Source organism: Aulonocara stuartgranti (genome assembly GCF_965226115.1).
Source record: "Aulonocara stuartgranti genome assembly, chromosome: 2".
Lineage (NCBI taxonomy): Eukaryota > Metazoa > Chordata > Actinopteri > Cichliformes > Cichlidae > Aulonocara > Aulonocara stuartgranti.
This window is the reverse complement of record NC_138940.1, coordinates 35,341,721-35,569,098: the sequence shown is the minus strand read 5'-3', so window position 1 is coordinate 35,569,098 and position 227,378 is coordinate 35,341,721. Positions and strand designations below refer to the sequence as shown.

At 40.5% G+C, this 227,378-nt stretch overlaps 10 protein-coding genes and 2 long non-coding RNA genes across 29 annotated transcripts; 6 read left to right on the top strand and 6 right to left on the bottom strand.

Annotated features, from left to right (window-relative positions):
• Nucleotides 1-28,491: 28,491 nt before the first annotated feature.
• sox3 (SRY-box transcription factor 3) lies at nt 28,492-46,264 on the bottom strand. 4 transcript variants are annotated; one of them, XM_082556473.1, is made up of 4 exons: nt 46,071-46,264; nt 44,470-44,646; nt 37,917-38,110; nt 28,492-30,535 (listed from the first exon to the last, which is right to left on the bottom strand). In XM_082556473.1, exon 4 carries the CDS (start codon nt 30,168-30,170, stop codon nt 29,268-29,270), a length of 903 nt encoding a protein of 300 aa, XP_082412599.1. In that variant the 5' UTR covers nt 30,171-30,535; nt 37,917-38,110; nt 44,470-44,646; nt 46,071-46,264; the 3' UTR covers nt 28,492-29,267. The 4 variants fall into 4 exon arrangements, with proteins under 4 accessions (XP_082412599.1, XP_082412598.1, XP_082412600.1 ...); XM_082556472.1 differs by lacking the exon at nt 46,071-46,264 and adding an exon at nt 45,927-46,014; XM_082556474.1 differs by lacking the exon at nt 46,071-46,264 and adding an exon at nt 45,927-46,014 and having other exon boundaries at nt 37,921-38,110.
• LOC309720047 lies at nt 46,053-60,947 on the top strand. Of its 2 annotated transcripts, XR_014280403.1 has the most exons (4): nt 46,066-46,139; nt 48,232-48,330; nt 49,092-49,187; nt 60,855-60,947. It is a non-coding gene; the product is annotated as an uncharacterized lncRNA (long non-coding RNA). The 2 variants fall into 2 exon arrangements; XR_014280402.1 differs by lacking the exon at nt 48,232-48,330 and having other exon boundaries at nt 46,053-46,139.
• LOC309719988 (P2Y purinoceptor 4) lies at nt 48,666-51,975 on the bottom strand. The gene is made up of 2 exons (XM_082556455.1): nt 51,533-51,975; nt 48,666-50,102 (listed from the first exon to the last, which is right to left on the bottom strand). The coding sequence occupies exon 2, from the start codon at nt 50,049-50,051 to the stop codon at nt 48,960-48,962; it is 1,092 nt and encodes a 363-aa protein (XP_082412581.1). The 5' UTR covers nt 50,052-50,102; nt 51,533-51,975; the 3' UTR covers nt 48,666-48,959.
• Nucleotides 60,165-88,885, bottom strand: inppl1b (inositol polyphosphate phosphatase-like 1b). 4 transcript variants are annotated; one of them, XM_082556341.1, is made up of 28 exons: nt 88,822-88,885; nt 75,991-76,114; nt 74,501-74,564; nt 72,354-72,492; nt 72,086-72,206; nt 71,514-71,654; nt 70,858-70,945; nt 70,669-70,746; nt 70,217-70,354; nt 69,952-70,066; nt 69,717-69,817; nt 69,536-69,638; nt 69,230-69,426; nt 67,789-67,906; nt 67,537-67,633; nt 67,292-67,430; nt 67,044-67,143; nt 66,789-66,877; nt 66,058-66,139; nt 65,668-65,757; nt 65,464-65,577; nt 65,294-65,382; nt 65,116-65,203; nt 64,727-64,879; nt 64,266-64,347; nt 62,163-62,949; nt 61,957-62,087; nt 60,165-60,944 (listed from the first exon to the last, which is right to left on the bottom strand). In XM_082556341.1, the coding sequence occupies exons 1-28, from the start codon at nt 88,847-88,849 to the stop codon at nt 60,851-60,853; spliced, it is 3,690 nt and encodes a 1,229-aa protein (XP_082412467.1). In that variant the 5' UTR covers nt 88,850-88,885; the 3' UTR covers nt 60,165-60,850. The 4 variants fall into 4 exon arrangements, with proteins under 4 accessions (XP_082412467.1, XP_082412468.1, XP_082412466.1 ...); XM_082556342.1 differs by lacking the exon at nt 88,822-88,885 and having other exon boundaries at nt 61,957-62,072; nt 75,991-77,600; XM_082556340.1 differs by lacking the exon at nt 88,822-88,885 and having other exon boundaries at nt 65,464-65,757; nt 75,991-77,601.
• arr3b (arrestin 3b, retinal (X-arrestin)) lies at nt 82,893-88,956 on the top strand. Its single transcript, XM_082556440.1, has 16 exons — nt 82,893-82,995; nt 83,465-83,498; nt 84,545-84,575; nt 84,733-84,793; nt 84,895-84,939; nt 85,027-85,220; nt 85,375-85,434; nt 85,536-85,612; nt 85,708-85,843; nt 85,932-86,016; nt 86,140-86,212; nt 86,487-86,624; nt 86,780-86,857; nt 86,957-86,980; nt 87,069-87,122; nt 88,872-88,956. Exons 2-16 carry the CDS (start codon nt 83,491-83,493, stop codon nt 88,903-88,905), a joined length of 1,098 nt encoding a protein of 365 aa, XP_082412566.1. The 5' UTR covers nt 82,893-82,995; nt 83,465-83,490; the 3' UTR covers nt 88,906-88,956.
• A 1,785-nt stretch (nt 88,957-90,741) lies between these two features.
• On the top strand, nt 90,742-99,231 carry rab41 (RAB41, member RAS oncogene family). 5 transcript variants are annotated; one of them, XM_082554884.1, is made up of 8 exons: nt 90,742-90,954; nt 92,059-92,117; nt 93,224-93,277; nt 94,175-94,280; nt 94,571-94,682; nt 95,588-95,681; nt 97,088-97,154; nt 97,360-99,231. In XM_082554884.1, the coding sequence occupies exons 1-8, from the start codon at nt 90,876-90,878 to the stop codon at nt 97,422-97,424; spliced, it is 636 nt and encodes a 211-aa protein (XP_082411010.1). In that variant the 5' UTR covers nt 90,742-90,875; the 3' UTR covers nt 97,425-99,231. The 5 variants fall into 5 exon arrangements, 4 of the variants coding, with proteins under 4 accessions (XP_082411010.1, XP_082411009.1, XP_082411008.1 ...); XR_014280138.1 differs by lacking the exons at nt 94,175-94,280; nt 97,360-99,231 and adding exons at nt 93,547-93,652; nt 95,087-95,180 and having other exon boundaries at nt 90,744-90,954; XM_082554883.1 differs by lacking the exon at nt 94,175-94,280 and adding an exon at nt 93,547-93,652 and having other exon boundaries at nt 90,744-90,954.
• Nucleotides 99,232-101,216: 1,985 nt separating this feature from the next.
• On the top strand, nt 101,217-104,952 carry stard14 (START domain containing 14). The gene is made up of 6 exons (XM_082504954.1): nt 101,217-101,653; nt 101,774-101,921; nt 102,268-102,371; nt 102,584-102,701; nt 102,796-102,848; nt 103,693-104,952. Exons 1-6 carry the CDS (start codon nt 101,480-101,482, stop codon nt 103,897-103,899), a joined length of 804 nt encoding a protein of 267 aa, XP_082361080.1. The 5' UTR covers nt 101,217-101,479; the 3' UTR covers nt 103,900-104,952.
• A 303-nt stretch (nt 104,953-105,255) lies between these two features.
• On the bottom strand, nt 105,256-112,569 carry pdzd11 (PDZ domain containing 11). 2 transcript variants are annotated; one of them, XM_082504965.1, is made up of 6 exons: nt 112,442-112,569; nt 111,665-111,762; nt 109,593-109,733; nt 109,383-109,481; nt 106,862-106,903; nt 105,256-106,273 (listed from the first exon to the last, which is right to left on the bottom strand). In XM_082504965.1, exons 2-6 carry the CDS (start codon nt 111,755-111,757, stop codon nt 106,133-106,135), a joined length of 516 nt encoding a protein of 171 aa, XP_082361091.1. In that variant the 5' UTR covers nt 111,758-111,762; nt 112,442-112,569; the 3' UTR covers nt 105,256-106,132. The 2 variants fall into 2 exon arrangements, with proteins under 2 accessions (XP_082361091.1, XP_082361092.1); XM_082504966.1 differs by having other exon boundaries at nt 106,129-106,273; nt 106,843-106,903; nt 112,442-112,568.
• A 5,921-nt stretch (nt 112,570-118,490) lies between these two features.
• gdpd2 (glycerophosphodiester phosphodiesterase domain containing 2) lies at nt 118,491-128,690 on the top strand. Its single transcript, XM_082506348.1, has 16 exons — nt 118,491-118,692; nt 122,144-122,363; nt 123,069-123,172; nt 123,305-123,398; nt 123,519-123,578; nt 123,679-123,777; nt 123,886-123,976; nt 124,346-124,491; nt 124,947-125,029; nt 125,378-125,537; nt 125,643-125,852; nt 125,940-126,088; nt 127,348-127,495; nt 127,645-127,721; nt 127,810-127,838; nt 128,174-128,690. The coding sequence occupies exons 2-16, from the start codon at nt 122,274-122,276 to the stop codon at nt 128,224-128,226; spliced, it is 1,593 nt and encodes a 530-aa protein (XP_082362474.1). The 5' UTR covers nt 118,491-118,692; nt 122,144-122,273; the 3' UTR covers nt 128,227-128,690.
• On the bottom strand, nt 128,213-131,424 carry LOC309689733. The gene is made up of 3 exons (XR_014271512.1): nt 131,341-131,424; nt 130,803-130,875; nt 128,213-128,302 (listed from the first exon to the last, which is right to left on the bottom strand). It is a non-coding gene; the product is annotated as an uncharacterized lncRNA (long non-coding RNA).
• On the top strand, nt 130,044-211,720 carry dlg3 (discs, large homolog 3). 6 transcript variants are annotated; one of them, XM_082506298.1, is made up of 24 exons: nt 130,044-130,457; nt 131,297-131,428; nt 141,514-141,599; nt 147,654-147,764; nt 180,239-180,292; nt 180,796-180,846; nt 181,971-182,095; nt 182,481-182,650; nt 182,808-182,944; nt 186,019-186,163; nt 187,849-187,993; nt 188,815-188,940; nt 194,387-194,543; nt 195,119-195,221; nt 202,152-202,266; nt 204,440-204,616; nt 204,726-204,801; nt 205,417-205,519; nt 206,989-207,030; nt 207,242-207,292; nt 207,376-207,737; nt 207,856-207,965; nt 208,052-208,143; nt 208,529-211,720. In XM_082506298.1, exons 1-24 carry the CDS (start codon nt 130,439-130,441, stop codon nt 208,633-208,635), a joined length of 2,796 nt encoding a protein of 931 aa, XP_082362424.1. In that variant the 5' UTR covers nt 130,044-130,438; the 3' UTR covers nt 208,636-211,720. The 6 variants fall into 6 exon arrangements, with proteins under 6 accessions (XP_082362424.1, XP_082362425.1, XP_082362427.1 ...); XM_082506301.1 differs by lacking the exon at nt 188,815-188,940 and having other exon boundaries at nt 130,047-130,457; nt 205,420-205,519; nt 207,376-207,477; nt 207,565-207,737; XM_082506300.1 differs by lacking the exon at nt 188,815-188,940 and having other exon boundaries at nt 130,047-130,457; nt 207,376-207,477; nt 207,565-207,737.
• On the bottom strand, nt 210,549-223,333 carry tex11 (testis expressed 11). Its single transcript, XM_082506337.1, has 29 exons — nt 223,144-223,333; nt 221,900-222,012; nt 221,518-221,602; nt 220,955-221,034; nt 220,791-220,871; nt 220,562-220,681; nt 220,254-220,334; nt 220,045-220,130; nt 219,911-219,968; nt 219,724-219,819; nt 219,557-219,638; nt 219,234-219,312; nt 218,951-219,102; nt 218,696-218,781; nt 218,262-218,399; nt 218,003-218,105; nt 217,751-217,875; nt 217,112-217,197; nt 216,420-216,473; nt 216,269-216,309; nt 216,080-216,157; nt 215,898-215,968; nt 214,298-214,411; nt 214,020-214,086; nt 213,695-213,844; nt 213,478-213,586; nt 213,254-213,374; nt 212,499-212,666; nt 210,549-212,154 (listed from the first exon to the last, which is right to left on the bottom strand). Exons 1-29 carry the CDS (start codon nt 223,169-223,171, stop codon nt 212,083-212,085), a joined length of 2,724 nt encoding a protein of 907 aa, XP_082362463.1. The 5' UTR covers nt 223,172-223,333; the 3' UTR covers nt 210,549-212,082.
• Nucleotides 223,334-227,378: the final 4,045 nt, after the last annotated feature.

Sequence of the window (227,378 nt, the reverse complement as noted above, 5' to 3'; positions counted from 1 at the left end):
GACACAATACCACCATAACAACATGCATTCACAGATGTGAAGACGTGAAGACAGCTAGAAGCTATTACACGCACTTTCAGTGCACTCTTTCTACATGATAGGGAATGCGGTCTATGCTAAAATAATACTATAAATATGTCCTGAGTTAATCTCATTAATTGCCCTGTAGAAGTAAAACTGGTACCTCTTGTTTATCTTGATGCTAAGTAACCTGCTGTATCTCATTTTGATTTAATCCCAGTAAAACAAAAAACTTCTGTGCTATTTAATATTAAATGGTTTACAGAGCTAGACAAACACCATTCTATTTACCATTGAAGTTGAGTGTGATGGTGCTGCTTTTTACCACTAGTGGGAGCTAGTAAACAGGTGACATGCGTCTCAAAGGATGCCCTGCGGGCTCTGTCTCAGAAAAAGTTCATGTTTGAACAGTGTTGGGAACCAGCAGTGATTTTATAGGTTTGTTTAAAGACACAGGTTAAGACACAAACAGCCAGGTAGTTAAATAGATGAGTCTGAAGAGGCTGGGTGTTCGGTTACACTGTTGTAGGCTGAGCAGATGAGAAAATCCAGTCTTTTCATTGGTCTGTAAACATTTAGCCAGAATAAACAGAGCAGATAAAAACTGACACTAGACCCGAACAACTGAGTGGTGACAGAAGTGAGAAGAGGGGTGAGATTAAAAGATTTTTAACTACTAAGTTAAATTACCCTTATATTCTTTAAAAAAAAAAAAAAAAAGAGTGCTGCATGTTTCCACCTGGAGCATGAAACCACACACAACCAGTCAAGGATGGAAACTCCATATGGTGTTACATGCTTTTGGTCAGTGGTCATGCACCTGCCCTAAAGCCACAGTCCTTCCCTGTGGTCCTACACTCACCACATAGGTTAACTCAGTAAAGCACCCTTCTGCACTGAAGCAGCCCTGCAGGCCTACTAAATCTCACCTGAGACAACCTGCCGTGAGGCAATGAGCATTTAGAGGGTAGGAAGGAGGTCTTAACTCCTGTTACTGTGACCCAGGAAGAGCCACAGTCCTGCGGCTATCAGTAACAACAACAGTCACCACTTAGCCAACATGTCAACACCTCACAACTAACATAACAGAAGATTTGTAAAAGAGGAGTTAGTGGAAAGGCTACTCATGTAAAAAGTAGCTTTAAATCTAAATGTGTCAGTCTGTCACACACACAAACCTCCAAACAGTCTATTAAAAGCTCATGTGTGAGTCTGGACTATTTTTACTGTACAGGTGTATCGCCTCTAGTTTTCACAGATGACACTAATGTACCATCACAAAAAAAAATCTAGCCTTTATGTGACTGTGGCTATCACTGTGCAATCCACTTCCACGTAAATGTGACATTGTGGTTCTGTGATTTGTTTTTTCAAATCCAAAGAAGAAAAACTAAAACCAGCAACTGAATAATATTTAAAAGTATGTCTACATGTCTTAAAAGCCTCATTAAATCACATTCTGTATTTGCTTACCAAAACCGATAGTGAAAAATCCCAATATTAATTGATATAAAATTCAAAATTCACTCAAGCAACGAGAAAAGTGTTTTGGTCAATAAGAATAAAAGAGGGAAGAACATGAGGTTTGTTTTGATGTGATGTTTCCACAGTACTCTGTTGACTCCAAGTGCAGTGGAATTGAACATAAACAAATGGACGCCAAATAGAAAAAGATGAATAAATACTACCAAAATAACTCGATTAACCTGCACATTAACAGACTGTATTTTCCCAGCCCCTTACTAATTTACCTTTAATGCACTTAGTTCCGGGCAGCACGGTGGCACGGTGGTTAGCACTGTTGCCTCACAGCAAGAAGGTCCTGAGTTCAATTCCACCATCAGGCCGGGGTCTTTCTGTGTGGAGTTTGCATGTTCTCCCCGTGTTTGCGTGGGTTCTCTCCGGGTACTCCGGCTTCCTCCCACCGTCCAAAGACATGCAGCTTGTGGGGATAGGTTAATTGGATAATACAAATTGCCACTAGGTGTGAATGGTTGTCTGTCCTTGTGTGTTGGCCCTGCGACAGACTGGTGACCTGTCCAGGGTGTACCCTGCCTCTCACCCTATGACAGCTGGGATAGGCTCCAGTGCCCCCCGCGACCCTGAAAAGGATAAGCGGAAGCGAATGGATGGCACTTAGTTCCTGTAAAAAAGTTGATGTGACTTCTATGGCCACTCCTCATTCCAGTTTTCGCCAGGTTATACAACTTAATCTCTGCAGGCTTTCATCTACTTCTACTTTCTTATCCGTTCATAGCCTGTTCTTCAACAATACTGATAAGATTCTCCATTCTCTTCACTTCCTCATTAGGTTAAATTTAGTGACTAAAAGGTTTATATAATACTTATAGAAGTCAAAATCTTAATACTATCATGAAGAGACTGCTGAATTTATCAACTACACAAGTATGTACATGATAATGTAAGAGTGGTTTTAGCAAAGGAGTTTGATGAACACGAGGGACAAAAACTAGCTTCTGATATAATTCCATGGGACAAAAAGAAAACCAAAACAAACTAACAACGAATAATGCTCCTATGTTTGTGGTTACAGACTGGATAATGTACTACCATAAAAATTCAACATCAAACAAGCACACGCACACAGAGTCTGACTCATTCAGATGTCATGAAAACAACCACAGGATTAAGATCTGTGGCCTGAGTCACTTGCCAAATAGCTGCTAAAAAACCATCATGACTAAAGGTTTGAAGGGGTGATTCTCCTGCTCGGTGTTAACTATAACCAGTGTTACTAGTTTTTTTGATAAAGAAAAAGCTCAATAAATCTGAATAAAGGTTAAAAATATAACCCTTCTATGAATTAAGCTGGAGGACACATGCGTCACATAGTGGGGATGCACAGTCTTAACAGCGACAGATGCTGATTGACAGATACGTCGCCTTTACTGGCTCCTACTTTCAGTTAAGACAACATGGTGAGCCATCTGATAGAGGGGCCCCATGTTCAACGGATGGGCTTACACCCTATACAGGTATGTACTGTGCAATTACCAGAGTCGCTCAGAGCATGCAATAATCAGTAGGTGCTGTAAGATTAAGCACGCGGGCGGCGGTGAAAACAACTTAAAGACAGGCTACTACTGTCAGGTGTCTCACTTCACCCAACTAATTCTCCTCCCTTACAACTGTGTAGGGTGTCCTGCGATATGTGGCTAGACGAGCTGCATGACACGAGCTCCAGTAGGTGTGCCCAAGCATGGGAGAATGTGTGTAGGTGTGCTCACAGTTTTAAAAATAGGCAATACCTAAGAGACAACCGACAAACCCAGCGCATGCGTGTGTTTATGTTTGTGTTGAGTTAGACCGTGTGAATGGAGCTTGATCTTGTCTTGGTCTGACACGTGATGTGAAGACTTCATCATCAGTCAGACAGGGTGAGAATCTGCATACAGACACAAACAAGGATATAGGCACATAAGGACGGCGTTGAAAGGAAATATGAAGAAGTGAAATATACTTACATGCTTGAAAATGTAATTAAGAGATATGAATTATTTTTAAGGTGCGCTTTTACATGTTTGCGTGTGTGTGTGTGTGTGTGTATGCGTGTGTGCTTAGCCATGTCTGCAGGGTTAGGTGGAGGCTGATGCTTTGGCAGCAGGTCTGGCACGTCTTTCAGGCCCAAACCTGCAGAGGAGAGAGAGACAGAGAGCGCGAGAAGGGAGGCCGAAAGCAAATAGGTGTGAGAGTCTACCTGTGATATGCTTCATTTATTCCTCGCCATCATTAAAACCTCCTGGCATTGTCAAACCAAATACAGGTCAACCTAATAATGTGTCCTGTTTACAGCACGGAAGCGAAAAACACATTAAAAATGAAATTTAGTTACCTTCACATACCCAAGAGTGAACCGTGCACACCTACCTGCACATGTCTACCTGCTGTGGTGATAACAGTGTTCACTTGACACGTGCGTTTGGGTTTTTATTCAAAACGATGTTTCTTTTTTTTCTTTTTAACCAACGAGCAATAGGCAGGCATGTGGGGCATCCTTGTTTTGCTCTGAGATTTCAGCCAGGCACAACGCTGTTGATGAATGCATTGTGTTTCAGTAGCCAAGCGCTTCAGGAATGTGTTCAAAATCTATTTGCAGTGGTTTTCTAGTTAGGTTCCCCTCTAATTTTCCATAAAGTTTAGCTTGTATTTTAATTTAAGCTCCCTGAGATTCGGTTTCATGTAAGTGCATTAAAAAGCTTCTCAATCATCAGCTTGGATTTTAACACAGTGTGGTCAAGATTAAAAGGTCCATTTTGAATTAAGTAAGAACTCTCCTTCGGATATCGCTAGATAAAAGGATTTCCTGAATAATATCCAGATAATACCTCCACCTACACAGGAACACTTCTAAAGGGAGTATATGTCCCCTACGGCAGTAAGTAAATCACTGTACATTGTGACCACAGCACAAAAGTGACGTTGGAGAGTGTATCAACTCCATAACCTCAAAGGAAATCTCTATTCAGTGGCCATAAAAGAACGCCTTAGCTCACTGTCACTGTGGGGCCGGTTACAGAAAGAGAGAATGGATTAAGAGAGAAAACAGAGCGTAGAAAAGTGGATAGTGTACAGGTGAAGTCCCATGGCTATGGAGGTTTGCTCAGCTGTGCGGTATTCTTTTCTGTGCCCCACCCAGTAACCAAAGGCCAGGATATCTCTTCTCCACCCTCCCTCTCTACAGCTCTCTCTCTCTCTCGTTCATATTTGCACAGGTGAGAGGACAGCAGTCCAATGGGTGTGGGTGGGAGCCTTGAAAGTCAGGTTTGCCTGGCTGGTGGAAGGAGTTCACATGTAGACTGCAGATGGATGAAGGTCTGATGGCAAGGATCCAGCCAGCCTTTTGTCTAGAGAGACAGACAGCAAACATTCAGCGAAACAGAGAAACTCTAAATATCATCAGTCATAATGACCTGTAGTAAAATGAGAGGTTGAGGTAAGAGACACAGCCATGTAAGCAATTAAATAGTGAGATGTTGAAATGTGAAGGATACCAACCTGGCAGAAACAAACAATTCTAGAAAGATGCACGGAAGCATGCAACGAAAGAAGGAGGGACCGTAACGAGAGGGCAGAGAGCAGGTAGGCAGGTGGAGCAGTGCAGGAGTCATCAGGGTGGAGAGGTTTAGCTCCTGGGGCCAAAAGTTCAAAATGAGGCAAAGCGAGTAGGTAACTCTAGTCACCGTGTGCCAGTGTCTCACATGTTCCCCTTCATTGTCTAAACAGGCTGGAGCTCAGGTTTCTGGAACACCATGAGCTTCCTAGGAGATGAGCCCACCCCCATCTCTCCCGTCTACCCCATGTACCCGCCACCCCACCCTGCAAAGGTAAACACATACGTGCAACACATATATAGCAAGTCGACACACACAAGAGAATTAGGGAAACAAGGAGTACGTACTCAAGCCTGAGAACCGACTTTTTTGTGCCATGAGAATCAAAACCAAAGCACGTATGACTACTCCTACCCAGTGGATAAACAGAATAAGAAGTGCAAATAACAATCCTTTTTTTTAATCACGCAGAATGACACACTAAGTGCCTCGCCTTGAAGAAAAAAAAACACAAACAGCAACCAGAGGAACAAGTTGTAAATCACAATAATTACCAATACGCCTATATCAAGAAAGACTACCTTAGACGTACGAGGCAGTAGTATCAGACATCAGGAGATGTACACCAGAGGCAATTTCCTTTCTCTTTCACTCCTGTAGAATTCCACAAGAGGATCTTTGCCTGATTCATAACTTAGCCAGTGAAATGTTAGTGTTCAGCACCCTCTGTCATTGCCCTGTTAGGTAACATCTGTGTTCAAGTTCCTTAACAGCTACTGCAATTTTGCATCCTATACGTAACATTTTACAGCCCAGTTTCCAAAAAATTTAAAAATATTGAGTTTTCCTGAAAAAATGTTGCAAAATTCAATCTGCTCCATTTTTGTTTTTTGGTATCGTTAGTTTGTTTCGTTTGTTTGGGATAAATACGTAACTGTAACTGGAAGCAGTTAGACTCCCACTCTTTAATAAATTTTTTAATACACTTGAAAACATCCCCAAGCAATTATCCAATAAGAATACATATTATTTGTCTTGCCATATATTTTTGGCTACTCAGGCTACGTCCACACTAGCCCGAATAAATTTGAAAACGGTGTTTTCGTCTGAAAACGCTCCACGTCCACGCTATCGTCTTCAGTCGTTTTCACAGAGTTGTGCGTCCACATTGAAACAGACGAAAACGCTTAGGTTCCAGTACTGCGCATGCGTGAAACGCAAGACGATTCACCCTACCTCATTTCTGTCTGCCGTTTATTTACTTTCCAGCTCTTTGAAACTTGGCAGCAAAATGTTGAGGAAAAGCACAGAGTTTTTTAAATGGACTAATAATGAGGTGGAGTTGTTGCTGCGAGTACCACAAAAGTACAAAGTTGCAAAAGCGAGTGAGAATTAAAGAATTTGAAGAAAGGCTCTCTGAAGCATGTACAAACTGATATTAATCTTTAATAGGGCTGTCAAAATTGAAGGCAAACAAAACTGCTGTATAATGCCCTCCGCTATCTTAGTTTAATTGATAACATGACTGCATCACATGACTAAAATGTGTCATCGTTTTCGAAAAGGCTCCGGGTTCGCTGTCCACACTGCGACGCGAAAACGGTGTTTTCAAATGTATCCGTTTTGGAGAGCGTTTTCAAAACGCTGCGTTTTCCTTGACTGAAAATGCCGTCTCAGTGTGGACGGACGGCCAAAACGGAGAGAAAAAGAAAACGTATTAGTGTGGACATGGACTCGGACTCTGATGAGGAAACAGTAGTGTTTAAACATCTGTTTTCTGAAAGAATGCCATTTTTACTTTTAGTTAGCGTAACTTGAAATACTATTTCTGGCTTCAATGAAAATACATTATATAGACAAAAATAGTGGGTCATCTAATAATTACACCTACAGGCACTGTTTGCCATGAAGCTCCCGGTGCACAGTTTAGGTACTGATGTTAATACCAGAGGAGGTTTGGAGCTGTGCAGTTACTGAGTCAACTTACACATATTATGAATATTATCACTTCAACCTCATTTTGTACATGACACTACTCTTTGCATAACTTTACATGGTGTGCCACTTTACGGCTGTCGATCCTAAAGGATTTCAGTTTGCAGTGATACTACTTACAGTTAATTGTGGTGTAAGAGGAAAGAAATTTCATCAACCAACTTGTTGCAATAGCGACATCCTATTACAGTACGATAGTTGAATTCAGTGAGAATGACCCATTCTTTCACAAATACTTCTAAAGGTAGACTGCATAGCTAGATGCTTGATTTTATACTCCACTGACAATGGGACTGAAAACATCTGAATTCAATGTTTAAAAGGTGTGGATCCATATTTTTTTGTCCCTCCAGTGTATTTTTGAGACAAGAATAGATAGTCACTCAGTTTTGTGGAGACATGATCCACAAAAAATGACTCTTTAAGATTTTAATGAATACATTCATTTTCATCCAGCACCACCAATAAATCAAAATTTGGTACTTGCCGAACTAATGGCATCGTAATCAATCTTGGCTACATTTAATGTCTAATATAAACTGAACTGGAGAACATGGTAAAATGACTGGTTCTCATATAGCACTTTTCTACTCTGAGCACTCAAAGCGCTTTTCTACAACTTGCCTCATTCACCCATTCACACCTGAATCAGAATCAGAAAGGGTTTTATTGCCAAATGTTGAGCAGGTTTACAACATTAGGAAATTGCTGCGGTGCTTCAGTGCAAACATACTGTCATAAATTGCGCTTAAATAGACATGAAAAAATAAAAGTAAGAATAAGAATTAAAAGTGCTACGTAGAAAGATATATACATGAGTGCAGGTGGTGATCAGTGCCAATCATGGAATGATGCAGTGAACACAGCGTAGGGTCATGTGTTAGTGGTGGGAACAGTCGTACGTTTATTGTTCATGTGTCCAACAGCAGAGGGGAAGAAACTGTTCTTATGGCGAGAGGTTCTGGTGCGAATGGACCGGAGCCTCCTGCCTGAGGGGAGCAGGTCAAACAGACTGTGTCCAGGGTGAGAAGGGTCAGCTGAGATCCGAGCTGCACGCCGCAGTGTCCTGGAGGTGTACAGGTCCTGCAAAGATGGGAGTCTGCAGCCAATCACCTTCTCAGCAGAGCGCACAACACGCTGCAGTCTCTGTTTGTCCCTGATAGTGGCTCCAGCGTACCACACGGTGATGGAGGAGGTGAGGATGGACTCGATGATTGCAGTGTAGAATTGCATCATCGTCCGTGTTGGCAGGTTGAATTTCTTCAGCTGCCTCAGGAAGTACATCCTCTGCTGGGCTTTCTTGATGACGGAGGTGATGGTGGGCTCCCACTTCAGGTCCTGGGTGATGGTGGTACCCAGGAAGCGGAATGAGTCCACAGAGGTGATGGGGGTGTCAGTCAGGATGATGGGGGGGAGTGGGACTGTGTGCTTCCTGAAGTCCACAATAATCTCCACTGTCTTCTGGGCATTCAGCACCAGGTTGTTGTGGCTGCACCAGGACACCAGACGTTCAACCTCCCTCCTGTAGGCAGACTCATCCCCGTCCGAGATGAGCCCAATAACGGTGGTGTCATCTGCAAACTTGATTAGCTTGACAGACTGGTGGGTGGAGGTGCAGCAGTTGGTGTACAGGGAGAAGAGCAGAGGAGAAAGAACACAGCCCTGAGGGGAGCCGGTGCTGATGGTCCGAGAGTCCGAGACATTCTTTCCCAGCCTCACATGCTGCTTCCTGTCCGTCAGGAAGTCAGTGATCCACCGGCAGATGGGATCAGGCACATTCATCTGGGAAAGCTTGCCTTGGAGATGGTGCTGAGAAAAGGTGCTGTTCATACAAGCACCTTTTCTATGCCTGTTCTTTCTCGCATGAAGCACTCACCCAAAAGAGAAACAGACAACAGTTCACACTCACATTCACAACTACAGGCAATTGAGATTCACCAGTTAACATAACCTCACCGTCCCTTGTATGTTTTTGTTTAAGATGAACAACTTGTCATAAAGTGGAATCAATAAATTGCACAAAAATCTCAGATGCAAGAATTATACAAATTAAAACGTATATATCCAAACTGATATTTAATTGCTTTTTAAAAAATTGTTAAAAGGTCCAAAAATTAGAACTTTCTGCCAATTATTTCTTGGTTTAGGCTTTACAGGGTTAATATGTATAAAAGAAAAGACCAGTAATATGAAAAACAGATACAAAGTACTAAGAGGTTAAGATATGGTAAGAACACAACCACATTATCCTGTTCAGGAACTCATTTGCGCACTGTAGCGTACTTGGACTAACAGTAACACCTTGTTATATTCGACACCATCACGGTCTCTCTGTATTGTTTATGCACGTTGCCTTAATCGGGGTTGACAAACTGAAACTTTCCAGTCTGAGAGTTGTCAGTTGTTCGTGCTAATATTGTTCTCGTATTTTCCCTGTGCCACTGTACCTTCCATAGGGCAAGTATGTGCAAGAAATTCCCCCTGTACTTTAGAATATTATACATACGCGGTCACACACACACACACACACACTTTAAAACTTTTTCTTTGACTCTGTTGCTCTGTAAACATCATCTCTCATTCCTCTGCAAAAGTCAGGACCACTTTTTACATACTGCATGAAGTTGGCCTCGTGGGTGTAGTCTATAGGTTTGAGAAGTAGGTTAGTAATTTGAGTTTCCAGCTTAAGGCTGAATCCTGCCACTACCTCCTCTCTAAGATTACTTTTCTGTACACAATAGCTGAAATATTTGAAACTTAAGCTAAACAATCCCAAGAAACACAATTTCTTCCATAGCACTTAAGATTTAGGACAGATTATGTGTTAGTGCGAATGTTCAATCAGTTGGACCATCCACAAGCAGAAATGTTGCAGAAGGTTCTGCTATACATTTGAATTCTGTGTGTTTCTCAAGTTTCTATTTATCAGAGGGTGTAAAATACTGCTGTTTCGTTAGCTGTAGTTACCGAAAAATCCCAAATGTTTTCTTATGGTGTCTGTGTAGTGGCAACACGGAGAGCTCGATATCTTGGCTGCATAATTAGGTATAGGCAAAAAGATTATTTTGTTAGCGTTAGGAAAAGACTAACTTTGGTTAAAATGCACTCCTTCAAAACATAAACCCACCATACTTAGTTGGAAGTTGGAATTTAACAGCGGGTGTATATTTAAATCAAGTAATCTGGAAAAATAGTTCCTGTGGGACCAGACGGAAGTTACACGTCTGACTAGCGCTGCAACTGACTTGCCATAGCACAGATGCCATAAGACAAAACTTCATAAATGAAGAGGAGGCACTTACCACCTCTTCATTGATGAAATCATTAAATCACCAAATTTACCTGCCACTTCTACCGGATAACTCCTCTGCAAATTCCATATCCTGTTTTTTAGCTATTGTTAAAACTTGGATCTCACAAAATTCTTTAACCTTAATAAAAAAAATTATTTGAAATAAAAAGAAAATTTTAGTGATTCGTTTCACTAATGAGCAGGCGTTTGGGGTGGCTGTAGCTCAGGTAGTAGAGCGGGTTACCTACTAACCAGAAGGTTGTTGGTTCGATCCAATTCTGCTCCAGTCTGCATGCCAATTATCCTTGGGCAAGAAACTAACCCTAGGTGGCTCTCCGATGCATTCATCGGAGTGTGAATGAGTATGAATGTTAGTTAGGTAACACTGAAAACCTAGAAAAGTGCTTGTGTGAATGGGTGTGATTGGGTGAATAAACAAATGAAGTTGTATAAAGCGCTTTGAGTGCTGAGATAGAGTAGAAAAGTGCCATATAAGAACCGGTCCATTTACATTTTAAGTAGATAGCTGTTCATGTATATCCATTGATCAGCAGCTTTTACCAATTCAAAATTCCCATCTGGTTCATACAGCCAACCAGGGGTTCTCAATTACACCACCAAGCCTCTGAAATCATCCAACTTCAGATTAGGTGAGCTGTCTCAATGAAAAGAAATTGCTTCAGACTATTTTGAACTCTCTATGTTATTATTATTTATTTTTATAGCTTTAACTGCTTGTTGATCATTTTACTTGGTGTGAAGCGCTTTGGTGGTGTCTGTTGTGTTTAAATGTCATCAGATTGTCTTGATTTAATGGTATTTGGTGTCCCAGGAATGAGAATCCATCTTTTTTCACAGCTTTTTTTCCGCAGTGGGCAAGATGCATTTTTTGAAGAAATGACCCCTCCCCAGGAGATGCTCACCATGGAAACCCATGCCAAGAAGCTCTCAGTGCACAGTTTAGGTGCTGATGCTAATGTCACAGAATGTTTGGAGTACCACAGTTATTGAGTCACTAGTTATTTATAGTGGTGACTTGGATCAACTATGTCCTTCATTACTTGGTGAATTAACTTTACATGGTCAGCCACATAATGGCTAAGCTACTATGGTTTCCAAAAGGTTCCTCTTTGCAGTGATACCCCTTACAGTTAACTGTAAGACGGTCATCCAGTTTTGTGGAGACTTTATTTACCTGCTCAGATTCTGTAAAAAAATAGTGCTACAATTATATTTCTTAGCTTATTATCAGGTGGGCGGGACTTTTGGAGCCAAGTGACCCTTGCACATAGCTACTGCTGCCCTGGGCAAGGAGCCAGACTCGAGGCCTTGTGAACACACGCACACCCTGAACACACAGAGCAGGAAATCACTCTGATGTCATCAGAATTCCATGAAGACTACGCAATAACCTTCTCCATGACAACATACATAACTCGTTATGGGTCAGAATGCTGCTGTATGTGCACTTGCATTACGTTGTGATGATATGGTGTTTATGGCACTCGAAGAAACCTGAAATTAAATCTCTGAGAGAATTCCAGAATAGCGGTGGTAGAAGTACCACTAGAAAACCTCATAGAAGCAAGTGTGGCCACTCAGCAGCCATCTTGGTAATGCCTCTGGGCACTTATCTGAACAGGATTCATTGAATGCGAGGTCTCCTGTGTGATGTCTGTGATTTAACTTCTGAGAAGATAAAGCCAGCAGGTTTGGCTGGGTATTGCAATGATTTAAATCTTTATGTCTCTGTGACCACTGAAATTAAAGTTGTTTTCATAATATTTTAACATAACGTCCCTAGAAAGCACCTGGAAGCCTCAGTCAGCATTATGTTCTTCAAGATGGTAAAACCAAAACTGCATGCAAGACATAAAATAGAGCCGCAAAACCCCGAACTACAAAAGAAAGTTTACATGTTACTGAGAAAAAACTGTGAGATCATCTCCATGACCATACAGCAATACTACCGGGGGTGTCATACCACAGATCGCTGTCCTCCCCATAACAGCTGCACAGACTGTAATGGATTAGCAAGTCTGGCTTCATGGGAAGCAATGTATCTGGCCTCCCCAGTCAGTGGTCACTCCCTGATTACTGTTGACAAGGTGATCAGGCTAATGGTCTCCCACTGGGAGAACAAAAGACCCCATGAGTTGAAACTACATACACTGCAGTAGGTGGGCACGTACATGTAATCTTACCTGATAAGTTTGCGAATGTGCTGGCATTATGCAGCAAGGAGAAATAAGAAAGTTAAAAATATTTTTAACGGTAATGGGACAGTAAAGTCAAAAACTCAAAGTGTGAGAAAACAAACTGCCCAAACTGTTCTTTGGGAGGAATTACATGAACTGACTGTATTTTGATTGTCCTCTTTTAAGCTCTTTTGAGCTGTTTTACCTTTTTTGTAGACACAGCTTTAAAAAGTCCATTGCAGAATATAACATTTTACGAATGCTAATGGGTGGATTATGATGGAGATAAAAAAAAAAATAGAATAGAATAGAATCAATAACTTTGCAACTGCAACTGCATACCTATCCTCAAAAATTATGTAAGATTTTGCATTTTTAAGGACTCAAAGAGCTCAAAGAACATATTCCTTAATAACTCAGTACTTCTACTTGTATCTGAATATGGACACTGATACTGAGACTACTGACTCATACTGACCCACACATACAGTTCTTACACACACACTGGACTTTCTGGACTTTGGTTTTGCACAACACTGGTCACTATATTCTTCATTTCCGGTTAATACTTGTACAGCTGCTGTTATTGTGTATATATTTATTTATATTTAGATTTCTTCATACATTCTTATATAGTTCTATATTGTGTATTTTGTTGTACAGTTATTTTATTTTCAACTTTAATTTATATATTTTATCTTATTCTTCCCAGTTAAATTTACCCTTCATTCTAATTTGTGTTGTACAGTTATTTCATTTTTAACCTTAATTTATATTTTATTCCTTCCTAGTTAAATTTACTCTTTTTAATTTTTCATATTTATTTCCTATCTTATTCATAGCCTTTTCCTTTTTTGTTTTCTTTAGGTCACGAGCAGTTGTCCAAGCATTTCACTACATATCGTACTGTGTATGACTGTGTACGTTACAAATAACAATTTGAATTTGAATTTGAATTTGAGACCAAGTTGAAGAAAATGCCTTGAAGCCCAATCACATTCTAAACTAATTTATTACCTAGTCAAATGAATGCGTCTCTAAATCAATCAATAGTTTGTCCTCTACTTCTGCTTCTTCTTCTTTCCTAAAAGTTATCAGTGCTATGAGTGAATACTCGTTTTCTGCATTTTGGAGTCAATGGCGAGCCCTGGGACGCTGTGAGGTGTGAATGCTAACGCGGCTCAATCTGTGTGCCACTGAGAAAAAACAATCCATGCTAATCTGCCACCACAGACAGGAGTCCAGTTAGGCCAATCAGGAGGGGAATCATCTGGAGTGGAGAGGGCTCAGAGAAGCCTAGATCAGGGCCCTGATTGCGGCAGGGTGATTTACAGCTCGAGAACAATGAGTGCTGCCTCGGTCAGCACTGATGGAGAGGCTTTGACTGCACCAGCACAGACAGTTGAAACTCACCTGACATTCATGCGCTGATGTGCATGCATGCATGAGGCCACGTGCAAGGTGCACGTGCACGCACATCAACACAGCCCTTTAAAATACTCCCACTGGTTGACCTTGCGGGGTTTACTCTGTGACCCGAATGTGCCCCCGAGGCTTGCATTTGACCCTATGCATTTTACTAACAACGCATAAACCAAAACAACTCAGTAAGCTACTTCCTAAGAGCCCAGCACAGATAAAATGAGAAGCTGCCATTGCCCTGCAGCGCAATATGTAAATACAACGGGAAAGGAATTGAATGAAAGGAGGAGTTAGTTCAGATGTTAAGTGTGCATGGGGGAGAGGGAGAGAAAGGCAGGGAATTTGGGGGGAGGGGGGGACCATAAACTTTTCTTTGGAGCATCTCCTTTGATCTTCCTGGGCATCACTTCCGAAAAGAGGGAAGACCACAAGGGATAAAAGGTCTCTCCAAACTTTTTTTTAATTGAAAAATAAATATAGCAAATGTGGCCACCCTGATTAACTGATACAAGTACATTTTGAATATAAATTATTTTTTTAAAACTAAAGTCAAAGTTTTGAATCCTGAAATTCAAATGTAATTTACTGGGTTCTCATAGTTCGTAGAACCAGTAAGCATCAGATCCAAGAGAATACTTAGTATACAAATATAATAGCGTTCCATTTAGTGTTTTGTCATCCATGGGAACACCATCAATGCAAATACTTCCACTGTTTTAAAAAGAGTTTCACAGATGGCACAGATGGCAAATACGCAGTTCTGACAAACATAAACAGGACTGTTGTTAAAGCGCCATAATCCTGCAATGTAAAGTACTTGTTAAAATGGATCTGTTCCTGCTTGTATCTGAAGAAGGTAAAGGCATTAAGAAGGAGTTAATTCAGGATTTGTCTTGTTTGTTTGAAAGTGGCCGCACTCTTGCCCCAGGTCCTGCGTGGGAGTCGAGAGGTTGGATCTGACGTGCGATACTGCACAGACAAGATCGCTCTCAGCTTTTAGGATAGGCAGGTGAGTACATGCACAGGTGCCCCCCATGCACACACAAAAACATGGGCACGGAGTCACAGGTCACATGGTAATGTGACTCGTTGTTAGCGAGTGCAGCAGGTGGAAATTTGATATGGGCAGAGAAAAAACTAGTTCATCGTACTTAATGTAATTTTTCATGACGTTTTTGCATGTGAGTTCTATGTGGGGGGTTGGTAGCAAAGACTTCCCAGCCTGTTTTGTAAATATCTGACAGTGATACATGGGGCTTATAGGACAACTCCAACTGATGACAAAGCCTTGAAACCATGACTACAGCTGGCAAATACATCCTGTTTTAGACCTTGGGCGCATGACTCATTACACCAAAACCAACTGTTAATAGTTCGAAGGTGGTTTTAAGTTCTCTTCTTCCGTGCTTCTGGGTACAAATTATAAACTTCCAGCAGTCTGTGTACTGTACACCCCAGAGCTGAGAGAGGGAGGCCTGGTGAGGGTGAGAAGGCAAAGGGGGGAGTTGAGAAAAAAAAAATTTTTTCTTGGGTGCCTAGAGTTTTTGGGGCTGAGTGGGTCTATTTAGCCCCCAGCCGATTGCCCCCCTCTCCTTCCCTCCCCTCCTCCTCTGCCACCCTTCTCCTCCCCCTGGCTTTGTGTGCCCTGAGCCCACTCCTCCCCCTTTTGTCACCCGGGCATTCCGCTTTGGTTAGCACACACAATGGGCGCTCAGTGTTCACCCTCCTGACACTGCATTCTGCCTGTGCACCAGGGAGTGGGCATGGAAGGGGGAGGGAAAGGGCTCCGGAGGAGGGTTAAGGGATGACAGCAACTCGCCCCATGTGACCACAATGCCATCAAGTATCCCCCCTCACCCTACCACCCTGACACCCTTCCTTTTTATCCCCCCCACCTTCCCCCAAAGACCATCGTCTAACTTTGCCCATCCGTGCAGATGGGCAGTAAAATTAGTGCCAGTGTGCCTGGTTGGCACTCTGAAAAACAAAACCTCGGCCCCACAAGCCAAACGAACGAACAGGTGTCTCTTATGGTTGACTGGCGATATGGAGCCCTGCCTTCATGCGCTTGCCCATGCTACACGAGTGTTCCCTTCATCTTTCTACACTGCTGGGCACACATCCTAAATGGAATTTTAAGACCTTCAGAACATTTTTGTCTGAAAATTAATCCCCTGCACCGACAATGGTAAGAGTAAAATTGGCACAATTACAAGTCCAGGCTTTACTGCTTTGACATGTTTATCAAAGTTTTGGACGTCTTCCTAGCCTCCAGCAGTTTGCCCCGCAGATAGAATGGCACGGTTTGTCTCGTGCCATTTTTTTTTTTAAATGTTTGCATAGACATGTCAGAAACGGATGATCAAACATATCTGAAAGTGTGACTGGAGGTAGCAAACTCTAAACATATAAACAGAAAGACGCTAAGTGTAACAATAGCAGTTTCCTTTTTAATCTGAACAGATATGACTCCCTTTCAGACTTTTAAGTAGTACAGTACACCGTATCCTTATTACCTGAAAGTAACTCAGGTGTAAAGAGCTAAAAATAAAGTTGCCGGGCATCTACCCACTGACTTGAAATGTAATTCCTATTTAAGGAAAGCAACCAGTGGACTGGTTCTGTATGTGTGTGTGGCAGAAGCTCAGAGGCTGGTGGGGGGTTAGTTTGAGTTTCAAAGACCCTGCTTGTTCGCCCATATTTCACACCACGGTGACATCTTAAAGCCTAGACAGGCCTGGTTGCTTCGCCCTCTCTTTCACTTTCTGAGAAAAAAGGGGAATTGGGATGTGAGGGAGGGGGCACTGAGATATATGCAAATGGTCCCCCAGAGGGGATACGAATTTTATGGGTTTAGAATTTAGTTCAGCCAACCTGAATAATCAAATGTGGGAACAAAAAAACAAGCCCCCCACCATCCCACCACCACAATTCCATACCTCGAGCTTCAACCCCCACCTCAGGCCTCATCTCTGTTCCCTCCTGCCAGGTCTTCACATAAGAGGAGCTCAGTACGTCCAAACTCTTATTAGGATCCCCTTACGGTGCAGAGGAAGGGAAGAGAAATGAGGGGAGGGGGCAAGGAGGAGGGAACGAGAAGAGGGGGCTAGTGTACCTGATCAGGCAGAACTGCTGGCTCCTGATTACGACACCATTTTCTCAGCGGGCTTCCCAGCCTCATCCTGCTTCTGTGAATATGGAGCATAAGGCCAGCCAATCCCCACAGTGCTCCCTCTCATCTAATGGCAGAATTAAGACCGTTTAGAGTGATTTCCTCTGCCTTCATGGTCGCTTTCTGAAAGAGCTGAATCTTTTTCCCTTCGCGCCGATTTACAATGTGGGGGGTCTGGCATGCAACTGGTGAGAGAAAAGTTCTACATGACTGAACATAACATTACAACAGGTGGGGAATTGAACAGAGACTCTGCAGAACATGACTGAGAACAATTTTATCTTCACCTATACCTTCTTATTAAACTGAACTACTATTTCACTTTGATCTAACTTTTTTTGGCACGCTTACTTTCATGTGTGTTTGTGCTTATGCAGCTGGCTTTCTACAAACCTTTACATTAAAATACAATAAAACACTCAAATGGATTAATTTATATTTAAAGTGGGTGTTACGAGGCACTGCTTAAGGAATAAGTGCTGATGTTTTTCTTATCATTAATTGTTATGTTCAGCAGATTTGTTGGTAATATTAAAGAGAAGAGAAAATATCACAATAAGAAATAAGAAACTGTGGTTGTTCAAATGTGCTGCAGTTCATTTTGCTTTTGATTACCTTTAACGTGGTCCAGTATTATTAGTAATAATAATAATTTAACTCCTAAGTTAAAGTGTTATCTGAAAACTGTTACAGTTTTGAAAACTTTAATGAACAGAGAAGAGAAAAATGAGTTTTCTAGGTGTTAATAAGACAGAAATTTGTAAGAAATTTAAATCCAAACATAACAGAAAACAGGGAACAAATGCTTCAGTAAATGCAGGACGGACGTTGAGTTCACAATTTGCATTCAGTACAAAATATGAATGATGCTTTTCTAGTGTGAGAGAGTGACACATTCAACAAAAAAAAAGCTTTTTTGAGATTTTTGTGAATAGAGTACGGACAAATATTTCTACATCCAAAATAAGGCCTGAATATTTGTACGTAGCTGTTATTGCTTTTAACTTTGCATGTTTTGCCTTTAAAAAAAATAAAATAAAAGTGCTACTCTAAACAATCAAGTGTCTCATTTTGAGTTGAGGAGTTCCTTCTACTTCTTGTTCATTTACATACACGAGGCCCCTGAATAGAAGTGGCCAGGGTTGAAAGCTGATCATGAGTCATTATGATCAAACTGATTCACACTGACACTAACCAAAACAGGGTATAACTCTGGACTCAAATCTGATTAAACTCGCTCTTTCTGTGTCAAACTGCATTACATCAATCCCATCACTCTGGAATATGCCATAGCACCATATCAAAAAAAAAAAAGAAGAAAAAATTCAGTTTGGACCTGTGGCTTTTGTTAGTTCCCATGCTGTCTAATGATCCCCCCACTTTTCCTCCAACCTCCAGCAGACAAATCCTTCAGCTTTATTGCCCAGACTCAAGGGCTGCAGGTGCACAGGCCACAAAAGGAAGGAGGAGGGGGTGCATGGAGCGTTGGGATGGGAAAGAGAATGGTCAGTCGGGAGATAAGAGGGGAAGGAACAGAACCCCCTACCCTGTTTTAACCTCTAAACCCACACATCCTTCCCCTCACCCTGCCTCCATGCCAGTGCTCCTTCTACCCTGCAACACCTCTCTGTTTTGCTCCGCTGCCTTCCCGCTCGTGAGAAGAGTGCAAACTGAATGGTGCCGCCTGGCGCTACCAGGCCTTGCTGGGTATGTGTGGCAGGGGACAGAGGGCAGGCATGGGAATCTGGCCATGTGGTGGGAGCAGCCCTTTACTTCTAAACCAGCAGAGAAGTAATGACTATGAGACTCGTCCCACCTTGTCCTGCAGTGGCCCATGAGCGACTGCTGCTGCTGGTGACCGCTATAATGTCAAAGTACTCTCCTCCAATGAATCTTTCTGAATAGCTCAAACTTGGCTTATGCCCCACTGACAAACTAAACGTGGGACAAACTGGGGATGTTGACAGTGCTGGGGGTTAGTTGAATATATCAATTTTGAATGTAACTTTTCCACCTCACTTGCTAAGTAAATATAATAAGGACAAAAAGAAGCTGAAGTTGGGTCTTACGGTTTCATGCTTAGTCTTTAAATATTCCTGTATAGTCTGTTCTCTCTGGCAACAGTCTTTGGATTTCAGTAGCGACATATCCATAGATGCATATTTTTTAATCAATTTTAAGCCAATTATGACACACTGACTATAATAAAAACCCTGCCTTTCATATGCATTGAGTAAAAACTTTAGAAAAATGGGAGACTGTGGGTAAAGTGGGACATGCATCAAGATGTGGGACAAGGAATAAAAATGTTTTGCAATACCACTTAGAGAGGCACATGTGGTCACTCTATCGGTGGATTGGTGATAGATGAGATGAAGTTGTTGTAAAATCAAGAACCAAAAGAAATGTAATAACATTTTTTAAATTAAACACACTGTAAATTTTCCATTGAGACAATGGAATATTTACTGGATTTTTATATTTCCAGTTATAGTTCATTTATTTTTATCCCAACTAGTAAGTGGTAACATCGGACACTGTAGGACCTAATATTTCTATTCTTATCGGCTCTTTGAGTCTTTGTTGGTTAATTTTGATCATCTGCAGCATTTAAAAAAATTATATTATTCTCTTTATTGCACATACATGCATCCACACACTCGTTACTGTCAGTATTAGCCGGATGGTGTTTTCTGATCCTTAGAGGATGTGTGATCCATTTGGTAAAACAAAACAACAGATTGCATTCACTCATTCAATTACTGTTACCTCATTTATTTAATTCATATTGAATTCATTTTAAAATAGCATCTTGAGAATAAAAATGATCTCCAAAGCAAACACTTCAGCACTTTTACTAACATGCCTACAAAAAACATATAACATGACCGCTGTCACACAGAGGAAAAAATGGCAGTTAACCAAAATGAATTATGGGTGGAAATTTTGGTGAAATTTTATTTGGGGTAAAAAAAATCTCAAAGTCAATTAGTCACATATTAGAATGAGTGGTACTAAGAGCTTGAGCCACTGCTAGGAAGGGATAGAGCAATGTTTTGGTTCCATATTTTGTGCCTTGCAAGAGCCCGTTTCCAACCATTTTAAACTGTATTTGATTGAGCTTTAAGAATCCCAAAACTGAGGAGTACTGTGAAACTCTAGCAAATGCTGACTGATTAGAGTAGATGTCAGTTCACTACTATTAGCTAAATTGACTCATTTTGTTAAATCTTTTCATCTGTTAATTTAGAAATAATTAACCGGATGCCCAGCATTCCTAATTTGAAAATGTTAACAATAGCGGTACAATCAAATGTTGACATGAAAAACAGAAAAGAAATAAATCCGTCTTCAATGTCAAGCAGGCTTTGGGATCTTGTTTGTGGTTCAATGAGTCAGTTTAATTGAAGGCCTGAACAGTACATGTCATGTGAGTAACAGAAGAACTGGTCTGGTGCCAGTGAAGAAACTCCAGTCCAGCTTAGTTTCCCCATAAAGTTATGAGTTACCATCTACACATGCAATATGTTAGCCCACATGGCTCTAACTTGATTCTCTATCACACATTCATACATGAGCACTCCAAACTGCCGGTGTTACAGGAGTTGTTGTGCTGGGAACACACCCTCGTGGACAGGAATAACAGGCCACTCCAGAGCGTGAGGACATAGGAGACACAGTGGCACCATACAAGCGTGAAGACTCTTTAGCTTCTCCTTATCTCCATCCCTAAGCCTCAGTGGGCTCGCCATCCGCTACTGTTTACAACAACCACAAGTCAAGAGTAAAAGCAGAAAATGGACTTTCTTAATTTTGAATGGCTAAAGTCCACTAGAAAGCCATTGACGAAGATCTCTAGTTTGAAGGGAGCCTCGTATTGAATAAGGATTGAAATTTACATGACAACTTGGGAAAAATGCTTTTTTATTACTCATTCATCCCCTAAATCACTTTGCTCCCCCACTCTTTTCCTCTGCCTGAGCTATTAAATCACCATCTTGACCCTGCGACCTGGGGCCGCAACCATAAAGAGCCCCCTGTGGGTCAGAGGCCTGATTGTAACATTTGAATATGAAATGGACTTCGTTGGGCGTGGAAACAGCTCCATGCGCTGAGACACAGGCTGACCCCCAGGAGAGAGGCCTGCCTCAGCAGCTACGGGCCTGGAGGCTCCCTCTTCTCTCAGCATGGATTTACTTGGACTTGAGAAGGAGCGAGAGACAGAGAGAGGGCTGAAGTCGGGGGTGGAGGGGAAGGGGGGGGGGGCAGATCGGGGCGAAGCAGGCTAGGGGTTGAGAGAGACTGAGGGAGAGGAGAAAGAGAGAGGGCAGACATTTGAATAAGACAAGAAGCAAGTGGTGTTTGCATGACAAAGGAGCCCGCCATCTCCCCTGATTGGTGTCACAGCGCTGCACTAAAGCCATGCAAGCCCCCCGGTGTGGGGTGATGTGTGGAGCACAGGCATGTTTATGCATCCAAGGTGTGATATTAGGCAGGAAAAGCAGAGGCCCGTTGTCAAGTTTCGGGCTGGGAAATTTGTGCGCATATCCTTGAAAGGAGAAGAAGTTTCCAGATCACCTTTTCTTTTTAAAAACCGTCTTGAAACTTGAAGAAACAAGAATGGGAGGAGAATTAATGGATACATCCAGTTATGCACAATTAAAAATGTTGTTTTCAGCTGTTGTTTTTTTTCTTATCACATATACATACTGAGATGCTGTAATCTGACCTACATTGTAGACAAGCTGTAAATAAACCAGCAGTATTACCGTTCAAAGGGAAATTTAAAAGAAATTTTAAAAGAGGTTTGCATGTGCAGGGAATGTAGTTAAAATTGGCCCTAAAATGTAGGCAGTTTGGTGTCATTATTTACTTTTTTCTTTTCAAATAAGTTTGCTGAAAGTTGTGTGACTTTAATGAGTTCTGCGCTCAGCAATTATATATAATATAATTTTACAACTTCTAAAAAAATAAAATGCCCAAAGCAATGTCATCATGCCACTAAACAATTGTACTTTACTTTAATCCTCAATGGGACCCCATTAGGACCCTTTATATTTTCTAGAAATAGACTGTTATTAAAAGTTTTGTTTGTTTCCTTCTTGTATGACAGATTTTTTAAACTTAAAGCATTATTATTATCCAGCATTTTTATGCAAAGAAATTACATTTATTCAGACGGTCCTTGTCTGCCAGTTCTGATTAATTCATTTTGAAACTTTAGGCATGTTCAGAGTAAATTATGTATTAGAGTATGCTACTACCATTTAAACATCAAAATGTACATGACAAATCTGCAATACTTACAATGAAGTCATCATGGTCAGAGTGCTTTAGGTACGTTCTTATGTTTAAAATAAAAAATGTATAATAATTAAAACATTCAAAATAGTTTCTGCAGCGGTAAATCTTGTACTCTATGTCCATCAGCTCGCTGGCTCACATTACAAAGTATTGATTAGAAGTGGAAAATTGTAACAAAATCAAAGCCAATCAAAGACATGTTTCATTTTCACTAATGGGCAAGAAATCCTCAAAAAAAAAAAAAAAAAAAAAACATGAAGAAGAAGCTGTAGGAGAGCAAGGCTAATTAACGGTAGGAACATCACATTACAAACATATCAGCAGCCTCTTGAAGGTAAAGGTGTTCTCAGGACACTTATTGCACACAAACTTACTCATAAATAACTTCTATCGCACACCAGAATATAGGTCAGTTTCTCCCTTCTTCAGTTTGGTTTAGGCTGTCAGTGTTCAGTGAGTGGGCAGGATAAAGACCATTTAAATTCCTGATCCATCTGCATCAAACATTTCCTTTCTCACGTTCACCTTTGCTGGTGAAAACTCCTCTAGAATAATAAGAACAGTGCAGACATGGAATGTGTACAGTAGAACCCATGACACTGTAAAACACAGATAGTTGCCTTATCTTTCTGCCTCTTTATCTCTCATCCTCCACCTTGTTTCTACTATTTTCCTCTTCTCTTCCTGTAGACCTGAATCTACAAATAATTTCCAAAAGGTGTAAAGTCCAGCACCATCACCATCCCCCACTGGGCTTTTACTGGAGTCGTTTGCCACGTCCTGCACCACCAAGTCCAGAATCTCCATCTCTGTGGAGTAAACCCTCCACAGAGATGGAGTGTGATTACTCTTTCTTCCTATGTTTTGATAGAAAAAATTACAATACAAAAACAGAGAGGTGGAGATCACATGAGAATGGGATATGAAGGGGATTTCACAGCTCAGTAAGTTTGAACAGTTTGTTTACAATTCCCTTTATAGCAAGTCCCTTGGGAGGAGGTGTAAGCATAAACAGTGATACATTTTCTCAGAGATTTTGCAGATTAGTTAGGAGTTCGTCCACTCAGGAGAAAAAAGTGTAAGTTAAAGTGCCCGCAGGGGCTCAAAAGGAGGAGGGGTGAACCTTGAGTGAGAGTGTACGTAAGATGATGCATGCACGGACACACACACAAACACTTTCAACCCCCTGCAGACAAAGCCTTCACAGGCTCATCTGGGCAGTGCTGCTGGCCCTCAGGGACACACCTCCAAGAGAGATGGCCTGACTAACTCTCCATGGCAACTAATCAATAAGTGACAGTCAGTCAGGACTGACCCGTAGCAGAGTGTGTGCCACCTCCCCCATGTTCCCAGGCTTACACCCCCATAAACTGCACACACACTCTAAAAGACAAAGTGCTCGCAACCGGGTCATTTCTTCCAGGAAACTGAATGTCCTGATGTGTTTTGGATGCATCCAACTGCAATTACTTGGCTTTCAGCATTTTTGGGGGTTTTACGCTAACTACACTGGATGGAGAGCATACACTGGAACAAGTTACCGAATGTTCAGAGTTCTTGACATTAGTAATATGATCGGCAGATTTTGATGGAGCAGATTCGCCACTGTACTATTGTGTGTCTGTCAATCTGTGTTTTATCTCACTGTCCTTAAGAAAATAATCAATATCGCTGGCCTAGATGAGCAGCCTAATCTTCTGCCTTGTATCCCCTGAAGTCCTTATTCCCCTGACTCTATATTGTCTTGCAGCATCTCATACTCACTTTGCTGTCCTTAGGCATACTATATTCATCAGCTCACATACACTTGGCCCAATTTTTCCAAGCTTCCAAGACAGGTCAAAAGCGGGATCAGATTCCAGTTTGGCAAATAAGAAGCAACACTACATGCTCCAGTGTTCATAGACAAAGTAAAGTGTGCTATAGAAAGAGACCATCTGCAGCTGATGCACTTTTACACGACAGTGACTCTCTTGGTTTCCTGAGCTTTCCTGAATATACATTAGAACCAGCCGTTTGTATGTAATTGTCATTACAGGTTATTCAGGAAGAAGCCTCTTAATCCTGGTTCATTCTGGGTTGTGTGCTTTGTGTGTGTGTGTGTGTGGTTTCGCACATTTTCCTCCGACCACAATTACAAGCGAAAACAAGTTCAAGTAAAGCTCAGCAGTGCTTAGCTGAACAAAATATCAAAGGGCTCTCATCAGAAAAACTCTCCAAACATACAAAAAGAAAAAAAAAAAGATTCCTCCCATTTCAGCTGTTCGCGTGATTTGTATTTGTTTTGTTTGGGACAAAAGCGGCGGTAATCCCGTTTTATATTTGACAAGTTTCATATTCACACACACCTGCTGGGACAGAGTAAACACACCTTCAGAGTCAGACACCTTAATGGATGACCCTCGCATTAGAACCTAAGTCCGGATAACCCCTAAAGCAGGCATGTTGACATGATATTGTACAGAGACATGCCCATTCTGGAGATGACTGATGAGCAGTAGCCACATCACAGCTAACTTGTTTACAGGACATTCAGTCTGTACATAGGTCAATCCTGCACACATGGCTCAGTTTCCCTTTTGTTTAACTGCAGTTATGTAAAAAACAGATTCCCTAAAAGTATAAACAATAATATCTGAAAAGTAAATGTGATTTCTTTTTTAACTTAGGTGTTTATAGAAATCCACAGAAGCAAAGAAGGTCAAGAAAACACAATTAGAGATCAATTATTTATATTATAAATGTATCTACGTGCACTACTCTATAGTTTGCTTTACCTTTGGTGCCTGAAAGTCTATAAAGGCCGTAATTCTACTAATTTACTTTCTTTGGTATTAACGCAGGTAACTCCCTGCTGGGCGGATGCAGTTTCTTGAGTGGCGGCATGCTTGTCTTTGAAGCATTTCCCACTCAGCATTCCTTGTGGTTGTGTAATGTATAATGAGCCAACCACAGCTATCATTAATGAAACATTTGCATCACTCACGCAACTAGTCCGTCAGTGTTCACATAGGTTCATGTGAGGGCCTGAACCTACATTGCTGAAAGAAGATAGGTGGGGGAAAAATAAAATCATAATAATAAGAAGAAGAAGATAAAATGTGACTTTGTGCCGTGTCTGGTGAGGGCTGTCAAATGTGTGAGTTGAGTGGGTGAGTGAATGGAGAGGACGGTGCAGTGGAGAGGGGTGGCTCTCTGTGGGTCAGCCCAGAAGCCCTGACCCCAGGAGGATTTGATGCCATTTTCCCACGCAGGGAGTCGACCTGAGAGGAGCTCGTTAACAACATCTGCCCCAGTTCAGAGAGATTAACCTCATCCCCAACCCCCTTCACCTCTACACACACACACACACACAGCACTTTGCTGTCAATCTCATTACCTCACACAGGTCCCACCACTCCGGACAGGCCTCCCCAAGCTGGACAGGCCACCCTATAGGCCTCTCCGGGCTCAGATCAAACGGGTCTCCTGGATTTACTAGACACAGTAAATGGGTACAGTCTGAATCTGTCATAGGCGCAAAGGCCTTCACACATCGATGAATGTATGGCATAGGGATAGCACTCATCCATTCATGCATTACATTCAGACTGCATTCTTAGCTGATGTCTGATCTGTGTATTAGAGGAGGCTTCAGATTTGAGTGTGAGATTATATAAAGATTTGAGAGCGTGCTCAGAAGGTGTGTTCTTGTTGGAAGCTGCCCAGCCAGTCAAGCAGGAAACGTGATGTCACAAACAGATTTTCCACTCATCACATTGACGTAAAAAGGACAGGTAAAGCACACTCCTATTGGTTAGGCCATCTATTTTACCTATATACTTTCATAAAATGTGCAACTGGCAGGGCATGTTCTGACATAATATGGGGAGAGACCTAAGAAAAACAGGACTGACAGAAACATGGCTCATGGAGCTGCTGCTGTCAAGTCAAGAGTCTGTGTTGGCAGACTGATAGGTGTGCACAGACGCAGAGTGGCAGAATCCACTGGGAATCTGCTGAAGCCATGTTTTACAGGGCTATAATTAGGTTAGTTTTTGGAGAGGGGGTTAAACAAACTGGGGCTGTGAGGTCATAGGCAGATGGAAGTGGGATATGCCTGCACTTGCTGAGTGGGCACAGAGCTCCACATGACAGGCGAGAGAGAGAGAGGCCCTTTGGGCACTCAGCAGGGGGACAGCGAGGGGGTGTGGGGGTGGTGTGGTGGGGAGCCCAACTCAGATGGCCTAACTGCCAGAATATTCAAACGCAGTCAATAGATATGCGCACACCTTCCACCAACCACAGCAGTAAAGTCCTAAATCATCAGTAGACGTTACATTTCTGTGGCAATCCAGGTGATTATAGAAAGAACAGAGTCAAACTGGAGTTATAAGAAAATCTTTCACTCCCAACATATTTATACTTTTCCTTTAGTTGTTAAGCCTAAGCCCACGTGTTGGTGCATTTATCCAGAGAGTCGTATTGGTGAAAGTCATCCAATATTACTGAATTTGATAAATCAAAATAAATAAATATATATAAATATTGCTCTGACGAGACTACGACAAACTCCTCTAACACTGAGCACCAGGAAGAGAAAAGCTGCTTAATTACCAAAAAAATGAGTAGGAGAGTGTGATTAGGTGACGGGTGGCTGCTGGCACGCTAGAGTGACTTAAAACCTGTCAGTGAATGCAGGGAGGTCTGGATAATCTTTCCCTCCACAAAGGTGCGTGGGGCTAATCTAGGCTGCTGTGCTGAGCTGTGGATCAAGTCCTAAAGGGGAGTGTGGGAAGGCCAGCGGGACCGCCACCGCTTAGGCCCTCTTGGTGGGCCAGGGCTTATTTATCCTAAGGTACACTGCAACAGCAGGCCAGTCCATTCTTCAAAACACCTTAGCGTGAGGAACAGTACGTGCATTAAAAGAGATTAAGTTTTATAAATGTGGCACGTTTATAAATTGAGAATTTATTGAAGAAGAAAAAATCAGAGCATAGAGAGTTTTCAGAGTCATGACAAGAGTTTAACAGAACCAAGACACAGACTGACAAAGAGTAGAATTTAAAAACGTTTCAAAAGGTACACGAGAACTAAATCTCTTCACATATAAATCAAATAAAAGTTTGAAATAATAAGATCACATTTTGTATGACTGATTGTTAAGTGATACAACACTTTCTGCCAAACAAAGTTGTGAATCAACGATACTTGGTACATCACTGATGCACCAAGTATCGTTAATGAGTGCTGACGCATTAAAGTAAACTTTTTCATATCACATTTCAGATAATATTCTGATAGTATATGGTATAGTCTTATTTAGTAAAAATGTTACCAGTTTAAATACAATCTGAATATGCTTATATAAGGATCTGCCAGTCTAATTCATTTTAGTTTAAAACATCTTAGATTTTTATATTTTTTTAGTTAAAAGTTAAAAAAATATATATACAAAAAGGTAATTATTGTATATTAAAGACCTATTCAAATGAGACAAAATAAAAACCAACCTAAGCAAACAAGTACTTTTACATGGTTTGTTTTCAACCCATCTGACCTATGAAAACTGAGTGAATTTAAGGGAACATACAGCTTTTCAACAAGAGCAAACATTCATTTCATATATATATATATATATATATATATTTTTTTTTTTAAACAAATAGCCTGTTATCTAATGAAGAATTATGACACTCCTTATTAAGCAGATGTTCAAAATTAGACCAGGAATGAAATTTATGTTTATACCTTCTAAAACAATGAAACATTTTTCCTCTCCTGCTTGTGCTTCTGTGTAAGAAAATCGTAAGTGCTTGAATAACCAACTGATTTGACATTTTCAAAGAGAAAACAGTTTTATGAACACATCTTACAAATGTAAATGCCAATTGTTTGGTCTTCAGACGGTTTTGTGAAAAGAAGACTTTCAGTCTGTCTAAGGGCCTATAATTTATTTATTAAATCACCTTTATATCACATTCTCGTCATTCACATTACACACACAGACACATACACACGAGACGGAGTCACAAGTAACGTTTCGTAGAAATTTATTCAGCATTTAAGAATAGAGGATGGTCTTAAAATATGTAGAAACGTCAGTTTAAATAAACCTTTTCGTTCAGGGTAATGAGCAAACATGACACTGTCAAAAACCATCACAGAACAGAATATTTTACAAAAAATAAAACAATAATTGAACATTTTACGTGACAAAACTTCGGGTTCACAAGCTAAAAAACAAAAACAAAACAAAAAACAAGTGAAAAAAAATCTTACTATAAATAAAACTTGCGTTTGCGACCCGCACTGTCTTTACATTTTCTTTAACCTAGTTCACTGGGAGGAAGGGAAGAAAAAAAAAAAGAAAAAAGAAAAAAAAAGGAGACTACAAAATTTGGACACAGTCGAGACAACTGACAGTCTACAAATTAAGTGTAAACATTTATGAAACAACTTTCCATCCAGCTTTTCTGAAATACACCAGCCCCTTCACGAGGCCACATGCCTTTTCATAGAGAGAAAATATGGCATCATTTAAAATATAGAAGTCCAATTCTTCTACATAAGTTAATTGCTCGTACTCGCGATAAAAAGCCTCTTTGCAGCGCAATTTACTCTGGCGGGCTCAACGTTCAGTTTCGATCCATTTAAACGTCTTTTAAAATGGACAAGTCAGAAGATAAAAGCGTGTTTCTCTTTTTTAAAAACAAAACTGCTGAACGTTGTCTCTTTAGCAAGTTCAAGTATCCGTAACTTTTTGAAAAAGTTTTTAAAAGTCTGTGTGGGGGGATTTTTGCGTGCTACTCTCAGATGTGGGTGAGAGGTAGCGTTCCATTAACGCCAGTCCCCGCGGTCTGATAGTGCGGATGGACGCTGTGTAACCGGCTGCTCTGCAGGGATGAATGCTCTGCGCTATCCCCGCCGGGAGGCAGGTACATGCTTATCATATCCCTCAGGTCCCCCAAACACGCCCTCTGAGAGTGGGACGTGATGGCCGGCGGTGGTGAGCTCGGCTCGGTCTTGCACACTGACGCCATGGAGCTCAGTCCCATGGCGCTGGTGGTCTGCTGCGTGTACGCCGGAGACATGCTGTATGTGGAAGCTGCGTTCATGTAGGTCTGCGCCGAAGACATCATCGGGTACTGCAGGCCTGCCATCTCGTACCGGTGCATCTGCTGAATCTGTGGGCTGTTCATGCTGTGATGCTGAGGGTAGGGCAGCTGGTCCGGCATGAGGGAGTACGCACTGTTTGTCCACCCGTTCATGTGCGCGTATCCGTCCATTCGCTGCCCCACTGACACAGCGTTGTTGACGGGGTTGGTTCCTGGCGCCAACAGTCCCCCGGGCAAAGAATACTTGTCTTTCTTGAGCAAGGTCTTGGTCTTCCTGCGGGGACGGTATTTATAATCCGGGTGCTCCTTCATGTGCATAGCCCGTAAACGCTTGGCCTCGTCGATGAATGGCCTCTTTTCACTGTCGGTCAGAAGTTTCCAGTCAGCACCGAGGCGCTTGCTGATTTCAGAGTTGTGCATTTTAGGGTTTTCTTGAGCCATCTTTCTCCGCTGACCCCGAGACCAGACCATGAAGGCGTTCATCGGCCGCTTTACCCGCTCCTGGTCGCTGGCGCTGTTGTTCTTTGCGCCCGGCGCCGAGCCCGAGTTGGACTGCGGGAGCGGGGTCTTGAGCTCGGTTTCCATCATGTTATACATTCAGGCGGCTTTTAGTGTTCACTCAGGCACATAAAAAGTTCACAAAATAACGCCAAAAGTCAAAGAGGTAGATGTACTGACCGATCTCATAAGATGATGTTTTTCTTTTCTTTTTTTGGAAAAAAAAAAGTTCTGCCTTAAGAGGCAAATGTGCCTGCAGGTGCTTCTAGGTTCTCTCCGCTCAAACTGCTCCTTCCTTCACGGCTCTGAAACAGAAGTCTGTAAACTTGTTCGCCAAGCTCATCTGTTAATAGGCCTAGGGGCCGGACCATGTGATGTGGATTGACAGCATGACAATGAGGACCAGGTAACCAATCAGCGCGCGGCTCCCATATCCAGCGCGTAACCAACCAGGGCACACACTCCTGTGTTTTGGTCAGAAGAGGAGGGAGAGGTAAAGTTTTAAAACAGCAGCGCAACTCCAAATATTCTGGGTTTACAAAATTTTGCAAGACTAAATCAACGAGTATATAAAAGAAATGAACCCGATTTATTTCTTCCTTTTTTGTCTGTGAACGCATCACATTTCTTCTAGTGACAAATTATTTTAGTTTTCAAATTTAGTGCTTATGGGGTGTTTTTACGGATTGTAATACCATGGAGGCTGTAAAGTACCCATACAACTATAAATTCTTAAAATATGAAACCATATGACCAAACAAAAGGTTTGGGATCGGTGTCATTTAATTTGCTGAAGAGGCAGACCCCAACCCACATGGATTTAATAAGTCCAAGTCATTTTAAAAAAGCGGGATATTGAAATAAAATATGTTACTTGAAAGGAAAAAATGTTTCTTTCTGCCACTTAGTCAAATGTATTGCAAATCTTCTGGAAAAATTGCCTCCTGACATTAGTTTGGGGTTTCGATGGTGTCATGCTCAACTGATGAACCTGAATGTTATTCTTACGTGTTTTTTCTTAAAGTTTTTTTAAAAATTTCCCAGAGGTGTTGAATGATTAAATGATCCTGTAGTCACTGTGAAAATGAAATCCATGCAATGAGTTTTTGATACAGAATGAGGTTGATAAGGGCATTTATTTAGGTTTTATAAATATAATAAAAATATACATTTTGAAAATAAAATAAAGCATCAAAAACAAGTATATTTATTCTGTTTTATGTGATGATAGAGAGATTTCGTACTTCCAAATGTTCCAAATGAAATTAATCGAAATGTTGTGCGTTAGGATCCCAGCACTGGGGAATTTTAATACATCAACGACCTCTTGTGGAGGGGACAGGCTATCTCCTCGGTCCCTGAGGAAAAGTTTAGTTTGAGTGTCCCTCACGTAAACCGACTGGCGGCCCTAAAAATCGTCGCCAGCTGTTGGGTGACTCGTTTTCTCTCATCGACGTTAATGGTTTTTAAAATGATTTTCAGGGAGTGTCTCCTTACAAACGACTTTGGCCATTGATACCAATCACTCAACTGGGCAAAACTCACACCTGCTAATGATTGGGAGCAAATCGCCCATCGAAAACGCCTGTTAACACCTGAGTATCGACAGGGCTCTTCAGGCGCCGTTCTGCTATGCGCATATTAGAGGGTTTCACACCTCACAGCTTTGAAACTTAAAGGGCAGCTGCTCAAGGCCCACCATGTACATGATGCGAAGGGAGTGCAGGCATTTCATCATTTGTCACCATCGGTGAGAGCAAATATTCAGACTGAAAAGCCAGGCTCTTTCTGATTTATAGGTTTCTACGAGCTACCGATAACATTCTCCAACTGTTTTATTTTCCACTTTACTTAAAAAAAAAAACCCTCAAACATCATATTTAAAGCACTTTGAAAAAACGTTTACTCTCACGACAGATATATATATATATATATAAAATTAAATTTAAGGTTTAGACACACACATTACATAATATATATGTTATCTTAGAAGGAGGGGACTGTAGCCCATAGACCCAAGACCGTAATAGTAAATCAGCTGAAAAGAGACATCACTTCATGAATTTAATTTCCACGTTCAATGGGGCGTGACAAACAGAGCGGGAGCAATAAAACTAACGTTCAATTAGTACTCGTCTAATTCTCCGGGACCGGTTATTTGTTTATCGGGGCGAATCTCAGTACTGATCCGCTTGTAATCTGCTTATGGAAATTGACCGGTGGCAGAGAGAGGGAGAGAGGAGGAAAAAACACGCAAAGAGTAACCCGGAGTTTGATAATGAGGGCCTCTGTGCGGCTAATTTCCTAATTAAGGAACCGAGGACCACCAGCACAGTCTGCTCTGATTCATACTCAACAAGCCTGACGGCCCTAAGGGGCTCTCAGGGCGCACGGCTGCAGGATCCCACTGTTGAATGTTGGGAAATATGTGGATGTCCTGATGGGAGGATGTAACGAGCTTGCAATCACCTCAATCGGGTATAATTTAACGTAAAAAAAAAAAACAAAAATAAAAAAATGAATGAATAGTGCGTCAGCCTAAGAGCGAAAGTTCCTCTCAAAAATTCAGATTTCAGCGCAGAAATTAGTCGTTTTGTATTTTTAGTCAGAACACACAGGTTATGTGTTTATTAAACGCAAAAATGTGTGTTTAATTCTTACATTTATGTTCTTGCGGTAGGAGCTACAGAAATAAAGGTCTTGTGCAGAGTTTCGGCCTTTGGGCCAGCAAATAAAAGCAAACAAAGGATTTATTAGTTCAGGGCTGGAGAGGAATTAAAGTTTATCCAGTATGACAGACTGACACAACGACACATAAATGCCTGCTTTAAAATATAGTGCTCCGAACGCATTAGAGCTTTGTGGTCAGACAGCAACTTTAATAATACACGACAAGGCGCAGGCGCTGCATGCATTCAGCTTCCAACACCTGATAACAGATGAAATTTATTGTTTTGAATCGTGCTTTTATTGTTGCAGAATGAGCTTACAGTTCGTTGTTTTCATTTCATTTTTTTTACAGTTCTCAAACAAAGCAGATTGTTTTTCATTATCAAAAGTCGCACCTCAGATCCACAATAAACATTTTTACGTGTCCATTTTAGACCCCACGACCTCCAGAATCAATAACTTTCTTTTTGTTTCAGCTCAGTGACTGCGGACAAGGCCTTTGAGAAACAGTAATTAACAAAGAATGGCTTTTCAATTACAGCCACAATGGAAACTGTCTCATTAAGATTTGCATGATTTTTTTTTGGACTGGGAATGCAAATGAAGATGCAATTTACGCACGGTCTGCTGTTCCTATTGTGCGGCGTGAATGGTTGCGTCCTCCCAGTTCAACACAGGTAAAATAATATTCACGGGTCATTTAAAGGAATAAAAGTGTCGCTATTATCACCTCTTTATTACACAAATCTGGGCTAGTATCCCTAATGGTAATTTGACGTATTTGACCCGTATATCAGTAAACTGCTTAAAATGTTTAACGTCTGTGCGTAATGCAGAATCATGGCCGGTGGAACATTTTTACTCCCTTAACTGATGACATGGGTTGACACAATTTGGGGGGGGGGGGGGAAGTGTGCATTTGTCTTTTTTTTTTTTTAAATCGCAATTAAGTCTTAAAAGTCTTTAAAAATCCTAACTCTATAAGGATTGTGCATTTTTATTCCCTGCACTGCTTTGGAGAGAGAGGGGGGAAATAGATATCAGCTATGATCCCCTCTAGCAACAGGTATTTATAAATTAGTTCTTAATAGCTCTGCCTGCTTGATCTATTAGGAAGTGGAGCTTTCCCTAATGTGAGTCTTTGGTTTACTTTGAGATGTTATCGAAGCAGAGGACTGCACTCTTACAGCACTCTTGTTTGTCAGAAAACTTTAAGAGGCAAACAACAAATTAATATAAAATACCTCAAGATTTTTTTTAATTCAATGAAGTTTTCATTTTATCATTGGAACAAATTAAATATATTTTATATATATTTTAAAATCTTTGCAAATTTCCTCCACAGTAAGGATGAGCAAGAGACCTTGACTTGAATAAGCACATTTGTTTAAAATTGCTGTAAGCCGGTGTTCACCGCCTGCTGGCAGAAACATAAGACAGAGAAATCACGGATCAGGGCAGAAAATAAATAGAAGTGAGGTCTTTGAGAGAAACATGTTTTTATCACTGCTCTGTCCTGGACTGTTCCCTCACAAATATGCCATATGAAGCATTTTAGTTCTCACGAGGGAGATTGGGAAAGCTTCGAGTACAGGTAGATCATTAAACGTTCAAAATTTCTGGACGCTACTCTGACAATCGTTTCCGACTCAAGACCATCTGAGGCTGTGAAAGTCTCCAAGTTCAGTTATTAAGGGAACAGATGGACGCTCACACCTTCAAAAGAAGCAAAACACACACTTAGAGGACAGATGCATCGATTTTCAGGAAAGCTTTAGTGGAATGTTGCAAGTCCGTCATCAGGAGGACTCCAGGCTAATGGAGAATACGGCATTCTTCCCTCCAGTGCAGCACAGTAATTTGTGTTTTCATTCTTTGTGCTGGTTGGGCAGAGAGAAGCCCAGAAGTGTTCTCCCTGCACTCAACAGTCACCTTGTTCATTTCTGTGGAATGCATACTTCCTACTTATTGCCCTCTGCTTGTAAAACAACATGCAAAAAGCTGCTTGCCTCCTGCCGCTGCCTGTGAAGACTGCTTCAAATTTGAGCCTCTTTTTCTCCCCGGCAGGCCAAGCATGTCCTTCCTCATTATGTTCTTATGTGAGCAAGGCCAAGGCTGCTGACACAGACCCAGTGTAATCTCTTTAACCCGCCACTGTCATGAGCAGACAAGGCGTGACCACCCAACACTCTGCTCCATCTCACTTAGCCAAGGGAATAGTTTTTCACCTCATCGCCTCACACTCCTAGGCTTGTAGCTGCTTATCATTTAGGGATGCACATCTGAAACACATTTGATCGCACACATCGAGGGTTAATCACTGTTACAAGACCACTCCATATAATTACGTGCAGTTAAAAACTCACTGACCCCTGCAGTTGCCATAATTGACGCAAGCCGTTTTTTCACTGGTTATTGACTAATGAAGCCAAAGCAAATGAAATTACATCGCAGGAGAGGACATTGGTGGAAGCATTTTTAAATGAATATACAATGATTACTAGCTCCTTGATGTCATTTCTTAGACAAAGACTCTGTACGTTTACTTCGTATTAGGGGATTTGGTATATGACGCGTTAAATGAAAAATAAAATACTAAATTACTGTGAATTATAAGCTCCTATCCATTGAAAGCTAATTTCAATTCAGTTCAAATTAAGCAGAAAATTTCAATAAATGTGGTTTTGCTTCTAAGCCTGTGGGTGAGGTCTGCATTAAGCCATCGAGTGCAAAGTCTGAAACTGCCTCGACTGAAGCCCAGTGCCGTTTCCATTTATAGTGAACATACAAACCTTTCATCTCATTTGCTCTTTTTTTTTTTTTAAGAATTATGAGATGCACTCATGCACAATAAATGGTGTGCAACAAAAGACAAGAGTGTAATTTAAGTCTCCAGATATTTTTTCCCCCCTGCAGCAAAGTTATAGTAGTCTGACAGCAAGCTGTTGCCTGATTTTAAAAACGCCTGCACGTGAATGGCATTATCAAGCACTCCTATATGATGATCATTTTAAGTAATGTTAATGCCTGACTAGCTAATTACAGCACTCATTATTTTCCATGTATCTGTTGAATCATTGCCATGTTCAGTTTTCCCCAAAACAATGGAAACTTCCTCCGTTTTTTGTTTGGAAGAAAGTGCTGAATCGTCACTTTTTGCTTTGCGCCATGCCCAAGCAAGCAGCCCTCTTTTGTTTTAGCCATAATTGAGATCCCAACTAATCTAGCCTCTTTTTTTTTTTAAGGCAACAGTCTCTTTGTTAAGCCTTCATTAGTTTAAGATAATATTGTGAGAATGCACAATTAATTTGCAGCGTAACTTTAATTAATTAAATACACCCAATTTTGTAATGTGATTAATGCCGCCAAGTTGTTATCTGTGTCCTCCTCCAAAATGAATATGTAACAGCGATACTGCACTGAGCATTAATTGCAGAAATTGATGCATTTAAGAGCCAAAAACTAGGTGAGGTAATTATAAGAGGTAATTTATTAAATCTTAAATAAAGAAACAAACAAGCATTAATTGATATATAAATCATGAGTACCATAATGTGTAATCTGGCTGTGATTTGGGAGAAAATGACAAATCTTTGTTGCATGCCAAGCACTTGATAAAGCAGATAGTGGTCATAAATTTAGCAGCAGTCAAGGTCTCATTAAAGGAGGCATAATTTAATTAAGAGTTAGCCATCGCCCTCTAAATATATTAATTACCTTGAGCATGACGAGATAAGTGCGGTGATTATTGCATATTTCATTAGAGTACGTCTTCGGGGAGAAGAGCAAACTAAGGTGGGAAACTGGCTGTGTTGACAAGATAATGGATGGGCTGGCCTGAGATGAATTTGGTCACCTTGCCGTGGGTTGGAGCTCGGAGAGGTGAGACAGAGGACAACACAGGTACTCAAGCATTAAGGTTTCCGCCTGTTTACTAGGAATTTAATTTTTAGACTTATATATATATATATATATATATATATATATATATATATGATTAAATCTCTGTAAGTCTCTAATCATATTTGAATAAATTATTTTTCCAAAGCATTACATAACTATTACTTCAAATACATGATATAAAAAGGTGAATTTAATTTAAAAAATGTTAAATTTTTATTATTAAAAAAATCTGAATGATGCTAGAGCTCATGTCATTTTAAAAAGCACATTTTTAATTTTAGTAATGATTCAAAGTAGAAGTTGCTGTATTGTGATTTGTGTTGTTATATAGAAAAAAAGAAATAAATAAAAACTGTAAGCGTAGAAATAAGAAAAAATCCTGCTTAAGTGTTATTACAAAAGTCAAAACTAAATACTTCTGCCTTTGTTCTGAGTGGCGCAAGCTATTACGGTGACCTAATAATGCTCTATACTTTTATATTCCACCTGTATCGACTTCGCTTGTCCCTAATATAGCCAAGAGTTACCCTTTTGTGCCAACTATTTTGTACAAACCCATCCACAAACACACATCCTGTGCAGAAGTGTGCAGGGGTGACGGCTCATTGCCCCATAGACTGATATGTCAATGGAACATACAAGATGTTGCCGCTGTGTTGGAGAGATTTGCAGCCTCGCTCCTCTCCCGCCTGACAGCAGGACAAAGAGCCTAAGCTACTATTATCTGGAAGCAACCTCTCATTCTTGCTTTCATCCTTCTCTTCACAAACATAGATGTATACAGAGCTCAGCATAAAGTCACTGATGCATCCAGTGTGCGTGTCAGAGAGGACAAACCATAACAATTGGGGGTAGTTTTAACATTCTTAAAAGTCAAAATAATTGACTATATAGCATTTTTTGAATAAAAGAAATGTAGCTTGCACCACAGTGATTATTTTATGCTTTTCCTATATTTATTTTTTAATCATAACAAAGATTCTTTTTATTTCACGTTTTGTAACTTTTAGGTCGATTCTGCAGGATTTGACCGCTCTGCTTTTTCCTGAAATCTAAAATGCTGCTGTATCTGATTAGAATAAAACCAACAGGTGACAAGACGGCAAAGCTAAGCTTCCTCGACTCAAATTAGACTATGTCATAACAAATATAGCATATGTGAACACACAGAGCTTCCTAACCATCATTCCAAATGCCCCCTCCCTTTTTTCTCTCTCTCTCTCTTTACTACTAACCTCCTCCCACTCTGGCCAGAAAATTGAGGACACTCACCAACCTCTCACTGCTTCCAAGGCTGCTGCTGCTTCCCGATCCCTCTGTTAGACACACCTTCAACAGCTGACTGCCAGCAGGCCCGGGAGCAGAACCATGGACTCTAAGATGGCAGGGACATCAGCAGCCTACAGCCTCAGCCCAGACTCCATCAACAGCCATTTAAACAGGAGTACCTCCAGCAAGGCAGCCCTCTGTGCAGTAGAGAAATAAAAAGTGTGAGAGCGCTGGGCAGTCACCGGTATGGCAGTGCACACTGCAGCTGAGCTCTCCCTGCTCTGGGACCCATCTCATTCAGCCAAGATTGCTTCATACAAAAGTTGACAATGCACCAGTGAAAGCCATTGTTGATATTCAACATTTTTTAAATAGCTGAGCAGAATAGACAACATGGCAGGCTGCAAAACTTGGCAAGGGAAACTGACCTGGAGCTTCCCGATTTGAAAGGGTTGCCACGCTGGGCGAGAGGAGAGAGCGCTATTGTGTTAAAAAAAAAAAGAAAAAGAAAAAAAAAAGAGGGAGAGCTGGTGTGAAAGAGCTCAAAAAACAAAACATCTCCCATCCCAGGAGAGCAGAGTACAGCAGGAAGAGGACAATCACCCTGCACAGTCACGAGCATATATACCCAGAAAGAGCAGAACAATAAAAGGTATGCAATCGGATCCAATTTAAGAACGGGATATTATATTTCTCACTTTTGAACCAAACAATGAAGCAGCCCAGTTAGTTGTTGAAAAGCCTGAACATACGTCATACCTCACGTTCAATATTTTTGCCTTGGCCACTATAATTCATCTTCCATGCGTTGGCTTGGCAAACATCCAGATGAATGCCTTTCAGAGAGAGTGATCCATTTCTCTAATGTTGCACACATGAGAATGACACTGCCTGGTGTTCCTAATGGTGTTCTGTTTCCACTATTGTCAAGCTGACAAGCATGCAGATTGATATGGACATTTAAGAAGCCTTTAACCTTCCTCATGTTAAAGCATCACAGTGCTGCTCGTGCCTCACAAGCTATCAATACATCTAATGTAATGTGTAGGTACAGGTGTGTGCGTGCCTGGTAGCCCTGAGGCAGGTCTCAGTGTTGTGTTTCGTGCATCCTTGTGTTTTGCGATGGGATGGGATAGGAAAGGTGAGTGACACACTATTAGCTCTCCCCCAACCCCACCACAAAAAAGCAGCTGCAATGCATGCTGGGACAATTCTAATCAGCTCAATAAATGACTGCAATACTGTAAACTTTGTGTTAGTGTAACTTAAAAATGTGGTAAATTAATTCATATTCTGACAGTAAACAAAGAAATGACCTGCTGACACTGACATAAACCTAACAATGAAAATATTCTATGGTCTGTATGGCCGTCTTCCAGTTTGTGTGAGCAGTGTTAAATAAAAATCCAGGTTAAACAAAAAATTGCTCCTGTAAAAACTCGAATTATTAATCCTGAATTCAAATCTTTGATTTATAAACAAACTCATGTTTGGTCAGCATAGGTAGTACAACGGACTATTAATAATCATACTACTAATAATAATGGTAATAATAGTACTACTACTAAAAAATAACAATAATACTGAAAATCAATAATTTTTCCATCAGTTTCATAATTTTCATCATAAACTTAAAAAGATAAAGATTAATGGCCCATGCTTGTTCATCTAAACTCAGCTGTAATGTGTCATGTTGCTAAAACTGTTTAATCACTACAGACTGGTCGTTTTATAAGTAATGCATTTCATTTCTTGGTCTTAGTGACCCCTCAAAGCGCTTTTAGCACATTTCAACCTCACATTCTATACACTTCCAGCATTTCATCTACCTCACATCCATGGCCAGTTTAGAATCACCTATTAACCTAACATGCATGTGTTTGGACTGTGGCAGGAAGCTGGAGTACCTGCAGGAAACCTATGCTCACACCAGGAGAATAAAGGCCCCAGCCGGGGTTTTACCCGAGATCTTCTTGCTTTTATGTGTCAGTGCTAACCACTGCCCCACTCTTCCACATACTACCTATAGGTGATATTAATAACACCTCCGTTTCATTATAATAGCATCTGTCAAAAAATTTTGCTCTGAAAATCAGTTCTCTTCAATTTTAGAAAACTTGTAAACTTGCTGTAAAAAGAAACTTTGCCAAATATTTGACCTTCCAAAGGCGGCTTGCAGAGCCTGGAGCAGAACATGCGGGACAATTGAGAAATATATTCAGTAGTGTGAACTAATGCAAAAATCAAGAACACTCCAAACATATTCTGCTCCCATCCGATCAGGCCCTGGAATTTCAGAGGAAGCGCTGTAAGTTTTGTATTGTGCCGTCCTTCCTCATTCAAAAAAAATGAGGTGGTGCACGAGTGTGTGTGTGGGTTTTTATGTGTGTGTGAACAAGGAAACAAGACCTGCCGTGGCCTTTGACATAGGCAGGCTTGGAGTTGTAGAAGTATAATTACATTACATCAAGGAGAAATCACAGCTCTTAAGAAAGCAGGGCCCACGTAATCTCACAGGTGTGTCTGACAGAGAGACGCAGTGAGGGAAAGAGAGAGCGAGAGAGACGAGAACCTGTGGCGTCTTTACTGGAAATCCACATCAGCGCCACCCATCACACACTATTAGTTGCCATCAAAGCTCTAATTTTACTCTAACATTACACCCCGCTCCCTGTGCCCCCCTCCCTCCCCTGCTGGTCTGGATGGCGCAGCCTGGTGGGAAAACGACATTCAATCCACTATCCGCCCCATTCAGGCCAAATTGGCAAATGACTGCTCTCCGCCTCTCAGATTGCAGGAAGTGAAAGGTACCGCAGCTACCAGCCTGGGCCTCCAAAAGCTTCTTGAGGGGTGGGGAAGGAGCAAGGGTGAAAGCAGGGGGAGAATGAGAACCGGTGAGGCCGAGGAGTGGACTGAGGTGGGTTAACAGCTTTCCTTGTCCTCCTCTGCGGTGACAGTGCTGGACAGAGAGCACAGAGGGGGAAAAATAGAGCGAGTGAAGAATGCCTACTCAGCAGATCAAAGGAACATCCCTGAGGCCAACGGAAAAGTTGATCTCAATCCCCTAATCACCCACTTTACCACCCCGGGCCGAGCCCTGCAGGCAGATGAGAAAACAGAGTTTGCCCTCACGGGGGTCAACAGCTGCAGGAGAGCCGTACACGGAGTTTGGGCTACAGAGGCAGGCTGTACAGACAGAATTAAAAGGCCAGCTTCTCCCAGTTTTTTCTATATGCATTCAAGCAAAAGTTCAAAAGAAATAAACCATAAGGACAACAAGCTGTGGCAACAAGTCTGATGAGCGGTAAAAAAAATGTAAAACAAAAACACAAATCTAGCATGTTTCGTATATGACGGCAGAACTCACAGAAAAAAACCCAACAAAACCAAGGCCTTTCATCACTATTTTACCACGACATGCAGGGAAAAGACACAGAACATATTATGTTAGACACTAACTGGCTGCACCGCTGAATGGTACTCTTACCGCTAATTAAGTGCTAATGGCAGTTCCCCCTGCAGAGAATACTAATTAATGCTCCATTCTTCTGCGGGCTCAACGCGTACTCCACCACGGCCTAATGAGGGGAGGCAGGTACGTCTTCTCCCAGGCTGGGTTAATAAGCACAACACAGTGGGGTCTAAATAGAGAGGGCCATACTGGGGGGTTGCTTCCTGTTCCCTAATCTTAACAGACCCCCCTCAGAACACTCACAATGAGCCACAGAGGTAATGAAAGGATCGGTCCCGTAAACTCAGAAAATAGGCCACAGCTTATATACCACCTCAAAAGTTTAAGTGCGTATAATTGTGTAAATGAACATGGAGAAAATTCTATATTAGGTATAAGAAAAAGCTTATATAAAATCCTCCGCAGAGGCATTTGGTAATTTTTCTTTATGTCTTTAAATTTTACAATGCAGAGCATTTAATTTTGCACACTGTACAACTATGTGTTGTATACACAATTTGTTTAAGCTTCTTAACAATAAGTACCATGTCAAAAAATTTCTGAGCGTCCTGCAGAATTATTACCAAGAAATTGCTGATGTCTCATAGAAAACAACTTCTATTTCATATAGTTTCCAGCACTGCCGAGAAATAAATAAATACATTACCTGTTTGGATGCAGAAAGCCCGGGAATCAGATTCAAAGTGCTGAAGAATGAATGGATGTGCGAGTATGTGGGTGCGTGCAGGAGCGTAAACATAGATTGAGGATGGTATTGGAATTACCTGAGTGAGATAATGGGGGTGCATTAGATTAACTTTCAGTCCTTAAATGCAACACATTTAGGCAATCTTGTCCCCCCAAAACATGTCAGTGTCTGAAAGGCCTCCCTCTCGCTATCAGGAGCCTCTGGTCCCCCACACTGTCGCAGCTGGCAAGGCGCTACCGTCGACTGTCAAAACGCAGCGCCAGATCTAGTTATAAAATAATTGAATTTTCATATCAGAGGGGACCAGAGTCCCAGCAGACAATAGGACTGCTGAGTCCTCTCTGATATTGGCTCAGGCCCTTTGCCATGCGCATGAAATCAGTATGTTAATGTTCCAGGGTTTTCTTTTTTTAAGGGCACTTGTGCTCTCGCAATGTACTACCGATGCGGTTTCAAAAAATTGCAACTATTGATAAGTAGGCAGCCAGCAACCCCCTCGACCCCTCCTCCCACCCAGCATGCCACCCCCACCGCCTCCCCCTCCAACCCACCAAGGCTCTAGACGTTCTCGCACCCCCATCCTCCCCCATTATTAAAATTGTAATTTATTTTTCTAAATCAGAATGACAGCTTGCTTTCTTTTCTCTGCAGCAGGCAGTGAATCACCAAGCTTTAATTACTTTCATAACTTCGCTGACCCTGTGAGCGTGCCGCTCTGCCAGAGAAAATGGGACCTCCAACAAAGGCCCTCCACAGCCTCAGCCGCCTTCGGTTCATTCAAAATGCGAAAATTTATCAAACTACGGATTTTATATAAGATTTTGTTAACATTTCACCTCCTATCTTTTTCACACTCTCGCCCCCCCCCTACAAAACACCCCCGCCTGGAGCAGTTCTGCACTCCCAATCTCCTGGCCCAGCTCCAGAAGAAACTCTGGAGAACTAAACAACCTAATTCCAACTCTCCATCCACACCTCTCTCTCTGTCTCCCTGTGCTTTTGTTGACTCAACAAGGTCTCCTCGGGTCAAGACAGACAGGGGTCATACTATTATCAGCAACCCCCTCATATCCGGGCCGTGGCCTCGGCAGCACGGAGACAGTCAGAGCAAGGTCCTGGGGCCACAAAGCACAGATCAACAGGGACGAACGGTAAATTTGATCACTTCACAAATCTTTGGCCTGCAGACATCAAGGTCAGGCTTTATTCAGCAGAGCTGCCAGACTCTATCACCCAGCTATCAAAGGATTTTCCATCCACAGGTTACTGCCACAAGAGAGTCGTTTTTCTCTGTCTAAAAGCATGAAATGCGCTCAGAAACTATCACATGGATCATGGCTGTGACACCGATGAGTGAGAGAGCCACGTGTGGCTTTAAAGTTGAACAGGAAAAAGGGTTAAGATACAACCCTCTCCTGCTTTGTTGCTCCAAAGTTCAGGCATCCTCCTTGTTCGCCAGCGGATCCCTATTTGCTTCGCATTATTCCTGCTGGCTGATTTATTAAAGTAGCTAATATGTTGTAATCCCTGCTATCGCTCTCACCTTCTCACTGGCACACCTCTGTTTTGGGCTGTGCCACTGTGTGAACCAGGGGTGTGCAGGCAGGGTTTTGCTGACTGCCTGATAATTGAATGAGCGATTATCCCTCCCATTAATAGACAATGATACAGAAAGCACTGCCATATGTACAGAATATTAATGAGTGGCTGCAGCGGCCTAGATAAGAGAAGCGCCATGCAGTTGCTGTAATAGGGGTTAAAACAATTTGCCCCCCGCTACCCTATTCCTCCCTGCACACACACGAACATACACACACGCCAGCTCCCCGTGCTTTCCTCTCTGCTAATCCTCCACCCTCTCACCAACTAAGCGGGTTGCTTCTGAAAATCTACCCCCCATGGCCTGGACGGATGCTTGGTGCTGACCTCACTGCTACCAAGGCCAGTCGGTTATTGTGTAAGAAATGGAGCAGGGTCTCCTGACAACAGAATGACATGCAAATGATGAGAAACAGAGGGTGTTTTGTGTTTACGTTATGAGCCATTCAGAATTTTGCCTACAAAAAGAAAACAATGTTTTATTTTATACGGCTTTTGCAATTTTTCTTGTAGGATCTCAAGATTTTACAGCTTCTTCCTTCTCTTTACTTTCCACAACTAAAGTGTTTTCTCCTTGTGTTCAGCTCAAGTGAAGATGCAAGAGGAGTAGAAGCCCACACAGTCACAAAGGCCCATCCTGCGTTTCATCAAAAGTTGCACAGAGTCACGCAGGTGAAACAGCTGGGGCGCTCTTCTGTATGAATCTCCATGCCAATCAATATCTAACATCTATTAGCATTGGAAAGCAATATTTCCCCTTTTACCTTGCAATAATTGTGCTTAATGCTGTGAAGTACCTTATCGTAGGTCTGGCGGCAAAAGAAAGGCCGGTTACCATGGCGACCATGAAAGCCATTGGTTTCCTTTTCAGCAGAATAATGAACTTCTCTCCTCTGTGTGTCACTCTTCCACTCCACTCGCAGCCTCTCCGATTAAATTGAAGTCCACGCGTCCTTGAAATCCCTCGTCTCTGCCTTATAATTTGCCAAACAAGAGGGGAAAAAAAAAAGAAAAAAAACACAGAAAAAAATGTTCAAACCTCAACAAATGCATCACTTTAGGCAGAGGCGTAGGTATATCTCACTCAATCAATGCACAATGTACTTTTTTTAATCTTGCTAAAGCGAATACATCCTCTTAATTAAAAGATTTTCTATACTTGCTTTTGTGTTGTATTTCTTTTAAACTGGAATGATTTCTGACTATATTTTTTCCACTTTTACTTTGTTAGGCGGTTAGATACTGGATTGCAAAGCTGTGAGATAACCATTAGATTTCCACCTAGGAAAACTATCAGTCCTCTCAGATCCTAAACAACTCTTAAAGTGAGGTTTTAACCTTTAGAAAGAGGTATCAGGTCCATTAAAAGCAGTTGCACTACTTTTAGTTTTGTAGCTAATTTAAATGTTAGAATGAATCAACCATGCAATGCAAAACCCCAGATCCCTTTGTGTTGATCAGCTTGATGCTGCAGTAGCTTTGAGGTGACGGAAAGCTCCTCTTGAGTATTTTATGGTTAATACTATAGGACAAACTTATTAATAATGACTGCTAAAAGATTCACCTAACTAGGTGCTCGGCTGCAGGATATTTTTCTACATTTCTACAAGAATTTAAAAAAAAAAAGCTCCGCGTTTCTCTTCTCTAAATGTCTTGAATCCGATCAGTGAATGCACTCGCTATCCACAATGTCCTTGAGCACAGACATCTTCACTGCCAGGGGACATTGAGTGTTTTATTCACTGGAGGTGTCTGCATGATGGTCGATCAAGGGGAAGAAAGGCCTGAAACTCATTCAAGCAAACTTGGTGAACAGAGACGAGCACACAGATCGAAAGAAAGCCAACAAATAATGACATCAATTAAACAGCTGGAATGGAGAATATCCCAAATGTATTCAGATCACCCACTTTAAGTTGGAGACTGTTTTATCTAAGGGACTAAACGCACAGATATTTTGCATATTTTTAATATGAAAACGAAGACGTCAGGTTTTTAATGTTCAAAGTCTCATTTAGTCTGATTTTTTAAGCAATTTGAAAACACAGATGTTAGTAAAATACTCGGTTTTACTTTGTCGTTATTTGTAAATTAATTCTTTGTACGCTTTGATCTTGGTGCTTTGCTAAAACGGATGTGGCAGTTGCTTAAGTTTCTAATCAAATATTAGCGGTCTATAATTATCGGTAAATGTTAGCTTCATGAACGCGTCACTTCTGTTTTCGTTTGTTTATCTGCTTTTTCAATGACAGACCTGCTCATTTATCGCTCCACGTGTGTTTTCCAGCGAAATAATTTCCAAAATGGGCGGAAACACTCGCGATTCTGGCTTGCAGGCGTGGGGTGGGGCCTTGATAACGTATGACGTCTGAACATTTCTCCAAAACAGTAAACTTACCTTTAATTTATATTCGTCATTTGTTTTTGTCTTTTAAACTTCGAGAGGCCGAACCAAAGCACCTGACAAGTGAGTTAGTCCGAGTTGCCGCTGTTAGCAACATTTAAAAAGCCTGATATTATTTTAAAATGAGAGCTGCGAGGACAGCTTTTCCAAGGAAGGGTTAGTTTCTTCAGATTTTTAAAGCGACGTCTAATCGGAGCATGCGCACATGATCAATTGCTCTACCTAGGTTTCTCTGGTAGGTCAAGGTGGCAACATATCCTGTTAGCGGGAGCGTAGAAATGAATCAATCAATATCAGTTTTGAGCTTGTTCAATTAAACATCCCTCATTTAGGAAAAAATGCACATAAAGCAGTAATTAAAAAAAAAGAAAAACACAAACGTCTGATAGATAGATAGATAGATAGATAGATAGATAGATAGATAGATAGATAGATAGATACTGATTTTTTTTAATTACTTAAAATATTAATTTATTAATTAATATTAATTTTCAAAAATCTTTTTGTGTAGGCTAATATTACGATATCCCAGATTTTGTATGTTCTTAGTAGATTTACTTTTGATTCAGAAACCTTAGTCTACACTGGCACCTCTTTCAGAAGTGGAAAACTGCACACAGAGCCCACTCGGAAGTCATGAAGTTCATGACTTGTTTAACTGCAACATATTTACTGCACGTATTCATGTAAATTGAATGTGTTGTTGTTGCTGTTGTTTTTTTTTTTTACCTCTGGAGTGGATGGCAGGGTGCTCATGCTACCTTTCGGGTTGGTCCTTGAGGGTCGGGTTTAATTTTACGCAGATGTGTGAAATGCTTAACAATCACACATGGTGTTTTTCAGAAATGGTACCGTTTGGATGCCCTGTCCATCCTCCCGCGTTTCTTCTGGCTTCCTTCTCTTTTTATCTTAAAGACAGCGTCGTCATGATCGTGGCACAAAAATATTTCTTTCTACACTTAAACGTCATTTTATAATTTTTAGAATTTTCTAATGCATTTTTAAAAAATCGAGTGTATTCACTGCAAACACAACACTGTATCCTGAACTTTTAAGTACTGCCTCCTGACTAAATCAGACCACGAGGAGGCGCCAGTAAGCTTACTTCAAGCGACCAAATGAACGAAATCTGCCGTTCAGTGCAAGGCCAACTATTGAAATGTGCACAAAGTTGACACGTCGTCCTACAAAAGCGTTTGAACCTTTAGGAAGATGAGAATTAAATGTTTATTACACGCCGAGTGCTGGATCAGTATGATAAAGAAGATGGAGATCTTTGTGATGTAGAATGTGTACAGGTTATAGTAATTAAAAGATACCTGTGGGTCAGTTATAACTTTTGGTGTGGATAAATATGGAAATCCCATGCGTTTAAAAATCCCCTGAATACTCTTTGTTATAACCTCCAAAAACATGATATTAAATGTTACATCTTTCACATCCAGCTAATATGACAGGGTATCTTTCTCACCAAGACAGTTTGTAGGCACACATGTAGGTTTTTTTGTTTGTTTGGGGGGGGTGCAACTTTAGGGAAATTCAGTATAAAGACTTCCCAAATAGGCTGATAAGGGTTTACTCTTAAATACAGGAATCTGATATAGGCATCTGGTTTGCACAAAACTGCTTCACCAGCTATATGTTTTTGTTTATCCCTCATATCTGGACACGTGATGGTAGATTACAGTGAAAAACAGGTTTTGTTAACATTTGAGTCACATATTCTGCTTTCACTTCCCAAACGCTGCCTGCGTTGACACCTTATTTAGGTCTCGTAAGGTGTTACTTTCAATTTCGCTAAACACGAGGTGATGTTGATTAGATGTAAAATCTTTCCCTGACCAGTTGTTCACCACATAATCAGGCTGTGACAACTGATATGACACTTCTGTCTTTTGTGGTAACATGTCATTGTGTAGCCACAAGACTTAGAAGTAGTCCTCGTATTTTAGATTGTGAGAGCATCATTTGGGATGGTGCACTCTAAACACTTCTCCACTTGCATACCTTCATACATCAGCAATTTAAAAAAAAAACAAGGGTGGAGGGCTCTGTGTGATTAAGTAAAACTTTCCTATGCTGATTTCAGCTCTTGCAAACCTTTCAGAGTTAAAGCAGCCAACTTATCCTTGAATTCCATTTGTCAATCCCGAAGGTAAAAGGGGAAAAAGGAAAATCCCTTCTCCCGCTGCAGAGGTGTGGGTGGTTTTGAATGCAGAAACAGCCTGGAGTCGTCTCTCCGCTTTCCTCCATGGTAAAGAAAAAGACAGCTGTGAAAGTTGAAGGACAAAAGCAGCTGGGATCTGGGGCTGCGCTATATTTGCAGCTGCAGTTTCTGGGTAACACACAAATACTGTTGATAAAACAGGAAGGATTACATCACAACTGTCTTATGTTTTAAGACAACAGTCAGACGTTTCTGTTATATTTTCATCAGTGAGTGTTCAATCAAACCTTATTATCTACACCAAAGATGACAGACTGACTCAATCGTCTCATCGTTTTACTTTAAGGCACCTGTATTAAAGGCTTTAACTCAAGTGTCTCCCTTTCTTCTGCCTAGGCACAATTTTCTCATAAATAACTGTATACAGGAGTGTAACCACTGTTTATTTACATGTTTAGCAATGAATAATAACGCCTCTGGGTTATATACAGACTCATTAAAAAATACATGATTTTTATATAACAAATAGCATTCTGAAGAAAATGAGAGGAACCTCAAACATTTCTTTGTTTTGTTCTGCAGAAATCTTGAAAGACACAAAGCTTATCCAGCTGAGTTAGAGTCACAGTACACTGGTTCTTTTCTCTTCAAGCCTCAGATCGGAAATGACAGTTCAGCCAGGTGCAGAAATATTTACCAGTAGCTCGCAATTGGCACTACGTCTCAACATCCTCACTGGCTTTAAGAGCTGAGTTTTTATAAGCCAGGCCAATACTGTCGTTATTATTCCGCCGTGCTGGTGCCTGCTCAGATATTTGGCTGCTCACTGTCTGTCTTTTTCTCATCAGAACATTCATCATTTTGGAGCGGTAGTGATCCCCAGCCAGGAAATACAATATGGGATCAATGCAACTGTTGATGCTGGCCAGCGGCCTGGTGATCTTGTAAGTAAAGTTTACTATGTTGAGGAATTTACAGTTAAGATCCAGCACACGGGCCGTATAGTAGAGGGTCCGTGTGATGTGAAATGGGACGAAGCTGACAGCAAACACCACAAGCACCACGATGATGAGCTTGATGGATTTCTGACGTGAAGCAGCGCTCTGCTGGCTTGAAGATATTCCCTGTCTGGGCTGGCACAGGGCCCGAGCCATCAGGCAGTAACACACCATAATGACGACGAACGGGATGCCAAACAGCAGCACCATCACAACAGAGCTGTAGTCCACATACTCCTCGAAGGCCTCCTGGCTTGTTGTGTCATGGCACAGGGTGTCATTGCCCCTCCTGGAGGTGGTGACAAACATGATATTGGGCACCAAGCACACGGTCACCACACTCCACACTATGCCGCAGACCAGGTGTGCATGGCGACGCTTCACCAGGCTCATCATCTTAATAGGGTGGCAGATGCCGAGATAGCGATGCACGCTGATGCAGGTGAGGAAGAGAATGCTGCAGTAAAGGTTGGCATAGAAGAGGAAGCGTGCAAGTTTGCAGGCAACCACACCGAATGGCCAGTGACTCCGGTTGGCATAGTAGTATATGAGGGTGGGCAGGGAGAGTACATAGAGGAAGTCTGACAGGGCGAGGTGGAACATGAACACTGTACTGGCGTTCCAAGGACGCATCTTCACAAACAACCATAAAGCTGCAGCATTAAGCACAAAGCCGAACACAAACACCAGACTGTAGGACACTGGCAGCAGAATGTATTTGAACTCTTCATCAAACTGACAGCTCGAGTTGAAGATCGAGATCAGCACAGACCGGTTGTGTCCTCCTGAGCTGCTGGTGACCCTCTCCATAACTATGAATGACCTGTGCGATCAGCTGTTAAAGCTATCAGATGACAAAACCTGCGAGGAAAAAAAGAAACACTGAGATATGACGATTTTTAAATCGTGTAACTGTAAAGTTCACCTTTTTTTTTCGGTTGGTAGCTGCATATTTATCCCTCAAGGGACCAAGCTGTTTTAGCAACTGAAATGACAGAGTGAGGTAATTTATGGCACCGTTGTTTTAAACAGGAAGACTTTTTTATTGGCTCTGTATGGGTTTATCTTATATATACAGTTTCTTTTATCTATGATGGATTCCAAAAATTTCTATGGTAACAAATTATGTTTTTTTAAACGTTTAACTCAAATCATCAAAGCTTCTGATGTAGTAAATCTTGTTTAGGTACAAGATTCACTGCAAAACATCACTGAGTAGTGATTAGAAGTAGAAAACCACAATAAAATCAAAATCAACAAAGTTCAATGTTAAAGAGTACATATATCTCTGGGATCACAACTAACGTTTCCAAACTTTTCCGTATCTTTAGCTAACTTTCCATCATACCGATACTGGAAGTAGATTGACAAAATCATGGTAGGAAACACATTTTTAAGATTTAAAAATATCACAGCAGCACATATAAATATGTCACCGTCTTCAGTTTAAATGTAAAGAATTTGCCCTCTATAAAATGTTGTTTTTAGAATAAGCTACTGGTGGGGATGGTGCTTAGGTGGTACAGCAGTTTGTCCACTAATTGTAGGTTTGGTGGTTCAATCTCCAGTCTAATTTTGTCCTTCTGAGGCAAGAAACAGAACCCCAACTCTGTTCTGTTGCCAGGCCAGCACCTTGCATGGCAGCTCCACTTGCACAAACTTGTGCAGGTGGGTGACAGAGACATTGTAGAACCACCAAAGATGCATTATAAGATAGAAAATAATCTGAGATTAATCAGCAATGAAAATAACAGTTGTGGTAGTACAGTTAGTCTGTGGAGGAGTCACATTTTTTTTCTACTGGAATCATGTCAGAAGCATTTCAGTCCTTCATTTAACTTAAAAATCATAGTCTAAAAACACTGGGGGGGGGGGGCTTAAATGGTCACTATGCACAGCAATATCCCTTCAGAAAGTAAAATTCAACTAGTTAACTACTTAAAGGCTAGTGTTTGGAAACAATAAACATTATATTATAAAACTATATTTTTATTATCGATTTATGTATCACCTTAAGGTTAAAGGTGATAAGCGTGGTAACTATATAAACGGGGTAGACCGTATTTCACTGGGAAATCTATCGGGAAAGAAGTGCAAAGTTAGATGTAAGGAGGGTTTAATAAACTGTATCTAAACAGAACTTCCATCGGTTTCTTTCCATTGCTGTTGGTTGATCATTTAAATCTCCTTAACCTGAATAAGAATCTTAGATGTGATTTTACTAAAGCTCCGCATATCCGGCTCCGCACCTTTCTCTAGAAGCACGACATGGTAACTTCACTGCTACTCACCGCCCAACAGGATCCTCACAGCCGTGTTGTTGTTGCGGATCGCGATCCCGTTGTTGCACTGTGGAGCTACGGAGAGTTAGTTCGCTTAATTGTAAGTTTCACTCTCAGCCGTGATCCAGATGTATGAAAAAAACTCTGCTTCTCTCATTCCGTCACACTGTCCACTGCCTCTGTGATCCAACCCACGCGCGTTAAGCGGTCATTAATGCGCAGCGACGAATACACTTCTCGACATTTTAACTCCAACACAGTTCGCGCGGAATGATAGATGGCAGAGTGTGGTTGAAGTGGGAAGTGCTGAGTGGGCAAGCTGCCACTCGAGATTCCTGTTTTTGCAGCTATCGAATTAAAGAAACACGTGGAACTGCTACTAGAGTTTAATTCGGGGACAAACATGCCCATGCATGTATGGATACAGTGATCAAAAGATAGTTTCCCGTCGCTCCGACTTACGAAGAAATGCAGTGTTGTGCAAAAGTTTTGAACCAACCCTTTATTTATTTATTTATGAGGCGGAGTTTTAGTCTTGTGCAAAATTTGTCCAGTCTTTTCACGTTTTTCTTTGGACATTGGCTGCTTTTTCACTCATTTTCAGTGCTTGTACTTGACGGTTTTCAGAAGAATGTCGTTTTGTTTGTTAAGCTCCTTACTCAGGAAATGTGTTTTGTGTCTAAACATAACACAGCTTAACAAGGAACCAGTTTTTAATCTTATCTTTATCTGCTTCGTTACTAGCAGTCAACAGTCAACTGTTCTATTTGTTCCCCCTTGTTTTATTCGAGTCTACCAAAAAGATAACCCAGTTTGATGCATAGTATTTTTGCACTATTTTGCAAGACCTGAGAGATTTGTCTGGCCCTTTAGTCACTGAAGTTTAATCAGAAATGGTCTCAATTGAATGACGTCTGTCAAGAAGCCGCTCTTAAGGAAGGGAAACAGAGAGAAAAGCTGAAATATGCCAAACTACACAAGAACTGGAGTGAAATTCAGTGACAACAGATCTAAATGATGAATGACGAAAATGAACATTTTTGGTTCAAATTATTGTCAGTTCAAATTAAAGATCAGGAGAGAAGCATGACAGTGAGTGTCTACAGTCATTTGTAAAACACTGTGGGTCCTCTTTCGTGGTTTAGGGCTGCATTTTGGCCCGGGGTGTTGGAAGTCTTGTCAAAATTTATGGAAATATGAACACAGAAAAGTATAATCAGAGTTTGATCCACCTTTTAATGTCATCTGGAAAGTTTCTGATTGGCAATAGCTTCGTTTGTCAGTATGGAAATTATCCAAAATATACTGCCATTGCTGTAAAAGCTGGATATATAAATACACAATGGAGAATTATAAGTAATCAACTTCCCTCAACAGAACCTGAACTTTGACATTACTGAAGCAGTGTGGGATCATCTTGACAGAGAGCAGAACAAAAGGCAGCCAACATGCAAAGGAGACCTTTGAAAGTCCACCAAGAAGCCTGGAGAACTATTCCTGAAGCCTACTTAAAGAAAAAGAAAGAAAGAAAAGAAAGTTTGCCTAAAATCATTCAGGCTGTGTTAAAGAATAAAGGTGGTCAACTTTCAAGCTTGTTTGAATTGTTCCACAACTCCACGTGTTTCCACAAGTATGTGCACATGTGGGTACTATACCTCAGGCAGTAGTGCAGGTTGTTTACTAATCAGAAGGTTGGTGGTTTGATCCCTGACTGCTCCAGTCTGCATGCCAAATAATGCCTGTGCAGGTACTGCTGCTAGTTGTTAATGAATTCAGCCAGGTCAGAGTAGGCCTTGGGATTACTTTGTCCCCTTTCACTAGGAACTCTATTCAGATGTCTTTGACTTTTATTTAAAAAACTGTATCTGCTGCCCAGCAAGGATTTCATGTTTTCTTAGTTTAGGCCAAGCGCAAAATAAAAATCCTCTCCCACAGGTGTGTCTTCCATCGGTCTCAGTACTGACCAGGAAGCCAGCAGACTTAAATTAAAAACATTTCTCGCAAAAGCAACATGGGATCTCGCAAAAGTACTAGGCTAATGCTTATATACCTTCCACAACACAGAATAGCCTTGCCCTTTAACACTGTAGTTCTTTACATTTTATTTTTTTTGTACATTTTACTTCTAATTTTGAAAACAGACGCTTGTAGGAGTTAACTTTGTAATGTAGTATTTCTCCACTGTCATACTGCCACTTGATCTTTAGTAAAACAGCTCAGTAATTCTTCCACTGCTGGCATTGTATGTCTGAGATGAGACTCATTCCCATGTCAAAACTTTATAGCAGTCAATACTGAAATGTTATAGGAGATAATATTTGAACAGCCCATCTGTCAGAGGAGTCACGACTTTATAGCGGTGTATCTTCCTTGAGTTGTTAGGGATTAAGTTATTCCTCTCCACTGCATTCTGGGCCAAACAAGATTGTTAGGGCATGTAATGATAGCTGGATCATAAAGAAATAAAAGCAGGTAAGTTGTCCAATAATGCTGTTTGAGACAGGCAATAAAGTAAGATGAAATGAGGCAAAGTTCCTAAACCAAAGTTTGGATGATCCACACACTGAATATCACAAGATAAGATACTGTATTGCAATAACAGAGATAATAGCAAAGATATTTTGCTATTATATTAATCGCCATTTTATGATCTGTTCCCAGATAGTCCAGACAGAGCATGCTCCTTGACTCAGGTGATATGCAGAGAGACGATCTCCTTGCATAGTACAGTTGTCTGATTTTAAAGAGGAGTCAGTTATACTTTGACAAAAGAGCATCAAACTGATTTTTTTTTTAAGCCAGTTAAAGATCTTTTAGGGGAAATGAGAATTAATTTACATGAAAGTAGAACCCTCTCAAATAGAAACTGTTGTTCTTCACCCAAAGGTTAATATGTCAAAGACACAGTAACCATGTTTGATTGTGCGTGTGTGCGCGGGTCAGCTTCCTGGTGAATGTGTCTCCATGCGGGAAGGTCATCTTGTTGGTAGCAGTGCAGAGTTTCTGTGTACAGAAGAGTTTGGGTGATTTAAATGTCTGGAATGTGAGTGGGCCACTAACAGAGCAAGCTCCTTATCGGTCAGTTAAGTGTCAATGGATACGTGAGATGTTAACGCATCAGACTGCAAGAAAATTCTTGAAAAACACAGTCATTTTCTTACTAACAACCAGATGAGAAAAGCGATCATATTTTCATATGTGTACTGCAAAAAAAAAAATATTTCAGCATAAAGACCAGACAGGACAAAGCAACTAGACTTCCTGTATTCAAAGATAACAAAACCCAGAAGATTTAAAGATCAGTAACGAAGCTTTGTTTGTTTATTCCACGTAGTACTAAAGCGAAGAACTCTCTGACATTATAACACTAGTGGTTTATGTTAGGTTATTTCTTTTTTTCTTTTTTTTTTTCTTTTTTTTTAAATGACATCAGAAACAGCAGTATGCGACATTACGTGATGGCAGAGCTTCAGTTCATCCTTTGTCATTTTTTTTTTTTTTTTTTTAATAAATAGGACAGGGGGAATGAATGAGAGAAAGGGGGGGAGAGAAAGAAAGAAAACCAAAGGGGAGAAGAGACGGTGAGAAGGGGGGGGAAGAGAGAGAAAAAAAAAAAAGAACTCCTGGGTCACCTGTATGGAGAAAAAAAAAAAACAAACAAAAAAAACAAACAGAGGAGACAGCAAACAACAAAGAGCAACATAATAATAGAGAAAACAAAGCACCATCACAATAAACTAGCTAGTCATAGATATCAATATTTACTAAATAATAAACGATATTGTGCAGCACGCAAGATAGACAGCGCACAGTGTGCTTTGAGGCAGCAGCCAAGAAAGCTTTAGTCCGCGTCTGTGAATACCCATGTGTGCATACCTGTGTGGATCAGCATGCTTGCATTCCAAAGGTTTCTCCATGTAATGATCTGCTAGGGAGTGTGGGGGGGCCACAGCCCCGTCCTCCAGGGTGTGAAGCGGGTATGGAGGAGATCAAAACTCCAGACATCCAGAGGCCCCCAGAACACAAGAGACCATGGAAGACCAACAGAGGGGCAGCCGCGCCACTGTTCCAGTAAGAGCTGAGGAGAGTCCCAGATGAGGGCTCGCCCAGCAGCCGCGGAGCAGAAGTCAGGGGGAGTTGCAGTGACGCGCCCGTGAGCTCCGCCGGCCCCCAGCTGTGCCTGAGTGACCGAGCCCCAGGCCGAGAGGCCGGGGGCACCCCACCTCCAAAGGGGCCCGAGCGAGCCCCAGGCCCCAGGCCCCGACAAGCGGCCGCCAAGGAGTGAGCCGGTGTGTACCCGGACGCCCACCCCCAGACACAAAGAACCACCAACACACCGACACCTGAGGGAGTCCGCCACCGGCAGGGGAAGTGGTGGTGGGTGGAGATAGGCCTCCAAACCTTGGAGGGCCTGAGGTGTCCCCAGAGAGGTGGCGTCTGATACCCAACCTGACATATAGACACAGACATACAGGCACACACAGACACAAACATCCATTCCCACCCTCATGCTCTCATATGCACTCACTCCACACTCAACCAACGTGGAGACAGACATAAAGAGACGCTGTACACACAATCACACTCCCCAAGCGTACTCTACAAACCGGGTCTAGGTACCCTTGCCCCTGGAGGGGGGAATTGCACCCAGACCCAGGTGGTGTTACCCTTTTCCCTGCGGTGGGGAGAGGCAGACCACCCCGACTCCGCAGCAGCAGGGAGGCCCCACACCCCAGACCGCAGTCGGACGGCCAACTCCTCCTACTAGCCCTCCCGCTCCAGCAGGCCGCAGAGAATGGGGGTGGGAGAAGACTCCAAACCTCCCTCCACCCGCTCATTGTAGTGTTGATGCATATGTGTTCTAAGGTGCAATTAAAACCCAGGAGGGCATGGAGCTACCTGCCAAGGAGCAGCAGGTAAGCGCATAGTCCCTCCTGCTAGCCCTCAATGACTAAGTGTATTTAAAATTGAGAGGTGGGCAACGACGTCAGGGGTGAGGTGTACACCCTGATGGTAATTTGGACTCCGTGATTGTGCCCACCCCCAAGATCCTATATGTATGTGTAATGAGAGTGTGAATAATGTGAATGTCTAAGTTGTGGGATAAAATTGAGGCAGAGGCAGCCAGAAGGGGACGGGGGGGGGTAGCCTCCTCTGCACCCTGGTGACATACCCCACTCCAAGGCCCTGCATGTGTGGGTGGTTGTGGAGGAGCGGAAAGAGGGAGGCAGCTGGAGATGGGGAGGGAAGGAAGGGAGGGGCAGGTAACCCCTCCCTGGGGCCAGCTCCCCCGCTGACCCCAGTAGGCACTCCCACCCTTCGCGACCCGCCAGGGAAGGGGGGCCCAGGCCCATCAGACCGGGGCCCAGTGCAGTAGCGCCCTCCGGCTCCACAGAGCCCTGGACAGTCCACCCAACCCCACCACAGAGAAAACTGCACCCACCCCACCATCCACACATCTTCCAGACTACATAAGACGGTAAACGCCCAGGCTGAGATCTTCCTCCACCTCTCCTGTATCTCCCCCTCCTGCAGAGAGTTCCTGAAGAGAAGAAAGCTCCTGCAAGATGTGACCATCCCCCCCACCAGTTGAAGAGCCCCCCAGGCGGCTCGACGCACCGGCGGCACCCTGCTCCAGGGCCGGGCCCCCATGCACCCACCCGCCCACAACCCCAGCAACACACCAACCAGGACCCAAGCCCCCGAGGCCCGGCCCGGGCCCCAGCCCAGAGACGGAGCGCCCCCAGAACCTCACGCCCATCCCGGACCCACCCAGGGGCAGCCAGGTTGCCAGGTCAGTAACCCACGTCCGTCAGCACAAACCCTCCCCTAGCCCCGCTGCACGCAGCCGCGAGGAAACAGTCACCTGAGAGCCAACAGAGCCCCCAACCGGACGTGACCGCTACCCCGGGTTGAGCCCCCCAAGGAAGATGCCTCCGCTATTGCTATTATCTCCTTAACAGAGATAATAGCAAAGATATTTTGCTATTATATTAATCGCCATTTTATGATCTGTTCCCAGATAGTCCAGACAGAGCATGCTCCTTGACTCAGGTGATATGCAGAGAGACGATCTCCTTGCATAGTACAGTTGTCTGATTTTAAAGAGGAGTCAGTTATACTTTGACAAAAGAGCATCAAACTGAATTTTTTTTTAAGCCAGTTAAAGATCTTTTAGGGGAAATGAGAATTAATTTACATGAAAGCAGAACCCTCTCAAATAGAAACTGTTGTTCTTCACCCAAAGGTTAATATGTCAAAGACACAGTAACCATGTTTGATTGTGCGTGTGTGCGCGGGTCAGCTTCCTGGTGAATGTGTCTCCATGCGGGAAGGTCATCTTGTTGGTAGCAGTGCAGAGTTTCTGTGTACAGAAGAGTTTGGGTGATTTAAATGTCTGGAATGTGAGTGGGCCACTAACAGAGCAAGCTCCTTATCGGTCAGTTAAGTGTCAATGGATACGTGAGATGTTAACGCATCAGACTGCAAGAAAATTCTTGAAAAACACAGTCATTTTCTTACTAACAACCAGATGAGAAAAGCGATCATATTTTCATACGTGTACTGCAAAAAAAAAAATATTTCAGCATAAAGACCAGACAGGACAAAGCAACTAGACTTCCTGTATTCAAAGATAACAAAACCCAGAAGATTTAAAGATCAGTAACGAAGCTTTGTTTGTTTATTCCACGTAGTACTAAAGCGAAGAACTCTCTGACATTATAACACTAGTGGTTTATGTTAGGTTATTTCTTGGCTGAAGTCTTGTTAACACTTCATGAGGCTGGCAGACAACAAACACGCACACACCTTTGTGCTAAACTACGTTAATTGGTGGCAGCCTCATTTTTACTGCATAGTCATGAGAGTAGTTTAGATATCATATAAATGTAACGTGGGTTTCTTTTTCTTTCTTTACTCTGTTATGCTGCTGTCTGCTAAGTGGCAGTTTTTTGTATGTCAGCTTAAATCCATATACAGCAAAGCATGTGACTTTAAAAAAAAAACTTGTTTTACAGCTAAAGCCAGCTGTTTCATACTTTGAACTTACCAGCACTCCTCTGGTGATGACATCACTACAATTAGTAGGTCACTGACTTAGTGGTGACTGACACATGCCTGCTGTTAGTACATGTGTTTGGCCGTACTGGAATAAGTAACTACCTCAAATGAATGCAACTGTTAAAACCTGAAAAACATTCACACGCCGGGGATTATTTGTTGCTTCTGAGTCAGCTTCACAGTTGTCTCACCTCTTTCTGCTGTAATGTATCATTTTACCTCATAATGTGTCATTATAGGTGAGCTGGCAAAAGCAACTCTCATATGTTTTGGGCATAATTTCAGTCTGTACGGACGTATCTGATGTGAAGTGCTGTGCTAAAGATCATTTCTTGATCATTTGCTGGGAAAATTGAAAATAGCTGCAGCTATTTACCATAGTGAAACATGTGCAACCTTTCATGGCAATACGATGTGTAAGACAACATCTGAGTTTGTAGGATTCTAACAAGCTTGAAAGGCGATATTTGGTATGACCACCTTTATTCTTCAAAACAGCTTGAACTCTTAGACAAGCTTTCTTGTTATTTCTCTTAAGTAGTCTTCAGGAATAGTTCTCCAGGCTTCTTGAAGGACGTTGTTCCGTTCTCTGTCAAGATAACAAATCTGGTCATATGTGTTGTTCCTCTCTCCTGACCCCTATACTGACAATGATTTGACAGAAAATTTTCACATTTGGATTTATCATTCTGCAAAATCTGCTGCCACATATTTTTGGTTCAGTTCTTGTATAAGTTGGCATATGCCAGCCTTTTCTCGCTGTTTCCCTTTCTTAGGAATGGCTTCCTGACAGACATCCTTCCACTGAGACCATTTCTGTTTAGGTTTTGGCAAACATTAGACAGATCCACAAGAAGGTCCAGATGCATATCTTAGGTCCTCTGTCAGGCCTTTTCTTGTTTTTTTTTCTGTTTCCTAAGGATATGACTTTCAGATATGGTCCATCTGTCAGTTTTCTCAAGTACACACTGAACACTATGTTGCGAAATGCAAAGTTTTCAGCTAACAGCTTTTTGTGAATCACCTTGGTAATGAAACTGTGTTATCTGAAATCAGAACAAATTATGTGTTTTTGAGGCAGGCTGCTAGTAACAATTTCAAATTGTTTCTTTGCTAAAATATTCTGTTTAGGCGCAACAGTGGTTACTTCCTTGAATTAAGTGCCTTTGCTTGAATATTTCACAGGTGAGTGTTAAGTAGCTTAACAAACAAAAAACCAAAAGAAAAAAAAAGGCATTCGTACAATTTGTACAATGTCCCTCAGGATATAAGACGGAATCATCTGTTTGGCTTAGACTTTATCAAAGTCCATTATCATGGCATCACTAAAGAATAAATCTTCCACTGCACACATTAATATAAGGTCATTGTAAAGGAAATTTGGTTGTATATCTGATTTTACATATTCTATACTTGTAGTAGATGATTTTGACTGCAATAACCCCTGTGCACTTCAGTACTAGGCCATTAAGTAGGCTATATCAGACAGCATTCAAGTAAGATAACACACCATGATCTGTGCAATGGACGGCAATGGAAGCAACTGTCTGACGGCATGAAATGACATGCAATTGCTTGGTGATAGTCAAGAGTTGCTTTATCCACTTTATAAAAACTGCATGAACCATGCACAGTGGGCATATTACAGATTAAGCGGCAGGATAATAACAGTATAGGACAGTAAACAAAATGACATATGGCAGGCCTTTTTTGTATCAGCTTTCCAAATGAACTTCCAGTAGATACAGATAGATTTTATGCTTCGTGGGTTTAATAGAGATGCTTTTAAAAGCTCAGGCCCAGGCTCATTAATAGCAGTGTAATGGAAACAGACAGCAGAAGGGATGGAAGTGGAAAATAAAACAATAACTTTTTATGAACACTGGCAATTGAAAGACTATAATATTATAGTCATTTAGAATTCACTGACAGTAAAATCAATGAGACCTTAATACCACAAAGCAATATTTGTATACGCGTCAGTAATGAGAAATGCCTACCAAGGACTTCCATGGATAACATCACGCTCTGGCAACATGGATGGAAGAATCAAGCAGATTGTGCAACGCATGCTTCCTGTGTTCTCTTTGCTGTGTTGACACACACAATCTATTGTTACAGTACTGATGTGATAAATGAAAAGTTGACAGGGCTGTAGTAATGTCCAGCTGGCAGCCTGTCTTACTTTTACTTCTAACAGTTCTTCCAGTTGTAACTGAGTGAATTATGATATTTTGTACCATTAATGTTGCCCGTTTCTCTATTTCAGTTCCAGGTCCTGGGCAGATTCTCGAGAATCCTGCGTCGGTGTGAAGCGTTCATTACTCCTGCAGCGCACAGATCCTCCTCAGTGATGCCACTGTAGAGTTAAAGATACATTTAATATTCCAGCATCGGACACACATCGTCATACTTGCTCACAGTTTTTCCTTCTTTTTAACCAGTAATGAAAAGATCAGGTTCTAATGTGCATCCACTGTTAGTTTGCACTCTATCTGAAGTTACCGCAAAGCTGTTGAGTCATAGATAATATCAAAAAAGTCTCATACAAAAGTTTTATTTAGTTACAAAATCTCCTTCTGGGATAAGATTCCTACAGTGCAACTGAAAGAAGAAACAACTGTGACGCAAACAAGAAATCACATGTTCATAAAAATTAAGTAAGAATGTCATAATGTTTGTATTATGCATTTCGCATGTGCAGATTTCACAGAAACCAAGTTTCATTGTGAAGAAAAAAGACAAGCAAGATCGAAAGTAGTGGGGGAAAAACACGATTCAGTGGTACCAGTGTTGAGATATGACATATGAGTTTACATTAAAGTGGCCTATATGTTTCCAAGAAGCAACTACAATGTTTCAGAAAAGATCCCCTTAGTTCCTCTTCACTGCTCATTGTTGCCTCCCAGAAAAGTGTGTTGAAATGACCTTTCACTCACATGAGCTTTTTTCTACTTCTTCCTATGTTTATAATTGTTTATCAAAGCGTGTTTGGAAAAATTGAAAGTGTTTTGTTTTGAATTTACACATTTCCCCTAAATGTACCACATACAGGCAATCAAGCATTTAAAGTACTGTTCTGGAAACTGGACAGCTATGAGGATAAACTAACAGTATGTTTGTGTGTTGTTGTCCTTTTTCAAACTGTGTCTGTGAAGAACGAGCAGATGGTGAATTTGTGTGTGGCATTCTCAAATGTTTAGGTCTGCGTGATTGTAGTCATTGGCCACAGGAATTAAGAGATTAAGAGACAAAAAATAAATAGAAAAAAGCAAAAACAGAGAATAAAGTTATCCATGGAGTCACTCCAGGACAGATACACTGGTGTTATACTCATAATGATCTTACATAAATATCTAAATTAATGTTACCTGAAATAATCCAGATCATCCCAACCATTGAGGCTAAGTCCCAGGGTGTATTTTTGAAGGCCCAGAGTACTAAGAAGTTCCTGCACAGTCTCTGGTGCGCCTTGCAGGGTCGACACCTGCAATGAGATAAACTATATTGAATTATTTATTTGGTTAACAAAACTCAGAACTTATAGCTTTGTCTTTGAAAACAAGATTACGCCTACCTCTTTCTCCCAGCTGCATCCTCTATCTCCATGCATGGAAGGGCCATTTCTATAATTTGTCCTCTGGTAGGGTATAGATGGGCCTCTCTGCTCTATGGGGAAAAAGTCGACTTCGCTGAGGGACTTGGCAATTTGCAAAGCAGTGAGTGAGTTGTCTCCTGTAGGTCCAGGGGGCTGATGATCCACTATCCAGGAAGCAGTGGCCTGACAGTGTGTGCGAGTGTAGGGGAGAGCTGATGGTGTCTTAGCTGCTTTGATAGGGTTGGTCCTTTCTGGAAGAAGCTGATGTTGATCCCTTCTCACCTTTTCCCTCATGATTGCTGAGTGATTCATATACAAGTTCTTTACACTGACTTCAGGCTGTAGGGAGTCCTGAACAATATTTTTACTTTGATATTTGCCTGTGGGTGGTGAAGTCTGTTCTTGGCAATGTGAAATGGCTTTACGTGATGGTGGAGGAATGGGAGATGGGGTTTTGGCTGGAAAGAGTTGATAAGAAGAGTGGGATTGGGATGCATGAAGGTCACTGGTTGTCAAATACTGGGACAGCATGGCTGGAATTTCAATTTCTGTAAAGTCTGATCTGCGGCCAGGTCTGCTGTCAAAGCTATGCCTCCCTGAGACTTTTGGGAGCTGCAAAGCCTCATTACCAGACCAGATCACCTGAGGATCCCTTCGATGGGGAAGCGCATCTTCCACCCTATGTGGCACGGACACGCCTTCAAAGATGTAGTAAGCGGGATTGGTGTAGCTGCTTGGATTTAGTTTGGCGGGAGCAGCTGAGGACCTGCAATGAATTAAAAAAGCCCTGAATTAAGCAAACTCAACCACATACAAAAGTTACTGTCATCCTCAATTCTCACTCATTAGCCACACAACTTTCTAATATTTCTTAGAGTTTTGTTTCAGTTTCATTTCAATTAGTTCCCAGAATGAGTTAGCTCCTTTCAGTTAAAATAAGCTTTGTTTTTATTATTATAACATCAATAAAAGGTTGGCTGGAGCAAGATTCAAGAAGTTCAGATGAGGTATTACTGTATACTTTGTGAAAGCAACTGAATCATATAAGGATGCCATGCAAACATCAAAGAAGAGGTACTGGTTTAATAAACCAACGCGTCACTATCTTTTCATGCTTAATGTGTAAACAAATCTAACCAAACTGACAAAGAATAAAGCATTTTATATTTTTAATTCATATTAATTACAGTAATTACCCACAATTGTTTTTATAGTTTCCACATTTCCAACAATGTTGGCTCTGTGTTTAAGCCAGGATTGTGCTCACTTACAGGCATGTACGCAGACAGCTGCAGACACTACATTCACATAGTCATTAGTTTTATATTTTCCACCTGGAGTCTACATTAAGGACTAGTGCATTTTTCACAGAATGTAGCATAGGCACAAGATATCATCATTGAGTCATATTCCGGTGGATCACATGTAAAGGGCCGCAGTAACTAAAGCACCAGCATTTGTAGTGCCCGTAAAAGCTTACTTACACACACCTTACTCTACATACCACAAACTACACATAATTCATCCAAGCAGACTTCAAACTTGGAAAAAGCACGAGATTAACAATTTGGTCGTGATGTTAGATGGCATCTATGTCTGAAAGCAAGTGTAATCCCAGCCAAAGCCCTGCACAGCAGTTTCTAATAGTTTCTGACAGAGGCAACTAAAGATATATGGCTTCCATATCACAATGCCTTCAACAAGAAAAGCCCATCTGCATGTATTTAACTAACCAGCAAAGTTTCTCAATGATGCTGCACTTTAAAATGCCAAAAATGTATTCTAGTCTTGGGAAATTTGTGCCATCAGATGCCAGAGATTGGGAAACGTAAGTTTTCAGACATTCAGATTAAAGTAATTAAAGTAGTACATTTCAGCATCTATGCCAGTTAGATGGGAAACTAATTTCTCTCATACAATTCTCTAAAATAAGTGTATACAGTGGAATGTGAATCTAAATGTAAGCATGATAGTATGGAAAAATATAGACAAAATGTGCTCACATCCACTAATCATTTGTACAACGTCTGTCCCAGAAAATGTCACCGAGCCCCTTTTCTTGACAAATGACGCTGTCCTCACCTGGTTACAGGGATCCGTGTCACTGCAGGAGACATGTGTCCCCTACCAGAGCCTTTATGATCTTTCTCAATACTGAAGCACTCTGGAAAAGTCAAATCACAGGAAATGAAAATCTCATTTTCTAGTATACAAAATGGACTTACAAAACTAAGTCTGTTTGGGGTGATTAGGCCAAAGGCTGTTGTTGTTGTGTGTGTTGTGCCTGACCTGATGGCATAATACCCATCTGTCCTGTCTCAGGATGCATCTGGTCAGTCAATCGGGAGCCAAAAGAGGAAGCAGCCGATAGATACCAGCAAGTGTAAAGCCAAGCCAGGGATCATTGAGGAACCAAATAGAGGAAGCAATGTGAAACTCACAGGAGTCAAAGAAAGTGACAGAGGATGGAGATGAAGGTTTAGTGGGAAGTGATAGTGCAAGCAAGGCAGAGGTTAAAAGAAGACCAGTTTCATGTGACCCACCATAGATCTTCTCCCGCGTTGCTTGCTTGTCCTTGGGCACATGAACTCTGACACGTCCGCGTATGGAGCCCATTTCCTCACCTCGGTGACTCAGAAAAGTCTCAAACTGGTCAGATGCACCGGTGACGGAGCGCAAAGCCACACAGCATTCACCTATGGCAAAGATATTTTTTATAAAAATGCTCGTTAGATCAAGTAAAACTTTGTTTATTTATGAGATTTGACACGAGATGTTTGCAAAGCCAAATAAAGGAAGTATTAGTATGGATAAGAATATAGTAAATTTAATACAAAACACTATTGCATTGTGTTTTAACATAGTTGGGTCTTTGAAGGCACTGGTTAGCAATGCTACAGTCATGAAGGGACAAACTTGCTCAGCGACCAACCGTATGATTCAAACCCATCACATGACTTCACAGACAGCAGCATGTGTTGATCTTGAAGATGATCCATCTCAGACATAATTGGAAGGAGCTATAATAGGACACAGAAGTGAAACACAAGTTAAAAAAATAATAAATAGATGAGTTATATTTTAGCCACTTCTCTGTATGAATGCCTGACCTTTGGTAGTTGTTTGAAGGACCAGGCGAGTTTGAGAAACCCAGGAACGTCACAGCTCTGTGAGTCATTCTCACTTGAACGTCGCGTCTCTGCAAAGAGAAATACTAAAGATAAACGACTCTGGTGCATAATGCTTCACAAAAAATTCACTTACTGATATGAAACCATACCTTCAAGGCACAAAGAATGAAATTCAATGAAGAACTTTGCCTTGCTCGCCGTCTTCACAATCGCCTCAATACCTTCGAGAATAATCCAGGCCCTCTCCGTGCTGGAATTTGAATCTGTTTGAATTGAAAATACTGTACTGTTAATTTCACGAAGACATTCTGTCAAAGTGCTTATGTCCAAAGGGACAACAACCATGACAGCACCTGTTTTGGAGGTGGACTGTGATGTCACTCCCACTTGATATGTGGCAAAAACAGGTGAATGATCACTTGTGAAGATGTCATCTGTGCAACCTAGTAAGAGATAATATATTACACAATTTAAAAAGCCGCACTAAATATCTCTGTGTGCTGTTGCTACAGCAACATGACTTTGTGGTAAAGCACATGAGCTGTTAATCATATTTGAAGGAGTGTGTCAAAATAATATCCAGTATCTGTTTTGTTTCAACAGTTTGCTTGAGTTTGTCAAAATAGAAGTGTGGCTTAAAGAGAGGAAATGACCGTTGCTTTCATAATGGCCCACAACCGAGTAAGTTCATTTTATTGGGCGATAGGTGACTGGTCATTACCGCAGCAGTCTGCACGGCTTACCGTATGCAGTGCAGGTGATGTGCGTCTCTGGGTAGGACTTGAACAGAATCCTGTCACACCATGATGGTACATTGACTCGCACCTACAGGAATGCATTTAGCCATAAAATAATCAACAGTGCATTGTATTGGTCTGCGTAAAAATGAAATTCAAATACGTATTCATAGCGTGTGCTCTGAAGGATTTCTGTTATGCCAAACATTCATGTTCTAGAAATGAGTTTAACGCTTAGCCTCCTATTTTTAGAGAGTGGGTCAGCTAGTGTCAATCACCGAAGCACTTCCGACCCTTTAAAGAGGATTAAGTTACAAAAAAGTAACAAATAACTCGTCTTAATGACTGTATATTTACTGTATATTTACTTGAATGATTTAAATTTGATTTTTGGGGTGATTTGGATCCAGCCCTGAAAAGATTGGTGATTATTGTTTGCACACACTTTTACTACATCTTTTCATTCTCAAAAAAAAAAAAAAATACACAGTGAAACAAAAAGTCAGCTTCATGTGAGGCACATGTGCTAATCCAGTTCCAGAATGAAGTAACAACCACCGGCAACCACAGACAATGAGACTTCTTGCAACATGCCACTTTAAAAGTTACCCCAATTTTTGTGAACTATTCAGGTGTAAATATTGTTTTTATTTTCGGGATGTGTAATCTGTTGTGCATTGTTTTTTTTATACATTTCCTTGTTTTTCAGAAAGAAAGAAAAAAGAAAGCAAGCTCACCCCTGAGGTCTTGTACTTTTGCCATAGGTAGCAATCTCTAGAGCCACGTTCATACCGATAGGTGGGTGGAAATGCTATCTTCTCTTCCTCTTAACCATGATAAATAAAGAAAGTGAGAAGAATAAGAAAAGTCAGTGTGGCACATAATGAGATCATACTGTTGCTATTTAGGAAATTGCATTTCAGCATTTTTCACAATGCGTGCAGATATAATACTGGACTTTCAATATAAAACAAGGCAAAACTGAAACTCACTGAAATAGAGAAAGGCTTTCCTTTTGTGTCTCTCTTGGGTCAGCTGGTCGGCACACATTAGCTCCTCAAATTCCCTTTTGGATACATGCTTCAGGATGTCCTGGAGTTAGTAAGCAGTGACATCAGTGTATAGGATGTCACAAATAATTGTTATTTCACATGTACTATTAGGAAAATCTTCAAGTGTGCTAAGTCACTCAGTATGTTAAGAAACAGGAGAACAAGGAAATAAGCAGTGTCAGTCTGACCTGTACGTCCAGGTCAAGCCTGTAGTTGAGGTCTCCACACCAGAAGAGATGGGTGAACCGCAGGCTTATGTCAAAAGCAAAGAGCTGTTTGTCACCCAGAGACAGCAGCCTGAGGATGTCCACAAAGTTCTGGTTCCTCCTGGACATTAAACAAAAAGAGATACAACAAAATAAAAAGGGTTTTTTTTGAAGAGCAAGAAACGACCAGAGCACACAAAATTTCTAAACACATTTGGAGAATGCACCTCAGGACTTTGTCGCTTCCAGACGTCAGGTGGCAATTGACGAACCCAAAGGACGTTCCATTGAAGTGGAAGGAGACCCCAACAGCTCCCTTGTTACCTGAAACAATAGAAGCAGTCAACCTTAAATCTACAGGTTAATGAAACATCTTGTCCTATCAACAATCATGCACAGAGTTTGGGGGGTCTTGCTGTATATTTACTGAATTTGCTTTGTGTGCACTTGTGATGGTGAGATCATGCAGAGCAGCCTACCCAATGTGTTCCCCAAGCCAGTCTTCACGTTGGCTGTGTTCACATGGCTGATGCGACTCTCATGCTCAGGCTTTACAAACACGGCCAGCCTTATATTCCAGAGGGACTGCACTGCCACCTACAGGACAATACCCCACATTGTAATACTGCATTTTTGTTTCCAACCAGTCAAAACAATTATTTAACGGTTTCCAAAAAGGCAAACTCTGGAATGAAATGCTTTATTTTTAGAGTGTGTTGTTGTTAAAAATGTTCCCGTTTAAACATTTTTACTGCATGAGACAAAATGTGTGTTCCCATGCACTTCGTCATCTAAGGAGCTTAGAAAGAAAAGCTCTGGACTTCAGAACCGAAGAAGCAACTTAAAGAAGTCCAGACGCTTTTCTTTCTAAGCTCCTTAGACTAAAATGACCTGGATGACTGAGAACCTACACAGACATGCACTTAGTCATGCATATATATTAATATTTGGGCTTTCACATAAGTGTTATTGCCCTTTAAAATTCTAAAGTGTTATTGTTTTAATTGTATATGCTATAAGAAGAATAAAGCACTGATTTACATGAGCTTAAAATTAAACTTTAATGACAGAGGTGACCCAATTGTAGAACATGGCAAAAGATTGATATTGATATTCATTTAACCTGTAAAGTAAACTGTAGGACTAATGTTGATCTTTTTTTTAAGGTAAGCCTCATTTTTGAAATACTTCTGGTCAGATCAAAGGTATTATAGCGCATGAACTCACCGTTTGTAAAAAAAAAAAGTCAAACAGAATAATATAAAATTAAATATGTGGAGATTTTGGGCTGTGTAAAGATAAATGTTTTAATAGCTGGATGATTCTTTTAGAGGTATGAACGTGGACTGAATGAATTCTGTAAGGAGCATTTGGAAAACTGAAATTCGGTATTAAAAACATTTTTTTAAATTTAGTTTTAATAATGTAATTATATAAATCCAAAGCTGCAGGACATGAACATAATGTGATGTTATGTATGTAAATAATAAATAAAAGACAATTAAAATGCTGTTGTGCAGAACAACTCATGAGCTGACTGTGAAATAAAGCTCCTCACTTTATCCTATTAGTGGACCTTGCCTCTGATTGTTGAAGTAATTATTACATTTCTATGACAATTAACAAACTTTGATGTATAAATTCAATCAACCTCTTATTTAATTCATCTGGATGTAACGTTTTCAGTGGGTGAAACATTTCTTTGATCATCCAAGTGACTTCTCTTAGACTGAAGAAGTCACTGATGAACAGATGAACAAAATCAGCTTTTTGGGATTTGCTTATCTGGATGATTTAACATGCATTTAACAACCCATCTCTCTACATTTACATGTGATGGATTTAGATTAATTTACTCCATATTTAGCCATGGGAATCACAGAATTCAGCTGAGAAGAAAATTGAGAAAAGGACACCTACTTGTTTGAAATCAATGTGAGTATAGCTGCGAAGGGTTGCTTTGATGTGATCTGTCCACTCTCTTTCCCCCTGGGGGTTTTCCTGAGTCCCTAAGGCATAGATGTCATGAGGAAGCAAGGCGGTTGAGTCATCAGGGGTGTGTCCCAGACCGCAGCAGGTCACCCACGACTGTAGACTTCGAGGAGGAGGGGAGCCACCTGCACAATTAAAACAGAAGAAGTCAGAGTTAAAAAGATCACCTAACAATAACTCAGCACAATGTTGTCTGGCTGTGAAAAAAGACTCCCATTGTGTTTTAATGTTTACCCATATTCCAGGTGCCAACAAAAACGGAGATCACATCAGGTTCACTCCGCTGAGAGTGCCTGGTTTTCATCAGCTGGAGGAGCTGGCAGAACGCATCGCATTTCTAAAAGAAATGACAGTGAGTTATGATGAGAGAAACAGCAGATTCCAGTAAATGAAAAACTTCAGTATCGCGCCTTACCCGTGCACTCTCAAACGTCATCTCCCGCGGTGTGCTGTGGTGGCTGTCAACCATCATGCGTACCTTGGCTGGACTGCTCTGAAACTTGACAATCTGAAGGACTGATAAAGAGGGAAAAAACGGAAAATAATAAAGTAATACATACATATAATAATTATTAAACAATATTTTTGCTTTGAAGACATACGTTTTAGCCACTGTAAATAGCTAGGAAACAAAGCAAAGATTTCCTTACTTCTGTCATGTGAGACTCTTTCTATACCAAATGAGCCAGTCTTCTTGTCAAAAAGCAACACTCCTGCGTCCACATCCACAGAAACAGTTTGTCTGCCATACCTCAACATCTTCACCTGAAAAAAGACATCAGTACATTTAAGGTCAGAGATGAGTTCATTTGTCTTGCTTTCAGTCATCTCTTTAAAAGATGGCATGTAAGTGAAGAACAGACTATAGATTTTTGATTGTAGTAAAACTTGAGGCTTTTTCTCACTCTAGTTTACCTGAAAGGAGTAGACTGGCAGCTGCCGGGCATTGCTCTTTGCGGGGGTTACACAGGTCGGTGATGGTTCAGGAGGGGGTGGGTTGGGCTGCACTGCCAGGTTGTGATTAGTCACAGCATCTTGTAAAGCTTTTAATACCTTTATGGGAAAATGATATCAAATGCATTGTTGCAATGTATAACTTGTGCTGTCTATCAGGGGAAAAAAAGGGGGTTGTTTTAATTTATGTATAATTATTAACACTTTATCATCACTTAACCGAACGCTATGACTAAAGGTAAACTTTGGAAAGGATAAAGACTAACAAAAAGAGCTGCCTGGTAGTTTGTTAAAGACTTTTAATTCTAAGTTATGTAGCTTTATTGCCCATGTAAGAAGTATATGAATGAGTTTTCGAGTGTTAGACCTTTTTCAGCTCCACAGCAGAAGTTTTATTTTCATCGTAAACGTACCTTTTTCTCCAAAGAAGAAAGGAGACTGACCAAAGCTGAGATCTTACACAACAGGTTCTCTATATCCATCTCTGAACCCTTGTTAACAATAAAAAAAAAAGCACTCAATTAGTTTGTCTATATGGATGTCTACTACATTTAGTGCATAATGTTAAGAAAAAAAAACATAATATATAGTTTGTATTGTACCTGTGCCTTGAGGGGTGTTAAGGAGCAGCTAGGATGGTCAAAGACTTTGGCCAGGGTCTCCAGACTTGAGAGAGTCAGATCAATCTCACTGTTGAATAAATAAATGCACAATTTTAATTTACCCATTATTCATCTGTTATTCCTAACTTCTTATCCAATTCAGGGTCATGAGGAAGCTGGAGCCTATCCCGAAAGGTGAGGTAAACCCTGGGAATGTCTATCACAGGGCTAACAGAGAGTAACATCGCTCAGTCTCAAAATCACACCTGTAGACAATTTAACATTAGAATAATAATAATATCTATGAACTGCAGGAGAAAGCTGGTTTACCACAAGAGCACCCACACAGGTACAAGAAGAAGATATGAACTCCACAGAAAGACCTCAGTGGACCTGCGATAGATTCAAACCCAGAACCTCCTTGTGAGGCAATAGTGCTAATGACTTTACCATCATGCTTTCCTAATCAGTCTCAAACATACGTAAATTTTAAAGAAGTGAATCAAAAATTAAAAGTCTATTGCAGGTGAACTAGTATATATCCTGCATATAGCAAACAATGACACCTTGTGTGTGGCAATAACAATCCGTACACTGCAGGCTGCTACAACTGGTCAAAAGCTCAGCACTGAAATCAAGTGTGAAATTATGCTAACCTGTTGAGGCCTTGGCAGGCAGCACCCAGAGTGCGTTTGAGGTGGCATAGTGTTGTTGCCCCTTTATGCACATTCTCAATGTCAAGAGGAAGCTCACTGAAGAGGTAGTCATTCAACAGGCCAATCACATCACCTGCAGTACTATTAAATAAACAAGGAAAAAATCAGATTATATTGTATAAAGCATGAAAGCCATCTTTTTTGTACTGAATATGAGAGAAACAGAGTAGGCTAAGAGCAGAGGTTTAACACAGAGCAGACAGTTTATTAATAGGGCAAAAAAGTCAAAAGAGGGAAGTGCTTCGCAAATAGTTGCTATGCTTGATCGCCAACAGGTGCATGAGCTAATAAAAGAGCTGATTAGATGCAATCATATTAACGTGAAAATAGAAATTAATATGCAGCATAAGTTTGTAAGAAACCACATTCATGCATGTGACTTTATGTGATGCAGTAATATCAAATATGGACACTTCTTATTAAAAAAGGCTAATAATTTATAACATAAACTGTGCAAGGAATATCTCTGAAATAGGTGTATTTTTGGCAATGGAATTAATTAATAAATATACCTGGATGTGTTTAGCTCTTGCAACTTATCGAGAAACAGGGCACGAGGGGCTGCTTTTGCTGGGGAGCCTATGAAAGGTACTGTGCCGACAGACGCTGGAGCAGAAGTTGGCTTCTCATCATCTGTGCATACGCGAAACACAACATTTGAACATTACAGCACAGAGTGAAGGATCTAGACATCGCTATTAAAGCCACATGTTTTATTATGTGTACAACATGCAGGTTAATAAAGGGTACAGAAAAAACTGATTTATCGTGACATCCAACCTGAGCTCTCGTCACCACTGTCCGTATCACGGGGTACAGGATACAGCAGAGGAGTGACCAGGCCTTTGTGGGGTTGCTGATACCCCAACACCAAGTCCTCCAGTGTCCGGAAACAATTCACCTGCACCCCTTGTGTTGTCTATAAAACACACAAATGCAACAGCAGATGATTCATTTTATGTCTGGTTTAAAATGTCTTGACCTAGCATAAATTCTCATTCTACACAGGAAGAAAACCAAAAAAAAGGAATGCAGAAGGTAAGGGATGCAATAATTCTGTTTAAATCTGTCGAGTAGTTTGAATTAAAAAGAGTATTTCACTTTTAAAAGGTTGTGCATAGAAGTACAGATATGACTGCATAGCTTCAACGTATATGTAAAAGAATGTGCTGCTATATGAAGGCCTTATTTGGATCCACAAACACTGAAATGAGAAGTTCTTAAACTTGTTAAGAATCAACGATGAGATTTCAAGATTGTTAAGAGAAAATCTTCCCCGACTGTGTTATAAAAGAATTAAATTACTAAGTAGATTTTAATTTGTACAACATATCTTTCAATGAATGTTTCACACCAGACCTCCACCCCCTTTCCTCTTCCGAAATCTTGCTTGGTAGAGCAAAGCAGAAGTATTGATTTGCATGACAGAAAAGGGCACATGCAGATGATTTGCTGTGATAAAAGGTGTCCCTGAGAGATTTAGAAAGCTTTCCCTTGTGGCCCAACAGAGAGATGACATCACTTCCAGCTATTTCCTGACTATAGCAGCACTTAGCTCTCTGTTTCACTGTGGTCCTGCATAAAAAAAACCCTCTAAAATCCCCTCACCACATAATAACAAATTTCTTTTCAAAATTATCTTTAATACATGACTAGATTCATACAACACACATTAAAACCACAAGCTCAAGTAAGCCTTCTCTAAAGGTTTTCACTAAAATCTGGAAAACTTAAAGTAACTGAAAGCAGCATGATTGGAATTTAAGATAAAGAAAAGATGCTGCCATAGGTACTCACACTCTACAAAATGGCATGGTACATATTAGACCACAAAACCAAGTGTGCCCTTTTCCTGTGCCCTCCTTTAGAAGTTTTTGTTTTCGTTTTGTGGTGAGAAACCAGTTTTTGGCTTGAGCTAAATGTCTGTTTTGCCAGGAACTCTTCAAATAGTATTTTTATACCACAAGGGTCTCTTGAAAAGCAATTAAAAAGAAATGAAAAGGAATAGAAGACAGTGAAAGACAAAATTGGCCCCAAAATATCTCCATGGCCCTCTTGGAAAAACAAAAAGGCAAGCGCACGACTAGTGAGTTAGTGGAGCAAATCCAGTGAGGGAAAATACATACTGAAGGTTTATACACATGGCAGTGGAAAAACAACTGAAATAGCAACAGAGTTTTAGGTCTTTATTGGAAACTGGAGGAATTTTCCAAGTCAGCGGCCTTAAAAAAACAAACTGCCAGACAATCACTATTAAACTTGTTATTGAACTTTAATAAGCAGACACTGCTATAAAAAAAAGAAAGGTCAGAGATGATTTGTGGTTTATGCCCCAAAAATATTTATTCCTCTCACTCACCCACTGAGTGCGTGCTTTTGTTGGTGCAAACTTTGTGCTTGTGTGTGTTCTTTAATAGTCTAATAATCAGGTCATTTGCGAACTAAATACGCCTGCTCGAAGCATCAAAAACAGACACATACCATCTCTGGCTTAAACTCTCCCACATCCAACAGAATCATTACGCTTAACACAAACAGCCCCATACATACACATGACAAATAAGCACACCCATTGGTCAATGACTTAGTGTGTGGGTTGAGTAGGAATCTTTGAGACATTAAAACAATTTCTCCTCTGTGCTGCTGAGCTCATGCTGCAAGCATGCAGCCACATGGCAGAGATGCCATTCAAACAACAAAGTTACTGCAGTTGTAACAGAGTCTTTACAGAGACGAAACTCAAACATGTTCCTGTTCTCCTCACAACAGGCAAAAACAAACCAACGTTTGATCCTTCTAACTTGAGTCGTACTCCCCTCCGTGTGCACAGTTTGTGACAAGGTTTGAGACGCGTATGGTGTGGTGTTTTTACTTGGGTCCTTTTTTCCAGGAAGAGCATCCAGGGCCATGTGACAGTGAGCACTCACCTGAACTGCTAGAAGACCATCTGCGTCAGGAAGAATACGATAGGTGTGAACATGACGTTGGAACCTTTAGAAACCAAAAATTACAGTGGTTATTGGTACTGCAAAATACTACAAGGCAAATGCTCAAAGGCAAAGTGTGCATAAATGTAGGTTTTTTTAAGGATCCCATGTGGATCCCATGTGTGTATTAAAGACAATAATTTTCTCAGTAGTTTTACAGATCACTGACTACAGATCAACAATGTGTCAAAGAAGAACATAATCTCCATCCATCACTTCAAAAGACACATTCAGGCAGCATATAAAGATGAACAGGTTTAAAGTGTTTTGCTACAGTATATTACATGAAGAAAGTGATGGAAGAAAGGGTCAGTACAAAAAGGGGGGAGGGGGGCAATTTCAAAGAGTGAATGAGATACTGAGAAAAGAATGAAGGGAAAGTAGGAGCACTGTGACCAGCCAGGCTCAGCTTTCAGGAATGTATCTGGCTTTGGCTGATGAGCAGTCAGCGTAGTGCGGTCGCTGGAGCTCCTGCCCACTTTCAGGGGCCCCAGGGAAGAAAGAGGGGTAAGTGGGGAAACAGGGAGCAATGAGCTAGGGTTAGACAGCCTGTGATGGACTTTACTTGGACGATACCATCTGACTAGTCTGGAGAGTGTGTATTTGTGAAGTCTGCCCAGCGTGTAGGCACTTTTAGCCACAGATGTTCCTTCACTGCCTTCTGCCAAATGATGGTGAAAGTGATGGATATGACAGGATGAGAAAAGCTGCTGAATCAATTTACAAATGACGACATTCTGTAGAGCTAAATGCTTAATATTTGCCAGGTCTATGTGCCAAAATCGAAATGTCTTACATGGGTAGGTGTACTTATTTCTGGTTTTGTGTAAAAACAGAACAATAAATGAGAAATTTGATATTTTCAGTGAGCTAAAACAAATAAAATGAGACTTTCTTCCAATACATTTCGCAATATTAATACAGAGGGTCACTTATTATTGCATTTTCCCTTCTAAGTTCTGAGGGATACAGCATTACTATCAATGGCTTCACATTTAAAATGTGCTTGTTATTAATATACCGCCTAAAGCAGGGGTGTCAAACTCAAATACACAGTGGGCCAAAATTCAAAACTGGAACAAAGTCGCGGGCTAACATTAATATTTATTGAAATATATTTATTCCTCCAGATATAAGAATGAATCTTTTTTTATGGACTCAAACACGTTTTGCTGAAAAACTGAATATGGAACAAGCAAAGCTTAATACTAAACAATATATATATTAGCCAGTAGGCCAGCTCTGATAGTAATTTGGTATGGCTTCGCGGGCCAAATGTAATTAGGCTGCGGGCCAAATTTGGCCCGCGGGCCAGAGTTTGACACCTATGGCCTAAAGAGTATAGTCCATAAGATAATTGTGTTCGATTATGAGAGGCAAACGGCTCACTCTCTAAGTATGTGAAATTGTGTGTGTGTGTGTGTACTCACAGCAGGCATAATGCATAGGCTCCTGGCACAGACTCACTGTCTCTCACTAGGTAGCTGCCATCCCTCCCTGCCCGTGCCAACAAGTCCTCTGCATACACACGGCTGATGTCACGGTGATACCATGCTGCCGTAGCCATGGCAAACAATGTTGAGAGTTATGATCATAAAAATAATCCACATGAGGTGATGACATAGGTTTACTGTCACACTTGCTCTGATAGCACCGCACTGGAGCTCTGTCACCTATGTCATTAGCCACTGAGTGTGCTGAGTGGTCTACTTTAGTGTTTCAGCCTTTCCCATGATCCTCTTCTTCATGACCAAAGTGTCAAAAAGAAGAAAATTCTATCAGCTAGCACTTCCTGGGTTCCTGTTGTTTTCTTCTGGGTCACATATCCTGTTGAATTGAGGTCACAAAGAAGAAATATCCAGCTGAGCGCAAGGTTAGTCCACTCCAGCAACAGCCTTCAGTCCATTTATCTGGTAATATCCTTGTGTAGAGAAAGACCTAGTTACAGTTTTTGGTCGCAAGTTGCTGCACCTAGGTGGGTGTGTTGCTCCAACAAACACAGACCATCATAACAGAGTGAGGGAGGGAGAAAGAGAGAGAAGGAGGTAGAAGAAAAACAGCGAGAAGTGCAGAGTCTGAATGAAACAGCCACCCCTCAGGCAATGACGGAGCCTCTAGCTAAACCACAAACACAAGCCCTCCTCTTGTCCCAAAACAAAAGCCCCACATGCAAACAACAGGAAAAGAAGAACCAAGAATGGCAAAATAAACAAATCAAGCTGCACACACAGCACTTACACACTCCCAGGCAAACACGCAGGCAGCAAAGACAGAAACATACCAGATGGAACTCAGTCAGCACTAAAACCAGACAGGCATGCAACAGAAACCAGACTAATTCAAATGATTTCCCAGCTCTGTTGCCATATAAGGGAATAGGAACACCCTCCAAAAGTTCAGCTGATCACTGCAGTTGCCTTTCCTTCTTCCAAGCTCAGATTCCATTTGGAGTTTGTTTGGTTGGATGTAGGCTACTCTGGGAAATTTACTTTCATGCTGGAAGAGTGTGCTGCTGTGTGTGTCTCGTCAGAAAGGTTCCGTCTGCTCTGGCGTGGTCTCCAGCGGATCTTCAGAGTGCTGTCAGAGCAGAGGGAGGGAGCACAGAGGCAGAGGACAACCCCATAAGAGCACAGGGCAGACAGAGGAAGTGACTCGACATTCCAGATGGCGGACATAGCCAGGAGAATTCTTGTGAGGCCCTCAGCTTCACCACCGGAGTGTGAAACAGAATGCTGCTTCCTTTTTGTTATTTCCTCCCCATTTATTTTCTTCTTCTTCTTTCCCCTGCCTTTTGTCTTCCCTCAAATTCTAAACAGAAAGCACAGCTCTCCCCTCATCGGTGAGCTCTTTGGCTTAACTTCAATTTCTTCCTCATTTGCCAGCATCCTTATCCTCAGACATTTCAGATTCTGGCCAGCATTTCACCCCTTCTTTCTGTCAGCCAACCCGCTTTCTTGTTCTAACCCTCCCTTCACTTCCCTTCCTCTATTGCTCACTCGTTCACTCCCAGCTAAACGCTGTGTCCATATGGTTATGATCATCCCTAACATTCTTATTTTTGCCCTTCTAAAGCATCACTCATTATTCAGCCCTCCTACGTTCCTCCCACTACATTAGCTGGAGCGAATAACTCTGTGGGAAGCTGTTACTGTTCTGCCTCTTGCTACTCAGCAGAAATGTGCTGACCACCAACCACAGAGCCCATAAAACAAATAGACACAAGTACATCCCAATCTGATGATGCATCTACCTAACTCTCAATCTGTGATCAGTTCTTTTTAGAATAACCATGTGCTTTACACAGCATATTACTGGACCATAAAAGCCAAGCTGAAGCACTATATGCTAACTAGCACACCCAAGGTGACAAGGAAACAATTAATTCACCCGCTAATGTTTACCAGGGATTCATTTGTGATTATCTTAGTTTTGGTAATTATGATTGACAATTACATAACTGTGCCTGAAATGTCATTGCTGGTTTGGCTGGTATTTTAAAAATATGATCTGATGGTTCATCTGATGATGAAAATCCAAAGTGATTACAAATCATACATATGGTAAAATAAATAAATAAATAAATAAAAATAAGGGTAATTTATCAAATACTGTTAAAACACTTCGAACCTTAATAATAATAATAATATCCATCCATCCATTTGCTTCCGCTTATCCTTTCAGGGTCGCGGGGGGCGCTGGAGCCTATCCCAGCTGTCATAGGGCAAGAGCAGCAGCAGAGCAGCTAAAAGCTCTGCTTCCCGTGGTGGGTTGTGCTACAAGAAAAGCCAGACTGGGTGAGTAGAAATCATTCACCCTGATGCAATCTGTTCATTATTTTATGCCAGGCCAACAGATATTAAGATAAACTGACTGGTACTTACATAGCACTTTTCTAATAACAATAAGATGACAATAAGATGAAATAAGATGAAATGTTTAATTCTTGAAACATAATGACTATATATTATATTTCAACAACATTTCAGTTGTTGTTCAGATGTTGTCAATCAAAAACCACTCAAGAGACAGTATCCACCCCAGAGTCAGATCACTAGGTAGGAATCACTACATGATTCTTGGATGTCAGTCAGGATAGCAGATTGTTATTCTTATATTCATGAATTTAAGGATGTCACACCTTGTGGCCTTTACATATGGCTAGAAGAAAGAGAGAAGTGAGAGGACAACAGTACATAACAGAAAAAAATATTGATCACATCAGACACAGAATGAAAGAAGAAACAGGGAGGAGGCTGATTGCAAAGTCAACTGTAAGCAGGCAAAAGCAACTTAAAAAGTGTGTCATATATGCGGTTTTCCAGTTGAAGGTTAGAGCGGTGTATCGGCTAAGCCATCAGCTGGTGTGGGCTAGCAGTGAGCTGCCAGACTGAGCGCAGCAACTTAAACAAATGCCATGCTCAATTTCTCAAGTTTTAGTTTAGGTTTTTCAAAGAGAGAGAGAGTAGGTGGATTCACTGGAAGTTAGTGACCAGAAGAGCTCTTCACCAGAATCAAAGTTATGATAAACACTGACAAGTTCAATATTATTCCTGCTAAAATCTCTTTGTTTAGTCATAGATTTTTGTATATAACATTCTAACAAACCACAATTGTTGTGCAATGGTAATTGGTTTCTGTCACATCTGTTACTCTATCCAGTTCTTTCAAATGTTGTGCTTATGTAAGGCAAGGACTGGGCAGGATACTGAAACAGACAGAGACGGGCAAATGTACTCCAAGAGTCATCTGCTCGCTCTCATTTGCCAATGCTGGCAGTCAAATCAGCTTTTGAAACTGACTTTTATCCTTCTCTTTACCTTGAATCAGAAACCCTGTCTGTCTGTATGGTAAAGATGCTTGATGAGCTTTAGAGTTGCATGGATCAATAATATAACAGTCAAAATACAAAATATTTTGTAAAATAATACGACAAGTAATGGCAAGAGTTGAGCTTGATAAAAAACATACTCAGTATTCCTAAATCATCTCCACTATAGGATGAATTAAACTGCCCTTACAAAAATGTAAACTGCTACCAGTGTAAAGTATAGCTGTTAGACTGATTGACTTTAAGAATAAACACAATCCCCAATAAGGCACATTATAAATCACAAATCGTTGACAAATAATTGCTCTCCTTTTGGATGATTAGGCATCTTAGCAGCGATCTTTCTAACTGATGCCACAACCACTTCAAGTTACAGCATCTTTTCAGTTAAGTTAATGAGCAGCAGCTGCTAAAAATACCATGGTTAAAGGTCACACAGGAGGCACGGAGTACAAGTGGCATAAGGCCAACAGGTCAGCCTACCTGACATGACGAGTTCACAGTATGTGTAAATAATTAAAATCGGTGATGTTAATTGTAATGATGTGCACCAATAAATTTTTGCTCAAGGTTACACCGACAGCATCTCACACTGTTGGAAATTGATGTAATTGGCTCAGCATCTGAACTAATGGAGTTACTGTTAGCAACAAACACTGCAAGTCTGTCTAAATTTAGCACCATGATGAAGACTGTGTTGCTAAGAGGTAGTTAATACCATGGTGCTGTAATACAATGGGACAAGTCAGCAATCCCTTTGAGAGACAATACTGACTGTCTATATAAAGTGCTTGCCTAAATTGTCACCAGATTAGCTATAAGGGGCTTATGTGGACGTATGTGACATCACACAACCAAAGGTTTAAAAAAATAAAATAAAATAAACAAACCGAGAGAGACTTAAAATGGTGTATGAACATAAACTATTATAAAGCTAGTCACTGTGGTGCCTTTAGAAACACAAGCCCTAAAGAAAAAACTTCTTCCCTCTCAATAAACATGAAGCAGTAATTTTGAGTGAAATGTAATTGAAATATATTATATCAAAGTTTTTTTTTATTTGAAATATTAATCATTAAGGAAATGTACTTGCTATAAACTGAAAGTATAGCAATCAAGTAAAGTTCAAATCAACAGATTTCATTACATTTAACACTTAAAATTAGACTTATAATTTAGATGTAGTTAAATTTGTTAAAGTTAGCATTTAGGGTATTTTGGAGAGTGTGTTTGTACCACTTTTGCGTCCATGTTTTCCATCTTTTAAAAAAAAAAAAAATTTGTCTCATGTTTTAAGTTTTAACTTTCTATTCCACTTTTAATTTTGTCATGAAGGCTCTCAATGATATCAAGGGTCACAATCTAGATTTCTGCTGGACCCCAGAGTATGTTAGGCCCAAGCCAATAGCTACCCAGACTAGAGGCCAGCCAGTCGACTTTTAGCTTGCTTGCTCAGCCTAGACTGCTGTTTGCTAGCCAGTAAAAATGTCAACTTTCACACAGTTAGCTAATTGCCTAACTGATTTCACCTTTTTTGGGAAGGGGACATGCTGGTGTTCTTCACGTATGCCCAGCAGCCTTGGTGATATCTCTTAGCCTCCTGGGTCACTTAAAACCAATTTAGCTCTTGAGTCATCTGGCACCCTTCTTTTTTTCTGAGTGTGCAAGACCTGTCAACACCTCTCCTGCTCTTCTTCTGCTCTTGGGTCGACATTTGATCTATTCATGCCTCAGCTGAAACATCATCTGTTCCTTGGCCGACTACTGTTATTTTTCTGGGTCGACTAACACCTCATCTGTTTCGAAAAGATGGATGATGCCCAAACCTAGGTCCCATCCTCAGACAGCTACATCCCTACATCTCTTTGCCTCATTTTCAATCGACACAAGAACAGTTTCTGAACCCAAGTCCACTCACAATTTACCGATTTCTGAGACAGTTCTTAGTTAGCATAGTATTCCCTTCTTCCTGAGTCAAAGTTTACTGACATCCCCGTATTACTAAGAGTCCTGAGACTTTGAGTCTGTTGATATTTCTTCTATTTCTAAATTGTTACTGAGTTGACAGCTTAAAGCATTTTGGATCCCTTTCTTAACTGCAGGACATCAAAGGAAACACCTGAGCACTGTCAATTCTAGGGTGTTAAAATCACCAGGTTCCACATAAAGATGCTCCTGTATATCCCCTACCTTCCAAAAGTAATTGTTTACTTTCTCACGATAACTTTTTGTGTATTAGAGCAATTGGAAGCTTGCTTTTCAATCCCTTAAGCTGTGCAAGATCTTACTGCTTTATTAGAATCACAGAAAACATTGAAGTGAAGCTGATTGTTTTTTATACTGCACTATAGTGGAATGATCAGGACAGCTTTAACCTATTAAAGAGATTTAACACCTACGTGGTGATCCGGTGCTGTTTTTCACACCAGTGCTGTCTTGCAAGGACAGCTTTAAAGAGATCTCAAACCTTGTACCTGTATAACAGTTGCAGAGAGGCCAACACACACATACACCCATCTCATTCATTATTCTTGACTGCCAAGGTGTGACAATCCATCCAGCTCGCTTATTTATCAATTAACTACTTCAGGCTAAAGAAAAGATGTTTGATCTGCTAAAGGTCACTGCTAATAAATGCTGGTGCTTTGGCAGACATTAAAGGCGGGTCAAACAAATGCCTACAGTTCAAGTAGACCAGTTTCATAGAGCCCAAACTAACAGATCCTCATTAACTTAAAGCCAAATATTCCAAACCACGGAATCATGGCATAGCCACAAATTCTGCTTCAGTTTTCATACTTCAAATAGGATCCAAAATTGGCATGACATCACAATATACTCGTGCTTATCATTAAGTTGCTCAATCAACCATGCTCATAGCTAAACAGTAGAACTGCCAGGATGATTTTGTAATCAGACTGATGCTAGCTGTAAGGCCGTGTTCCTTGTGCAACATTAAGTCACTTGGATTTATGTAAACCTCCTATGTGCACAGATTGGGCAAGGCTTGGTGGAGGAGCCATCTGTCGACCTGCTAAAATCCTACTAATACCACTCTACTCTAGTTTAAGCTATAAGAAAAGGAGTCCTTGAACATTTAGTCCATTCACAAGGCATTCTTTACAGCTTAGCAAGTCTTAATTAGTATTTTAAGACCATCTGAAGCTTGAGAGCAAAGAATTCATGAAAATTTTGTTACTAAACTATATTATTGCACCATACCTGCAAAGTATCAAATTCCCAGTTTTATTCATGCATACATTTACTTCTTAAAAAAGCTCAAATCAATACATAAAATGAAAAGTTTTTCTGCATTACATGCTGTACTAATGCCAAGGCTCCTATCGTTATCTTTTATGTTGAAATTACGTGCACAGTATTATTTTTAAACATGCTGTAGGTTAAAACAGTAGTGTTATAATGAAATAATCAGATTTTCTCCAAAACAGCCTTCTTCAGGACAGTAAGCTTAAGAGGAGAGTTTCAAGGTTGGGAGGTCATAGTATAAAAGCAATAGGGAGTCCGTGATTGGCAGGCACTTAAACTATCAACAGTGAAGGATTAGAGAGCACAGCAGAGACGACTCACTGTCAGAACCGAGGGCACGGTAAGTTAGCGTTTTTCTTGCTGACCTGCAGCATAATAGAATCAGATGAAGAAGGTATATGAAGAAGGTATCGGATCACTGTAACTGCACAGAACAGAGTCAGCATTTGTTGGAAATTTATCACGGTATTATTACATGGGAATATGTAGTTTTTATCAATATTTATATATCCGTTAACAAGGAGCGCATGGTCTGTGTCACGCTAGGTATTAGGAATGTTGTTTATTATGATTATGATCTTAAACTAACCATAAAATCAGAAAGATCCTTTCCTATTAGAAGTTATAGGGAACAACATGACTGTCGTTTGCCATAGTGTCATCACTGAGGAGCTTTCTAGCGTGTACTGTACCGGCATAATAAACTAAAATTGACACAGATAACCAAAGCACCTAATAGTTATAGCTTTTGTTACTATCTCGTGTTTTGAGCTATTTATGACTTTATTGTGTTTTGGGGTTTTTTGCAGAGTGGACCTAAAATTTTGCCATCGACATGTCCAAGTGAGTGTGAAAGGTTTAAGGCTTATTCATCAACAATGTTAATATTGTGACAGTTTTAGAAAGGTTAAAAATCAACCATCAAACTTTCAATATAAAATCCAAAAAGAACTTTAGGCAACCTGTTTAATGCAGTTAAATATGAATGATTTCTAAATAATTAATTAATTTTGATTATTTATTTTATAATCACGAAAAGTTGTTCATGAGGGATGAAAGCGATAATTAATTTAGAAGAAACAAGGATAGTAGATTGGATGTAACATCGTGACAGAAGTAGCTTCTGCAACAACCTTAAAACTTCTTAATTGCCCCTTGGGGATAAATTAAGTCTTTCTGATTCTGATTCTGATTTATTTTATACTTTTTAGACACTTAAGAAAAAATCCTTATTAAGATGGATTTTGTGGATTGGAAAAGCATTAAAAGGATTATGTGGCATTTGAAAGCGACAAACACCACCAAGGATTACCTGTTTGTTTACTACATCCGCCCAGAACAAAAGGATTGCACTCTTGCACTCTCCATATCTTGGGATAAATCTGGGTGTTAAATTTGCCAATTCTGCCACTACTTTTTGTTTTGTAGCATAAACAGCTATTTCATAAAATAGCCTGCCTAACCCAGTATTGATCCAACTATGTCATTTTCATATTTTATATGATGTTTAACTTTGTTTACTCAGCTTACCCAATCACACGTCTTACGTTCAGATTAGACATTTGTAGCAGCAGGTTCAATTCGACTTTAAGCACTAATCCATCCTCACAGGAGAGGAGCAAGGGAGTTGATGGCAAGTGGGAGGTTATCCAGGACAAAAACTAGAAAAGTTGTAAGCGCACAAATATGTTATAGAAGACAACTTAGAAAATAGGGGGAAAGAGCTCATTATTTATAATCAAGCAAAAATAATGAAATTATGGGTCACTGCTCATTTAGACTTAACATCTTGTGTTTTTGTCTGCATGTGTTTTAGGGCCTTTTTTTTAGGACTTTCAGGTTCAAATACTCTTCAGATTCAGATTCTTTTCTTTTTTTTTCATTTCCAGAGTATTTAAGAAGACCAGTAGGAATGGAACTGTAAGTGGCTTCTACAATATAATCATTACAGGGCACCCCTTGAGCACAGGGAGGAGTGCAATTTGTATGTTGCTATTCCAACTTCCCGAAATAGCGTCCACATTTTTTTTAATCTTGTGGAGGAGTAACCGTTTTCCTTTTTCTTCATTTCATATAGATTGCCTTGTACTTGGGGAAAAGGGACTTTGTGGACAATGTGGATTCAGTAGAAATAGTTGGTGCGTGGCAAAACTGCATCCTGATATATGTGAATATATGAACTTATAAGAATCTCTGTGAAAGATCTAAGGCTGTGGATTGACTCTTCTCATATTTGCAGAAGGGGTAGTTAAAGTGGATCCTTCTGGTCTTAACAACAGAAAAGGTATTTTACTTTATAGTCTGCAAATCATAAAAGTTATAAGCGATGATTTACTGACACAGACTGAAACAACACATTTTTCCACTGCAGTGTATGTCTATCTTGCTTGTGCCTTCCGCTATGGAAGTGATGACTTGGATGTCATCGGACTGACCTTCAGAAGGGACATCTGGCTACATCGCATTCAGGTGTATCCACCTACGGGTGGCAGCGAAGCTAAATCCCCAATGATGGAATCCCTCTTGAAAAAAGTTGGAGAGCAGGGGCACGCCTTTTCCTTCCAGGTCCAAACCCTTAATCTTTCTCTTTGCGTAACAACAAATAAATTATTTTCAATGCAAGGTATTTTGATTAACCTTAGATCATATCCCCGCTTTTATTTTAAAATCATTTTAAAGTGTAACGTTCATGTATGTGACTCATTTCTTCTTTTTCCAGATGCCACCAAATCTTCCATGCTCAGTTTCCTTACAGCCTGGGCTAAATGATTCCGGCAAGGTACAGTTACCATCCAGTGTTATTGTTTGCTTTCTTTAAGTCTTACACATTGTGTTAAATGTTTGGAAAAATTAATTTATCTGGATTTCGCCTTGTTGTAGGCTTGCGGTGTGGACTTTGAGATTAAAGCATACATTGCCAACGCACCTGACAATCCAGATGAAGTCATTCAAAAAAAGTATGTTTGTGCAGCGTCATTTTAAACCTTTCAGTCTTTGAGCTGTGTATGAAGGCCATGCATGGGTTATTCTCTTCCCTTTTATTTCCTTCTAGGGATACTTGTCGTCTGATGATTCGTAAAATACAGTTCGCCCCAGCTAACAACAAGGCCGGAGCCAAGGCTGATCTATCCAAGCAGTTTATGATGAGTGACAAACCAGTGCACTTGGAGGCTTCCCTTGAAAAAGAGGTACTTGAAAATATACCAAATGCATTTTTACCATTATAAATATTACATAATAATTGCTAAACTGTGTTTTAAAATCACTCTTTTCCAGGTTTATTACCATGGAGATCCAATAACCGTTAAAGTGCAAATCAACAATGAAACCAACAAGACTGTGAAGAAAATCAAAATCTCAGGTAAGGACCCAAATATGTCTGATCAGAATCATTTTTGTTTGTATAGTTTGAAGAGATGGGGGAAATATTTTCAAGGCATATAGTTTAATTCATACTTCTAACATGAACTATTTTTGTGTTAAGTTAACCAGCTCACAAGTGTGGTCCTCTACTCATCTGACACTTACGTCAAGGAAGTCTGTGCTCAAGAGTTTGGGTAAGGCGAATAATAACCGGACTCGAGTCATTTCTGGTTCAAATTAATGTATCTAAAAAGTACATTATGTGCTGTAACTATCAGTGAATCTGAGGCTATAAACGACCCCCCCCCCCCCCCCACACACACACACACACACACACACACCAATATTCCAATATGTCTGTATTTTATTGCTACTTAAAATGAAAAAGGCCCTAAGTAGATTAACTGAAAATAATGAATACTAACCTAGTGTGAGTTCTTTTTCCCTCTATTTCACCTCTAAACACAGAGAGACCGTAAATGCCATCTCTACATTTGAGAAGTCCTTCCAAGTAACCCCCCTGCTTGCCAACAACAAAGAAAAGCGAGGTCTTGCAGTCGATGGACGTCTAAAAGATCAGGACACCAACTTAGCATCCACAACGCTGTAAGACTTTTAGGTCTCTTTTAGGTGAAACTAGGATGGGCCTTCATCCTCTTTTTGAGCAGCAATGTTGTCACTATATATTCTGCCGTCCACTTATAGCACCTTAAACCAAATCCCCAAGGTTTAAATCGTAAACTATTCCCATCTCCTTGCAGGAGTCAAGGAGAGAAGGAGATGCAGGGAATTATTATCTCCTACAAAGTCAAGGTCACTCTTACAGTTTCGAGTGGAGGGTAAGGCTTAATAGAAAACACTAACCCATAATGCTTTCCTGTTTTTGTGCCAAACTGTGCAGACTAAGGGATTCTTTTATCATTTCTCTCTGACCATAGCTTGCTGGGTGGTTTGACAGGACGGTAAATATCAGTTCTCCTTCATTTATTGCCAGTTGTGTAAATGAATGCAAATTATTCACGAGTATATGTTAATCTGTAAAATGTTTAGTGATGTTGTCGTGGAACTTCCTGTGACACTGATGTCCCCAAAGCCTGCAGGTGAGTTCTGTATTTTGTAAACTGCTAGTGCCAGCTAAATTACCATTAAAATACTTCCTGAAATATCACTAAAAGTAGACAGTGGCTTTCTGTAACTGATCTTACTGTCATCTATATGCCATGCTCTCCCCTTTACTGCGTGCCATTACTGTGTACTGAGCAGAAGTGTAAGTATAAAGTATAAAATAGTCTCTATAAAAAGACGTGTATTCGCCTGTGGCAGTGATAATTGTATATGATGTTCATGTTTGTTTCTCATGAACAATTATGTGTTTTATGAACCACAGCAAATTGGATTAAATGCCTCTTTAGTTCAGGTGAGGTCAACTCAGATACAGTGAGTTGTGCAGTGTTGACTTCTTCAAGGGTTACTGCCCCTCCTATAACATCCCTACACACTAAAATATTAGATGATGACATAAAACACATGTTAAAGAACTACCGTATTTGGATAGAAAATTGCATGAATTGCAAAAGCGCAGAAGTGATGGCCCTTGAACGAGTGTCCTGTTTTACCCTTCAATCCTGTGTGAAAAATGAAATTTGAATCCTCTTGCTCCACCCCCAAGATCAATAATTAAAAGATCTTCAGTAGACATTAATAGCAGCATGTATGCAGATATTTGAAAGTTGGGCAATAGCTGAAAGTGTATGAGTCTGAAAAATTGCAGATGTTATAAATAGAAAAGAAGGGGTGGCCTGCAATACTGTATAAAAATTCACAAATCAAAGTAATCCATTACCCAATTTTCAAACCAGACAAACAAACAAACAAAAAAACCCAAGGGACACTACAAAATGTATGTATTGAAAAATGTAACCCTTCTACAAAGACAACTTATCAAATGTTGAAACTCAAAATGTTTTAAGTTAAATGAGATAACTGAGTGGTTGTAGAATGAGTACCCCGTCTGAGGCTGGCACTTTCAGCAAAGCAAAGATGAGCGAGAGGGTTTACAATTCTGTAAAAGACTGTGTGAAGAAAGAGTTCAACAATTAAAGAATAAATTTTTGTTTAACAGAACTACATAATGTTATTGAATGATTTAAAAGCCCAGAAAAATTTCTGTATACAAGAGACAAGGTCAAAAAGCATAATCTGGGCTTAGAAAAGGGACCAACCGGCTTGTTATTAGCACAGAGAAGAAGGGAGGGGTGCACGTATCATGTGTAATTTGCACATCTGTGATGGCATCACTAATGCTGAAATGTATATGTAGGTTTCATAGCAACATATCCATGGCTTCTAGTTCACATAAGGTCTTGCTTATTTCCTAAAACAATACTAAAAATTAAGCACATACTCCAGGTGCTTAACTAGCTCGCAGTCTCGTTCTGTCACCAAATGAAAATATTTGGTGTGTTATGAAATGAAAAAGACCCCAGACTGCAAAGAAGCTGAAGTCCTACATCAAACAAGAACTGGGAAACACTGTGCTCTCAAATTACACCAACTGTTCCCATCAGGCCTCCCAAATATTAACAGTGTCCCTAAACAAAAAAAGATGTGATCTAAAATAATGATGAAAATGCCCCTGCCACTCTCTCTCTACAAACACAAAACGTATCTAATTTTCAACATTTGATATGCTGTTTTTTTTAAAATACAGTATTTAAATAACTTCCAAATCATTGCATTCATGTTGCAGCTTTTTTGGAAACTGGATTGTACAAAATTAGATGAGATATATTCCATAAGTTACCTTGAATAATGTTAGAGTCACAGTCCATTGTCTGTCCATTTTATCCACAGGTCAGATATCACAGTTAACACCACGGATGGTTGAAGCAGCCAGTCAAGGAAAATCATCTCTCATGCAGAGAACACAGAACACAAAGGAACTCATTATCAGCAAAGAAGAGCACAAATGCTCAAATTTCCCCTGTATATATTCAGTTCTATTATAAATAACTATGAGAACTCAATTACTGAGGGTCAGAAGTCTGTGTGAAATTTCCGTGTGTGACATCATAGCACTAGAATCCAACAGATGTGTCCCACAATAGAGTAGACCTTTCAATATGTGTCATTGGTAATGAGGATGCAGAGCTTGATTTAACGTAATCTTTATTTTTATGTCATTAGAAATTACATGTTGAAAAATGGTGAATGGATGAAATGAGTGGCTATTTTAAAAACACAAATGTGACACTCTGTTAAGACAATTAAGAGAACTCAATAAATCCATTTTTCTCAAGTACAAACTTCTCTTTGTTCATATTTATGATCTGTTTTGGTGTTGGAAGGGGTTTTTTTTCCCCACACTAACCAAACTGATACATTTTTATGTTTATGTTAGCTATCATTTTTTGCTAGATTAAGTCACAGTTAAAGTTTTTCTGGGTGTAACCAGTTATTATACCACTGCTCCGAAAAGTTGCAGCAAGCCAGCTTTCGGTAACATTTCACATGGCCTACTTGTCTGTAAATAGTGACCCAAAAATATATAACTGTTTCTCTGCTTCTTGTGGTTCTTTCTCCCAATAATAGTGCAGCGGGTTACGGAAACAATCTTTCAAAAAACAATACAATTTTACATTTTTTGTTTTCATCTGGTGCCATGCCATTTATTCCCATGCATTTCAATGAATTAGATGTATCTGATGCATGAAGACTCCTTTGCCTATGGCTCAGCTCTATCATGCTCACACATCCTGTCATAAAGGATTTTTTAGGTAACAAAGAGAAACAGATAACCATTTACCATCAAACCAACAGCCACTTTAGAAACAACGCTTAACCTAACTTCACATTTATGTCTTTCTTTGGAATCTGACCTAGAATCCTCTTGCCGCACGACAGCACTGTCCTTCATTGTTATATTGGCCAACTCGTGTTACGAATATAACTAAGCAATCATAAAAAGACTATTGCAACTTTGGTACCCCTAACCACCTGTGGATGATTTTGCAGCAATGTTCAGTTATCTGCTGCACTATAAAATGTTTTCTGATTGAGATACAATATTCAGGAAGACCTTTTTGTGGTTAATTCTACAACTGGAAGACACTTTATATAATAATAATAATAAATATATAAAATAATAAACTTTTTTATTAGATATTTCAGTTGCTGTTTGCTACAGATCAAATGACTTGTCAGCTTGATGCAGCCTTGTTACCAATGCTGAAAAAGTTGTTTACCTAACTGTTGACCATTAAGTGGAAAACAGTCACCCTCATACTGAATGCTCAATTTCACATAAGATTTCATTTATATTAATTTGAAATCTATTCTGCCCAACTGCCCATCATGCAATTTATTCAGAATTTATTTTTTGGGATTTTATCCTATTTATTATTTTTTCTTTATTTTCAAATATTTGCTTAAATAAACTACACAAATTATTTTATTTAAAATAATTGTTAAAAATGAAAGTAACATGGTTCCACGAGTTAATTTGACTGAATGAATATATTACAGAAAATTTCCTGCAGTTGTAAAATGTCCTGTGTAAACATTTACGCTCCCTGTAAACAAATGCATTTAAATTATGTATTTATTGTTTCTGCAGATTTTTCAACCTGCAAATATTGCAATAGAATGGTAATCCTGATTGCAAGGCCTTTCTTAACTTTGCCATTTTTGTTGTCTCTCTGTGTTTGCCACTTGAAGGCGCTATTTCCACTGCTGTATGTTTCAGAAAACAATAGCGCTGGCTAGTGTAGGATAAGGATACACGGCTTGGTCCTCTCTGGTCTAGACATCACATCATTAGCCAAGTCAGCTAGTAAGCTGTTTATTTTTTTTGACAAAATGTCAACCACGACCGGCGGCGGAGAGTTTGGCAACCCCTTACGAAAGTTCAAGCTCGTCTTTCTGGGCGAACAGAGTGGTAAGATGGGCACGAAGTACTTAGAGAAGCGTTAATTTGGTCAGATGAAAGGAAATGTTGGGAGAACTGGCAAGATCAGCTAACTAGCTTTGTGGTGTTAGCTTAAAATTGCACGGTATGGTACAGTCATGTAGTGTATATTAGTGACCAGGAATGATACGGGACAATCTGTTAATTTTGCAAGGTCAACAAAGGATATTAGAGCATGACAAAGATTATTAACCTACCGATTTTTCTCCCCGGTGATGTCATTGAATAGCTACCATTAGCTTGAGATAGATCGCTAAACTAGCTTGTTTTGTGCCTTAAAAGAGGGCAAGAATATGACAAATTATTGTGTCGTAGCAGCTGTATTCAAAATTTATCCACATATTAAAAATTAACGAAATGAGTCAATGGGCATTGTCATTGTTCCTCCCATTAGTTTGTGATGGAGGTTCGTTGTTAGCACGTTACTTCTGCTTGTAGCTAGCAGTTAGTTAGCTCTATTGGGCTAAAACGTCAATGTTGACGCTCGCTTGCGCACTTTAAAGACTTACATAGTTGCTCTAAGTCTGTTACAGATCACAGGCTTCAAACAGAAAATCTCAATAATTAATTTAAACCGTCTGTTTGTCGGTGTATAGTTGTTTGGCTGTTAGCTTCCTGCTGCAGCATCTTGAACAAGCCACGTCGACCGGTGGTTTCGCACCAGTCGGCCTTTTTCCTTCATTGCCATTATTTTTGCTCAGGTTCAGAGACTGACCCTGACATTGCAAAACGTGGCTTGTTGTTAGTAATGTTTGTGTCGTGTAATTGATACAGTATGGTATTACGAGCCAGCTGTCAGGGGTCGAATACATTTTAATTTTCCAGATTTTGTGGCTCCACCCATATTGCCAGCTCAGCGTGTGGGTTCAGTCGTCCACACTGCATCAGTGGTAATAGCAGTTTACTCACCGTGTGATGTCACCGACTCATTTTTCTTCTCTATCTCTTCATTGAATACAGACTTAATTACACAATTATATAATTTTTAAATTTACCATTTGAGTGGTGGTTTTAGGCTTGAATTACCTGGAATACCTCTTGTGTTACTAAAGTGACTGTGTTTTTTCTGTACAGTTGGGAAAACCTCACTCATCACCAGGTTTATGTATGACAGTTTTGACAACACTTACCAGGTAAAAAGAAGTTATAACAGGGATTTGTGTAGTCATTTTTGTCTGAAAACTGACATTTTTGCCACAAGCACAGGTGTAATAAAAAACGAGCGAACAGTTTCAATGCGACTGATCATCTAATAACATATGTGACAGTTAAAATAGAATAAAATAGACCAATTTATCATGTCAGTAGCTGATACTTGTAAATATTTAGACAAATTTAAATTGGACAATTAAAAAAAATTAACACAAAACAATAGGCAAGGCAAGTTTATTTGTATAGCACAATTCAACAACAAGGTGATTCAAAGTGCTTTACAGAGACATTAGAAACAAGAACAAATAAAAAGCATGATTTAAAATTGATTAATACTTTATTAATCCCTGAGGAAATTATGGGATCATTTAGTTTAATTGTATTTGGCATAGGGAATTTGCATTTAGTAATCTGTCTATTCACATTCTTGTAAATATGGTAAATATAGTGTCCATTTTTGCGATCAGCTTGCTAGCTAAGCCCCTGAGGTTTTACCTTCTGTGAAGTGTATAACGAAACATGAATAACGGGTTACTTCAAATTGCCGAAACCATTATGTTTCACCAGTCAACCAGAGTAGAATGTTTGCAACACACAAAGGGCTTGCTACAAAAATCACTTACTCCGGATGTTAGGAAGCATGTGAGTGCATTCCACTGATTAGATTATGAGCGCTACCTGTGTGACAAGTCTAAATGTCAGTAGAAGTAGTAGTAGTTTATCTTTATTTGGCTCATTTAGAGTTTAAATGACAAACTCCTGATATAAGAATCTACATGTAAGGCAAATTAACTAAATCATCAGCCTCAGATTTAAGTACAAAAATCATGACAGAAGGAAAAAGAAAGAACTATCATCTGTTTATGTCAAGTCCAGCTACAGATGAACTCCTATCTAAAGCATCTTCACACAAAACCGCTATCACAATACTTGATAATTTTGTTCTTTCTGGACATTTTTTAGCTATGTTATGAAAAAGGTCAATAAAATATGTTTTTAACATATAATGTAGGTAACGATTCTTTAAATGTATGTAATACATTTAACTTGCTGGTAACACTGTTTAATTGAAGTGTTTGTTTTACAGGCAACAATTGGCATTGACTTTTTGTCAAAAACTATGTATCTGGAAGATCGCACGGTAAGCCCAGTGTGTTACTGTAATTTACATCATTCCAACTGGTCAGGTATTAAAACTGCCATAGAAGCATGCTTCTGCTTATTATCACACCATTCCACATTGTTTATAGATTATCCTAGTTTTTTGTTTTGTTTTTTCACTCATTTTGTTGAACATGTGATCGTGTTTTTAGTTCCCATCATTATTTCAAGATTTTGTTTTCCTTCCATCCCCTGGCTGGATCATGAATTGCCCCCATGTTCCCACATTTGTTTCGTGGCTGGCCACAGATCCGGCTGCAGCTCTGGGATACAGCCGGACAGGAGCGTTTCCGCAGCCTCATCCCCAGTTACATCCGCGACTCAGCCGCCGCTGTGGTGGTTTATGACATAGCCAGTAGGTATTGTGGCTTTGCCTCTCCTCCTTGTCCTTCACTTAGTATGTGGAAGGGCAAAAAACAAAATCAAAAGCACCAATGAGCCTAGCAAACCCGCTGGATAGCATGTTAGGGTATATTTCAGATACTGTTTGTATTAGGTGTAGTGATTCAAAAGCATTTCTCCAGCAGTGTCCAGGGGAGTGTAAATGCTAATAGTTATAAGTCTTACTTGAAGAATAATGAAAAAGATGTCTGCCGATGTCACTTCATGAGCAGAAATCCTGTGAGAGCTGCCTAAATAATGATTCAGCAGGGCCTACTTTCACATTTGCATAACACCCGTCATCTTTGAGCCTTCTGCATTTGAATGATTCTTCGCAATTCCTCCATTTAAAGGTCATTCTCTTCTTTACTGCTTGGCTTGCAATTCTTTTTATGTCTGTCCTGTTCTCCACATTCTCATCCTTCCCTTTGCTGCCCTTTATCTCGACTTTTTTTTTTTTTTTGTCAATTTCTTCTTCTGCAATTCCAATCCTCAGGTCCGGCTCCAGCTTTGGGACACTGCTGGACAGGAGCGTTTTCGTAGCCTAATTCCCAGCTACATCCGTGACTCTACCATTGCTGTGGTTGTTTATGACATCACCAGTGAGTCAGGGCTGTCCTCTAACCATTCTGTAGGGCTCTAGAGTAATAGGAAGGAAGCTCTTTATTTCTGCTAGTACACTAATACAAAATACACTTCTTCTCCAAGCTTTTTCTTCTGAATACTCCTGCTCACTAACACATAACTACAGGTTTTTCTTATATAAGATTAGGCTTTTCTCTAGGCTTTTAACTGAATGTATTGTAACAGATGTTTCATGTATTTTGGGGCACATGTGGCTGATGTGTATAATGATTTTGTATTTTGTTGCTTGTTTTCACCCCATTTGCAGATCTTAATTCTTTCCAGCAAACCTCAAAGTGGATTGATGATGTTAGAACAGAGAGAGGAAGTGATGTCATTATCATGCTCGTCGGGAACAAAACAGACTTAGCGGATAAAAGGTACATGGTTGTGAGATAAGCGCGAATGATTGTTTTCTTGTTCTATTTACAAAGATTGATAAATGGATCCTAGTGCATTTACAAAACAGGTATCTTTGTGTAGCATAAACTCTGCCAAAGCCTGGAATCCCACTTCCCTTCAGTGCATCTCATCCAGTTTTTACTTTTATTATTTCCTTGTAATGTTGCATACTTCAGCCTTTCTATGAGTTATTTAAATACTTTTATTTATATTGGGGGTTTTTTTTATTTATACTTTGATCATATTTCTGTTTTGCCTTTTTTTTTCTTTTGCCTTACGTTTTTTCTCTTCATGTCATTTTGAATATTTTTTTGTGTTTTCCCCTAAAAACACCACACTTCCATCCTTCACCCTCACCTTACCCTTCCCGGGACCATGGCAGGCAAGTTTCTGTTGAGGCGGCAGAGAGGAAAGCTCGTGAGCTCAATGTGATGTACATAGAGACCAGTGCCAAGGCTGGCTATAACGTCAAACAGGTTGGTGTTCAGCAGGAGCAGGTGTAATGGTGACAAATTATCCCGTTTCAAGCAAGGCTCATACTGTCTCAGAGGTTAGGGAGGCCCGCCTGTGACATCTGGGGTGTGAAGCTCCTCCATGTCTTCGATCATTTAATGGATTAGAGTGTGGCTGTTGAATGAATCATTGACCTTCGGAGTGGATTTTATGCTGTTTCGTCTTTACTCAGCACAGCAGCCTCTGTCCCTTTGTCTCTGTCCGCCTTATAAACTAACCACTCTCTTCTTCACTCCAAACAAGATTCATTGCTGAGCTCTCTTTGTCCTTCTCTCCATCTCTTCTCTTTTCTTCTGGCCTGTCCTCTTTGCGGTTTCTTTCCATATCTGTCTGTTCGGCCATCTCCATCCTTCTGCTTTTACCGGAGTAGACAGATCACCACGGAGGAGGGCGAGCAGAGAGCTAAGGAACTGAATGTCATGTTCATTGAAACCAGCGCAAAGACTGGCTACAATGTCAAACAGGTAGCGATTCCGTTTTCTCAGGGTAGTTGAGCTAATTCTACTCTGTCCCCCCTCGTGGCTCATCATGACCTGTCGTAGCTTTCTCCACACAGACTTTTCAGTGCAGTTGCTCTGCGCAGGTTTATTGCAACTGCCTTTATTTCCCAGTACTCTGTCTGATTTGCTAAAACATTTCTATGAATATAATAGATTTTCTCAGCAGATGACTGTATCGTTGCTTTGACTACCACTTGTTTTTATTCAATGAAATGCAATATTTAGAGATAACTAGCTATAATTTAATTACATACTGCCCATTGACTACCATCTAGGGTTTGGTAATATGATAAACTGTATTGTTACCAGATTTTCAGTACTTTCCATGATAATCTATCTAACTCTAATGTATGACTGTATTTGGCTGTTTGGAATCAAAAATTTATCATCAAGACTGAAATATCTCACTTCTTTAGGATGCCAGGGGCTTTGTTTCAGTGTGAGTGCCTTAGTGTTGGGGCCTTAAGTAAACATGTAAATAAAAACACATTTCTGGAGATTTGAGTATAAACAGTTTCCTGCTACATCTGTAGAAAATGTACTGTACAGTCCTGTGAAAAAGTAATTTCACTCTTACTGCTTCAATAGGAATAAAGAGGCTGAGTAGCAGCCAGGTGCTGCTTATGAAATGCACTTGATGAAATGATGATCAGCAAATGTGAGAACCTCTGTGAGGTCTGGAACATTGAAATGTGTTAACACAATGCCACAGTCTTCCACTAAAGGGACAGACCGTGCAATGTTTAGATAAACTGAAAAAACTCAAGAGCTACATGTCAGACTCTAGACATTGGTTAGCATGTTCAATGCTGAAAGATATATGATAGGACATTTTGGGGGGGTGACTTATTTTGAAGGTTCCCAGAAGGAGCATAGTTTAGTTTGCAAAGTTGTATAAGAACAAACCGCTAAATCTGTGGAGCAATGTCCTTTGGGCAGATGGGACCAAAGTGTAGAGATTTGGCCGTAAAGCGTTGTGCCACATTATGCGAAAAACAAACGCCCCGTACCAACTGTCAAGCATGGTGGTGGAGGGGTGATGACTTGGACTTGTCTTGTAGCCACAGGACCAGGATACCTTGGAGCCATCAAGTCCACCATGAACTTCTCTGTAAACAAATTATTCTTGAATCAAATATGAGGCCATCTGTCCAAAGACTAAAACTGGGTCATTCAGCAGGACAACGATCCCAAGCACATCAGCAAGTGCACAACAGAAATTAGCTCTTAGTTTTTTACAGGACTGCGTAAAGACCTGTGAGAGTTTTTCTTTTCACAGGACTGTCTTGTGTTTTTTGCTACTTAAACTACTACATTTTATTTACCAAATTGTTCCTTTCAAATGTTTAATTTTTCTTACTGTTTTGCAGCTGTTCCGACGCGTTGCTGCTGCATTGCCTGGGATGGATAGCACACCAGAGAAAAGCAAAGAGGACAGTATCCTTTTTGAGTTGCTTTTGCGCAGAAATTGCTGCCATACCTTTTGTCATGCCACAGTTTTAAAAATATTTGTAACTTAGCACTGACTGCGACTTAGTTGACTGGAAAGAATGCAGAGAATGAAAGGCACTGCAAAAAAAAAAGAAAAAAAGAAGTGAAATCTGCAATTCATGTGAAGTGTTACTTAACTAACTTCTTTCAGTGATCGACATCAAATTGGAGAAACAGCCAGAGATGACTGTAACTGAGAGCAGCTGCTCATGCTAGTACACCTCAGCCCCTGCCAGCCTGTCTCCTCCCCACCAACAGCTTGTCTCTCAGTGGCCACTTTCCTCCACCCTTGGCACACGGCCATCGGGATGGAGGACCTGTCTTTTTTTTTTCTTCTTTTTTTTCCCTTTTCAACTCAGTGACTTTTCAGAGTAACCGTGTGGATGTGCATTACTGTATTGAAACAAATTATTTGGGGAAAAAATGGTTCAAAAGTAAACATTTAAAACAAGGAATAAGTTAATTGATATGTTCAGATTTTCATCCAGTTGCATGGCATTATATAGGATTGCAGACTGACATAGCTAACTGCTCTTGAGTTATTGCACAGTTTAGAATCTTAGTGCTGTTACTCTTGTTGTTGTAAAGTAAAACTGCTTGGGATTATTTAAATGACTCTACAAGGTTGAGTTCTCTGCCTATCCTTTTGTTTTTGTTTCAAATGGAGAGTTCTGTCTCCTAAACGGCTTATCATTTGTCGACTTTGTCTTATTTTGAGGAAGTAACGACTGGCTCTCAACCAGTGAACTGTTATCATTGCAAAACATTATATTACCACATTAGGCTCAAGTAAACCCTTTTCATTGTGTCAGTGGAACTACTTATACCTAACACGTCTGCGAGCTTACATTGCCAAATACAAGTGTGTAAGCGGACCGGATTAACACAAATTTGTATTTAACAGTACTGCAGAAGGATGTGTAATAAGGAAATGGATATCCATTGTAAAAGGGAAACCAGCCCAAACAAATTAGAAAGCCTACTAACCTAAAAGTTTATATGTTGTTGAATGAGCTCTGCACTGTACTAACATGTCTGAGGAGGCATTCTGAGTAGATGGTCCCCTAATACTATGAAAATCAGTTTTTCCACGTCGATGGAGAGTTGTCACTTTGGTCACCATCTCATCGACGATTTGTGTTGTGTTGATTACACTATTGCAACAACATGCAGCATGCTCACCCCGCAGGATTTCCATGGATAAGAACACAGATGCCTTGCTTGTTTGTTCACCAACGTTGTGCACTGAATCAAGCCACAATATTGTAAAATATCAGAGAAGCCTGCTGACTGGTTCATGGCTTCACTAGTTGTTTGTAGAGCTGGTAGATAGATGTCCTCAGATACAGCTAAAGCTTACTAACACCCTTGCTGTAAAAAAAAGTGCAGACGTTAGTTGCCATATCTTTTGCTGTATTGCTATTGCCTGTGTAGGACTGTTGGTTTATTTATTTTGTAACTTGGACATACAGCTAACATTGTACGCGTGACCAAAAGTACAGATGCCGATACGCATGTTTTAAAGTTTTATTTTATTTATTGTTTGCGTGTTTGCTGAGGCGCCACCTACAGGTGACATTTACGCCTAGTGAGTTTGGGGGGGGGGGGTGTTTTTTTTTTTTTTTGCCGGTGTGGTCTGTTGCTTGATTTACAGTCACAGTTAAAGCCTACACCATCTCCCAAACCAACTAACCAGCCATAGCACAACAAAAGACACTGATCGTTTGCTGTAGCTTTTTTTTTTTTTAAATGTCCAGCGTTTTTAAAAAATGGATTTGAAAGTTAAGGTATTTAAATTGCAACGCGAACAACCGTTTTAACATGAGCAGCTCTTCTATTACTAAATACTCAGCTTTGTGCTATTCTGAATTGTGTCTGTCCATTTGAAATATGTCTACTCGTGTTTAGCAATGTTTGTGTGAATACTGTACTATTACTATCTTATGTATAAAAAGGAGAGTTAATGACAACAAGTGTAGGCTTATCACATGGAGTAAAATAAAGATATTTCACCAAAATTTAACCTCTGTGTTCATTTTGTTTTTAAAACTCACTATTTTATGGCAACAGTCATATTAATTCTGTTCATTAACCTCCTAAGACCCGAACTCTTCCACAGCATGCATTTTTGATTTCTCTTTGATATCTGGGCATATTGGGACCCGATGAATGTAAAAACAAAGAATGACCAGATTTTTTTTTTTTACCTGATTTTTGTTTCTAAGAAAAATGAGAGCCACATATGAGGATATTTGTTTAAAATTTCGATAGAACAGTAGCAGTATAATGTCCTCGTAAGTGGATATCAGGCCCCTGTAGAGCAAAATTGAGTATTTTGGTCTAACTAACCCAAAATGTGATGTCCACATATGTGAACGCCAGGTCCTAGGAGGTTAATAAAGTTCTAAATGAGTCACAGCACCTGAGCCGGTTATACATAGGTGTGTCACACGTCACCATTGAAACTATGTAACACATCACAGTTGTAAAATGTTGTAACGTGAGGGTTCACTAGATGGTTGGGAATCTCTCTGAATAATTAGGAACAGCAAGACGGAGACGGATAACTTTTTAGCAGCCTCTTTACTTTTAGCACACTGCAACAACAACCCACACTTCCTGTGTGCCGCCCTCATGAATACTTCACTGGCCTCTCAGAAGCCAGGAAATCTTATACTCAGATCAAAACAGGGAAAACAACCAGGTAGATATAACACATACTTATTACTGGTTTGAACATGCATGTCTAAACATTCAAACATGTAAACATGTAAATATCAAAACACGTAACCACCAAATAGCTACATAACTAGCTTTATAACCTTTGTAAACACCTCTTTGTATATCAAGGTAGATTTAGATTTACTTCTACACTTTACAATGTTATAACAGTTAGGTGTGGTCAAATGTGAGCATGACACTGCATTGCACAGATCTGCTAATATCTAACTAAAGAATGTAAATGAAATTTTATTTCCAATAATCCTGCTACAGATAGATTATTACTCTCATCCTTGAGTATTATGTGTCCAGATCAGAAGGTTCTGGAAAAACCTTCACTTATTCCAAGTTGTATGCAGTAGAGAGACATTTCTTAATAATACTTTATGCAATACTTGAACACAGCTTTGGTACAACACTAACAAATCTCAGCTTGCATTTTCAACAGACGTGTTCTAAGGGCTGTTGGGGGCTTAAGACTTGGTGTTAGGATGTTGGTACAGTAAGAAGAACCATCTTTTTCTGCATCCTATATTCATGGTGCACAGTCCTCACTGCTTCAGATGACTGCTTTTCCCAGACGTGGGTTAAGCCTAGTCTTTTACAAAAAAACTTTTTCTCATTGGAGATCTTCACCTAATTGTACTATATAAGATTTGCTCTTTGGGTTGGATACAAGTCTAGGAAACTGGCTGAATAAGAAAAGCCATCCATCCATTACTTTCTGCTAAATAAGTGGATAAAACAAATTCTTCAACAGATTTCAAAACCTGTTTTGCTTGCACGTGGTAGAGTTGGGTGTTTTGTTTTTTCAAGATGAGACAGGCCGTACATCCCTAAATATCCATGTGAAAAGACACTTTCAATTTGCTCAATTTAGTCAGGAATTCAATGTAGACTAGGTCTAATTTGAACCAAAGAAGCCTAAATGGTTCAGACTGTAATGCCACTATCAAATATAAGTGTGAAAATCAGATTTTTTTTTAAACATTCCACTCATAGTTTACTAGAGGTGTGCTTTTGTTTAGTTTTCACAGTCGTGATGATACTCAGAATGGATCGACGCTGAGCAATTCTCACCTACCCACTCCCCTGATCCGCCCACAATGCGCAGAGTACTGTGAGTGCACCCCTGTTTGTATTGTTAATACTTACTCAGAATAACACCCAGTAAGGCTGCTCTTTTCTAAAAATACTTTTTAAGTTTAGTTAAAGTTTCGACCTATAGTAGCTGCACTGACAGCTGAGGGCGGGGCACACCTTTTTTTTTTCCCTTTACGCACACCTGGTTTCAGGAAGTAACCTCTACGTCAGCGGGAGAGGTGTTTGAAGGAATGGCTCAGGAATTCAACACAAAAATCTTGCTCAACTGGACAGGTGATCAGCAGACATATATCTCTCTCACCGAGGGCACCACGTCGGCAGAAGCTTTAAATCTCGTCCGTGGAAAAGCACAGAGAGACTGAACTTTTCTGGGGGCGATCAGATTGAAGGATATTATTTTTCTTTTTCCTCTTTAAGAAGAAAGGCTTCTTTTAAAACAGACGAATATGTCTCGGGTTTCGAATATTTTACCCGATGAGGCGGTCTTTGTTGACTTCAAAAAACAGTGTTTAGCAACCGACAACTGGCAAAATAAGTATGACAACAATGGGATGCAAGTGTGGATCGAGGTGCGCGCTGTGAATAAAGGAAATCACGTACCTAAAGTCCACAAGATGAAGGTGAGTTTGCTTTAGCACCAAATCTAAAAACTATAATACCGTTTGAAAAATAAATCAGTTTTATTAGGCTGTCGTGCTATGTGGGTGGTGTCCTGTAACCCTCTGTATGTTTTCCCCCAGTGTAAAATGATAGTTAATGATGTGTCAGCTGCTACCATGTTCGACGTCCTTCACGACAGCCGGTACCGCAAGAAGTGGGATGTAACTATGCAGGAGAGTTTTGACATTGCCCGGCTCTCTGCTAATGCTGATGTGGGCTACTACTCATGTGAGTGAGCACTCTTATCACTTGCAATGCTCTGTGTGTGTTTGTGGTTTGGTGTGGGCCTGATTAGATGTGAGATCTTGTGTTTGCTGATACAATAACTACAAGTGTGTGTGTGTGTGTGTGTGTGTGTGTGTGTGTGTGTATATATATACTTGATTCAGCTCTCATCTATGAAGACTCATCTCATCTATGGCCTCTTGTTACACCAGTGTATTTATTGCCATAATAAGGGCAAACTTGTTGAGCCTAAATACTGAACTAACAGAGAAAGCTTGCCAAAGTATAACATTATTTATGTCTTTATTTATTTATTTATTTATTTATTTATTATTTTGGCCTTCTGCAGGGCGTTGTCCAATTCCATTAAAGAACAGAGATGTTGTGACACTGCGCTCGTGGCAGGTCACAGATGACGAGTACATCATGGTTAACTTCTCAGTCAAACACCCGGTACGCCACCTCCTACATCCACTCAAGATACATAGCAACCATTGCCTCTACACATACTGTTTGTACATGTCTTTGACACCTCTTTGTCCTGTTATGTGTGCACTGATTTATTGTTTTTAAAGCTAGCCTTATCCATTGTCACATTGTGCAGAAGTACCATAAAAATGTATAGTGTTCCTTATTATTCTGCAAATGTTTTCCTTGAATTATAGAAATTCCCTCCTCGCAGCAACCTCGTAAGAGCCGTTTCCATCCAGACGGGGTATTATATCAAGGCCACGGGACCAAATAGTTGCATTTTTACATATCTTTCACAAGCAGACCCCAAAGGTAAAACTATATGCAACAATTACTTTGTTCCATTCAAACTTAGAGTTCTTGATTCATTTCTGCAGCGTTCTTACGATGAATGTGTGTCTTCTAGGCTCTCTCCCAAAGTGGGTGGTGAACAAAGCATCCCAAGTTCTTGCTCCTAAGGTATGTAATGATTCACAACCACTTCCACAGACCATTTCCTGCTAAACATTTGTTCACCTGTAGTAAACATCAGAGCTGTAAGTGATATGGTTAAATCCATAAGCACAGTATCGGCATCTGTGACAGTCTAGGTGTGTTTTCACAAGGGTTTTTAAACGTGCAAGAGGGGTGTGTGTGTGTACATGTGCACACTCATAAGGGAGGGGAAAAGTTTCACGTGTCTTAAGTGACAATGGTAACCATAGAAACAATTTAAGGGCCTGTCCTGACAAGGCTGCTGACAAAGTAGAATCTCAGCTTAAGCTGTCAGTCACCCTCCTGGAAGAACCCAAGTTTCATATTTTCCGTAGATTAAAACTATTTAGACCAAAGTGTATCCACATGTGTGTGTGTGTGTGTGTGTGTGTGAGAGAGAGAGAGAGAGAAACTATCAATGAGACAAGAACAACAGCAAGAAAAGTATTTCTAAAAGTCTGCGTGAAAGTATTTCATATGGTATCTCCAGGTCACATAAATCTGACTGGAAATGGGTAAAAGAACAACTTAAATTGCTTTACACCATCAAATCTACCGATGTCTAAAAAATGCATACAACCATTATAAAACCAGGCGTTCAAAACACCTTATTTAAAAGACTTTAGAAGTGTATCCATTTAAAAACCTACATAGGCAAACAAAATTTAAACCTTCTCTCTACATACTCAGTTTTGTTTGAAGAACTAGATTACTTGCCATGTAATCTACCACGCAGTGTTTTATGACCATCTTTATCTTCAGCTTTGTTGACTGAGAATGGAGGAGTGCAGCAGTCCTTTAACAATTGCATCATCGCTTCTCTTTTTAGGTAATGAAGAGTGTGCACAAGGCGGGACAGGAATACTCAAACTGGAAAAGTCAGAATTCCCCCGATTTGAAGCCCTGGCTGCACCCAGAGCAGAACACCCTTCCCATGATGGACCCCGCTGAGCTGTCAATTCAGAGAGCAGACTCACTGGAAAATGTGGATGAAAGCTCAAAGCTGGATGCTAACGAAGGGGAGGACAGCAGCTAAATTGAATGATAGTGATGGGAGGAAAGGTGGACAAAGACGGAGAGATTGAGAGGTGGACTGTAGATGGACTTGAGGTCTCCGGCTCTCTGTGATGTAACCAAGATCCTCCAGTTCTAAATCGGTGTGCCTTCGAGGATGAGCAAGAGCATGAAGTGTTTACAACTGTCTGACAAGATGGAAATGAGCACAGATCAAGTTGCCATCACCTCAGTCTGTGTTGAGCTAAGCTAACTTCCATTGTACAGGGTTAGAGGTTTTGGGGTTTGAATGTGACACATTTGCAATACTACATTTACAATTGGACCAAAGACAGTCGATCTTTAGCTGCAGCTACATGAACAAATTTTAAGTGGAAGAAAGGGAAATATACTTGACTTCTAGCAGGTCATTATTAGTGACTGTGAATAGAAATAAGATTAGAAAGTTGGCAAACACCTGTGGAGAATTGTGACACTAACGTCTCTTCAGAATATGGCAAAGGAATCGGGTCTGAAAACAGCTGAAACTGTTTCAGCTCACTTTATCTTCATTTGGGGTTGTAGTCGACACAGAACGATGGTAACGTTGTGATAATTTATACTTAAACACGGTTTTGTTAATATGTTCACAGCATAATGTACAGGTAGCAACTTGTGGGGCAGGTTGTCTTTATGTTTGTAATTAGGAAGGCTCTTTTTGAAGGTGTGTTGCCTTTACTCAGACGTTGTGCAACCAAGGTGTTTGCATTGTAAATTATTACAAATGGTAGAGTTTCATTGGTCCACAAGGAAGGCACTGAAGTGAACTCCCAGTTAGGTTGTATTGCCAAGTCACAATACACACAGAATTATTGTATTTTGTTAGTTGAATATCAGTTGACCTGAAGGATTGGAATGACCATAAAGGCTTTTTTATTTATTTATTTCAAGTTGATGTAAATTGATGAAGTAATGGCCTGGGATGAAGCCCCTGTAGGTTGACTTTTTTTTCATATTAAACTATTTAATGATAACAATGTTACAAGGCATTCCTTCTTTTCTGTTTTCTTTTTCAAATAAACCTTAAGGTTAACAAGCTTTTGTACTCATTGTAATTGTCAAATAAAAGGAATGCAGTCAATCAGTTTCAAGAGAAACTGACTTCAAGGATGAAACAAGTTTTGCTACTTGCACCAGAACAAACCGGTCCTTCTCTAGCTTTGGTTCCAGTTCTTCAAGTGCACAAAGCCAAACACTAGAAAAGGTCAAGGAGTCGAGCTTGATTTTTGTAATCGTAACCTCTATAAAAAAAAATGCAAATACTGAACCCATTCAAACAAATTTTTTACATAAAAATGATCAGTGTGCAGAAATAAAGACAATACCTCGATGAAACTGGTAGCTATTAACGTACAGTTTATTGTATGAATGCATAATGCACTAAGATCCAGAGGTATTCAACTGTTTTCTATGAATGTTCCATTGTATGCAGATTTAATTTGCAGCCAGAGGTTGGATCTGCAGATTTTACTGACTATGCACATCTTGAACCATGCAGGCCAAAATTATGAAAGCACCAGACTGTCTTTGGTTTGAATTAAACCTGCAAACATTGGTGCCTCCTCACAGATAACACCCCATTACAAGCTTTACCACTACGCTACGATAAATGTTATGCACTTTAATAGCACGTTACAAGCCATGCTCGTAAACCATTTGGCACCTCAGACACATAGTTTATGCAACAGCATTAAATCAGCTCAGGCGCAGTTTATGTAAAACTCGTGCATGGAACATAGAAGTACCAAAGCCCTCAGTAGCAGTGACTGAAATGTATATTTACATCACTTAGCATTTCGTACACAATTACAAATCTTTACTAAATATGAAAAAACAGCATTGTGCAATATATTCATAAATTCAACAGAGGTCGGGTGACCATAACTCATATCAAGTGATGGTGGTTTAGTCCACACATATGCAAACATCTGCAGAAATATCATAACAGGGCTTGAGGAAACATGGGAAAGGTCATCTTTAAATCCTTTGCTTGACTAGAAAATATTTATTATTTATCTGTTCTATAATTTATAGTGTAAAATCTAGTTTATAGTCTTAAAAAAAGCTCTGCATAGAAACAACTTCCTAACCATATGTTCAATCGAAGTAGAGTTCATCATGTGAAGCATGCAGAAAGGAGTATCTATGAAACTCAGTCTTTAACGTCATGTATATTTTCCTTACATGAAAGACTGAATGAGATTGTTAGTCATGCATTAGTCATCTTTGAGCTGAGACAGAATGGAGGCCAGAGTGTGTGGGAGGATGTTAGTGAAGTGCAGTAAAGTATCCTTCTGTCTTTGTCTCTCTCTCTGCTGCCATCTAGTGTACGGTCCTCTCCTTCTGCCGTTGGTAGTCTGATAAAACAACACACAAAGGACACCATTAGAGTACTGACATGGGCACTGTTATACATTTCTGTATCAGTATGACATAGCTCAAAGTTTTTACTGCTTTAAAGTTTTTATTGTCTTTTGTTTTTGCACTCAGATAAGCCAGATGATAATCTTATTATTATGTGGGCACGATGGCATACTGACAATGCTCAAATTCTTGCAAAATTCAGCATGTTTTAAATATATAACTCATGCTGTATTAGCACACTGAGGAATAGTAAAAGGCACAGACTAAAACCTGCTTTCAAAGCCAAAGTGAGCACAACAGTTTCTTCTGAGCATTTCTTTTACTTAACCTAACAGCAAAACAAGACTCAGACATTTAAGGACATTAAGTGTAGATCTGTCTTAAAATAATATCTTACAAGATCTCTACCCATGAACACAAATTCTGCAGGAAAACATTTTTTTTCTTTCTTACTTCATCTCTCTAAAACATCTTAACAGTTGAGATAAAAACACATGTTGACATAAATGTTTTTTTAGGTTGTCAGCATGCTCCTGATACAATCGAGTAAACCAACGCTTACTGTAGGGAAAGAAGCGAACCTTCATCAGGATTTCTCGCGCAGTTTTCAGAATCTCTACAGCCTGAAGAAGACAAACATTATCCATGATCTTAAACAGAAAATATAATGCAATGTTGTGATGAACAAGATATGGAACAAAAAGAAAACTGCAACATTTGGCTCCACCTAATCTTGCGTTTTTTTAGTATGAGATCTGCTGTTTCACTGGAAGAGCAGATAGATCAGGAGGACAAGCAAAAACCTGTCCTCCTGACAAGTTTCCAAATACAGAAATCATCTGTGAGTAGATGCTTTCTGTATTTGCACATTAATGCTACAACATGCATTTGCATGTCAAATTTTTTTTTTTTTTTTAAAGCTAATATTTACACATTATGTCCAAATATTTACATGCTGCAACAGGAACTGAATTTTTCAAAATAAAAGCAAAATGTACATCTCCTCAAGCATTGCTGATTTTAAACAAACAAAAACAGAACACAAAACAATTATGGTGCATCTAGTGCGTCATCATTCTCACAGCGGTTTGATTATGGCCAGAATGGCTTACACTTTAATTCTCTTCTAGAAAGTCATTCATGCTTGAAAAAAAATATGCAGGAAAAAAAGTTTCAAGCCTCTTTTGTTTTGATTTTGATCATTATGGCTTTACAGCTCATGAAAATCAGAAATCCACCATCTCAAACTACAACAATATTTCAATTTCAGTTTGAACAAATTATGGTTCAAATAGTACAAATAAGGTGCATTTCTTGATCTCGTTCAGTTCATGCAACCACAATCACGGGGAAGTCTGCTGACTGACAGCCTTCCATGACGAGGGCAAACCACAGAAGGCCAGTGCTGAAAAGACTGGCTGGTCGGTGCTGTGTCAAAGCATATCAATGGAAACCTGGCTGGGGAAAAAAAAATATGACATGGTGGGAAAGTATCCACAAGCAGGGATGGCCGCAGCTTTGAGAGGACTGTCAGGATAACTCCATCCCAGAAGGTGGGAGACCTTCACAAGGAGTGGACTGAGGCTGGTGTCAGTGCATCAGGAGCAGCTTTGACATCAGTTCAAAGCTTAGTTCGAAGTTTTTCACATGAAATTTTTTTTTGTTTCATTTCGAAATCAAGTTCCTAGACTCTGAAAGAAGACATTTTAGAGCACTTGATGCTTCCAACTGCCGGCAAGATTCATGGAGATGCCAATTTCCTTTTACAGCAGGACTTAACACCTGCCCACGATGCCAAAACTACCAAATGGTTTGCTCACCATGTTATTGCTGTGCTTGAATAACCAGCCGTCTCGCCTGACCTGAATCCCACAGAGAATCAATGGCATACTGTCAAAAGGAAGATAACAAACACCCAACACAAAAACACAGACGAGCTGAAGGACACCATCAGGCCAACCAGGGGCTTCAGTAACACCTCCGCAGTGCCACAAACTGATCACCTCCATGTCACACTGCACTGATGTAGTAAATCATGGAAACAGAGCATTGTCCAAGTACTGAAAGAATAGGTGAACACACTTTTCAGAAACTGGACATAGTAAGATTCCAAATCCTTTTTTGATCTGAAATATTCTACTAATTTGAGATAGTGGACTTCTGATTTTCATGAGTTATAATCCATCATTTTTTGAATGAAGGTACAAAAACAAATGAACTTTTTTTTTGTAATATTCAAATGTTTTGAGATGCACTTGTATATAATGCTCATTGTGAGTATAAATGTCATGGTAATTTTTAATGGTAAAAATGAACTCCAATTCCGCCAAGAACAGTGGTCAAATATCCCGTCAGAATAATTCAAGAACAGGACCACATTCATGACAGGGTTAAGTTTGTTTTACAAGTATAGCCACAATGTGTGAATGAGTGTGTAACTAATAATCCAAGAATAATAAAAAGCATCTGGTTGAGGTGCAACTTGCTAAGAGACATTCAACCAAATAACAATGAGGGTGTAGGGATATTTCTGAAAATAAATTAAAAATGAATAAAATGAATAAAATCTCTAAATGTTGTCTCAAATACTTATATTTTTAAATCTAACTTAGATTTAATTTAATAATTTACCTCATTGCTGATACTCTTGTTGTTGCAGAATAGGGTAAAAATCTCACCCACAGTATATAAAAGGGTATCCAATATCAAGTATTTTCCCGGGTATAGGTATCAGTTTTTTTCAACTCTTGAAATTTTGAAATACAAATAAAACAATATGTCTAGATTATCCTATACCGCACTCCCCCAAATTAAAGTTGACTTACTTTTTGTAATAGTGAGCTTGATATTGACACAAAAAATTATTATCGTGATCACCATTATAGGTTTACTTGAGCAACCCCGCCTTGAATATGTTCTGACTATATTGAAGATTAAAGAGCACAGCATAGTATGTGAAGCTATTTGTTATTCTTGTACATACATGAATAGAAATACACCTAAACTAAATCAGATTTATGAATAGAGTAGATTTCAATATGTAAGTGTGTGCTGGAGACAATGCGTTGAATAAAGCCTGTTTGAAATTCAGCCTCGACTTACTCTTGAGTGCTCTATGTCTTGGAAATCAACATCATTCACTGAAAGAACCTGGTCTCCCTCCTGTAGCCCTGCTCTGTGGGCGTCTGAATCTGGGACCACCTGCCAGCACACAGAAATGATTTAAATTGATTAAAAATAGGCAAACAAATAGTCAGCAGCACAGCAAGAAAAAAAAAACCCCCACATTAATAACCAGGGCTGTGCACGCACCTTGGATATAAAGATCCCTAACTGTGAAGCTTTCCCACCACGGATATTGAAGCCCAGCTGCGCTCCTGGAGGCTTCTTCAACACAATGGTGCGAGGCAGAAACTGTGTGAGCTCATTGTTATAGTCAGGATGATGAACCCGCTAAAAATGAACCAAGAGAAGAAGAACAGCCAGCAATATTTAGCTTCTTTAAGTTTGCTTCTTCTGCCTTAAAAACAATGTGATAAGAGTCAAGCATCATATTCAACATATTCAGCATGACCTGTTTGGAAAATAAGCAGATCAGCAACAACAACAACAACAAAAAAGGTATTTCCTTTGGGATAATAAAATCTAAATAAAAACATTCACAAAAAATATCCACCCATTTGCTTTCTGTAGCACATTTAATGGTATTGCACAGTCCTGACCTTTGCAGTCAGGCGCCAACACCTCTTTGCTTGTCAGATTTCCAAACGCATATAAGACAGGCTTCATGAACTCACTGAAACCCAAACACTAACTGAAAAAAAGAAGTTAAAGGCGCCAACTACGAAACCATGACAGACAGAAAAGCCTCAAGGAGACACAAGGACTGTGCATGCACCTGCAGGTTACAACCTGTATGTGACCACCTATCACATTACATTGGGCAGCCCCATTCCTTGGCCTGGAAGATGCCATTAAAAGCTACAAAAAGCAGTAGCAAGAAAAAAAACTCCAAGAATCTTTGTGACTCTCAGATAAACTTAATAGTATTCAGTAAAATTACCAGTAGATATTTTAGGTACAGCGCTGTGAAAAAGTATTTGCCACTTCCTGATTTCTTTTTCCCCCCATAATTGTGACACCTTCATATTTTAGAACATGAAACAATTTTTAACATGCAACAGCTACTGAAAGATAACCCAAGCACAAAATGCATATCTGATTATGATGTCATATATCAAAAAGGCCCTGTGTGAAAAAGTAGATACCTCCTAAACCCAATAACTGGTTGTGCCACCCCTGGCAGCAAGAAGTGCAATTAAGTGTTTATGATAACTGGCAATGGGTCTTTCACATTACTGTAAAGGAACTTTGACTCACTCTTGCACTCTTTGTGGACCACTCAGAGTTAGACTTACTGGAGTGTTTCATCATCTTACTAAATAACCCAAGTTTGCTCTAGCAGGTACACAGACTAATGGCTGTTCATTCTCTCAGGGTTCTCTGGTGGAGAGAAGAATTCATGGTTCTATCAATTACAGTACATCGTTTAGCTCCTGAAGCAGCAAAGCAGCCTCAGACATTTACACTACCACCACTATGTTTGACTGTTGGTATGATGTGCTTTTTATGAAATGATTTGCTAGTTTATGACAGATGTAAAGAGACAAACCTTCCAAAAAGTTCCGTTTTTGTCTCATTAGCCCATACAACATTTTCCCAAAAGTCTTGGGGATCATGAAGAATATTTTATGGCAAATGTGAAACAAGCCTTTGTGTTCTTTTTAGTCAGCAGTGGTTTTCTCCTTTCTTATTGTTTAATCGTGACCTTTGACCTTAACTGAGCCAAGTGAGGCCTGCAGTCTTTTAAATGTTGTTCTGGGTTCTTTTGTGACCTCTTGGATGAGCCATCAGTGCACTCTTGGTCAGCCCCTCCTCAGAAGGTTCACCACAGTTGCATGCCTTCTCCCATTTGTCGATAATTCTCACCGTGGTACACTGGAGTACCAGAACCTTAAAATGGCTTTGTACCTCTTTCCAGACTGATCAATGTCAATTATTTTGTTTTTCATCTCTTCTTGAGCTTCTTTAGATGATGACTTTTTGCTTTTTAGTTAAGATCGTTAGGCCCACTTCTCTTTGTCAGATGGCTTCTATTTAAGTGATTTCTTGATTCAACAGGTCTAAAGTCAGAAATCAGTAAGGGGGCAAATACAATTTTCGGCACTGTAAGAGCAGCCAAAAAATAAAGCACAACTTATAAATCGTAACTAAAGTTGAATACATAAATAAAATAAAATAAAAATATACACTATATAATAAGGTACACAATGTTTAGCACATGATTTAAGCACAAAGGTTAGTTGGATTAATATCTGCCATACCTCCTGTGGAGGTATCCATGCAGGTGGGTTCTCATAAGAAGGCAGGAATACCACTGGCAGCTGGTAATCGTCGTAGGGAATTTTCTGGTCCATGGTTGCTAAAATTCCCCACCGAGAAGAGAATAGCAGTTCATTGTTATGAACTACGGATGCACTGGACTGCTTGATACAAATTAAAGGGAAATCCCTGAAATCCAGACCGCTGATTTAAAGGGCTCAGGTGTATCTATTGTGTTGTGGTTTCGGACACGTAACTTCAAGTCAATATGTCAGTCCCTATTCCATGACTGCAATGCCTTCATTCACCGGGGTTTGGCATTAATGTACCCACATTATTACACCCGGTTTTGTATGTATCATTTTTAGATAAGGCATAAAGACCAGAGAAGACCAAAACATCAGCTAAAACACAGCTGCGTTCACAACTCTGTAACAGGTTAGCCACCAAGTCCGAATAGGGACGTTATATGGCTAACACTTAGAAATACCTTTAAAAAAATACGCATGTGGATCACGGGGAAGAAGCGAGATAAAATAAACGTGTGAAATGATCTCACAGTGGACAGTTTCATACAGCAATAACATACAAACGCATCACGAGCTAGCACAACGATTAGCTTACTGTTTAACTGTAAACGAGCTCGCTCCGCTCTATTAAACGGGAAGCGCTTTGACACGCGTTATTATTATCACAGGAACTTTAAAATAACGGTACTGGAATCATTTAGCATTGAAAAACATGAATGACTGCAACAAAACAACAAAAATGTATCTCACCTGCCAGTCAGAGGGCTAGCAGTGTGAACTTGTTGCTGTAAGCAATGGCAGGCAGCTATAGTGCGTTATCGCCACCTCCTGGTGTGGAGTAGTTACTTCAAGAGGTCCGACAGCATTGTGGAGTATTCGCGCGAATACTTTTGAACAGCTACAAAAGTCAAAGCGCGTGAATTCGTGTATTTGTGACTCGAGAGGGCGCAATTGAACAGTTTTATTCACTGATTACAGAGGTCCTAATCACAGAGTTGAAGTTGTAAGTAGTTTAAAAAAAGTGAATAATGAGTAAAAATTTACATGACAATTTTTTTGTAATATTTACTGCCATTGCAATTTATTTTAAAAACGTGTGTGAAAAAAATTACAAGGTAAAAAAGAAAATCTACATACTCTCACATTTTATCCTACAAGTGCTCACGTTTTGCAGCATATTGACCTCCTGAAAGCTCTTGCAGATGGAGATCTTAATGGCGGCTAGCTGTAAAATCAACCGGGAAGTAAAACACCTCGGTGATATCTTGCAGTCTGACCAAAAAAAAGTTTGCAGTTTCATAATTATCATTGCAGCAAAAACTTCTGTATTCATTGTGGTGTTAAGAGCTTGAAAAAAGAAGTTTCACCTCTCCTCCAAGGGCCTTCTTCAGTTCTAAAAGGTGGAGAGTCTCAGGTATTTTACCCCTAGTGGTGGTTGACCCTGTGGGGGTAGTTGACCTACTAGTGATCATATGCATCATCCTATCAGCCAAATTTTTAAGACTGCCATGACATGGATGACTGAGAACCTACACAGACATATTTATTATGTTTGCTCATCATTTATGTCCCCGTGTCCCGTGTCTGGATAGTCATATTCTTACATATAATCTTATGTGGGGAAAAAATAATCAGAAATTACAGTTTTTTCTGAATGCTTAAACCCTAACTGTGATTCCTGTAGCACAATCTCTAAAACTATTCAGACTTATAGCAAAACCACTCACTGGGTTTGCAAAACTAAAAGCACAAAAACTGCTTTGCACTCAGTTTGCAATTTTGTAACACACACTTTGCAAAACGGTAGGCACAATTCACTGCACAACACTCAATTACCAAATTTCCAACACACTCCTAGCAAAAGTATACACATGTATGGCTATCATTAACACTAATTTGCCAACTGTCTGGCACACTTTCACATGTGAAAACTTTTTTAGATAATTAGTTCACTTTGCAATCAGCCTAAGCACTACAATACAGGTAAGCTGTGTGTGCGGAGTACAATGGAGGGAGCAGAAAGAGTGAGAAGTAGAGGAGGCCGAGGAAGAGGACGTGGAGGTGAAGAAGTAGGATGAAGAGGACGACAAGGACAAGGAGGAGCAAGAGGAAGACGAGGAGGGGGGAGAGGAAGATGAGGAGGGGGGAGAGGAAGGGTAGGAAGAGTAAGAAATAGAATTGCCGATGACATCAGAGCTACAATAGTGGACCATGTAATCAACCGTGGAATGACCCTGAGGGTAGCTGGCCAACGGGTCCAGCCTAACTCGAGCCGCTACACTGTAGCAAGTACCATAAGGACATCTTGAAATGAGAATCGGTTAGTACAGTCACTTCGCACAAAGATTTGTAGCACTGCCATATGCCAATGAGAAACACACCAATACCATTGATGTAAAAATACTGAAATTGTTACTTTACAGAATTGCTAGATGACCAGATGCTGGGGCAGAGGAAGCATGTTCACTGCAGACCAAGTAACCCATATAGTCATTATGGCGATTGCAAATAATCCTATACTTGGAAATAAACACTTGTGTTTGTTTTGATGTGTGTGAATAAACACCAGTACTTGAAGTTTGGATCCCTCTATGCTTATGGATCTATGACAGAAGTATGAGCTCAAACTGACATAGCCTACCTTGTGCGCAGAGAAAGCAAAAGCCAGATGTGTTTTGTATTCATACCATCAGTGTGCAGTTGGCGCATTGTGTGCTTAGTAGATGATGGCTTGTGTGTACTGTTTGATACGGAAACACCATTTTTACGAAGGTGTGAAGAGTTAATCTAGCTGTGTTTGCTTTTGCAAGAGAACTACAATGTTTTGATTATTGGGTGACAGGTTTTCTTATTTGTGTGAAGAGTTTTGCAAAATTAGCCAATAGTTACAAAAAATGTGCTCAAGCAATCAGAAAAAACTGTAAGATCACACACATTCTAAATGTGAACTGTGACTACAGTTGCATATGTTTGCATTTCTTTCTAACTTGAGAAGAAAAAAAAACCAAGTGAAAAATGTGTGTTGCGAAATGCACCCACTTTGTGTGAAAGTTTGTGTGAAGCTGCTTTGCAGAAACTTGACGCGTGATATGGGCTCCATTATGCTAAAGCTTTATAGTGCATACTCTGTAACTGCATTTATTATCTTCAGTCAAATAGTGAAGCATGAACAATTTTTTTATTATTGTAGATTAACAATGGTTTCAGCACTCAGACATGACTTTGACGATAGTAAATCATGCACAATGTTTACTGTTCACTGAGACGGTTTAAGAAGGCTTCAGGTCTCTGCAAGTTGGACATTGCAATTAAATTAAATGAAACACGTGTTGACAGATTGGAATGAAAACACAGAAACTTTGCAAGATAGATAAACAAAACTATGGCAAGTTTTTTTTTGTTCTTTTCTTTTTTGTCTTTTAAATATGTCAGCATACCGAAACCGCTTTCAAGAGTTCCATTGCTGCTGGAGCATTGCTTGAGTACTATTATAACCAAAGTAACATTAAATAAAGTCATAGTAAAAAAGAAAAAGAAAAAAGAAACTCCACCTTCTGTCAATTCTAAACTTTTGTATATCAGGACATAATCAAAATCATTCCTACCAAGGTCTTCAGATTAGGTAAATACAATGGGAGATGAGCAACAACAAAGGATCTGTTATAGTGTGTCATTGTTTATTTAAGAGAGAACTAAACCAATGTGTAGAAGCAGTGCGTGAAAAACTAAGTACGAGGTCCACACACAAAAGTGGTGCTGAGGATTATAGCTAAGCATCTCTTTGGTCTCATCTCTTCAAAGGACATTGTTCAAGAAGCCATGTGGTTTCATCAAATGCAAATTTGAGAACTTGAGCCCTGCAACCATGTTTTAGGTTTTTGGTTTTTGTAGAATGAAGAGACTTTCTCCTGGAGATCCCCCCCAAAAAATAATCCTTGCTTACCTTGCTTACTGAGGCCTATAGCGTCCAGGTTTTATTACAGTTTCTGAGTACCGCACTGTCTGGATTTCAGGTGGAATTAGTCAGACGTCAAGTCCTGGGACGATTAGCAGCCGTCTAGAATGTTTTTCACCCCTGAATAATCTTTCTCACTATAGAATGATGGGCTTCAAATTATTTGAAAATGACCTCGTAACCGTTCCCAGACTGAGCAGGAATTTCCTTTGCAAGATCGTCACTGATGTCTTTTCATCTTGACATTGTGTTAACACACACCTGGAGGCTCCATACCAGCAAACTGCCAAAACCTCTGTTTTATAGAGATGCTTTGATTTTTACGAAGATCAATAAATCAAGTGCGTTTGATTAGCAGCACCTGGCAGCTATTTTAAGTCTTGATTCCTGTGAAAGCAGTTAGGGCATGCTGAGTTTTTCACACGCTGCTTCTTGCATTTTGACCAAGTTTTTGTTAAATAAGTGATAACACAGAGTAAACGTCACATTTTGTTGATTATCTGAGGTTATGCTTATCTAATTTTAGGACCAACTAAAGACCACACATTTAAATTTTATGCCCAAATGTGTAAAACCTTACAAGTTACAGTGAGGGGTGTCCTTTCCATTTACCATCAGAGTACATTATGCCTGCGTGACTTCGTTCTAACACTGCTGTAAAACTCAGCTATTCTGATTTTCACTTAAGAAAAGGTACACCAGGATGTAGAAATACTGATCCAGTACAGGTTTTTTCAGTTTGACTAATTCTCAAATGATCGTTGAAGTTGTCAAAACAGTACATCATAGTTGACAGGATTTTGTTACTCTTGCACAACTAAAAGCACATGAATCATTCTTAATGGCACATGTGTCTACAATTTGATTTTGTCTTTAAAAATATTTAAATAAAATCTTTTTTATAAGATAAATTGTTATATTCTCCAAAATTATATTAGAATTAGTTTGTTGCGTAAGTCGTGAGGTGCAGAATATTCCATCAAATCATAAAAAATCTGCCAAGCTGTACACAAACGACATGGATAAGGAGTGGTCATTGTAATGTTTCCAGTTTCATGCTCATATTAAAGCAGCTTTCTTGTACCAAGGGTATCCATGAAAAGATACAAAAAGAAGCATGATCAGCTGATCGGTAAGGTAGCACAAGAGGTCATGACAGCATACGGCCTCACAGAAACACTGTATCTACACCCAAGTACACAAGGTGCACATATTTTGTATCAGAGCTGGAATGAATACTGTTCATGCTGTGTTGCTCCTTTTCTACAGGCTTTGCTTTCAACCGCGATTTTATCAAAGTCAAAGTCAAAGTCAACTTTATTGTCAATTCTGCCACATGTACAGGACATACAGAGAATAGAAACTACGTTACTCTCAATCCCTAGATAAAATAGCAAATGAACATTTAAATATAAGAGTGATTAAAAAATGCAGGTAAAATAATTAAAAAGTAAAAATTTAAATAAATACAATACAATTTTACATATAACAAGAAAGCTATACAATATACAATATAATGGGTAAATGACATTGGGTGTAAACCAGGCAAAGTAGTGCAAATAGGCAAATAGTGCAAATGGAGATTTAGTAATGTACGGTAAGAGATAGTGTAACAACAGATTATTTTTCCACAACAGGAGTAAAGTCTGCTAAACTCATATGTTTGTGTTCCAGGTAAAACTACCATGAGGAGGGGTGGAATTTCCCACATCACCCACATGCCGTCCAGTTATTTCGCAGGTATAAACATCAGGTAAAACATATTTATTGAGCTTGACACGTACGCGCTCACCCAGTTAAATATTTTACAGGGACAATAAGGAGGAGGAAGGATTAACACATGTAGGAGTGTGGTTGATGAAAGAAAGATATATAGAAAGATGCACATGAATGAAGAGGATGGTTCTTCTTCTGTTAGAACGTAAGTGAGAGCATTATGTATGAGGTGGTGAGAATCTATGGGCAAACTTGCACAGCATGATGCCCTTACTACATACTGAACCCAGTTATGTGTCGTTTCAGCTTTCCCCTTTTTTTACTGACAGTTGAACTCGCATATCTTTCTGTTCTGTGTGAGTTTATGCAGTAAAAATGCAAATGTTCTTCTTTTTATTACATTCAAACAATTTTTTTCTTTAAAAAAAGGGGGGGAGGGGGGGCATGTGTTCTTGAAATCAGCATCTGAACACTATTCAGCTGGACATAGCAGGGAATCCTTAGAAAAAAGAGAGTCTGGTACAGCAAGCATTCAAAATGTCACACATGCCATTTTAAGTACAGTCCACTGATTCTGACAAATGGCAATAACTCACTCATTGACTCAGAAACTAGAGCGTGTTGATGAATAGATAAGAAGAATCGAAAATAATCTGGCATCAGATAGCCTCTTTCAGAATCACGCATGGATCTTGTATATCTGCGCATTATACAGAAACTGCTGATGCATCCATACATAAATAAAGATGATGTTGCAGCTGACCAGATACTTATTTTACCCCTTTATAAGATTTGTCGATTAGGCCCATATAAAAGTAACGACATTATCATAAAAAACAATCTAAAGCCACTTGTCACCTGTATGTGAGGAAGCTCCGGGCTGCTTCAGGTACAGCAGTGAGTTTACTGGAAATAGCCTCGTTTACAATAGGAGCAGATGATGAAACACAAAAGGTAATTCACATATATTCATATATAAATTATCTGAGGACTATTTAAATATATTATGTCGGTTAGTATTATCTTTTTTTTTTTCTTTTTTTTTCTGGGTACCTAGAAAAATCATAATCAGAAACTGGATGAGGCGTGGCCACACGCGGCGCGGACGCCAAATCGCTGTGCAGGTATTCTCTCACACTATCTTTCCTCACTTTGACGGTACACCCCTTGCCCGTCCCTATTCGTGAACCCCATTTACATTCAGCCCACAGACTCACGGCAAGTAAAAGGGATGGTGGAAAGAGAGGGTGGCGACAGAGGGTCTTTTCCAAGACCGGTGCGTCTTTGCCAGTTCGCGGCGTGCGAAGATCTCCATGACCTAGATTGACTGGTGAGTCGTTTTTAATTTGTCGGGAAGCTTACCGCATGGGTTTCATTGCGGCAGACAGACAGAGAGACTGGTCTTTATTCCGAACAACGTTTTATAATTAAATTTGCGCACACACTTCTCCGATCTGAGAAATATATAAGACATTACCTGCACAGGTTACATGGTATGTATTATGCAAACTTTCTAGTGTTCAGAAGTGTTGTGTACAGAATGCAATAAGCTGCTGGAGTAAAGCGCTGGCAAATGTGAGCAAGCGCTACAGATCCAAGCGAGCACAAGATGCAGTGCAAATGTAACTACAGTGGTTCACACAACTTCTGACTACATACTATCACTACAGATGTGTGAACTTGGATTTATACAAACTGTTTATTCCATCAATCCAGAAGATGTTGAACACGAAATAGGCATGTGTTCAATAGGACGCATGGTCAAGCACTTCCGTCAGCATCCACCCAAACCTTCATGGACAGGTGTATAACTCGTTGATATCTAGGTTAATTTTGGAAGAATATTTACATGGAGACAACAGCAGGGTAATAGGATCAGATCTAATTTTGCATCATTTTAAATTAGTGTCCTGATAGATAGATGTTTTAAAAACAACAAGCGCCTTATTCGTGTAAATCAGTGCGCAGGAAAGTGATTGAATATATAATTGTTTTCCCCTCCGGATTCAAAGGATGACAAAGGTTATGAACAAAGCCCCGTGGACCACACAGACTCAAGCTAAATCATTTCCCCTGTTGAGTGATCTTGAAATCATTGACTTAGCATCAGTTCTACAGTTTCATTAAGCCACCACAAACATAGATTTCTCCTTGTGTAGTGGCATGCACCTGACTCTTTTGTCTTGTTTTAGTTTGTGAGCACTCAGCTGATATAATGAAGTCTGAGTTTGTCTTTCCCGGGTTTATTGTTCAGTCTTTTTGTCAGCATATTCCCCTATCCCTTTATCCTCGGTTTCCCCTGTTGTTCCTCTGAGGAGCTTTGGTTGTCTTTTTTTCCCCCGCACCATTGTGAGTCATGCTTTAGTTTGTGTGTGTGTACTATATTGTAATCCTAGATTAGTTTTTGTGGATTTTACTGTTTTGTGCTGTTTCCTCAGTTATCTGTTACTGCGCTCCTTTGCCAGTATCTCTAATTTTTGAGTTTCACTTCCCCGTCCTGATTGTCTGATTGCCGTCACCTGTCTCTCCCGCATCAGCCTTCTTTTCTCATCATGTCATCCGTGTATTCCCCTGTGATTTCTGATTCTATTTCTAGTATTTATTTGATTCCCTCTTTGGCAATTGTCAGGTTTCTTATTTGCTTATCTGTCAGACTTAACGTCAGCCAAAAATAATAATACACAGTCTATGATTGTGACACTTCACAGTGAAGAACACTGAAAACCAGCAAGATGAACGGAACAGTTGGGACCATCCAACATTATTCCCATACTGTGTGAGAGACATGGGAAATATCAAATAATATCAAAGCATTTTAAACAGCACTTTTTCCAAGATGCGAGTAATAAAATGAAAACGCAAGACTAAAAGGAGATAGAAAAATATATAATTAAGGGGGCATTAAAATCACACATCAAATCTGATGAATGAAATATTCAAGCTGAAAACAAAATGATGTCAGTGGAAACCAAATGAAAATCAGTTTGAACATTTTTCAAGTGTTCTTGTTTTTGAGCAGTTCAAGATTGCACAACTGGCTGACCTATGTTTAAATCTATATGCGTCTTATTCATAACTTCTGCCAAAATTTGGTTCCTGGGTTGCGTTACTGTTGAACTGGGTTGCTGAGAGCTTATAAATCAGACTTAATAAAAATTGCATCATTAGCCTTTTTTCCTGGATATAAATCGAAATAGAAATGATGAAGGGCGCAGGACAAGCTTGATGGCATAACTAATAATGGAAGCCCAGTAAAGAAGTGCACAAATCTTTGTCCAAAAAGGAAATAAAACCTACGTGAAAGATGAGCCAGCTCATAGATAGTGAGAGTGTGAAAGCAGTAAGTCTTTGTTTCTTTAATATTCTTCTTAATCTGTATCTAGTGGGGTTAAAAAAAAATCTTTATAAACATCCATCCATCCATCCATTCGCTACCGCTTATCCTTTTCAGGGTAAACAATTACCTGAAAATTTCACCCCTCATCAGTTTTTTATTAATGGAGCATGCTCACATCATTCGTGTGCCTAATTACAGTTTACATTATAACAGTGTAAACGTTGGTTAAACAAATTGGAAAGGTGTGTCTGACTGATATCATTAAATCTTCCAAACAATACAGGTGGCAGTGTGTGCTGTGGATTTCTTGGGGTTTATCCACTATGAGAGGATTTCCTTGTACTCTGAAGTGGGGCTTAGTATAAGGTTTAGAGCAGCAATTAAAATACCATAAGATAAACAGCGATAGCTTCCAGTTACTATATTAGGCAGGGACGTGAAAAGGACAATGTTTTAACTCAGCCGTGACTTTCAGTGACCTTTATGTTTCTTTAGTTACCTTGTCACAAACTGATGCCATGGTTGGTCACATATTACGGTTATTGCTCAATATTTAGCTCATAACTTCCTGGTAAAGCAAGCGTCTGTGGAGTGAAACAAGCCTTCTTACATTTCCATGTCACAATTAGACCTGTGGACCTGTCCAAACAGGCTCTTGTTGGCAACTGCGTCCTAATGCTGATTGCACTGTGCTATTTACTTTTACAGAATAATTAAGAGTGATAAGTAATTTTTAGGTTTCATTTTTACTACTCAAAGTTTATTGTGCCCTCACCTTGAACGTGTTTGTCATCTGGTACCTGTTTGTAAAAACAAGATGAACAATTCAGGTGAAGAGATATTTGGCAAAACTCCAGGGATCTAGTTCAACAAGGAAAAGTTGACTGTGCACAATAGAAACCTTTATTGTTCAGCATTTCAGTGGGTGACATTGTGTGTAAATTCCCATGTCTTTCAAGGAAGGGGACCAAAGCCTGACACAACTGTAGAATGATAAGCCCCAACACGTTGACAACAATCTTGCTGTGACCCGTTCACAGTTTACTTCATGTCAATGGAAAAGTGTCTGGCAATCGAAACCATTTTCATTTCTGTCATAGTTTATGTCGTTTTCTTTTTCATTCTTTCCATTTGTAAACTATTTGTCGTCTTCACTTTATTTCCTCCACCCGCTCTCTGCGCATGGCTGTGCCTGTCACTGTGTCCAATGGTCTGACTTCACTCTCAGGCTGGTCTGTGCACCACTTTCAATACCCCGTGGTGTTGGCCATTGTAAATGCAGCCAGTTGCTATTTTAGACACAGGCTCTATTGAGGGGTGGGAGTAGGGGGTGGTGGAGGGTGGGGGGTTATTGAGCAGGGATTGCCTTAATACCCCAAAGAAAGTTTGCCCATCACCCCCTCATTTGCTTTCTGTCACAGTCGTCTTTTTCTTTCCCCTCCAGCACACAGGATTGGTGAGATCAATCAGCCCAAAGTTCGTCACTGCATCCAGAGAAAAGCATTAGCTTCTTCAGTGTCCACACAGCACAAAACCAGATCTGCATTTCCTACGCTTGTGGATGAGAAGGAGAAATGTTGTCTCAAGTCTGTTTGTGCTGCCTGTTCTTCAGCAGGGGCTTTTATAGCTGCCGCTGGACGGAGTCAAGTAGTCAAAGGAGAAAGGTAGTTTTAATGTCTGTTTTCTTCTTATGATAAGTCAGTTTTTCTTTATCTCTCTACAGGAGTGTGTAATGTTTAAATAACCATGTTTTATTTGATTTTTTTAGGGTTTTTTTGTTTGGTTTATTTCCATTCAGCATAACCTTTATAAATCCCAGTAATCCGGGATTAAAATTTTTGCCTGACTGAAATCCGAAATATAAAATGCTGCTTTATGAACTGTTGCTTTGTGAACCTGATACTTTTATTGCAAAACAGTCATTGACAAATTGTTAGGAAATATAAACACAATAACCGACGTGGTGATTGCATTAAAAAAAAATTCATTTATGTGCCAAGAGAAACAAACAAACTCACAGGCCCTAACAAGCTATGTACTTATATGAAAGGGAATAGGAGGATGCAGGAGCTCTGTAAATCTGTGAGGGAAATGACACTTGAGGTGTGCTGTTGGTGGCGATGGTGGTGGTTGGGAGGCGGTGGTGGGGGCGCTGGGGTTGTTTGCGCCGAGTTCTCACGACACAGTGCGGGCAAAGCACTCAACCAATTATGAAAAAATGTTGGATTTGTTCCATTGGTCTCACTTTGAGCTTCTATTGGAATTTGTGCACACATCGACACGCACGGGGATAGCTCTCTGGACAACTACACAATTTTTTTAAGGCTACAAAAATGTAATCAATTTTCCTCCTTTTCTTTTCATTTCAGTGCAGATGGTTGTCGCTCTTAGTTGTCACTTTGATGTCTCTGCTTTCCCTGTGCTGGTTGTATATTTGTTTTGCCATCTCTAATGACCAACAGAATGTTAATGAGTGAGTGATCACACACACACACACACACACACACACACACACACACACACACACACACACACACACACTGAATATTTATTTGTCTTTGTTGATGTCCTTCATTCTTTTATCTATGTGCTTCACCCTTATCAGGGTAATATTCAGAACACTGAAGACGTGGCTAAACTACTTCCTGGTAGTGGTGATCATTTCTGCAGTGCTGGCCAGCTACTGTATCCTGCTGCTGGTAAGAATACAGTTTTGTCCGTTTACCACACAGGGGAACCAAATCTTGCTCCACATTCAAAGATCATTAAACCTAAGAATGAGAAGCCGCCATTTTTAAAATGTTCTCCAATGATTACAGCTCTTTGCCTTGATCCAAGTTGCCTTAGAGGAGCAACTCCACTTACACTGGCTTCATAAGGTAAGCATGCAAACATTTACCTGTCCAGTCTATAGTTTTATTAAAATCGTCTAATGTTATATTTGCTTTCTGCTTTTTTCCCCCCCTTTTTCCTGCACAGATCATTTTCTGCTTTTGTGTAATATTCATCACAGCTTTGGCTTCAGGAGTAAGCATAAAGGGGAGGGAAGAATGGCCAACAGTTCTTACTCTACTCCAGGTAGAGTTAGAGTACAGAAACTTTTTAGTTTTTTTTTTTTTTTTTAAATGGCTCTAAGTGGTGTGAGAATATCACATGTGTTTGATGTCTGTGTCAACCTCTTGGCAGGCCACGGCTCCCTTCCTGCAGTTTGGTGCTGTTGGAGCGTTGACTCTGCTAAGCCCGTTTGTCTTTCATCGCTTCCACTTGGCCAAAACACGTATGTGTCAGACCTAGTTTCGGCATACACACAGACACGATTCAAAGGCAATTACATAATCCTTTTATATACACACTATTGTATCAAACCTAATTACAGGGCTAACACTGGAAACAAATGTACTGGTGAACTTTGAAGCTGAGGTTCATCTGGCAGTCACTGGAAAACTGATTCTGCATGATGAGCATTAGTTCAATACACAAGAAAGATATACAAATGTATAAATATACATTTATAAATCTATATATTTAAATATAATAAAAGTCAATTCCTGCAGGGGGGAAATAAATAAAAAGGGCTTCTTTACAAATTCACGCTTGGAGCATTTTAAATATTTAAAGATTATTGTCTGACTTGTGTTTATTCCAGGATCTAAGATGGTCATTGCAGGGATGTTTCTAGTGGTCTCAGCAGCCATCTTCCTGTGTCCCCTGCTCATCCACTCTCCTTGTCTAATAGAAGTGCAGGAACTACCTGAAAAACCAAAACTTATCGGCCACAGAGGCGCGCCGATGGTGAGCGTCCTGTTTTACTTGGCACCACCCTGCAAATAAACATTATAATTATAGAGTGATGACATTACACCTTTGGATAGAGCTGCTATTGTTGACAGATTGCAGTCATGTTCAAGTTTTTCAGTTGATTAAAACAAGTTTAAAGAACGTTTAAAAACGCAGTTCAGTTCTTTGAGAAATATTTAATGCTAATATTATAAGCACAATCCATTTTCATATATTGTCAAATATAAAAAAGTAGACTGTCCCTGGCTCAGGTGTGAGCAAAGGTCCAGTCATGTGACGTCCTCATATGCCACGCTACTGTGCCCTTGTTAGTTTGCTTTGCTGCTGGGTCAATAATAAGCTCCATTTAACACTGCATACGGGGGTTGTCTGTGCTCACACCGCTTTGGGGTAGGAAGGGCACTTAAGCACATCAGTGTGTCTCACCCATCTGTCCTCCCTGTGTTCAGCTGGCCCCAGAGAACACCATCATGTCGTTCAACAGAAGCCTCAAGTGCGGCGTGATAGCCTTTGAAACGGACGTGCAGCTCAGGTACAATGACAATGATTTACGCTTAGGAGGACTCACAGTTGCTTTCTTGAAAGAGGAATGTGTTTTTGCTTTTAGTTCGGTTTTTCATGCGCACAAATATGAGACAAATGTATCACCGTGGATTACAGTCCTGCAAGTGGGGGCATGTCATTCTACTAATCACCTCAAATGTAGCAGTGATCTTTATAAGCATGCTGTTTGGTTCTTGGGAAACATAACTAACTATTTATTACATTTTTAGAACATTATTTTCATCATTATTATTGTTGTCTTCACTGATAAATATGAAAAACTGATTATTTTGACTTCACAGATACTAAAATTTGTTTAACTCTTGCTTAAATTTAGTCGAGATAGAAAACCTTTCTTGATGCATGACCATGGACCTGACTTCTTGCTGAGAACGACAAATGTTAAAGACAAGTTTAACGGCTCCTCATTCAATAAGAGCACTGACCTAACCTTCGAACAATTACGGACTCTAAACGCAGGAGAACAATTCCTCAAGGTAGTAATTGTGCTTTGATTTATGCGTGAGCGCACATTTGCCCGCAGAGCTTTATGTATTATCATGTGTCAGACTAAAGAAACGTGAAATTATCTGGCTTTGCAGAATGATCCTTACAGCACAGTGTCCCTGCTCTCAGAAGAGGAGAAAGAAACAGCCAGGACACAGGTCATACCCTCCTTGCTAGACCTTCTTGAATTTGCGACACAGCACAATACCTCAGTGATATTTGACCTGAAAAATAAAGAAACAGAAGAAATTGACACAAATGACACAGTAAATATCACCTTAGAGTTTGGCATTCCTCAAAGTCTGGTAAGTCTACTCACTTGTATCAATTGTGGGATTCAAGCATTTCACAATCAAGCATATTTTTAAGAGTTTTCTTTCTCCTTTTCATAGATTCTTTGGCTTCCTTCTAAAGAACGAGAAGTTGTAAAGAAGCAGGCCCCAGACTTTATCCAGGTTTATGAAAATGAAACGGATTTGGAAAAAAATAACGGGAGCCACCTAAATGTGAAATACAGCGAAATAAAAATGAAAAACATCAGGTAAGAAATAAATAGGTGGGTAAGAAATCTCAATATTATCTACAGTACATGTTGGTGCCAGGGGCCATGCACAGCAGTGTGTTAATTAAAGCTGCGTGTAGCATGCTGAGACACAGCTCTGACACTTAATATAGGGGCGTAGGATTGGCCTCCAGGATACAAGATTCAAATAATGTCCCAACCCAGGTGTTCTGTTCAATGGCTTAGCAAAATAACCATAAGAAATAAAAGGGAGGGGGCCTAAAGAATGAAATGCAGTGTAGCAACATGTTTTAAGAAGTCGCTGAAGCGCTTCACTGAGTGCAAAACAAACTCACCGTGGCGTGGCCTTGCTACATGTCTCGCAAAATAAAACTATTCCTGGGTGGCACAATTAATGAATATATATATTACAGTCTACGCTCATGTATACACTCATCTAAAGAGTTTTGAGAAAGCTGAATAAATAAGCAGAGAAGCACAGTGAATGGGGGTGCCTCCACATGGGTGCACTGCATTGTAACAGTTAACATTCAATCATGTCTAAAGATGCTGAGCAGTCCCATTTAAATATGATTATGTAACAAGAGAGCAAGAGTGGCATATAATGATTGGGCATTAGTTTGACATACAAGGAGTCAGAGGTGACTGAGAACGCCTGTGCAGGACGTGTTCAGACTGTTTCTGCAAAAACAGCCTGTTTGTAATTACAAAGGGAGTGATGTTACAGCAGGTTTGCAGAGCTTAAACCTCTAATCACAAAGATAAATGGTCACCGAAGCATTTAATTGGTTTTGGTTGACAGGTATTAGCGATACAGTTAAATGAATCATGCTTCACCATATTGAGAAGTGCACATTTGTCATACATCAAAAGACTTTTACAAGGAAGGGTCAATGAGTAATCACTTTTATCCTCTGCTGAAGCATTCTGGGTAGAAGTGGACTTTTCCAGGATGGCACTGCTCCAAAGATTAAGGCTTAAGCTATCACTGAGTAGCTCAAGTATCAAATGGGAATCCTAAGATATAGCCACCAGATTTTATTTATGATCTATGAGAGATGTTGGATGTTTTTCATGCAGTTCTCCAGTCATCTCCGGAGACTTTAAGAGTTAACTTTCCTACCTCATCCATGCATTTACCAATATGCACATGCATAGCAATCGATACCCGTCTTACAGTTTCACATATTTCTCCGTGCTTCTTTTAAGTGCTCTGTAATCTCTCAAAATTCTTCTTGTTCACTTCTAAACGATGTGCTTGTCTTCGTATTTGACAGCGACCTTCGCAAACGAAACATTACAGTGAACCTGTACGTGGTTAATGAGCGCTGGCTGTTCTCTATGCTGTGGTGTGCAGGAGCCAGCTCTGTCACTACCAACGCCTGCCACCTCCTAAAAGAAATGGAGCGCCCTGACTGGGTCATGGTGAGCAATGCAGTAGCTGGGCGTTTTACTGTTTATTTCATTATGATGCAAGAAATATTATCATTTCAAGATTTTGGATGTGGCGCTCACATCTTCGTCGCAGTGTTTCCCAGGATTTGTGACACACTTTGAACATGCTTGTGTTTCAGCCACGCTCTACATACCTGATAACATGGATTTTAGTGGATATATCATCTGCTCTTGTGATGATGGCACTCTTTCACTGGTAAGAACAGAGGTTTAGTCTACAAATTTGTATAAAAATGAGGAGGAAAGTTAACAAGCTGACTAACCAATGTCTCTCTTCCACATAGGACAAAACACAGTCTTTGCCATAATGCAGGTACTGTATCAATATCATGGGTTTTTTGCCATTGAATATTTGAAATTTAAGTTTAAAAAATAAAATGATGATCACTGGTTATCTTCCCCTTTATTGGCAAACCTATAAAACAAACATTTGCAACAGCAGATAGAATGTAAAAAAAAATCCCTGGCATGGTTTTGCTGAAAGTGAAACACAAAGGAAAGCACCATTATAAAACCATCAAAAGCAAATAGAAAGTATATCACATGATAGCTAAAAAAAAGTTGTTTTCATAACCTGACAGCTTGAATGTTCTATTTTATAACAGTTAACAGATCACATAATAATGTATCCCTTGTTTGTTGTGACAGATGGACCGAGCAATGACAATGAGCTGGAAGTCTTCCTCACCAGGCTACCCTGACAGCCTTCAGCTGCAGATGTTTCAGTCTTGAAGCTCACAATCGCAGCCTTTTCTGCACTAACACCGGGGTTTGGACCTAAATCGGGAGGACAGCAAGTTAATGTGAACTGACACGCACTGTTTTATAAAATTATGCAGGCCATAATGTTGTTGTTGTTTTTTTTACATATCAGTATGATGCCAGTATACACAGTTTTGGTGTGTGGGGGTGTGTGTGTTTGACAATGAGAGAGAAAACTAGTTACACAGGTTTATCTTTCGTTGGTTTTTTTTAAATACTTGTTTGTTCTTTTGCTACTACTGACAGTTTGATGAAACTATATGACATGGTGTGTAGATCTGAATTACCTTTTGCATTTTATTACATTGATTTGTATCCAATGAGTAAAAAAAAACAAACTACTGCATTAAATAAACATTTGTAATCTGAGCCAACGTTAATAAAACTATATTTTTTATGGTAACTTGTGTCGCTTTATTTCCGCATCTACTGAACACGAAGGTAAAAATTTTAATTTTGAATAAACAGGTGACATATCGAAAAAATCGTTTTAACAACTGTGATTTATATTTAATAAAATCAGCACATTAGAAAAGCTGTTAAAGTTGGACACAGATAGTTGTGGCTGGAGCATTAAGAATGAACTGTTTATATAACGGAGGTGCTTCATACCAGCTCCATCTCAGACTTTACAGGCCTCAGTTAGCATGTTAAATGTTAAAGTTTGTGACAGTAATGAACAAGTATGGCTTGTTTGCAAGGGCTGGCACGGGAAAGACTTGATTATGTACAAAGAACATGTTAGCAGGACTTAGATCTGTAAATTTGCATCTAAAAAAACAAAAGACACTGCGAGAAATCACCTTTGGACAGATCAGGCCAAAGTGGAGATGATTGGCCACAATGCACACAGGTCCATGTTTGATGAAAACCAGCGTACACCTCATACCAACTGTCAAGCACGGTGGCGGAGAGGTGATAATTTGGGTTTATTTTGTAGCCCAAGACCTGAGCTCCTTGTAGTCATTGAGTGGACCATAAATTCCTATATACATCAATGTGTCTGACAGCTAAAGCTGGGCCAAAACTGGGTCACACAACAGGGTAATGATCACAAGCATAGCAGCAAATCTACAACAGAATATCTGAAAAAGAAAAGCAAAAGTGTTTCAGAGGCCCAGTTAAAGTTCGAACCTAAACCTGACTGAAATGCTGCGACGGGAACTTAAGAGAGCTGCTGAATGAACCCATCTCTAACGTTTCCAACCATGCTGCAAGAGACCGATAAAGTCAGATATAATGCTTCAGTGTTTTATCTCAAGCAGTTTTTTTTTTTCATTAAATAATGACAGTGTAGCATGCCCTAGGGTCTGTCCACCTAATTTAAAAAATGGATCATTTCTATTATGTCCTGACATGTAAAGCCATAGAGCTGACAGCTGGTGTACTTTCTTTCTAACGTGACTGAATCTGATCAATAGATTATATTTTGAACAGTTGAAATGTTTCTCTGAGGTCTTCCTGTTTTCCACCTGCCCAGTAGCTCTATTTTCCGCACCCTGAATAACTCTTCTCTGCACATGTCCAAAACACGTCTGCATAGTGTACTTTTCCTTTAATGACGGACTCCCAGCACCACCTTATCGCACCACAAGATGGCAACAACTACAAAAAAATCGAGAAACAGGCGACTTACCAGATAAACATGCAACGAGAGACAAAAACGGCTTAAGTAACACGCTGATCATTACTAGTGATGTCATGTGCTGAAGCTATCTGCAGGTGTCAGTGTTTAAAGCGTTAATACTGACAGTGCGAATGGGGCCGCTATGGCCGGACCGGTGGGCCTTCTCCACGGAGGCGAGGCGTGTGTGAGAGAGGGGAGGAGGAACGTGAACATGTCACGCTCTGGAGCCGTTTTGCCCCCCCAAAAAAGAAAACTTCTGGAAAAGTTGACATGAAGTAAACAGTCTTTGCTTTTTCACATCTTAACCTCAGTCAGTGGGTGTGGACCACACTGCGGACCGCTGCAGCGACACTTCAGACAGACTGCGAGTGTCAGCGACTGGATTTAAAAAAAAATCTGTTGTGAGGAAGGAGCGACAGTCCCGGTTATAAAATTATCCGAAACTATCGCAGTTATTATTCTTGCTTCTTAAACCCTCAAAACACCCCGAAATTATAACTTATGTGACTTTTCAAGTCGGCCACATGATGGTGCATAAATATGGTGAGTACCGTTCATGTAACGTTATATCTTTTTTTTCCCCACGTGTCACATTTTTTCTTATATACTCGGGTAAAGTTAAAGTTTTTAGGTTAATGCCAGCTCATTACGCCATCAAAGTTATTGCACGGCTTTTCAACGTCCCACGAACCTCCGCTGTAATCCCCTCGAGAAACCAGACTGTTGTTTTAGCCCTCAGGGAATGAGAAAGTTAAGAGTAAGTGGAAATTGTCAGCTTCCGTGCTGTTGGTATTATTATTGTTGTTGTTGTTGTTTTCTGAGATGTTATTCTCCTACTCGATCATAATGTTCAGGATTAGGTAGGAAACTGTGAAGTAGTAGATTTACCTTCGTGATGTGCATCAACTCTGCATTCTGTGCTCCTCACCACCCACCGGGTTCAACAACCAGCTGCACAGTCCTGATGGGAAAGAGAGAAATGCCTTTAAAGTGCTCTGCAGGAGACTATAACAGGCAGCAGCAGTGATACGTTTAGTTTAAAAAAAGGAGAAATCTTCCGTATTTTATTATTTATTTAAATTCTTATAACAGTGTGTGTCTGTGCAAAGAAAAGCAGTAGTGGCAGTATTGTTGGCTACATGTATTTACATTTAATAATAGTTTAATTAGAGCTAAAATAAAGAGGTAAGTTTAGAGTAGTCAGGAATTTTTGTATGAACTGATTAATTGCTGACATTTTTGAAAATTGCAACTCCACGAATGTCTTTTTCTAGCCTCTCAAATGGGATACAGGTTCATAACACTGTTATTTCATTTCCCCTGTCTCTATGTAGCTTTGCTGCTGCTGTTGTTCTGAGACATGTATTTATTTTGTGAGGCAGACACAGCTAGGGCAGTGAGGCTGCTCAAGCAGTACCAGTCCAACCTGACCAGTCCAGAGGAACAGGCCTTGAAGACCAGCGTGGGCAAAGTGTCTTCCATCTTGGGCAGCCAGCTGTTTCAAGCCCTTCTCGGTAAGCTTGTTTTGAAGAAGAGAGTCTTTCGAAACTTTTCCCTCTAGCTTATGTTGCATCAGACCTTTCTCAGGATGTCCTTTCCAAACAACGCTTCCTCTTCATGTGTCTATCTTCTTAAGAATGGGAGGTATTTTTTTTCTTGATCTCCTTTAATTTACTGTGCGCTGTTGCCACACACTATCAGTATTAGATTTAGTGCAGCTGGTATAGTTTGATTTGCGTGGCCGTGTGATTGGCTGAAGGCTGACACAGGATGGAGACGGGGTCAGGTTGTATTAATTTGTATGGGAAGTTAACTGAGTCTAAATGTTTCCCAATTAAGTCTTATGAAAGAGGCCTTTCAGTCTGCCTCACAAAGGTTTGCTGTTTAACCACCTCTGTAGCATACTCGGATTGTAATAAAATCCCATTAAAGCCACGCTCAACTCAGTCTATCTATAGACTGTGCTGTTATAAACTCTGACCTGTCACACTGTTGAAACACAATTCCTCCTTTCAGTTTTACAAAAATAGGCACATTTATGTCTCATAAAACTGTATCAGCAGGGTATAGATCATAAAGTCAGAAAACTTTATTCACTTTAGCCAGAAGCAAATGTAACTGCTTCTGGCTAAAGTGTTTGCTAATAGTGAATCATGAGTTAATGTTAGTTGTAACCAGCTACACCTCCATGACAAGCTGAGTGTGGTGTGTTTTGTGTTTTTGGAAATGAGCCTGTGTGAACCTTATCCTCACTTCCTTTTAGAGCAGATAAGGCACATTACTTCAGTTTAGCAAATGGTTGAGTGGTCCTTCTAATTACCACAGCCATGTTATAATGATGCTTGCCCCTGGGTCTGCTATTGCTTCTGCTGACCCACTGCTGCTTCTTTGCTGGGGATCTAAGGGGGGAAGGGCGGCTATGACTCGGGCAGCAGTTAAAAATGATACGGTGTGGCTCGTTTTGCTAATGATGTATACTGAAGGGAGTTTAAGGTATACTTTCTTGTGCTGACTGATGAACCCTTTAAACATAAAGATAAAATGTATTGCTCTTTTTGCGTCTTGTCAAAGGTAAGGGGCTCATTATAGAGACTAATTTGTTGTACCTCATCACCCAGAGTCCACATTTTAAGACCAAATGAGTTGTTAAGTCTCATTTGAATGGTTTCTAAAAATGTAGGCTGGAGCAAATGGTGGATAGAACCATAAAAATGTGACTGAGTTTGCATGAATGGTTTAGGAAGTAGAGAATTTAAAAAAGAATATGTAGTCCCTCATTTTCAGAGGCTCAATTTGCACTGTGAAGCTCTGTGGGATTGGCAGCATTTGCAGCATTTGATTGGATCTGAGCAGAGAGTGTAGCCCTGTATACTGAAGAATTCATCCTTCTGCTTCTATCAGGAGTCACATCATCAGTAAACACCAGTGACCTGGTTTCACTGGCAACCATACATGCCCATGCCATAAAATTGCTTCAATCATGTGTGTCCGATGACGTGATTTGCTTTGGATTAGGAGTTGTTTCTCTCCTTATGCATACTTTTCTATTCCCATCATTTTGGCACAAGGTAATCTTCATTCATTCATCTCCTAAGATTTTCTCAGCAGGCTCTTTTAGGTGATTCCTGGACAGGTCTAATTTCCTCTTCTTGTTCTTGGGTTTGCATCTTGTTGTAAACTCTTTGCATTTCCATTCATGAAGGCATCTAACGATTGCATATATTAATAATGATACACGCACCTTATCAAGAGTTTTCTTGACTTGGTTAGATGTTGTGTCACTTGCACTGACATCTCCTTGGACCTTGTGTTTAAAATTGTAGTGAAAAGCTATAAAATACAAATTCAGTCCACCATTGAGGTGTACAAAAGTAAAACTAGAATGTTTGTGTCTTTCTCCAACAAATCATGGATCTAAATGTAACCGGTGTTGCCTTTATGTGCTGTTAAGTCAATCACAACGTGTAACACATGAAGAAAAGCAATTGAAATACTTGCTTTTAATCTGATGCACTGATTGCAAGAAGTCTATCATGCTTGTGCTGACGATAACCTCTGAAATTGTCTGTAGATACTGATGTTTTCTTGAGTCTCAAAAGATTTTTTTATCCATACTCACTGAGTTTAGGGATTAAAAGTTTATTGCACTTTGGTGCAGGCTTAAATATGCAGTTGGGGTTTTTTCATCACAATGAAATAACTGTTGATTGCACAGTTTAGTGGCTTTATATTAATGACACCACTGGTTTGCATCGAGGCTACAATGTTGCAAGCCTTAGTGCTCTTTACTCGTTTTGTTCCCTACTGAAGATCAGCCTGTAGCTGCTGGGTGGAGGTTTAGTATCATTCAGGGTTCTTCTCTACCTTTGGATTAGCATGCTGTCTGTGCAGATGTTTGCAAAGAGCTAATGTTGTGCTAGCAACATCAGCTTTTTTGGTTCTTTTCCTGCACCTTGGCTCATGTGATGAGTCACATGATCAACAGTAGTTCAACGACCCTCTTAAGAGACAACGCCAAGTAGGGTTTACCTGGGACTCTCCACCATTTGGTTGTTGGAACTGAAGAAGCATCTTCACGAAACTTAAAGAAATCCAGTCACTTTCTTTCCAAGCTCTTTAAATTATTATGAACTGAACGACATAATGAAACTACTTCTGTCCTGAATGCAGTTTGCACTTTACAGTTGTGCTGCTACCATTCCACGCTACCATAAATGGTAATGTGATTACAGTAATGTGTTACTTTGTACTGGATAGATGTCACCCTTTTGTTAGAATGCTAACCAAAGCTATTGAACTTGGTTAACTTGTTAAAAAAATCACCCTAAAGTTGAGAGAGAAAGTCACCAAAAAACCCCATGTGGTTACTGACCATTTCTCCAGGTATTAGTGGACATTTGACCATGCACTGTTTTAATGTAATCAACCTGAAATCAGATCTAATGTATTTTATTATTTATTGAGGTGAGGGAGACTCGGAGAGGATTAGCTTTCAGGATTCCAAACATTCCTCGCAAAGAATGTTCAATCAGGGCCGAGCCTGAGGCCGACAGGAAAATAAATAGCTCTAGGCTCCCATGCGAGCCTCTTCCAGGCCGTCCTGGCTCTCTGGACCATCTGCACAATGTGTGAGGGTAGAAGAAGTAGAAGAGCCGTCTGGTCGCTGTGTCTCAGGTGAATGGTTGAAGAAGACTGGCCCCTCATTCAACATGTGGTTCTCATCAGTGCAGGCGGAGTGGAAGAGCAGCCGGTTCATAGCACTAATAGGAATACAGTGCAGTATAAACATTACTCATCCTCTTATCCGCTCCTGTTGTGTTTGCCTTCACATGCTCAGGGCCATGTGAACTGGTTCATATGGGCCATTTAGTCTAATGGTGGGAGGAAATTTTCTGGAGCAGGGACTGTGTTGTTCAGAAGAGATGAAAGACCTGAGTCTGAAAATCTGCCATTTTCAGACTCTAAAGAAATTGATGCATAGTAAAGTATTCTGTCTTTACAGTTTCTTTAACTTTGATACTCTGCGGGAAGTAAAGAGGTGTTGCACGTCCCGTGGGAAGGTTCAGCGTTCATCCATTTGGATGTCAGCATGGCTGCACAGTCACAAACAAAGGTTGCCTTAACTGCGCATCTACCCTTTTGTTCCAACGTACAAACATACAGTGGGGAGCACGGGGTGCTGCTCGCTGTGAGTTGGGGCAAACATACAGGCCGACACACTTTCAATTACAGTGGAGCCTAAATTCCTGGGGAATATTTCATTTAAACAGCGACAAGGGAGGGAATTGTTTGCCCTGCCTTAAAACCGTGACCTAGTTTTCTGTCAATGTGTTGCTCTGGTGAGCAGTGGGTTGCTCATCATCATGTAAAGAACCAGGGGCACTGTCTTTTTTTGTTTGTGATTCAACCAGGCAGGAAGTACAGAGATGATGTCAGTCTAATTAAATAGGTACATGACAAAAAGAAGAGGCCTGCAATGCACCGATCATGCATGCAGATATTTTGGAGGACTGTGGATGAGGGGGGAAATGCGGGAAAACCCCCTTAAACTGTGACAAAAAAAGCTTTCGACCAGACGCCCCAAAATAGACCCAGAAATCGGTCCTGTGAAAGAGACTTCTGGTCTGGATTGTGTGTTGTGTTTTATGGTCAGGAATTTATGTGGTCTGTGAGGGTTGGAACAGTTCAACGATTTCTTTTTTAACTTTGTTTGGAAGGTCGCTGAAGTGGAAAAAAGCGAAAGCCCTGTACGAAGTGTGTCTGTGAATCCTGATCTCAGAACACTTCAAGATGTGATTGAGCACCTTTCTCTCACTTGTTAACTCTGCCAAAAATAGATGAGTGATGTAATTAGAAGTGTTAGCTGTGTGAAAACAAGCCAGGTGTCCAAGATGCAGCTGAAGCATGGCCTGCAAAACTTAACTAAACTAATATTTTTCAAGATTTAATCAAGGTTGAACTTACCGGTACTTTTCTTAAATACATAGACAGGTGGACATTCGTTAGTTTGTGCTCCTACATTTTGAAGCCTCAAGTTGAGTGTTTTGGCCTTAACCATCTACCATAATCATAAACTATGTCAAAACTATAAAAGGACTCGCTGAGGTTTTCAATCAAGGCAGCAGCATAGCTATTTTCTCTTAGAATGTACCCATTCAAGCTGATATCTGCAACCAGTTGTCCCTTGTCGACCATTAGAAAGAATGCACTACAGAAAAGGAGTTTAAGTCTGCTGTTCCTAATGGTGGACAGAATGGTTTGCTCCTTAGAAAGGGTGGGGGAGGAGGCCGGTGAAGCTGCTGCTCACCTCAGGGTCTCAGCAGGGGCTTCGGGCCTCATTTTCTCTTGATTGTTCACCTTTGTCTAAAGTTTATTTATGCTTTAATGCACCTAGCCCATCTTAAAATTGAGGCAAAAGACAATACATGTAAAGATGAGCTTGAGTTCAAATTAAACTGCCGTAAGATTGAAGGCTGCTATTAGAATCAGAATCAGAGAAACTTTATTAATCCCAAAGGGAAATTGAGTTTTAGAATATCAGGATCCTCCAGCTTGAGTTAGTGTCAAAAGAGTAACACTGAGCCATTTTCTGTGCCTCCTTAACAAAGTCAAGAAGGTACTACTGGTCCTTCTGTTGTTCCTCATCTCTCTTCTTCATTGTGAGTAAGACTATTGGTCTATTCCTTCGGTTTCAGGAAACTGAAGCAGAGACCTTCTTTCATTTTTGTGCTTCCATTGCTGTTGCTTTGCATTAGCCAAAGTATCTTTGGTCTCTTCCATTTCACTACAAGCTGGTTGATAAGGCACAAGAGGCTTGTGCAGCTCCCTCAACTGAAGATAGCATCATATACGACAAATTTAAAGGTACCAGAGTTGGTACCCGAGGCTGCTCTCTTGTAAAATGAAGAGAACCTCTTTTCAAACAATTTTTAAGTTTGCTTTGACAGATGGGATGTACCAAGCAAAGTTACTGGCTTTCAAACACTAAGTGAGCTGATGTTGTTTGAACAGTTCGAGAGCTGTGTCTCAGAGCAGATTGTGCTACATTTGAATGAATAAAATGTAACCACCCTACAGCAGGCTAAAGTTCTGCTGCAGAAATTTGCCTTGACCTACAAGAGTATTTGTGTGAGTAAATGTGAAAGATCCAACTGTGAGCATACGTAGAAAAATGCTGCATTTTAGCCCCAATAAGCTAAAGGTGGTCCACCAAGTCCAAAGCCAGAGAAACAATGTTACTACTGTCATAAAGCAGGGCATGCCTTTGCTGTCTGTCTGTCTCTCAATCGTAAAAGCAGCAACCTCAGCAAACAAGGCAAGTAAAAGCTGTTGATAAAAAAAGGGAATTCTTCTGAGAGCCTTTGTTGAGCTAGATGAACCAGATGATTGCTTTAAACCATGCATCTTTGCCGGATCTGTGTCATTGACAGGATCAGTAGTCAGGAAAAATATTAAGCAATACTGGCGGCTCAGTCTCTCGGATCTTTTTCCACCTGGCGCAGAGACTTCCTGTAATCTAAGCTCCTCAGTAAGAATTATAGTGATGGCTTTGCATTAGTTTTACGTTTCAGATTTGACTTTATTTAAAAAGTAATTGACTCCATTTAGCATTTGTATACATTTTAATGTTGAAATCCAAAAGTATTAATACACAATAACTTCAAACTATTTGATATTTGTAAATAAGCAGCCTGATATTCCTGTGTCACCTGATTGTCCTATACCTGCAACTCCTAAAATCCTGTGTGCAGATGTCAGTAAAGTTGTGGTTTCAGTACTTCAGCATCTATCTAGCTCTGTAGAACTGGAGCAGGAACACAAGTGGAGTTACACTTTTTTTTTTTAATATTAATTAACACTTAAGCTGTTTCTGTGCAGTTTGGCACACAGTCTGTCTATTAGTTAAAGGTACTGTGGCTGTATCTTCAAGGGAAGAAAAAAACATGAATGTGTGAGAGACAGTACTGGAAAGAAAGATGAGCGAATATGTTAGAAAGCTGAGTACTGCTCAGGAAGTGACATTTGATAACCCTATAAAATTTAGACTTTTGCCTTGAGTAATTTATGTTTGTTTGGGTTTTTGTGTCACAGTAGATCTCTACACGACCTGCTGCTTAGATATTTGGTTATTTTATGTCATGAGGCGTCTTCAAAATAAAACGATTGTGTGTATTTTTGTCAAAGATTGTGTGAGAATAATATACAAGTGCATGAACAAGTAGGCCTTTTACAGCTCACAGTAAAAGTCTATCCTAGCTTGTGCATGGCAGCCTGTGGTGTCCAATGTCTCTGTGAGGTTAGGTCAAAGGTCAGGTGGTAGTCTTCAGTTTGAATTTAAGCTGATGACTATCTTTAGCTTCACTTCCTAAATTCCATCTTTAGATTAGCTTTATACAGCTAAAAGGTAGAAAGTGGCATAGCTGCCTGCTATATAAAGTCAACAAATGATTCTTTACCTTCATAAACATCTATTTCGAATAAAACGCAACAGAAATGAATAGTTTTATTCAGTTATATAAATATTCATTAAGAAACATATTCAGATCAGAACAGATTCCATTGAATTTTATGTTTTACATTACACTGATGTATAAAATTAATTGGAAAATTGACATGGAAAATATTCATGCCCTTTTTGGGCTTGAATATTTTTTGAGTACAGCAGTAGCTCGCACTAACCAGATGCTTTATTGGGGTATACCTTGATAGTACCAGGTTGGACTCCCTTTTGCCTTCAGAACTCACAAGGTTCAACAAGGTTGGGGAACATCTATCAGAGCTTTTGGTCCATATTGACCATACATACATGATGTCAGTCTCCTGTTCCACCACATCGCAATGAATTGAAACCTGATGACCGTGGAAGCCGATTGTGCTTTGTTATGTTCAGGTTAGGAGGATACCACTGATACAAGACGTGTTGTTTATGACAAATTCTCACCCAGCAACATTTTCCAATATTCTTTTCTGTTTCTTTGTAGCTGACAGGAGTGGCCCCAGCTGTGATCCTCTGCTGTTGTATCTACTTCAAGGTTCAACATGTTGTGTGTTCAGAGGTGCAGTTCTGCATACTTTGTTTGTAACAAGTTTTGTTTGAGTTATTGTTGTCTTTCTAGCGGCTCCAAGGAGTCTGACAATTCTTGTTTGACCTCTGACATAAACAAGGCATTCTCACCCAGAGAACTGCAGCTCGCTGGATATTTTCCCCGTTTCGGACTATAAACCCTAGAGATAGCTGTGCACAAAAATCTTCGTAGATCAGCAGTTTCTAAAACACCCAGACCAGCAGACACAGATGCAAAGCAAAATTCTTTACTATAAGAGTTGATCTTGTATTGGATTTAGACTTTTCAGGTAGAGAGAAGTCACTTTTAAATAAAAATTTTGCTCAACCATCAGTAACAATAAATTTTCAGCAACTACTCTGTGTGGGGATATGAGGATACCTTTTTTTTTTTTTTTCAAATGATTGTCTTTAGGCATTTTTTTCTTTTATTGGACAGTGACCTGGAAGACTGGAAAACAAGCAGTCAGAGGCGGGGTGTAAAATGCAGTCGGTTTCTCAGCTGGAATTAAGCTGAGGACGTTTTAGTTATGTTGCATGCACTGTATCCATTCACTATTGGGATGCTTATATAACACAGAGAGATAATAAACACAGTGACAGTGTGGCGTACTACAATATGTGTAGAAAATAATGAGGTAAAGTAAGGAGGCTCATTTGCGTGACTGTGGATATTTGCATCTATATGGAATTAGGTTATTGCAGGTAGGCCCACAGCATGTTTGCGTGTCTGCATGTGCATAAGAGTTTGTGTAAGTGAGGCTGCTCTTTAGTCAGCTGGTCATCAAACTGCTCTGCCCACACATGGCTTCACTCCTCCACATTCAGACACAGTGATGAGTCACATGCTCCATTCTTACACTTTTGTTCTTACAGCGTCTTGTTGGGACATACTGACTCTTGTCTCTCCGTCTCACACATGCACATAGACTTTGAGTCCCCGTTTCAATAAGAGGTGCACATTCTTGAAAGACATGTTTAAAACGTTTCACCTCCAAAGTGTTTTGCAGCCCATTTTTGTCCTGACAGTGAACTGTGCGAAGTTGATGAACTCTTCTGCAACCTCTTTATGTCAACACTGCAGTAACCAGGCGCTCACTTGGCATCAGCAAAATTGTCTCAGCGCATTCTTGTCAAACGGCTGCCACTCAGCGGCTGACCGTGGGACATGGGCCAAGAAGTGATGAGAAGACTTCAGAAGAAGGGGGGAGGAGTTAAAGAGTGCGCTGAGACTTACTCACTTTTGATTGAATTTCATGCTGCCTAACAATTAATGGCAAATGCTTGATTAGCCCTGCCCATGCATGTAGTTTTGGGGGATCCCTGTTTCCTAAAAGTCTAGAAAAAAGAACTCGTGTGGCTCCGGGGAAAATCTGATATAGACATTAATGCTCCTAAGTTCTTTTATTAGCACCACTGGTGGCTTTACGGTGTCGTTATTATTAGCTGTTCTTTATGTTTAGCTGTCATGTTAGTACATGCTAATCAAAGATGGTTACCATGGTTACACTATCCTTGAATAATAACTATATTAGCGTTGTCTTGGTTGTAACCAGGAGTTTCTTGAATTACTTGTCAGCTCTGACCATTCTCCTCTGACCTTTGGCAGAGAACTGCTGCTCACTTGATATTTTCTCTTTTTCAGACCATACTCAGTAAAGATGACCACCCGAGAGATGGTTGTGTGGGGAATCCCAGTAGATCGTCAGTTTATAAAACACTCACTCACAGTCCAGCAACCATAACAGATTCAAATTCAGTTAAATCACATATTTTTTTCCCAACCCAACATAACAGTAAAGCATCCTGGTACTGCAACTTCTGCATGCGCGCCTATTTCACACTTAGGAGAAGCAAAGCATGACATCCACATGGTGGGCCAGGGTTACATGCTTTGCTGTGATATCGAGTTGTTTTTGTCCCTTTCTGATGCTCATGTGTTGAAGTGGCCAAATTTGCTAATGCAAGAGTTTATAAATTGTCCCATCAGTCAGCTAGAGTGAACTACATGTATTGATTCGTTAATATGTGTAGAAGTCTTGGCGTAAAACCGAGTTTCAAAGCAAAGAGATCTTAAAATCACGTGTCGTGTAAGTGATCTGTGACACTGACAAATAACAACGTGCAGGATGTTTTTCTTTCTTTTTTTGTGACACACTCTTGTCAGGTAGTATGATAAATTATAATGTTAGACACAGACTTGATGATGTACTTAGTCAGTACCTGAGTCATGTAGTTCAGCAAGAAGATAAGAAGAACACTTGCAAATATGGAGACATAGCTTCCATGTAAACAGACGACTCCCACCCCCACATTTTTACCAACTGTACCCTTGAGGACAAAAAACAGACTTCTCCCCAAGTGCCGGTGATTGATCGGCGGATTCTTTAACGCATCCAAAGCAGTTAGACGACTGAGAACTTACAAAGATGTAGAGATGACAAAGTAAAAAAAAGAAAGTCTTTTGCTGTAATGTTTGTTGTGGTCCAAGTAAAGGGAAAAAAAATGCTTATTATAGTTTTCTTTTCCTCGCAGATATTCAAGAGTGTTACGAGGTGACCTTGCAACTGAACACAGAACAAACTGTTGTGAAAGAAGACAACAGGCGCGATGTGTGGGAGGTAAATTTCCTGCTTTACATTATATATTTCAAGAAAATAAGCTTAATGTTCACACGTGCTGTTGTGCACTTTGCTGTTACTCAGTAGGCAACGCTAGATGTCATTACCTGTGTCCCTCGCACTCCTACACGGATAACATGTCACCATGAGTCACAGTAGCTATGACTTCAACCTGGTGAGTGAGTGTCAGACAGAGAAAAAGTTGGACGGGGGCACCCATGGGTAGAGGGAGAAGAGGAAATTAGACAGAGTCAAAAGAGCGCTGATTACCATTTGCTCATCAGTGGGAGTCAGCCAGTCCTGTCATTATAACAAGTGTTTATAGTCGCATGGTTATTTAGAATATTTTTAGTGTGGGACGCAGAATGAAGGGAGATTTTATGTAGGCCTAAATGTTTTTAAATGTACAGCATCGTGGAGGCAAGTGATGTAAAACAAATCCACACATTCTGGTTATATACAGACACTTTTTTGTCACTTATCCCCTAATGGCCTTTAGATGGGTTGGAACTGCTCACTTGATATCACTTGTGTGCTTTAATGTTGCTTTGCAACTTTCCTTGAGCTATGCCAAAATGTTAATGAAATTGATCTTTGGCTGACTTCAATAACTCATTAGCTGAATGGCCTTTGTTCTTTTTCTTTGTAGCCAAGAGAGATATGCTATAGCGTCTGTATAATAATGACGACATGAGTGTGCCTACACATTTGTTTGCAGTTTGAGTCCCCACGCAGGCTGGACCGGCACAACATGATTTCAATTTCAGCACCAAATTTTTAAATGTAATTTTAAAAAATGTAATTTGAGGCACAATGGCTAGCTTTCATTCTTTTAAGCAAAGAAACCAGATTCTTGAACTGAAATGTCAGACTAATACAATTACACTGGCCTGAAATACTCTTCAAAGACACTGTTGTCGTTTAATCCAGCTAATTAACATGCTTAGTAAAACCAAGACTGTATTTCACCTTGTGAGTGTGGAGCAGTTTAGTGATAGATTATTAGGAGATGATTTCAGATCTGCTCAAACATCAACTGAATGAGCACTTACTTTGCCTTTAGGTGACTGGAGTCTTGGTAGCGTTGAAAGACGACCATTAGCTGCCATCAAAATACTTCAGAGGTGACAAAAGCCCCCTCAACATTGGTTTTAAAGCTTTTCTCAGTTTTAATGTATTACAAAATATAATGTGTGATTTTGAATTCATTGGTGAGCTACAGAGAGGAAGTATGCTGGAAAATACAGACTTGCTCCCTCTGCCAGTCATCACAAGCCATCATGGCAAACTCGATAGGCGTATGAGTTTACATATGACTGTTTGTTTTGACATAGACCACAGATAAGATCAGACTTAGTTCATTTTTAGCAGATATAGTATCTTTAATCTCCATATTTACCTTTATAAAGTATTTACTTCGACCAAGCTGCCTGACTGAAACACTGATTCCCTAATTTTGCTCAGGACCCATTTTACCATAAATGGGGATCCTTCATAGTTTATTTAGCTTTAGTGCTTTTTTCTGTTTATTGTTTTCTGCTGATTAATTTGCTGCCTGATGCAGCTTCTTTGCTGTTTATTATTTACTAAGTGCTGTCCCAGATCCCATGTTACACAGTTTTCAGTGTAAAAAAAGGGAGATATGTCAATATGGGGTTTATACAAATAAATTAAGCAGTCCAAAAAAGAGCCAACTCTGTAGAAAAGACATTAAATTGTAAACGGTGATTTATGTATGACAACTGATGGCTCACGCTATACCTCCTAGATGACTCATTTTAAAAATAAGCATAGATTTTTTCTCAGGATGGTCGTCACATTTCTGATCCACTCCAGCTGCTCTTTGTGTTTGGTGTGATGGGATCAATAATAACTTTCATCCACAGTCCAATAATTCGATTGATGCTGTTTTTATGAATCCTCATGTGGCTTTACATCATGTAGGACTTTTTTCAGTGCCTTTTGGTTTATGTAAAGGAAGGTGAGAGTGATTCAACATTCAACATGGGAACTAAGGTTTAATCTAACATTATTCCTTTATGCTTAACAGCCCTTCCCCCAAGTCAATCACTTAATGTCAGTGTGTTTTTTTTTTAAATTTTCATAACTCTGAACTGGATTATGGCTGGTCAGTTGAACAGAGGAACTGCACTAAACTTGTCATCCACTTGATTGTATTGAACTGATGCTGCAGAGCAGAAGACTTTTTCTTTTACAATCATCTGTTCCAAAAAATAGTCATTTTTAAAAATTAACCGTCCTTTCTTACAACCTTCCCCCTTGCTGGGCAGTTAAAAAAGTAGCCCTGGTTTGAAATCACTGGATTATTCAAGCATAAATTGTTGCTTATTGCAGGGCCATGTGTTCAAACTTTGTCACTCCCCATGGTAGAGGATCTAAACCATAAATTATGACTGTGGCTTGAACTTTAGTCCAACATCCTAAGCTCGTCTCTGTGCATCTGTGATCCACCCTGTTCAGCTTCTAATTCAGTGCAACATGCCTCTTGATCCATTCCCCCATCCTTCACTGTCTGGATCCCAGCTGCTTGTGAGGCCTATAGGCACAGTCCTGGAAAGAGAGAAGCTGCTGGAAGGATGCAGCAGTCATAGTGGGAAGTTTAAGGGAGAGAAAGAGAGCTGCTTAATGGACACCCGACGAGGTGCTCATCAGTATTCTAGCCATACGATCACCTGAGTGGAGGATGGGAGGGAAACTAAATGAGTCTGCAAATTCCCTGATTTGGTGCAGAGTAGCAGGTGAGAGTGGAGAATGGCTCCTTTAGAAAATAAATAAAAGAAACCATAAGAGAACAAGTTAGTTTCATGTGATTGATTTCATAGTGGTTATTTAATGTTTTGGTTCCAAGCTAAGTGTGATGTCACTAGTTTGGTTGTATTGGGATATAATCATGAAATATCAAAAGAATAGAATTTAAATATATCATGAATTCCAAGTGTTATAGGACTTGAAGTAATTAATTGAATGACTGCACCAATTTGCAGATGTCTGGCTATGAGTGCTGTGCAAAAGGCATACTGTTAGCTTCCAGCATTAGAAGGGGCTACAGCTGCACTGTCTGCCAGTGTCAGCTGACCTGCCTGTCCTAAATGTGGAGAAGGTGCCATCAAAGGACACACTCACTGAGCCTCACTAATGTAAAGAAAATGTTGTGAGAAGACTGCAAACTTCACATTGATGTAATTCTGATGGTTGAATTTTGCCTTCCAACTCTCTTCCAGTTGGTTACATAGATGCCAGGTACAGCTGCCCGCATGCTTCAGCGTGTGGGTGTATATATATTATCTTTTCAACTTGAGCAAAAGAGGAGCTTTCATTTTAATTTAAAGCCATCGGAAGGAAGTTAAGAGCTTTTATTTGAAAACGAATTTGAAAAATTGGTGGAAACACATGTTTGCAGATTTGCACAGGTGATGGCCTGCTCTAAAGGCTGCCCTCTGCTGTCAGTTAAGGGTCTTTATTCAGTCTATGTCCAGGCTTAGGACACTGTGTTTAGTTTCCTCATATAATATATTTGCTAAACTTTGGCTGTCTTGTGTCTTGCGCCCTTTTTACAACAAACAGTGCTGTGCTGCATTTTTTTTCTTAACTTTCTGATTTTCCAAAGCTACTCTCTCTCTTCAACACAATGTTATTTCACAAGATTGGGAGTCACTCCTGACTGTTTTTTAAATTTAAAAAGTATTTAAAATTATTACATAAAAAGTTTTAAATAAGCAAACTTGTTTCCTTGCAGAAATCTAAGAACACTAATAGGATACATGTGCTCATTTCTCTTTATGATACAAGAGCTAGTAGGTGACTATTTTTTTTAGCATAAACCCTGAAGACTTGGAAAATAGCTAGCCTGGTATTGTTTTTTTTTTTTGTTTTTTTTGTTTTTTTTTTCTAAATGACATCAGAAACAGCAGTATGCGACATTACGTGATGGCAGAGCTTCAGTTCATCCTTTGTCATTTTTTTTTTTTTTTTTTTTTTTTTTAAATAAATAGGACAGGGGGAATGAATGAGAGAGAGAGGGGGAGAGAAAGAAAGAAAACCAAAGGGGAGAAGAGACGGTGAGAAGGGGGGGGAAGAGAGACAAAAAAAAAAAAAAAACTCCTGGGTCACCTGTATGGAGAAAAAAAACAAACAAACAAACAAACAAAAACAAACAGAGGAGACAGCAAACAACAAAGAGCAACATAATAATAGAGAAAACAAAGCACCATCACAATAAACTAGCTAGTCATAGATATCAGTATTTACTAAGTAATAAACGATATTGTGCAGCACGCAAGATAGACAGCGCACAGTGTGCTTTGAGGCAGCAGCCAAGAAAGCTTTAGTCCGCGTCTGTGAATACCCATGTGTGCATACCTGTGTGGATCAGCATGCTTGCATTCCAAAGGTTTCTCCATGTAATGATCTGCTAGGGAGTGTGGGGGGGCCACAGCCCCGTCCTCCAGGGTGTGAAGCGGGTATGGAGGAGATCAAAACTCCAGACATCCAGAGGCCCCCAGAACACAAGAGACCAAGGAAGACCAACAGAGGGGCAGCCGCGCCACTGTCCCAGTAAGAGCTGAGGAGAGTCCCAGATGAGGGCTCGCCCAGCAGCCGCGGAGCAGAAGTCAGGGGGAGTTGCAGTGACGCGCCCGTGAGCTCCGCCGGCCCCCAGCTGCGCCTGAGTGACCGAGCCCTAGGCCGAGAGGCCGGGGGCACCCCACCTCCAAAGGGGCCCGAGCGAGCCCCAGGCCCCAGGCCCCGACAAGCGGCCGCCAAGGAGTGAGCCGGTGTGTACCCGGACGCCCACCCCCAGACACAAAGAACCACCAACACACCGACACCTGAGGGAGTCCGCCACCGGCAGGGGAAGTGGTGGTGGGTGGAGATAGGCCTCCAAACCTTGGAGGGCCTGAGGTGTCCCCAGAGAGGTGGCGTCTGATACCCAACCTGACATATAGACACAGACATACATAGCCTGGTATTGTTAAATGTCTGTCAGAAGTCCTGCTTAGGGTTCAGGAAGCATCTTTGACAGACTAAATAATTTAAAAATACAAAAGAAGGTAAAAAAAAAAAAGTATATACTGTATTGGTAAACTGTAGAGGTGCTGGTAGACTGATAAATTTATACTTGAGACATAGCTAGATTAGCTGTTAGCTCTTTATGCTAAACTAAGCTAGCTTGTTCGTCCTAGCTCTGTTGGTGTTGTCAGATTATTTACAAATGCAGTTAATGTCATGTTTAGGATCAGTAATGTTATGTTTGGATTACAAGACATGTAATCTACTCCGAATACCTAATACAGAAAACATAATGCTTTGTTTAAAAAATAGATGCACACTTCAAAATTTTGAGTTCTGCAATTGTTTTCAAAAAGATTTCAGAGTGATTTTTTCATATTTAGCATTTCCTGTTGGTTAAATTAGTACTACAGTTTGTAAATCTGTATAACATATTACACATCTTTTTCATAGGATTTATTATGAATGATAATAATAATATATTCAACAAAACTCACTATCTTTGTTAGACATGTCTGTTCAACTTCTTGCTAACACAAATCTCTAGTCAGCCAACATGGCAGCAACTCAGTGCATTTAGAAATGTAGACATGGTCACGATGACCTGCTCAAGTTCAACCTGAGCATCAGAACGGACAAGAAAAGTGATTTTAAGTGACTCTGAATGTGTCATGGTTGTTGTTGCTGGGCGGGCTAGTCTAGCAATTTCAGAAACTGCTGGTCTACTGGGATTTTCCCAGACATCTCTAGGTTTTTACAGAAAATGGTCCAAAAAAGAGAAAATATCCAGTGAGCAGCAGTTCTCAGGGAGAAAGTGCATTGTTGATGTCAGAGGTCAGTGGAGATTGACCAGACTGCTTTAACAAATTATGCAGAAGAGCATCATTTACCTATATACTTAATGCCATTTGAAAATTAATGTATATGATTATCTTTTCTGGTATCCACAAGCGTGTCCATGTTATTGCAAGACAATATTTTTACGTTACTTGTCTGAAAAACAAATACTATGTGTGTCCCCTGCAGGATCAAGAGGGACAGAGTGTGTCCCGGGTCCGAGTGACCAGCAGGAGCAGCCCTCAAAAAGTGGAGCGAGTTTCTGGTTTGGTGGCTCGTTCTCATGTCGACGTGCCAAAGGTGAGTTACGCAAAGCAAAGATTTGCTTCCATGGACTGTCATGAACTCAACTTTTGCTCAATGATCCCATTAAACGTCAGAAAGACGATACTGTGACGCTGATGATGTGATGCTTACAAAATTTCCACGACAGTTATTGAGCTTTTTATTATGGTAATACTGAACACCGTGGTTAATAGTATATCATAAAACACTTAAAGGCCTAAAATATGTGGTCATATAATTCACCATGCTGAGGATCTCACTGTAGCTACGGGCTGGTTTTAAAAAGATTTAAATAAGTAATTTAAGACTGTGCAATATATGCTGTCCCTGAATCAGCGTTTTCTTAGTCACTCGTTATTCACTATGATAGTTCTTTTTTTCCACACAGTTTAATGTCAGACTACCGTACTTCAGTCAATGTAGTCATTGGTTTCTTGTCCACAGTCTCTAAGTTTGGACTATCCCTAACCTGACAACATTTGACTCCTGGAGAACGTTCACTGGTTCCCGAAAGCCATCTTTAATTGCTCTGCTTAGTCCTTTATTTTCTAGACAGTACGGTGAGAGGTGAAACTTCTCCCACCAGAGAAAGATTTGCTCTGGTGTCTTCTTAACCAATATCAGTTGTTGACCTCTTGGTATACATGCAACTTTTACTGTAACAAGTGAGCATGTCTTGACAAAAGTTACAAAATGCATTGATTTATCATATAGGCTGACTATAAACAGGGTTATTTTTTAACTTTTTTTGCTGCATGAGTATGACTCAACCTTGGATGTCAGTCCTTCTTATGAGTTAACAAAAGTGCAGCACATGTTTTCAGATAGATAGACAAAAGCCCAAAGTACTATTTGTTTAACTAGCTTGCTATGAGGTAAAAGGCAAATACCGCCCTCATGTCTGTCTATTAGATGTGAAGTTTACTTTGGTTTCGGACTAGAAACAGTGGGAAAAAACTGGCTTCGCTTGTCAAAATGTCACAAAATCCATATTACCAACATGTATAAATTTCACAGATTAACACCTTCTCTTTGTTTGATCTCCAAGTGAAAAAAAATGTAAAAACTACATTGTGTGGATTATGATTTTTGTTTGGATAGAAAAAATTAAACGTGCTGTTTTCAGTCCTGCTAAAAGAAGCTAATTACCTGGCACCTCTTGTTTTATTGTGCTGTAACTTTTGGCAAGACAGCAGATAAGCTTCTTGCCAAAGTGATACCAAAATGATGCTTCTCCAAATGCCAAGCGGTCTCTTTAAAGGATTGTGGCTCATCTGATGCTTACACGAGCAACATGCTCAGTCCTCATCTTTCATGTGAGAGATATGTCTCAGTAGGCTGCCATGTTCTTCAGTGCTTTTAAAGGCCGCCGTGTTCACACGCATTTCCCCATTACAGCACGGCCAGAGGCACATGGCAGCACAGTGGCTGCAGGCGTTGGCTTTTGAGCTAAGCCCAGAACTAGTGCAGTAGGTGTGTGTGTGTGTGGGTGTATGTGAGGGGGGCGTTTGGATTAGTGGACTTGGACCAGGTAAAAGATGAGGTGATGCAGGCTGTGGCTGCGAGCACATGGATTCATTGTGCTTGTATGATAATGCCTGCATAATAAAACAGTGACAGCACAGGTTGATTCTGGTATGGATAATATGGAGCTGGCTGCGTATGTGTGTGTGTGTGTGTGTGTGAGACTCCCTCTTTCACATGAAGGAGGGAGATGAGGAGGCGCAGGGGAAGGGAGGGACTGTAAGGGAGAGAATGGGGGTGTAAAGAGAAAGCTATAGTGGGGGAGGCTGGAGAGAGACAGCAAGGCGGCTGAGAGGCGAGGGCCGGTGCAGTGCAGAGCTGGAACGGACACCCAGAGCTCAGCCTTCCGCGGGTTGCCATGGAAACCACATTCCTCCCCCGCCTGCATCCCTACAGACTGCTCTGACTCTCTTTCTCTCCATATCTATCTCTCCCCTCGCTCTTCTCTATGTTTTATCCCGTCTTTTTCATTCCTCTTTTAATTTGCGTCTTTGTTTTCTTTCTCCTCTCTCCCTCCATCTCGCTCTCTTCTGCTGTCATGCCGTACATGCTTTGAGCACATTCGTGATGATGCACACTCAGCAAGCACAGTGATTTCAGAAGCGTTGCACTCTGTGGCAAGGTGGATGGGTAATTACACAGTTTATTTTGCATTCCCATGCACTCACGGATGCATAAGCACTTTGTTGTTTTCTCAGCATCTCTCTGTTTTTCTTCTCTCTATTTTTACTTCCCCTTCTGTTCAGCACCATGCTTCAGTAATGCCCCCTCTAGTCATCGCATTTCTGCCCACACACAGGGCACCTTAGCTCGGTTTCTCCTCTGTTACGGCATCTGCAGTGGACCTCAACCACCTTCATCACATTTTATCAGCTACTTTCACCTGATCCTATAACCTCCTACTTGAACCAATCCCCCCTTTTCTTATTGCTCTTTTTCCTGCCTCTTCTTTATGCGTGTACGAAATCTGCATAAACACTGTTCCTTATCCTTGCAGCTCTGATAAAATCTCTCACTCTCCTCTTTTCCTGTCTCCTTCATTTATCTCCATGTGTATGCTTCTCTCTCTCATTATTCCATCAGTTGGAGTTTCATGTGTGTGGTGGAGCAGCTGTTCTCTGCCACTAAGGCCTATTAATAGGAGTCTTAGGCATGTAGCCTCAGTTTTCTGCTTCTGAAATGCTGGGAGAGCATTGTGGCGAATCTAAATGATCTCACTCATTTGAATTAGACTGACTGACTTGCTGTCTTCTCACCCTGTGCGAATTACTTGCCTCCCATCAACACATCACCTGTCAGTGAAATATATATCTCACATATTCTTCTATAATCTGGGAATTCCTTTCAGTGGATGTAATGATACCCGAGAGACTTGTTTCTTCATCCCCTATTACAGTTGGTTAAGGCTACAGTACAAGATCTTATTATGTGTTGATTGGGAGCTGCCTCTTTAAGACTGCCTCACTACCGATTGTCCTTTTATGGTGCTAAATCCGGTCAGGTGACGAAGGAGCAGTTACACAGCTTCTCTGAGAAATGCCTAGAAATGACTGAAAAGTTCAATAGATGGTCCGTGCAGTGGTTGGGAGGGGGGGTTGTAATGCTCGTTATGATAGCGTGTGTTTGTTACAGGGTGTCCAGGTGGGTTCATGTAATAAGAGAGCTGTGAAGGCTGCTGCTGAGCTGATTGTGTCGGGGGTGCCGAAAGCTGAAATGAAGCATCTCTGTTCAAAAAGCAAATTATGTGCTCCTCCCGTGTGTCATAACTCAAGCAGAGGGTCAGAGGTCGCAGTCTTAGTTTTAGCCATAAATCACCTAATGCTGTTTGCCTGAACACAATATTAACAAGGATTTTCTTACACACTCTGGACACATTTAATTCAGTTCAATTCAATTTTATTTATATAGCACCAGTTCACAGCAACAGTTGCCTCAAGGTGCTTTATATTGTAAGGTAAAGAATAAGCAAGCACTTGGCAACAGTGGGAAGGAAAAACTCCCGTTTAACAGGAAGAAACCTCCGGCAGAACCAGGCTGAGGGAGGGGAGGCCATCTTCTGCAAACATACTCTTTGCAAAAGCTGCATTTAATCCAGGGCAATGGTATTTGATTACACTATATTCACTAATGCGTCCGTTATCCTCCATTTATAAACTTTAAACAATCAGTACAGACAGTGCTTTATCCATCAAGACATTTCTTGCCCAGTACAATTTAATTCATGCAAAATCATTTTCCTGTATTAATTCTGTATTCTGTACTGAACTGTACAGAAAAGCAGCTCTTAAATTGTATTTCCCATCTATAATATGGAACTGAAACAGTTTCCTTTTCTTTGAGGTACTAAGATTTGTCTGCATATGTGAACTGGTCACACCTGTTCATGTGTTTGTATGTGGACGATTACCAATCTGTGGTTATTCTTTTCTTGTCCTGCCCATACCTACCTTTATATATGTATGTATAAAGGTAGCTTCTTACTGCACACCCCATGATTGCACTGACTGGTAAATGCAGTGTGGACAGTTTATAAGAGACAGGAGAAAGGGGTTTTAGGAAAGGATGCTTGCAACATGTGATCTGTCATGTGTAGTGTGATCGATATGCTTACATTGGTCTTCCAGGCTGCTGCTTCAAAGCCCCGCCTCGCCGCTCTAATTCAATTCAGCGGCATATGTGGCTGCACATCCTACGATGTAACTCATACAGTGGTTTCCAGCATCTGTTTAAAAATGCCTCTTTTTGCTCTTTGCTTGAAAATGAAAATCTCTGCAGGTTAGAGTGAGAGGATATCATTATAATGAAGTGAGTTACTCTTGCATGTAATTAAGTGAGCCTGAGCCTGCTGTGTGTGCCTCCTGGTAGGGCTGCAACACAATCCAGTTTGCCCTCAAAGTCCTGCTCAGTTTAACGGGAAGGTTGCACGGATAGGCATTTATATATGTCAGATTTTCAATATGGCAATATGGTGTCTATCAACACACTTTAAAGGCTTCTTGCTTTAATGTATATATGCACTGTAACATGCAGACTATGTATAAATATACCCTCTCCCCCATGCAGACACACCCAGCTCTGTTCCCCGTCACATTTCATTAATAATGCATGTATACAGGGCTTTAATGGCGACATTGTAACATTCCCTCTCAGTTCACTAAAAAAACCCTTCACCCTCAGTGTCAGGATGTTTTGTATCTAGCTGTGATCAGCCCACGAGTTCACAAGCATTTAAAATGGCTCACAAGCAGTCCTATCGCATTACTGAAAATATAACTGCCACAGATACATGAAAGCCATATAGTGGGGTTTTTTTTCCGCTCACACATTCTCACTCTCAATCTCTTCCTCCACCCACTTGAAAGCCCGAGCGTGTAATCGTGTTGGTTTCGTACACATGTGTTGATGTCATCATTGTGAACATGAAATAATTCCCCTATGGTTCTTATACGAGGCATCAGGAGTGCACTTTTTCCCTCGCCGTGCTTATTTTTGACCCAGTCCTGCACACGCGCAGGACTTGCCATTAAAATAATGCAACAGCGGTGCCGCTTTGAAACGAAAGAACGCTTTAAAGTAATGCAACGTGATTCAAATGCATCCTCTGCTGAGAGCCATGATATTGAGGAGAAAAGGGATTTTCATCTCCTGCACCTACTTCCACTGCAAGAGTATTTACAGATGTGTACTGTGACACAGAGCCTGAGGTTGACAATTACTAGCACAAGAAAGCTGTTCAGGCTGCAGCTGAACTAAGGATGACCGTGGAGATGACCAGTGATCAGAATGACAGGGGTGCTCATTGCAAGTTGGATTTCAGCTGCATTGGTCTGATGAAAACATGGATTAGACTCAGAATTTGCGGATCAGAGGCTGAGTACTGCATTGGCAGATTGCAGACTATGACTTCCTGACCTTTTTCTCTTTAAAATATTAAGAGGAAAAAAACACACACACACACAATGTTTTATTGTGTTTTGATTAGGGAAGAAGTGCCTTTTCACTCAAGGCAGGAAGCAGCGAGATTTGGGTGCTGCGGTCCCTTTAAGAGCAGCTACTGAAGCGCTCAGTCCTGTTGGTGCTGCTGCTGCTGCTGATGGCGGCGCTGCAAGTTGATTGGCTGTGGCTGTCAGGGCTGAGGTGCTAGAGGGATGCTGCTACATATCTCCCCCTCCCCACCCCCTCCGTCCCTTCCTGCTTCCCTCTCTCTCTTTCTCTCTTGCTCTATATCTCTCTCTCACTATCTCGCTCTTGCTAGCTCACATCCCTCTGAATAATCCACATCTAGGGCAAGCTGGCTGAGAGGCAATCCAGTGCTCAGCTCCTCTCTGCAGGCTGAGAAAAGAGACAGAGAGCGAAAGACAACGATTTTCAACGCAGGAGGAAAAAAAAGCCGTGAGATTTTGACAAGAACAGGAAGATACCAAGAATTAACTGAAGATTTTCATCTGCGGATATCATTTATTTATACATATTGTTTATATATCTATATATATATATTTGTACACACGCATATAGATATTTATATATATATACATTTATCCTTGTACATATCTGTATCTGTGCTTGTCTGTTTATATTAATATTTTTATATGTATTTGTGTGTGTAAATATATATGATATATAAACAAAAAATATCTATATATCTATGAATTTATATGCGTATCACTGTGAACCAAGAGAAGCAAGAGGAAATTTCTATCATCAGGGCTGGTCTCTGATTGTGTGGCGGTATACAATATTTTAAATATTTCCTTTGATCTTCAACGTCAAGAGGACAAAGACTACGTGCCCATTTTGTATTTTTGTTTTCCTGTCGCTGCTTCCCATCCCTCTCAGTCCGTTTTTTTTTCTGCGTCCGGAAGGAATAAACTGGAGAGTGACAGGATTTGACGAAAAGGGAAAATCTGTAGAAATTCCTGTGATTAGTGTTATTTCCATCGGCATTAGCGCTCTGTGAGCCGATCACAGCGTGCTGTGTGAGATCTGAGGAGGCAGCAGAGACAGAGTGCCACGCCGCTCATCTCAGCGTCAGCCCAGCCAGCACAGCCAGCATGCACAAACACCACCACTGCTGCAAGTGCCCAGAATGTTATGAGGTGACCCGTATGGCTGCCCTGCGTAGGATGGACGCCCCGTCGTATGGAGGAGACTGGCAGGCCGAGCCCTATGGATACCCACCTGGGTATGGTGGAGGCCAGACCTTACCCCCTCCAGCCTCAGGGGGAGGTGGAAGCATGGGAGGAGGAGGGGGCACTTTAGGGAGAAGTAAGGGCAAGGTTATGTCTGGTGGGGGCCCTGGAGGCCCCAACCCAAAGGGCCAATCCAAGGGTGGCCCCAAAGTAAATGGCAACAACTCCAGTGGACAAGGAGGATGGTGGCCCGAGTGCACCTGCACCAACCGGGAGTGGTATGACCAGGTAACTCCTCTTCCTCACTCTGTTACATAGCTCAGGCTCGTGGGACCTGACGAGGCAGATCAGAGGGGCTGTTGCTATAGTAAAACAGAAATGATCATGTGCCAGCTGAAGCTGTCGGTTTAAGGAAGAAAATTCAGATTTAGTATTCTTCTCAAGCCCTCTCTTTCCTAATTGTCGCTTGTGTATTTCGCATTGTAGAGCAGAATAGAGCTGATCTAGCTTCACGGCACATGCATGTAGATGATCTTCATTTTTGGATTGGGCGCAGATGACTAATGCTTATAGGTTTAACACACCAAGTGTGTGTGTCGTCAAAGGCTTATGCTGATGCAGTTACCACAGGCCAAAGAAATGGTGCATTTTCATTCATGGAAGCAACACCGAGAGGCAGTTTGCAATTATTGTGAATTAGCCCTCTAGTCGGTAACCCTGACATTACAAGCTGACTCAAAGAAATTAGATGTAAAAAACAGATTTTGTCTAATTAGCTTAGAGTGGAGGAAGGGATGATGAAATCCATCTCTGATGCCAGTCCCTGTATTTTTTGCAGGCCATTGTGCTTCAAAGCATCACAATAGACTGTGTTGTGTAATACAAACAGAGAATGAGACGCAATCTAAATGCTGCCTGTTTTATGTGTCGCACAGTGTGAATGAAACTGCCTCTTTACATGTGCACCATTTTGTGTCTGTTGCCTCCATTTATTTACATGTATTTGTAAATCACAGTTGATGGAAGGTCAGAATAGCTTCAGGAGCACAGGCTTTAATTAAGGAAGGTGCATGTATGTGAGCATGAGATTGAGCTTGGGTGGGGGAAGGGTTGCTCGGTGAGCATGAGATTCAAGGAATGGATCTTGCTGTGCATAAGTATGTGCCTGTGCAGTCCTGTGTTTGCGGCAAGTGAAGCCACTGCATTATTTGTATTTCACCCCCTGTTGTGTCTGAGCCTGGTTTTGGAAGAAGAATAGGAAGAAGTGAGGAAGGTGAGAAGAAAATGGAGGCTGAAATTTCAGCAGCACAGTGGAGAAAGCTCCTCCTGAGCTGAGCCCTCGTATGAGCTGCAACCTGGTTGATATTAGCAGATTACTACATGGAGGAGAGGCTTTAGCTTTGAGGAGGCGAAAAAAAGAAAATGGACATTCTCTCTGTCTTGTGCATGATCCATTTAAATCTATTCCATTACAGCCACATCCAGATCAGTCATGCGTATTTCATGTTTCACACATTTGAAAGCTCAAAGCAGATGTGATTATGTAAGCATTTATTCCTTACATGGAGAATTTTACTCTCCGTCAGTGTTACCCCTTGGTTTTCCAGCGTATTTGTTCAATATTCAACTTACAACTGGAGCAAATTAGCATCTGCTTGATGAAAAATCTCTTTCGACTGCATCGTGATTCATGTAGTGATCTTATCCTGTTGAAACAGCACCATTAATGGATAAACCCCTCAGTCGAATCCTGGCTTGTGCTATCCTTTCGAAGGATCCCTGCTCTCTTGTTCTGTCGTGTGAATACATACCAGCATAAAAACTCTGCAAAAAAGCGTATCCAACCCGGCATTCATGGCTTGAATATACGAGTGTCTACATTTCTTACATTTCTTCACTGGAATAAAAATAGCGGAATTGCGGATAATGAGTCAGGGAATGGGGCATGCAGCGGGGGTTAGTGGGGTAAAAATGCAAAGGTTAAAAAAGAGAGAAATAAGCCAATAAATGCAGGCAGCAGCCCTGAAGAAGGGGGAGGGGATTATGTAAGAGGAGGCAGTTGGTGGTGCTGTCAGAGAGAGAAGCAGGAGAGGCACTGACACTGTGGACAAGCATCTGTCCCTCCATCTCCTAAAACAGGCATGTGAATGGCCTACATATATGCGCTTCCCATCCCATGAACGAGCTATAGCACAGCATGGGTAGAAATGCACACCCACCATAACCCCCGCCCTCCTGGCCCTCCTCACCGTTGCTCATCCTAGCTAGGGAAAAGTGAACGTTCCCCCTCCCCCACTACCTATAACACAGCCAGAGAGAGCAGGGCAGTAACACACACGCCCAACATCCTTGTAGCTTATAGCTTTCATAACAACTCGTGTTTTGGGCATGCTAGCATGAAAAGTAATAACCTTGCACAGTCATTGAGAATTGTATGAGCTGGCTTTTTATAGCTGGATCATTGACATTTTTAAATGGCTCCTGTAGCCATGAACATTTCATGCATATGTGAGGAAATGATCAGGCAACCCCACCTCTGTCATCTATTTAGGGAATGATTGTGTTGCTTTTGTCATGAGCTTGCTAGTTTAATTATGGATGATTTCTGCTGGGATTATAAGAACATTCTTTAAAACAAGAGCTTTTGAATTTAAATCTGAGAAAAATAGAGACCTCAGTCTACTGGGAGCATCAGTCAGAAAGCTCCTTCTTCCCCCTGCGGGCTTCAATCTGTCTTTGTGTGTTCTCCAACTCCGTGGCTATGATTAGCTTTAAATATTAATTGGATTTTACTTTATTTATTAGCATCAAGATTTAGTCCAGAACGCTTTGCCAGACCTGTTGTTTATAACATGTCTCTGTAGTGGTTGTGGCATTTTAAATGAATGCACAGACGTGGTGGGCGTTCCATGCCAAACACTCCCATAGGTGATTACGACTTGGGAGCTTTCAGGCCTCAATCTGAAATTTGTGCATGTGTGTGTTCGTGCGTCTTTTTACAGTCGCATTGATTTATCGGTATCATTGGTTTCTACATCTGTCTGATGAGATTTTGTTCAGTCTGATTTGATTTGCCATTATTGTGACAGCAACCCAGAGAGCATTAACGGATGGGATTTGCGTGTGCTCCACGTCCAGAGGTCTTGAGCTGGATCCTCTAACTGTGATCTCGAAAGGCTTAGTCTAAGGCTTGGAATTTTCCTCATCAGATCAAGGAGGGGTTTATCTATGAGCTTGTCTAGGAAAAAGAAAAGCAGTGTGTAATCTGGATGAAACAGCATTCACTATGTCCATGTGTTTCCTTAGAAATTTGGTGTGAATGTTAATGCATGATGGATGGCATTTTTCATCATTGCACCTGCAGGAGATGTTATCGTCTCCAGCCCAGTTTTATACAAAATTAACACACAGCTGTTCTTAAAAGTTGTGACGTTTTGCAATTATTTGCTTATAATTTAAACTATATATTTCATTAGAAGTTAGTACAAAGGTAACATGAATTTCAAACTGCAGCACTTTCTTTTGTCTGTTTTTATTTTAAATGCAAACTTATTTTCAGTATGATGCAAGAAGCAAATTTATAAAGGTTGAGGTTGAGACAACTCTAGAAGGTGAATAATAGCAGTCTACAGAGCCATGTTGCTCTAGCATGTGATAACAATGTCTGACATTGTCTTGGTAAAATAAGGATGGCTGGATGGCAGCATTAGATGCTCTAATGCTGGTATATATTGTTCTTCATTAAAGGTGCCTTAAAGGATATGGAAGCTACTCCAGCTTTTAGCCCTAATGCCCCCCATTACCAGTACTGATTTTTGAAATGTTTACTGATCAAACGCATTCACTCTTTTCTCCATCATCCATCATTTACAAAACAAATTTCACATTTTAATTCAGCTTTTTTCTACTATTGGAAAAAGAATGCCATCCGTAAGAGAAAAAATTCTGGTACTTTTCTTAAAGTAATGGATTAATAACCTAAAATTTCAAGTTATTTTCTCAATTTCATATTATTATGTCTAATGCTTGAGTTATGTTGAGACCCCCAACTCAAAATTCTTATCTAATAACCTGAAATTTTAAGCAAATTTACATGTGAGTTTTGTCTTTTATTACCCATGATACAGCTGTTTATAAATATGTTGCTGGTATCAAATTCAAACCAAAGATATACATTTTTCAGAAAACAACAAAATTGATCATTTTTTATCTCTTATCATCTACTACTTTCAAATAAATATAGGGTTTAAATGTTTGAGAATCATTCTATTTTTATTTACACTTTACACAACGGCCCAAATCTTTTTGAAAAAGGTTTGCAGTAGAAGTAGTTTTGCATCTTTCTTGGTCTGATATCTGAGTCTGAAACACAGATTCCTAACCTAGTAAGAAAAAGTGCCATCATCAACTTTGGATGACTTCATTCAAGTCTGTATCTATTTTTTATTGTTTTCCAGGTTTTAACATTTGTGTTCTGTGTTTTATTCCAAGCTTTATTATGTTTTATAGTTTAAACCCTTATGAATCAGTATCATGTACCGATAAAACTATAAAAGCCCACTTATTTGCTTGTCTGCTGCCACCCTACAGTGTCAGTGCTTTTAGACATCGCTCTTTAGCGTCAGTGTTGAATTAACATTTCATCTGAAGACCTTTCGTTCCTAGCCTGTTCCTCCCTCTCTCCCACACTCACCCCAAGCAGCATTTTAAATTTAGTAGGAGGCAGAAACAGGCAGATATAGTGTACTGGTAATTACTCTCTGAAATCTTTCAATGTGTAGCTCAGGTCCTGTGTTCATTTTAACCTTGTGAAGCGTTTCGGAACCTGCTGTAAACAAGGGCTCAGTTTTGGTTGTTTTTTTGTTTTGTTTTTTAATGCGTTTGCTTTTCATTGTAACGTCACACAATTGGAGTCACAGCTTGCATTTTTCAGGAAAAAGTTTAGAGTTATCAGGATGTATGTGATCTGATCTTTTTGTAAGTCTTAACTATGGACTAACGCGCTAAATGAAGAACGCTTACACAGTTTCTGTCTCGACTGTATCGAGTAATTACTTAAAGTCCAAGCTGGAAAAGTAAGTGAACCCAAAAGCTCAGCTGTTGAATGAGATGAGATTGGCGGTGTGGCTTAAAAGAATTGGGTTTTGGCTTAGCCACAACCTAAATTAGACAAATATTCACAGCCTAGAACATTTCTCATACGTTTTGGCACTACAGTTTTTTCTGATTTAAAAAAAAAACAAAAAACGAGTAGATGTCAACCAGAACCTAACCTAAACCCTGAGACTATTTGTTGCTATCAGTGTGGTAGTCATTAAGATTCAGGCAGCTGCAACAGCTACACAAGTGTTTCTATAACTCAGTGTTCATCATAAATCTACATGCCTACAAATGGAGCAAATTCAGAGCTCTTGCTACTCTCCCTAGTGTGGGCGTCCTGCAAAGATCACACCAAGAGCACAACATGCAAGCGTGAAAGCGGTGAAAAAGAACCCGAGAGTAACGTTAAAACACCTGCAGAAATGCCTACAACTTTATATTTGTTTATGTGTCCACTACAAGAAAAAAACACCTGGACTTACAGGAGAGGGGGCACCATGGTTTGGGGCTGTTTTGCTAACTCAGAGACTCAGAGACAACGACCAACACAAGGAAACACACAAAGAAGAAAATTCATGTTTTAAAATAACAAAAATCGGTTATTTTAACCTAATGGAGACTGGCATGACCTGAGCAAGGCTGTTCAATCAGGCATCCCTGAAATACAGATGAGCAGAAAAATGTTTGTAGGAAGGAGATTCTCACTCACTCATGAGTTAAGTGAAAATTAAATCACATATTTGGAGTAATCAATGTAGAAGGTTTCAAAACCTTTTTCCTCAAACTGATTTGCCTGCTTTAACCATGCAGGAGGTGAAATGTTTTACATTTTCCTACCCAAATTACTGCATTACAGCGATCAGTTCAGTGCAAGTGAATGCGTATATTAAACCATCTAGCCAAACCGCAAAATATGAAATCAACATGAGATATGAAAGATTTAGTGCTTCCTATTGGCTGAGTTTATTTTCCAATAAGATCACATTTAAAATGTGGTACTCGCCAATCTGTATCTGTTGTTTGACATCATTGCTATGCTTCATATATTTTTATAGTTTTCTAGGGAGCTAAATGAAGAATTCTGTGCTTCCGCAGACCAAAAGGTAGATTAACTACAGCAAAAACAATGCAAACAAAAAGCGCCAGCATTGGCAGATAGCTAAATTGTTAATTTAACTATTAGTATTGACTGATTTTTCTCAACTGTATTTTTTTATATTTCTATTTGTTTTGCAATCAATAAAAAAAACCACTAGAATTTCCTACAAAGTAAAAACTCAAGAAGTAGAACAAAGAGATTGCTTCTTCATAATCTCGGAACTGCTACGATGTTCCAACATGTTAAGGCACTGCGTGACATTGCTCAAGGATGTTATTGTGTGTTATCATCCAGTATATTGAAAACTGCGATACAAACGTGCAAATTCAGCATTCCAGGTCCACGATTTGTTGCACCAAGCTTTTCACTTTGTTGCACATTTCAAGGAGCAGCAGCTGCTGCCTCTTAGCGGTGTTTTAGTGTCTTAATATTTCACCCTGGCATGCTCACTTGGCAGCATGACAACATAGGATAGGAGAAAAAAATGTCGATGAACATGTTTCTGCTACTGAAATGGTGCATAGATGTTTGGTTACTATTCTTTTGTACTTGCAGCTGTGGTATTTGACAGTTTACACTGATCTTTCCACTGGATTGAAAACAATGGATTAAAAACGCTGCTACAGGCTGTAACAGACAGACTGTTTCATATAACTATATACACATAGACTATAAGCACACACCCCCAACCTTTTCCCAAAAACACAGTGTTCTGTACCCATGCGGTGTGAGGGTAAAGAGAGAACAGTGAACCATGGGAAATGCACTACATTACAAGGGAAACAAGGCGTACTGCAATATTTATGTGCACTTTGACAAAAGTTAGCTTTTTTTTATGCTGTTAAAGAGGGTAAGCACAGAGCGTCGGAGAAATGGCTAGTCAGACATTGACGTCAGCAAATTGTGGAGACTTTGACAAGCCAGCCACCATTATAGGAGCTGAAGACCTGTGATATAGCGCGGCTATACCTGTGACCCAAAAGCTGAACTGTGTTTAATCCCACCTCCTACACCTCTCTTAAAAGCCTCTACTCGGTTGTTGTTGTTTTTTCTTTTTTCCCCCGTTTGCTGCGTTACCAAGCTGAATCAGCTCGTACTCTTTCATAATGGAGGTTCAGTGTGAAACGCTGGAATCAGAGAAATTTCTTGTGTCTTCTGCCAACACAGATTTAAGCTCATCAAGTGGTTTACTCATTAGCGCAACCCCTCTACAGCTATGTGATGTATGTAGAGGCTTTAGTGTAGCGTTACAGGTGCAGTAGCCCGAAGCGGCAGATCCTGTGTGTGGAGGTGTGTGTCCTGCTGGAAGCCGAGGCTGTCGTGCCCCTGTGATCCATATGGTCATTGTCAGAGGCCCTGCCAGGGCTCAGCCCCGTATCAGCTCGCCCATTCCCCTCTCTGGCACTCGCTGCCAGCTGGGGAGGAGAGCAGAAGAGAAAAGAGAAGGGAGGGGAGTGCTATTTGTTTGTTTGCTTGCCTGTTTTGTTTTATTTAAGGGGTTTTTGCTGATCACAGTAGAGACTGGCCTAGAAATGCGACTGTGCTGCGCTGTGCAGGGCAGACTGGACGTCTGAATCAGCGATGGAGCGAGGGATGCGGGCCTTTTGATGGAATGAGATTTTGGTGATCCTGTACCCCTGTAGTTGTTTATTAAAAGAATCAAACGTTGTGATAGATCGTATGTACAGATATAAAAGCCTTTTTTCCCCCCCGTGATGCTAGACTCCTTTTAGTAAGAATGTGCTAACATCCTAAGCAAAGTACACCAGTTCCATCACCCACATGCTGCAATACATGAAATACGTGTATATCCAATCAATATCAGTGAAGAGCTAGTCCCTAAGCCTTCTGACTCCTCTTCATTTTTGTGGGGGTGTGTGGGTGCTTTCAACAACGCTTGTGCTTTTATTGCTTTTATTCAACCGCCATATCGGCTGTTATTTTGGTAACACTTTACAATAAGGTACACAAAATCCTGAGTTGTCCAACCAATGAAACAGGATGTAACTACTGAATAGTTATAAAAGAATACTTTAAAATAAGTGCTAGTATAATCAGGATTAGCATTTTCTGTGAAAAAATAAATAAATGTGTACCTACAGCAGCTTAGTCATGCCAAACCTAAGGTTCTTTTGCAGAAGGAACTTTGTTTCAGTGTCCTAATTATTTTCCTACACTTCTGTTTTGCAGTTTTTGAGACGCTCCTAATGATACCCATACTTCCTGCTCAAGCCTTTTAAATTAAAAGCCCTCTTGTGGCTCCAAGGGCTTAATCACTACCTGTCTAAATAAGCTTTTACTTGTATATATCTTCAAGTCATGTTTAGTTTAGTACTCAGCATTTTCACACGATACATTATGACAGAAGGGAAAGACTTGGCATTACTAACTGGAGAGAGTATTTCTGATATACAAGAAAACATAGTTGTAAATATGACTCTACATTGCACGATGGAGCACAAAGGAAACGGAAGGAAATCTAATGCCATCTGTTTAAAAGAGCAACTTTTTCCTGTTGCGAAATAAGCTGAGAAATGAAGTGTTGCCTAAATGGAAAGCTTTAACTAAATAATGAAGATAAAGTAAATGGGCAGATGTATATGAATCAGCTTTAGTGCTCATATTTCAGATTTGTACGTGTCTGCTTGTCGCAAAGGAGCAACTGAGTTGCAATTCTTGGCTTGGCTCAAAATTTAAAATTCATCTAATTACGCATGAATTCCTTCAATGGGCACTTCCTAAAAGGTTCTTTAACCAGTTAAGTAGGTTGTCTAGTATTTGCTAGAGTTTTCAGGAAGGATATAATAGCAGTAGGGTTACTTTCACTGATTTGGTTCTCACTCATTCATAGTAATCTACAAAGGGATATTTTTGCTTTCATTCCACGTTTTAGTGTTCGCCTTGCCTTTATGTATGCATGGTATATATGGATCTCCGATGGTATAACTAATTATAATACTAAGAGCTGATGACCAAGTAGTTAAAATTCTGTTCTACAGGAAATTCTCTGAGCTTTACTTAGTGATGAGAATTCATGATTTCATCATACAGAATAATGAAGACTTTTTTGCGTCTGTGTTCCATTTTCTAGTTACACCGACGTGCACGCACGCGCGTGTGTTTGTGCGTGTGTGTGTGTGTGTGTGTGTGTGTGTGTGGAGGACATTTGGCAAAGCAGTGCATTTCTTACCATGTGTAGCTGCTCTGAGTGCCATCTCTGTCTAATGCATTATCCAAGCAGCCCTTCAGCCATTTGGTCTGGCCTCTCATTTGTGTGTGTGTGTGTGTGTGCGTGTGTGTGTGTGCTGTGTTGTTGTTCAGTGTTCTTCATTTCTATCATCCCCCTCCTGTCTCCCACTGCCCTTCGCCTCCTCCGCTTTTTCTTTTTTCATACATCACATGAATCAAAGGTTTCATCTTGGGGTGACGAGCAGTGTTCGGAGAAGATGCAGCAGCATCTCCAGACCTGTGCAGCAGCATGATTAGGCCGGTGATATTTGTATGCATTGCTGCACGGGGTACGACCTTAAATTTAGCCATTTATTGATTAAATTTGGATGACTTTGCAGTACAAAAGTAATAACAAGATCTTTGTTAAGTAGCAAATGCCATGTTTTTGATACCATTTTCTGATGAGAAGAGAAGACAAGCCTGAGCAATCCCAAACGCATTTATCTAAAGTGATATAATTTCAATATTAAGTGAAAACAAAAACAAAAGCTATATATTTTAACCCATATCTTACAAATTAATGTAAGCTAATGTAAACAATGGCCTAAAATAAGAAACAAGTTGTAGAAAATCCTTTAATAAACCTTTTAATGGCTTAATTTTTTTTTCTTTCAGGTCTCGTTGCCCTCAAAGGCAGCTAATTCTCAGCCTCCTTATTCCACATGAATCATTTAATAACCCTGATAAATGTGTCCAGGCTTTTTATATGTTTTATAAAAGAAACCCCACAATATAGCAGTTTTAAAGCTATATTAATAAACTATTTTAGAGCTTTTTAAGGAAAATTTTTGTTAGACACTCAGACTATGAATAGATGGCTCATATGTGATTCTTTGCATTGTTTACTGATTTGCATATAAGAATATACAGAAGGTTGACAAATAAAGGTGGAATTAGAAACCTTGACCCAGTGAGGCAGTCCAGTGGCTTAGTTTTGCTGCCAAAATTACATTTATGCTCCCTGCATTGGTCCCTTGCCTTGTCGATGTGACATCATCACACAGCCGCATGCATTTATACTCACCATTGTGGCGCTTTTATCCATTTGCAGTCTTCTGCAGCAGTGTTGCAGAAATCTCCCTGCATGAGTTCTGTGCCATCTGGGAATCCCTGTGCTCCTGCACACGTGTGTCATATAAATGCCCATACGGGCGGTGTGGTCTTGCCTCAGGCTCGTCCATTTTGCGCCAGTGGATGTGATGCCACTTTTGCCATCCATGCGATGTATTCCCACAGTGGCAAACATAAACCGGTGCTTAGTCGAAGTGGTCACTGCAGTTTTATACAAAGTTATTCAGAGTAGTCATCCTTATCCTACAGTAAAAAATGTCTCTCCTGATGTGAGTGGTCTAGTCCGAGATGAAAATGGCCCATGTGTCATAGCCTTTGCCAAAGCTTTGGACACCTGTGGCAGAAGATGTAAATGAAAACATGATGTTCAATGCCAAGAAGCACTGAGGCTGCTCTGGTGTTGGCCGCCGACATGAACCATGTATATTCTTCTCCTATTTAATATGTCTGTATGTTGAAGGAACATGCGGAGCAGAAGGTTCTCTCCAAGCCCCAGAACCTGCATGGGGCATCTGCAGCTTCCTGTTACATGAACATACAGCATATTTTTATATCACATGGGCTTCCTGTTTCCACCCACCAAGCTGACAGCCAGCATTATCCAGGCCTCTGTCTGTTGTATATACAAATTATTATATTATATAATAATATTATTTTCATAAGGGAAAATCATTTCTATCTACATCAATTTTGGAAAAACAGACAGACACATCTAAATCACAGAGACGGGAAAAAATGAGTCACTTGTTATTATACTGCCGTTAGAAGATTTAGAGTTTATTTTTTGTTTGTCCCGTGACACTTATCATATCTGCCGTGCTCTTCTAGTACATACCAAATTACATACCAAATACAAACTCTACCACATATCATTGTCTTTACTTGCCCAGATTAAAGCGATTTAGGTAGGTACCTGTACCTATTAGTCAAACAGATGCACAGTAGCTTAATGAAACATTGATTCTCACCATTGGAACACATGCTAATCCTGTTGGGGGAATCAACCCGTATAAATGTTTAGGTTTCTTGTTTTCCTGGAGGAGCTAGCCATCCACATTTTCTCATTTTAGTATTAGCAGCAAAAATACTCTCATGTCAGTCTGATCACATAGATCTGGGTGATTTTTATCAGTGAAAAGTGCTATATAAATACATTTTACTTACTTATGTCCTTATCAGTTAGACTCAAGATTCTCAATTAAAGGGACAATGATCACATGGTGTATCAGAGTTCTCAAAGGAAATCTTTAAGTTGCAGAAAAGGTGTTCCTAGACCACGAGATAAGTAGAGCAAAACGCCGAGTGGATTTTCCAAAATAATTCAGCTTTCTTTCTTCTCTAAAAAACTGACTTGTTACACGAGTCGCAGCCAGTAGCATAGCATGGCAGCTTAATGCTTACAACAATTATTTGATAGTAAAGTTAAGTATCTGCTGCATTCATTTTAAACTTGAACCTGAAATCACTCGCCCAGGTGAGGCGTTCGATAAAACTTCCCACTACTACTCTCCCAGCTCCCAGCTTTTTCTGAATTCCCCAAATGCTCTTAAAAAAACGAAAACCTTGAAACAGATGCTTCACTCTACCAAAACTCTGTAAACATTATATAGAAATGATCATAAGCAGCCGCTTAAAAGATCTGCCTCCGACATTTTTGTTGACTTTAAGCTGAAGCAACACGAGCTGAGGCATGCAAGGAGAGAACAAAGGAAACATTTATGTTTAATGTTTAAGCATAGCAGCTAGAAATCATTCAGATCTCTTTATTACCAGTGTGGAAGGTGTCTTATCAACACTTTCAAAGGTGCAAACTGCCTTTTTTCACAAAACTGTGCTTTTCCAGGTGTAACAGGGTCAGATGGGCAAAACTTGACTGGATGACTTTTCTTTGTAGTCTTTAACTGCAGGGTTGTGTGCACAGAGCATAACACTTTGACACTTTATAAATCTTGATTTGCCTTTGTATGCAGGATGCTAATCATAGATGCTACAGCCACAGCCTCGGTGGCTACTGCTCAGTGACTGAAAAGTCTTCCTATCCTAGATAGACCAAGAAACATTTCAGTGTTGAATAAATCATGCTTATAAAATAGTTCCAAAATGAAAGTCGAACCATGTTTGAGGCACATCTTAAACATCACCTGGGCGACGTTTGATTTTCTAGTAAGATAAGTCTGTGTCTCTATGTTTGCTTTACTGATTAGAATAAAGGTAGATGAACAATTTTCTTTTTCTGGAAAGTTTCTGGATTAAAAATGATGAGGAGAACGACCACATCTGAGCAGTGACACAAATTTGCAACCACACACGTTTAAAATTCATTCTGGTGAACTAATTGGCAATAACCAGATCTATATTATTTATCTGATCAGTTTTTAAGAGACGGTTCTCTACAGTTCAGCCTTTCTCATTGTACGGTGATCAGTTTTGACTGGGGAGATGACGTCAGGGTTTCAACCATGTTCAGACTCTTAAAATGATCATAACATTAAAAATGGACTTGCATCTGTTTTACTTAGTAAAACATGAAAGTAAGAACTGAGCCCAGAAACTCATCAGGAAAGTGTTTAGTCCCGCTGTAACAGTCTCTGTGGTGTGAACGCTAAGTTTAGGGCTTCGGTCAGCACTGGCAAAAGTAACAAACTTTCACTGCATGTACTGCCTATTTAAACCAATGAAGTTTGTATACTTGCTATCTGATTTGATAACATTTATGACAAAGCCACCAAACAAGAGAAACTATAAGTCAAAGCCTACTGTACGCCATTTCAGTGTGAAACTGTAACCAGAAGCTGAAGTCTATCCCACCCTTGGTTTATTTTAGCATAAAAATAGACACAGGAAGGAACAGCTGGTATAGAGGTTACAGCTGTGCCTATAGGTACTGTTAATTACCACATATACACATTTTAAATCTAGCATTTAGCCTAAATCTACTCAATTGTATATTAACAACAATTCTTATTTTTTTCAGCAGTTTGTTCAGCATGAACATTTTGCATTCGATCAGCTGACAGAAATGTTGTTGTTAAATATGTTTAAAATGCACACTGTGTGTAATCCAGCATAGATGAACATGGAATTTAGCAGGAAGACATGATACTGATTGCCATATGTCAGAAAAATTCACCACCCCGCATTCAGAATGTCGAGGAAAGCAGCAGCGCCGAGCCCTCCCTGTATGTGAACCACCGAGTGTCTTTTATGTTGTGTGATGATGCAACAGGGGACGGTAGGCAGGGGAGGGTGATTAGGAATAGAGATGGGCAGAGAGGAAAGGATGGGAAGCAGGAAGAAAGAGATGAAGAAATGAGAGTTTTTGGCGTAAAAGAAAGGGATGAGCTAGTAAAATATAAATAAATAAACAAGAAGAGGAAAGAAGGGGGAGGAGAGGAAAGCAGAGAGGAGCCTGTGCTCAGACACAGCCCTGTGTGTTGCCATGGTGCAGGCTCAGTCAGAGCTGCACAGCAGCTTTGCTGCTCAGCTAGCTAATTACCACAGGCTGCAATGTTGATACGCAGGCGACCAAAGCCTGCTTGTTTTCCAAGACAATTTTTCCCTCAACCACACGGCTGTAGCAGTCAGGATGCAAATCGTTTCTTTATATGCAGAAAAATATGTCTCTGATGCTGATGATGCTGTGACTAAAATGCAGTATAAAAATGTGCAGTTGCTATGTGGTGAATAGCATTATGGAACACAGTAGTGGTCCTCAGCTCTACTGTAAAGCGCTCTTCCAGCCCAGAGCTTCATTGTCCGACTGCCCCTGCTTTCTGAGAGCCAGCGGGTCCCAATCTGCCTGCTTATAAAACCCAATATGGGCCACTGTGGATTAATACTCACCATTAAAATGTGCAATTATGTAATCAGCCAAATCCAAGCCCTGCATATGTTCTCTAGAATATCTCAGCAGGTGGGAATGTGGGAGGGGAGGGGAGGGACAGTGTGATTGACAGGAATGACGCAACATCAGTACATTCTGCCAGAATTTGGGATTTTCAAGAAATTCAGCCCGTCATTCACACCGCATTAACATTTAGTGTCAAACTAGTCGTTCTTTTAGCCTTTCAAAATGAGAAATGAGCTGTGCCTTTCTATGATGATGCAAATGATTTGACCAGCAGTCCAAAGCTCACAGATTTACTGTGCTTACATTTAAGAAGCTGGAGCCAAGAGTTTTTGGGTTAGGTGGACTCATACAAAGCCATCTTGAAAACACCTCCAGGTATTAAGTTTAGGCTAGCAAGAGAAATCTATCTAAATGGATGGTCAGTGTAGAGTGTAGAGTTACCAGTCAAATGTGATTACAAACAATTTGCCCAAAAATAAGGGTTATTTTTTTTTCCACCTGAGCCAACACAGTCAGCTTCTTTACCTAAACCCACCAGAAGCCCTAAGCAACTGTTATGCTAATTCATATTACACATATACCTAGATTTACAAAACAACTTTAAGTTTTCATTCAGTATAACCCAAAATGAATGAATGAGTGAGTCATCAGGAAAGTGGTTACAGAGGTCAAGTTAGAAAGACTTCTATAGAACCCGAAACCTTTTTGCAGCCACAGCTATCGCCATCTGGTGGCCTTCGAATAGAATGCTGGTTTAAAGCTGGCTTCATCTTACGACCCGAAAGCTACAGCTCCTGTTTATGCAAAGAAACCGAGCACATGCATCAGTGCTACATGGTGATTGGCTTTTTGAGGGGAAGGGAGGGACCATCAACATCTCTGGCATTCCCAAAAGTCTTGTGTGCATTTCTACTCGGAATTCTTTGACCTCATAATATCTCTGATGCATCTGCACTGGCTTGTCCTAGAGGTAAAAATAAAATTAATATATTAAATCTTGCTTGCGTCGTCTGCATTAAAACTGAAGTCGCAAATCAGTGAGTTGTGGTTTCACAGGGGGATTTTCTCAGCAGGGTGTGGTGACATCTTGGGAGGTAGTTTACTCTCATACCTTTATTTGTAAAGAGTCCAACGGGCTTATTCTCTCTATTTATAGTCTTGAAGCTAAGCATGCATCTTCACGTTTGACAGAAAACATGATAAAGATATTTTAATCAATTCCTTTTATTTATTTAATGTCTGCAGCCCATATATTTTGCTATCATATTCCATCTATTAAATCAGTTGTTGTGTTTCAGCAGCCAGCTGGTATACAGTGGGGGTTTTTGTGTCAGAGAAATAAAAGGTTTGCATGTTTTCAGATCAGTGTGTCATCTCTCCAGTCCAGTAATATGGCTGCTCTGCTCTTGGCTGAAACCCATTCTTTAGGGGACAGTGTGTATTGCCTGAACGCAGCCCAAGGTGGGCAGTGAAAAATAGGCAATCTGGACCCTCGACAGGAGGCAGATTGATTTGGCAATCACCAAAGTGCTACAAACGTTTAAAACAATGCCCTGCTTTTATTCCCCTCTGCTGTTTGGCGCTAAATACATCAGCATATGGATAAATGTGCTCATGTATTCATAACTATCAGAGGGAAACTAGAGGCGCAGCTCTTGTATTTGTTGCCTCGCTTGTGTCCTACTTACTGTAATTCTTCATCACTTTCAACACCTACACTTATTGTGAGCCAAAACTCAGGCACGGGTAGTGAATGGAGATTTGTGTGCATGTGGGCGTTCCCAAGTGGAGCTTATAGAAAATCATGAAACCTCAACCATGACAGGAGGATCTCTGCCGCTGTGTTGAGACAGGCCTCGGCTCCTGAGAGATGGGGACGAATGGTTTTTATTGGCCTTTAGGCCAAAGTTAGGCTTGTTATTTTCACTATATTATTTTACAGTAGATCGCTAAGGACTCTGTATTTGGTCTCTATAGTTTTATCACTGTATCATGATTTTGATTTGTGAACGAGCGCTGCCTGAACAGCTGCAGCGGCCATTTGGTCCAAAATATTCTAGCAGATTTGATGAAAGGTAGGACTGCGTGAGCAAAATCGTGTGTAGTCAAAAGCAGGTAAAGGAAATTAAAGAAAGCTAATCTCTTTTCTTGCAATAACATGCACTTAAGGGGTTTAAGGATCGTGTTTGCAATACTGTTAGGACCATGAAGCAGAATCACAGTTGCAATGTTCCCATTTAAAGGAAAAAAAGTCTAAAATTGGATTGGTTTAAATGCAGCTCAGAAGATTGTGGTCTGGGGTTCACTGGAAAGAAGTAAGGAAAGGTGACAAAAGTGAAAACAGAGCATTAAAAAACAGTGTTGTTTGCTACTCGTAGTGTTTATTTATTTTGATGAGGATCGCTTTGATTTTCAGTATGATACTTCTGTGAGATTTCATGTCTTTAGTACATTTGAGATGTCAGGATAGACTTAAGACTGATGAAAATCTTAGTTTCTTAGTATATAAACAGCTGTGTTTTTGGTAAATTTGAAGCTACAACTAGAAACAGCTAATGCAGCTCTATCCATGACTAAAAATCCATCTGCTAACACACTTGAAACTCACAGTTAAAATCATTTTATTGCCACATTAGTTCATACAAAAACCTTCATGTAAAACTATTGCATGTTCACCTGCTGGAGGCTGGTAACTGCTCATCCACCTTCTCTGCCCATCGTCCCATCTCTCTGTTACTGTTACATTTGCTGCCTGATAAAGGCATAACAGACTAAAAATAAATCTTTAAGTAAAACAACTGACCTAAATATTCATATGATATTAGACTTATAAGATCTTATTTAGCTAATTTATTTAGAGCTCATTTCTGGATATTTTCTTAAGTGTTTGCACTCGCATTGTGAAATATCTCACCTCATCCTGCCTGGGTGTTTCCTCCATGGAAGCTTGTTTCCTCCACTGAAAAAAAAAAGTCCACATTTTTAGTTATTTGCTGAAGATGTATCTTAGTAACTTGGCACATGCAAAGTAAACCAAAAATGAAAACTAAGAATATTTCACATCAGAGCAGCTGAGTAGTAAACCCATAAAAGCTTGAAAATGGCAGCACTCAGTTGGTTGTAGCTGTGCGCTGTAGCTAGTCCTGAGCTACAAATCCAAACCATCGGAGGGAAATAAATTCAGAGGCTTTTTCAGGATAACCAGTCAAAAGCAGAGCGCTAACATGCTACAGTGACCTGCGCAGGCAGGATTATGCTGATGACTATTAGACTCCTGTCACTGTGAAGCCTCACCACAGCACATGTGGTAGTTTCCATTGGAGCTGTTTTTCTGTGACATTGACTCGGTGGTGCTGGTTGTGAGACCAGTGACTAATTTGAATTAGCAGTTTAGTAATTTTCCCAGTACATGTATCTGCTAAAAAATCTGTGATGATTATTGTTTCTAAGTTTTTCATTACCCATCTTTAGCACAGCGGTTGGCTGTTTCCAAGAGCACCTGTAATGCTGTTACCACTTATTAGCAGCAACATCTGAAAAGCAGGGATGACTCAGTCACAGGGCTGACACCGATGCATCATTTGTCGTGCAGCTTTATATGTTGCAGGAATGTATGTATTGTATGGTCTTTAAAAGCAAAGAATAACGACATGGTTAGGATACTGAGTCAGTCAGTTGAATCCGTTTATTGATTGTTTCTAAACTGGACAATCAGGCCCATTTTTTGCAATGTATAAATGAAAAACGAATATTTAATGTATTTAAAAATAATCGTTCTCAACATTTCTGCTGTTAAATGTTCTTGGTTTTTTCTGTTGGTTTATTCTGTACCTTATTATCTGTAGATTGCAAAAAATGTTTCAAGTTTTCTTTATTTATAACGCCCTGAGGGTTTAGATCCTTGATTTAGATAATCACCTGCAGCAACTGCTTTGTTGCTTTGTCATTTTTCCAAAAACACACAGACCACAGCAGTACTGATATTAGAATATAAAAAACGGCTAAAGTCATGATATTATTAAGGCCATTTGTTTGTCTCTGTGCATCTGTGATGGAAAAATAGAGAAATCTACTGTGGTTTTGAGTTTTTTGACTGGGTTTTTTTTATTATGAAAGCATTACAAGCATTCAAGATGCAGTCACAAAACTTCATAGGAGAATGTTTGACATCATAATTAAGGTGGAGTCTTAAAATTAGTGTGGTCTATGGATTTGCTGGTGTCTCGGCTGTGTGGCAGATTGATGAAAAAATTCTCCATAACTCAGTTGCATTAGTTTCCACTACAATCAAAGTCACAGGTTTGAATCAAAGACATTAGTGGAAACATGTTGCTTTTGAAAAAAGATAATACTGAAATATCACCCACCCCACTTGGAAAAGCACAGGTCTGTCTAACTACACTGTAATAACATTAATAGAAGTTCAGCTGTATTCAAGTGTGCCAGTAAGCCATGACATTGTCACCGTGAGCCAGCGTGAGCAATGTCAGCCACTATTAATGTTATTATTTACAACCTGCTCTTTTCCCACTTTGTCGTGTCAGAATCCACGCTTGCTACATGCCAGATGTACTGTCACAAGCACACAGAGCGAGGTGCAGTCAAGTTCAAACCCGATCAGTTGTAGAAAGCCTTCTTGAGCAACATTGTTATGAATATTCGTTACACTCAGTACTTCTACCTAGTGGCTGCTACTTGTGAAGGTCAAACTAGCCAGCTCTCATTTGAAGCTGCTCAGCATGGCAGAGAGGTAAGCCAGAGCATGCTTTTGTAATATTACATAAAGATGAGGAGGGAGTGCTGCTGACAGCTGTGACGGGCTATTAATTATAGTTTCATAGATGTGTGTCCATCCTTCATAGGTGTGTGTTGGGAGGGTTTGGAAGCAGGGGGGGGCAACATAGTCAAAATGCTCAATCATAGCCATCAAATCAGAAAACTTTGAGCTTTAATTGGTCTGTTTTATGTGCGAACTAATTAATTTCCCTATTGAAATGAATGGCTGGATTCAGCTACCGTTGTAAAGGGATAGCTGGAACAGTTGACCTTTACCGCTGTGGGATTTTCTTTATTACATCTCGTTATTCCGCCTTTGTCCCTGACATTGAGTTTTGACAGCATCTGCAAGTAAAACATCTCTCGCTGTCATCTGTTCAGCCTTCTCAGATGCTTCTTCTCTCACCTGGCTTCTCGCCCTCCCTCTTCCCGCTTGCACAGGGGATACAGCGTGAATGAGATGTTGGGCGCATGGTAATTGAGCAGGTATTGATTAGACTGCAGCGTGGCCTACGAGAAGCCAATAAGAGCCGAAGGATCAGAGCAGCAGCACCAACTGCATCTCTCATTCTGCTAGAAAACAAACGCAGCACAGCTAGAGGCATCTACTTTTTTAGATAACGTAAGCACGTCACAGCATACCTTGTTCTCCTATCTGCTATTAGCGCTGACTTCAGGCCTGGGAAGAGCTTCCTTCAGCATCGGCTGAAGCATTTAAATGACTGGGCGCATCGTCTGAGCAGGGCTGACTGTCATATTTCACCACTGGAGACTGAGCTCTCATGTCAGCGTGCCTTGGTGAGAGCAGAACTGATATGGAAATGTTTGCTAAGGAGGAAAGGGTTATTGCCCTGTCAGCATGCTGTCACCGTGCACATGCTGAAGCCTCTCCGTCTTTTTCCCCCCTCTACCTATGACGAAGATGAGGGTTTAAAAGCACAGAATGTAATGCTGACAGTCAAACCTTCCTAAGGTTTTGGATTATTTTGAACAGAGGCAGCTGCCTGCGTATATGTTATGCAAGCTTCACCAACACATTTAAAATTAGATTTGTTGATATTTGTTATGTTTTTTTGCCATTTGTTTACCACAGTAGTAATTATATGTTAAAGAGAGGCTATGTGCAAACCTGTTTAGACTCATTTTGCTGCTCGTATTGGAGTGGCTTATTTGTACTATTCAGGCTTGTACAGTAGATATGACTATCCCTCAGTAGCCTTTTAACTTATCTTAGGAAGTAATAAAAAGTAAAAAGCTGTAAAAACTGTAAAGAAAATCACCTATAAAACAGTAAATTGTTAATTTTAGACAAGTTTGTGCTAGTCAAGCAGTTAATGCTGTACTGATAAACATATTTGTTGCAATATTATTGTGTTTTCAATTATCTCATCTAACCCTGTACAAGGAACCTTTCCCTTTCAGTACTCGCCTGCCTGCGTGCTATTAAACGTATGCATAGTCAGAATAAAAAGAATATTCCTTCTAATGGATTTGTGCCTTAAATGGTGAGGGTTCACATCTTTATAGACATGTAAATTATAAGCTGTGGTATTCACTTAAATCGGTGTGTGGGCTCTGCGGTGTGTATGTGCTTGTGTGTGTGTAGAAAAGGCAGTCAGGCACATCCAGCCTATGGCCGGGCATGTGTGAGCACAGAGCCACATAAACTGCAGTGAGGTAACAGCGAGAGCCCTGAGAGGTGGAGCAAGGGGAGGTGGCTAAGCCAATGCTGTGCGAACGCTGGTTACCATGGGAACACATTGATTATTTAACAATTTGGATGAAGCCTGTGCCCTGCACTTGCCAAGGTTCACTGGGAGTCTGTGTAGCTTTGCTGTCCTGAGGGTCTGCAGCCAAGTTGAGTGCTGTGTGGTGCAGTGCCACCAGAACATGATACACAAGCTCTGTGATGCTGAGAGACAAGAGACAGATGCCACAGTCGCAACTGACAGAAGAGTAAGATGATAGATCGGTGAATAGGAAACCATCATGAACAGATGAACCTCGGGAGCGAGAGAAAGAAAGCACTGTGGCGATCATCGCTCCCGGTGGTCAGTGTGGACTTGTTGGAAGGAGCTCATGCTGGGGAGGCAGTCTGGACTTATTGTCCTCGTGTGCGCATTAGGTCTTTGTGTCCATATCGCAGCTTGTTTGTATGGGTGTCCCAGCAGGATTGTGCTAAAGCTTCAGCTTGAACTTACCACTGTAAATGAACACATGTAAAGAACAGCAACTGTTTGTATAAATAATTAAAGTCTGGAGTTAAAAGTCCTTTGCAGTCGTACTCATACACCTTAATGAGCTTTTGTTGAAACCCGACTCTAATGTGACCACCGTCAAAGTGTCTTTTCTAGATGAGAAAAAGCACTTTTAAATGAAAGGTACAAATGCTCACTGAAAGCTCTGTGATCAGATCAACTGGCTTGCGATGTGATTGGACCCCAGCCAGCTGTGAATGCCATCTGCTGTGGGCACATTATTAAAAAACAATCTGCCCGGGAAGTTAAAAGGTCACCTCACATGACCTCTTACGACTAGCAAGTTCCGCTTTTCGACAAAAATTATTAAAATAAACCAGTCATGCCGTTGTTTCCTTTTTACCTGGAGAATGATGTTTATTAACAAAAAAACACAAAATACACTGCCCATGTGGGAAGAATTGTGATAATTAGAGTGCTTATTGTACCAGGTGTACACGCAGATGCCCGTGGATTGGATGTAATTATCCAAATAATAGATCGAGACAAAACTCCAATGTGGCTGCCATGTAAATTTCTTCTGCAAAATTCAGACATTGAGTGGATTTTACAGTGTCAAGGAGACTCACTGAGTGTTTGGAGAGGCATAGACATAGAAAGTCAGAATTTTCGCTTCACTTGTGTGATTTTCAACTTACATCTCACAGTAGGAAAATCCAGATACTGTAAGACGTCGTTCTTCTAAAGGGGCTATTACAGCACAGGTAGTGCTATATGCTACCTCTGCTATGTATTTTAATCCTCTTTTATGGTCGGATTTCTTTAACCAGCTGTTTTGTTTCCTGTGCGTGAGGTTAGCATAGAGGTGAGAGCAGGTTGTCCACAGGGGGAGGCGGGGCAGTAATCCAGTCCAATCCAAGTTACCTGGGTAAATTGCTAAATGTTAAACAAACTCGGGGTGAGATTATCTTCCATTATTCCTTTTTGTTTGCTTGTTATGCGAGATTCAGATAGAGGGATTACGCAGCAATCCCAGGCCAGGATAATGCTGCTGTATTTTTTACCACTGATAGGTTTATTGTCTTTCAGCCGGAGTTGTAGGTTTGGTGATCCCCTCGGGAAGCATTAGTTTTCTGTGTTACTTACGATAAGCACTGGAGGCATTATACTGTTACAGGTGTGTTCACATGTGGTCTCAGTAGTGGATTCAGTAGCTTAGTCTGTCAGTCACCAAGGGACAACAGTAGCCAGTGTATTCCCCCGAGGTGCCCCCAGGCTGTGTTTCGTCAACTGCGGTTTCATGGTTTTCATTCACAGTAGACTGCCACTGACATAAAACATGCTTTCACCACAAAAATCTTCTGTTGAGTTGGGGTCTAAGATGAAGGGAAGGGAAAGTTCAAGCCGTTCATGAGAAATGTGCAAACACAAGCACAGACGTGAGCATCTGTTAGTCCATATGCAGATAACAGCGACGGCCCAATTGTGCTGACTGGGAGGGAGGACGAGGAGGAGGAGGGCCACAGCTGTCCAGAGTCATAGCACATCATTACTGAGTGGAGCAGGTTAAAACTACAGCTCCTCTTTGTCTGGAGACCTACCTTCATTACCAGGGAACTTGACACTGAGAAGTGTGAATGAAATTATGCATATCTTGCAAGGCGCTTTTGATCAAAGGATGAACTCTTTTGTCAAGAGTGTGTGTCAAGCCACTGTTTTGTAGACACAGATGTGTTGCAGCCACAAGCAGCTTGATTGAAAACCCTGAATCAGAGGCTTGTTTAATGCTGTTCAAGTAGATTAACATCTTACAGTAAATGTCTTTATTAGCATGATGTACACTCACCTGCCACTTCACTTGGTACACCTGTTCAACTGCTCATCACCACAAATATCTACACCGCAACTATCAACCCATAAACCCAGTGCATTTAGGCATGTAGGTATGGTTAGGACGACCTTTTAAAGTTTAAAGTGATCATCAGAATGAGGGAGAAAGGTGATTTACGTTACTTGAACATGGCATGCTTTTTGGAGCCAGAGCATTTCAGAAACCGCTGATCTACTGGTATTTTTCTCCACAACCATCTCTAAGATTTGCAGAAAACAGTCTGTAAAAAGAGAAAATATCCAGTGAGTAGCAGTTCTCGGGCAATCAACAATACCTTGTTGATCCCAGAGGTCAGAGGAGACTGCTTCGAGGTGTTAGGAAGGCAACAGCAACTAAAATAACCAGTTTTTACAACCAAGAAATGCAGAAGAGCATATCTGAATACACGTCTCATCTTGTAGCAGAAGAAGGCCACAGTCTTAAAGTACTAAGGCAACAAGTCACCAAAAGTGGACTATTTCTGCTGCACTTAATGTGGCAGTTTCAGAATTAGGTTCAGTCAATATAAAAGCGTGGATCCATCGTCCCTTGTATCAACAGTTTAGGTTGTTGGTGGTGGGTATTCTTTGGGCCCCTCAATAACAACTGAGTTATCTAAACACCACAGCCTACCTACGTATTGTTGTGGCCATATCCACCACTTTACAACCACAATTATGCACCAATCTACTGATAACCGCTTTTAGCCATCAGATCTCAGTCCAGTAGATCATCTTTGGGATGTGCTAGAACGGGATATTTATACAATGGCTGTGCAGATAACAAACATGCTGCAAATATGTGATGATATCATGTCTGCAGCACCCTGTTGAATCTATGCCATGATCAGTTAAGGCAGTTTCTGAAGGGAAAAGGGGGTCCAACCCAGTACTAGCAATATGTACCTAATAAAGTGTGAGTGAGTGTATATTCAAGGACTTGACAATAAAATGCGCATCACCCCAGACAGCTGAGGACCTGCTAAGAAATATAGTAGATATATAAACAGTAAGACAAAATAAAAATGTTCATCTTGTTCTACCATTCATCCCGCGTGTGTCCCTTTAATATCCATGCCTTTGTAAATAATTGATGGTAACTGTTCAATAGAGCAAGTAAAAGTGGATTTTTATATCATGAATGTGACAAACTGAAGTTAACTGAAAAAATAATTTATATAGTTTCATTTTATCAAACCAAATCCCAGATTCCTGAATTTCCTTTCCTTATATCTAATTATATATCATGTACATCTGTGTATATGTGCTCATATTGTAGAGCAGTAGAGCAGCATCACTCCAGGTAGTTATAAATTATAAAGTGGAAATGGCACAGTAACACAGTTCAGATTGAAAAGATGTATGATAGGCGATGTGTAATATGTAAGTCTTCAGAATCAGTCAAACTCAGCTGCTTAAACACTGTACACTGTAAGGTGATAGGGTGAGATTGGGAGAGGTTGGCAAGGTTAGTGTTAGGACAGACAGCTAAGGATTTTCTCCTCAGTGCTGGACCTGGAAGTATAAGGCCCTGCATGCACCGCTGTCTGCATCCCCCTCACGCACACAAGTCAATCAAATCAGTAGAAGTAAAGGATGGCCATCGGCTGCTCCAACACAAACCCCCTCCATCAAACTTCACTCTGCATGCCTGAAGTGGGCAAAGAAACACCAGGTGGCACAATAGAGCTGAGCTGGGAGGTTAATTGGACTGTGAAACTTAATCTTGTTTGAGTTTTGCTTTTTAAATGCTGCTTTTGATATTTCCGCTGGGAAGACGTGCTCCCTATTGTACATTTGAGCTTTTTTTAAAAGCCTTAACGGAAACAAAAACAAGAGAATAAACAATTTCCCTAAAAATTATTACCAAGAAATCTAAAATAGCTTTTAGAGTCTGTATTCATTATATTTTGAGCTAATTCAACCCATCATAGTACTCAAGAATTGTTTGACCCTTAACTTTTGACAGTAACCCTGCAACAAGCAGTTACTGACCTCTCTGTCTGTTTTGCTGTTAAACTGTTGCGTCCGGACAACTGAAAAAGGTGAAAAAGTTTATTAAAAAATTGGCATCATGATGCGTTTAAATGAGCTGTTTATTTCAGACCAAGCACCAGTTATTTTCTGTTCACTAAACAAGTGCGACAGACAGATATTTTGCATAAAGAGAGATTAAAAAACTACCTGTTTGCATGTAGAATAACAGACGTGAGAGGAGATTACTGTGTAGAGTTTGTGTAATTCCGTAAACCTTGTAGCGCACCAAGCCAAAATTCATGCATTTTTCTAGACGATGCTCCGTGCTTTCATTATGTGGAAGTAGATGTGGGATAAACGTATTGTGCCAACAGCTGGAACACAAGCTGGTTTGTTTTATGAGGTGACCGCAGGATGTCTGGCTGTGACGGTTAATAAGCAGCAGTCTCACTGCCCCAGTCCTCATTCTCAGTCCTCACACCCCCCTTTCAACCCCTCCCACCCCACCCTCATCTCTCTCCCCAGTCTCACTCCCAAGGAGACTCACTGCCTGTTCCTGTGGCATCCGTTCATTTTGCTCCCAAGCGATAGTGTGTGTACCGCATTACGTCTGCGTGCTGCCAGCCTCACACACTGAGATAATGTGTATCTCTTCATATTCACAGGCCAACCCTCCCCCCATCATTGTCAACGCAGACTCACTAGATGCAGGCCCTTATGTAAGTATCTGTTCTCGTTGTCTGTTACAGTATATATCCCTCTCATTCACACTTCCTGTGTCAGTGCATGAACATGTTTGTATGTTTGCGAGTGTGTGTGGATGAAAAGGCCTCCTCCTGGCAGCAACATGCTGTTTGCCATGTGGACCGACATCCATTTTCCTATTGACTCTGCCCGTTTGTTGGGATTGTGCATTCTGCAGTTGCGCATGTATTCTTACAGCGTTTGCATTTTAAGAAAGAAATGCACCTCTCATTTACAGCATTAAGGAATGTGTGGCGGTTTTCATATATATAGTAAAGCCATATTTTGACACTAATCCCGATTTACTGGGTTTCTCGTATTCAGTCTGATCTTTTTCTCATTTTTGGACATACAATGAAGGATTTTGCCGAAGCATTTGTACACGTCCCATTTTTCTTACGTGTTGGCAAACTACATACTTTGTCTTCAGAGGTGTCACTAACCATGCTGTTCATTTTTTGTGTTTTGTTTTTGGCAGGTTAATGGAAGTGATGGGATGTATAAATATGAAGAGATCATTTTGGAGAGGGTAAGTTTTACACATCGTGGATGCATTTTTTCCCACAGTATCCTCATTCTGATGATTGATGGATTTCTCCCCACTAGGTGGTGGTAAGCAGCTCAGTCTAAATGAATACCAAAGACAAATCTTAATGATTGTTAATTTATATAAAATTTTATGCAAGACAGGCGTTTTCTCACTGCATTAGCAACGTCGTAAGTGTGATGTCCTATGTGACCCACATTAACGCCAGCTAGGCATGGCTTTTTACATAATCCTGATACACATGTCATCAGCAGACGCCAGAAATGTAAAGCACCTTCCTGTGCAATTGTTTAGCAGCCACCACTGAACTTGTCAGCGGTGGCTCAGGTTTACTGGCAGAGCTATACTGTACATTTCTGCTCTCATTATTCCACCCACGGTAGATGCAGCATATTTCTTTGCCCCTTCCGCTCTAAGTGGCATTTCTCCATGTAGAAAGCTTAAATAAACTATGCACAGACACACTTTAAAAGGTCTGTGGGTGTGTAACTTTTGGTGGTAAGGCCCAGTGTACTCCTCTTGGCTCCAGAGCAGCACACTGGGAGGCCTCAGCCTCCCTCTGTCCTAATTTGTTGCGACTGTTGCTCATTAATTATAGAAAATAATAAAGCGAAGTCTTTTCTCAGCTGTCTTGTTTGCTGCCTGTCTCTGTGGCCATGGCTGTCAGATGCAGCAGTGTGCCTGGTCCCGCTGGATCAAAATGGGTCCTCTGTCGTTTCAGGGACAGGGACGGCAGGAGGTGGCAGTATCCATCTCCTGCAGAGAGTGAGAAGCATTGTATCAGGCAACCGAAATGATGACTCTGAGCTCATCTTTACCCCAGATTTTTAATGTACTTCATACACAGATATCTCTCTGTGGGTTCATAGAGTACATGCTCCCTCTTCTAATGGCATTTCAATTTGTCACACGTGGGGACGTGCGGTCACACACACGAGCCTCCACAGAAACGGGCATGAGGAAGTGCCTGGAGAAATCTCTGGATCATTTTGCATCTATCACATGATTTAAATACACTAAAAGAGATATATTGCACTAACCTTGAGCTTACTTTGTTTGCTGTTTATCGTATTATGTTGAAAATGTTAATCATAACCTATTTTCAGGGGAACTCTGGTCTGGGCTTCAGCATTGCTGGAGGAATAGACAATCCCCACATTCCTGATGATCCAGGGATCTTCATCACCAAGATCATCCCCGGAGGAGCAGCTGCTATGGATGGGCGGCTGGGGTAAGTTACCGTCTTCCTCCTGCTGCCTCCTATTTCTTCAACTCTTACTAAGCTCCACTACTTCCTCTATACTCTCTCTATTCTAACCTCTCTACTCTCATCTTTAACGCTCACCAACATTGCGTCCCGCCAGGCAGCGCTGAGTGGGAGGCAGAGTTTCTACAGCCCTCTGCCCCCAGGCTCTGTGTGCTTCCTCAGACTTATGATTCACTGGAAGACCAAAGCCTGAAACATGCAGAAATTATGATATGGAAGTTCTTTTTCATGTTCTTTTGAGGTTTCTGATTATACTGGCTTTGCTTGGGTCTCCCTTTTTTATGCAGTCAGTAAACTCCACAGAACTCCATGCACTTTACATGTGACATTTAAACCTTTTCTTTCACAGGGTTAATGACTGCGTGCTGCGTGTGAATGATGTCGATGTGTCTGAGGTGGTTCACAGCCGGGCGGTGGAAGCCTTGAAAGAGGCAGGACCAGTGGTGAGGTTATTGGTTCGACGGAGACAGGCCCCACCTGAGACTATTCTGGAGGTCAACCTGCTGAAAGGGCCCAAAGGTTAGAGTCAGTGTTAACATATTCTTTTTGAAAGTGATTGCAGTGCTGCTTAAAAGGTAATAAATAACATAATCTTACAAATAGGACCTGGAATGAAAGCATGCAGTCTGGGGTGATCCTTTTCTTAAAGCACTGGCTGTCTTTGTTATTCACCTAGGACTGGGATTCAGCATTGCTGGAGGGATTGGGAATCAACATATCCCAGGAGACAACAGCATCTATATTACCAAGATTATAGAAGGTGGAGCTGCTCAAAAAGATGGACGACTGCAAACCGGAGACCGGCTGCTCGCTGTAGGAGCCTGCACCTTCCTCTGACTCACTCGCATATCTGACACTCGAATCCAAATGAATTCATTAGCTATTCATGTGGTTCACTTGCAAGTTAAACAGATATTTAGCATTTTCCTTGCAGTCATTCTATAAAGCTATTTCTATAACCGGACAAGTACAGTGCTATGAAAAAAATTGTCCCTTTTATGATTTTATGATTTTTTTTTTACATATTTGTCATAGTTACCTGTTTTACATAATCAAGATAACTCTAATATTAAACAAAGATAACCAGAGTAAATACAAAATGTCGTTTTTAAGTGATGATTTCATTTTTTAAGGGAAAAAGTAATCCAAACCTACCTGGTCCTGTGGGAAATAGGAATTGCCACCCTCTTGTTAAATCACGAATTAACTGAGTAATCGCATTAATCACATTACTATCCACACCCAGCCCTGATTACTGCCAGACCTCTTAAATCAAGAAACCACTTAAACAGAACCCGAAGACAAAGTAAGCTTTGTTTGTTCAAAAAGCAACAAACGTTGACATCTGTCAGTCTGGAAGGGTTAAAAAGCTATTTTAACGCTCTGGGACTCCAGTGACCCACGGGGAGAGTCATTATCCACAAATGGAGAAAACTTGGTGGTGCAAACTTCTCAGGAGTGCCCGGCCAACCAAGAGCATATCAACGACTCATCCAGGAGGTCACAAACGATCCCAGAACAACATCTAAAAAACTTTAGGCCTCACTTGCCTAAATTAAGGTCAGTGATCATGATTTAGAAATAAGAAAGAGAATGGACAGATATGGCCATAAGGCAAAAGCCACTTCTGACCGAAAAGAAGATAAAGGCTCGTCTCAAATTTGTCAGAAGCATCTTCAGGATTCCCAACATATATTCTGTGGGCTGGCGAGAAAAAAACTGATTTTTAAAAAAAAAAAGGTTTAAGTCCCATTGCATCTGGCATTAAATGAACACAGCATTTTACAAAAAGAACATATCAACAGTCAAATATGATGGCAGTACTGTGATGGTTTGTGGCTGCTTTCCTGCTTCAGGACCTGGACAGCTTGCCATAATTGATGGACCCATGAATTCTGCCCTCTACCAGAAAATCCTGAAGGAGAATGTTTGGCAATCAGTTCATACCCTGAAGCTTAAGCCCAGTTGGGTTATGCAACAGGACAATGATCAGTAACATACCAGCAAGTTCACCTCTGAGTGGCTCAATCATAACAAAATGAAGGTTTGCGAGTCCTGACTTAAATCCGATGTAGATCTTTTGACATTACCCTAAACAGGTCGTCCATCCTCGAAAACCCTCCATTGTGGCTGAATTAAAATAATTCTGCAAAGAAGAGTGAGTCAAAACTTCTCCGTGATGTGAACAACTCATTGACAGTTATCACAAACACTCGAATGCAGTTAGGTTTTTTATACTTAACAGATGAAATCAACATTTAAAAACTATAAAAAAATTATCTTTGTCTAATATTAAAACTCGTTTAATTATCAGAAATATGTTTGTGTAACAAATATTTTTTTTAAAAAAATAAAGAAATTAGGAAGGTGGAAAATACTTCTTGCATGGCACTAAAATATACTGGGTTGACTGAGTGCTCAGATGTTAGGTACATCACATTATTTACTTAGGTGTCACATCCTGTGACTTTAAGCTAAATGTGACAACATTATTAGCACTTAGAATAATTTATAAGAAAAATAACACAGTCACGAATTGGGGCAATAAAGCAGCCCCTCAGCTGGGCATGAGAGAGAAATATTTGATAAAGGCAGATATTTTTCAAAAAAAACTATCGTTAATCAGCATTCATGAGTAAAAGTCCAAGTAATTATCGCTGCACTCATCACTGAGCTGTCATTAATCATTATTTAAATACAAACACAATATATTTTACGAAATTCTCTAACACCTTTGTAACATTCATGACCTTTTTTTGTCAGATTGGACAAGTGATTAGGCTTCTGTAGCCTAGCTTCTGTCTTTTTATTTAATACTACTACTACTAACATTAATAATAAGAAGAAGTTTTTCACAAAATAAAAAGGAAAAGAATGGTTTGACAAACACAAGAAGCAGGATACTGAGGTATAAGACGTGGTGTTACTCATAGTAAACAAAGCTGAATGAAATTAAAGCAAGGTTGAGACAACAACAAGAAAATTTAGATCATATTTACAAAGAAAATGAAATTGAAAAACAAGATTTTAAAAAGACATCAGATAAAGTCTATAGACATTCAGAAGTCCCACATTCTACAAACCTCTTCTCCTCAGGAAGGTTGTTCCGAATCAGAGGGGCCCTGATGGGAAACCCAAAGTCACCTTTAGATTTAAACCTCGACTTTGAAACAGCCAGAAGGGCCCCACCTGAGGATCTAAAGCTGCAACATTTCTGCAGCGTAGCTAGGGGTGAGACCTAGATGTGGTTTAAAACTGAAAAGTAAAATCTTAAAATCACTTTTAAAACATAGGATTTGGGGTGACGTCTGCTTAAACAAGCTGTGCTGCTGCATTTTGAAGAAGTTGCAGGCAAGGCAGAAAATTGGCCTTTGAAAGAAATGCACACAAAAGAAAAATGTCAACTCAAAGACATCAGTAGTTAAAATGCAGATCTGGTGGCACTGTGGCATGCTGCTACAGATCATAGACTGATCAAGAAACATGGCATTATTTCCTGTTCTCTATTGCATTATTGCAAGTGAGCACATTGGTTTAATGTTACCAAACTGCTGGAATAACTTTTGACTGGCAGCATATTTCCTGGGACCTGAATCTTAAAAGAGAAACAGTAAAGAGAGATACAGAGCATCCTTCAAACCTCTACCTACTGCTTTTGACCTCTGTTATCACTGCACGGCACACCAACCTTTCACTTTGCTGTTGAAATGTACTGAAATCTCATAATACCTTCAAGCTATGATTCATTATTGTGTTGGCTGGTGTGATGACTGCTGTGATGCGTGATGTTGTCACAGTGCAGCAGGAGACACAAGGCTTTCAGGTGTTGATACAAAGATTTTTTTTTCTTCCCCCTCTTCTGATTTCTGGACTATCGTCGCATTCAGGTGAACAACATCGTGCTACAGGATGTGCGTCATGAGGAGGCAGTAGCTGCGCTGAAGAACACCTCCGATATGGTTTACCTCAAGGTGGCCAAGCCGGGACCTGTGCATTTGAACGACATGTATGCCCCACCAGACTACTCCAGCAGTACGTATCTACCTCTTCCTGTTCTTGTAGTCGTACTATAAGTGCAAATTTGCTAATCAATAATCAGCAAGCTCCAAAATTAGAGATGTAAGGTAAAGAGTAATTTTTTTTATATGATTTTTTTTTAAAGTTTCATCTTTACCAGCGATGTTTTCTGAATTTTTCTGTTGGTTCACTGTTCTCTCCCCAAAACTGCTATGCCCAGACACCCACATAGTGTATGTAGTGAACGCTCGTGCACACAAACACACACGCACACAGACACACAATCCTTCCCACAGCAACAACAAGCACAGTTCTCTGCCTCCCACTGAGTGTGGATGGTTTCTCACATCCCACCTGCTCATGAGAGCCCACGATCTTGAGCTGCAGCATCTCAAATTTCCACACAACAGTGATTTAGTATTAGATGGGGCTATCGAAGGTTTTGTAAGTTCCGAATGTTTGAAGTCGTCTGCGTTTAAGTTCACTAACCCTTGAATCTAGATGTGGTTCCGGATTTGCAAGTGAAGTAGTTCACTTGCTTTATCACGCTCGGCTAACGCTAAAAATGTAAATTCAGAAAAAGAGGCTTGTTCATGTGTGTGATCTGTCTGCTATGTGCATGCACAAGGAAACAGGTTTTTAGAAAAATGCGGCACATGCCTTCACATATTAGTCAGTGGTAGTTCCCCATTTTGCAACAGACATATAGCAGAAACAATAGATTACATTGTTCGCATAAAAAAGCGAGCCAGCTTATAAAAAATGTCCCAGTGGTACTTTAAAGGAAAACCTGGGTCCTATTTTTGTGGTTTTGGCCACTATTTCTACTCCTAATAATATCATCGTTCTCACCAAGTTAATTGCTAAGCTTTGGGAATGCAGGAAAGAAGTTAATAAGAAGTTAGATGTGGTCAGAAATACAAGCAGTCAGATGATCAGACAAGTTATAAAGAAACAGAGAAGTTAGAAAAACTTGTTTGGAGGCGTATATAATTCAAACTGTCTTACATCGATAATCTGTACTCCAGAGAGATGGATATAAAGAGTTATGTAGAGAGGGATTATTCCCTTTTTCATGGGTCCCCTAATCTGTGGTTGTACTGTACATTCCCAGAAGGTAAATCAATTATGATTTTTCCTCATACATATAGAAAGAGGACATCTTAATTATGGTCATTTTAAACACACAACTCTGGCTATGGGTTGAGCAGCATCACTAACCTACCTTTTTGACCTTATGTTTGCAAGGGACAGCCAATCAGAAGAAAGCTGGCTTTATGAGAAGCTCTTTTTAGACCATGGGTGAAGTGATTGGCTCCAGTAAAAGATACTTAACAAAGGGATTATTTTGAGCTGTGAATCATGCAAAGCCAGTCTAGTAAGAGTCCAGTAATAAATATATGGAGCTAAAAAAAACAAGATAACAGTAAGTATTCTAATCTGCTCATGGATTCTTTTTTTCCCAGTTTATTTCATTGTGTTCCCACTTTGGTTCACACAGAGACACAAAAATCATATTTATATTTGGGTGAATATTATCATTATAAAGCAGTGTCTTGGTGTGGTAATGAAGCTGTCGTTTAGGAGCCGGTAATATCTGATTAACCAGCTTTATGCAGTTATGTTTTGTGCAGTTCTCCTGTTGCACAGGTGTTGTAATCATTCTTTCTTTCCCCCTACTGGCCTGGCCCTCCCTCCAGCCTTCCCCACCATGGTGGACAACCACGTCAGCCACAACTACATGGGGGGAATGGAACCCAAGCCAGTGTACCCGCCACCCCAAGTCACCCCGTCCAGGTACTCGCCCGTTCCCCGCCACATGATGGGGGAGGAAGACTTCACGAGGTACGTTAAAGACCGGCTTCTTCCATGAATGATCCTCCTCCATAACCTGACATTCATAAGGCTGTATAAGCGTAGCTTTGGCTAAGTCTTAGCACAGGTTGTTGGTGGAGATCAGCTGTTGGCTTTTTTTGGTATTGGCTGGTGTAGTTGTATTAAAGAAACACGGTTATAAATTAAGTAACTATTTTAATTTAACATGGATCGTATTTTGTTCCCAGTAGCCTCTATTTTGTTGCTTTTGTACAAGCGTTGTTGTGGTGGCTTCAAGGATACACCTGTTTACAGTAGCTTATAGTGTTTGATTAACAAAAGAATCTGCTTAGCTTGCAGTTTTCATCTCATCGAGGCCCCGATGGTGCATACTACTTAATAGCTGGACAGTGTGTGGCAGCTGTGTGCTGAGAGAAGTCTTTTGTCACATCTTATACTTGTTACGAGCGTGTGTTACCCTTTGACCTCCTATCCAAGTACTGGATCAGAAGTAGCATTCATAGAGGGTTGATTGGAGTGTCCCATGAGGCTTTGAGTCAGCTTAACCCACAGCTCTAGGGAAGAGGCTATATTCCCTCTGTGTGTGTGTGTGTGTGTGTGTGTGTGTGTGTGTGTGTGTGTGTGTGTGTGTGTGTGTGTGTGTGTCTGTGTGATTGCATGCGGGTGTCTATGTGTGCTGTCTTACTGGCCGAGTGTTACGTCGCCTTGTAATGTCCTTGTACAAGCTGTCTACATGACTTGTATGTGCATTTTGTCGCATCTTTGTTGGTATGTGTGCTTTATTTGTGTCCTACACTTGTCCCGTTCACTGTGATTCCTGTACCCCACAGCAGGGCTGAACCTATTTACAGTGTCATCCACAAACCTGGGGACAGCAAGGTGCCCCAGGCCCTCTACAGAGGCTTCTGTCCTTCCCCTGCTCCCTTGTGCCAAGGTCCACTCCCCTTCTCTGGCAGGTACTAACCTAGTCCATCATACCTTGCTTAGCTAACCCTCCTCTCTGTAGCTCGGCACTTAGAAAAATGCCAGGGCATATAACCCATCAGGATTACCAGTAGTGTGTTGGGCCACATCTGTGCACATAAATAGCAGTAGAGAAGATTAAGATGAACCAAGGGAGGAGGGAGGAAAGGAGAGCTGGAGGGCAAGGCAGGCGATATTTATGTTGAGAATTCTTTTCGTTTTCTGTCTGCATGTAAATTTTTGCTGAGGCTTTTTCAGTTTATTTGGAACCACTACTTTATCTTTCACAACTTCACAAGAAACAAGCATCAACAGAACACTGAGTAGAGAACAAGTGAAAAGAAAATCTCAATAGTCATTGCCCTTTGTTTCATTTTTTTTTCTCTTTTTTTTTCGTTGCCGCTTTTTTTGTGCTTTTCATATTTTAAACGGCCTACTCCCATTCGGTCAATATTTGATTTCCTGCTAATTTGCTCATATGTGCGAATCTCAAACAGTAGTGCTTTGTTCACCGCAGTTTAAAATGGAGTCGTACCTGCTCTTCACAAACACATCACCGCAGGAGTGCAGCCGAAAGGGCTTCACGCTCCCACAAGCTGCTCAATTCCATCTGTCAGGAGGCATTGATAAAACTAAGCCTATATCTCCAGCCAAAGCTACTTTGGCTAGTGCTTACTGCTGAAGACATAATATACATATTATTTATGGCTTGCATTTGGGGTTTTTTCTGTTTGGCATTATCAAATTTGCAAAAGGCCTCCTGGTGTTTGATTTAATTGAATGTTTTTCTTTTTATTTGTTTCTACAGCCACAGTTTTGTCCATTTTCCATCACTTCATGGATGACTGCACTGATGTCTGTGTGTAAACCATTGTTTTTATGTAATTTACCTTTATTGTGTAACATATATGCCTTGCAGTGAGTGCAAAGGAGAGTGACTGTAGTCCTACTCTAACTAAATGCTTGTGGTAAATGTGGTGTTTGAAAGGAAGGGTCGAACTGAAGGCTAGTGTGGATGACAGGAGCGGTGAAATATTTTGCCTGCTTCTCTATGTATGTAAATGTAAACAGAGAGCCTGATCCTGTACAGGGCAGCAGACAGTGCTGCAGCTGTCATGATTCATATGCACGCTGGGAAAACCAGGCCATGCACTCAGGTCTTACCCCTCTCATCACCCATACTGCCAGCACCAATCACACATGCTTACTGTACGCTGACACACACGAACACACGCGTGCCATGCTTAAAGTGCAGCATGCAATTATGACACTGACACATGCCATACCTGTGCATATCGATCAAGAACACCGGACACGTTGTAAGCCAACTGTGCAAGTGAGAGCAGCCAACATATGGTGACCATGCATGCATTTGGGTATCAGAATCAAAAGCCATTTTCTCTGAGGACATCATAAATGACAAACCACTCGATCTCATCATTCTCGTCATTCTACTCCATTGGGCACAGGGCAGACACCTCTTTCCAATCCCCAAAGCTTCCTCATTGGCTCCAAACACGAAGGGTTATTTTAGATGGATGCTATAGTAGGCACAGGCTTCCACAGAAGTAGAGCAGACTTGTTGTGAGGAATGAGTCAGAGCTTATATCGGCCCTCTGCCCATCTGCACATCCCCCTCAGTGGTGTCATCGCAGACACGTCCCCGACACCCCCTTCTCCATCTGATATTACCCCCCTTTCTGGAGATATGTTATATTATATGGTGTAATCAGACAATCCTTTAAATCCTTGTTTCCGTCCACAATGGACTCAAGAAAAGATTAGTATGCATGTTTGGTGTAAACATACATCTGCATGCAGTCGTGACAGGGCGCAAGATGACTAAACAAGCAACAACCCTCTACTAGCCCTGTCAGGCTTTACTGCAGATGCAAATTACTGTGCAAACATTTTAGGCATTTTACATGTTTAGAGGCATTTGATCAACACTAAATTTATCCTGCATCTTGATAAAGACGCCAAACATAAAGTGAGAGTAATATTAACAAGAAAAGGGGAAAAAAGCATCTTTAGCAACAAGAAGAACAAGGAGTCCTGTAACAGATGGCGTGGCCCCGACAAAGCCCTGTTCTCAACATCATTGAGTCAGTCTGGGATCACACGAAGAGACAGAAGGCACTAAGACAGTCTAAATACACAAAACTGCAAGAAAGTTTTCAAAGTTGCTGAAAGAACATTGAAAAAGTATGTGCAAGTGTACCTAGGAGAATTGGTGCTATAGTCCCACCAAATATTTTGATTTAGTTTTTCAGCTTAAGGACTTCTGTGTAAAGTTAATAAGGAAACAAACACTTTATGGCATGATTTTGAAATGCATTCTCACTTTTAGTTTGCATGTTTTCCCCTTACTGTATGCAACAATGCCTCCTGCTTCGGCCTCTTTGTTTAGTCACAGCCTGTGTAAATACAGAAGCCTTAGTACTGTCGAAGCAGCTGAGCTAATCATTAACATTATGTGTCTCTTGCACACATGGAAACACAACCTTTGACTGTTTTTTTTTCTTCAAGAATCTGGATAACACAATGACCTTTAGTTTGCGAGTTAAATGAGGGGTTTAGAATTAAAAGAACCACAGCAGAGTTCCCAACTTAGGTGTTATTCATTTATTACTCAGATTTTATTCTTAGTCACGGTGAGAAGCACGGAGAATGAACAGTCTATCACCTTAGCAATGAATAAATATTTTCCTGTCAAATTAAAGGAAAAGAGCAGACCCCGAAGAAGAAGGGGGTGGACACTGAAAAATCTATGGGTAAAATTTAGACAATGAAAAAGAAGAGGGAAGATGGTGCGTCCCCGTGAACACACGCTGATGTAATCTGTTTTGGAGATGGGGAGAGATAAAGTGCTGCAATAGGTAGTGTCTGTCTGTGGAGAAAATGGCATCCATCTGCAGTGTCCACCATTAATCAGCCAAGCAGAGCCAATTACTTGGCTGAGTTCAGGGCAGCATGACCTGCTGAACCCTGCAGCCCAGATATCCATTCAGAGCTTTAGGACTGCACTGCAACCGCCTCAGCCAGAAAAGTGAAGCACAGAGGGATAATATAGCGAGGGGAGGGGAGGGTGGTTTCTGAATTAAAGAAACCGCTGGGCAGAGAGAAGAGGGTTTTTTGCTGCTCAATACCTGTTTACATTCCTGGCATGGATGAAAAAGGCGGAGGGGTGGGAGGGAGTTGGGATGGGATGGGGGGAGCAGGTCTTGTGATAGAAAGGGAGGACTTGATCCCTGCATTTTTAAAATGTAGTAATTCACTCCCATTTTCCATGTAACTGACCAAGCACTTCACATCCTATGGACAAGCAACACACACACGCACACACACACACATACCTCCTTGGAGGGCAGCAGCAGCAACTGTTAAGAAAAGCACCTGTCAAAAGTCTTCCACAGACTATGAGGGCGTCAAATCAAAGGCCTAAAAGTCATGAAAGTCAGTCCATGAGCTCCTCTTTTGTTTACTCTGACAAATTAGCAAGGAGCTTCTGGGAATATATCTGCCTAGTGTCCAGAGGGCCAGGCTGACAGACAGGAATGCTGGTGTGCTGGACTGGAGGGGGGCCGAATCTTCAGTAGCATCCCAGCAGAAACGAGGGGATTGCTTGAAAGAGGATCAAACGTGGACAATCTCTAGTCCATCCAAATTATTCCAGGTGCGAGACAAGAGTGTTTTGTTTTGGTTTTTGCTTCTTCCTGTAGAATCGAAGTGGTTTTTTTGTTTGCTTGGGACTGTTAGGGTTAAATGCGTTGCCTTACTAGTGATAGGGAGCGAGCAACTGTCACAGCCCGAAGAGGAGCTGTTTCCCATCACATCACACAAGAATGAGATAGGGAACACAAGGCCCAGATCCCAGGAGTTTCTAATTCTGTATTCCACTTCACTGCGGAAGGCCAGACAGGAAGAGGGGTCGGGGAGTAATGCTGCGCTGAGCTGAGCAATGTGGCATAGCGAACATGTTCACGGTCAACATCTCATCTTCCATGTCGCTGGTGAGGAGCCTGCCTGAACGCACAGTTAGGAAATGCTCTTTCAGAAATAAGCACCGGCTCTGGATCCTCAGGTAACCATGGAGATCTGTGTGCCTTGTCAAGCTGAGATGAATTAGCTTAGCTGGTTATTTTAGGCTTGACTTGTGTGAAGGCGAGTGAGTTGTTTTAGCATATTCAAAGGCAATTATCACTTAGCTAATTCTAAAAGGCTGTGGATAAAACTTGGAGCATAATGTAGCAATGTTATGAGTCTCATCAGCACAGTCATATAATCTCTTTACCAGAATCTTTTTTTGTAAGCACATTGCTTGTAAGGAGTCTACTATATGGATATTGATCTATCTTGTGTGATGCTCTTAGCATCTCTGCAAAGTTCACTTCATTTAAAATGCATAGCAGTCTTTCTTTAAGCACGATGTTACTATTCAGGAGTCTCCAGCATTTTTCCAGTTGCTCATGGGTATGATTCTGAAAGTCTGGAATGCTGCCTCTGCTGCCATCAATGGGAAAATGGTCTTAGCAGCGACTTTGAGCGCAGCCATTAGGGATGGAGCAGGAATTGTTCCTGTCGACCGCAGGCTGAGTACTGCGAGAGAAAACCACTAATGGGAACCATGCAGTGTTTTCTGTTGAGAAAGGAAACTGCATTTTGCGTGCATGCATGTGTGTTTATGTGTTCATCTGTATAGAAAATCTGCGCGAGCGTGCGTGCGCGGCATGTGTGCGTGAAAGAGTGAGAGAGAGTCGACTGTTGGGCTTCCTAGAGTGTGTGTGGGTGTGTTTGCATTTGTGTGAAGTGTGTTCTCAGAGGGCTTTTGCCTGGACCGTAGCAGCGGTTTGGCCTCTCTAGCATCTTAAAACTGAGGCGGTCTGAATAGCCTCCTGGAGGATGAGTCATAGTGGGTAAAGCTAAAGCAGAGCTTCAGCAGGTCTGTCGAGCAGGAGGCGGCTCATTGTACATTGATACGAGTGGGTGTTTAAGTGTTGACACGTGTGTACATTTCCATAAGATGTAGCCAATAGATGACAGGCATTTGGACCCAATCATGTTCCTGCTTGTTTTATTGTAATGAGTTAACAGTGTTGTGCATGGTTTTTATGCATGGTTATTATATGGTTAATCATCGTTTTCTACCAGCGAGTGGTGTCCTGAACATAAATCGTTTAAATGTTCTATTTAAAGTTCTCAGATTCAAGTATATAAACAGAGTGAGCCTACAATAAACCATCTGCAGGCCTGCTGCATGTAGCTGCCTAAACTGGACACACTTGACATTTTGGGATCATTGACATAACAAACTAGTCTCTGTACTCTCTGTTCATGCTAATTCTATTCCAGTTTTGGCCATGTCTCTTTTAAATTTGGCCTCTTTTTATACACTCTTTGTCCCGCCCTTCACCCTGACACCGCCACTCTATTTGACAGGGAGCCAAGGAAGGTGGTGCTACACAAGGGCTCTACTGGTCTGGGCTTCAACATTGTTGGCGGGGAGGATGGAGAAGGGATCTTCGTCTCCTTCATCCTGGCTGGAGGCCCGGCTGACCTGAGCGGGGAGCTGAGGAGGGGCGACAGGATTCTCTCAGTTAGTATTTTTAGCTTCAAGCTTTCTGTTTACCCACGTCAACAACTAAAACAAGTCTGAGGCAGAGGGGTTTTCAGCCAACTCCTGCTGTCAGAATAATGATGATAACATTAAGGAGGGACTGTGTTTAGAAAGCCAGCAAATATCTGCCTCACAAATGTCCTTGAGCAAGACATTAAATCCAAATGGACTCTTAGGGAGCTTAGCTGCCCTCTGCCCTGAAGTCTGTCTTTGACTGGTTTATTTTCAGCTTGCTTTTAATCTGGCAGCATATTACATCATGTATGGAAAAAATGAGTCAGTCAGAAAAGATAACTAATGACTCATCAGCTGACATCATTAAAAAATTGTACATTTTCATACTTGTTTACTAATTTTATTGAGTAATTCGGTTTATTATTAGTAAGTCTTGAAACCATCTATTTTGAGCATAGACTTTGTTCTTTGCTACATTTGTTTTTCTGTATAGGTCTCAAGGATCACATGATTCCAGCCATCTTAAAAATCTAACCAGTTTTCTTACCAAATGTCCCCTTTTTGCTTTTTAAAATTGTATTTATTTAATTTTTAAACAGGTGAATGGTGTAAATCTAAGGAATGCCACACATGAGCAGGCAGCTGCAGCACTGAAGAGAGCTGGGCAGACCGTTACCATCATTGCTCAATACAGGCCTGAAGGTAAGACCCTACAATCTCATGTAATGTGTGAATATGTCATTGTACCAAGACGGGGCTTACATTGAAATCAAATAAGTCATTCAGGTTATCTTGCTCCTATTCCTGTGAAAATGGTGATGCCTCGGAGTTTATATTAAGTCAAATGCAATGTGCTTATTTATGTGAAATGACTAATTAAAAAATAAAATGAAATCAAGGCAGCATAAGTGCAAATATTTGTATCCTTAACCGTGACTGGAGAGCTCAAACATTAGACCGCTCTAAAGTTCAGAGGGCGGATATCCTTGATAAGGTCATCTCGGGCAAACAGCTCTCGCTGTGAGCACAGAAACCCCATCCACCTGCTGTTCAAACCTTCTGTTTGAGAGCACCAGCCAATTAGAAAAAAGTTGCAGCCTTGTAGCAAGATCCAGTATAAATATTCCTCCCCTAAACCTTTGATATCATGATTGGTGGTCCTCGCTAATGCAATTGAACTAGAGTACTGATTTGAATACATGTTGGGGTCTTTTGTTTTAGTCTGTTTTGTGGTGCGACAGTGAAGAGATGACAGGAAAGCTGAGAGAAAGACCAGTATAGGGCATGGCCTCTGCAATAGCCTTACAGCATAACACTCACTTGCTGTATCCAGTGAGCTAATCCAGCCCCCGAACTAGAGTACTTGTAATCTGATAATGTTCAACTCCACTTTATGAGAGCAACCAGTTTTAGAAGGTAATTCAACCACTTACTGCACTTTAATGTGGATGCAAATATTGCTACTTTCTCTTTGGTAATTATTATTTTGCAGATTATAAAATTTAAATGTGCTAATAAATTTTGTTATGTGGTATTATAGATAATCAGCTCCCGTAGGAACATCAAAGTGATACACAAAGAATGAATAATTATAATTATATTGTACCATGAGATGTTTTACTTTAATTTAAGGATTAAGCTTGTGACTTGTGCTGTAGTAAGGAGTCTAAACATTTGTTTTGCAAAACAGTTATTCAATATAAAATGTTTCAGTTGTGGTGCAGCGTAAAGATGTGCCATAATGTTTCTTCCATTACGTTTATTTCTTTTCAAATATTCCGATTTCCTGTGGTCCAGGCATGTCTTGTACTTTCCCCCCTCCTCTTCTAGTGCACTGGAGGATTGCATTGTGGGAAATGTAGGAACGATTGTTTTGAGACTCACAGCATTTAGCGAAAATCACGATATCTCGGCTTCGTGTGTTTTGGTTCTTTTTCTACATGTCTCTCGCAAGCCCAGCTTTATAACAATGTTGATTAAATATCTATTTAATGGTGCAATCGGGTTTACCTGGTGCCGCGGCCCATGCGCACTCAGATCGTGCTGCAAACGAGGGCAGCGCAGCGGATAGGCCGGCTTTCAGCGAGTATTCGGTCGGGGGTGGCTCTTGTGGCAGCAGCAGCCCGAAGTGTTGAGCCAACTGCAAGGCGGGCAAACGAAACCGCTGTTGTCCTTCCCTGTTCAAACTCTGGGCTGTCTGTACACACAGACCCGCACAGCGATGGAAAGAGGCGACTAAGCGGAAAGTTGCTAGCTCCGCTTCCATTTCGACACCAGAGGGGGGGGAAACCTTTAACGCACCCGAAGTGAAGAGGTGGAAAGCGGCAAACTTTTATGTCTACCAGCCAGTACGGGCGATGATGGGGGATGGGCTTGGATACAACAGCAGAAGAGCAGAAGCCGCATGAACTCCCTAATGGCTGGATGAAGAAACTACCGGCAGCCACAGCGAGATTATAGCCAGAGTTTTCTCCAGCGAAGGTGAGACGAAGGTCGAAGGTGTCGGCAAACACCGACGGGGGTGAAAAGCGAACAAAGAGAGTGAGTTACATTGTAGAACATGTTTGTGTTGGTTGCCAGTACGGCCCGTAGTTTGCTGCTCTTCGCCTGTACTTTGACTCCTGAAGGACAAAGTAAAGTGTGAGCTCTTCATTCATAAGCCACGAGGAAGCCTTGGTGCGATATTATACCTGCTCTCATTAATATCAGTCTTAAGATGAATTCCTTACAGTGGCAAACATGTGATCGCCTCACTCATACTGTGGTTAACATAAGTATGTCTACGCTAAACTGCTGCCATTACCTGGACTCCATTGACGACTTTCCACCGCTTTTTACTCCATGTAAAACCTACTTGGAGGTAGGTGAAGTCGCTTTAGGTTGTAATTAATACCCCAAAGAGAGATTTCATCCAGCATTTGCTTTACTGTTCTTATGTAACCTAAACCTATAGGTGGGGGCACAGAGGTGTGGTCAAACAGGTGTGTGTGTCAGTTTTGCGACTTCACCTGCGCATTACGACTTTCTGACCAGAGGTCCCTTTTCCAAGCTGACAAAAGCAGAATTCACGTGTTGCCCTTATTTCCAACATTAGCAGACGATTCAAAAAAAATGGCACCACTCCTTCTTTTTAATGCTGAATTAAAGCTTTGATTGTGGCTGTATTTCTTAGTGCTTCAGTCATTCTCTGTAAGTGTACTTGAACAGGCTGCACTTCATACTGCAGCAACAATGGGGAGGATATTGCGAGCTTTATGTCTATATGTCTTTTCAGGTTGGACTATGACAGGAATGTGACGGGGCATAAGTCGTAGCATGCTCGCTCCATATTTCGTTGTCTTTCAATAAAACATCAGCCTGAACTGTCCAGTAACTCTCCAAGGCCACTGAAACCGAGTCGGAGTGGGATCTGTGAGTTAGATTGGGGTTAAAGTCTATGAAAAGCTCAGACTGAGATCAAAAACCGATAAAAGTGCGGTGTTGGGTTTCTTCCCTGTGAGTTTATGTTGTCTCGCATGTCGGGTCATTCAGGCAGCTTCTTGAATAATGATGTGGTTAGAAGAGAAGAAGCTTTGTTTTTCATACCAAATCTTGCTTTCAGTTCTGTGCCCCCTTTGTGACTCCGTGATAGACAATTATCTGTTTGTATACAGTTTTAAACTACTCCAAACGAACAAGTCGAGTGCTGGCAAATGATTGACTTCCTGTATCCCCTCTGGTGACCTGAGATCTGTTTTCAGTAATTCTGCTGGCATCCTAAAGGGGTGTGTGTATGTGTATGTGTGTGAGACATGATGTTCATTTGAGTTTGGAGCAGGAGGAACCCCCAGTGAGCAGTACAAGGACAGTCAATCTGGGGGGGAAGTGGAGAGAGTGAGAGCTAGTCTGTGCCAGGCAAAATGCCTGGAGTATACTCTGTGGTGCTGGGGCCTGAGCATCCATGGGCCTGTGATCGAAGGCCAACACTGAAACTACAAGAAGCCACAATGGGGCACACAAGCTGTGGTGGGAGGGCCCCCAACTCTCAGTGGCTTTCTGGAGCACTGCCAGGCCTTTAACTCACATTAAGCGATGGAAGTGAAGGGTGTATATCCACACACTGCTGCCCTGCCCCGACATCAATGAGTGTAATTACTCCAGAATCTTTGCATTTAAGGAGTGGGAGGAGGGCCGTGAAGGAAATGTTACCCTCCGAGCACCCTCATTAAACTCACAAGTGTGCATTATGGGCTTTTGTAGAAATATTTTAGGCAGGGTCTACATGTACCTTCCACGCTGTAATATCGGGGAAGGGGGCGAGCACGTTCACTGGCCCGACTATTCCTGTCAACATAACGCACACTCACATTACAAGTACATGCTTGCTGTGTTGCATAACTGGATCAAAAGCGAAGCGACCGTCCCCCAAAATAAAAAAGCTGTTCGACTAATGAGGACACGCAGTGGGAGTGAGAGGTGCAGAATAGTCCCAGTTTCTATTAGCTGTGTCTCTCTTTTTTTATCTATTTTTCCCCTGTGGGTCACTCCTAAAAATACAGGCTACCTCATGAGTATTAATCGCTTTAAGAAACCAGGATTTAACATTTATAATTTTGGGCTAAAGATGGGCTTGTGAGCAGAGATGTCACTGAATGATTTATGTTGGATTGATCCCCTGCAAGAGCTGGGCTGGTCTTGAATGTCCCAATCAATAACCTGACTTGTTCTTAACCGGACAGATATAGCTGTTCTTAAATGAAGAGTCTTATCAGATAATTGTGGATTGTTTCTGTTTTTCTGAAAGTATTTCCTGTTAGATTGTTTCTTTGGTAATGTTTGATGTAGCCAGTGGAAATGAAAGAGCTCTTGTTTTTTCTTTTATGCTTTGTCGGTCATTTGTTAAATAGCATGTGTCCGAGAAACAGCAGGAGAAGCTATTTTGAGTGATGACATTTTTTTATTTTTAAGCTTGTGACTCAGTTGCTTTTACAGTTTACAGGTGTTTATTTAATGCCTTAGTCAAATACCGGATTGATTTCTACTGCTCAAATTACCTTGACATGATGACATCAAGGTAATATTTTAACCCCCTCCCCCCTAAAACATGTGGGTAGACTGTCTCTTGGGCTGATTATTAACATGGCTAGCACACAGTTATAAATTGCTTTGATTTGCATCTCTACTTGTGAGTGATCACATGCTTAAATGCTGTTGTTATGGGAGATTTGAGCTTGTTCTCATTTGTATTAGATTTTCATCTGATATCCAGACTGTCAAGCCGCGCTGATGAAAGATTTGTTTGCGTTACTGTAGCTCCACGTGCTTGGTATTTCAGGCAGGACTAACGATCAATACAGGGCTGAGGTTTCACTACAGTGGTGGTGTTCTCCTGTGGTGATGTTGTGGAAGGTTTGTGACCCTCATTCAGCACCATCACAGCCTGCTCTTTTTGTTTGTTTGCTTTAAAGGGGGAGCTATAATGCTTTTCCTTATTTTACATATTAAAGGTATGCTGATATTAATGGTCAGTGCTCTTAACAAACAGGAGTAGAGGCCAACACATCGAAACTCTTGATTCCATGTTTTTTTTTCTATGACTTTGCTTTTATGTCAGTGAAAGCAGATATTCCTGTTATGATGGTCTCATACCTACAGCTCTGGCTGTGAGCACAGAGGCCCCGCCCACTGTCTGTTTAGACCTTCTGTTAGCGAGGGGCAGCCAATCTAAAGGCTCGTGAATCATTCTGCTAGAGGTTAAAATAGGAGCTTATAGGTTCTCTTTCAAATGTGTACCAGGTTAAACTTCCCTTATTGTTTTATATGACCTGACTCCAAAATTGCCGGAAATTAGTTTTTTTTGCACAAGTTGATTATAGTTGTGTTTTTCTTTCCCCTGTCAGTTACAGTTACTGGGTTGTGCTGTACACCGATTTACTGCAGAATTCATGTATTCTGGTGTCACCATTATCAAGAAGGTGTGGCAGCAAATTGTAGTTATCTTATAGTTCCCACCCCATCTTCCCCCAGAGGCTTAAAACTGATTGTAGTTCTGCTCCTCTTCAGTGCTCACTGAACTTAAATGAATCATTTTGCTGTTAGGAATTTGATCAAGCTAATCGTTTAGCTTTGTCTAATGTGCACTTGCCCTGAGTTGCTGGTACAGTTCTCAGGTTGGTGGCATTGTAAAGCAGGTCTCTCTGTATTTAGCTACTCTTTGTCTTCTCCCTCGGCCCCTCCTTCCCCAAGCTGCAGCTTCTTGTGCTGCTTTTCTCTCCTCTCTCCTGTGCCTGAAAGCCAAGTGGACTAGTCTGAATGGCTGTTTCCGTGTGCGCTGTCCCTGTTCTAGGAGTGCTACACTGTTGCTGTTGGTTACAGGCAGTCAGGCGGTGTCTGGTTACCTCACCTTGCAGCGTCACTCTGTTGTATCGTTAACCCTTTGAGCAGAGATCAGGGTGGAGCGCTGTCACCGGGCCTGGGCCGGATCCATGTTTGCTTTGAAAATCCTTTTGGTTTCGGCAGGGGGTTATAGATCAGCAACCTGAAGCTTGTTTTTGCACCTGCTCAGAATTTTTCCCGCGAGCTTGGACTAACTAAATCATCTTTGTAGGCGTAGGTGTTTGTTTTTCAAGGCTGCTTCCAGGCTTGTTTGACAGAATATGGACTTTGATCTCTTGTTGTTCAAATTACAGGAAGTGTTGCCAGCTATTGATGATTAAGCTGTGAGGTACCCCTGCGGGCATGCCAGTCAACTCGATATGTGGAATAAATTTGGATGAGATTCTTTTCCGCTGGTTCTTTCATAGGTTAATTAATATTAGGGCATAGATGTGTCATCGTTACAGCAATATTCCATCTCATCACATGGCAGTAATAATTTGATTCAGTTGCGTACAGCTACATTCATGAGGATATGCAAGCTGTGCGACATGAAACATTGGAGTAGAGGAAACATTTAAATGACAAAATTGCTTGTTCACAGTGCTGTCTTTATACTGCTCCAGCACATCCTTTGTGTGATCACATGAGCACCTTAGCCTACTTGTTTTTCTGGATGCATCTGCTGTTCTGTTTATCTGGCAGTGTGCTGCATGGTGCGGTGGCCTTGCTCGTTCCAGCAGCCCGGCCCCAGAGCTCGCTGTGCACAGCAGGCTAATGAGAGCTTTCTTAATGAGCAGGTCCAGGTGGATTCATACATCATCCCTGTGCTCCTGAGCAGCAACTGGATTTACACACCTATGACAAATGGTCATGCATTTGAAATTGTTGGAGGCCTTCGCTTTTTTTAACCACACTAAAGAGCCTGTGTTGAACCTAATTAATCCCTGTAATTAATCACCTGACATGAAAGATGACTGGATGTGTGAGGCAGATCTGTGATAAACCATCAGTTCCTGGGGTCATTAATCAGCCTAAGGATTCGCTCAACCTTTCCTCTCTTTACTGTAGCTCACTGCAGCACTGGCTGAGGCACAGCTCTCCAATTATACCGTAGTGAAACAAGAAGGCAGAGGCCAATGCTCCCGTTTGGTCTTTTTACTCAAGATCGAATGCACCAAGTTAACTTTGAGCGCATTAACCGTAAAACTTCAAAGGGAAAGTTTATTCTCCAGAACCCGCCGCTGACACAGTTTTTGTTTGTTTCTCGCTACGCAGAGTATAGTCGCTTTGAGTCCAAGATCCACGACCTGAGGGAGCAGATGATGAACAGCAGCATGAGCTCAGGATCAGGCTCCCTGCGCACTAGTGAGAAGCGCTCCCTATATGTCAGGTAAAGTCGGCACACCCACCCACACACACACATACTCATGCTTGTACTCACAACATGCAATTCTAAGATCTCACTATTGCATAACAAACCTCAGCTCGTCTGCAGGGGAAGATGAAGCCCAAACACACGTGTTGTTAAAATCGGCCACACTGTTAGACAGTAGCAGCACGACATAAATGTCATAGATCACATGTTACAATATTATTTTTTTATGCTAAGCATTTCGCGTGACATCATTTAATTCAGGCTACTGGGTTCACACTATTCATCACCAGCTAAAGAAAGATGAACAGACGTTCCCTGTTGTTGTTTTGATGCCTGCTATGACAATGACTTTGTTTAATGTCGACTGACAGGGGAGCTTGTTGAGATGACCTGTGTTATGACACTTTGGGCAAGTTGTCAAACTGGATTGAGGCTCATTTAGGAATTGAAACAGGTGGCAACCTTCTGTTCATATAAATGCATTGAGTCGCAGGGCTCAAGGTGAAAGGATCGTGTGATGCAACGCCGCAGTCAAAAATGCTTCCCCATATTTCTGCTGAAGCATTAATTCATTTCACTTTACCCTTTCGGTTCTGACGGCCAAGCCGCCTCTTCAGTTGTTTTTAACTATCAGATTAAAGCTACTCCTGAAAGTAGCTCGGATCTTATCGGGATGTCTCAGAAGGTATATAAGTGTTATTACGTTGGAGGCCTGTTATGGTCAGAGGAGTATCGTGAGAAATGCCTCTCATATACACTGATTCCTGTGAGGCATGTAGAGCCTAGCCTGCTCCTGTGCAGGTGACTAAGCCCGCAGTTATGCAGGAAAAGCTATCTAGTTTTGCCGGCTAATGTGGGAGCTGCCATGTCCACCCAGCCCAGTCTCAGGAATCTTTTAGTCTGAAAGTATCACATGTGCTCTCACTGTCTGTGTTAAGGTACCATAAAGTAGCTAAAGGAAAGAATTTGATTATCACTCCTCAGCCTGTGTTGAAGGTGCTTTCGATTCCCTGGTAAGCACACAAAGAGATAAGCTATATTGCACCATGACAGTTTCACCAGTAGTCTTTATGTATTGACGTTCCCAGTTTCAGTTGGCAGGAGCAGACTGGCTCAAGTCTTTAGAACAGAGGAGAAAAATGCATGTTGAGCTCAGTCTGTCTGTCCACTAGAGTATGGCGTAGCCTGTAGATATAGGCTTATGGGTCAAGGGAAGTTTAAACCTGTAAAGCAGGTAGTTTTAGATTCAGTTGTAGCTGTGGCTTGACCTGTCAGACAAGCTAGTGACGCACCTGGACTGTAAACGTGGTCTATTGAAGTGGAAAGTATGCGGCAACGGCAAATGAAAATAAATGGCATGCCTTAGTAAATGTCTGAAGTTGCTTTCTGTTGCATTTTTTTAAAAAATTGATTGTTGAATGTATAAATGAGTTGGATTCAAGTGTGACTGTATATGGCTTTGTCACTAAATATGAGTGGCATCTCTGACTGCAGGACTGTGTAAACGTTTTAGGCAGGTGAGAAAAAACAAAGAATGCTTTCAAAAATGGAAGTGTTAATCATTTATTTTCATCAATCAACAAAATGCAGTGAATGAACAAAAGAGAAATCGAAATCAAATCAATATTTGCTGTGACCGCCCTTTGCTTTCAAAACAGCGTCAATTCTTCTAGGTACACTTGCACACGGTTTTTGAAGGAACTCGACTGGTGGTTGTTCCAAACATTTTGGAGAACTAAGCACAGATCTTCTGTAGGTGTAGGCTTCCTCACGTCCTTCTGTTTCTTCATGTAATCCCAGAAACACTCGATGATGTTGTGATCATCTTAATGACTTTGACTGTATGTTTGGGGTCGTTGTCCTGCTGCAGAATACATTTGGAGCCAATAAACAATCATTTATATTTCTGAAACCATTCTTTGTTTACAGCATTTTTTCCTCACCTGCCTAAAACTTTTGCACAGTACTGTGTATCAGCTAAAGCGTTTCTAAATACCAAATATTTAAAATGTTGTCAAATCGCAGCCCACATGCAAGCAATGTGAAGTAATAGACAAAGTAACAAAGAGCAATTATGTAATGCTGCAGAGTCAGAACTGTCATTTTGTGCCAACTTCGAATGCTCAGTACAGTAATTTGATCAGAGATACAAGATGAAAGAGCGTAACCAAAGGCTTTGCTTTTGCAGAGCTTTGTTTGACTACGATCGAACGAGGGACAGCTGTCTGCCCAGCCAAGGCCTGAGCTTCTCTTATGGGGATATCCTTCATGTCATAAACGCTTCTGATGATGAGTGGTGGCAGGCGAGGCTTGTCACACCTCACGGAGAGAGTGAGCAGATTGGGGTCATTCCAAGCAAGAAAAGGTATCACTCCTCTTCATTTGCAGCGGTGTACGAATGCCAGACGAGGCTAATGTGATTACTCCTATTCATGCCCGGCCTGAACTTGATATATTTCTCTTTCTTTCCCTAGAGTGGAGAAGAAGGAGCGGGCCAGGTTAAAAACAGTCAAGTTCCACGCCAGGACAGGCATGATTGAGTCTAACAGGGTAAGTGTAGAGGGCCAGCTGCTCCCTGCCCTGGTGCCAGAGCGGCTGTCTTCAGAGCTGCTGCTGGGCTCCCAGGGAGATGGCCTACTTCCCCCCTGAGTGTGGGAAAGGGACCAGCACCTGCTCACTGAAGCAAGCACAAAAAGCTCTCGAATTACTATATAGATTACCCAGAGGCTCCGCGAAGAGGAAGAGATTTCCGCAACCTCCACAGCTCGTGCACTCAGTGATATTAAGAAATGTGCACTTGCAAAATGTCTGCACGTCTGTCAGACGACAATCTCTCAGATGTAATTTGCAGAAGCATAAATCAGCTTTAATTTTGGTCTGTATTATTTTCTGTGGTACAAGGATTAAATTTATTGAAGATGTTTAATTTGGTAAACGCATGCTTGTTTCCTTCACATTGATGTGCCATTCATATCCACCCATTACCTGCCTTTCATTTTCATTATTTAATGTGAATTGTTTGTTTACATTTCATTTGTTTTTGTTTGATTTTGCATGGGTGTTGAAGTACCTTCATTGAAACCCATTCTGTTTTTGTTTTCACCCTCTCATTGAACCCCCCTCCCTCCCTCCCTTCCTCCCCTCTCTCACCCACACATCAAATAGCAGCCAGTCAAAGTAAAGCGCAAAAAAAGCTTCAACCTCTCACGCAAGTTCCCGTTTTACAAGAGCAAGGAGAATATTGTGCAGGAGTTGGTGGAGTCTGAACGTGAGTACCAGCTGTGTGATTGGGGTGTGCGGTGGTAGTGGTGGGGGAGGGGTGTTGTTTTCATCCTCTTTCCCCTTCATGCTTCAATTCTGTTTCTCAACTTTCATCTTTCCGCTCACCTCCAGGGATGGTTTGTGCGATGGCATCACTCTCATCCCTTTCTCACTGTCCCAGAGAGATGCCCCACATGCCACAAGCCAGCACCACTGAGCTGGAGATGTGGGGTTCTCTCTGGTGTGTCTGTCTGTGGGCTCCGGAGGAGTGTTCTAACTGTGTGTGCTGCCAGCTGGGTGTGTTCTCGGCTGTATTAACACACACGCCTTCTAATGCTGTGATGCTACTCCTTGTATATAAGGCCTGATCAATTTCCCAGTCAGTCACTGACCCACAACAGGAAGAATCTCATTAACCAGGCCGAAGCTTTTACACTTAACAGGTCAAAATCCCATTTTAATGGGATTGGGCTTGTGTAATTGAAAGGCCGTGGCTTACTATGAACAAAGTGGAGCTCAGGCGAAATGAGTACCACAGCGCCGTGTGTCAGTGGGCCTGGCGAGCACTACACAGCACTCCTCTCTCTCTTTCTCTCTCCCTGCCCCAACTCTCACTAACCTCTTCTTCTTCCTGTCTGCTTTCTTCTCTTGGTTTCTGCTCTCACCTGTCGGGACACCTAGGACTTCCCAGGGTTAAGCGATGACTTTTATGGATCAAAGAGTTTGAGTAAGTGTGTGGTTGTACTGTGTCAAGCAGCTGTCCCCTGAGCTCAGAGAAAAATGCTTTGTCTCCGCAGGCCCAGCTGGGAATGCAAAAAAAGAAAAAAATTTAGAGTGACACACACAAACCTGTGTGCTCACAGAAAAAAACACACTCACACATCTACACAGATTCACAGTGTGGATATATATTTTAAATAAAAAGCATTCCCAAGAGAGGCTGGGTGAACATTACACTTATTTTGAATGTCTCACAACATTTTTCTACATGTTTTGTCATACAAGGTCACGCAGAGCTACAATACATCACCAGAGCAGGGTGTTGCTTTATTCCCCAAAGTCAACCAGCTCCTGCCTCCCTTCTCTCTACAGTGTAGCGCCGTATGTTTTCAGTCTTTTCTATGCTATGAAATCAGCTGCCACCGGCACAGATCTAGCAATAGGAAACACTGGCCTGGGGATTGTGGGTCATTTGGGATGTTAACACAGGAAGCACTTAATTTCCTATTGCTTGCACCTAAAACCACTTCCCAAATACTGCCAGAGCATGGCTGCTGCACCAAACCAAACTTCTGCTTTCGTTATTCCCCTTTTTCTTATGTGGCCTAGTTGCTGAGAAACAGAGTGCTTTTCTTTTTCCCCTTTTTGTCCTTTGAGGCAGGTGAAACTAAATTTCACCCATAGGAAGAGAATTGACTTGAATGCCACTGTGGTTATGGTTTTGTAAAATGATCTGAAACTCTCTTGCTTTTGCAGAATGCCTGACATCCAACACAAGTGACAGCGAAAGTAGTTCGAGTGAGTCACCTTTAATTTCTCATGGTCTCTCTGGTTTCTTTTACTCTGCCCACATAGATGAATAACACGGTAGATGTCCTTAAATGTACGTGTGAAATTATATCTGCAACCTAATATTTCATTTTGGAGTTTTATCAGCTGTGGCAGCTTTATGTAATTCCTTCAGACAGGATGTAAAATTTCATTTTTTTTAAAATTTTTGTTGTTACAGAGGGTCAGGAGGACACAATTCTTTCCTATGAGCCAGTCATTCGACAGGAAAGTAAGTGAAATCGCTTCTCCACAATCTGTCATGCTGTAGATTTTTACATTTATCCTCACTTGTCTTCTCTGTTTTTGATTCAGTCCACTACACAAGACCTGTGATAATTTTGGGCCCAATGAAGGACAGAATAAATGATGACCTCATCTCTGAGTTCCCCCACAAGTTTGGCTCGTGTGTACCACGTGAGTTGACAACACTCGACACCTCTACACAGTACGCTAAACAAAATAGCAGCAACAAAAATAAACTTGTTCCATTCACTTCTGCAGATACAACTCGTCCTAGGCGAGAGAACGAGATTGACGGCCAGGACTACCACTTTGTGGGCTCGAGAGAGCAAATGGAGAAGGATATCCAGGATAATAAGTTTATTGAAGCGGGCCAGTTCAACGAGAACCTCTATGGGACAAGCATCTTGTCTGTCAGAACTGTGGCTGAGAGGGTAGGCATCGAGCATTTCTCTGTGAGCTTGGGTTACCAGATTGGGTGGCCTGTTAAATCAGAAAGTGTTAAATTTTCACCACTATGAGTATTTTAAAGTATTCTCTACTTGCCTACAGGGGAAACACTGCATTCTGGATGTTTCTGGGAATGCCATAAAACGACTGCAGCAAGCACAACTTTATCCGATTGCCATCTTTATCAAACCAAAATCCATTGAAGCCCTAATGTAAGTCGAAGCTTTTGTACATACTGTCATCAAGATCACAGCTGGTCTGTGTCCGTCGTACTAACCGTAACTACTGTCACTTTCAGGGAGATGAATAAGAGGCAGACATATGAGCAGGCCAATAAAGTCTTTGACAAGGCAGTTAAACTGGAGCAAGACTTTGGGGAGTATTTCACAGGTCAGTCTCATTGCCAACAAAAAATATTTGTACTTACAATTTGGGATATAGGTTTTGATTTTTTTTTCTCAGTGATCTGGTTATTTATTGTCATTGAAGTCTAAAGTCAGTGAATTCTGTGGTTGTATGTAAGTCTATAGGAAATTGACCCTCCAGCTCCCTTGAGCCATGACCTCAGTGAATAATCTCAATCCATAATTTTAAGTTTTATTTATGACCTGATGGTGTGTGTTTGTTTATGATTTGGCTTTTTGGCTTCATAAAACAACTGAATTGATTGATCAACAGAAGAATTTCTTGATTAGGTTACTTTTTGGGGGGTGGGGGGACTCTAGTTCTGATGCAACCAAATAACACACCTCTCTCCCTTTGTGTTTGCCTTCAGCTATTGTACAGGGTGACTCACTAGAGGAGATCTACAACAAAATCAAGCTAATCATTGAGGAGCAGTCTGGGCCCTACATCTGGATCCCCTCCTCAGAGAAACTCTGAGCTTCCTGCCGTCCTCTCTGCATCGGCACAGAGCTCCCCTCCTGCCTCCCAGAGACCCCACCCAAGCCCAAATAGCCCCTCTCCTCACCTCCTTTTTGCAGATATGTTTCATATCAAGTTTTAGTGTCATCATTATGTTACTCTCTAAATGAAAAAGAAGTCTTATCACCATTACTGTGACTGTGCACACCCCTGCATGAGTTTCTCAACAAATCCATTCAAGACTGGAAATGCCATTCCAAAGGAATTTGACAACCGCAAACAAAAGGGAAAAGGAATACATCCTTTCGTGAACTGGGACTGACTGAAGATCAGAAGGTTTTGCAGAAATCTGGAGAGGAGTTGGGATTCAAAAAGAAGTTTCAGGGGATCAGAGACAAATCATACCAAGTTGGAACACTTTGTAAATGTTCATCAAATCACATTATAAAAGACACGCAAGACAAGAAGTTGAAGACCAATAAAGGGTTTTTTCTTTTTTTTCTAAAAAAGACTGGATAAATCGAGCCCTGCTGATGGTACTGTTCAAGGAGTCATCTCTCTTGTTTATAATGACTGAGGAAATTAGTAGAGGAGCCTACAAACTGATCTATTTATCACAAACCAGCTTGCTGTTTGGTCATCTGCCAGTTGTCTGTGCTGCAGCTGATAAAGACATCTTGGGAGGCAGATCAAGAAGAAGTGCGTTGTGAATCTCTACATTTATATTATGAAATCACAAAATAAATGATGAAATCCTACTGAGATTTTACTACATATTAAAAACTACACATTTTACACTTCACTAGAATTGTCAATTTGGAGGGCTGTTAGTTCCTTTTTTGTTTTTGTTTTTGTTTTTTTTGTTTTTTCTTGTGGGATTTTTTTTGCTTGTGGTTTTTAGCTGCTCTGTGTAAAGGACGGGGGTAGAGAAGTGTAACTGGGCTCTCTGCAAAACACCAAACTGCCTTACATCAAATACAAATTCTGTTTTGTGACTACCTGTTGTCTGTGAGGGAGGCTGAACACAATTGATGAGGAAAATCTTTCCTATTTGTGACCTCCAACTGTCAGGAGGCCTGACTTGAGTGCAATAGATTAAGAAAAGAAGGAAAAAAAATTGCCTCTGTTGGCACTTTCCCTCCCCTGTATTTCAACCCTCTTCCTTTATAATTAAAGAAGAATTTGGCCAATGGATTGCAATTTGGATAACCAGAGCCTCCCAACTCATGTTGAGCAGCAGATCACCCTATTACACTCTCTGCCTTCCCAGAGGATTCTCTTCTGATTGGTCACACGGTACTGTCGTATCTGCCGCCATGATGGTGGCCTTAAAACGGGTAGAACAAGACAATAATTGTATTGGATGTCCTAAATATTAGAGTAACTATAACCTGTTTTCGATTGCCCCCCATCCCCCTCCCCCGTCCACCAACCAAAAACACTAAAGTTGGGTTTGAGAAAACCTACGCTTTGTGCATCTATAAATCGATGAATTCTTAATCTATTGTTGGCAGGTGCTGAAGCACTGTGTTGAGCTCTTGGCACGTCTGGGGGTGAGCTTGGCCAGCTCAGGAATCTTAACATACAGATACCATTTCCCCGTGACTGAACAGCCACGTTTGGGCGATTGCACAGTTGTCAAATGTGAACAAACTACTCAAAGGCACTGTTGCTTAGCTAAAGCTGTTTCCAAGTGGACAGTGTAATCGGGCTGTACTGTCTTTTTTCTGCAAGGCTGGGAGCTTGTTCAAGGCCATCAGTTTGGTAACCTTTGAGTTTGCTTTGTGGCGTCACCAGGATTGAAATGACCTGCACCATCCTTCCATGCATATCTTGGCACTATACGTTAATGTGTGCATGTGAGAGAGCACGTCTGAAGGAGGAGTGCTGTGGCCCTTGACCCTGTGAACGCTTTTGCTTTCTTCCTCAGCTTTCTTTTTTTTTTTTTTTTTTGGGAAGAGTGCAAAGGGATATACTTCTTTTTTCTCCTCAGAGAGCCAGACCCAAACAAGAAGTGTTAACCTAGACCCCTGGGTCCCTTGCTCTCTCCCACCCACAGAGCACCTGTACCTGCAGGCATTTTCTGAACAGGTGTGCCCACCTGCCAGGCACCACTGCTAAACCAGCTGTCATTACCTGTGTCAAAACCAGAGTTCAGGGAATTACCGAAGGGAACAGAGCCATTTATAAACTGCTTGCAGACTGTTTCAAAGGGTGTGGTAGCTGTACGATGTAAATAAGCCCCCAGCAGATCCCCCTCACCTGTGCTTCATGCATGTGTGAATCAAACTGGGACAAACATGTTTTATAGACCACAAATGTCAGGTAAGTAAAGTTTGAGCTACTCTTGAGATATAATTTCCATACAAATGTGCTGTATTGTTGGTATTTCTCTTAAAATGCCTATTGGAACACTAACTAGTCAGTTGGGAATTCAGTTCCCTCAAGTAGGGCCTGTCTACATGTGATTTCTTGTGGAACGTGTCTGGGTGTATAGATTTTAAAAAAACAAAACAATATATTGTAAAATAAAGTGATGCAGGCAGAAACCTACACAATATCACAGGAAGCAGGAGCATTGATCAGTACATTATTAGAGGTTTAGAATTGGTCCACTCTGGCGTTTAGTTGAAATACAGCTGACTGTTAACAATGTGTGTGGTATTCATACCTCAGTCAGCCATGTCAAAGCCCAAAGAACTTGATTTCATTTTACACTTTTCCATTGAGGTTGTGATAAGATGGAACCTGAATGCCTCTGTGTGTGTATAATTGACGAGGGTCTTTGTTCTGATGAGAGAAATGACGACATATATACTTTTATTTTTTTGGGTGGGGGGACAGGGTTCTTGTTTGTACTTTTGGGTGATGATATGTTTATGTTATAGCACATCTGTGCAGTAAGTGCTTGCAAACATGAACCCTTTGATTGTACAGTAGTTTCCTTCCTGTCACTGCAGGTAGTACAGCCTATCAGGACACTCGGCCTCATGGTCTTCCCTGTCCTAGTCATGAGGGAACACAGTCCTGCAACTTTTGTTTGGGTTTTATTTTGGGACTTGACAAGAGTTTATTTGTTTGAAAATAAAATATGTGACTCAGATATGATTTTAATGTGCCTTTTATTCTACTTTGGGATACAGATTGGCTTTAAAAACAACTACTGCAGTGGTAGATTTATTTAATTTATTTTTTTTTTAGTTTCTGTTGGAAAAGTATAAATGGATAGGAGCTTAGAACAAATGTTCAGGTAAGAATCAGACCAGAAATGAATGTACTAGTCTACCAGAATACACCACAGTTAAAATAATTTAAAAGAACATACCAAACTGGAATTTCTGGTAAATGTTTCTCATAACATTGAGAACGTTAGGGTGTTGAAAACTGAACTGAATAAACGTAGGTAGGTTTCCCCGAAGAACAGGCGTGCACCAGGCTCCCGACAGCTGACCTATACCTGTTTGTCTATTCTTTCATGTTGACATTTTTCTTTGCTTTGTCCAATCTGTCCAGGATTTTGCTGTAGAGACCAGACATCTGTGGGTACATAAATAACAGCTGTATAACTAAGCTTTTTATACCTCTATACAATGGAGCAGTTACTTTCATTGCTGTGTCCCAGTTTAACCTTATGAGACTGTGTTTTATTGCCATACTTTTCTCTTGACAAAGCTGCAATACTTAAAGGATCACCTCTGGTGAAGTTCCTTGAGCTAACTTCAAAACTATAATTGGTGTATTTTGATGAGCAACCCTGGAGTTGTACAATGACATGTAGATTTAATTCTGCCAAAAATCTGTATTTAACAAAGCAGCAGGATGATTTAAGCTACTATCAACCCAGTGTTTCATCCCCTTCCTTCTCTCCACCAGTCCTCTACCTGTGTCTCATAGCTCTCCTGTAGAGATCCCAGGTGGCGGACAAAGCTCATGGCCAGGCCACACCACTTCTCAGCTTCGGGGTATTGAGCCAAGCTGTACAGCAAAATCCCAGTGTTCCAAGCCTGAGTCAGCAACCACAAGGTCTCCATCTCTGGGAAGTCGTCCGGCTACGGAGAAGAGCAGGAAGATGTTCAAAAGGCCACCTGGGTTACTGTCTTGTACAAATCATTTTCAGTGGGTTGAGGCAGCAAATGCCAAGTAAACTTTCATCAAATCCTGTCCATTTGTATATTAACATTTACTTATGCTTGTAAGTCATAAAAACAGAGCATGAAACAAACTCAGTGGAGACGGTTCATTCATATTTCACAACACTTTAATCTTGTCCATTTACTTTGATCCAAAGAATTCCACATCTTTCAAGTAATAACTCAATATGAAAGGGGAAATGTGCGCTGCCTCTAAAGCTGCATAATGTCTCAATAATTTCATGTCTCTTTCAGAGCTGTAGCTCACCGGCAGTGTGACAACTTGTACAGCGCATTAACATTCAAATTGGCAGGAAGGGGTGGTGAATGGAAGCATCTGCTAATTGGAGTGCGGCTGATAGCCCATTGATAAAAAGAGGCTTCTAGAACAGCAGGCAAGCATGGAGTGGAAAAGAGGGGGTGAATTATATAGCAGGAGCATTCCTGTTGGAGGGAACAGGAGGTGGGAGCCGAGGGATGTCGGTGTGTGATTGGTGCTGACTCACTGCGGCTGCAATGATAGACAGGGCCTCCTCGTAGTAGTTCCACACCTCCTCGAGCACATGGGCCTCCACCTCTGACACGCCACTTGGGAGGGACAGCTTGATAAGGCTGTGAACACACTTGCTAAGATGAGGACACAGAAAAATAGTCAATAACCTATTCATTAAAAATCTAAAAAGAAAAAAAATGCTCATTAATGAAATGCTAAAGGTAGTGATGGTTGTGCCTGCAGTGCGCCAGGTCAGCCTGTGGTTGTTTCTTGTGCAGAAAGAGAGCAACCCTCAAGGCCTTCTTGCACAGCAGAGGGAAATAGGCTGGAGGCTCCATTGCCAAGGCTACATAAAGGAAAGACAATTAGAGCATAGAGTGAATACTGAAAACACTGATGTGTTTCTTTAGGTATTTCAGCACAGACATGATTAATAATAGAGGGTCTTTTTAACCTGCCATGGTCTCTAACATTTTGGGTTCAACACTTTCAAGCTCCAACACAGACTCCAGTATTGCCTCAACTATGGGATCATTCAGTTTAGCACGAGCTTCAAACTCATACAGCAGTAGTAGAGAGTCTGTCGGGTCCATTGGAAAGCTTCCTGTAAATTGAGAATACATTTTTATAGCTCAATTTCATGAAGTAGACTTAAAAAATTATGTCAGCTTTTTAATAACATATAACTGTGTTTAACTCTCCTTTTCTGTGTTTTAAATAGTTTACACTTTGCAAATAAAAATTGCTTTTAGTTTGAATAGTGTAGCTGCTAAATGCACCTGATGCTTTCAGGGTTTTCCACACCTCTGAACAGATCTGAATGTGCTCCAGAGTCTGAGTGAACTCCTGGAACCAGACAAACATGCAAAGCATTCTGGATTAATCATCGCCACCTAGTGTTTAGTTCCTTTTCAAAGGCAGGGGGATTCAAATTAAACACCTACGCTAGCACCAATGATGTTGTTAGTCACCTCTCCTCTCCACTGGTCTTGGTAAATTTCCATCCATGTGGAGTGAGAGTGTGCTAAATGTAGGAGATGGGCAGTGGGTGGCACACCTGGGTAGGGTGAGAAGACTTCCTGCCGAGCTCCAAAGAAGCAGCAGCAGCCATTAGCAGACATGTCCTCTGGCCCATGAGGAGAGTGCGATCAGGTGGGCACAGCTGGGAGAACTATAGGTTCATGTAGAAACACACATGTAGCCTTAATATTTATTTATTCTTTTATTTAAAAAAGCTCTGTCATTGAGATCAAGTTCTCTTTTTCAAGAGTTTGAGACTGACAGGTAGGCACAAAGTACAGATAGACAAATAGAACTTTTAAAAATCTTCCAGTAACATCGTAATCTGTGGGCTTATATTTTTGTAGTTCATTTCGTTTGTAGGCAGCAAAGACTCAGTTTTTACAGTTTGAATAAGAACACAGCACAGCCACTGTCAGAATAGACATTTAGACACAGTGAATAGACATTTAAGCACGTATGACAAAGGAACTAACACATGATACGCTACATGGACAAAAGTATTAGGCTACACCTCTTATTCACTGAATTCAATAAAGCTATGGGGTTGTTTTTTGAGGTTTGCCTGGACCTCCTAGCAGTAGTGAAGGGAAATCTTAATGCTTCTGCTTACAAAGACATTTTTGACAATTCTGCACTTCCAAATCTATGGGAAGAGGTTGGAAAAGACCCTTTTCTCTTCCAGCATAACTATTCCCAAAAGAACAAAGCCAGGTCCATTAACGTGTGGCTGGATAATTTTTGGTGTGGTAGGTCTTCGCTGCCATCATCAAACACCTTTAGGACTGAAGTAAAATGGAGACTGTGATGTCCAGCATCAGTCATAGTTAAATGGGCAGAAACTCCAACAGACACACTCCAACATTTGCAAAAAACATTCCCAGAAGCGTGGAAGTTGCTATAGGTGCAAAGAGGGGATCAGTGGTCATAAAGCTCATGTAAGTGTAATGTGTAGGTGGGTCCATAGTTTTGTACATATAATGTAGGAAAGTATTTCTAAAATACTGTATTTAAATTCTGACTACGTTTAACCAAAAGTCAAAGTAAGTATAGCGCTCGTCTAGTCCCTAAGGACCCCAAAGCACTTTATACAACCAGTCATCCACACATTGGTGATAGCAAGCTACATTGTAGCCACAGCCACCCTGGGGCGCACTGACAGAGGCGAGGCTGCCAGACACTGGCGCCACCAGGCACTCTGACCACCACCAGTAGGCAACGGGTGAAGTGTCTTGCCCAAAGACACAACGACCGAGACTGTCCAAGCCGGGGTTCGAACAGGCAACCTTCCGATTACAAGGCGAACTCCCAATTCTTGAGTCACGATCGCCCACTAGTAAGTTGAATTTCTTATAAATAAGATCAAAATAATTGTATATGGGGTACTTTTAGGCATCAGGGCATGTATGTAAATCAGACATGAGAAAATCGCTGGCAGAAATCAAACTTTATAGATCCAAATGTAATGGTATGTATTCCATTAAAGCTAAGGTTAAGGAACACATATTATTGTGAGTGTAAACTGATACGTTTCTATTTATAAAGCAATGTTTATTCCTGTTCAGGTGCTTTTGATCTACACCCACATAGAGCAGACATTGATTAATTCACCTGACAAAGCTAAAAAGGACACTTGCCTGGTAAGAGAGCACAAAGAAATCTCTCATTTTGTCAGGGCTGCTCTCGCACTGCAAAGCCAAGTTCCAAGCTGTAACAAGGACACACATGAGCACACAGACAAAATGAAGGTGCTGCAAGATTTTAAGTCATAGCACACCACGTTAGATTGAAGTGAAAAGAAGAGAAAGAATCTTAGCACCAATCTTTCTGAACCAGTTAGCTTCCTCTGTGCGTTGATCGACAGTCATGTGAGAGGGGTGTGAAATTGTCTGCAGAGCTGAAGTGACGGCAAAGAAAACATCCGAGGGTTATGACGCACAACACATGACACTGTAGTTGAGACACTTCCACTCACAATGCAATTAAACCCTCATGGATTTGCACTTACCCTTTTTTAGATGCGGCAGCAAGACATCCAGACTTACATCACTGCATGGAATGAATGTAGGAAATGTAGATCTGTTGTTGTTTTTTTCAGTTAAATCAGCATCAATTTGAAATATGAAAACATTTGGTATTTTCCCTCTTTCTCGCCTCACCTTATTTCATCACTCAATTTTTCTATTGTGGAGAGAACAAGCCGAACCAAACACCTAAAAAGATGAATGAAGAAATTGGCGTTGACCTCCTTTCTTTCACCTACTAACTGTATTATACAGAGACATACTTTCAGTGAAAATGTGAGGGAATATAGGTCAGTGGATCATAGAGGTGTGTGGAAAACTATGAGACTAAATACAATCTCTGAGCCACCTCTACTAAATGTGTGACGCAGTACCATCATGACCCAATTCGAGATTTAAACATGAGTCATTATTTTCAGATCTCAAAAACCAAACATGATATCCATTAGCAAAGTTAGATATTAGCATCAAATGTGTACGTATCTAAGACTGCATCCAAATCAAGACAATAAGAATGCAAGCACATAATAAAAAAAAACGCAATTATTCACAAGTGGAAGCTTTATTTTTATTTTTTTAAGTTACCATGAATATTAACTCGGGGTTTCAAATTATTAAAGTACCAAATTAAAATGTTCTTTGTGCTCATGATGAGTGTATGTAACTGTATGTTTATTTAATAACAGCCTTATGTGTAAGGCTCTGTACTCAATCTGTTTTTGGCTACATACTGTCACATCATATCATTCATGTTAGATACTATTTTAATAAAAGTGAGGTTAAAATGTTGCTTCTTTTTTTTAGGTTATCCTTAAGTTTTCACATACCTCAGAGCAACCAGAACCTGTGCTTGATCTTTGGAGTGTTCACACAAAATCTCCAGTGCTTTTATGGCGGTTTCCTGTTGTCCATTCTGTCACAGAGTTAGAAACTTTCTCATCACCATTAATGCCACCCACCACCAATACTTATCGATGCGCATCAGAATCACATAGTACACTAAAGAAAATTCAAGCTGATTTAATAACTGAAACTATTGATTATAATAGCTGGGGAAAGTTACAGTCACACCTCTTTTTGTATAATAGTATAAAGTATGTAACTATTGAGGAAGGACTGCAGTATAAGTCTACACGAACAAGAGTTGAAAAATATTTAAGCTTTATCTTTGATCCCAGCTGGCTTTGACATTTTCCTGGAAAGGTTTAACATGCTCGATCATCTTCTCAGTGATGCTATTCTTCTCAGCCCCTTCTGCACAGGAACCAGTATGAGTTCAGTGACAAGGACATAATCCCTCATCAACTTCCCACTCACAAAAACTGCCAGTTTCTGTCCAAGCTGCAAATAGCACTGATGAGGCGCTATATCATCATAAGACTGGGAAATGTAATAATAACTCAATCAGACCTAAACTGAAGGACTGGTGTACAGAAACGAGCAATGAGTCCTGTGATAAATTCTACCTCCAGAGCAATCTGAGCAGCCAGACTCAGGAGATTGGAAGCAGCATCCTCCGACACCAGCAGTCTGTCCTCACAGGCTACAGGATTCTTGGACAGACGTCCCATTGCATGCAATGCACCTGAGGCTAGCAAAAAATAAATAAATCAGCCACATCATCAAAAATAATATGGTGAAAATATTGCTGTTATTATGGCAACACTAGTATGATTTATAAAGCGCCCCAGTCCCAGTAAGTAATCTTTTTTAGGTACCTTTCTCTGCCTCATTCTCCTGCACAGCCACCTTGTATACGCTAAACTGAGTAAAAATGTTGTCTGGATCACATCTCTGTGCTTCCTTAATTGCTTCTTTGGCCTTACAAAAATTAAGATTTTTAATACAGATGAAAACATATTTGCATGCAGTAACTGTAAAAAAAAATATGCCAGGGACACCTTCAGTTGTCACTAGTGACATATAAATACTGGTGTTCTTAAAATTACCAACTACAGCAGCCTCAAGTTCTCTTACCTTTTCCAGTTGCTTAAGTTTTAGGAAGCAGGAAGCTCTGTTTCTTTGCAGTTTGGCTAAGTTGGGCTCCATTTGACCTCCCTTGAAGAGACTTAAGGAGTAGTTATACCACTGAAGAGCCTCAGAATAGCTTCCAGCCTGGAAACACAAAGTTAAACTTTTGTCCATGTGAAAAGTAAAGCTCTACACTGAACCTATGCTAAATAAACTACTTACTTATGGTGGAAATTCAGAAAACAAGAACTAACACTATAGGAAAACTTCTAACATACACATGCTGTTTTATAAGGAAACATCAAACAATACCTAACAAGGGTTAGGTGGACCTTTTTGTGGCCACCTGCCTGTTGTGAAGCAACACTGCAGATTGTGAACATGCTTATAAGTATGCATGTCTGTATGGACTCTAAAATGCATTGTGAATAGATGTGTACCTCAAAGTACTTGGATGCTTTATCCCACAGCAAGACATGGAGACTTGTAAGAGCCTGTGTGGTCAGCTGTTTGCCTGTACAGTGGCCTATGTGGGTGTAAAAAAATGATCATACTAATACAGTAGCACATTTAAAGTATTATTCATTCTTTTTAATACTATACGCAGTGATAAATATATAGTATTTGTCATGCAATTTAGTTTTTTTCTGTCTTAATTTAGATTTATTATAGTACTGATAGCAAAAATAAAGTACCAGTGATAACATCCTCAATCTTCTGTTTGCCCAGCAGCTCTTTGCCTCTCTGCAGCAGCAGCTCAATGTGCAAGACAAGAGCAGTTCCCAGGTCAGGGGATGTCTCAAAGTGCTGACACACACTTTTCAAATACTCAAAAGCCAGCGCTTCTCTAGAAAAATAACAGACATATTCAGATCGATAAAATATGCCTGAGACTTAAAAAAAAGATGCTTCTTTCTGTATTATATATTTCTACAAAAAACTAATGGGAATTATTACCATACAAACAAAGATTTTTACCTCTTTTCAGAGATTAATAGTTTCACTGTGCTTAGGCACAGCTCAAGAGAAACTTCTGATTCCAGCATCTCATTAAGTCCTGAAAATGAATTTTTAAAAATGCTTTTTAATGTGCATTTGTAACTCTGCTGAAGTCATCTACAGAGACATATTAACTCTTTCCAAGGCTCTCGGTATAAGTATCTATTGCTACTGTAGTCAGAACAGCTCTAAGAGAACACCTAACCCACAGTTTTATCACTTTGGAGACTAACAACCCACTGCAGCACCAATCAAATTCTGTCTAAATAACTCAATATGTTCTGGTTGTGGTATCAACTAACCTGCTCTGAAGTCACTGTCTGATGACTCACATCTCAGGAGTATTTTGATCTTTAAGTACAGTCCATATGTGCTCACGCATTCCTGTCAAATTACACAATTAGCTGAAAAGCTGAAGATTCCTCTGCTTATATAAATAACAATCTAAAAATGATTCCTAATGTTTTACCTTGTTTGCTAAGCTAACAGCGTTGACCGCCTTCTCTGCAAACTTCTCACAGTCCCACTCCAAATAAACAGTGGCGAGGAGCCGCAAAGCCTTGGCCTATTGTAGGGAAATTAACATCACTTTTATTACAATTGTAATTCTAAATGACAGTCATGTTTGTATGAAAGTTTATATTGTACTGTCTTACCAAAACTTCAGATCCAGGGCCATATTTCATATTCATTTTCCCGATATCATAGCTTTGACTGAAACGGAAACATTTCTCTTCGATTGCAACCTTTATCAACATTTTTCTTGGGAAAATGAACATTAGAATATTACCTCAACCAAAAAGCAGTGTCTTCATACTTCCTCACATTGTAAGCATCTATTCCAAAGTTGTAGCACATTAGGGAGAGGTACGCAGTCTGTATTGAGAAAGTATAATCACAGTTAACATCCCCCACACATCCCATAACAATATGTAGTGTAAAAGTGAAAAATCAATATATAGTGTTGTTATAATAGCAACAGATGGCCTTTTTTCTTACATCCTTTGGTAGTCGCAGCAACATGTCTTTACAACGCTGAATGTAGGCCACAGCCTCTTTGTTATTGCCTTGAGTTATGGCCTGTAAAGGAGAACAGATCTGAACTTATAATTAAATGTCAGCAAACAATATAATACTCCCTATTAGCTGTCAGAAATTTACCCCTCTCATTGTTTCTCAGTTCACATTTTAGCTGTCTCACACTTCACACTGCAAGTCTGTCAGAATGGCACTTCCTAAGCTGCCAAATATCACAAGAACAAATATTCACATCGAAGGTGTCGAACATCACATGCGCCACAGCTCACCGATTCTGCTTGGTATGAGAGAATTCGAAGTAGATCCTTCTCCACATCCTCCTTGGATGAACTGATGTCAGCTGTGCCATTGCCTCTGGACATCAGTTGGCTGTAGAGGATTTCAAGGCTCTGGAGATATTAGATTCTGAGTCATTTCTAAAAACATGGTATTTGTGTTTGCTTCAAAACCTACACAGAATTAAGAGACTATCAGTATGAGTGTTATTTTCTTCTTCACCTTGACAGCAAGGCTTAAGTATTTATCTGCCATCTGGGGATTTTTGCAGTCCAGCCAGGTTCTCCCTGTTTTGCTGGCCATCTGTAAAGATTAGACACTGACAAACATGCCTTGTCCTCCTGAAACATTGGGCACTCACAGAGGCTGCCTTCAGTACTGCTTACCAGAATCTGCTTGCGAATGGTGCCCTCTGTTGGGTTCTCAGGCTCACAGCAGTACAACAGACTGCATGCAACATGACGCACTGTAAGCATAGTGAGAGTATTTGAATGTGAGGAGAGAAGATCCCAAAATACTACCACTGTAATAAAGCATAGAAAAATGCACAGTGGAACACAATCAGTCTTGGACTGGCCTCCTCAGAGTCCAGACCTCAATATTATTAAAGTCAAAATGGGATCAAAGTGGGATCATCTTGACAGAGAACTGAAAAAAGGCAGCCAACTTCCAAAGAAGAGCTTTGAATCTCCTTCAACAAGCCTGGAGAACTATTCCTGAAGACTACTTAAAGAAATTACAAAAACCTTTAAAATTTAGGATGGGTTGAACAATAAAGGTGCTCATACCAAATATTAACTTTGAAACTTGTTAGAATAGTACAGACTGAGTTTTTGTCTTATATATTTCCATGCACATTTGTATGTTTAAATGCATTTCTGTATATATTTCCTATTTTCCTAGCAAAATACGAAAAATAAGGGGTGGAACAATACAAATACAAATTTACCTTGGGCTTTTTGAATTGTACTTATTGTGACACCCACATTCTTAGTAACTCCCCAGTTCCACAGCTTGATGGCACACTCCTCCAGCTGTAAACACGACAACAACAAAAAATTATGCCAGCTTCTTGTATATGAGTATTAACAATATTACATTAAATTAAAGTCTTTAAACTTCATGCAACTATTGCAACAGTCATATAACTTGTAGTAGGTTAGATTAATTCAGCAACAAGAATATTAGCGGTGTAAAAAAAATTATTCAATAAGTATTTGTTAATTCTTCATTTTATTTTATTTTTTGGGGGGTTTTATAGTTATACTATAACTTTACATCACTACTGACTTGTGGCGTATAGTTAAACAAGTTGGCATGTTTTTGTCTACCTGCGGATCTGGTATTTTGGGCAAAGCCTCAAGTCCAGGGACTTCAGAGAAGAGCTTCTCTATCACTTCATCATAATCTGTTAGCTGCTTTTGCAGCAGGAGCTCAGTAAGACCTGTGTATTAAAAAAAAGTCAACAAAAACAGACGTTGACAGGACACAAACAGGGTAACAGTGGACATGTTGTCTTCTGAAGTGAAAAGTGACATCTGATTTTTCATGCAATAAGAATATCCGAATTTTCTACACTATAAAGAAAACCAGATACTGTTTGTGCAAGACAATAAAGTGTGGGACATGGAGAGCACCCCACTTTCTTATTCTTTTGTTTAAGTTAAAAATCTGTCTTAAAATCCAGTTTGACTACATTAATGTCCTTTCTCATTTCAAAAATAATTCAGATATTCTCTTGTGTCTTAATGTTAGGCTATTAGCACTGAAATATTAAGACAATTATTAATGATTGTTCATCTTTTAAGGTAGAATATAATCTAAAATGAAGTATGAGTCATACATCCCAAATTAGGTTAATTAGTTGCCATTTTAAAAAAGTATTCATTTACATATTAGCAAGTTAGGGGGCTAGCTTGTTATAATAATGTAAAATATAACGATAATTCACTGTGGCTGGTGACCAAGATAACACGAGCAGTTTAGTGGATAACATGAACCCCAGTTTTATGCCTCTAATCATCTGTATTATCAGGCTGCACAAAATGTATAAAAAGTCTATAACAAAGCAGTTTCTTTAAAAATTCTAAGACCCTGTTTGAAATACACATAAGGTCTTCAAGTACCCTTTTTACCCATTGAATAAAGAGAATGTACTCTCCATTAAAAACTGCTTTAAAAGTTTCAAATTGTTACCCAGGTGTAGATTTGTACTTACAAATGTAGATGGCAGCCTGCTGGCTAACGTTTTCTTGCTATAGTCCCAACAGCAGTAAGTTTTAATAATACAACTTTTGGGATTTTCAGACTTTGCCTGTTTAGTTCCCTTTATCTTTTAGAAAAATAACTATTACTTCCATGGCCTGAGTAACATTTAGCTAATATACCAGAGGCACAAAACTGTTATTAGCTATTGGGCGTCCAGATAATAGATGCAACTTAACAATTTGTGAATTAGCTAGGTTGGAAGCTAAATTAACAACTAAGCTCCAGCTCCAGTTGGTACCCAATATGGTTTCGAAAAAACACTTTAATAAATAAATAGGTGGGTCAAGAGAAAGAGTCAGTTACTCACTTTTCACAGTTGAGGTAAGTTCCTCCATGTCTAACTTTTTGTGGAATAAAAATATCTGTCAGGCTAGGTGCTAGCAGCTAGCTCCTCACTGAAATGTTGGCATTTGATTGACAGCGATCACAAAAGCCCGCGAAAAAGAGAGCGAGGTTAGCAAAACAACTGAAAATAGCTATTACTCCAATAGAGGGAATTATTCTGCCTACCTTAAGCTGTTCCTAATACTAGCTTGATAATAATTGCAGGTGTGACAAATATCAAATACTATTAAACAAAGGGATAAAGACAGCTTCTGTTGGTTACTGTTTTATCCCCATCTTCTATAGAAAGTTATTTGCTAGAGGGGCAAGGTCCTACAAGACCTACAGTTCATCTCAAAACTTTGCAATGGGGAGATTGGGACTAACTTCTTTTAGAGATTATTGTTTTGCAGCACAGATGAGTGCTATTGTACTTATGTAGCCCATCATAAAATACACATGGAAAAACACTAAAAAGAAAATACCTCCTATTCCCATACAGCCAATTGTATCAGATAACAAGGTTATATAAATATTAGGTGAAATTGACTCTTAAGGTATATAAAACTGTTATAAAAGAACATAAACTAGAGGAGACATTTATATTATCAAATCCTTGAGTTGTGATTTTATTGTGTGCATTCGGATTTCTATACAATATAATGAAAGAAGGAAAACTGCACAGTTTTGACATGTTTAAAGAGAAATATTTATTATAAAAGCAAGATTTCTATATATTTGCAGATGCAACACTATGTTGATATGAAGGTCAAAGAAATGTAACTGTTGAAAATGATTTGTCTTTTTTTCCCTTCATTTCCATTATCTACCTTGGTCTATGTATGTGTTGTGTAGTGTTTTATGTATATGGCTTATGTTTATGTAGTATTTCAATTTAAAAATAATTAAAACAGAAATAAGAATCAGCAAGGACTTTTGAGAGAAGGGTCATCTACTGGAGCACAAGATGATCCAGGCTATGCAGGGCTTTAGCTTTCTGGGAACATAAAATAAGGCAGTAAAGTCATATTAAATTTGATTTTTCAGTCATTTTAAGGTCAGCTCAACTCACTGCAAAGTTGAATTGCTAGCAGTGTACAAATCAAAGTTTGCTTACAGATAATGGAGTTCTGTCAAAAACTAAATGTTTTGACAGGGAGTGCTCTAAGTTTTAACTTTGCCAACACTAACTGGTATTGATCGCATGTTGGCACCAGTAGCTCTTAAATAAAGTCTATGGTTGATATTATACTTACTGTTATAAAGGAAGGAAAAAAGGGGGGGGGGGGAAGTATAAGCCCTTATTTCTTGGTAAATCTAAGAAGCCTTATAAGACTGGCTTAGTGCACTTGTTTACATTTATTGCCAAATGACATTTTCCAGTCATCACATGCTTGGCAAGTAGATTAAATTACCTGTACTTATAGTAACTAGTGTGGGAAATTAAGGGTTTATTATTTGTTTTAGATATAGACATCAGGATAACACAGAAAAAGAGAGCTTGCCAGGCAACAAATAAAAAAATAGTCAATTGGTATTTGGACTGTAAGTTGTAATGTTACCACAAAAGCACATCCATCTTTTTTATTAGTAATTCTAAATGCATGAACAGAGACCTGTTCTGTTTTTCAGTGTACAGGTGTCTCTACTTGTGGTTGTTAATACAGGTATCATAGTCAGAATATCATAGGTATCATAGACGGACATGCGACTGTAATATTATCTCGCCAACTCCTTCTGATATTATGGTTACAAAACAATTTATCTTATGTGTAAAACCAAAAATCTAGTTGTAAGTCACAGTACATAAAACTTTCCGGTTTCTTTCTGGCAACAGGTATCAGGAAAAGAGGGGGCATCAGAGCTAAGCAGAAAGAGGAGATCAGGTAAGGCTTTTTCAATTTTCAACTTGAATTATGATTCTTTTTCAAATCACACAAAACATTAATAATAGTATTAAAAAGACTCCCATTTTACTGCCATTTACAGGTGTAAAGAACAAAGTGCCCTCTGACAGATTCATCACTTTCCCAAATCAAACTTCCACCCTTATTCATACCTTTTTGATACTCAAAGGTACCAAGGTAGGCAAAAGCACTATGACATAATGAAACACTGACATCTCACTTAGATATTTTAGTCTCCTCATTGAAGTGAATGTTTTCTCTCTAAAAGTTGAAATATTCCTATTTTTATATGTATGCACGCAATTCAAATCAAAGAAAAAGATGAAAGCCTAAGTTTCCATATGTCTCTGTTAGGGGAGTATATTGTATTTAGCTCAAGAAGTTACTACAGGAATACCAAGAAATCACAACATGGCTGTAAAACCATCTGCAAAATATTGTATAGGACCGCTGTTATGCTGCCTGAACACTTCTGACCCATTGGAGTGTGAACAAGGGAACTGTGGGGGCATCCTGTAGTGTCTGGCAATGGGAAATTGGATCCTGCGTGTTGCAGGGTGGGGTCTGTGTGGATCAGGGTTATTACGGCATATCCCAGGGATTCTTGATTATTAGCTGGGGAGTTTGGAGGCCAGGTGAACATATTTAGCTGCTGGAGGGGGTTGCTTTCTTTTTCACGGGGCTATGTGTTTAATGCAAGATTGTTTAGGTGTGCAAAGGTTGTTAAGTATGAAACAAGAGGACCACAAGGAAGATTCATGCATGCACTGAAGAAGGATATGCAGAGGGTGACATAAGAGCATGGTAGGGATAAGTTGAGATTGAGGGAGATTGTCAGCTGTGGTGACTTCTTAAAGGGAGCAGAAAACAGAGGAATAATAATACTTTCTATTAAAAGGAAAGCAGGTACCCACTTTTTAAACCAGTAGCATGGAATACTTGGAAGGGCAAATGTTCAGAATAAATAAAATAGTGTTCATTTGGTGTGTGAAGTCAACAAAACCCACTTAATCCATAAATTCTATCAATATATTTATTAAACCATTTTTGCTTCCCATTAAGAGAAAAAAAAATATGGCTATAGATGTAGCCTTTCCCAGTCCTGTCCTTTTTTTCCAATCAACACTAGATGGAGCTAAACTAGATGGAAACTGTGTTACTGATCCTAATACAGTAACACAGTTTCCAAAAATCCTCTGACTTCTGCAAACTTCTGTCCAGGACTTAAAAATTACAAATTTATGCAAGTATTAGTTTTGCTAACATAGTATAACACACTACCTGGCCACTTCATTAGGTTCTGCTTCGGATTACACAAATATCTAATGGGCCATTTATATGGCAGTAACTTAAAGCATTTACGTAACCTGTGTAAATGAGAATCAGGTAACTATGATTATTAAATCAAGTAACTACTCGTTAGAATCAAGGTATACAGACAAGCATCTCTGAATTCACAACATATCCAGCCTTGAAGAAGATGTAACAAACAACCATGCTTGGCACTACTTGTGTCTGCTAAGAACAGGAGCTTGAGGATACTATTCGCAGAGGCTCACCAAAATTAGAGAGAAGACTGGAAAAAGTTGCCTGGTCTGATGAGTCCTGATTTCAGCTGAGCGATTCAGATGGTAGGGCCAGAATTTCATATAAACATTAACGCATAGATCCATCCTGGCTTGTATCAAAAACTGATGATGATAGTGGTGGTATACTGGTGTGGGCCATCTCTTTATTACTACCCATCCTGCGATGGCTACTTCCAGCTGACAACACACAATTTTACAATGTTCCTATTATCACAAACTGGTGTCTTGAACATAACAATTAGTTCACTCAGATGGCCTTCACAGTCACCAGATCGTAATCCAATAGAGCATCTTTGAAATGTGGTGTATTGGGAGATTTCCGTCTTGGATGTGCAACTTACAACTCTGCTATCATGTCAATATGGACCAGGATCTCTGAGGAATATTTCCAGCATCTTGCTGAATCTATGCCATAAAGAATTAAAACTGTTCTGAATGTAGGAGGAGGGGGGAGGGGGTCCGGTACAGTACTAGAAAAGTGTAACTAAGCAAGTTTTCATCAACTTGTACTTCTAATTTTGCCTTCACACCCTCAGTCTGAAGTCTGGAAATGCTGGCACTACTTGCATTCATGTCAGAGTACAGTCACTTGACGGAGCATGCAGTCAGACGCTGTCTACTACTCTCCTCAGAAAGGACATTTCTTCTGGTTCATTTACCCAAGACGAACAAAAGGAAGACTGCATGCAGTGTGTGTACAACCAGTTAGTCCCCCACAGTCT

Bases quoted from the DNA above. Each gene is read 5' to 3' on its own strand.
- tex11 (XM_082506337.1), bottom strand. From the start codon at position 223,171: ATGGAGGAACTTACCTCAACTGTGAAAA. The intron at 219,103-219,233 runs GTAAAAATCTTT...TTATTTTTCTAG, and splicing joins CTATTAATCTCTGAAAAGAG to AGAAGCGCTGGCTTTTGAGT. The intron at 213,845-214,019 runs GTGCATTTAGCA...CTCAATTTACAG, and splicing joins GAAAACCCTGAAAGCATCAG to GAAGCTTTCCAATGGACCCG.
- stard14 (XM_082504954.1), top strand. From the start codon at position 101,480: ATGTCTCGGGTTTCGAATATTTTACCCGATGAGGCGGTCTTTGTTGAC. The intron at 101,922-102,267 runs GTGAGTGAGCAC...GGCCTTCTGCAG, and splicing joins TGATGTGGGCTACTACTCAT to GGCGTTGTCCAATTCCATTA. The intron at 102,702-102,795 runs GTAAAACTATAT...TGTGTCTTCTAG, and splicing joins TTCACAAGCAGACCCCAAAG to GCTCTCTCCCAAAGTGGGTG.
- pdzd11 (XM_082504965.1), bottom strand. From the start codon at position 111,757: ATGGACCAGAAAATTCCCTACGACGATTACCAGCTGCCAGTGGTATTC. The intron at 106,904-109,382 runs GTAAGTCGAGGC...TGTCTTCTTCAG, and splicing joins AAGACATAGAGCACTCAAGA to GCTGTAGAGATTCTGAAAAC. The intron at 106,274-106,861 runs GTTCGCTTCTTT...TTGTTTTATCAG, and splicing joins CGCGAGAAATCCTGATGAAG to ACTACCAACGGCAGAAGGAG.
- inppl1b (XM_082556340.1), bottom strand. From the start codon at position 76,127: ATGGCTACGGCAGCATGGTATCACCGTGACATCAGCCGTGTGTATGCA. The intron at 66,878-67,043 runs GTGAGTTTCAGT...ATCATGGTTAAG, and splicing joins GAAAGCCTTTCTCTATTTCA to AGGAAGAGAAGATAGCATTT. The intron at 62,088-62,162 runs GTAGGCGTAATC...AATTCAATATAG, and splicing joins GATGCAGCTGGGAGAAAGAG to TTTATCTCATTGCAGGTGTC.
- gdpd2 (XM_082506348.1), top strand. From the start codon at position 122,274: ATGTTGTCTCAAGTCTGTTTGTGCTGCCTGTTCTTCAGCAGGGGCTTT. The intron at 123,579-123,678 runs GTAAGCATGCAA...TTTCCTGCACAG, and splicing joins ACTTACACTGGCTTCATAAG to ATCATTTTCTGCTTTTGTGT. The intron at 127,839-128,173 runs GTACTGTATCAA...TTGTTGTGACAG, and splicing joins CAGTCTTTGCCATAATGCAG to ATGGACCGAGCAATGACAAT.
- arr3b (XM_082556440.1), top strand. The intron at 86,858-86,956 runs GTAAGGCTTAAT...CTCTGACCATAG, and splicing joins CTTACAGTTTCGAGTGGAGG to CTTGCTGGGTGGTTTGACAG. The intron at 86,981-87,068 runs GTAAATATCAGT...TAAAATGTTTAG, and splicing joins CTGGGTGGTTTGACAGGACG to TGATGTTGTCGTGGAACTTC.
- rab41 (XM_082554884.1), top strand. From the start codon at position 90,876: ATGTCAACCACGACCGGCGGCGGAGAGTTTGGCAACCCCTTACGAAAG. The intron at 92,118-93,223 runs GTAAAAAGAAGT...TTTGTTTTACAG, and splicing joins GTTTTGACAACACTTACCAG to GCAACAATTGGCATTGACTT. The intron at 93,278-94,174 runs GTAAGCCCAGTG...TCCAATCCTCAG, and splicing joins TGTATCTGGAAGATCGCACG to GTCCGGCTCCAGCTTTGGGA.
- LOC309719988 (XM_082556455.1), bottom strand. From the start codon at position 50,051: ATGGAGAGGGTCACCAGCAGCTCAGGAGGACACAACCGGTCTGTGCTG.
- sox3 (XM_082556473.1), bottom strand. From the start codon at position 30,170: ATGTATAACATGATGGAAACCGAGCTCAAGACCCCGCTCCCGCAGTCC.
- dlg3 (XM_082506297.1), top strand. From the start codon at position 154,325: ATGCACAAACACCACCACTGCTGCAAGTGCCCAGAATGTTATGAGGTG. The intron at 180,847-181,970 runs GTAAGTTTTACA...ACCTATTTTCAG, and splicing joins AAGAGATCATTTTGGAGAGG to GGGAACTCTGGTCTGGGCTT. The intron at 204,802-205,416 runs GTAAGTGTAGAG...CACATCAAATAG, and splicing joins GCATGATTGAGTCTAACAGG to CAGCCAGTCAAAGTAAAGCG.